A 252,448-nucleotide genomic window follows, 5' to 3' on the forward strand; every position below is an offset into this window, starting at 1 on the left:
GTCTAGGCTGTAGAATCTACCCGGCTCCTGCTCTTTGTGCTGGGCCCTGCACTCTCTCATAACACCGTCACCTCAAAGACCTGAAGAGTCTGCTTTTGTCTGAGCACTCTCCCAGTTGCTCCCCGTAACCCTTCACCTTCCTCAGTGTAGACCCCTGCGAACGACTGAGCTGTCTAATCTCACTTTATACCCACAGAATTTATTTTTTTTAATTTCTCTTGCTAGACAATAGTGCCATAGAAAAGCTCTATTGATTTTTAGATTGCAGCATTACTGGGGCTGGTTTAGCTGAGTCCTCTCTTTCTGCCATCGTTTAGATCTTTATCTAGCCTTTTGCCTCAACGGTCTCAGTTTTAACTATTGTAGCTAGCACTATGATTGCTAGTCCGTAGGGAGGGTCTCTTGAGTGTCTGTAAATGAGGCATTCTCCATGAGTTCAGTTTTATTGAACTCCAGCAGGCCTGAGCGCCTTTATGCTAGGGGCTGGGTTCAGGAAACCAGTCTGTTCAGGAAGGGGGCTGAAGCACATGCTTAAAGTTAAGCGTGTGGTCAGAGCTTTCCTGACTGCAGGCCTAGGGGCTCCCTCAGTGTTGTCAACAGTGTCACACCAGCGTCAGCAGCAAGGGGAAATCATTACAAAGAATCCCTAGTGAAGTGAAGGCTTCTAGGTGGTAGGTTAGTGCAGTGGAATACTCCCGCATGGAGTACAGTGTGGGCACAGTGTGAAACCTGGGATGGATTCTCTGTGGAGAGAGTCTGATCTTCAAAAGTCCTGCTTGGGAATATGGGGTGGGCAGTATGTAGGACATAACCAAGGGCATTTGGCATTTTAAGATTTCCAGTATTTTGTGGTTATGACATTTGTGTAAGTGCGACAAAGGAAGCCTCAGGGTTTAAGTTGCCAGGTGCAGCAAATCCAGTGGTCATCCTGACATGCCCATTTCTCTTCCATAACTAACCAGGGTTCCTTCAGAACTCTCAGTATTCTCTAGGGATGAAATTCACCCTGGTGCAGAGGTCCAGAAGAAGGCTGAAGTCTCCCTGAAATCCTAAGTCTTCAGTGGGATTTAAGCAGTAGATGGGCCTTCTGCTGGATCTCTGCACCAGGGGTGAATTTCATCCTTGTACATAGTTCTTGTTTTCAGCAATTAACCCTTGAAAAACTCCTAAGTGACTAACACAAGAACTTTAATATAAACCTGGTGCTTATGACAAAATCCTCAGTGACTGGAGTTTATGGACCTCTTATGGGGAACTAACTACGGCATTTGAAACCATGATCAGCAAGTGACTGACAAACATTTATAGTGCATCCTACTGTATTCATGTCCTTACACCATACTTCTCCACTATGACAGGGGTGGGCAAACTACGGCCCGTGGGCCAGATCCAGCCCCTGAGGGCTTTGGATCCAGTCCACGGGATTGCCACCCCCGTGGTGCCACAGGCCCCGCAAAGCTCCCGGAAGTGGCCGGCACCACGTCCCTGCGGCCCCTGGGGGAGAGGGGGGGCAGAGGATGCCACGTGCTGCCCTTGCCTGTGGGTACCTCCCCCACAGCTCCCATGGAATGGGAATGGGCCCTGCCTCACCCACACCCCTCCTGCACCTCAACTCCCTGTCCTGAGCCCCCAGCCACACCTCACACCCCTTCTGCACCCCAACCCCTGCACTCCACACCTCTCCTGCACTGTGCACCCCTTCCCTGAGCCCCCTCGTACACCCCGCACCCCTCCTCTGCCCCAACTTCTTGCCCTGAGCCCCTTCCTGCACACTGCACCCCCTCCCACACTCCGCACTCCCTCCCGCAACTGAATCCCCTGCCCCAGCCCTACATTCATGGCCCTGAATGCAATTTCCCCGCCCAGATGTGGCCCTCGGGCCAAAAAGTTTGCCCACCCCTGCACTATGGTATAGAAGTGCCTCCAGCACGTTACAACAGCCAACACGAACCATCAGGATGTGTACGCAGCGGATCTACTCAGGCTGAGCCAACACCCAGCTGAGCTGGCCAAGGGGAGCCATGGTCCATGTGAGTGAGCTTCAGGAGGTAGCGTTTGGCTCCTGGTGGAGAAAGTTTGCCATGCTGATCACATAGTTACTTTTTTTTGTTTTTTTTATGTAAGCAGAGATGCACCATTCAGTCAGTCACTTAGAAGTTAAGTATAGTCAGAAATTACTGGCTGCAGGCACTTTTATCTCTGACCTAAAGGATCTCTGCTAATGCAGGCCTCTCTTTTCCCTGCAAAGTGGTTGTTTGCGGGAGGGGAAAGCACTTAGCGGACTTGGACATAATTAAGCAAAAATAAAAGCTTAGTAAAAATAGCTCTCTTTCTTTCAGTGCTGGAGAAATTGCAGTTGTAGATTTCTTAAGGTTCTGCTCTGTGTGCTAGGAAAGTGAGGCACTGGATAGCTTGGTGGATGGGAATGGCCCAGGAGGGAGCCGTTTCACTTTAGTTTGCTGGAGTGAATCGATCTTAGAAGAGTAGGTACCAAAAGCTGTTACTGTCATGTAGTTGCGGAGAGGTTGAGGTGAAAGGGGTTTGTCTCTCATTCTGGTTCCTACAGCATGTGTCTCTGCTGCCTTGCACCTTCGGTGCATTGGTACAAGCAAACAATATGGGGGAATTAAACCCCACATCTCTGGATCTAAAAGTGTGAGTCTCTGTGGCCTGGCCTCAAAGGGTAATCTTTTGAAACGCTCATAATAAGTGACTCCGGGCTTGTCCGCTCATACAGCCATGCAGCTGCACTGTGTCTGGTGAAGACGCTCTGTGATGATGGGAGAGAGATCTCTCATTGGCTTAATAATACCACCTCCGCGAGAGGCGGTAGCTATGTCGGTGGGAGAAGCTCTCCCACCAACAAAGCGCTGTCCACACCGGCACTTAACTTGGTGTAATTTATGTTGCTCAGGAGGATGGTTTAGTCACACTCTCGAGTATCATAAATTATGGTGACCTAAGCTGTATTGTTGACCTAGCCTAAATCTCATTCTCAGGAGCGGCTTTAGTCTCATTGACCCTTTCAGTAAGATTTAGGAGCACAAGTCTGTTTGGAAAATTGGACTTCAGCTCCCAAGTCACTTAGACCATCTTGAAAATGTTACCCACAAGCTCTAGCAGACCAAAACCGCTGTGTGGCAGAGCAACACTCGAGGCGTGGGTTACCTGTACCAGCTGCTAGCCCTCTGGTCTGGATAGTGCTTTGCTTTGTCACCTTTAAATGCAAGGTGCAAGGCAGTGGAGAATGGAGCCTCTTTGCATCCAGGTCATAAAAGACATCACTGAAACAGGGTGGCCAAGGACTAAATGGGCTTGGAGACTGAAGCATCCTCCATCTGCTAAAGACAATCCCTCCGAGTCAGGGTTGAAGTACTGTGAGTAAGGCAGTGCAGGGAGCCTTCCTGGCCCAGGATGTGTACCTGCCCTGTGGCTAAATAGAGAATTTCAGTCTTCAGGGCTGTTAGCCTGGCAACTTTCACCACTGCTGAATTCACTAAGGGCTTGTCTACACTGGCAAGTTTCTGCTCAGTAACGCAGCTTTTTACACTCAAACTGCAGCCGTGTACACACTGCCAAGCCACAGAACCAAGCAGTTGCAGCGCTGCAAAAAACCCCACCTCGACAGGAGTCATAAGGCTATTTGTGGAGAGGCTCCAGCGCTCTGTTGCCAGTGTAGACACTTGATTGCTTTCTGCGCTGTAATTGACCTCTGGAGCTGTCCCATAATGCGTCAAGTGACCGCTCTGTGCCTGTTCCATGAGGCATTGCAAACCCTTCCCAAAGCACCATGCGTCCAGTTGCACCATGGGATAGCTACCACAATGCACTACTGTCTTTGCTGTGGGAAGAGCTGCTAATGTGGATGCACTCCAGCATCACAAGGAGCGCAGTGTGGACATGCAACAGTGGCGTAATTCCAGCGGTTTAATAAAAATGGTATAACTTGTGGCACAGGAAACTTGCCAGTGTAGACATGCCCCTAAGATTGAAAAGAAATGTAAGGTGCTTGGAGGTCCTTGAGCACCCCAGGTTATGGAATTCTCAGGTGTGTGTTCAAGGGTTGTATCAACTTAGGGCTAGTCTACACGGGCAGCGCTTTAACATGGCTTGTGTGCTCACGGCAGAGCACTGGGGGAGAGCTGGGGCACTGTCTGCCCTGGTGCTTTACAGCGCGGAAACTGTCTCACTCCGGGGTGTGAAAAAACACACCCCTGAGCGCAGCAAGTTGCAGCACTGTGAAGTGCCAGTGTAGACAAGCCCTTAGAAGGTTTCCAAGAGAGAGTTGGGGTTTGCAAAACTAATTAGTGTTCTAAAACCTCAGACCTTTTACCCCCATTCAATTTAGCAACAAAAACCATTTCCAAGGGGCCAGCTGTGCTCTACAGAAATAGAAAAGGGCCCCCAAACCGAGGCTGGCACATGTGGGTGAGAGCGATAAATATAGTATATGCGCATATATGGGTGTAAACGATGGTGGCGCAATCAGGAGATCAGTTAAGTTTGTGTCCGAGATCTGTTCAATGTCCATTGTGACCAAGCATGCTCTCTATTACACATCCCAGTCCATCCCATTAAAGTCAGTGAAACTCCATCCAGAACTTGGTCACACTACAGACCATAAACTTGATTTTCCGCTCCATTTTACCCCAATTTAACTCCATTGGCTTCAAAGTGAGTTCAACCATGATCGAGCCCTGTTGTAGACCAGGGCAGCAATGTGCTGCCAGTGCTAGACACCTCCGTTCTGATCTTAAAATGAAAAGAAGCCCACCAAGTACCTGGGGAGCTGGCTTTTTGTGACAACTTGGGGTGGTTTTGTAGGAGGAAGGGTCAGTTATGTAGGTTGCCATGAATGAACCTTTTCAAGCAAACTTAAAATTGAAGCAAAGCTCGGCTGAAAGCTACAAGGTTTTGTATGGAGTAGGGTGTCTGACCAGCTCTGTACAGTATTGCTCCTCTGAACCCAGGGCAAAAGAGGTGGGGTTGATCCAAACTCTGCTCAAGCTTTTCTGAAATTCAGCTGAAGTTTGTCTGAAAGCTTCGTGTGAAGTTGGGCCAAAAGTTCACTCTAAACTTCCTGTGGGGCCTGACCTGCAATGTTCTGACCCAGATCTGGTGCTAAACTTTCCCAAAAGGTGGGGGTATTTAGCTACATTATGGGGTTTAAAGAAGGCTCATCACAGAGTGGGAGCCAGAGGTTAAGCTCTGCTCAAGATCCAGTTCTGAACATCACCAGCACCTTGGAACTGGGATCTATGGTATTGATTCAGGCTCATCTCTACTCCTGGGATTTGCCATTAAAAATCTTGTGAACCAGGCCCAATTTGGCCTCCTCATTGGCTTAGTTCTAAGAGTTTCACACGGCTGTAGCAAAGAACTGCCATTCCAATCGAATCAAACTTTGCTGATGCGGCACTTCCTATTCAAAGCTCCGAAAGACACTTGACAACGGGATGAGGGATGAGGTTAAGGAAACAAGCTGAAATGATATAAAATGGCTGTTGGTTTCTATTCTACTCTATGAATATTAATACCATGCTCATCGCTGTAGTACCGGAGAGCCTGGTTCTGCATGTTTAATTGGGTCCCCTGCTTGATTTTTCAGAGATGCTGAGCACCCATATTCCATTTTAACTGGAGTTGGGCGCACTCTGGTCCTATGAAAATTAGGCCGCGGGTGTTTGAAGTTGGGGACCCAAAGCTAGTGGCCACTTTTGAAGATGTTGGTCAGAGAGGATAGTCAGTGTTCCTAGGGTAGAAGCCTGGGCTAAGATTTCCAAAGGAGAGCCAAGGCCACCTCTGCATGAGAAAGTGGTACTGGTTGAATTTTTAAATAGGTTTTTAAACCAATTTAGTAAAACCAGTGCAAACTTCTGTGTGTACACTCAGGGTGTGTCTTCACAGCACAGTTAACCCAAATTAGCACACTCAAGCTAGTTTAGTTCCTGTGAAAACTACCACACTGCAAACGCACACTCAAATTCTGCTGAGTGGTTGGATTAGCTGCTGCTGAGGTGGTGTAATCTGAGCAGTTGCATCCCTACTACATTTCTAGTTTAAGCTTCAGCCTGCTGCCTGAGGGCATGTCTAGACTACAACTGGTGAGTCTGAGCTTGGGTGGCTAGTCCAAATCTCTGCCAGTGTCACAACGTCAACACTGCTATTTTCAGTGCCTCAGCTCGATCCTGTCTACCTGGGTTTACAGGCATGCTCCAGCCGTGGAATAGACATACCCTGACAGGTTAGCAAGCTTGAGTTTAAAGTACCACTTAACTCGAGCTAGAGATTTTTATGTGTGGATGGGAGTTGAATTAGAGGTAACATATGAGTTTAACTCAAGATAATTGTGCTGTGAAGACACACCCTTTCTGTGATTTGAGAGAGTTACTGGTTTAGGGTCAAGATTTAAACCAAAATAAACTGCATTATAATATACCATTATTCACCCAATAATAAACCATTATTCACCCAGTGTATGTCTTCACTGCAATGTAAGCCCAGGGTTAGTAGAACAGGATTTACTAACCTAGGGCTTGAGCATCTACAATCATTTGTAACCCCAGGTTAGGAGCTCCAGCGTCTACACTGCATTACACAGGCCTGAGTCCAACCACCCATATCCCAGACTTCCTCGCACCCTCCCAAAATGTGGCCGCTCAAGCCCTTTGTTCATGGTGCAGTGTGGGAAAACTTGACTGTCCACCAAACTCGAGAGGACAAAGAGAGCCTGTTGGATTGTGGAATAGTTTTGGTGGACTCCCAGAGCATGAGTCCAGTGAGCTTGGCACTCAGCTGTTCAGGTACTTTGGAAAATTCCAACCTTTGGTATCCTCTATGATGGGGGTAAATCCTGGTGCTCCATTCACTAAAAAACCACACCAAGAACAGGACACTAAAATAGGGAGGAGAAGCCTCTGGCTAGGTCTATGCTACTGTCAAACACCTGCAGCTGGCCTGGGTCAGCTGAGTCAGGCTCGTGGGACTCAGGCTGCATGGCTCTAAAATTGCAGTGTAGATGTCCAGGCTTGGGCTGGAGCCCAGGCTCTGGGATCCATCTACACTGCAATGTCATAGTCCTGCTGCCCCGGCCCTGCGAGCCCATGTCAGCTGACGTGATCATATCTGCAGATTAAGTTGTCTACAACAATTCCTCTTCTTTCCTTTCAAACAAACGTGGAACCCTCCAGCCAGGTGACTCCATATTGGAGTGATCACTTGTACCGCTTGGCAGGGATTATTTACTGTGTAAAATCCAATGGGGGGAGGGGGGAGAGCGGGGAGTTGAATTGTCTTTCATTTTTATAAACGATTATTAGGTTTTTCTTCTTTGCTTCAAAGCAAGTGGAATGTCTACGTGATCCTTCCAAAAACCCAAACCAACAACAATCAAAGGGCTTCCCCACAGTGCAGCAGGCCCGAGCAGACTGATTACAGATCTCTGCTTTATTGCTATGCTACTGTGCGGCAGGGGGGAACAGCGTTCATGGGGTCTGAAGAGAAATGCTGAGAGTCTAGGGAAGGACATCACAGCTTGTGAGGAGGTTGGGGAGGAGAAAGCTAGGAGCATGAATAAATGAATCCATGTTATCTGCCAGCTACAAAAGGCAGTAAAATGCTATGGGATCTGTGGAGTTTCTTTACTAGGTTTTAATATCAAGGGCTAGTGCGCAAATGAAGGAGTGGGAGATGCTGGGAGCTTCTCATTCAAATTACTGTCTGACTCATTGCTCTGAGAAAACACTGGCAAACACAGATCTGTCACTACGCGTCACGCTTGTAATATGCCTGGTCCAGGCAGTACCTTTGGCTCCCACAGCAGCCTGTTAACTTGGAAGGGGACTGGTGGGGCATAGTTGAGAGTTGTGGCTGTTACCGACTGTGTGACGTTTGACTCACTGTTGTACCACAATTGCCTGGTTGCTGTAGACTAGGCCAAGCCATTGACAGCCTTGCTGTCAGCTGACTCAGTTCCTCACCCTTGTGTTGACTTCAGTGGAGCGACACTAGTCTACACCCGTTGAGGATGTGTGCCTATCAGGTTTCCTAATGGAAACAAACCCTTTTGCTGCCTCTTCTAGAAAGGGTTTGCTCCATCTCCGAAAGTCAGCCAGTCATGGCTCTGGCTGCTCCACCTTTGGTTTCCCTCTCCCCTCTTTGGTAGCACTTTATGTTAGTGCTCAGCTTTCCCCTGTGCCCTTTACTTTCTACAGTAACTTGCATAGCTTTCCCGGATGAATGCCCTGCTGTTTGTTTCTTTGATCTAAGTAGGTCCCAAACTCATGCCCATCAAACCGTCTTTCTGCTTCAGAGGGTAGAAATAGAATGCCTTTACTCTGTAATGTGATAGATACTGTGTACCTAGTCTGCTACCACTGCAAGTTATTACTGTATGATTAAATGATACTTGACACATGAGCTAAATTGCAAGAAATATTGCAAATTTTGTGCTGTGGAATTTCAAATAGCTTCCCCCCCCCCGCCCCTGGGTAAACATGAATCTTTCATTTAGGAAGTAATTCGAAACTATACTAGTAAATGGAGCATGTCATATGTGTGTGACTGTGTATCTACTGTAAAGGTGTGCTTGGTGTGTATCTATCTGATTGCATGTGTGTGTGTCCATGAATGCACACATGAGTTTGCAGGGATATTTACGTGTCTGATTACATATGATTATGGGTGTGTGTGTCTGTAGGTGTGTTGCAAATATTTGTGTCAGGTTTCAGAGTAGTAGCCATGTTAGTCTGTATTCGCAAAAAGAAAAGGAGGACTTGTGGCACCTTAGAGACTAACAAATTTATTTGAGCATAAATTATTATTCCTACACAGTTATTCCTACCTACATGCCTCCAGCTTTCACCCTGACCACACCACACGATCCATTGTCTACAGCCAAGCTCTACGATACAACCGCATTTGCTCCAACCCCTCAGACAGAGACAAACACCTACAAGATCTCTATCAAGCATTCTTACAACTACAATACCCACCTGCTGAAGTGAAGAAACAGATTGACAGAGCCAGAAGGGTATCCAGAAGTTACCTACTACAGGACAAGCCCAACAAAGAAAATAACAGAACGCCACTAGCCATCACCTTCAGCCCCCAACTAAAACCTCTCCAACGTATCATCAAGGATCTACAACCTATCCTGAAGGATGACCCATCACTCTCTCAGATATTGGGAGACAGGCCAGTCCTTGCTTACAGACAGCCCCCCAACCTGAAGCAAATACTCACCAGCAACCACACACCACACAACAAAAACTTTAACCCAGGAACCTATCCTTGCAACAAAGCCCGTTGCCAACTGTGTCCACGTACCTATTCAGGGGACACCATCACAGGGCCTAATAACATCAGCCACACTATCAGAGGCTCGTTCACCTGCGCATCTACCAATGTGATATCTGCCATCATGTGCCAGCAGTGCCCCTCTGTCATGTACATTGGTCAAACTGGACAGTCTCTACGTAAAAGAATAAATGGACAAAAATCAGACATCAAGAATTGTAACATTCAAAAACCAGTTGGAGAACACTTCAATCTCTTTGTTCACTCGATTACAGACCTAAAAGTTGCAATTCTTCAACAAAAAAACTTCAAAAACAGACTCCAATGAGAGACTGCTGAATTGAAATTAATTTGCAAACTGGATACAATTAACTTCGGCTTGAATAGAGACTGGGAGTGGATGGGTCATTACACAAAGTAAAACTGTTTCCCCATGTTTATTCCCCCCCTCCATCCCCCACTGTCCCTCAGACATTCTTGTCAACTGCTGGAAATGGCCCACCTTGATTATCACTACAAAAGGTCCCCCCCCCCCCATTCTCCTGCTGGTAATAGCTCACCTTAAGTGATCACTCTCTTGTTACAGTGTGTATGAAACACCCATTGTTTCATGTTCTCTATGTATATAAATCTCCCCACTGTATTTTCCACTGAATGCATCCGATGAAGTGAGCTGTAGCTCACGAAAGCTTTTGCTCAAATTTGTTAGTCTCTAAGGTGCCACAAGTCCTCCTTTTCTTTTTGCATATATTTGTGTGTGGCTGAATATAAGCATGCAAGTGTGCCAAATGACTGGTGTGCATGTGTTTGTGTTTGTTCGTGTTTTTAGTAGCTGACATTGCCCACACGGTAAAGTTTGCATTCTAATTTCCCTGGGGTTTAGTTGGGAGTTTTTCTATTCTAGAGAGGAAGACACAGCAAAGTCTGGATCCGGATCCAGATCCAGACTTTCTCTGCACTTGGTATTTTAGTTTAGGTCCATCTACTAGAAGGTAACAATTGCCTGTATTATATGAGCATGTGTGTGCATGCCTGTGTTTATTCTTATATGTGCTGTGAGCACACGTACATGCGTTCATGCTAAAGGGAGTTGACTATGTCTATGCCTCTGTCTGTATCTGTGGGAATGCAGATGTGTGTGCATATAGGATGAGTGTAAATGAGCTGAGCCACTGCAAACCTTGACCCCAAATTCAAAGTGAAACTGAATCCAATGTTTTGGGAAGCTTGGTAAAATTCAGAAAGGACAGGATTGTTGAGGAGCACTGGTGCCCACTCATGCCAAGGTCCCCTGACTGACAAATACATACCTGGAATCAGTCTGGCTCGGAATTAGCCTGTGGGGCAGCCAGACTCCCGGCAGGAGGCTCTCCGCTCCCGGCAGGAGGCTCTCCGCTCCCGATGCTGCCCCCTGGTGAGGACACACACCAACGACCCAAGGGAGGAAGTGTGGGCATGCACCACTGCAGTAATTACTGTGATTGCTGTAATTCAACCTAACATAAATCGACTTAAGTTTCTAGTGTAGACATAGCCTAACTAACTAGTGTGAAACTCTGATCTCCAACAGAAGGTATTACATCCTGGCCAACCAGGATGGCCCAAGGATGCCAGACAAAAGACTTAGTTTATTTCTGTGGGGTGCAGGAGGGGGTTCGGGGCTGGGGTAGGGGGTTGCGGTGCGAGGGGAGGTGAGAGTTCTGGCTGGGGGTGTGGGCTCCTGGGGTGGGGCCAGAGATGAGGGGTTTGGGGTGCAGGAGGGGGCTGGGGAAGGGTGTTGACGATGTGCGCGTTCTGGGGTGGAGTTTGGTTGCAGAAGGGGATTCTGGGCTGGGGCAGGGGGCTCCAGGTCCCAGTGGCACTTACTGTGGCTCCCAGGAAGTGGCCACCAGGTCCCTGCAGCCCCTAGATGCACGGGTGGCCAGGGAATCTCCGCATGCTACCCTCATATCTGCAGGCACCGCCCCTGCAGTTCCTGTTGGTCGCGGTTCTCAGCTAATGGGAGCTGCGGAGTCAGCCCTCAGGGCAGGAGCAGTGTGCGGAGCCTCCCTGGCTACCTGTGTGCTTAGGGGCTGCAGGGACCTGGCAGCTGCTTCTGGGAGATGCCTGGAGCTAGGGCAGGCAGGGAGCCTGGCTTAGCCCCGGACCCCTGCTGCACAACCGACCAGACTTTTAATAGCCGACCGGAGCCACCAGGGTCCCTTTTCAACCGGGCGTCTGCCAACCCTACAGGGGAGAGTCTGAAGTGCGAAGTATTATCATCATGGCCCCCATTTAACAAGAGACTGTGCCAAAGCATTAGGGGGGCTGGCTGATCCTGGGGGTGGGGAATGAGCCTTTCTGCGCCAAGGCACTGATTTGCATCCAGCACCAGAGTAACTGGGGGTGTCCCTTCCATCTGATGGCTGGTTGGGTGGCCTATGCAAAGTGAGCTGACAGTGACAGGCTACTCCCACATCACAGAAACCATTGCCTCAACTGCCGGTAATTGGCAGCTTTGCTTGCAGAGCGGCCAAGGACCGGGTAAGCCCGGAGAGTAAATGATCCTCACAGCCCTGCAAAGAGGCCGGGCCAGGTGAAAACTGAGGCAGGCTGCTAGGGAGGTTTTCCTTGCCATTACCTGGGCTGTCCCTAACTGAACACTTTGGTGTGCGTGGCTGCCAGCTTCAGACTGTGGGGCCTTTGCCCGTCACACATCTGGGCAGAGTTTCTCTGGGACATACAGTGACTCCTCAGACCTCATCTTGGGGCAGCAGGTAACACTGGGGGTTCTCTGCTTGGTGTCGCCCTCTGGATCACTTGTGTTTGACCCCATAATCTGCACCCCTCTTCCTGTTTTCTCCTTTTTGGTCTCCTATAGTTTGTTGAGTCCTACGTCACTCACCTCGGAGGGTGGGGTGAGGGGCACTGGCCGTTCATTGTTTTGGCAAGCTCCACCCTCCAATCCCAGTTATCAGATAGGCTGGCACCTTCCTCTCCCCCCCCCCCAACATTCCCTCTCGCTTGCTCACACATCAGGTTATTGATCATTCCTTCCAGGCTGATCAATCAGCATCTTGCTAAGCACTGCAGTTTACAGCTAAGGGCCACAGCTATCAGCATGCTCTGTGGTTGGTCCCAAGGGTTAACACTGTTCTTAGACTGAGGGATTTCCTGCCCCCCACTATTAGATGCTAAGGCCCACATACTCAAAAGGGCCTAATTCCCACTGGCACCTAAATACCTTGAGAATCTGGGTGTAAGAGCTTCCACTGTGGTAACATCACAGGCTCGCTGCACCGAGGGGCAGTTTAAAAACCTCTGAGCAAGAAAAAGCCTCATCACCTATCCGCTGCTGTAGCAGCAAAGCCAGGCTCCAAGCCACCCACCTCCCCAGGCCCTGCTCTGAGCCACTGGCCCCCTCCTGCTTGGACCGGCCCCCTCAGCTCCACACTCTTAGATGAGGCATCAGCCAGCATTTGAACTCATTGGAACTGCCAAAGCAGGAAGCATCTGTTGCCATTCTCCGGCCACCCCACAACAGGACAGAAAAGAAGCAACAGGGATTCTACTAAACACTTTGCTTTATTAATTGTTAGCACAACTGCTAATGTGTAAACTTTTATGGCCCCGACAGGACAAATAGAAAGTTTCAGGAGCAGATGCTGCCCATTAAGAGGTACGAGTGAAATGCTGTAATTTTATGTGTTTGCACACTGTTGCAGCTGCAGTGCGGTTCCATTTGTGGCTAATTTAAATGTCCATTAAACTAGGCTAAGTTATAACTGAATAGGACCTGGAAACGGATGTGACTAAAAATGTGTGTAAGAGCTCAAAGCTTTCACCTCCCCACAGCCACCTTTACAGATTATTTGACAGCCAGAGCAAATGCCTTGCACTCCTCTTGTTCCTCTGAAGGTCATTAAGTGCAGTCTTCTCAGTTCCGAGGTCTACAAACTCTCCCAATGCACACCCTGTCTGCAGTATCGGTGCACTGCACAGGTCGTGGTCATTGAAATGCCAACGTGCCAATGTAAAGCCATTGCTTTCTGCCACAGCCTGGGATCTGCAATGGGATGCAGCAGCCAAGGGGTTAACATAGCTCAGATGCAAGTGGCAGTCTCTTCTCCACACCTATTTTATCTAGCTAGAAATACCAAGTGACTGCAACAATTCAACGAGACTTTGTGGACGTGACAAGCTAGACAAGGATTGCCCCGGTGGATCTGTCCAGGGTGGGTGTGATCTGCCCAGGAGAGAGCTACATCTCATAGTTGGAGTTTGATCCCATGTCTATTAGTAGGTTGCTACCTAATGCAGTACCTTCCACCTGATTAAGGGTGCCAGGCTGTGTGTCTGGAAAGGTGACGTTATAGCACGCGTGACTGGAGCTGGTCAGGATAACGCTTTTATTGTAATTTTGCCTTAACAAAAAGAAAACAGTCACGTGCCACATCGAACGTTGTTTATTACTTATTCAGGGTCAGATCAATATCCAAAGAACCTAACTAAAGACTCTGGCCTGGGACACTGCCTCCTTTTCAACAAAAAGTGTTCTGATCGGAAAATGCCCATCCATCAAACCTGAACCTTCTTGCAGAAATGTTCCAGAGTCGATAAGGCATTGCAGGTCCCAGATGGGATTTACAGTCAAAGCCAGAGAGAGACCACCACATATGAGCCATTAGCCCAGTGGCTATGGCCTCCCCTGGGATAGAGGAGAGCCAGGTTCAAGTCCATGCTCTACCTGATTCTAACTAGCGACTGGAATCGCCATCACCTGCATTCCAGGTGAGGATCCTAACCATGGGGCTATGGCTAGCCAAGGGTGGGTATGCACGCATGCTCTCTTCTTTTTCATGAAAGACTTCAGGCCTTGGTTTCATCCTGATGTGGAACAAGAAAATTTTTGAAATCGTAATTTTTCTCGTGGGAAGGGAAAACATGTCCAGCCAACTGTACTCCCCACATTACCTGATTCAAAATGCAGCAGCAGCCTGGAAGCTATGAACTCTGAGCCAATGCTCCCTCCTCTTGGGCAGGCATGGCTGCGATCAGGTCTGACTGCGCCCCCATGGGGTGCAAATAACAGTTCCCGTTGCAAGGACACCACCCACTGTCTGGCTACCCTAGGGAAAACCATGGCCCTTGTCAATCTCTCCACATTACAGTCTGCTGCCGCTGCGCGTACCCCCCCGCACACACAGAGCTGTAATATGCTTGTCCCTCACTCCATCTTCATAAAAGGACCTTTGTGCACTGTTCTTTGTCTGTTGAAAACAGCGCCAGCTGCACAATGTCTCTCAATCCAGCTCAGCAAAACGACCCAGCAGCCCATCAATGCCACCTCATAAAAGAGCCAGACTCGCTCTGGCCCTAATAGGACAATTGTGCCAATCCTCACACTCTGCCTTTGAAAGCCTTTTGTGGTACAGGTGATTGCCTGTGAAGCACCCTTCCATAAAAAGCAAATAAATTGATTTCTGCTGCATGTGGAGGGGACAGAGAGCACACGGATGGGTTGTATCTTCTTTCCCTGCCTAGAAAAACCCTTCGGAGACTCAGGGGAGGGGGAGGGTTTAGACAGAGCAACAAACCAAGAGTAAGGTGTCAGAGTAGCAGCCGTGTTAGTCTGTATTTGCAAAAAGAAAAGGAGGACTTGTGGCGCCTTAGAGACTAACCAATTTATTTGAGCATAAGCTTTCGTGAGCTACAGCTCCCTTCATCGGATGCATAAAGTGGAAAATGCAGTGAGGATGTTTTATACACACAGCCCATGAAAAAATGGGTGTTTATCACTTCAAAAGGTTTTCTCTCCCCCTTTGGAAGTGATAAACACCCATTTTTTCATGGGCTGTGTGTATAAAACATCCTCACTGCATTTTCCACTTTATGCATCCGATGAAGCGAGCTGTAGCTCACGAAAGCTTATGCTCAAATAAATTGGTTAAGCTCTAAGGCGCCACACGTCCTCCTTTTCTTTAAACCAAGAGTCAGGACTCTTGGGTTCCATTCCCAGCTCTGCCACTCGCTCACTGTAACAGGCTGGAGAAGACACTTCACTTCTGTGCTGCAGTGAACCCCTCTCTGTAATTGCAACGAAATGGAAGTGACATAACCCTGCAAGAGGCCTGCTTTACAACCCAGAAACTTCCCATTTACATTCAATTGGACCAACTTTTCAAGCACTTAGATTTAAATTACACCAGATTCATGCTAAAGAGGCATGTTTAGTGGGAGCTAGGTTTGGGGGTTTATTCGAAAGGTCAGAGGGTGTGCACACGTCACGCTCATAGCGGTCCCGGGTGTCTGTTAACTGTAGTCCAGACTCTAGAACAGGCTAAGCTGCAAAGAGTCCTCCCCATCTAGCCACTGGATTCATTGGGCCTGGTTGCACACTGCGGGCAGCCGGGACTCCACCAAATGATACTTGTCTGTATGAAACTCTTCCACCAGACAAGACAACGTGCATTGTCATCATTACAACTGGCTGCTGGAGCGGCAAACTGGACAGTAACCCATATGGTCCCCCTCTTTAATGAAGGTCCTGAATTGATCCAGTGCAGCCATGTCAGTGCCAGGTAGACTGGTTCGGGGAATGGGGGGAGGTTAGTTACCTTTCATAACAATTGGTCGAGGCATGTTGCATACGTGCATTACACTGTAGGTGTGCGCACTGGTGCCAGAGTTTCTCTAGCAGCGTGTTAGGGGCATGTGATGGGGTGCCCACCCCACCCCAGGCGCAAACAGCTAAACCAGACCAATTAACCTACAGGCTGCACCTGGAGGGGAGCCAGGGACTGGTAAGGCCAAATGGCTGGGGCAGGAGCTGGGACAGGCTTATAAAGAGAAGAAGTTGGTGGTAGGAGGAGGTCTGCAGGGAGGAGCTGTGCCATCACTCCCTAGAGAGGAGGGGAGTTGGCTTGGTACAAGGAGGAGGGCTAGGTGGAGACTGAGCCCTGGGATACTGCCTTGCACTAGGGACTCCAGCAGGAAGCTGAGAGGGGGAAGTAGTATAACCCAGAGGTGGGCCAGAAGATAGGGCAGAAAGGTAGGAAAGAGCCCAGGGCAACAGCCAGAAGCTCAGAGCTTGAGCAGACCATGGTTGCTGGTTCCTGGGAGCATTCTACCATCGGCACCAAACTGCCTTCCCAAACACCAATTTTTATGTATGCTTCTGAGGCTGGGACTGTTCAGAAGCCCTGAGCCTCAAAGACGACAGTCCCAGAGCTGAGGATCAACTCCCACTCTGTTCTCCTGGAAGGGCTGAGGGAGCACTTTGGGAAGGCATCAATGAGGAGCTTCCCTTCACTGACTAAGGAGGTGCCAACACTGGTCTCAGGGCTGCCTCCGTGAGGATGTAATGGAGATGCTCTTCCCTGTGCTTCTTTGTCCTGTTCTTGAAGCCATGACAAGTGGCTCATCTGTCTCTAACATAGCCCTCAGCCAGGCACTTTAGATAGCACAAATGATGGTCACTGACAGACGACTTTTTGCAGCCTGTACATGGCTTGAAACCGAAGGCCCTGGGCCTAGGCCCTCCCGATATTGGGCAGGGTCTGAAGGCCCTGCTAAACGACAAAACCCAATACAGAAACTTTAAATAAAATTAGTACTCCATAAAAAATTTAAAATTTAAAATGAGATAAACCAAATCAGAAATCTTTAAGTGTCAAGTGACAAAAGCCAGAGCCTCTAGATAAGCAGTTCCCAAGAAACCATAATACTCTGAGCGCAGACAGCATAAAGGAAGTGAGGGAGGGCAGGGCAACTCTGCCCATTTTACCCTCGCTTTGCAGCACAAGCAGCTTGGCGATGGGTGGAGCCACCCCTTCAGGTACTGCTAGGGAAAAGCTCCCCAACACTAGTGTGTGAGGTGCGCACACACACACACACAGGGGACATATGCTTGAAGAACAATCATTCAATACAGAGGTTTAAGACTCTGAGATGATTGGAGAGAACCAGATCAACTTCTGTACCAGAAAACCCATGCTTCTCTAGTCTATTAGAATTCTTTAGGGAATCTATAGACTACAAGATAAAGGAGATAGACTTTACAGGGATTTTTGAAACACCTTTGGATAAAGTTCCTCACAAACAGCTGTTGAGCTAAATAAGTAGCCACATGGTGAGGATTAAAGCTCTGCCATGGCAACAGGCCTGTGTCCACTAGAGAAGTAACATGAGGTCAAATCGGAGTTCAAGTCTTCCCATTAATTCAACCCCAGCCCGTACACGAGAACCTGTCACTTATCTGTAGTGGTGGCAATAACATGAAGTGGCTGATCCAGACCTGGTGTAAGATTCCCTCCGGAACTGCAAACTCAAGCTATCAGTAACATGGCTGCAGGCTGGCACCAATCGAAGGCTGCTAGTCCTGTAGTGCTTTCCCACAAGCCCCCAGCACCTCCCACACTGCAGCCTCTTCTTGCCATGTATCTATTTCCGGCTGGATGTCACTCAGCACTGCAAATAGGCCTGCTCGGCATTCGGTCCAAGTTGCATACAGCTTCCAGTACCAGCGACTACGCTCCTGTCTGGGACAGAGCTGTGTTTAAGAATGCCCCTGTGACAGCACCTCAGCATGCGGCCAGCAGCTAGAGGCAGACATGGACACAGACAGATATTTGGAGGAAAGCTCTCAGGGCCCCTGACTTTTGGACCAAGAACCAAAACTCTACAATGAGATTTCTAATAAGCTGGTGGAGCTGTGTTGCCAACACAGAGGACCACGATGTAGCCCGGGACAAAGACAAAGGGAGTAAGGTGCACGACTGAAGGGACAAAAAGCAAAGGGGTAAGAGTAACTGTTCAGGTTTGAGCATGGAAGGAGGGGGGGTGTCCCACAGCCCCCTTCTAGGAGCAGCGTTCATGAACAGATTTTGGGAGAAGAGTGAAGAGTGAAATGGCAAAATTTGAGGACTTCACAATTATTTAGGTTTGTCAAGACTAGAGGAGACAGTAAGGAGCCTAAGCAGGATCTAAGAAAACCAGCGAAGAAGCAGCACAATAGCAGATGAAATTCAATGTGCGAGACAATAAGCGTGAGGTTATGCACTTTGGAAGGAACGTTTTTAATTATTTGAATACATTGCTGGGCTCCATAATAACCACCTGGGAAAGAGACCGAGGAGTCATTGTGGACAGCTCCGTGAAAGCCTCCGCTCAATGCACAGCAGCGGTCGAAAAAAGCAAACCTTTTCAGCTGTATTGAGAAAAGACTAGAGAATAGTATTGAAAATATGATAATGCCATTATATAAAGGGACGGTACACCCACACCTTGAATAATGCATTCAGTTCTGGCTCCCCCATCTCAATAAAGATATAGCAGAGAGAGAAAGACAGATAGAAGACATCCAGAATGATTAGTGGAATAGAAAGGCTCTCCCACAGAGAAGGAGTTTAGAAAATTAGTTTAGAGAGGACATGACAGAGGAACATAAAATAATGAATGGTTTGGAGAAGTTCAGTCAAGTGCTCCTGTTTACCTTCTCTCATGAGAAGAAAAAGGTGTGCTTGGTGAAGTTAAAAAGGCCACAAATTTAAAATGGATAAGAAGAGGAGCTAAAAGCAGGTGCTTTTTAAAATATAAACATACAGCCTTGTGGAACTCATCGCCACATGATATTATGCAGGCAAAGAGCTTAGTAGGATTCAAAAATGATTTGTCATTTATATAAACATGAGAATATTTGCACTTACACTAGATAGAATTAAAATGTGCAAGTGAGATAAACCCTTATGCTTCAGGACTAAACTAGCCACTAAATACCTGCTGTTAAGAAACTTTGGCAAGTTTGAGCAGAAAGCTATCCATTGTCGTGATGGTTCTTAACCACACTCCTTCCTCTGAAGTATCTCTTATCGCCTACTGTCAGAGTCAGGGAACTCAACACAGGATACACTGGTCTCGTCTGGTTTGGCAGTTCCTGTGTTCCTACAAGCCTCCCTTGTCCTGGCCAGAAGTAACTATGCTAAATTCATGTCAGCTTAGGTCATTCTTGGCATCTTTTACAGCTCCTAACTGATAGACATGAAAGTCCAGCTGTCCTGCAGTGGCTCAAGAATGGGAGAACCAACCTCAGAGCACACTGCTCGGAAGCAGGACACAAACCCCAAATTGGCTGCGAGTGCCATACTCAAATTTCACCAGCCTTAACGTGGAGTCACAGACTGCCTCCTTCAGTACGCCGATACTTTCCAAATGGGTGCATTAGTAGCCCCCTTTTCAGATGGGGTTGAAGCCTAGTGAGTTTGGGTGTCTTGCCTAATGCTCTGGGAACTATTTTGGGGCAGTTCTCCAGCCTGTGTTATGCAGGAGGTCAGACTAGATGATTGCAGAGGTCCCTTCTGGCCATGGAATCTATGAAAATCCATGGCTGTAAGGTCACCCAGGGAGTGACTGTTAGAAGTGGGGTTAGAACTCAACAGGCCAGCTGCTGGGCATGAGTACAACTCTCTGCTCACTTCCAAAGGGGAGGGGATGGTTGCTGTTAGACGTAAAAATCCCCATGAACCCATTTGGCATGGAAGTGCTGATCTAAGCCTCCAAGTCTGGAATTTCCAGGTGGGCTTGGCTCTGCACACTGCGTGCACACCAGTCACTAATCTCTTCTGGAAGTCTGGCCTGAGGTATTATAATGGGAGGTGCAGGGTGCTGAGCGCTCTGGGCACAATACCCAGGTTTCCAAAATGAATGCTGACTTGAGCTCTTCAGAAAGTGGAATTTCTGTCCCATGGGAGGTTCCAATATTTGGATTGTTTTCATCCTAGAACAGGACCAAAAAAAAAAGTCAAAACGTTGACTTTTCACCAAATGGGAAAGTTCAGAAGACTTTAGATTTGGTCTTCTGAACCAAACAATCTTGATGCTTTTTTGATCAAAACGTGTTATTTCAAAATGCTACCATTGTCAGAATGTCAACCTTGCAGTTAAATATTTTGGGTTACAGTGTTGATTTGAATTGACTTTGGAAGTTGGTTGGTTTTTGAATTTTCCCACTGGAAAACTTTTGTCAAAATCAACATTTTCCTGCGAGGAAAAAATAGATTTTGACAAAGCCCCTGTTTCATTGGGAAAATCTGTTTGGTCAAAAAAGTCAACTGGCTCTAGATCTGAGCTCTCTTTGAAAATGTGAGGCCCAATTGTGAGCATTGAGCACTTGAAAATCTGGCTCTAAGGTCTTGTGAAACCTGCGTATAAAGGCAGAACACAGAGGTGCAGCTTAGGAACCCAGGCTTGCAACCTGAGCATTCCTGTAGTCTTTACATTTGTAAAGATGCTTCCTACAAAGGAAAAGGATTTCAGCCCATGGAACGTTGACTAAGAGGGAAAACTCCCACTGAAATGGACCTGATTAATGTAACTCTATGAAATACCTTGAGGATCAATGAAATAATAGAACGAGTTAAAGGCAAGAGTATCTTAAAGCAAATGGTGGCAATAGTTAATGGTGGCTTGATCACTTTGTTGTGTTAAGTCAGTATCCAGTGTAGTTCTGTCCCCTTACAACCAAGATGCCCAAGTGTAAATGAGCAGAAATTGGCTCTTTGTTTGTGTGTCACGACCGGAATAGACACCACTTTTCACCAGGGGAGGTTGTGACAGGAATTCTCTGCCCTTCCACCCCTCTTTCCAGGCCTTCTGCTCCCAGCTACTCTGAGTCCCCCTCTCCATCGGCCACTGTGAACATGTCTGCTGGGAATTCCTTGAGTGCTGAATTTCTCACTGTGTTCCATCTCCCTCAGGTACTTTACCTGGGCACCTGCCACCCTGTAATGCATTTACCTTCACAACATCCCTGGGAGGCAGGGGAGGTACAGAAAGACTTAGTGACTTGCCCAAGCTCACACAGGAGGGCCGTGGAAGAGGAGGACTTTGAAGCCAGGCCTCCCAAATCTTAGGCAGAAGCCCTACCACTGGACCATCCTTCTTCACTCAGTCTTGCCTGCAATTTAGTACTTCTCCATGCATCCCCCTGGGGATGCCTAAGCTGTGTTGCTTTGGTTACCCTGAGGAACACATGTATTTTTTTTTTTAAACTGGTGACCGTTCTTTTCCCCCATGAATTCAGACACCCCATTTCAATGTGCAGGCAAGGGTGCAACTTCACGAATTATCCATAACAAGTGAAATTGCACACAAGGCCCTGATTTTTGCAACCCTTACTCACACTGAGTAATACTGACTCACATGAGGAGTCCCACTGGTTTCAATGGGGCTCCTTCTGTGAGTAAGTGCTACTTACTGTGAGCAAGGAGAGCAGAGTACAGCACTTCACAGTTAGGTATTCACCTTTGTGTGTATTGTATCCACCATGAAACCGGGGCATTTGCCACTCAGAATCTCATCATAAGAGCTTGCGCTCAGGAAGCATCATGGAAGATAGCACTGGCCTCAAACAAAACCCCTTCCACGATCTCTGAATTACTGGTGTGTGAGGGCTCCTCGCTCCAAAGCTTCTCTGCAGAGCGGAGCACAGGACACAGGTCAGTCTGCGAAAGAGGCCAGATGCTAATATCTGGGGTGGGTGCAGGAGAACACGGCTAGTGCTGAATGCTGGGTAGCTGGCAGCAGGAGGAAGTGGGAAATGGCGCATTACAAGGGCTAGATCCTGCCTACCATCTGCCCGCAGGTAGCCCCATTGACTTCCACCCTCCGTCTGTACCTCGCTCAATAGCACTGGGAAACAAACCCCGCCGTTTAGTGGCGGACCTGGTACGGCAAAGGAAGCAGCAGTACAAACTTCCCCAGTGCTGCCCTCCCAAGGTGAACGCTGCTCTAGGAACTGCCGTGAGACCGGCTAGGTGGCCAACAGCCACCATGGGGTGGGTCTGACTATCTCTGGGCCTAGACTTAGCCCTGCAGCCTCCAGCTAATGGCAGAGCATTATGCAGCTCCGGAGTCATTAAGTACCACTCCCTCCCCCAATACAGAACAGCTTCTGAGCGCTGCTTTCTCCTCTCTCAAGCTCCTTTGCTGGGTAGCGTTGGTCCTAAATGGTGATCACCGGGCTTTGTGACGCACTGCACTGGGATTTTCAGCCACCGCTAAAAGTCTTGCTGTATGGCACCCTGGAGATGGCTCTACCCGGAGTCCCTGGTGCCAGAGGTAGGGGGGAGTTGGCATAGTGTCGTGTAGAAGATTCCAAGAGCTGCTATGGATCTGCTGTTAGAAGCTGCACAAGGGTACAGTATTATTCTGCCTACCTAAAATAAATTCCACATGCAGTTGCAGCTATCTTTTCCTGTGCTAACTGCTGAGTAGCGTCTGCTGCACACTGGTTAAAAATGGTCATGTTAAACCCCAGAGGTGGCTGCATTTCAACAGCAGGAGGTGCAATTCCTTTCTGCTACTCTACCTGTCCTTTATAACGGAAGGATTTATAAGAGAAAGGATGATCTCATGGTTAAGGCACTGTACTGGGTTATACTGAAGCTGGGTTTTCTTCCTAGCTTTGTCACAACCTTTCTGTGTTACCATGGTCTGATCCCTTAATGGCTCCATGCCTCAGTTTCCCCAGCTGTAAAATGGAGAGAGTGATGTGCCCTTACCTCTTTGTGCATGTGAGGTGCCTGTGTTAAGAGTGGATGTAAAAAGCTGCACTGTACAATAACCAGAAGTTTTATTGGTCCTAGCAAACCTGATCCATGCTATGTATTCACGAGTGCCATCTACTGGTAATTAATCTGTTAACTATCTTCGTACAGGGAGACATCTCCCATTTATAGAGCACTCCTGTAACAATCCTAAGGGGCCAGTTGGGTGTCACTTTGGTAAGAGGGAATCCTTGTCTGATGTAGAGCTCGGAACAAGCCCCATCTCAACCCTCCCCTCTCTGACACCGGGTGTGTCTTGGAGGAGTGCTGAAAGCATAACCAAAGCACACTGAGCTCCTGCTGGTGTAACAGCCCCTGAGATGGTGTAAATTAGAGCAGCCTTAAGGCTGATCTAATCATTCTGGGGTTAGAACCATGGAAAAGCAATTCCAGGATTGGGGAGCTACGGAAAGCTGCCCTGTGGCTCCCAGCTGCAGTCAGTCCTTACTGAGAGCCACTATGGTGTGGGCCCTCAGGGATTAATACTTGAATGTATGTGTGCGTGTGCCCCTGATAATTCCAACGAGGAACAGGTCCCCTGCACCAAGCAGGGCAGAAAGCCAAGCGTTCCTCTGAAGCACAATACATTCCTCCACTCTGAGCTGGGCAGTGGGGCCAGGCTGCTCGTGGGCTCACGCAGGAGCCCGGTTGTCCTGCCTCTCAGGTTTCTTCCGTACGTTGGTTTCCTGTGTCTCGCTGCACCAGGCTTTCCTTTGGGAATGGTGGGGGTGAATTCTCACGCCCATGACAGTGAGAGACAGGCAGCTCTGGCTGGAGCCAGGAATCTGAACCGGTGTGCTCTCTTGCCAGCAAAGCTCTTCTAGACTAGAGCACCTCAGGCCTGACCTGCCTTAACTCCTTCTAGCCAAGCACCAGCCTCCATTAATGCAGCTTCATGGCTGTACCTCAATCCCAGTGTGTAACACCTCTTCTCTCGGTCTCCCTTTCACAGCTCTCACCAATCCCACCTCACCCTGCTGAGTCTCTGCCTTAGTCCTGGTGGGTCGCAAATGTCTCCTGCTACTCCACTTCGGAGCTTCTGCTGAGCGCAGGTACGTCCTTACCACGCCGGTGTTGCTGCTTGGCTGCTGCTGCTGCTGTCATGGGTAGGCACCCCTCCGGCCCTTGTCACCCCTATACACCCCTGGCTGAGACCCTGGAACTCGCTTCCTTTGTGACTTTTATTTAATCCATTCTGCCATCTAGCCTCCCAGCAGCACACAGTTATGATCCCTTAGAGCTCGTGCTCTCAGAGAGGCCAGAGACCCCCTTGTCCCTGCTGGCTTGGCATTCGGGGAGATGAATAGCCACTGACTTTGAGTGTCACGTGGCGCAATAAGCCTTGAAGAGCAGGATGTCAGACTTCTCTCATCTACTCTACCCATGGAATGGGGAGGGGGAGAGAGAGCCCGGGCACTCGGTCTCCTCTCCTCCCCTCTCCAGGGAAATATTGCTTAATTAATGAACCCTCCATAGCTGGGATTTCAGAAGTTACCTGCGCCAGTCTCTGGAGGAGCCTGATTCCGCCCTGCCCTCCCCAAGTGTGTGTGTGTGTGTGTGTGTGTGTGTGTGTGTGTGTTTGCTGGATAAATGTAAGGTGAGTTTGAAAGGGGCAGCACTGCCCTCCCTCTGGCAGGAAGTGACCTAACTCTTTAGATCTCTCGAGTCTCCAGAAACCAAGGGACAAATCTGCAAGAGAATAATACACGTTGGCAATGGTGCTGGGTCTGTGTCTGCCTGGCATGTCTGTGATCACGCTTGATTGTTTCCATCCCACACAGGCACTGATCACTGGAAGAACATTCTCTTCCTCCTGAGCCAACCCCTGGAGACCATGTCCTCTTCCCCTCCCCAGCGAGCCAGGCTCATCTCATGAAACGCAAAGAGCGCGGGTTTATTTTGAAAGCAAGCCAAGTCTGCCCTGCAGTGGAAACCGGCAGGGCCGCCTGGTCGCTGGCAGGAGTCAGTCATTACAAGGCAGGTTAAAAGCACGTGCTGCCAGGACTCTGGATAAGTGAGGGAGCTCAGGCTTTGTCAGAACATAGCAATGCCTCCAGTTCAAATCGGGAAGCTTTTTAAACAGAAAGAGCTTTTGTCGTAGAAGCCCATTTAATGCTCAAAGCGACACTGTTGAGTGCCTTTATTTTACAGTAGTTTTCTTCCTCTCCATTATACATAACAGGCTTTTAGGACATGCCACTTCTTTCCCTTCACTTATTCCTCAGCCACTTGGCCAGCATTGATTTCTTGCAGCCCAGCCTTGCCTTCCCCGCTGTTCGGAACCTCATTGAATGTTCACCAAAGGATACATGAGCAAGGGGAGGCAGTGTGGGAATAGGCTGTCTTGAAGGGTCCATTCAGCATGGGATAGATTCTGTGGCGGCCCAGCCTGGGTCTAGGAGTAAAGGTTACATCATTTTGCATCCTTTAAACTCTGGGCTTGCATGGCTGCTGGTGCTACTTAGAGCAGTCCCAGGGACTGTTTAAGTTAGTGGCTTTGTGTGCCCATCTATTGGCCACTCCCCTTACGTCCTCACATCCCTGACACCTCCCAGACTCAGCCAGATCTATACCTTTGGGACAGCTCCTTCTGAGAGGGGATATTCCCAGAGGTCAGTTCTACTGAGTGTGAGGATAGAATCAGCTACTCTAAGCAGTGAAGCTTGCAAAATTTCCTCTGCTTTGACTGCTCTCTAATGAGCAGGCATTGTAAAGAATTGAAGCCTGAGCTGAGATGAACTGAGTGATGAGAGAAGGTTGTGTGTGTGTGTGTGTGAGAGAGAGAGAGAGAGAGAAGTGGGAGCTGTGTCCGTTAAGATACATAGGTGAGAAAAGGTTAAACGATTTTCATTAACTATCCCAGATTTTCCTATGGATTCATTTCAAATCCATTACTTAGGCCAAAGAAAGCAAAATTGAGGCTTTTTCTGCATTTACAGGTTTTATTAACCAGATAAAACAATAGTCAGAGAAATAAAAAGTTACAGAAGGGAAAAATAAATAGGTACACAATGGCTAAAGAGAACTGCATGTGTGGAATTTATCAAACTTAGTGATCAAATTCCGTGAATGCAATGCATAGTAATCAAGGTGCTATAATCTCACTTAATTCTGTTCTAGGAAGACCATTTCTGTCCATATTTGGATCCTTAATTAAAAACCCTTTTAAAGGTTAGTCGAGTTTATACCAACCAGTCACTGTGATCATCAGTGACAGGTTTCAGAGGAACAGCCGTGTTAGTCTGTATTTGCAAAAAGAAAAGGAGTTCTTGTGGCACCTTAGAAACTAACCAATTTATTTGAGCATGAGCTTTCGTCATCAGTGGCAGGTATGAACGTTAATTCTAAAAGCAAAAATCCAGATAACTGAAACAAGTATTTTGTTATGTCATGTGATTTTCCCAGGTATTAAAATGAACCATAGTCAGGTTTTAACATCCACATCATGTAATCATGAGCCGGGCAGTTAAAATGCTGGATCCCATTGAAATCAGTGAGAGTCTTTCCATGACTTCAGTGAACATTGGATTCAGCCCTGAATTAATTTAAAATTACTTCAGAAATTCACGAAGTAGAACAGGGACTTTGTTACATGCCCTTTATTCTCTTACTTTGCTCTTATGTTTTAACCAAAATCAGAACCAGGCAAACTTTAGCACTTACCTCTAAAATCACTGAAGCAAATTGATATATTAGCTGATTTGGTACCGTCTCAGATCATGAGCAGTGAAGTGTTTAACTCTTTCTTCTATGCTGCCGGGTGTAGGCTTCTTACCTTTCCGCCTGTATACAGGTGACAGCTCTCTGTGTAAGCAGTGATGAACTGTGCTCACTTAATGTAGCCAGGTTTTGCACATTGCATGAGATGAATTTTGAGGTCTGAGCACTTACCAATTTTAAAAAAATGTTCTAGGTGCCTATGCCTGTGGCATTAGTTCTCTGCACACACTTACACACACAGGTAAGTAGCTATCATGCTTTAGCCGTGGATCTCTTAGGCCAGGAGAGGACTCCCTCAACAGAGATGCAGTGTAGAGCTGGGACAAGAGACCCCGGGCTGATCCCCTCTCCCGCCCCAGTGTAGGGAGTGGGAGGGGGTGTGTCAGAGGTTGTGGGAGGGAGCGTTATGGAGGATTCACAGGCAGCTCTTGGGAGGATGCCATATATTAGAGCAGAAAGAGACTGCGCTAATCTGTCATAGGGCCACAAGTTACTGAAGCAGCCGGAATCCTGAGGGCACCTCTGCCTCCTCCCCCACTCCATGTGCTTTGCCTCCTGGAGACGCTCCGCAGAATTTCAACCTTTATGAGAACTAGCTATTGACATCGATCAGCTCGCTTCTTAAAATGACATTGGGCCTCTCCTATGCCGTGTCTTTAACTAGCATGGGAGGGGAGTGAGGGCTCGGCCTGGTGTAGCTCCGAAAGAATCACTCTTACTTTAAAGCCTCCGGTGCAAAGAGCAGTAAAGACGCTGTCCCTTTAAATGAGCACTCCCAGGAGATCAGTACTCCCTGCAGCACGGCTAACTCCAAATGCTCAAAAATCACCAGGTTATTTGAAATCTGGGCTCAGTTTGTATTTGTATTTGCCTTCTGGTTTGGGAGCTGTGAAGGTGACGTTTTCAAGCTTGTCTCAATATCCATTGGGGCTAGAAACTTACTTAACAAAAGCTGGGATGCTCACATAGTCACATGACTCCAAGAGCAGGGACTTTAAGAAAACCGCCAAATATCAAAAGACTTGGTAACACAAGCCAGTGGCCTGTGTTTCTGGATCTCTCACTGTAACCAGAGACTCCTCTGTCCAAAGCCAAGGAGGGACTGAGACAAGCTGTCTTTACTTTATTAGCCACTAATTGCTTTTAATGCAGCTGATTTGTGATATTGACATCATCAGAGGCTGCTACTTGCTGGCTAGAGGAAGCAGTGAATGCAGGGGAAAGCTGCAGTCCTTGGAGCTGATCCCCTTCATAGATGTTCTAGGAATCTTGGGGCAACATTGTATTTTGTGGATAATGTTTCAGTGCAGAAGCCTTTACAGACTCTGTGGGCTGGGTAACTAGTGTAAAAAGCAGGAGCTCCTCTGTGGTTTTTTTTGTTTGTTTTTGTTTGTTTTTTTGTTTTTGTTTGTTTTACCATTTGAGGATTGGGCCTGTTGTGTGTGTTTTTTCTTCCCCTGGAAAGCATCCCCTTCTCTTTCCCTTTCCTGTATCAACCTCCCACTCCTTCCGCCAGCTACATTTGACCTTTAATAAGCATGATTTTTGTAAAATAAATGGTTGAGAGTTATTGCTGAGTGGCCCCTGGGCACTGGCTACCTACCAAGCCTGTGCTCTACAGCAGCTTGTAAGGGGAAATTACATTTGATCTACATTTCCCCCATCTCCACTCTCGGCTTCAGAGCTTTAGAGACAAAAGGCAGAAAAGAACATGTTCTCTCTCTCTCTCTCTGCCCCCTCCATGCACTCGTTCATTCCTTCCCCTTTTCCAAGGCTGAGAATCAGTGCTCTCACTTCTCTGTTGCTACACCCTTTCATCTCCCCGCACCGAAACACTGGGGCAGGGCGGCTGTCGCAGATGAGGAGAGAAAGCCCTTTGGTTCTTGCAGAATGGAAAAAGCCGTTGGCATGTGCAAAAGCGCTGGCCGAACCCTGGCTCTGCTACAGCAGGAACGCAGCTTTCTTTGATGGAAAGATCGAGTGAATGAAGAGCAAACCGAAAACCAGGTGGGAGAGCGTGTGCTTGTACCACAGAGGCTAGAGAGCACTGGCGCCTTCCACTGCTTCACCCCCATGCCAGCTGGATGCTGCCTGCCATTCACAATGCCCAGGAGTGTCTTCGTGAGACATGCTGCATGGCTGGCATCTGGGTCTGTGCAGGGCCATTGCAGAAAGCTGAAAGAGATGGTGATGCTAGTCAGTGACAGGAAGGCACAAAATGTGCGGCTGTTCTAAAGCTGCAGGGAGCAAGAATTTTTTGCACATGCAGTTACTGCAATTGCTGCTGTTTCCCTACAGCAACCTCCCTGCCCCACAAGCCATTTCCCTTATGCCCAGGGTGGAGCAAACCAGCTATTACTGCCATGGGGAGTCAGCAGCAAGGGGTCAGCCACTCCCTGCAGGGCTCCAACGGCTGCTGACACAAGAAGCCCCCTCCCTCGTCACAGTTCTGTATTGGATTTCCAGGGTTGTTTATTGCATGTTGCATTTTAGCCATCTCGGCAGAGCCCCAAGCGCTGGCACAGGGGATTAAATAATGACTATTTGTTAGGTTTCTCCAGAGATGTGCTTTCAGTCAGAATGACCTTCATTTAAGAGACTAACAAATTAACTAAAGAGCTGTAGTCTCTATGAGAGAGCACCGTGTGTGTCTCCTCTGTAACAGTCTGCATGAACTTGGACACACAATGGCTGCCAGGCGCCTCAGACAGCAGAGTCCTTAGTGAATTAAAGGTACAAACAGTGTTTCTGTTGCTTTGCTACATGCACCCAAATACTATATGCTTTGAGTGCATCAGGAATCCTAATGATCCTCCCAGGGATTGTTGCCTCCCTCCCTTTAAGTTCTACCATCTTACAAGATTTTTCATCACAGCCTAGGAGGACTAAAAGGAAGTTCCCTTCAGAGCTCGTGGGTGCTGAATGTGAATGACAGCCATGGCTTTACATGAACGTACCTCTTCCTCCTTGCCAGGTACAGTGGAGTGCCTCCTCTCCTCTCTAACTTTCCCAGGCAAGAGCACAAACCTTCCAGCCAGCCTCTCTTGGAACATGCCCCTCGTTTCTGGTTTTAACGGATAGATGTTCCCCCAGGTGTCAGCTCCAATCCTTAGCAAGGCTGATTAAGTCTGTGCCTTCGAAGCCTACCCCAGGAATGTGATCGATTGGGGTGCCCTTGCTTGTGATATATACGCCGAGCCTTACAAGAGCCTCTGCAGCCTTCAAGGTAGACTGCATTTCTGCATTTGAGTCTCGTCACTTATTTATCATCAGGCTCGCTGGGGGGGACTCGCTGCCTTCATATTTCCCAGGTGTTTGCACATCCCTGAGGCCACCTGCTCAAGACACTGAACTGTCTCGCTGTATGAAGCAATCTCTCATCACCACCCAGTAACCATCCACCAGACCTGGCAGGTCTTCATTTATTCCCCTTCTTCCTCGTCAGCCGGCAGCTTGCTTTTGCCTCTTATCCTTTCCCCAGCGCATTCCCTGCTGCAGGGGAGGAGACTTCTTTCTGCCAGGTAAAGCGTTTCATCTGCGGCAATCCTACGTGTACCCTTCAGCAAAGGATCTCAAAGCACGCTCAGTGAACTGATCCTCACAGCAACCAATAGGCTGAAGTTTGAGCTATGTTTTCCGAGTGTCACACAGACCATCTGGAGGGGCGGAGGGGGTGTCCGCACATTATGATTCTGTCCCCTTGTGGAGTGCTGCCTGAACTGGTAAACAGAGGCCCAGAGAAAATGACTTAAACTCAGTGAGGGAGGGGATGTAGATTTATTTGAATTGACCAGATCTCATTAATGAGCTATTTAAATGCAGGCCGGATACTCCTTGCACTTAATCCAGTGTAAATGAGGATCAATTCCATTGAGATTGGTGCATTTACACCAGCGTGAGCGACTTCTGTTTAGATTGTAAGCTCTTCAGAGCAGAGGCTGTCTCTTATTATGTATGTGTGAATGGCACCTTAGCACGATGGCTCTACTGATAATGAATTCAAGAAGTGGTATTAAATCTTGTGTTTCAGGGTTTAAACCAGTCTCTAACTATGAGACACCAGGATGAGACTCATGGGTGGGGGCAGGGAGAAGAGATCATTCCTCATCTGCTACTGCAGGGTTCTTACACGTTCCTCAGAAGCATCTGCCACTGTCAGAGACAGGACACTGGACTAGATGGACCTTGGGTCTGAGCCAGTCTGGTGGCTCTTATCTTCCTAAGTGCTACTGTGATAGAGACAGGATGGCGGAGTGGCCTGGGCTATAACCTGCAAGTTGGGAGACCTGGGTTCAAGTTCCTGCTCTGCCACAGACTTCCTGTGTGACCTTGGGTGAGTCACTTAGCCTCTCTGCATCCCTTCCCCACCTCAGGGGCCTGGGGAGTATCCAAGCACTCCGCAGCGTCACGTATTTATCCTTTGGCAACTGGGGGCCTTTTCAGTACGTGTCTTGGACAGCGAGTTGGCTAATGCAAGTAACAATAGTGAGCGGAGAACCAAGCCTAGGATGGCTGAAAACAAACTGTCAGGCCAAGCCCTTCCCCTCCATTCTCTCTTTCCTCCCGTTAGTGGCAGCATGATGACCTGTAAGCCCGAGAGCTCTTGCTCTCACTGACCAGAAGGGGGTCACCAGAGTGACACCAACTCTCCTTCCCCACCGGTGGAGCTTGCTGGGCCAAATGTCAGTGCAGCTGTGTTTGCCCCCGAAGTAGCCAAGAGGCAAACTTGGTCTGTTCTGGGCCCGATCCTTCTCTCTTGCTCGTCAATGACAAAGTTCCTGTTGACCTCAGTGGGAGCAGGATCTGCCACTGTGTCTGCAGAGCTCTCAGCTGCAGTGAGGGGGCTCAGGAAGACCACACAGCAGTGCGGTTGCTGGCCCAGCAGCGCCTGCCCCTCGTCAGGTGTTTAAATAGAACAAGTGGGGTGGGTCCCACAGAGAGGACAGATGGAGCCTTCACTTTCACTGTCTGACTGCATTAGAAATCTGTCCACCTGGGACAATGGCAGAGAAATCCTGGACCAGAGTTCTCCACAGCCAGGAACGGAGTCTGAGCTTGACTGACAGCAGTGAACCAAGGCACAACTTGATCTGTTCTTTCTGTGTGCTATGTAAGGCCACTGCCCCGTTGTCCTGCAAATCCCACCTCAAGGATGGCTTCTGTTGTGAGACCTACAACTAACAGGAAAGTCTCTGCCCCTTTGTGAGTCAGGTTCCCTATCTATAAAATGGGGAGTAGTAAGACTGACCTCCCTTGTGAAGCACGTAGGATCTACTGAGGAAACACGCTGGATAAGAGCTCTAGGTGGTGGTGTTATCGGCTAGGTCGAGGGGAAGATGCGTAAAGCTGATGAATGTTTTCGGACCAGAAAAGGAGCATAATATAAATTATGACTTTGTCCCTCCCCCTCAGACAGCAGGCTCTTCTGGGCATTGCTCTGTGAATTTGGACAGAATCTGAAGCAGGTGGGCACTGTTGGGTTACAGGCTGTTTTGTGGGCTGTTTCCAAGCTGCCTAAGGGAGTTATAGAATCATAGAATATCAGGGTTGGAAGGGACCTCAGGAGGTCATCTAGTCCAACCCCCTGCTCAAAGCAGGACCAATCCCCAACTAAATCATTTAGTTGGAGTTAGACACTCCAAAAACTACAGATTCTTCCGGTGTATTGAGTCCCTCGCTCCCTTGGGCCCCTTTGGAAATTCCAGCCTTCCTTGCTGAGCTGGGGCAGCAGTTCTTCTTTCACCATAGGCCAGAGGGGTGGGTGGGGACTGGCCAGAGCACTGTGGTTCTGTTCCTGTCCCATTCTGATCTCGGCCTTTCATAGTGTGAGGTGAGGGATTCTTGGTGCATGGCTTAGGAGGTGGCTCCTACAGGTGAGGACATCCTGTACCCCTCATCCCCACTCCTGGCTGACTACCTGCAGAGAATCTTGTCTGCGAGTTGTGCTTTTCCTGGGACAGGCCTGCAGGTGTGCCTGTCAGCTGTCTTCATTCCACTAGCTCGCTCCACTCGCAAGCCTCCTGGCAGGTTACAGATGAGAATGGTTTCCAGCAGCGAGGGCACAAGGCTGGGAGTCAGAAAAGTAGGGGGTCTAATCCAAGCTCTGCCACTGACTTACTGCATGACCTTGGGCAGGTCACAGCCCCGCTCTGCACCGCAGGTTCCCTATCAGTAAACGGGGGATGACAGCGCTGCTCACTTGCCTTTTGCAAGTTCTACAGGGGGCTGTCACTAGACGATATAAGTGCCAATGAAATCAGATATTCTTGCTAGAAGCCACTGAGCAACTACGCACCTCCCTGCCCGCACACTCCCAAGGGCCATCCCTTCTGCAGTTGCCTTCTGGAAGCAACGTTAAATCAGGATCCTGATGGTCCATGGTCATGATAGTTCCCCTGGTGCTTCTCAGCAGCGCGGGAGTGTAAATCCTGTTGTCCTGCCCCTCTTCCAGCATGAGTTGCTCCACGCCGCCAGTTTCAAACTACCCCTCCAGTCTGATTTGGAAATTACATTTGTGTTGTGAGCAGGGGGTTGGACTAGATGACCTCCTGAGGTTCCTTCCAACCCTGATGTTCTATGATTCAGTGATGGTGCATCAGGGCATGGAGGTGCCTGCATTTCATTAGGCAGGGGAGGGGCTCCCCTCTTTGCAAAGCTCTCTGAGATCCTACGGGAGCTCATGCGAGCTAGAGCAACAGGCAGGTTCAGGGGTAGGGAGTGGGGCCTGATCCACCCTGCACGGATGCTGAGGCTGGTGCAGGGCCTGAGGCAATTCACCTCCCTTGTCTCAGGGCTGGTTCAGCACTTGCTGCGGGGTAGAACAGCTTCAGAGGCTGCCCCAGTGCATGTCCCAGCAGCCCAAACCCCCCAGTCATGCCCCCTGTCCCTGACAGGATCCAGGCCTGTTCCTTACAGTGGGGGTGCTTGCAAGGAGAGGGGAGTGATGCAGAGCTGGCCACCCCCCCCCCCCACCGTGCCTGCTGCGGAGGCCCTCTAGCCAGGGGATATCCTCTGTGTGAGGGCGGGGGGGGGGGGGGGCGGACTTTACAGGTTCTTAGGCAGTGCAAAGATACCCAGCCTAGGGGTGAATTTCCCTCTCCCTGATGTCTAAATTCCCTTCCCCAAGGCCCCCTGAAACGAACTCTGTGCTTGATGGCCAGCATCACTCCATATCCCTCCACCAACCTCAGGAAGCAGCGGAAGCAGATTTTCCTCTGTGCCCCATGCACAGAGCTCCCCAGTGCCTCCCCCAGCCCCTGCGTGGGCCTATTCAGAAGCAGAATTGGGCCCTCCTGGAAAATAAGGCTCTCGGTCCACAGGTAGCCTGGCTCATCTGTAGAGACTTCAAGGTGACAAGCTGCTCTTCCCTCTGCCAGGCTGGCAGTCAGGCAGGTGAAATGTCAGGACTGATTAGACCATATGGTGGTGTGTAATCACCTGACAGAGAGCATGACGACTGTTAAAAGAGCAATATGCAGCTCCCCCCCCCCGCCCCTTCCCTGCACCTGGGAACATCAGCACAGGCAAATGCCTGGTCTGATCAATATCTTCTGCTCTCCCAAGGGCCATCTTGCAGCGGATTATTGAAGGGCTATGAGAGAACCTGGAGCACGTCCGAGAAGGAGCTGTGCCCGGAAGTTGCTGCACAATACCATTGTGCCAGGAGCTGGGCTGGGTCACACACTCTCACCCACCCCCTGATTCTGGGGAGAAGCAGCCACTGGCTCTGAAGCTGTGAGAAAAGCACAATAACCTTTGCAAACTCTCCTGCCAGTGGGCTTCAGTGGGAGATTCCCATTTGCATCGTGATTCCTCACCAGTGGAAATATCCCACCCCAGCAGATTGTCCCATGTCAGCCCAAGGCCCCCCAAACGCTGTCACCGGAAAGCTAAGTAGCTCGCTCCTGTGCCTCTTAGGCCATGCTCCAAACAGCAGCTGCTGTTGCAAATGGCAGATGGGTTGGGTTTGCAAGGTGCTCAGGCAGCCCCCATGATGGGGGGGCCATATACTCCAAACAGCGCAGCTCTCTGACAATAGCCTGCTTGGGGCCAATTTTCTCAAGGGCTTGCTCCCAAAGTGCTGCGCTTCTTTGAAAATCTGGCACCCTGTGGCCACCTGGTGTTGGCAGTTTCACAGAGGTGCAATGGGAAAAGAACCCTAGGGGCTGGGTTGAGGCACAGCAGTGGGGCAGGAACCCTTCTGGAGTTGTAACTTCTGTAGATCAACAGCACCTCCTGTTCCCAGGGCCGTCAGTCCTGCACTTCTCACTAGCACTAATTTCATGTGTTGTTTTTTTAAAAAAAAGTTTGATCCAAACACCTCCCCCTCCCCACCCGGGCATTTGTCTGAACCGTTATCAAGGCTACAAAGCCGAATTTCCACAGGGTGGCTGTGGAGGGATTGTTGCCCTCTAACGAACCAATATCTGATCCCAGCTAGAGCTGTGTTCCCTTCTGTTCCCAAATCTCTGGGCACTGAGGGCGGGGATAGGGGTACTTCAGCCTTACTGGGGAAGTCAGTACAGCGAGTGAGCCTTTCCTTGAGGGTGCTACTTACAGGGGGAGTGAGTGGGCCCTTCCCAGGGGGTGGAGCTTATATATTGCATGACCTCCTATTGGGGATGGAGTATGTGTAATCAATGGGCCCCTCCCTGGGGGTGGAGCTTATATGGGGATTGAGTTCCTTGCTGGGGGCAGGCAGGGGCTGGATGCAGATCAAAGGGCATGTTCTTTCTTCCAGAAAAAAGTTGAATTCCTTTAAGTGCATAATAAAGCAATTTTTTCTTGACATCTGCTAAAATGTGCAACTTTTGACCCATGTAAATAAAACTTGCTAGGCTGAGGGGAAAGAGAGAGAGTCATTTGTCAGGCTCCAGGAATAAAAGCAAGTTCAGGGTTATTGGGGTGGATTCATAGATGGTGTCAAATTGCTATAGCTCCACTCACTTCAGCTGACACCAGCTGAGAGTCTGGCTTGACATTAATTTTTCTGAAGGGTCTGGTCCATCCCTGCTCCCAAAGATCCAGAAAGGGCAGAAATATCTCTTTGCTGTTAGCAGCATCCATTGAGATACACAGAGCTCAGGCCGTGCGTCCTGTCGCTGAGCTCAGACGCTGCCTCCCGTCGCAGAGCTCGTGTGTGAGTCGGGTCCTTTGGCTGGAACTGGAGAAGCTTCGTTCGAGGAGGACGTAGTGCTGTCATTCCTAATGAATAGGTTTTAGTGGATGTCTCTATCGCTGCTCTGAGCACGTCCTGGAACGTGCATCGTCCCTCGCAGCCTTCTCTGAGATTTGTATTCTCACTATGCTGGCTGTGCCTTCGCCAGTCCCCTGTGAAGCCTGGGGGTGAAAATCATTAGCATGCCCTTAACCTGACAGAGTCTGCCACCTGGAAATAGTGTGAGGGGATGTAAGAGAATCAAAGGCGAGAGCCTCTGAATCAGATCCCTTCGAAATAATGTCCCTGCCAATCAAGGAAAAGTTGGTGTCAGGTGCTCAGGGCTTTTGACAGCAGCAAGGAGAGTAACATACCAAGCAAAACTGTAATAAATGCCTCAGCCGTGGCCCTCGGGGCTTCCAGCTGTGGAGTTCAGTGTCCTGTGCAGTGAAGACTGGAAATGCTCCTGCAGGGGGGCGTCTGGCAATATTTCCCCACCCTCCTGAAAAAAACGGGGTCTTTATGCTTTGACCTCCCTATACCTTGTTCCCCTGTACAGTTGTCTTTCTACAACGCTTACAAGCAGTACTGTCTCGGGCTGGGGTTGTCTCATAAGCTAAGTAGCATGAGGCTCAGGAGTGGGAGAACTGCCAGGAAAGCTCAGGTGAAGAAGAGATGGCATTGCTATCTTCTGTCTGAGTCTGTACTGGAGAATGCCTTTGGGGACCATTCGAGGTGATGGGCCAAGATCCTCAGATAGTATTAGTTGGTCTAGCTCCATTGATTTCTTTGGAGTTACACTTATTAGCCTGGCTGAGGATCTGGCTCCATATCTCTTGAATGAACTATAAAATTGAGGTCTTGAACAGTTGCTGCCATTAAAAATCCCATGAAAGAGCAGGGTGTATTAGGGCTAGCCATGCAGTATTGCTTATGCCTTTGTTTTTCTTGGCTACCACCCCTCTAGCTGTCTAAGGATACTTGTGACCGCTATGGCAATTTCCTGCCATTTCCTGGACAAACCTTACTTAAATGTAATTCAGTATTTTAGGAGTTCATTGTATTAAAAACGCAAATGTTTGTGTTTGTTGTGGGATTGTGTCCAGCATCTCCAGGGGGGACAGCTGACCAGTGTCCACTCTGGGGAGTGTTATGAGCTTCTAAGGACTAGTTGAAACAATGTGCCAGCCAAGAATGAACCTTAAAGTTAAGTGGATTTCCAAGGAAATTTCTGAGGGGTGACATATGCAGATGTGCCCCTCCAGTTATGCCTTGTGGCGCTTCGCCTTGAGGAAGAGGCCTTTGTCAGCTGTTACATGAGGACAAGATCACAGGCCCAAACTGCATAAAGGAGAGACTCTCAGATGCCTGCGGTGCTTGTTCTGGCCAAGGTAGCTAGAAACTTATAACCACAGAAAACCCCCCTGGTAGGCTTTGAAGGACTGACTTCTATCAGAGTCCTTGTTGGAGCTGAGGTGATCTCTGCTAAGCTTATTAGCATGCATGCAGGTTTGTTTACAGAGAATACACGTTAAAACATTAATGCTTTCACCCAAAGAATAAATGTGCTTGCTTAGGAAAAGCTGTGTGGTGCCTTTATAACTGTGAGCAATGACGCTATGGGTAGCTCTGGGGAGAAAGCAAAGCAGGCCTCCTCAGGCAGTCTGGCTTGCTGGGGAATTCACAGTGCGGGCAGGGAGCTGTGCAGCCTGGAAAAGTCGCCTGTGAATGGGTGCCCTTGGTGGACCATAGAGAGAGAATCCAGGTGAAGTTGCCCTGCCCTGTGACAACATTGCAGGCACAGGAAGTCTGTTTGGGATGTTCAGTTCAGCACAGAGTATCCAGGAGGTTTACACACTGTGTGTTCTCTCAGGGAGAATTTATTTTTGCTCACTCTTGTTTCATCCTTTGCTTAAGCTACAGGCAAGGTCATTCTGTCTGATAATACCTGTGTGTTCTCTGGGTATGGGAAAAATGAGAATGTGGGCGGCTTAACGTGATTGCTGCTGGGTGATCCCAGCCTGTCTCCAAAACCTTCCTCTGAGGCTTTAATCGTATGCACTGTTCTGCTTGCCCAAAGCCGCTCCATAGCATCACTCCATGTTGTTTGAAGACATCTGCCTCCTATGCTGGCGTGGCCTCACTGTGCTAAGGACTGGAGTGATCCCTTTACACAGAAAGCCAAATTCAGCCCTGGGTTACATGTGAGTGGCCTCACCGAAGTCACTGGGGCTGCAAGTGTGTCACTGGGATAGAATTCAGCACAGAACATCCCCTCCACACACCCACGCCCACCCTACCACCTTCTTTTTCAGGAAACTCATTAATTTCTCTCCTCTTTATGCAATGAGTTCTGTCTGTGTGATGAATCTAAATGTGGAATTGCTGCATTAGTGTGTTAGCAAATCCAGGAGTATGTAAAGTGTGGGCAAATGCTCAGAAACAGTTGCTGAGTAGCACCTAAAGCACCATCCATGATGGAGTTTTAAAGTTCAGGACCTTGGACAAAACCTTTCCCAACAAAATTCCAAGAGTGATTATTCAACTGTTCACCCACAAACGGGCTTTAAGAATCAACTCTTGAGAATACAAGAGGCTTCTGATCAGCTTTCTTTCTAATACAGAACAGAAAACCAACTGAACACTTATTTTGATATTTGGGGAGGGGGGAGTTCACCTTGCAATGATACAGCTTGCACACTGTGTAATGGCCTAACCTTGCAAAGTGCTGAATGTCCCCAACTCTTCCGTGGGGTGCCAATCCCTTAGCAGGGACCTGTCCTAAGCACCCTGGAAGGGCCAGGTTGGGGGTGGAGCAAGGACATTTCATAAGCGCAGGGAAATGGCACAATCCCTGAGCCCCTGGCGTAGAAGTTTCTAAATCCGGCGCTCTTATGCAACATGGCTTTTTGTTTTGCATTTAGTCATTTTCTAAGGTTTTGTGCCAAAATAATGAATGAACAGCAGCAGAAGTAATAGTTTCTGCAAAGAGCACTGAGAGCCAGCGGACACCAGCAGCAGAGCGAGGCTACAGTCATACAAATAATACGGATAAAAGGCTGAGTGGGGAAGGAAAGGTTCCTGCCTATCCTACCTTGTGCTCAGTGATGGATGCTGCTTCATTGTAGGAACATACAGGGCTCAGAACAGCTGAACTCATGTGGCTCTAAGCATGCCTTGATCCAGACAGTCTCCTTGTTGTTGAATCATAGAAGATTAAAGTTGGAAGAGACCTCAGGAGGTCATCTAGTTCCACCCCCGGCTCAAAGCAGGACCAACACCAACTAAATCATCCCAGCCAGGGCTTTGACAAGCCGGACCTCTAAAACCTCTAAGGATGGAGATTCCACCACCTCCCTAGGTAACCCATTCCAGCGCTTCACCACCCTCCTAGTGAAATATTGTTTCCTAATATCCAACCTAGACCTCCCCCACTGCAACTTGAGACCATTGCTCCTTGTTCTGTCATCTGCCACCACTGAGAACAGCCGAGCTCCATCCTCTTTGGAACCTCCCCTTCAGGTAGTTGAAGGCTGCTATCAAATCCCCCCTCACTCTTCTCTTCTGCAGACTAAACAAGCTTATTTTCCCCTGGGAAACTTCACATTTCTACCCCAAAGTTCACATGGGATGCTGGCCCTTGAGGACCTGATCCAGTACACACTGAAGTCAGTGGAAATACTCCCATTGACTTCAGTGGGCTTTGGATTGGGCCTTAAATGGGCTACCATGCTGCTGTCTGCTGGTACATGCAACCAGCAAATGAGCCCTTTTCTTTTAAATGGAACTTACTCTCTGCTGGGATGAGCACCTCCTGCAGGGTGCAGTGGGCGCTAAAGGTGCTTAGAACCTAGACCCAACTGCCTAATGAAAGTTTTGTCACCAACATGACAAAGGTGTACAGCCAGCTAGGACGTGTTTTGACCCAGCAGACAAAAGGCTGGTCTCCTGCAGAGTGATTGCAAATGCAAATAAAGCACCTAGCAGCCTTGACTGAGGCATCGCGAACATGGAGGCTTTTATGCACAATGCATGGTGACATGTGCTTGAGTGCTGGGAGCGGTGGTCTGCTGACAGCAGGGGGAAGGCATGCAGATTTCTACCTCTGTAATAAAACACCCATCGATCATCGCACCAAACTAATAGCTGCAACATCTGATTACACTTCCTTCAGCTCACCTGTCAAGTCATTGATGTTTGTGACTATGAAATCCCGGGCTAATAACATCAAAAAAGAAGTGGGGTGGATAGAATGAGGAGGAGATGAGGGAACATCCTGGTTGCATAGATGTTGGCGTTTGCTTGCTGGTTTTATTGATTTATTGAAGCACTGGGTTGTTTTTGTTTTTAAAAAACTCTTCCAATATAAATTCTTCCCCCTTAATGAATATACTGATCCCAAATGCTGCTATTAGTATCATGGAGAGACAGGCTGAGATTTAGCTTTGTTGTGCTGGGTGCTGTACAGGCATCTAGGAAATGGGTGTCCTTGCCCCAGAATGCTTACATAGATCAGACAGCCAAAAGGTGCAAGGGGACAGGCCCTGAGAGGGGAAGTGACTTGACAAAGGTCACCCTGCAGGACGGTGGCAGATCTGGGAAAAGAACCCAGGTCTCCTGCGCTAGTGCCCCAGCCACTAGAACACACAGCTGCTTGCTGTCTTTGTAGAAGAAAAGACTTCTGTGCAGGAGACTGTCATAAATATAAAGGGAAGGGTAACCACCTTTCTGTGTACAGTGCTATAAAATCCCTCCTGGCCAGAGGCAAAATCCTTTCACCTGTAAAGGGTTAAGAAGCTACGGTAACCTCGTTGGCACCTGACCCAAAATGGCCAATGAGGGGACAAGATTCTTTCAAATCTGGATGGAGGAGAACAAAGGGTTTGCTCTGTCTGTGTGATGCTTTTGCCGGGAACAGATCAGGAATGCAGCCTTACAACTCCTGTAAAGTGAGTAAGTAATCTAGCTAGAAAATGCGTTAGATTTTCTTTTGTTTAATGGCTGGTAAAATAACCTGTGCTGGAGGGAATGTATATTCCTGTTTTTGTGTCTTTTGTAACTTAAGGTTTTGCCTAGAGGGATTCTCTATGTTTTGAATCTGATTACCCTGTAAAGTATTTAACATCCTCATTTTACAGAGGTGATTCTTTTACCTTTTCTTTAATTAAAATTCTTCTTTTAAGAACCTGATTGATTTTTCATTGTTCTTAAGATCCAAGGGTTTGGGTCTGTGTTCAGCTGTACCAGTTGGTGAGGATTCTTATCAAGCCTTCCCCAGGAAAGGGGGTGTAGGGCTTGGGCGGATATTTTGGGGGGAAGACGTCTCCAAGTGGTCTCTTTCCCTGTTCTTTGTTTAAATGCTTGGTGGTGGCAGCATACAGTTCAAGGCCACAGCAAAGTTTGTACCTTGGGGAAGTTTTTAACCTAAACTGGTAAGAATAAGCTTAGGGGGTCTTTCATGCAGGTCCCCACATCTGTACCCTCGAGTTCAGAGTGGGGAAGGAAGACTGACAGAGACACACAGCCTATTTAATCCTTGGCCTCTCTGCTGCGAAGACTGACCCAGTGGCTAATTAGGGCAGAGGTTTGCACTGGGACCTTTCTCCACTTATGTCTGGGCTGAAACCCAGCAACTCACATAAGCTACGCCAGGGGTTTTCAACCTTTTTTCATTTGCGGACCCCTAAAAAATTTCAAATGGAGGTCTGGGCCCCTTTGGAAATGCTAGACACGGTCCGCAGACCTACAGGCTCTGTGGACCCCAGGTTGACAGTCACTGACCTATGCCACCGCAGTCATTCTTTTCAGTCTGACAGCACTGGTACCAAACCAATCAGACCTAGTTGCCCAGAAACCCCAGGGATCAGTGCAGTATGAGAAAACAGATTTGAACCAATAACCTAGAGACAAAAAACCCCCATTTTTATTATGCCAATAGCGAGGCGTGGCCTGCTTTTGTATTCTGGGAGCTACTAGATGCTCCAGCCAAGATTGGGGCCAAGTTGTGCTAGACGCTGTATAACAGATTGCAGAAGGCAGTGCCTGTCCTGAAGAGTTTACAGTCAAAACAGACAGACAGAAGGGCAGGAAGAGAAAGGGACTTGTCCAAGGTCACATGGCAGCCCAGGATTAGAACCCTGCTCTCCTGACATGTACCCAGCATTTGCTGCTGATGTCAGTGAGAGCAGAGTTTGTTGAGGACATTAGTGACTGTCTGTGTTAGAGGCAGGAATCGAACCCAGTTTCTCCTGAGGTCCAGTCCAGTACTGCACCTGTCTGAGCATCCTTCCTCTCCAGCTATAGAAGTAAAATTCAGCTAAGCCCTCAGATGTTAGGGTGTGAAGATGAATCTGTTTTGAACCACAGCCAAGGTGAACATTTCAGAAGAATTTTCTCTCCCCCCAGCCCAGTTTGTCAGACTCAAGGCTTATTTCTGCAAAAGTTTGCCAGCTTATCCAAAGCTTCTGACATGTGTCTGTCTCTGATTCAGAAGGGCAAATAGCTGCTGTGTCCCATTCATTGGGAAAACAAGAAACTTAATGAAACAAACCATTGTGGAGGGGCGTGTGTGTAACTGTGCTTTGCATTTGTTAGAACCAAAATCCCTATAGACGCTCTTTCCATTTAGAAAATATCAATAAGTTCCCCAGCTATTCTCTGATCATAGTTTTATTCAAATGAATTTTTTTGAAAGGACAGAGGAAGGTGCTGGGGGAGAAGAAGCTGCAGCAGATCCAGAACAATAGCTAACACAGTCACTTAATTCCGGAATGTTTTTATGATGTTTGTTTTCCTGTGTTTTATCCTAACTACAAATCATTTTTAATAGTAGCTTGAAAAAACTTGTAGCAAATCTTAGCTGACATTTTTATCATCTACCTAACATCTCCAGTTGCAGCTATTCCTCTGCTGCATTCTCTACAAATCATGCTGAGGAAGATGGGGCTAGGGCAAAAAGTACTCACGCGCTGTTAATCAGGGGAGGGAGGAGAGTCATGCAGTTAAATCATAGCCCTTGGATAGGTGGTTGTATCCAAGAATCACTATGTCACCTTGGGCGAGTCACATCACTGCTCTCTGCCTCAGTTTCCCCATCTGTGAAACAGGGATGATGCTAATTCCCCACCTTGCTGGGTGCTGGGAGGCTAAATTCTTTCATGTCTGTGAGGTGCTCAGATACTGCCATGGTGAATGCCATAGCAAAGTCCAGAGCTGAAGAAGAGCAATACATCAGCCCTATGCAACAGGAAATGTGAAATCCTTGTGGGTCTTGCCATGCAAAAGTTCAGGCTCTGTCTGCTGATTCAGCAACAATGAGTCATTGTGGGGTTTCTTCCAGTGAGTCTCCCCAAATCCCAGCTTCCCACGTTCCTTTCCACTGGGTATGTTCTTCATTCCCTTATTTCTGTACTGACAGAGGGGTGGAGACCATCCATGGGTTGCTTGAGAGGGGTCTGGGACTATTATTAAGCAGCATTAGATGTGAATTGGGTGCAGCTAGCAACTGGCATGGACACCCCCCCTCCCCCCGCTGATTGCCCCCTCTGCCCGCAGAGCATCCATCGTCTCTCCAGACAGCTTTGCCATAGCACATGCCCTGAGCTCTAACCGTGGGTGCAGATAGTGTCCCCTTTGGAGAGTTGATTAGCACCCTGCTAGGATTAACTAGCAGCCAGTTGCCCCGGGAGTCGCTGATCCATTTGGAGCCTGTGCCCTGCAGCAGAGTTGTTTTGGGACCCCCCTCGAAGCAGGCTGGGGTTCAACACGTTAATTGCTCTAATTCCTCCCGTTTCCGAGCACGTGGCTCCAGGGCCCCTGTGACGTTGTGCAACGTGCTGGGCTAGGAAATGAGTCTGGAACTGGCCCCGTCTGTGGCCGTAGGAGGGGAGTGAAGGCAAATGGGAAAAAGCAGCAGTGAAAATGGTAGGGGAGGTGCTGCCTTCTTCTGAAACCTACGAGGCCGGCCAGCCCCACGGGGTGTGTGTGGACTCACTAGTCTGGGTTGGCTCCAGAAAATCTGGTCCCTGTTGGGGTGATTTGCCAATTGAGATGCCTGCTGTCTGCATGTCTGAACCTATCAAGTCAAATTTCACAAGCTACCAATTCCCCGGAGAATGAATGCCTCTCATTAACAGCGCCAAGCCTGAGTGCCCTCTTTTCGGCACCGGGGGCTCATGCAATTATTTTTCACCATTGGAGACTCTAGCCTGAATTCTCTGGGTCCGACATCCTGTGCCGCACCAGTTAAATTCAATGGAGTTTCACGGGGTGCAGCAGAATTTCACTTGAATCCAGGTTCACTGCAAGATCCAGGTCACAAATGACATGAGTGCTGCTTTCAGGCTGGCTAGACACTTGTCCATGTGACAAAATCACCACCCACTCCCGTGAAATCCTGCAGGGTTGGCAGTCCCCACTGAGGAGCAGCTTCAGGCTGGTAGACAATTCTGGAGCCTTATATTTGCCGCCTGCAGGGTAGGTACCATTGAATAACACTGAGCTCCTGGAGAGAGAAAAGGCCGTTTTCTCCAGGGGATGGAGTGGAATTGTCGTGCTGCAGAGCTGGATGGGTGGGTGTTGATCTGGGCTGTGGTGCACTGGCCAAAAGTGACTTGCACCTGCTTGCACTGTGTTCCTTTTGGCTTGGCCTGTCTGTAAATATTTACAAGCCTGTAAATTTACCCAGCCAAGTGCTCAGTGTTCTCAAAACCCAGTGATTAGGTGGGCGGGTGCTCACCCCCTCTTGTTATCAGGCCCCAGGGCTGGAAGGCTTTGAGGTGGGAAACTCTCCACTTCCTCTCCAGGGGAAAACCTGAACTGGCCAGCCTTACCTACCTGAATGATAGTAAAAAGAAAAGGAGTACTTGTGGCACCTTAGAGACTAACCAATTTATTTGAGCATGAGCTTTCGTGAGCCACAGCTCACTTCATCAGATTCATCACATCTGATGAAGTGAGCTGTGGCTCACGAAAGCTCATGCTCAAATAAATTGGTTAGTCTCTAAGGTGCCACAAGTACTCCTTTTCTTTTTGCGAATACAGACTAACACGGCTGTTCCTCTGAAACCTGAATGATAGTGTTATTTACCCACCATTCCACATGCTGTGTGTGGCCGGTTTAGTTGGCATTTGTTGATGTGCAGATTGTATGTGACAATAGATTGTTAGCATAAATGTAGTCATGAAAAGGGCATCAGAACAGGGCAAGGTATGCCCTGGGGTAAGTGGCTCACCTGGATCATCCAGGTTGTGAACTCTGGTACGTGAATGGGGTTCAAGGTCAAGAAGAGAGGGCCCAGGGCTCTGTCTTAGAGACCAGGGCATCAGTGCAAAGGATCTTGATGTGCCCTGGGTTTCCCACCTGCAGATTCTGGACCTTTTGCCCCAGTGATTATGTGAGACGTGGCTCAGGCTGGGCTGGTGGCATGGAGCAGGCTTCGCAGTGAAGCCCAAGTGTCTCAGAAATGGCACCGAGCTGGAATAGGTAGCCTCATGTCAGAACAGAACCTGCTGGTGCAGGCTGCTCTGGGCTGGAGAAGGTTGAGGAGAGCCAGCTCCTGATGCCCCCTTCTGACTAGCACTGAGTCTGCTTGGCCCCGTGAGTGGGGTTTTGGGTGGGTTGGACCTCTGCAAGCTGGACAGTTAATCCTTGGATCTGTGGGTCTGGCCCATTCCTCCCACACTGACCAAATAGATCTACGGTTCTCATGTTTGGTTCTGCCTTTTCTCCCAAGGGAAAGACACTCATGGTTCCGTGTTCCCAAGGACTCCTGAGTGGGGCAGAACCACTTACAAGGGGACCAGGGAGGTTCTATTTTAGTTTTCCGGAGCACAAGTTTGGGCTCGAGCCAGAGTCCTGTTTATTTTCGAAAAAGACCCCTAGACAGATTGAACCTGGCCCATCTCGCTCTCAAGGACAACTGGCAAAAGGAGTGCAAATACATGGCTATACATGCTCCCTTTCTTCAGGAGGAAAACTCCTTAAAGGGAGTGGTTTTTAACCTAAGCAAGGTACAAGGCAAGCACTTGGCTGGGAGGCCATCAGGGGATACCAGCAGAGGGGCCCCTAGGGGCACTGGAGGGTTTCTGGAGCAGATGGTAAATCATGACACTTTTGGAAGATATGAGCTGCACGGTTCTCAGCAGGAGAGACAGTGAAGTCTAGTGGGTATGGCACTGCCCGGAGTCCAGCCTTCCCCTCTTTAGGGCGTCATGGGATTGGCCATACCAGATCAGACTATCAAATCTGATGCCCTGTTCGCAAGGTCTTATTTGGGCGCTCTTATCAAGAGGTGACATCATGTTCTGGGACCTGTAGGTCTCCGTAGGGCTGCAAAGCTCGTTATTCACGACAGGGCATGTGTGAGCTGTTCCATTTCATTAAAGAAATGCTCCTGGGAGGACGGTGATGTGGCCTTCCTTTTGGGCCCCAGAGGTTAGCCTGGGGCTTGGGGCCAGGCACTGTGTGTAAGAGCCTGTGCTGGGAAATAGATATTCTCTTTACACGGAGAAATGCTAAGCATGGCAGCTTGTCTCCTTTGCAGGAAGCTGCTTTCTCAGCCCACCCAAACCCCAGGCAGCTGATCAATGGCTGAACCAAGGGAGCGAGTGGAAAGAAATACAGTGCTTGCTGCTGCCCTTTTCCCTTGTCCCCATGGTGCTCGGGGATGGCAGCAGGGAGCAGGTTCCACTGGGTCGTCTCTCTCCGCTGTGCACCTCTGCACCCGAGAGCCAGCAAGACTGTATCCCCTTAACATTCCTACAACCCCTAACTCCAGAGCAGGGCAGCTGAGCTGAGGAATCCTCCACAAGGCTCCTGGCCCCTTCCTGGCAGGTGGAGGTTCACAGCTGCCGTTTACGGCTGAGTAGTTTGTGATGGATTAATTCTTTTCTGTTGTTTGTCCTCCCACCCCCTAGTTGCTGTTTTCCCCTTTCTGTCAGGGGGAGCCACTTTCTGTGGCCGCCTCCCTTGGGCTGCCAAGCGGAGAGGGCGGCAAGCGCCTTGCTAATGACTCTGGATGGAATGCTCTGCTTGGCCAGCGAAGCTGCAATTTGTTTGATAACACCAGCTGCCTCCCTAGAGCTATTAATCTGACCTGCAGCCCCCTTCCTTTCTGAAGCCTCAGCCTGACTGCGCTTGGCTGCAGACAAAGGAGAGAAAAGGGGCCTATGGGAGGAGGAAGGAAGGAGGAGCAGCAGGCAGGGATGGGGGAGGTACACAGGCTGGGAGCCATTATCTTTTTATATGGTCTCTCTCTTGCTCCCTGCAGAGGTTCTGTAGAGATGGGCCTCGATGGCTGGGAAGGGACAGGCCTTGCTGGACCCCACACTCTCAGGTTTTCTCTGCTGTGATGTCTAATTTAGGTCTCTGTTCTGGGGGCGAGAGAGAGGGAACCAGTGAGGATCCTGGTATGCAGTGTTGTCAGTCCCAGGATATTAGAGAGACGAGAAAACAGGCTTCAGCAGTTAGAGGACACGGTGAGGAGGCGGGCTTAAACGAGTTGGCCAGTGTCACCCCTCAGCCCAGGACCAGAGCCCAAACCTCCAGAGGGTCAGCCTCATTCTCCGTCCACTAGGCCACAGCTACCCCATAACCAACCCCACCCCTGAATTATTACAGTCCTGCTGGGGTCCCAGATTTCCTGCTTGAGTTGACTTCTTGCTTGAATTATGATTCCTGACTTGGGGCAGGGGGAGGAGACTTGTAGGTTTACTGGTCCAGTTCCTGTGCTAGTGTAAATTGGCTATGATGCTTTACACCGCCTGAGAATCTCTCCCATCATCTCCATCCAACTCCTCTGCAACTTCGATTCTGTTAGTTTCTCTACTGGAAAATCTTCCCTTTCAAACCACCCAGCAGCACAGCTCCATCACAGAGATCCTTTAAGGTAACCACAGTGGTAATGAAGGCTCAGAAGAGATGTTAAACCATCTTTCAAGATATTTCCCAACAGCACGGAAGAGTAACCCCCTTCTTCCCTCCACGCACATCTAGCAGCTCTCCTTGTTCATTGCCACGTGTTATGGTCTGAGGCTGCTGATGAAGCCAGCGCTTGCCAAATTGCTCTTAACCCATCTTGTCTCTCTCTGTATTTCACCGTCTCTGCCTGTGTCCCATTTGTTACGTTGCAGTATTAATTTGATTGACGATGGAGTCGCCCTACCTGAGGGTTGGGGAGATGGCTCCCCTCTGATCGCGTCTATCATGGATGTAAGTGGAAGGTAATAACAGAAAGCTGTGGCAGGCTCAGACTTTTCATTTCAATTGGAAATTGAACCAGTGCAATATGATGAAAGTTTAATCTGCATCATCAATAAACATGTGGTGGAAGGACACTTTGCCCTGCCTGTGTTTCCTGCCTGAATCTAGTAGGAAGTAATGTGCTAGCTCCGTGTGAGAGATGAGCAAAATTTGCCCCTGGCAGATGGTCAGCACAAAGCCTTTTAACCATGTCACCCTCTGGGGTTATCTCATGGCTCTGCCGGGTATCAGATTGATCTCATGTTTGTGTGTAATAGACACACATACACTGTGGATAGTGCTGGACCTCTGCACTGGCTACATTTCACGCTTTATGCCTGATATAATATGCAGCAAGAAGTGTGTGTGTGTGTGTGTAGGGGGTATATTCACACCACAGATATGAAATTGCCACCACTGATACACTGAAGAGCCATGTGATAAGATTATTTAATGTGCAGTTTTGCCTGCCTCATCTGCACTCTGCTCCCTGACCCATCTTCCAGATTAGCCGGCCTAGCGGGGAGTGTGTGTTAGGGCCTGGGTTTGACTTTCACTCACTACGGACACAGGCTAAACCACTCACATGCCGATAGTCCTCCAGTGCCGTCCCACAATTCCTCCTTGTGCCCAAAAGGAGGAACAATTTCTCCCACAATTCTCTGGGAAAGACTCATAGGGCAGCTACACTCACTACAGCTCAAAGAGCCGTGGGCTGCGCCCCCGGACGTCCTCGCCATCCATAGGGGTAAGTGCAGCACCAGTGAGGACACAGTCACTAGGGCAGGGCTTTGCAGTGTGGCTGTTCACACCCCAGCTAGGCTAACCCTGTCCCCAGTTCTTGCCCTGCAGGCTCAGGAGAGAAAGAAGAACCGTGTCTTTGGAAGTGTGATATTTAAACTGTGTATTGCCCACCCTATGCAATGTATGGGAAGCTGCTGATGGAATGGCAGAATGAGGCCCCAGGGAGGTGGAGTTGTGGGAAGAGAGCGGCTGAGGTGGTCAAAGGGGAGATAAATAAAATGAGGACAAATAAAATATGTCACATGGAGATCCCCTCCACAGAGTATGTAGCATAATGCCTATACTAGACTCTGTGCTAGTAACTTAGTAACAGTGAGTGCATACACACTGTGTGTGTGTGTGTACAGACACCTGTACTGACATCTCTTGGTCTTCATCTATTGGACACCTCTAAATCAAGCGCTCGTGACCCAAGGGCATAGCTCGGTTGGCTGGAGAGGTGCTACACCAATTTATACCTGCTGTGGAACAAGATCTTCTACATTTTATGAGAATAATCCATTTTCCTATTGAAATTGGAACCATCAGCCCCTCACATCATCATCACAGCCTTGCTGATGCCCTTTTCCTGTCCAAATCCAGTTCAAAATCAACCTTTGTTTCCTTATAAAAAACCTTCTATGGGCTTGCTTCAGCCTGTCTCTCAGGCCTTGTCTTTCTCTCTACCCCATCCCGCTCCTGCCACTCAGATAACTGCTCTCTTTGTGCCTCTTCACATGACCTCACCACTGATGGTGCAAAAGCCTTCTATTCTGCAGCTCCCGCTGCCGGGAACGGCCACTCTTCCTTAGTGAGGGCCTGAACCTGTGTGGTGCTTGGCACCCGCAGCTCCAAGCTGCATATGCAGCCCACAATGATCAAGAACCGCTGGTCTAAACCATCCGAGACCGATGGCTATCCAGGCTCCTTTTGAAAACCTCCAGTGAAGGAGCGTCCATGACCTCCCTGGGCAGTTTGTTCCATTGCCCAACTGTTCTTATGGTTTGGAAGTTTTTCCTGAGATTTAATTTAGATCTGCTCTGCTGTAGTTTGAACCAATTGCCTCTTGTCCTGCCCTCTGTGGCAAGAGAAAACAACTTTTCTCCATCTTTCTTATGGCAGCCTTTCACGTATCTGAAGACCACTTAATCTCCTCTTTTCCAAACTAATCATACCCAGTTCCTTCAGCCTTTGCTCACATGGTTTGAATTCTATCCCTTTGATCATCTTTGTCTCTTGCTTCTGGATCCTTTCCAGTTTCTCTACATCCTTTCTATACAGTAGCGACCAAAACTGGACACAGTACTCGGTGCCTAAGCAGCGCTGAGTTGAGCGGTGCTATCACCTCCCATGATTTGCATGCTATGCCTCTGTTAATGCAACCCAAACTTGCGTTTGCTTTTTTTGCAACAACATCGCATTGTTGACTCATGCTGAGGTTGTGATCCACCACAACTCCCAGATCCTTCTAAGCAGTGCTGCTGCCAAGCCAGTTACCCGCCGTTCTGTATTTGTGCATTTGTTTTTTCTTCCCTAAGTCTAGCTCAGACTAGATGATCAATGCCCATAAAATCTACGAACACCATCATGGCATTTCTGGTGAAAGCCTATATCACAGCATTGGCCCTCAAGTACCTTTGTGATGCCAATGGTCCCCTTGAGATGAAGCTTTTCACAATATGCGGTTCCAGCTTTTGAAGTTCAAACTTTCCTCTTCCTTTGTCTTACCCCAGCCATCTCTCTGTCCATCATACAAGAATGAGGACTGCTCAGTGGAAGTAAAAGGCAGCACATTTCAAACTGTTACGGGGATGCTTTCACCATGCACAGATAGCCTGTGGCACTTGCTGCCACCAGATCTCATTGGAGTCCAGAGAGGAGCAGGATCCAGAAAATCTCTCGGCTTGTGTCTCAAGTCTGGGACCTGTTGTGAGCTCAGCGGCTCCTTCTGAGACTGACCAGCCTAGACCAAGACTTTGACAGACCCAATATGCAGCAGAGGCTGCATTCTGTCATTCTGGGAGCTCGCGAGCCACTGCGGGTCTGTTTGTATCCCTGTAAAAACCCTCATTATATTCCTGTGAGCTGGCAGAGCACTACAGGCCCAAATGGTGCCACTTGGACCCATCTTTCTCTCTAATTAGTGCAACTCAGAGCATCACACATGCTGCCTCGCTCCCGCTATGCCTTGAGCACAGGATAAATCAGGGAACATTACGTTAGCAGCTCCTGCAGCGAGGAGGCGAGGGCTGCCCCTTTCAATTGCTGTGGGAGAGCGTGGGCAGCGCAGGCTGCCTGGCGGTGCATGTTGTGGGTTTGCATGTAGGACGCAGGGAAGGAGAGACCAGGGTTCTAGCACCACTCAGTTAATTCATGGAAGTTGTTTTCAGGCAACCATCAGTATGTGGACTTGAGAGCATAGTGGGACGGGGAAGGAGGGAGCTCAGACAGCTGGATCGGACGCTTGTCATGTCCGTCTTCTTGTGTAGATCATTTCTCTCCCCATCAACACACACACCTTTCCAGTCACCCTGAAATAACCACTGTTCCCTTCCTTCTGAAGACTGCAGAGATCATTCTGATCAGAGGCGGGGAGGATGTTCGTTTACCAGTGTGGGGTTTTAAGGAAGAGGGTTTGAGCATAATGCTATTAGTCATCTGGCTGCTCTGACATGTGGAACAGTATAAGTGCAAATTTGTTCAGAGGAGATTTTCACCTTGTATGTCTTTAATTTGCCTGACTTCTGACTCAGGCTGGCTGGCCAAGAGCCAGTCTGTGGAGTGTGTAAAATAAAGGGGCTTGGGCACAGTGCTGGATTGAGGGGTAGGTGCTGTGGGTACTGTAGGAGATAAGGGCACAGACATGCCCAGGACCCAGCTCCAAGAATCTTAGCTTCCATTTAAAAAGATTATGTCTCCAGTCCTCTCCTTTGCAAAGGAAGCCTTACAAACAGGACCTGAATGAAACAACTGTAGTGGTGTCTGCCTGAGGGTATGTCTACACTACGAAATTAGGTCGAATTTATAGAAGTCGTTTTTTTATAGATCGTTTTTATATATTCGAGTGTGTGTGTCCCCACAGAAAATGCTCTAAGTGCATTAAGTGCATTAACTCGGCGGAGTGCTTCCACAGTACCGAGGCTAGAGTCGACTTCCGGAGTGTTGCACTGTGGGTAGCTATCCCACAGTTCCCGCAGTCTCCGCTGCCCATTGGAATTCTGGGTTGAGATCCCAATGCCTGATGGGGCTAAAACATTGTCGCGGGTGGTTCTGGGTACATATCGTCAGGCCCCCGTTCCCTCCCTCCCTCCGTGAAAGCAGCAGCAGACAATCGTTTCGTGCCTTTTTTCTTGAGTTACCTGTGCTGACGCCATACCACAGCAAGCATGGAGCTCGCTCAGCTCACCGTCACCGTATGTCTCCTGGGTGCTGGCAGACATGGTACTGCATTGCTACACAGCAGCAGCAACCCCTTGCCTTGTGGCAGCAGACGGTACAATAGGACTGGTAGCCATCATCGTCATGTCCAAGGTGCTCCTGGCCACACATGGGTGCAGGGACTACATTAGAAGTGACTTGACCAGGTCATTCTCTTTAGTCCTATTGAAGGTGATCAGGCAGGTGATACGGATTGCTAGCAGTCCTATTGTACCATCTTCTGCCGGGCAGGCAAGAGATGAGGATGGCTAGTAGTCCTATTGTACCATTGTCTGCCGAGCAGCCATGAGATGTGGATGGCTTGCAGTCCTTCTGCGCCGTCTGCTGCCAGCCAAAGATGTAAAAGATAGATGGAGTGGATCAAAACAAGAAAAAGACCAGATTTGTTTTGTACTCATTTGCTTCCCCCCCCCCGCCCACCCCGTCTAGGGGACTCATTCCTCTAGGTCACACTGCAGTCACTCACAGAGAAGGTGCAGCGAGGTAAATCTAGCCATGTATCAATCAGAGGCCAGACCAACCTGCTTGTTCCAATAAGAACAATTACTTAGGTGCACCATTTCTTATTGGAACCCTCCGTGAAGTCCTGCCTGAAATACTCCTTGATGTAAAGCCACCCCCTTTGTTGATTTTAATTCCCTGTAAGCCATGTCGTCAGTCGCCCCTCCCTCCGTCAGAGCAACAGCAGACAATCGTTCCGTGCCTTTTTTCTGTGCGGATGCCATACCAAGGTGTCATAAATATAAAGGGAAGGGTAAACCCCTTTGAAATCCCTCCTGGCCAGGGGAAAGCTCCTCTCACCTGTAAAGGGTTAAGAAGCTAAAGGTAACCTCGCTGGCACCTGACCAAAATGACCAATGAGGAGACAAGATACTTTCAAAAGCTGGGAGGAGGGAGAGGGACAAAGGGTCTGTCTGTGTGCTGCTCTTGCCAGGGACAGAACAGGAATGGAGTCTTAGAACTTTTAGTAAGTAATCTAGCTAGGTACGTGTTAGATTATGATTTCTTTAAATGGCTGAGAAAAGAACTGTGCTGAATAGAATAACTATTTCTGTCTGTGTATCTTTTTTGTAACTTAAGGTTTTGCCTAGAGGGGTTCTCTATGTTTTGAATCTAATTACCCTGTAAGGTATCTACCATCCTGATTTTACAGGGGGGATTTCTTTATTTCTATTTACTTCTATTTTTATTAAAAGTCTTCTTGTAAGAAAACTGAATGCTTTTTCATTGTTCTCAGATCCAAGGGTTTGGGTCTGTGGTCACCTATGCAAATTGGTGAGGCTTTTTATCCAACATTTCCCAGGAAAGGGGGGGTGCAAGTGTTGGGAGGATTGTTCATTGTTCTTAAGATCCAAGGGTCTGGGTCTGTAGTCACCTAGGCAAATTGGTGAGGCTTTTTACCAAACCTTGTCCAGGAAGTGGGGTGCAAGGTTTTGGGAAGTATTTTGGGGGGAAAGATGTGTCCAAACAGCTCTTCCCCAGTAACCAGTATTAGTTTGGTGGTGGTAGCGGCCAATCCAAGGACAAAGGGTGGAATATTTTGTACCTTGGGGAAGTTTTGACTTAAGCTGGTAAAGATAAGCTTAGGAGGTTTTTCATGCAGGTCCCCACATCTGTACCCTGGAGTTGAGGCTGCTTAGCTCACTTTGGCAATTAGGAGCACATTAAACACCACACGCATTATCCAGCAGTATATGCAGCACTAGAACCTGGCAGAGCGATACCGGGCGAGGAGGCAACGTCAGCGCGGTCATGTGAGTGATCAGGACATGGACACAGATTTCTCTGAAAGCATGGGCCCTGCCAATGCATGCATCATGGTGCTAATGGGGCAGGTTCATGCGGTGGAACGCCGATTCTGGGATCGGGAAACAAGCACAGACTGGTGGGACCACATAGTGCTGCAGGTCTGGGACGATTCCCAGTGGCTGCGAAACTTTCGCATGCGTAAGGGCACTTTCATGGAACTTCGTGACTTGCTTTCCCCTGCCCTGAAGTGCATGAATACCAAGATGAGAGCAGCCCTCACAGTTGAGAAGTGAGTGGCGATAGCCCTGTGGAAGCTTGCAACGCCAGACAGCTACCGGTCAGTCGGGAATCAATTTGGAGTGGGCAAATCTACTGTGGGGGCTGCTGTGATGCAAGTAACCCACGCAATCAAAGATCTGCTGATATCAAGGGTAGTGACCCTGGGAAATGTGCAGGTCATAGTGGATGGCTTTGCTGCAATGGGATTCCCTAACTGTGGTGGGGCCATAGACGGAACCCATATCCCTATCTTGGCACCGGAGCACCAAGGTAGCAAGTACATAAACCGCAAGGGGTACTTTTCAATAGTGCTGCAAGCTCTGGAGGATCACAAGGGACGTTTCACCAACATCACCGTGGGATGGTGGGAAAGGTACATGACGCTCGCATCTTCAGGAACTCTGGTCTGTTTCAAAAGCTGCAGGAAGGGACTTTATTCCCAGACCAGAAAATAACCGTTGGGGATGTTGAAATGCCTATATGTATCCTTGGGGACCCAGCCTACCCCTTAATGCCATGGCTCATGAAGCCGTACACAAGCAGCCTGGACAGTAGTCAGGAGCTGTTCAACTACAGGCTGAGCAAGTGCAGAATGGTAGTAGAATGTGCATTTGGACGTTTAAAAGCGCACTGGCGCAGTTTACTGACTCCTTAGACCTCAGCGAAACCAATATTCCCACTGTTATTACTGCTTCCTGTGCGCTCCACAGTCTCTGTGAGAGTAAGGGGGAGACGTTTATGGCGGGATGGGAGGTTGAGGCAAATCGCCTGGCTGCTGGTTACACGCAGCCAGACACCAGGGCGGTTAGAAGAGCACAGGAGGGCGTGGTTCGCATCAGAGAAGCTTTGAAAACCAGTTTCATGACTGGCCAGGTTACGGTGTGAAAGTTCTGTTTGTTTCTCCTTGATGAAACCCCCCGCCCCTTGGTTCACTTTACTTCCCTGTAAGCTAACCACCCTCTCCTCCTCCCTTCGATCACCGCTTGCAGAGGCAATAAAGTCATTGTTGCTTCACATTCATGCATTCTTTATTCATTCATCACACAAATAGGGGGATGACTACCAAGGTAGCCCAGGAGGGGTGGTGGAGGAGGGAAGGAAAATGCCACACAGCACTTTAAAAGTTTACAACTTTAAAATTTATTGAATGCCAGCCTTCTGTTTTTTGGGCAATCCTCTGTGGTGGAGTGGCTGGTTGGCCGGAGGCCCCCCTACCGCGTTCTTGGGCGTCTGAGTGTGGAGGCTATGGAAGTTGGGGAGGAGGGCGGTTGGTTACACAGGGGCTGTAGTGGCAGTCTGTGCTCCAGCTGCCTTTGCTGCAGCTCAACCATACACTGGGGCATACTGGTTTGATCCTCCAGCAGCCTCAGCATTGAATCCTGCCTCCTCTCGTCACGCTGCCGCCACCTTTCAGCTTCAGCCCTGTCTTCAGCCTGCCACTTACTCTCTTCAGCCCACCACTTACTCTCTTCAGCCCGCCACCTCTCCTCCCAGTCATTTTGTGCTTTCCTGCACTCTGACATTATTTGCCTCCACGCATTCGTCTGTGCTCTGTCAGTGTGGGAGGACAGCATGAGCTCAGAGAACATTTCATCACGAGTGCGTTTTTTTTTTCTTTCTAATCTTCACTAGCCTCTGGGAAGGAGAAGATCCTGTGATCACTGAAACACATGCACCTGGTGGAGAAAAAAAAAAAAGGGACAGCGGTATTTAAAAAGACACATTTTATAAAAGAATGGCTACACTTTTTCAGGGTAAGCCTTGCTGTTAACATTACATACATAGCACAGGTTTCAGAGTAACAGCCATGTTAATCTGTCTTTGCAAAAAGAAAAGGAGTACTTGTGGCACCTTAGAGACTAACCAATTTATTTGAGCATGAGCTTTCGTGAGCTACAGCTCACTTCATCGGATGCATACCATGGAAACTGCAGTAGACATTATATACACACAGAGACCATGAAACAATACCCCCTCCCACCCCACTGTCCTGCTGATAATAGCTTATCTAAAGTGATCATCAAGTTGGGCCATTTCCAGCACAAATCCAGGTTTTCTCACCCTCCGCCCCCCCACACACAAACTCACTCTCCTGCTGGTAATAGCCCATCAAAAGTGACCACTCTCTTCACAATGTGTATGATAATCAAGGTGGGCCATTTCCTGCACAAATCCAGGTTCTCTCACCCCCTCACCCCCCTCCAAAAACCACACACACAAACTCACTCTCCTGCTGGTAATAGCTTATCCAAAGTGACCACTCTCCCTACAATGTGCATGATAATCAAGGTGGGCCATTTCCAGCATAAATCCAGGTTTTCTCACCCCCCTACCCCGATACACACACAAACTCACTCTCCTGCTGGTAATAGCTCATCCAAAGTGACCACTCTCCCTACAATGTGCATGGTCATCAAGGTGGGTCATTTCCAGCACAGATCCAGGCTTTCTCACCCCCCCCCCCCCGGGGGAGCACACACACACACACACACATAAACTCACTCTCCTGCTGGCAATAGCTCATCCAAACTGACCACTCTCCAACTTTAAATCCAAGTTTAACCAGAACATCTGCGGGGGCGGGGGGGGGGGTTAGGAAAAAGCAAGGGGAAATACGCTACCTTGCATAATGACTTAGCCACTCCCAGTCTCTATTTAAGCCTAAATTAATAGTATCCAATTTGCAAATGAATTCCAATTCAGCAGTTTCTCGCTGGAGTCTGGATTTGAAGTTTTTTTGTTGTAAGATAGTGACCTTCATGTCGGTGATTGCGTGACCAGAGAGATTGAAGTGTTCTCCGACTGGTTTATGAATGTTATAATTCTTGACATCTGATTTGTGTCCATTTATTCTTTTACGTAGAGACTGTCCAGTTTGACCAATGTAAATGGCAGAGGGGCATTGCTGGCACATGATGGCATATATCCCATTGGTGGATGTGCAGGTGAACGAGCCTCTGATAGTGTGGCTGATGTTATTAGGCCCTGTGATGGTGTCCCCTGAATAGATATGTGGGCACAGTTGGCAACGGGCTTTGTTGCAAGGATAGGTTCCTGGGCTAGTGGTTCTGTTGTGTGGTATGTGGTTGTTGGTGAGTATTTGCTTCAGGTTGCGGGGCTGTCTGTAGGCAAGGACTGGCCTGTCTCCCAAGATTTGTGAGAGTGTTGGGTCATCCTTCAGGTTAGGTTGTAGATCCTTAATAATGCGTTGGAGGGGTTTTAGTTGGGTGCTGAAGGTGATGGCTAGTGGCGTTCTGTTATTTTCTTTATTAGGCCTGTCCTGTAGTAATGGCCCACCTTGATTATCATGCACATTGTAGGGAGAGTGGTCACTTTGGATAAGCTATTACCAGCAGGAGAGTGAGTTTTTGTGTGTGGTTTTTGGAGGGGGGAGAGGGGGTGAGAGAACCTGGATTTGTGCAGGAAATGGCCCACCTTGATTATCATACACATTGTGAAGAGAGTGGTCACTTTTGATGGGCTATTACCAGCAGGAGAGTGAGTTTGTGTGTGGGGGGGCGGAGGGTGAGAAAACCTGGATTTGTGCTGGAAATGGCCCAACTTGATGATCACTTTAGATAAGCTATTATCAGCAGGACAGTGGGGTGGGAGGGGGTATTGTTTCATGGTCTCTGTGTGTATATAATGTCTACTGCAGTTTCCATGGTATGCATCCGATGAAGTGAGCTGTAGCTCACGAAAGCTCATGCTCAAATAAATTGGTTAGTCTCTAAGGTGCCACAAGTACTCCTTTTCTTTATACATAGCAGATGTGCTTTCATTAAAAGGTTGCATTTTGCCTCCCCCCCACTGCGTGGCTACCCCCTCAACCCTCCCCCCTTCCCATGGCTAACAGCGGGGAACATTTCTGTTCAGCCACAGGCAAACAGCTCAGCAGGAAAGGGCACCTCTGAGTGTCCCCTGAAGAAAAGCACCCTATTTCAACCAGGTGACCATGAATGATATGTCACTCTCCTGAGGATAACACAGAGAGATAAAGAACGGATGTTGTTTGAACACCAGCAAACATACACTGCAATGCTTTGTTGTACAATGATTCCCGAGTACGTGATACTGGGCTGGCATGGTAAAGCGTCCTACCATGGAGGACGCAATAAGGCTGCCCTCCCCAGAAACCTTTTGCAAAGGCTTTGGGAGTACATCCGGGAGAGCCACGAATGCCAGGGTAAATTAATCCTTTCACATGCTTGCTTTTAAACCATGTATAGTATTTTAAAAGGTACACTCACCGGAGGTCCCTTCTCCGCCTCTTGGGTCCAGGAGACAGCCTTGGGTGGGTTCGGGGGGTACTGGCTCCAGGTCCAGGGTGAGAAACAGTTCCTGGCTGTCGGGAAAACCGGTTTCTCCACTTGCTTGCTGTGAGCTATCTACAACTTCATCATCATCATCATCTTCTTCATCCCCAAAACCTGCTTCCGTGTTGCCTCCATCTCCATTGAAGGAGTCAAACAACACGGCTGGGGTAGTGGTGGCTGAACCCCCTAAAATGGCATGCAGCTCATCATAGAAGCGGCATGTTTGGGGCTCTGACCCGGAGCGGCCGTTTGCCTCTCTGGTTTTCTGGTGGGCTTGCCTCAGCTCCTTCAGTTTCTCGCGGCACTGCTTCGGGTCCCTGTTCGGGTCACCAGCAGGAGAGTGAGTTTGTGTGTGTGGTTTTTGGAGGGGGGAGAGGGGGTGAGAGAACCTGGATTTGTGCAGGAAATGGCCCACCTTGATTATCATACACATTGTGAAGAGAGTGGTCACTTTTGATGGGCTGTTATGGCCTCTGTCCTTCATGCCCTGGGAGATTTTGGCAAAGGTTTTGGCATTTTGAAAACTGGAACGGAGTTCTGATAGCACGGATTCCTCTCCCCAAACAGCGATCAGATCCCGTACCTCCCGTTCGGTCCATGCTGGAGCTCTTTTGCGATTCTGGGACTCCATCATGGTCACCTCTGCTGATGAGCTCTGCATGATCACCTGCAGCTTGCCATGCTGGCCAAACAGGAAATGAGATTCAAAAGTTTGCGGTTCTTTTCCTCTCTACCTGGCCAGTGCATCTGAGTTGAGAGTGCTGTCCAGAGTGGTCACAATGGAGCACTCTGGGATAGCTCCCGGAGGCCAATACCGTCAAATTGTGTCCACAGTACCCCAAATTCGAGCCGGCAAGGTCGATTTAAGCGCTAATCCACTTGTCAGGGGTGGAGTAAGGAAATCGATTTTAAGAGCCCTTTAAGTCGAAAAAAAGGGCTTCATCGTGTGGACGGGTGCAGGTTTACATCGATTTAACGCTGCTAAATTCGACCTAAAGTCCTAGTGTAGACCAGGGCTGAATCTGCAAAGAGCCTGCAACAATGACTCTGAGGGGTGTGAACTGCCCCTTTCCTCTCAATGGGATGTTAGTCCTGCAACCTGCTGCGCTGTGGGGCTCTGCCAACAGCACTGCAGCTGAAAACACCAGGAGAGGGACTCTTGCTGCTGGCAGGCCATCATGGCTGCGCTGGGGTAGCCCCAGAGACTGCCCCCCCAGCCCTTTGCTGGGAGAGTGACAGCAGAGTCCTCCCTCCTCTGCAATGGACCCCAGCCTGACTGAATGCCACATTCTCAGTGTCCATCATGTTGTAAGAATGGCCAGGCTAGATTCTCTGTGCTGGAAACTCTGATGGGAAAACCCTCTCCTCTCGGCCCCTGGCATGGGAGCTTGTCCACCTAAGCTTAGTGGAGACAGCCCCTTGGGGACCATTGCCAGCTGGCACATCTTAGAGCAGTGGTTCCCAAATTGTGGGCCGGGACCCCATTTTAATGGGATTGCCAGGGCTGGCGTTAGACTTGCTGGAGTTCAGGGCCGAAGACTGAGCCCCACTGCCCGGGGCCAAAGCCCCAGGGCTTCGGCCCTGGGTGGTGGGGATTAGGCTTCAGCTTCAGCCCTGGGTGGTGGAGCTCAGGTTACAGGCCCCCCTCCCCGTGCTGAAGCCCTTGTGGTTCACCTTTGGCCCCCAACGCTGCGGCATTGGTGTGGCTCAGGCAGGCTCAGGCTTCAGTCCCCCCTCCTGGGATCTTGTAGCAATTTTTGTTGTCAGAAGGGGGTCATGGTGAAATGCGGTTAGAGAACCCCTGTCTTAGAGCACCTAGCCTGCACCAGGGCCAAGACTTTGAGCCTACACTTGGAGACATTGCTCCTTCCGCTTTCTGTGTTGGCTGGGGCTCCTATCACTCTGCAGTGTGGTCCATGCATGTCCGTGCTTTGCCTCCATGCGCCACTTCAGTTAGCCTGAAAGATACACTGTTGTCCATATCCATAGTCTTCCTGACCCCATGCTGTCCGGCTTTGAATGGGCTTGCTGGGTTTTGCTCTGGTTTTCCCCTTCATCCTGTGTCCCCATGGTAATGCTAAATGGATACATGAAAGAATCAGATATTTCCCTAGCATTATAGACCCCAGCCCAGATGGATAGAGACTGACACTGCTTTTACCCGTGTAATTTCACTGACTTTCCCAGAGTCTGCCTGGCTTACCCCAGGGTGAGTGGTATGAGACCCAGACAAGTGGATCCACAAACCATTCCAGGATCTAGGGTAGAAGAGCTGGAAATGCTGGAAAAGCCCAGAGGAGCCTGCCCACCACAGACACTTTCCAGCAGCTTTCGCTGTGTTTGTTCCTTATCTGAGCGCTCAGCACATGTGGATTTGGAGTGAAAATCGATGGCTATCGTAATGACTCTGATGACCTCCCCTCCTTGGTAATGACATGTATTGATTCTGCTTCTCAGACGACTGAGGCCACGCCCAGCAGAGCACAGGAGACCGTAACCCCTTGGGAGGGAAGGGGATTGGATAACTGAGAGAGTGAGTCAGTCAAAGATGACGTGGGTCGGTCCCACTGGAGCAACACCTTGCCACACGCTGTGTGGATCTCTCTGGCCCCATCGCACTTGGGACCATGGGTTGGAAGGCTGAGAATGGTAAGAGCTTAAGGAAGAGAAGCTAACTTTGAACCGAAGCACCTCTTAGCTGAGGGAGCTCAACACCACCTCCAGAGGTTTCCCATACCCCTGTGCAGCACAAACTTGCCTGTAAAAGCCAAAACTAACACAACAGGCCCTCAGGATGATTTGCATGCATTTAGGTGTTCCGGTAGGAGATGGGCCTGACCTGAAAGATCCAACCCTGCCTAAAAATCTGACCCAGATCTGAGCTTCACAGTATGGGTTCATGAGAATAGGGAGGACAAGGCAAATATTTCCTGCATGCCCACTAGCGGGGCACAGCTTGGTGAACTTTCCTTCATTAGTCAATACAAAGGGCCAGATTCTCTAGTGTGGTTTGGCCCCTTCCCACCATTTAGGAGGGGAACAACTCAGCACTAGTATAATCTCTTCAGAGGAGGCTCCTGCCCCATCCATGTCCCCCACTCTGGTTTCCCTGAGGAACTCTACTCCAGTAGTATAAGTTAGAGCAGTCCTAGGCTGCTCTAACTGATGTCACAGGCTGGTGTAAAGGTCACATTCAGGGAGCTGTACACTTCAGCACAGGGATGAATTGAGCTCTGTGGCTTTCCACAGTCTGCCCTGTCTATCTCTTCCAATATCCAACAACATAAATAATCCCATCAGAGCAGACCCCTCCTAAGGAGATACATAGTGCTTAGGATTAAGGCCCTGATCCTCAGAGGTGCTTGGGCTCCTAACTTCTATTGATTTAAAGGGTCTGGGCATTAGTGCTTTTTCTATGTAGATCTCAGAGCACTTTACAAAGGAGGGCGTCATGTCATTTCACAGAAGGGGAAATCAAAGCACAGAGAAGTTAAGGGACTTGCTCGACATCACGCTCTGAGTCAGAGTCAAAGCCACACTAGGACCAAGGCCTCCTGACAGCCTTTTCTGCACCCTCTCCGCACTGCACCCCTGCTTTAGTACCGCTGTGCTAAATGTTACACACACACACAATCACTCAATCTGTACAGTGCTAGGGGGGAGGGATAGCTCAGTTGTTTGAGCATTGGCCTGATAAACTAAGGGTTGTGAGTTCAATCCTTGAGGGGGCCATTTAGGGATCTGGGACAAAAATTGGGGATTGGTTCTGCTGTGAGCAGGGGATTGGACTAGATGACCTCCTGAGGTCCCTTCCAACTCTGATATTCTATGATTCTCTGATCCTATCCTCATCCAGTGGTTTCTCCAGGAGCCAGCAGGGGCAGCAATTGGTCTCAAGCCAGAGGCACTCTGGAAGAGTGAGCTGTAGGAGGCCTTGTTAAAGTGCAACCTTCCAGAGCAGGCACCCATTGTAAACAGAAAACGATGGAAATAAAAGCATGTCAGGGTGTTAACTTTTGTACCCAAAGACGGGAACGTCAGGACTGATCCAACCTTGCAAGACTGTCAGGAACATGTACCAACCCAGGCAAAAAATGGACTCTCTTGCCCTTATTGTGAAATTGAAGAGACAAACCAGAGGCTATTTTACTCACTTGCCACAGCAGAGGGACAGCTTGGGCTAGGCAAACGGGTTGGGAGGGTTATGGCTGGCTGGACTAGTCCCTCATGCACTGTTATTGTCTTCATTCGTCATAGGCGGTGCTGGTCCTGGTCTTCTGATGGGCAGAACTCCCATTCAGTGCCAAGGGAATGTTATGAGAAGGGGGACGCTGTTCAGTACGTACATTCAGGCCGTTTGGCCTGTCAGCTCTGTGTTCAGGTTCCCTGGGGTCACCACAGAGGAAGGTAGTTCTGTGATGAAGGCACTGGGGCAGGACTCAGGAGATCTGGGATCAGGTCCTGCCTCCTTGTGTGACCTTGGCCACGCACTTAGGCCCAGACTCTCAAAGAGATTTAGGTGCCTAACGTCCACTGAAATCAATGGGACTGAGGTGCCTACGTATCTGAGGATCTGGGTTTTACTCTCTTTGTCTCATTTTACCCTCTGCAACATGGGGCTAATCCTGCTGCCTTTCCCCTGCCCAGTGTCTGTTTAGATTGTAAGCTCTTTGGGGCAGGCACTGCCTCGGGCTATGGGTCTGTGCTGGACCCAGCACAGGGGCCACCTGATCTCAGCTAGGGACTATAGATGCTCCCAAAATACACATACCAACAACTCCAAGTGATTTTGTTGCATCTCATCCTTGTTCTCACTGGACAGCTCGATCTATGCACAAGAGAGGGCGAGGGGTGTTGCAGGTCAGGATTCAGGTACATTGCTAGATGCATGTAGGTACCTCCTGCTAGCTACCTCCCTATGCACGCTAATAAATAAATACATTGACTTCTCTCCATAACCTCATCATCTCCCTAAGGATGTGTCGCTCTGTTCTGTTACATGTCAGCTTTCCCACAGAAGCACAATCTGATGTGCTTTGTTTCTTTGATTGTATATTACTGCTAATATGAAACTCAGCCCGGCACAAAGCTTGTACTTGAAAGCGGAGTGGAAAAGAAAGTACGTGCTAGTACTTTGAGCCGGCAGATATGCAGCTCCACATTGATTTTTGGATAGCTTAATGCATCCCAGCACTTTGGTTCTGTTATTAGGCTGGATTCAATGCTGAGAGAGGCTTTTGAATTTGCCTGTTGAAAGAGCTGAGCAATTTGTATCTTTGCACTTAGTGGTTTGTACTGATTCGAACAATTTTACCATCCTTTGTGTCAGGTGCATCAGGGTTGTCAATTTGCCCGATTTAAATCCTGTTTGTAAAATGGACCAGGAGAAACATTTCAGACTTTGACTCCGCTATGTGAATTCTTCTAGGTGTGAGCAAGATAGAATCATAGACAATTAGGGTTGGAAGAGACCTCAGGAGGTCATCTAGTCCAACCCCCTGCTCAAAGCAGGACCAACCCCAACTAAAGTGTGCATTCTGGTCACAAAGCCAAAACGCAACATTCTTAGGAAAAAAGAAAAGGAGTACTTGTGGCACCTTAGAGACTAACCAATTTATTTGAGCATGAGCTTTCGTGAGCTACAGCTCACTTCATCGGATGCATACCGTGGAAACTGCAGCAGACTTTATATACACCCAGAGATCATGAAACAATACCTCCTCCCATCCCACTGTCCTGCTGGTAATAGTTTATCTAAAGTGATCATCAAGTTGGGCCATTTCCAGCACAAATCCAGGTTTTCTCACCCTCCACCCCCGCACACACAAACTCACTCTCCTGCTGGTAATAGCCCATCCAAAGTGACAACTCTCTACACAATGTGCATGATAATCAAGGTGGGCCATTTCCTGCACAAATCCAGGTTCTCTCACCCCCTCACCCCCCTCCAAAAACCACACACACAAACTCACTCTCCTGCTGGTAATAGCTCATTCAAAGTGACCACTCTCCCTACAATGTGCATGGTAATCAAGGTGGGCCATGTCCAGCACAAATCCAGGCTTTCTCACCCCACCCCCCCTGGATTTGTGCTGGACATGGCCCACCTTGATTACCATGCACATTGTAGGGAGAGTGGTCACTTTGGATGAGCTATTACCAGCAGGAGAGTGAGTTTGTGTGTGTATGGGGGTGGGGGGGGGTGTGAGAAAACCTGGATTTGTGCTGGAAATGGCCCACCTTGATTATCATGCACATTGTAGGGAGAGTGGTCACTTTGGATGAGCTATTACCAGCAGGATAGTGAGTTTGTGTGTGCGGGGGTGAGAAAACCTGGATTTGTGCTGGAAATGGCCCAACTTGATGATCACTTTAGATAAGCTATTACCAGCAGGACAGTGGGGTGGGAGGAGGTATTGTTTCATGATCTCTGGGTGTATATAAAGTCTGCTGCAGTTTCCACGGTATGCATCCGATGAAGTGAGCTGTAGCTCACGAAAGCTCATGCTCAAATAAATTGGTTAGTCTCTAAGGTGCCACAAGTACTCCTTTTCTTTTTGCGAATACAGACTAACACGGCTGTTACTCTGAAACCTGTCAACATTCTTAGGAGTTAATCTCCAGGGATGAAGCTTTATTTTTACAGATAAGGCAGAGGAGACATCAACGTAAGCCTTCTACTGGGTGAGATGCTTTTTAGAGGCTGCCAAATCCAAAGAAAGCCCCCTTGCAAATGAGTTTCGAAGTCGGATGGACCCATTTGCCCGGCTTGGCTCTGAACAAAGTGTAGTGTTTGTGCAAGGCTGCTTTTTTTGTAAACCCATGTCATATTGACTCCAAATCTATCTCTAATTCTCTCCTCTGTCCCTCCTACCTGCAGCCTTTTGGAGCTCCAAAAACGATGGGTTGAATAGAATGCAGAATCTAAGAGGCAGAGGTGCCCACTCTGCTGAGCATGGGGACATGGACGAGCTCCCAGGGCAGAGGGGTAGGAAAATAGTTGAAACAGAAGCTGGATTTGGGCCAGGGTGAGAGAAATTCTTCTCCCTGCAGATGCTGTGACATGCACTGGAAGTTGAAATCTGATATTTTTGCTGACATTTGCCATCTGAGTGAAAATCCAGGTCCTTGGTGATATTGGCAATGGAAGGGCTCGGATTGTAACATTAAAGGCTATTTCCACCCCTCCCCCTTAAAGCCTGGCTTTCATGTCACGGTGGGAAATCTGAATGGGAATGTTTCTCTTGCAACTTTCCGGTCAGTATTAATACTGCTTTGTGCAGCCTGTCGTTGGCCCCCGACTCAGAGGCGGCTTCTGAGACTTGTCTGCTATGTGAATAAGTCCTGCCTTGGGACAACTGGCTAGCCCCACCCAGTATAGACTCCAAGGCCAGAAGGGACCATGGTGATAATCTAGCCTGCCCTCCTGTGTAACACAGGCCAGCGACATGCCCCAAAACTATTCCTTTTGAACTGGAGTGTATATTTACAAAAACATCCAAGCTTGATTTAAAAATCGCCAGTGATGGAGACTCCACCATGACCCATGGCAAATTGTTCCATGGTTAATTACCCTCCCTGTTAAAAATGTGTGTTTTATAGATTCAAACATCCCTCTCAGAACCAACTTCCCTCCAGCAGAAAGCTCATGGGGGAGCGGCAAGGGCAGGCAGAGTATCAAGGTTGGGATTCAAGCTCACGTTTCCAGGGGAAACTGTGACTTTAACCCAACATCTTAGATCACTCAGCCACCATGACTCATGGTTTTTTTTACTCTTCTGGCTCTGGATTGGATGGGATTAGAACCCAGGACCTCCATAAAACCATAAGAATGGCCATACTGGGTCAGACCTATGATCCATCTAGCTCAGTATCCGGTTTTCTGACAGTGGCCAGGGACAGATGCTTCAGAGAGAATGAACAGGACAGGGCAATTATTGAGTGATCCATCCCCTGCTGACCAGTCCCAGCATCTGGCATTCGGAGGCCTAGAGACACCCAGAGCATGGGGCTGTGTCCCTGACCATCTTAGTGAATAGCCACTGCTGGTCCTATCCTCCATGAATTTATCTAGTTCCTTTTTTAACTCAATTACACTTTTGGCCTTCAAAACATCCCCTGGCAGTGAGTTCCACAGTTGACTGTGCGCTGTGTGAAGAAGTTCTTCCTTACATTTGTTTTAAACCTGCTGTCTATTAATTTCTTTGGGTGACCTCTGGTTCTTGTCTTATGTAACAGGGTAAATAACACTTCCTTATTCACTTTCTTCACACCATTCAGGATTTTATAGACCTCTATCATGTCCCCCATTAGTTGTCTCTTTTCCAAGCTGAAAGGCCCCAGTCTTTGTAATCTCTCTTCACATGGAAGCTGTTCCGTACCCCTAATCATTTTTGTTGTCCTTCTCTGTACCTTTTCCAATTCTAATATATCTTTTTTGAGATGGGGTGACCAGAACGGCACGCAGTATTTGAGGTGTGGGTATATCATGGATGTATATAGTGGCATTATGATATTTTCGGCCTTATTATGACCTTTCCTAATGGTTCCTAACATACTGTTCATTTTTTTGACTGCCTCTGCCCACTGAGCGGGTGTTTTTACAGAGAACTAGCCACAGTGACCCGAAGCACTGGAGGCTGCTCATTGACATGTCAGGACACCAGCCCCAAAGCGAAGTGACTAATGTGCAGCTGCTAGCCCCATACGTAACCTGGGGGGTTACGTGGGGCCTGGGTACCAAGTTGACCTTGGTTGCATTCGCTTCGCAGTTGAGGGGTGTTTAGCAGGTTGTTTTTCTTTATGCTAGTGTCCTAACCAGGAAACAAACAGCCTCCTTTGCTGGGTGCTCAAGTCCTGCAGAATCCCAGCTCCTGGGGGCTCCAGCCCACGTCACTGGGGCGTGTTCCTGGTGATGTCTCTGCAGAGGAAGAGTTCACCCTCATTCTGGCTGCTCTGCCGACACCTGCACGCTGGGAATTGGGCTGAGACAGGGTTTTTTTTATCCTGGTCCACGTCAATCTCTCTGGCTCCCTGCTCTCCCAGTGGCCCCTTTGATGTGCCGAGCTTGGGAAGGGGAGGTTGGGAGGGGGGGCTCTTTCCCCATTAGAGCGCCCTGAAAGCACACGTGAGCTCTCCATGGTGCTGAAGCTCCTGGTTTGTTGCTGGGTTTCTCTCCCAGCTATCATTAGGCAGGCTGGCATGCAGCCGGCTCACTCCTGAGCCCAGAGACGCTGCCAGTCCAATGTGGAGAGCTGTAATTAACACTTTGGTTTGTCTTTAGCTTAGAAAGGCAGGCAACGGGCAGTCTGAGCATTGCTCCTGGGGTAGCCAGACGACGCTTATCATTCATGGAAATGTGGAGCAAAATCTGGCTCCCCTCCTCAGCTCCTCTCCTCAGCGGCGAAAGTGCATATTACTGTTTGGGTTTTTTTTACCAACCCATTAATTCTCATTACTTTGCTGGCTAAACATGTTCGCACTCATACGAGGCTCCAGAGGTTGCAGTGATTTTGCTTTAAAGAGCAAATCCATTTAAGCTGTGATACACGAGGACCATTGGCTTTTTTTGTCTCCTTCCCTGGCAGCCCCTCCTCCCTCTTTTTACACTGATCCAAACATCAGGCTAATGTGGTTACAATAAGCAAATTAGCGCATCGTTTGTTAACTCTTTGATTTAATTTTTAATTGTCCATTAAATCAGACATGGAGATGTTTATATTTTAATGCTGGATGTCAGGAAGGTAAATCACTTTCCAAATGAAGGTTAACCAAGCAAGCGGGAGTCCTGGCTGCAATGCCTGGATCCCTTCCATCCACCAGCACTCAAGCATGATGTGTGAGGCCACTAGCGTGTAGCCAAAAGACCTGGCCTTTGACGTCATCGGTCTGGCTGCTTCTCACACCAGCGCCCGATGAATAACTTGTTGGAGTCTTAGAATTATTTGGTATTAAGCAAAAAGAACAAAGAGTAGGGCTGGGGTTTCCTCGTGCCGTCTGTGCTCCTTTCCTCACTGCTGCACCAGGGCATTTATTTGACCTGTGTGCAGTGGCTAGTGCCCAGAAGCTACCTCGGGAGCATACAAATCGAGTTGGAGAGCCGGCAGGAATCCATTCCAAAGGCTGGTATTTATGGCTGCAATTTTCAAAGCCATCTAGGGCATCTGGATGCCCATTAGAAATTTAAGTGCAGTTGGGCATTCATATCCTTCAGGCAGCTTGAAAACCCTTCCCTGTGTGGTTCCTGTTTGCGGGGAGGGGGTGGAGGGCCGTTCTGAGGGTGGTGAATGCTGCATTGACATTGTGCTGGCCTTCTACCCAGGGTGTATCTGCCCCACACCCAGGGCCCAGGTCACATTTGTGTGCACAGTCAGGGCGCTGCATGAACGCATCAGCTAGTCACAAGTTCAGTTGCCCCTTTCTGAATGTGTAAATGCAGGGTTTGGGATGCAACTGGTGCAGGCAGTGAGGTCCAGTGGGTAGAGCTTGAGCATGTGCTCTCAGCATAGATAGTCTTGCAGGGGCTGGGCCTGATCTATTTTTGGGTATACGCTACCGTGCAGGAGCCTTTGGCAATGTGTGACCCCCTTCCTTGGTGGGAAGATCCTTCCCTTCATTACAGCTAGATTCTGTGCAGGCTGCCCAGAGAGGGGATGCAGCAGCCAGAGCCCCAGGAAAAATTGTGCTCGGCTCCCCCCAGACTTCATCTTGGGAACTCTGCTCTCTGCTAGAACACTGGAGAGCCTCTGCTGAGGCATGCTGGGGAATGGAAAACTCCCCTGATCCTTCCCCCGTGCATGTAGCCTGCACACCAGGGCTGCTGGCCCACACGAGTCCCTTACAAGCAAAAGCCTGTTTCCCACAGGTGAGGATGACCGGGAGCTTGTAAGCACTGCCTCCTCCTAGTGCACTTTCTTTCTCAGGCTGGCAGCCGAACGAGGCTCTGTCAATCGAACCCGACCTGAGAAGGGGCCTAGCAAACAGAGCAGCAGATCCCACATCTGTGCCCCTTATTATTAGATCCATCAGTGCTGGGGTCCTCCACACCCCACACAACACAGGGGAAGACACAGTCCTTGGCCCAAGCAGCCATTTCAGAATCACTTCAGACCAAATCCTGCTTAGAGTGCTCCAAGGCAGGGCTGGCTGCCTGGCAGGACGAGTTTTAAATATGGCTGGGACTGAGCCTTGTCCACAGCCTCCACGCTTGCAGCCCCAGTATAGGCCAGGCTTGGAGTAGTTACTACCTGGCTGCACAGGAAGGCCTTCTCCCCCTGGGTGGCTCCGTAGCTCTTTCCCTGTGAGAGGTCAGTATTGCACCTGAGCAGCACCCCATGGGGAGAACCCCTTTATACTGGGCCTGTCAGAAACATTTCCCAGGTCTTCGGGAGTATGTACCAGGAAGGGTCGTTGTTAAAGGTGGATTTTTCGCTTCCCAGGAATGTCCTAGTAAGAGCACTTCTATAGCCCTTCACACAGAATAGCTAGCTCAGTTCTTGCTAGGACAGGCGATCTGAAGAATACTCCTCATGTTACAGGTGGGGAAACAAGCACAAGACGATGACATGACCTGCCCACGGCCACCCTGCAAGCCAGTGGCAGAGCAGACACTAGAATCTCACACTCTAGCTACTAGGTCACACTGCCTCTCTTCCTCTTTCACGTTCTCTCTCTCCCACCTCTGGAGGAACTCCAGCACACTAGCTGCTATTTTCCAGGCTGTTGTTCAAAGGGCTCTAACTAGAGTTCTTGGAAACCTCACACAGCCCAAGTGTTGCCAAGGTGACATGGAAAATTTCCCCCCAACCTCAGGCTTCATGGTTGAGAAGACAGCTTCTCTGGAAGGGAGCAGAGTTCATGCTCCAAGACATACCCATTGGAAGTGTCTGAGCAACGTTCCTTTTGCTGCGCTCACATCTTTCACCCTGCTGTCCCCCTGCATTCTTTTACTGCTCATAAGAAAAATGATCAGAAAGGCGATGGAAGGCCAGCCTAAAGCCTGGGAGCAGCTCTTCATAGCTGATGGCTTGCCCCAGTCCAACTCCAGCCCCTGACAATATGCCAGTTAGACTAAAGCAGCTTTTTCTATTTCAGCTTGATCAATCAGTGTTCACGTAAACTAGAGCTGAGTACACACTCGAGAAGGAAAAGCAGCCGTACAAGCCTGGTGCCCCACTTCCATCCACACACTATGGCTAGAGGGTTCAGAAGTGTTCTGCTAGCCTTCTGCACGGAGCGAATTTCATCTTCCCTGAACATACAACCAGTGCAAACCAAATTAGAAAGTTAAATAGTTACAGGAAAACATTTGCCCAACTCTAAAACAAGCCCTAATTTCTTCTCTAATAGCTGGGGATGTATTAAGAATCACAATGTATTTGAACAGATCTTATAGGAAATAATTCAGTCTTTTGGTTCTTGCCCTCCACGGTTCTTGAAACTTAACATACACAATTTTGTCCTAATGTATCATCCCTTTCCACTTGGAGTCTAAAGCTTCTTCATTTCAGCCTGCTGTAGTGGGTCCTTCTGAAAAAACAGCTCTTTCTTTATGAACATCTAATTCCTAATAACCGCCTTCCCCACCGCATGGTTGCCCTCATTTAGGAACTTTTTTCCCAGCATGCCTTTCTGGGAGCTGGCCTTTTAAATTTGGCACAGGCAAGCAGCTGTAGCTATTCTGTAACTAGTTGCTGCTTAGTGTGTTGGTCTTTCTTCTAACTGGGTAAGTCTTTGCTATATTTTCCCCTTTTTATTTCTGAGAAGCTGATTTCTTCTCTTAAGTATATATTATCTGTAAAGGCCTAACTCTAGTGTCAATACTGGGGTTGAAAACTTAAATAGCCTGGTTCTATAAGTTTGGGGCGGCAGGGAATCAATGCATTATTCTTGTAAGGGAAATAAGTGAGCTTTGGACACTTTTCTGTGTGTACATCTGTTACATGAGAATTTGAGAACCAGGGTCTTTTAGGTTTGGCTGGCTATTAAAGTTCCCATGGCAGTCTTTGCAAGAGGAAAAGTTTGTCCTTGTGTTTTTGGCTGAAATATCTCCTCCCCTATGCTGTTGTGCCATAGTTGGGTGTTACCCTCCACCCCAGAAGTGGTTGTACATTAGCAGTCCTGTCTGTATATAGTACATGGAGTGCTTAACGAATCATCCGCTACAAAAGGCATGATGTAAAACAGGATTATTACTCCCTGGTGATGACAATGATGAACTGGATGTAAATGGTTTGTATGTGCTGGAGACTTTCTCAGAAGGCAGCTTCTTTAGGGATGAGAGGCTTGAGGATGAGAGTAGAACTGCAATGAACCGTCACCCTGACGAATGGCATGGCTGCTTATTTGTAATAACTGCCTAGAAACAGTACTTTGTGCTTTCTCTGAATAATGGTTTAATAGCACACCAAGTATGGCTACTGGCCTATTCGCTCTAGATTAGAAGGTACAGTTGTCTTTGATGGCATATATCCCACCCTGTGCAGCCTTTTATTAAATTCAGGCCACTTCTCTCTTCTATTTTGGTTGACAAACCAGTTTCTTGCCTTAATTCATGACCCTGCTCTCAGACAAGAGGGAAAGCTAGGATCCTGGCCATTAAAGAACACTGGGAGTGTGTGCAAGAGAAAGGTTGGTTTGGGTAACTAATGTTCTACCCCCTTGTGATTTTTTTCCCCCCCTGAAATTTCTTCTCCACAAAACTCTGGTCTCCCCATCTAGGAGTGACTCTGCATTACAGTTTATTGGTGACTATTTGGAAGTAAAATGTTTGCATGTGGCAGAGAACTCATTACCAGGTGACTGGTGTTTGAGCTGTAAATAGGGGGGAATGAGAGGAGGGTGAGTTCCAGTTTCTTTTGACTGAATAAATGACCTTGTTGGGATAAATGAACTAAGGTCTGTATTATAGTTTAATGCATGTATCTAAATATGGGAGCATGGAAGATGTGTGAGATGCTGTTTATAGCACAGAGCATAATGCAAGCCTGGGGTTTTTGGTAATGTTTTCCATGTTATAAAAATACTAAACATTTATGTTGCAATTTGCTGTTAAACAACAGCTCCATTCCACCTCAGAGGAAACTGCATTTCAGATCAGGCCCAATTCTGCTCTCTTTTGTCCTGCTGAGGGAGTTCCTGTATTCCTTTAACAGTGCCGTTGATTTCAAGGACAGGAGGGGTGGCCCAAATTGAGCCTTGTTTACGCAACACTCTGGGATTCTTTGTGCTAATAGAGGCTGTAGAAAGGTCGGAGATTTTCTGCTAATAATATAGTTTTCCCATTTTAATGCTTTTTCAGGCTACTTATTTATAAAACAATTTATTACAGGCAAGTGCTTATATACCAGGGAAATTGTATTCCTAGGAGCCTCTTGATAATTGGGCCAATTGCTTAATTGGCACATTTATGTCTCCATTGAGGTAAGCCACTAAAGAGGTTTCCCGTTGTACTCTGCTAAGCTTCACGTCTGCCTACACACCATCAGTGCTGCTAACTTAATAGTCCAAATGTTAATTATTCCTTTTATTTTGTCATTTATTTCGTTGTGTTCAGAATTGTTCCAGGGCTGCTCGCACCACAAACACAAAAGTAAAGCATCGAAGCAATATGCATCATCGAGTGAACTGTGTGGAAGTCCGCGTTCTCATATCTCCAGCTGTTTTACGCCCTGCTTGCCTCCCGCAACAAAGGCCAAACCTGATAAACCTGCCTATTGGTCATTCTTTGCTGTGGTGTTTGTGCCCCCTGATAGGGCACGTATTCAAGGAACGGGTGCAATATCTGTGCTGATTCTCTTTGGGACCACAGCAACCATTAACAGACATTGCGTAATCTGCCCAATAAAAGTAGAGGTGCTGATATACGCAATACTCAGGGACCACATTGCGGTGGCCTTGTGGTTAGGATCCAGGACTGGGCCTGAAGCGGAGTTCAATTCCTAGCTCTGCTACAGTCTCCCTCTGTGACCTTGGGCAAGTCGTTGTGGTAGATTTGCAAGTGCCGCAGTTGTGTCCAGATTTCCCCAAGAGCGAATGCCGAATGGGCCAAGCTCTGTGGAGAACTGGCCGCTCACTTAGCTGCCTCTGTGGGTGCTGAGCATTTGAAAATCTGGCCCCTGAAGTCGTTTTTAAAATGTGAGTAGTAATCCTATCGCACATCCCGGGGGTGTTCACGGGATAAATTCCCAACTGCCTGGGAGATGCTGGGGTGCCGTGCTGTCTCAGGATGAAGTTTAGAAATGGAACCCATATCAAGCAGTTGTACAGGAGGAGGGGAGGCACCTGCCAGTAAAGAGCAGATGCTTTTATTCATGGACAAATATCTTTGCAGTCAGCAGAGAGGGAAGAGGAAATACAGGGTGGGAAAAGGATGTAGCTGGTGGTGGCAGTAGATCTATCAGCCCCGACTGAGCTTGCAACTTCATTGTGCAAGGTGCTGTACACGTTAAGATAGGGAGTGTTAATGCCACCCCCATTTTATGTGTAAGGAGCTGAGTCCCAGAGTGATGATGTGATGCAGGAAGGAGAGTGAATCCAGATCCTGGTGCTTTAACCCCAGACCTTCCTTCCTTAGTTAAACTGAAGCTTGCTTTAAAAAAAAAACAATAACAAAAAACACTAGTGATGATCAAGTACCTACAGAAAACACTTGATCACATTTGGTCAGTTTCATGCATCTGGACAAAATGTGTTTCTAGCTAATGGGCTATGCATCACGGGGCCTCTCTGAAGGGAACAAAGAAGCCATGGAAGGTTCCGTCTGTTTGGGCTCTGTTTGTTTTTCTCTGTAAGAGGTGAAGTCAGATGGAGCAGGCAGCCTTCCCCTCCCGGCAGCCCTCTTTTGAATCGGCTGGAGTGTGCTCATTGTTTTCTTCTCTCTCAAAGTCGCTGGTGCATGCTGTGTTGTGACTGAGGCTTTGCTTGTATCTGCCTAGCAAATGGGAAACACGCTGGAATTAAAAAAACAAAAATAAACCCCCCTGAAATGACTGCACACATCATAACTGGGGAGCAATCAATAGTCTGTAAACAGATGTGCCAGAGACAGAAAATTTGGGGAATAAAAAGCCAGACGGAGTGATTGCTGGCCTGCTAGGCCCGGCTTCCTCCTCCCCCCCTCCAGGTGCAGCTCCTCAAGGCACATTCAGTAGCTGGAAGAATCAGTCAAAGTTGGATGCTTTCCTTTGGGTTATGGGAGGTGTGTATATGTGGAGGGGGGGAGAAATAAGGGATCTGACTTCTCCTTCCCTGACCGCTACTCGACTGAAAGCAAGCATGGATCCTGTGTGTCAAATGAGTTCAGACTAGGAGCCAACCACATGCGAAGTGCAGTGACCGTTTCCTTTACACGTACGTTGCAGCTGTATTTGCTCTTCAAGTGAAGACCTGAGCTACAGAACTAAGTGCTGAGCTGCTCTGAATGGAGCTGAGGCCATGTCGACTGGAATCTCGTTCCAGTGGTGAGCGATGACTGAAGCAGCGGGCGGATGAACCCGCTCCCCACAGGACTTTGGCTTCAAACCATTTATGAACTGCAGGGTACTGTGGAGCGGAGCTCGGAGTAACCCTCTGCACGTGTATAGGGCCTTTCGTCCAGGCTGCCAGGGAGGGATCAGAGCTATTTTATGGAGAGAGGAAACTGGGGCACAGAGCATGGTGAGCTGGTGACAAAGCTGAGATGAGCTTTTCAGGGTCCTAATGTGCCGAGCCTTTCATGGGGGCGGAAGGAGTCTTGGCTTTTGAGCAGTGTCTGTCTCTCTCTCTTGCTCGCTCCTTGCTTTGGATTTGGGCTCCAGAATTGGAGCTTTCATTTGTAAACTGTTTTGTTTCTTGGCCTTATCATTTTGTGTCAGAACCAACCATCTCTGGAGGGACAAGAAGGAAAAGCTGCAGGAAGTGTGACTACCTCATAATTAGAACTGGGGTGTGGTCCACCTGGCTTCAGTTGGTTAATAGTCTTTAGCAATGCCTGCTGGGTGTGGGGGATGAGCCTGGGGCCCTCTATAATCCCAGGCTGTGTGCTAGGTGCCATCAGGAGGAGAGACGGAGGAAGGGGAAGGTGTGGGGCTAAAGGACTGCCAGGAAAGAGCAGCAGGATACATAGAGGAGGCATCCCCTTGGAAGGGAGGTACTGAATTTGGGCACACAGGCTGACGCAATAAAGACCAGTGAATCTCTTGAGAACTGCTAGCTCTCTGGCTGCCTTGGTGGGCAGGTCCTGGATCCAGTGGGTACCTGCTGATATAGCTGCTAAGATAACCTGACAGATGGGAACCGAGTGTAGTGGTGCAGTAATTTCTGCCTATTAATGATGGCTTGGAGAGCTGCCCCATTTGTCCAGGTCAGATGTTAAGTCTGGAACCTAATAACAATGCAATGTCAACATTGTTAACTCTTCCACAGCTGATCATTTTAGCAGAAACTTTCAGCCAATGTCCTTATTCTACAATTACAAACTAATTCCCCAGGTGCCAAAATCCCTAATTAGCCCCTGTGCAGCATTGGCTAGCTGTATTATGAAGTTCTGCTTTTTTAGAAGCATCAAGCATTGGCCATGGCTGGAAACAGGATACCAGCCTAGATGGCCCAATGGTCTGAGCTGGCCTAGCAAACCCTGTGTCCTCTCTCTGAAGCTGAACAGTGCAGTGATCAGATGACTGTGGAGCAGAGCCCCAGAATTCAGGAATGACCCTTGCTTTGCTGACCCACCCAGCATGGCAAAGGTGCAGCTGACACTGCTGCCCAGACAAGTGGCTGGATGTGGAAACCCCAGCTGACCCCTAGGGTGGCCATGACACCAGACCAAGAAGAAGCTTGTGTGTGTGTGTTAGACCTTGGGGCCTGCAGAAGGTGTGGCCACAGGAAGTGGCATGCTCCTGACCCAGGTAAGGAGGGGACCATTTTAATTAAAGGCCTGGAAGGTAATGGTGGGCTGGGAAGTGTAGGCAGTTTGTTGCAGGGCATGGAGCCTTTTGCGTCCCCAGTGTCCATCCAGCCCAGGGTGCGAATGGAGCCCGTGACCGCCTCACCAGAGCCGCCATGGCAGCTGGCACTTACAGCAAAACGGGCAAGGATTGGCTGGGCCACGGCGCGTGAACGAGATGGGTGTCCCCACAGCTAAGCATTGAAGCATGTTAGTAGGAGCTAATTGCCGGGGGGGAGCTAGCAACACCGCTGCCCGTGCTGTGGATAAACAGTGCTTCTGCCTCTGTCTGCACTTCAGTCAGAGCTGTGAATGCAGCCTGTGTCACTAGGTGAAAGCAAGCTGGCTTCTGTACCAACAGCCGCGAAACCACGGCCACGTGAGCGAGCTGCCCCGCCACGAGTCGGCCAGGGGGTGGATCCTTACTCCGTGGCCAGCCTGTTCCGCAGCCTGAACTGCTGCAGCTTCACGGCTGTAGGTGCCTGAGCCAGCGAGATTACAACTAGCTCACGTGTACCTCGATGTGCTGCGGTGACACCTACATTGGCACTGCATTCAGAGCCTTCGGCTGCTAGGCTGTCCCCTTTTGCCAAGCCCTAAACTGGGCCCAGTTCTGATCCCACTGAAGTGGGTGGGCACTCTGCAGGAGGGGGCTGCCTTGTTTCATGACTTATTTCCGTCAGGGAGCCCAATTTCCCCTAACCTTGAGCTGTTTTTTAAAAGAACCCTCTGCTGCCTCAGGCTTTCCTAATGCCAGCGAGTGCCAACCATGCCCCCCCCCTCCCGTTTCCACCATCTGGTTCCTCACTGCACACTTGAATTCTCCTCCTGGCTGCAGCCATGTCACTGATTCAACAGCCGCAGTAAATGCTGTAGATAAGGTGTGATACTTAGAAGGCCTCTTGGGATTTGAGCATTTAGAGATTCCCAGGGGCCATCCAAAAGGAAATCAAACTGTCTCCCTGAACCTCGGAGCGGGGGAATGCACGACGGGGCACGTTGTGATCTGCATTCCCACTTACCGAAGGGGGGCAGGAGAGGAGGATGCTTCCGCTCTTCCAGCCCATATGTTTGCTAAATTCTGTGAAACAAGCCGCTCTCTGTGTGGCTCCCCTGCACCCGGGACAAGCTGTGGCTCTGACAGGAAGCTGCTGCCTAGGATGCGAGGGGAAGAACCAAGATCCAAATTCCATCACCAGTCGGGGTGCAGAGGGGGCTTTGTGCTTGTGAAAGGAGCTAGTTACATAATAAATAAACACAGGAGCTCCCCTTGGTCTCCCCAAGGTGACTCAGTGGGAAGACGCAGCTGGAGGAGTGGTGGCACATCACCCCCTGGGCTAAACAAGAGGAATGACACAGCCGCTGACAATGCGGGCATAACCGTGTGTACGCGTAGCAAGTGACTTATAAAATCAAATAGGCCAGGGCCTAGGCGTGTGTGGGAACCCACCCCTGCTGCTGAGTTAAGCAATGAGAAAGCACTGGGGCTGGCCAAGCACTACTGACCTGCCGTAGGCTGTCTGAGGTGGCTCCCGGTGTAACTACCGGCTCTTCAGGCCGCTCCGGCAGTGCGCTGGGTGCCCCCTGCGAGGTGCTGAGCAGGCTCGATTGCAAGTGGTGTCAGCATTCAGCGCCTTACAGGATCGAGTCCTCAGATGGTCCCATTGTAGCATTTGGTGTGTCTGGGCCATGACCATTTGTTCACACTCCTTTATTAGTCACAGACATTGGTATGACCCAAGCGTTGTTCGTACATGTTCATAAACAGCCAAGTTTATGATGATTCCATGTGATCACAAGACCGGCTTCCTATCGCAACAGCTCTGCTCCCCCATTTCCCAGTCCACTTGGTGTCCACGATCTCCCTTGATGCATTGATCCACTGCCCACTTCTTGCTGGTGCATTGCTCTTCTGCTAGATGAAGTGATAATCTGCCTGTTGTGAATCCCTGATACCCCCATAAAATCAGGGTTTATCTCTGTCTGGTTCCCCAAGGGTGCTCTATTTTATCTGTTATTTTCATGGGTCTGGTCTTATCTCCATTACCACAGTGTCTGACAACCTGTGTGGTGTGACAGGTCCCTTACAGACACAGAAGTCCCTTGTCCAATTCTGGGTACTGCACTTTGGGAAAGATGTGGATGAACTGGAGGGAGTCTAGAGGAGAGCAACACAAATGAGAAGGTTTAGAAAACCTCACCTATGTGGAAAGGTTTAAAAAAACAGGCATGTTTAGTCTTGAGAGAAGAAGACTGGGGATTAGGTGGGACCTCATAAGACTTCAAATAAAGACCTATCCGGTCCTACGTATAAAGAGGATGGTGATCAGTTGTTCTCCACACCCACTGAAGGATAAGAAGTAATGGGCTGAATCTTCAGCAAGGGAGACTTAAGGTAGAAAGGTATTAGGAAAAAATAACTCGAAGGGTAATTAAGCTCTGGAGCAGGCTTCTAAGGGAGGCTGTGGAATCCTTGTGGTTGGAGGTTTTTAAGAACGGGCTGGACAAATGCCCATCAGGGATGGGCTAGGTATTCCTGGTCCTGCCTCAGTGCAGGGGCTGGGCTTGACCCTTGAGGTCCCTTCCAGCCCTGTTTCTGTGCTTCAGTTTTACAGCTGGGGAACTGAGGCAGGGAGAGAGTAAGTGACTTGCCCAGGATCACACACTGTCTGCAGCAGAGCAGGGACTTGAGTCCCAGACTGGCACCTGAATCATGGGCCCATCCGTCCCCTCCATTGTTTGTTTCCCAAATGCAGTGATGCCTAGCCTGTAGGAGCAGCCGTAGCTAGGACACCCCAATTCTGTTGGGTGCCAACTGCCCTCTCGCCCACGTGTAGAAATCAATACAAGTCAAGCAGCAATAGTGCGTCAGGCTCAGGAGAGAGGCTACTCGTTAGATGTGAGCAGCATGCAGGATCATGCCGGGGATCAGGAGAACAGAGCCCATTAGCAATCAGATTAGCCTCTTCCATATCTAACTACTCTGATCTGAAATCAGCTTGTTAAAGCTCCTGGGGACCCTTAGTAATGGACGGTGTTATGCAAATCTGAGCCATTACCATTGATGGCGATTGGTAATTGGCCTCCACACAGTCACAGCTATTGTTTAGGCGATCGCCATCTTGGGTGCCATTGCCTTATTACTGCCGCTTACGGGGCGGAGTGTGAGGGCTACTGAGCTAAGCGCTCGCAGAAAGCCCAGGATTGGTGGGGGCCATCTAAACCCTGGCTCTGTGTAACAAGCTTGTGACAACTCCGGCTTAAAACAAGCTGAATAAATCTGCTAGTCCGGACAATACACACCTAATTTAGGAGAGCCCAACAGATGGAGGAGCAGTATGTGTCTACATAATGAGGTGAGGTAAAGGAGATTCTGGCTTCTCACATTTTGCTTTCCTCCTAACTGCTGGGTTTGAGTGGTGTAGTCTCTCTTGTAACTGAAGCTGGCTTTTGAGCAACAAACCTGTCTCCTTTGGCCTCTCTTCTTCCCTATAAACATCCAGTGGGATGTCACCCCTAATGGGGAGTTTCATGGGGCCTTTGGCCCCCTCCCAAGCAGCGCTGCTGACCAAAGAGCAGAAATCCTACCTTAGAATCGTAGAATATCAGGGTTGGAAGGGACCTCAGGAGGTCATCTAGTCCAACCCCCTGCTCAAAGTCTAGCCTAGAAATATAAACTGTGTGGCATTTACACATGAAATTCAGGCAAAATAGCCCCCAGGGCTCTGCCTCGGCCCACAAAATCTAGGCATGCACACCATTGGGAACTGACATGTTCTGGTGTTCTCTCTGGAGTTGTGGTGGGGGTGTATGAACAGCCTCAGAGACAAGGTGGGTGAGGTAATATATTTTATTGGATCGACGTCGGTTGATGAGAGAGAAGCTTTTGAGCTACACAGAGCTCTTCCTCAGGTTTCACCAGCAGAAGCTGGTCCAGTGAAAGGTATTGCTAGTCTCTCTCGTATCCTGGGACTGGCCCGGCTACAATCACGCTGCATACGACATCCGTGAGTGCTTGGCAGGGACAAGATCTGCCATAGGTGTCCCTTCTGACTGCTAGAGCTGCTGCAAACCCCAGCTAGAAAGGGATGGATTAATCTGAAAACCGTTTCCTTTCCGGGCGGAGTAATTGGGTCCAGAATTGATCTTTACAACTTTTGGGCTGAATCCTGTGGCCAAGCTCCTGATAAAATCCATGGCTTCAAATAGATTGAAGGCCTGTTGATTTTGGTGTGGCTGAGGCTGCTGGGCACCCCACAGGGGAAATTTTTGTGGTATTTATTTCAGGAGCTGTATGGCAAACAACTTCGAAGGATTTCCCCCCATCCACTCCCTGAAGCCATCCACTCCCGCTTGCTTGCTTTTAGTTTTAGACACAGTCGTCCTAACTGGGAGAGACCCCAGCAAACATGACTCCCTCTGAGCTACCATGACAAGGGTGGGCATGTGATAAACATTAGAGCCTCCAGGAGCAACCATCTGTCCTCCACTGTGGAGAAAAGCCTCCTGAGTAGCCCAAAATCCAATACCTCCTGTGCAAACAAGAGTTGGTAGGTCTTCAACCGTTGATCCAGAGCAAGGAAATAACAGTTTTTAGCAGCAGCTGTTAGGCCTGAAGATGGTAACCGTTTCCAGAGGTGCCCCCTGGAGTCCCGGAGAGGGATGGGATTTCTATCCTAACGCTGGCTGCTTCCTGTTCCTGCCATTAGGAATGTAAGCAGGTAACTCCTTCTCCAGCTCGCCCTGGGCTGGCTCGCAGGACGCCGGCTCTGTTTTGTGAGCACTGCATTCGGTTGATTGCTTCACGGGGGGGGATGTTTCGTGAACGAAGGTGAGCCGGCTGCACTCTAAGTTCTGTCTCTCTCGCACAGTCTCTCGGCTTGAGTGAGTGGTGGTCACGGGAGACAGCTCGAAGTCTAAGGAACAGCGACCCCTAAATGCACCCAAAGATGTGCAGAGCAGCGACCGGTGAGCTGTCCGTCAATGTTGTTGGCTGGCTCAGTCCCCTGATCGCAGCACGAGCTCAAATAAGAGGAGTGGTGCTTCTGCCGGAGGCTCGCCAGGAACTTTACAGAGATTAACAAGTTAAGCCTCATGGAACCTCTGGAAGGTGGGAAAGTATCATTGCCTCCCTGCTACCGTGGTCCAGCTCGGGAAAGTCACATATAGTGGCTCGGCCCTGTCTGAGGTCAGAGCTGGTTTGTGGCCAAGCCAGGAATGGAGTTCTGAGCACCGAAGCTCGTGCTTTACCCACGCACCCATTCTCAGCAAATCCAGAAGCAGACAGACTGAGATGCACACCCATGATGGGGGCCAACTGCTTGAGAACGGGCAAAAGCCACTGTGCAACCCTCCTGGTTCACTGTTCACTTTCACAGCTCAGTAGTGAGTGGAATGGGTGGTAAGAGAAGAACAGCTGCAGGGCTTCTGTGCCTTATCCCTAGCTTTGTAACGAATACCCAAGGCAGCCCAGTGAAAGACATGTTCACCTCTGTGCCTCAGTTTCCCCATCTGTAAAAAGGGGATAATGATACTTATCTACCTCACCAGAGAGTTGTAAGCCTTCATGAGCGAAGTGCCTAGAGGTTCTTGGTTGGAAATGCTGTTATAAATGTACAGACTGTTGCTTTTCTGTCTCTGACCCTGCTAGATCTTAAAGCTCTCCCTAGCAAATAACTCCACAGCTGGTATCTATTCCCTTGGGAATTTGGGATTAAACAGATGCAAATATGAGGGGTCTGAGTTGCCCTCCCATGAGGGGAGCAGAGGTCTGAGAATAGTGTGAAATGATGCCATCTGGTTTGGAGTGCAACCACTGAATGTGGAACAGGTGGTGGGTACTGGTAACTCCCATTAAAAATGGCTCGTCGGTGCAGAGGGCAAGGATCATGTGTAGGCAGCAGCTCAGCAACATGGAGGGGCTGTGAGAGCCAAGAACCTGGGCACAGGGTCAGCTCCCCAGCCCCACGCTAGTTCCCTGCATATATATGCTGGGAGCAAAGGGCAAGACCTATTCCCTGGACTGGGAGCCCAGGAGCATGGTGTAGAGTCTGCCATCAGCACATTGCTGCTCAGAGCCCCTGTGGTGTCTGACTAGGTTACTTCCTGCTCTGCAAATCTCCTGTGCATGCCACAGGGTCCACCCCCAGGAACAAGCCACTGCCTAGCTTTTTCCTGCCTTCCGCCTGGGGTTTGGACTCTGTGCTGCGGAGCAGAGGATCACGTTGGCTTTTACAGGTGCAGAGGCGAGTTGCATAGACACGCAGGTGGCGAGGAGCCCAGTCCCACAGCTCTGTGTTGGGGTTTCTGAACGCCTACCATCAGGAGCGATGGATCTTGGTGGACTGAGAGGTCAGGCAGAAGCCAACCAAGTGACATGGGAAGCAAGACAGATCACCTCCCTTTACTTCTAACAGGCTCGTTCTCCGTCTGTCTACTCCTGTCCCAGCCGAGGATCAAAGATTTGCAAACAGAGAAGTGACGGATGCGCTTGCTCGCTCAATCAATGCGTGGGCACAAAGGGAAGAAGGGAGCAGAAGTGGGAGGCAGGGTTGGGCACAAGGATGTGCTGCTCCTTTACCCAACCATGGCTGGGGTCACTGAAAAGGGGAGGGCATTAACTTTCCTCCCAAACTGTGAGGAGCATTTAAAAGCTCAATGGGTTGGAAATCTCCCCTTGTCCCTTATTGTCACTTCCTAGGTGGAGCCCGCACACAGCTAGCTGTGGGTGGGGATAGGACATCTCCTGTCTCTGGTTCCACTGGGCTGTGCAGAGAGCCACACCGTAAATGTGCTCCCTTCCATACCAAAGAAGAGATGCTCTCTGGCTCCCAGGGAAAAGCTGTCTCTACCTCACCCTTCAGTGACGCTGCCTGTGATAGTGATGGCTTGCAACTCAAGTGCCCTGCCCCAGGGGCACCTGGGCCCCATTAATCCCCATCAGTGCAGGCTAGCTCTTTCAGTAACCCTTCGTCCAGCATGCCTTTGTTACTGGCCCTTTAAATTAGGCAGCACCCAAGCAGCTGCAACCCTACAGTGGCCATTTTGCAGGTGGCTGCTGCTTACTGCATCTCTTCCAACTGGCTGGGTGCATTTAACCCTCTGTGGCCGGGGAGCCAGCTGAGTTCACTCAATTAGGGTTAACTGCAAAGAATGAGGGCAGGCAATCCCCAAAACTGGTGGATATTCCAAAACTTAGATTTACCAAACCAACCAAAAGCAGCTTCTGTTATACCTCACTGGTTACTCAGAAACCAACAACACAGTTCCCTTAAAGTAACCCAGCCTCAGACCTCCACCCAAACACCCAAATCAGGTATGATGAGGATTTCTGAAAATCCTATTTTGTCATATTAAAAAGGTTCTACCAATCGCAAAGGATCAGACACATTATCTCCCAGGCTAATCAATATTCTAGACCTTTCCCAAATACATGCTTTCAGTCAATTTTTATTAACTAAACTAAAATTTATTAAAAAATAAGATAGAGTATGGTTAAAAGATCAATATACATACAGACATGAGTTCAATTCTTGAGGTTCAGATACACAGCAGAGATGATGAGCTTTGTAGTTTTAGAATTTGGATTATAACCTATGGCCTAATGTCCAACATCATATTCCGAGTGTTCCGTTTTAGGACTGGGATCTCATCTTCCCCTGATGAATCTTAAGCAGATCTGAGATGACAGGATCAGAACCCAAGTATCTTTTATACAGTATTCTAGCATCCACTTGACCAAACAGTCCTGGGTAAACAATAGGCAATCAGGGTGACTTGAAGTTGGTCCATCATCAGTACTTAGCTACATGAATTAACATCAGGCAATTGCCTGTTTTTTCCACCATTTGCAGATTTGCTATACATTTCAAAGGGAGATGAATACAGCAACATCCTGTTTACAGATCATTTAAATGTTAAGATGTTCTTTGTATCTCTGAATTAACAGAATACAGCATTGTTAGGATATAGATATTCAGGCCTGTCTGTAAAGGCCTATACTCTAATAATTTAGGTGTATTCTTATCACTTGGCTAGTGATAGAGGTATAAAAGAAAGAAAGAAAGAAAGAATCAAAATCACTGTCTGCTGGTGTAAGGGCCTTCTCTTACTGTGACAGTCTGAGGCCCTGTTCTTAGGCTAAGGCCTTTGGCTAAGCAGCAGAGGCAGCCATAAGCTGGGAAGCAAACAGTCACATCCTCACATTCCAAACTAGTCACACTGAAATAAGGTGCTATTCGGCTGTTAGGAATACAATCCTGTCCTGATAGTGCCTATCACCTCCAGAGAAAGGGAAGTGCCTAGAAAATGTAAAAGGAAACTTAATTTGATAGCATCCTGTCTGGCAAGAACTCACTTATCAATAGCTGGGATGTGAAATCCTCGCTTCTGTGTTGTCTTGTCATTGTAATTCCCACTTTGCTATTGTTTGTCTGTATAATCTCTGTCTGGTTCTGTGATTGTTCCTGTCTGCTGTATAATAAATTTTGCTGGGTGTAAACTAATTAAGGTGGTGGGATATAATTAGTTACATAATCATGTTACAATATGTTAGGATTGGTTAGTTAAATTTCAGGAAAATGATTGGTTAAGGTATAGCTAAGCAGACCTCAAGTTTTACTCAATGAGGAAGTGACTGGGTGTGGGTGGGGGTGGGCATGGGCATGTGGGTAAGGGAGATGGGAATGGGGGTAAGAAAATTGGAATCATGTTTTGCTAAAGGGGGAAATGGGAACAGGGAATGGGAGTAAGGAAGTTAGAATCATGTTTGGCTAAGGGTAGGAATGGGAACAGGGACACAGGCGTAAGGCTCTGTGGTGTCAGAGCTGGGAAGGAGGATACTAAGGAAGGAAACTGGAATCATGCTTGCTGGAAGTTCACCCCAATAAACATCGAATTGTTTGCACCTTTGGACTTCGGGTATTGTTGCTCTCTGTTCATGCGAGAAGGACCAGGGAAGTAAGTGGGTGAAGGAATAAGCCCCCTAACATGCATAGACCGGGACTGTTGATTACATTGTTGACCACTACCAATATGTATGTAAATACACAAGCTTTATCTCCCCATATGTCTTTGAGGGTTGAATATGAGTCATTCATCCTGCAGGACACTTAACCCTTTCTGGTCATGCGTCACACCCTCCTGCTCTCCTGAGGAGGTGCCCTACTTCCCCTCTGACTGGTCTGGGCAGGTGGCCAGACACACACAAAGTATTAATGCTGCTCAGGGGAAATATGGTGCTGCAGAACAGGGTTGGAGAGATGGGTCTGACTAAGCAGAAGGCTTCCTGCTCTGGCATGCAATGGGGTTGGTTGGTTTGGTGCTGATAACATGTTTGGTGCTGTACAAGGCACAGGATACAGACGAGCCCTCTGTTGAAAGGTTCATAATCGGAGATTGGCCCAGTGAAGTCAAGGATGTGCTGAGCAACAGAGGAGGGGGCAGTTTAGAATGTATTTTTCTTCCCTGTGCAATTCCTAGGAGGGGTTAGAATGGGGAAAGCTTGGCTCAGCAAGCTGGGCCTGGCAGGTCATGCCGTGTCGAGGGGGCTGCGTAGGAAGGGACGTAGAAGGGAGCAGGGGAGGGAAACCAGTGGGATGTCAAAATTAGCCTTGTTGTCAGAGCACAGAGGCCATAGGGGATGCCTAGGAGGCAGTCTGAGCTGTAGGCCAGGGCAAAGTTGACTGGGGTCTTTCAGCTAAGGAGGAGGTGGTGTGAGGGGAGAAAGTAGCAGAGATTCCCTGGAGAAGTTGTTAAAGCCTGAGCCTATGTGAATATTGCCATGGAGCCCGTCCATATGGGAGAGCCTCTTCTCGAGGGGAGGTCCTGTCAGCTGAGCAGGGTCTGGGGGAAGAGATGCTGGGAGGCAGTTCAGATGCACAGGGGGTCCACAGGGACAGTGCTGGCCTCTAGCCCTGAGATTCGTGGGTTCTCTGGTGTGACCATCCACCTCCCCAACCAGTGGCATCTGTTGGAAACTCTGTGGGGAGATTCCTGCACCTTGTGTGATATTTTTTTTTTCTCTCTCTGCTGGGGGTGGGGGAATGGAGTTGATCTGTCTCTTGCAAGCTAAAGTCTTGTGCTGTTTGACACTTATTCAAGATCTCATTACATGATCCTGTATTTAGGCTCCAAACCTATGAATTGTATAGAAAGTATCTTCCCTTCTCAAGAGCAGGGGAAGTGCTGTCTGGTGCCTAGAGCACTGGCCTGGGATCAGGAGACCTGGGTTCTTTTCCTGGTTCTGCCACAGACTTGTATCATACTTGCCAAGGCCTGTCCCCGCTCTGTGCCTCAGTTTCCCCATCTGTAAAATAAGGATAATGATCCCCCTCCTCTGTAAGACACCTAGAGACGTAGGGATGCAAAGGTCTATAAAAGAGCTAAGTATTCTATGGAAATGCACAGTTTTTTTTCTTTAACCAGTGCTTTGATTGCATTTTCCAAAGACACAATCTTGCCTGTCATTTTTCCTACTCTGTTTTTGAAAAACCTAAAACAAAGAGGATTGTTTAAACACAAAAGCTGGTTGAATTTGCAGTTTATTTCGGGATCACATTTCAGCTGCCTTTGTCAAAATTAAAAAGCAATTTATTTTTCATGTCATTTTAAAAAACCACCACCCCAACTGTTGGTTGCTGTGAAAAGGAGTTAAGGCTGTGAACAATGCTGGCAAATTCAGGATGGTTAATCAAACTGGTGGGCTAAGGGAATACTAAATGCCCAACATATCCATTGCCCAGCCTGGGGCAAAAGACTACACCCATCGTGTTCACTTCTAGACTCTCTATCCTCATGACTTTTTACATCAGGCATGAGTCCTGCACAGAATGAAACCTAGAGGTGAAGTTCAAAGGAAACAGGAAGGCTCATTCAGGGGAGGAGGGTTGGAGTGCAAGGAATGCCCAGTCAGGTCTTGCACCACCTGGGCTCGCATCTTTCCAAGAACTTGCAAGCCCAACCCTCAGGCTACGTGGAGGAGGACTCCCGCCAAAGAGAGGCCTAGGTACATAAGAACATGACATTGGTACTAAAGTACTCAGCCAGTGTCTGTCCCATCCTGGTACTGGGGACTGCTCTGCTGTTGGAGGTGATGCCTTTTGGATAAGAGGTAAAATCTTGGCCACTAGTTGTCATTAAGGACCACTGAATCTGTAAGCCAGAGATGCTACAGCTTCAAATGTGTACGGTATCTTTGTCCTAGACTGCAAGGTGCTGTAGTAGTGTGACTATACACCATTAACCGGGCTTCATCCCAAAGTAGTGTGGTATATTAGGTGTTTCGGGTTATATAAATGGTATCTGAATTTGTAAAGCTTCTTGGCTTCCATGAGGATGCAGGACTCTCAATTAAATGTAGGGGGCATTAAATTGCTATATAGCTCTGTCTCTCCCCTAGTCCTAGATACCACACATACTGAGAACTCCTCAGCTGGTTTTCTGAGGCTGACATCCCTTTCTTACATTGTTTGGTCCCAGGATATGAGAAACAAGGTGGGTGAGGTAATATCCCAGAGCTCTTGGAGCACAAAAGCTTGTTCCTCTCTCACCAAAAGAAGCTGGTCCAATCAAATATATATTGCCTGACCCATCTTGTGTCTCTCAGCCTCTTCCTCAGTGTGATCAGTGAACAATTCAAATGGAAGTTGGATCTCTCAGGCTCATCCCTCCTCCTCTTTTTAGAGGGGCTTAAAGTACTTTGCATTTTTCCATTTGATTTCCACCCTCTTCTACCCTCCCCCCGTCACCCCTCCCTTTGAGGGGAGTGATAATTAATATGGCTGCTTTTGGTTTAACATTAACTAACAGAAGCTCCCTTGAGACTTGAGTGCACCAGCTTCCGTTCTGAGAGCAATGGACTTGGAGAGCAGCTGGCTAACTTTATCCAGGAGGCCAGCAGGGGGAGCACCCACCATAGCTTTATGGGCCTCAGCAGCAGCTTGATAGGATTATTCTTATTTCCACAAGAGATCATCAGCATGCTTTCGGCCTAAAATGTAAGCAAAGCAGGGAGCGCTTCTCCGTGTGTCTAGTTAAAAACAACGGCCTTTCCACACTAAGGTTTTGGTGACCATAAAAAGATAAACTACAGCGTTAGTAAATGATCTGGAAAAAGGGGTAAGCAGTGAGGTGGCAAAGCTTGCACATAATGCAAAATTACTTAAGTCCAAAGCTGACTGCAAAGAGCTAAAAAAGGATCCCACTAAACTGGGTGACTTGGCAACGAAATGGCAGATGAAATTCAATGTTGATAAATGCAAAGTAATGCACTGGAGGGGGGAAATACTCCCAACTATACATACAAAATAACAGGATCTAAATTAGCTGTTACCACTCAAGAAAGAGATTTTGGAGCCATTATGGATAGTTCCTGAAAACATCTGCTCAGTGTGCAGCGGCAGTCATAAACCCCCTAACAATGTTAGGAACAAGATAAGTAAGACAGAAAATATCATAATGCCACTATATAAATTCATGGCATACCCCACACCTCAGATATTGAGTGTAGTTGTGGTCACCCACTCTTAAATATAATATATATATGAATTGGAAAGTACAGAGAAGGGCAACAAAAATGATCAGGGGTGTGGAACAGCTTCCATGTTAGGAGAGATTAAACAGACCAGGACTATTCAGTTTAGAAAAAGGATAATGGGGGATGTGATAGGTCTATAAAATCGTGAAAGGTGTGGTAAAAGTGAATAGGGAAGTGTTATTAACCCCTTCACATAACACAAGAACTAGGGGTCACACAATGAAACTACTAGGCAGCAGGTTTCAGACAAATAGAAGGAAGTACTTCCTTCACACCATGCACAGTTAACCTGTGGAACTCATTGCCAGAGGATGTTGTGCAGGCCAAAAGTATAACTGGGTTCAAAAAGAATTGGGTGAGTTGATGGAGGAGAGGTCCAGCAATGGCTATTAGCCAAGATGGTCAGGGACACAACCAGTGCTTAATTTGTAATGAAAGAGGTGCTGGGGCTCCAGCATTTTTTTTATTGTCCTAACTGAGGCTGTAAACCAGAGGTGCTGGGGCTATGATCTGCCCAGTGTAGAGGTGCTGGGGCCCAGCCCTGGTAAGCCATGGCACAAATTAACCACTGGACAAAACCCCATGCTTTGATGTCCCTAAGCCTCTGACTGCCAGAAGCTGGGACTGGACAACAGGGGATGGGTCACTCAGTAATTGCCCTGTTCTGTTTGTTCTCTGAAGCATCTGGCACTGGCCTGTCAGAAGACAGGATGCTGGGCTAGATAGATCGTTGGTCTGAGCCAGTGTGGCCTGTTCGTAGGTTAAGTAGTGACTTTTAAATGCCCTGTAGAGCCCAAATGTGGTGATTCTATGCTAGTGCATGTGGTCCAGGGACCGAAATGAATTACAGACCAAAGGGAAATGGCCCAGACCAGTCATTGTCCAAGATGAATTAAGTGCTAAAAGCAATCAGCTGTAGGTTTTTGGAGATTCTTAGAGTTAGTGATTGGGGCTATGAGCAGCTGATGTAGGGATTAATTGAACCCCTGCAGGTCTACAGACTTGACCCTGCAGCTGCTTCTCCGTAGCACAGGGCCCTAGCACAGGGCCACCACTGCAGGCTTAGAGCATAAGATAACCCAGCTGGAGCTGTGGCATGTTTCACAGCAGCTTCCTGCAGTGGCTGCCCGTGGAACAAGCTTGGTAGGGGCAGGGACTTTTTTAATGGAGATTTTAAAGTTAGCATGAGTGATGCAAGGTGGGGTGTATTCCCCCCCCCCCCCGGCAGAGGAAGACTGAGACACCCATGATCAAAAGTTAGGCAAACAGCAGGGCTGGTAGGGGCTACACAGCACCCAAAAGGGGGAGAGTATGTGTGTGCAAGCACTTTGTCTTGTCTACTCCACTCACATGAATTCGTTCCTGTTGTGAAAATCCTGTAGAGCACAAGAGTGATGGTCTCTATATAGAATTGGGAAACCAGCCCAATTCTCCAACTAGCAGGCATCTCCTCCTCTAGTCAGTTCTGAAGAACTGTTTAGAAATCCTGTGGCAAGGTCACCCTTCTCAGTTACATTTTTAGAGTAATGTCTATAGGAGCCTCTTTAATGTGTATAAAAATCTTATTGGGTTTGTTCCTATTACAGCTGATACCGTTGTCCGTAAGATCTGCCTTTGTAACTATTTATGGCCCCAGAACACATACTCTGTAATTGTCAGTCAGCCACGTACATGCAGTCAAAGCGTTCACATTCACAACTCTTGGCTTCAGAAATGCAGATTTCCACCCGCTGAACTAAACCAGAGCCGCTTCAGTCGGTCACCCAATGGAGGTGGCTCCTTGTGGACAGACAGGTGTGACTCCCCTCCAGGGGAGGGCACAGAGCGGTTGTGTCCACATAAGCCATGCTGTGTCAGAAAACAAAGGAGTCCGGTCACAGCCTGATTTGTTCAGCTGAATCTCATTTTTTGTCAATTGTCATCCCCTTTCTAGGCCCCTCTCTATTCCTCTGGCCTCACAAAGGAGGCCCCTCTGTCCACAATACTCCTAACCTCCTGGAATAGCATCTTTTAAGGCAATTAATTTTTAACAGGGGCAGTGCCTAGAAGCTCCGGTGGTGGCTCCAGGGCCCTGTTGTGCTGGATGCTATCCGCACACGGGACTAAGACCCTCCGTTCCCCAGAGAGTTCACAATCAGTGTTCTGTGTGCCCTCTGCCACATCGTTTAAGAGGTTAAAAGTGGGCCTGCTATCACTGAGCCTCACAGCTCCTGATTAGACACCTCTCCACAGCTTTCCACTTTGCTGCCATTCGTAACCTGTGATCCTTCAGCAAGTATTCACTCTGACCTCTCCCTTTCCCATGCCAAATTCAGTTGTTTTTTTTTCAAGCAAGTGTAAGCCACTGCTGCAAAGTGTTAAGTGTTCCTGTAGTGCCTGATCCCCAAGAGCCTAGTTCTGCTACCAGCTAATGGGGATGCTCCTTTAGCTCCAGCAATAGAGCCCTCTGCTTTTAGCATTAAAGGTTTGGGTCCCAGCCCTGCCATCAGCCAGTAAAACCTCACTTTCATATAATGCTTTTCATCAGCGCCTCTCAAAGTGCTTTACAAAGGAGGTCCGTATCACTATCTGCATTTTACAGGTGAGGAAACTGCACAGAGGGGAAATGACTTGACTTGCCCAAGGTCACCCAGCAAGCCAGGGTCAGAGCTAGGAATAGAAGCCAGGTGGCCAGAGTCCCCTGTTCTGTTCTCTAGACCACACTGCCTCCCAGTGATAAAAGGCTCATTGCACAAGGTTTTTGAGGTGCTGCGTCCGATCTTTAAAATCCAGATCTATCCTACCTATAGCACTCCCTTCATCTCTTAGCTTTCTACTGCTCCAAAAAAGTGATTCTGATTCTCTGGTGTGATTTGTTCTTTAGAAATGCATACTGCTTATTGTTCCTGGTTCCATTATCCTCTAGTTGCTTACACAAATGTTTTGTGCAGGATTCCAAGGTATGATATAGATAGTCTCATTCATTCAAGGTCAGCTGCTTTTACTGGTGCTTCAAAGTATCTGGTACAAGGTGCAATTTTTCTAAAGACCTTTTTTATTGTATTGAGTACAAAGAGGCGCACAATTCAGCAAGTCCTACAGGCATCAAAGAGCCACCCCCAACTTGTACGATTGCACATAGCATTGATCTAGATAATGAGACTGTGTATAGAAAGGGATGCTTTTTAAATCTGATTCCTAGGTTGCCAGGGTGCCGCCTGTCCATTTATGATGGCATAGCAGTCAAAGTCTTGGGGGGAGCTGTATCTTCCATCGACTCAAACCAAAGTTAAGTATCTCATGTGATTGTGGATACAGACTAACACGGGTACCCCTCTGAGACTTCTCATCAGGGCTGCTGAAACAGTTTGTACAGTGGGGGTTCTGAGAGCCATTGAACCAAACGCAAACCCTGGATATAATGGAAACCACTTCAAGCCAGGGGGTCTGGCAGCACCCCTAGTTCCAGCACCTATGTATCTCATTGAATGAGTCGCACTCATTACTTTTTCTCTGCTTTCTCAAACCTGGTTCCATTGGTGTTCAGAGACTTTGGGATCTCTTCCAGGACAGCCAGACAGTGCAGAGCAAGTGAGTTGTAGGACACCTGACCACAGGCTACAAACATAGGAGGATGACTCTCCAGCCTGGGCTACATGGGCACCTTCTGGGTACATCTCCTGCCGCTGCCCTACTGCTGGTGCCACTCCATTGTTGGCTGCAATAATGGAAGGGCCAATAGTTGCAAGCAGCCATTGACGTTTTTATCACCATGCTGTCTAGCTCCCTTCTGACCTCCAAATCTAGCCAATATAGGGACTGGTAAAATCAGGCTGAAGGTGGCCCAGAGGCCCAGTAATCCACCTGTAAACTGGGAAGAGTCCTTCTCCCTGCCAGTCCCTCAGCTGGTGTAAACTGGTGAGGAGGCTTCGCTGACTTTTAATGGGGCTTGTTTACACTGACTGGAGAGCTCTCCTCGTAACGCATGCAGTGCGAACCTGCAGCCCTGCCACAAACTGGGGCCCAACGCTACCGCCATGTGCCACGTGCCAGGAAACTCCTCTTTAAAACGAGAAGTTAAGGGACTTCTGCAGCCCTGGGTTGAGCACTGCTGTCAGCCAGCGTGGACAGGGTGCAGGTAGCTCTTCCCCAAGGAATGCATGGAATATCCAGCGTGGTGTTTAAAATGACCCTGTCCTGATGGACTTTCAGTGGTAGCTTGCAGGTGAAGGAAACCTGGTGGGGCACATCTCTGGGACCTCTTGCTTTCCAGGTTGATCCTACTCTGAGCCCTTCTTTTTCAGCCCCCCTCCCCACTGAGAGCTGGGGCCTGCCCACTGTCATTCCTCCTCTTTGCATCAAGCAGAGGGGGTCACTTCATTGCTTCCCGTCACTGTCACTGCTTTCCAGGGCTGATGGCTCTGCTTGCTCCAAGGCTTTATTCTGCTAACATGGAACAGTAGCTGCTGGGCAGCACCCCAGATGCGCTCCCCCAAAGCAAGAGCAAGTTCCCTGCCCTGAAGAGCTTACAGTCTGGGTGTGCAGAGCATGGTGAAAGGGCAGAGCAGGGAGGGGAACTGGCCTTGCCAGCAGGCTTCATGGGTTTCCAGAAGTTGTTGGAGGAGCTGGCAGGGGATGGGGTTGGTGGTGTACAGCCTGGCGGCTGCTTCTGTTCCTGCCATAGGGGGTGGCACAAAGACAGGGCTGTGGGCACAAGCCCCGTAGCGAGGATAGTAGCTCGGTTGGAGGTGCTGACGAAAGGGAAGCAAAGATGTAGGCAGCAGCATGGCTGTGACCCGGAGAGGTCTGAAGGGTATGTAGATGCTGGGTGGGGGGCAGAGGTTCAAAAGGAGCGTTAACATGAGCAGGGTGGGCGTTCTGGGCAGGTTGGAGCGGGGGGGGGCACTTGGCATAATCAAGATGAGGAATTCACAACCCATATAAAAATGTGACCTTGTCCACTTCGGTGCCCCCTGGGATCAACAGGGCCACGCCACAGGGGAAAAAGAAAAGCTGCCCACAAAGGGCTCCCATGTGACAGGTTTGGGCAGGGATAATTCCCTCTTGGCTGCTAGCTAATGCAGCATCTCCCAGGGCAAGCTTTGCCTCCACCCCCCGAGACCAGCAGAATTTCTGCCCCGTCTCTTCTCATCCCTGGGGCCAGCTGCACGTTTCCGGAGTCCCTGCTAAAAGCACCCGGAGGCAAGTCTATTCTCTCACTCGCTTCTTCCCTACTTTAGTAGCCAGGCTCACTTGCACCGAGCCCCCGGCCATGCAGCCGCTCCCTGCGTTCGGATTCTCGGCGAATCAGGGACGGGCGCTTCCTTGCCCTCCCCGGGCGGGGGCGGCAAGGGGAGCGGAGCTCGCCAGCTGCACTGGCTCACGCCTGGGATCGGTTGCGCTCCAGGCTGGGCTTGTTTGTTTTGGAGCAGATGTAAACGCGGTGTCCTTTGCGCTGGGAGGCCGAGCAGATGGCGGAGGCTTCTCCCGACTAGTGCAGTGCCCCCGCTGAGCCCGAGCCCTGCAGCGCTGGGGGGAGCTGAGGCCCCTGGAAGGCAGGAGGGGTGCAGCGGGGGGAAGGGGCGGACTCCGCTCCCATCCCGGGGCGCGCTCCGAGTTCGCCCTGCTCCCCGCCGCCGCCCCGTAGCCCTTCGGCTGGCAGGGGGGCAGCCCTGCCGGAGCGGGGTGGGGGCTCTGCTCTCCGCCGGGTCGCTGCCCAAGCCGGCCCAGGGCCATTGTGGCAGCCGGCACCCGCGGCCTCCTCCCCGGGACCGGCAGCCTTTGGGGATGCAGATGCTGGCAGGAGACAGGCGGGGGGCGATGACCAGCCCCTCTGCCAACGTCACGGTGTGAGTGAGACAAAACCGGAGCAGAGCTCGGGCTCGCCGACACACGGAGCTCCCTCCCCTCGCGCGTCGGCGCCGCCGGGCTCCGAGCCGCCCAGAGGCCGGGAGCGCAGGGCGGCCGGGCGGGGGCGGGGGCAGGCAGAGCGCTCCGGCCCCGTGGGGGCCTGGGGGCCGCCGGCGCTGCCAGCCGCTGAGCCCCCTTGGCGGGGCTCGGGCTTTCAGCACCGCGGAGAGCTCCCCGCGGCGGGCCGGCCGGCCCCGGGCATGGCCAGCGCGCAGCAAGGCGAGAAGCAGCTTTTCGAGAAGTTCTGGAGAGGGACCTTCCAGGCCGTGGCCACGCCGAGACCCGGGAGCGTCATCGCCGCCAGCATCGCCGCCCGCAAGCCGCCGCCGAGGTGAGGCTCCGGCCGGCGGGGAGAGGCTCCGCCACCCTGGGTCCGAGCGAGCGGAGCTGGCCCCTTGCGCTCGCTGGGGCTGGGCTGGAGTGGGGGAGCCGCGGCCGGCGTGCAGCGGGCAGGGCATGGGCCGGTAGGTTGGGGGTTTCCCTAGGAAACTTTTTTCCTAGACTCCGCGTTGGTACCGGCATGGATGGGGGGGGGAGGGAAGCAGCCAGGGGCATGGGAGCGCTTGGGTTTCCTAGCTCGGCTCCGGTCTCTGGGGCAGATCAGGAACAGCCACGGAGGGAAACTAACCTAACGTCTCCTCTTGCTGCTGCGGCCCGGAGGGGGAAGGCAGAGGAGCGCTTCGTGCCCGGTTGGGGTCTCTTTCTGCGTCCCTGTCCGCCTGAGTGGCGTTGGCTAGTGGCCAGCCGGGCTCGCTGGGGTGGAGGTGGAAGGGGCAGGCGCGCCGCTAGCCGGTTGTCGTGGCGGGGTGTGAAGGAAGGAAACGGGAGAAATGAGACTGAGGACCTGAACTGGAGGAAGAGAGGTCGGTGGCCAGGGAGCGAGGAAAGACTGACCAGGTGGGAGGATCTCGCACTTGCTTACAGGTGACACGGTCAAAGTTGGATCATTTCAAAATGAACCCTGAGCAGAGCGATTCCTGTAATGAGCCCTGTCCTGCTATTTCATCCCGGCCCCAGCAGGTCCTTAGCCCTTCTAGAAGGGCAACAGTTCAGGTGAACTCTTGCTCCAAGCTCCTAAAAGAGCCAGGGATCCTAAGAACTAGTGGTTCAAGAGGGGATACAGCTGGGTGACTGCTGCAAGAAGGACTGGTGAACATTCAACCAGCAAGCTCTCTTTGGGGTCTGCGCATCCTTCACGGTCAGGCCCAGTACAGGCAAACAAGCACAACTGTTCACAGAAATGTGCACAGAAGGCTAAAGCATCACAAATATTCCTGCAAATCTGTATTCCCCTGGGTACCTAGCCCAGAGCCTTCACCTTGTGCTTTTGGGAGTCATCCAATCATTGTGCTTTAATAACACCATGTGACTCTGCTGACCAGTAACCCAGGACCACCCTCAAATATTCTGAAGCAGTGGTCCTGGTGAATGCTGGAATATATTTGCATAGCCCATTTGTTGGGGGGGGGGGGGGACATACCTGATGATTTGCAAAACAAAAAACTAATTCTGTACTGGAGTGGCTCTCAATTTTTCCAGATAACTATACTCCTTTCAGGAGTCTGATTTGTCTTCCGTACCCCCAAGTTATACCTCACTTAAAAATTACTTACTTACCAAATCAACCCCTAGTTGAGAACGACTGCTGTATACCACTCCCTGCAAACCAGTTCGCTTAGCTCTTAATTCTGAGTTTATGCTAAAGTGTTCCTGTAAATTTTGTGATCAGTAACTTAGTGGTTTGTGGCAGGTTTTGTTTTCAGGATGACTAGTAACAAGAATAGGCAGGTGCATAAACGTGCTGGAAATACCCAAATCTGCAAAGCTGGCATTGTCATGACCCACTACATCCTAGGGCTAAAACGTATAGGTGGCAGGTTGTGCTGCCCGCAAAGGTTCAGTGTCTTATTATCTGCCTTTCATTCTTTAAAGAACATCTGCGATAATGAAATCTGATTGTGGTATTTTATTTAGTAATTATGGAACACACTGGTCTACAGATGTCTAACAGAGAGACCAATATTTTACTTGACGTCTGTGTCTTCCCCTTTATTGTTGGGGAGGGCTGAGGTGTGTATGAAGGTTGAAACAGAGATGATGGCTGTGTATGCCTATTCTAGTCTTTTGTGCTTTTGAACTGATATTTGTGTTTAAACAAATAATTGTGTAGGTGTCTGTCTGGAATTCCTCAGAGGATTTCTCATAAAAAAATCAATCCCAATCAAAATGCAGGGACAGCAGAATAAAAGGACTGAATAAAATAACTTTAAGAGCCATGAAAAGTGAAAACGTTTCTTTGCTTTGAACTAGGAGTATAGTATAGTGTTTTAAGGTCAGGGTTTCTTATTTTCTTGGGTTGCTGCCACTAATTTCATCCTTTGATGATTGAGGAATACTGAGAGTTGCGTGCAGTTCTTAACAGAAGAAAAATGATTGGATTGTATATTATCTTGGAAACTTACAGCTCAGAGCTTACTCTGGAACCTCTCCCTTTATTGTTGTGCCAGCAGCTTTGCCTTCTGTCCTTTTTAGCATTTTTAAAACCTTCAGCCTACAGTCGGATTTTCTTTTTATAAACCTCTTCCCACCTTTCCATTCTAGAAGTCAAATCCTCATTTGATACAAATCATTGCAATTCCATTGAAGTTAACAGATCTGTGCTGGTTTACATCTGCTAACGATTTGGCTTTAGCTATTTTAAAAGGAGTTCAATAGCTCTGCTATTTCAAATCTTTTTAGCACGCTGAGAACCTTGTCTCTGAACCCCATATCCATTCTGGAAAATAATTTTGTGCTTTAGAACCAGCTACGGCAACATCACTTTAGAGCCAGCCCCCCTGGACTCTGTAGGGCATCCTCTTAGAACCTCCAGAATTCCCACTGATCCACCCTGCATTGCTCTCATTCTAACTTTAGAACCTGGAACCCATCGAACGATTACCTACTTAGCACTCGCATCCCTGAACTTATCACCAAGTCAGTAAAAATGCAGATGAATATCTTTTTCTTGTGAACTCAGGAGAGGACCTAGGAAGGTTCCAGTTTAGGTTTGGATCTGCTCCCCTTTCATTCGCAGCAACTAACTGGCTCACTGTGACTAGGTGGACTTGGATGAAATGGGAGTCTAAATAGACACATTTTCATGTGTTAAGTGGTAATGCAGCATTATTGCAGCTGGGCTCCTATAAAAAGCTGTGTCTTATTGGTTGCATTCACAAAGAATCAGTTACTTTCTATCTTCCAAATAGAGCCCATGCAGGAAGACGAGATGGGGCCTGATTCCCACGGCCCCATGCCTTGTGTAATCATGCTCCTATACCGAGTGGGGGAAAGTTGCTACCCAATCAGAATGACTGTGTTTTGCTTGGGTGTAGATGCTGGTGCAGGGCAGCAGAGAATCCGACCCAGGCTCCAGCCTTGTGTGCCAGCTGCTGTCCTCTTTCCAGAGCTTTGCTGATATGCTGAAAACCAACACTTGGGATTGGCCTTGCATGCCAGGCCATGCACAGTACTGGCTACTGTCCTAGGTGCCCTCGGATGGGTTAGAAGGGTACAGAGGGGCACCCAGCAGTCTGTGCCCAGAAGGGATTCTAGTGCCAACAGCCAGTGTTCTCCTGCAGGTTCCTGGGCAGTGCACCCTGTCCTCCTTGAAGAAGGAACAGCATATTCTCCTTTTTGCACCTGCCCTGTGGGGCTGGGGGAGAGAGGTGGAGCCATTTCCATTACCCTCCCCCACCTCCTTTCAGACAAGTAGCCCTCAAAGGAGGGTGCAAGCAGGGTCTCCATAGGGATTCTGGGCAGCCCATGTGCAAGGGGTGGAACCCTCTCCACCCTAACCCTTTCCCACCCCCAGTGCACCCAGGCTACCAGGATCTATTCGGGTTTGGACAGTGCCAGTCAGTCCAGTGTGGGAGCGGGGCTGCCAGCTGCACAGATCCATCACTGATTAGTTGCCAGGAGGGCTGCACCCCTCCTTGCTCTCCAACACATCCGCAGGGATACCTCTGGGGCACAGCAGATAAACCCAAGCGCCTGGCATAGATGCTAACTACACAACGTTTACAGACAAAAAAAAAATAAATCTGTCAGTCTCAAAACATAGCAATAGATTTTCCATGTACGCTTGGCTGATTTCTTGCAGCTCTCTTTGCCTCCAAGTGGTGTTGTTGGAGCTCAGCACTTCTGGAAAATCAGGCCTGAATAGTCCAGAAAGATTTATTTAAAGTATTTATTCCTCATTCAGACGTTTGTACAGTAATGTAAGGAAGCCCCAGTGGTTTATTCCAACTATTGGATGCTGAGAAAATAAGCATTCGTATTCCTATTTGCTTCCTGAATTTCAAAGCCCTAGATTACAAGGTGGTAGCTCTCCGTTAATTACAAACACACACACTGGTAAAAGGCATCCAGTGGCTTTTTCTTCCTTGTGTTGTAGGTCCTGACCCTCTAGCTTCTCTGTCACTTGTACGGGAAGAAGGAAAAGGTAGTTTAAATGCATCGGGCAGAATTATGATCTCTAAAAAGTGAGTCATAGCTCTTCTATAGAGTGGCTTTCTAACCATTTGGTTCAACCAAGGATTGTGACTTAAAACCAAAATAGCGGTTAGTAATTCAAAGCAATGTTTGCGCCACACGTATTCAGAGGGGTTCTTCTGGCAGCCTGTGGGCCATCACAAGTTCTGTACAATGGATGGCTCTGAGATTGGAAGAAACCGATGCAGTTTTGTGTCAGAACTGGTTTATTTTCTCCTTTAAAAATTGACTTAACAGAAAGGGAGATTTTTGTTGCCATTTGCTTGTTGATTTTTGGGCAGGTTCATGTTATCTCTAAGGACACCAACAGTGGGCACTGCTAGAACACTTTGCATCCAAAGATCTTAAAAGGTTAAACGATGAATCCTTGAAGCATATTATTAGCCCTGTTTTCCAGAAGGGGAAACTGAGGCAGACAGCTGAAATGCCTTGTCCAAGGCATCACAACATATCAGTGATAGAGCTGGGATTAGATATCAAGATTAACATTGCAGCACCTCTGAGTGGGATTATTATTTTTTTTAAATGGCCCACAATTTACAAGGAACCTGTTTCCCCATGAGGTGAAGTGACTTTCCCAAGGCCACACAGTCAGTGGCAGAGATAGGAAAGAGGGTGCCGTTTTTCTGACACCCCCCCCACCCCAGTCATGTGCTTCAGGCACTAGATGGTGCTTCCTCTCGGGTGTCACAATTGTCAGAAATAATCAGAGCACTTTGCTGAGGCACCATTTGAGGACAGGAAGGTAAATGCTTCTACTCAAGCTTTACACATCGATATTCCTGGCATCGTGTACTATTTGAATGTTTTTAATCAAATCAGCATGCAAGCAGATCAGTTGATTTTCTCTGACCCACCTCCCCAGCATGTTGTAGGATGTGGGGGACCCCCTGACCCACAAGTGCAAAGAACACAGTTACCAATTCAAAGGAGTAATTAGTGTGTCTCTTCTGAAGTGTTGCCCTTTTACTTCTGCACTGTAATGGGCTATTACTAGGGGCAGAAAAAAGTCTCTTCTATCACACACTTCTATCACACACAAAGCTAATGACAATCCAGTTTGAGCTTTGGCTAAATACGGATTATTCTGGGGGTCTAGAGCAGGAGATGCTGGTACAGGACTACCTTCTGATGCTAACATCATGGGGCAAGGGACCTGGTCTTGCAAGATGTCAGGCACCCTCAGGCCCTCAACCCAGTGATTGTGGTGGGAAATTTTGGCAACTCCTAGGATTTGGCCCTAAAACACTTGTGTGTTATATCTATGGGGCTAGATCTTAACCCAGTGGCAATCAGCAAAGCCATTGAAGTCAAAGGAACTATGCCAGTTTACAACAGCTGATGTGGCTCCAAATGCTGTGACATATCAAGCGCTGGATTTCAGCAATATTTCTCCTGGGGCAGATTCTGCTCATAGCCACACCAGTGTGAATCCACGGGGCTTGATTCGCAGCTGTCCCTCTAGCTTCACAGGGAGGTGAATCCACTGAAATCCGCCAAGTTTCGTTGGCAGAAAACAGGATGATCACAGGGATGAGTCATCCCAGGGGCTTCAATAGTTGCTCTAGATTTACACCAGTGTAACCAAGCACAGAATTTGGCCCACCATGTCTAATTGGTAACACAAACTCCCCCGGAGAATAAAATGGTTCAAGCTAAGTGCAGTGACAATTTAAATCATGAGCAGGGTGTCGTACTCTCTAATATTAGGGCTGTTTGCACTTCACCAAATCTGCATTTCTCTCAGTCCTTTAGCTTCAGGAATGGGGGAGGGAAGGGGGAAAGCTATTTCTATTCCCCTCTTGGGAAGCGCCTCCCCCCCCACCCCAGTCAGGATGTTAGCCGGTCTGCTGCTCTCTGAGCTGCCTCCCCAGACTGTCCTGTTTTTTGCTGCCTGTGATGTATATCTACACTAATGCAGACTTTCAACTGGCGGTGTCAGAAGACCAGCTGCAGGAGCATGTTTTGTTATGGACAAGCGTGAAATTTACAATCTCTCTGATTGTGATCAATCAGATTAGGAAATTGAAAAAGACACTGCTTAGACTTCCAAATAAGAACAGCAAATCTAGTTTCCACAGAAAGCATTCAGAGTATCTTCTGTCTTCATGCATGAGAGAAACCATAATTTCTCCAAACCACCTCCGCCCTATGCACCAGGCTATATTACTACACAGCTACCACAGCTGTGTCTAAACGCTACACTTTCTTTTGAATTTCACCGAAAGATCCTTGCTTTTTAAATATTTCACAATTGAAGATGAAATAAAACGCAGAATTAAGATGTCATAGAAACAAAGCAAGCCCAAGTAACAGGAACAATACCAAGCTTCCAAAATGGTGATTAAGTAATTCATATTGATGAGGGACGATTCACAACAAATATTCAGATACTATGGACTAAACATTTCCTGGGTGCTTGATTTGCCAAAGCTTTATTTCTAGTTTGACGGCTCTGCAGAAAAACACAGGATGTGATAATTTTCAGGCTTCATTAAAAGTTAGCAAATGCAAGTGTTCTTTCATTTTACAAGACAATAAACACTTCAGTGGGAGGGAGGGAACCATCTGTGCTTAGGTGGAGAAGGCTTTTAATGTAACAGGAAAAGTGCTCTGATCAACTCCACTTTTGCTGCTTTGCACACTCTCTGGCAAGCCAATTCTGCTGCTAACCCCATGGAACAGGGTCTCTGAACTGGCTCTCTGTTAGCAGCATTCTTGCTGAGAGGGTTCAACATCTCCACGTAAAGGCAGAATTGTGCTCCTTTTGTCTTCCCACAGCATCTGTTGCAGAAGAGCAATACACCCAGCACAGGAAATGTGATACTCCCTGTGGTCTGTCCGTCTGCATGGAAACGCTCTGCTACAGGTGTTAGGTTCATATTGTTCCCAGTAACAAATTTCGGCTACTCTGTCCAACAAAACCACCCTCTGCTTCTCTAGCTGGGGCTCTGGTTCTGTTCCTGCAGGTGAGGCATTTTGCCCCACGCAGAGCCAAATCTTGCTGTCACTCATACCCATCAGGGGATGGCCTTGTGGTTAAGGTGCTGGACTAGACTCAGGAGACTGTGAGGCAGTTCCCTGCTCTGCCCCAGAGTCTGTGTAACCATGGGCAGGGTCGCTTAATCTGTCTGTGCCTCAGTTCCCCAGCTGTCAAATGTAGAAAACATACCTCTCCCTCCCCCCTTTGTCTTGTCTGTTTAGATGGTAAACACTTCAGGGCAGGGGCAGTCTCTCACTGCGTCAGTACAACCCACAGCACCAGGGTGGCTCAGTCTCAGCTGGGGGCTCTAGGTGCTACCGAGATATAAATAATGAAGTTACACTCATGAGTTCTGTGACGTCAGTTCCAGGGGTATCAATGAGGGCAGCGTTTATTTGACACTCTCTCTGTCTCTCTCTAGAAGGCTGTTGAGAGCTGCTCATGAAAGAGAGAAGATCACAGGTCCCTGGCTGCAGAATGGTATTCTCATAAATATTTTACGCTGATTCTTTTTCTTTTATGTGAGCAAAATATCCTATTTCTAGGCTCTCTGTGCTGTGAGCCCTGAGGAGTCGACTTTCTAGTGTAGCAGAGGGTCCAAGAGACCATAAATCTAAAATGTTTGCCAGCATTAAGCAGGCTTCCTCTATGAACTCTGCCTGTCCTGTGGACAGCATCCACCATGCCCCAGTGCTCTACAGCTAAGAACTATGATCCTTCCACTCCGTTATGTTACTGTCACTCTGGGTTGCTGACAGGGTTATCTCGGGTTTAATGTGCTTCCTAACGTATTCATTAGATCTATACGTGGCAGCTATATGCGTCTGCTCTCCATCCTAGAAGGAAAGTTGCTCTAAGGTTTCACATATTTCCTCTTAGAAACATCTCTGCAGTCAGATCTCTGTTCTCAGGTATATTTTTTCCAAACGTTTTGTCTGTGTTTTGATAAAGCACGGTGGATTAGCTTTTTTCCTCAGCGTATTCATGGCCAACTGAAGGGAGCATCTTTTGCCCTATCTAGGAGAGAGGGGCAGAAACTGAGCCAGCAGCAGAGAGGAGAGTATCAGCTAGCCAAATTAAAAAATTAAGTCGACCTGTCTGGATTTCTGTTTAGTCACGCACTTGACAGCTGCTCATCTGTCGTTTTACAGCATTTAACCCTGTAACTGGTTTCTTAGGCTTTTCAGTGGTAGATACAATTGCATCCTCTATAGCATTGTGCTAATCAGAAACTCTTGTCTGACTTCTGAATGCATTGGGAGAAATCCTGTTCTCCCAGTCAGTGTCACTCCCCTGTGCACCATTGGGACGGGGCAAAGAGGGTGGCCTATAACGTGGCTGCTCTCTGTATTTCCTGCACTTTGCACAGCTAGAGCAACCTGAGAATGCCTTGAACATAAACCAGCTTCTGGCAGCTGTGACAGCTACATAAACTAGCCCCCAGTCAGCATGGTGTAGGAGTGCTCGGACTAGAGCCAGTCCAACCACTAGCTGAAACGGAATCTGCTCTTTCGACTTAGCCGAAAGAGTTTGAGGCGCTATCTGGGCTTCATTGAGAAGTTTGTCAAGTGCCAGGGAGCTAGCCAGCCAGTGAGGCCACTGGCCTAGAATACGGGGCTGTGTCTACACAGCCTGCAGCAGTGAGCCTCCCAGCCCAGGCCCATGGGCTTGGGCTCGGGCTCAAAACAGCTGCGTAGAGAACTCCTTGAAACTGCAGCTCAGGCCCTGCGCATGTCCCAACCCGAGCCGCCACTTCACAGTGCTGTCTGCGCAGCTATTTTTAGAGTGCTAGCAGGAGCCCCCAGTCGGCCAGCTCACGCTGGGAGGTTCGTGGTTGTGGGCTGCGTAGCCGGACCCTGGGAGATCCGGGTTCAAGTCCCTGTTTCGTCATTCCAGCTGATGCTGAATCAGGCCAACCCTTTTGAGCCAGGCAGAGCAGGGCCTTGACCCTGGGCATCCCACCGCCCAGGCCTGTGCCCTGGCCACCAGGCTATAATCAGTCCTGTCTTTCTCTAGTGTCGAATTAAAACACATTTCAAAACCTTGACAGTTGTCCTGAAACAGAATTGTCCTTCCCCAGACAGCACTAGGCCCAACCCACCCCCTCTGTGACCAGGCCCCTCTGCCTCCACTCTGGCAGGTAGAGGCGCCCCTGCATGTGCCATAAAGGGGGTGTAATGCCAAACCTGTCCTGGACCATGCGCCGCTTAGCTGGACCCAAAGATCAAGCCCTTTTGGGTCTGAAATCCACTCAAGCTACAGGGGGTTGGGGGCACTTTCTCTAGTGTAAACCCATGCGTTATCCTGGAACAAAAAAAGAAATTAACCCCCTCTGTCTCACTTCCTCCTCACCGCCACCTGAGCTTCTGGTGCTGCTGTGGGATGAGTTTAGAGACCTCCCTGGAGTTCAAGATGGAACAGCTTGACCATCGGTGAGGGTCACTCGCACTCAGTAGTTAAGCGGGCTGACGCCATTCTGGGATGCAGGGAGAAGTGCTTTCTTAAGTAAATGGATTATTGATCAGCTTGTTGCGTTAAAGAACAAATAAGACAATCAGGAAAAGGGACTCTTCCAATTAACCTTTCCTGAAACGTGTCTAAGCTGTGCGGTGCTGAGAGCTCTGCTTGGTGCTTCCTTTTCATGCAGGACAAACGGCTCCAAAGTGTGCCTGCGTTGGAAATCTTAGTGCATGTCTACACCCCAGTCCGAGGTGTGACCGCAGTCTGGGTAGACATGCGTGTGTTGATCTTGCTAGCTCGAGTAGCAGCAGTGAAGTCGTGGCAGCATGGACTGACTGACCCTGGCTATGTACGTGAGCAGCTAGCTGCCCTGCTCTGGCTTGGCTGCTCTTGGTACTCATGCTAGCTAGGTCAAAGCTAGCCGGGGTATGTGAGCATGTGCTGCAATCACACCTGACTGCAGTGTAGACATGCCCTAAGAGCCCGCCAAGGTCAGGCGGGTCTGCGGTTCACTGGCCTTTGTGGTCCACTTACTCTTATTGTGAAAAAATGCAGGGAAACCTGCCACCGCATTCAGCTGCCCCAGATCCCCCCTCCTGATGTAAAGGGAACTGTGTCCCGCATGTGAGGTTAAGAGGTGGGTGAGGAGGATAAGCTGGGATGGCAAAACTCATTCCTTGAACTGCAAACCTCGCCTGGGATATCCTGGGCTCAGAAATGGCCTTGAGCTTAGCTCTTTTCCTTGGGGCCCCCCACAGCAGAGCGCAAATCCAGGCACAGAGCTGGGGGAGAGACACATTCTCATGGGAAAACAAAGACTCAGCTACCTCAGCTCTATTCTTGATGCACCACCTAGACCGCCCGGTGGCCAGGGAAAACACGGGATGTGGAGAATGCCCATCCCGTGGAACTGCCTACAGGAGAGGGACGAAAACTCCTGTTTATGGAACTTGGGAGTTTTCCCCAGATCGTCCCATTGCTAAGGATGAGGGAGGAACCCAACATATACATCCTTATGGAGCAAGACAGGGATTACCCTCACAGCTCATGCTGTCTGAGGCTCAGAGCAAGCTGCTTGGTAGTCCTGGGATGTTGTGGGAGGATGATGGGTAGCTGGGATGTTCCCTGTCCCTCCTCTTCTAGCTACACTGCTTGTGGGGCAGAGGGGAACTCCTGCACCCAGAGGAGGTTTCCTGAGTGTGGAGGGAGATTCCCAAAGTGGGGCTCACTGGACATACAGAAGGTTCTTCGTGTGATCTAGGGATGGGGAGATAGCTGAGCTCCCCTGTCCATACTGGAATGGGGAGATCTGTACACAGGGGGTCCCTTCCACATGCAGATCTCGGGGGAACATTTCCCCACCCTGGTTGGTTTGTGTTTAAACTGAATCACTTTAGGAGGTAGAAAATGGGTTTAGATGGCAGGAAATGAAGATTCCTGAACTGAGACCTGTGACATGGTCCAAGCCGTCTGCACACGCTTAGCCTCCGGGCCGATGACTCATCCCGTGGAACAAAGCAGAAGGAAAGTGCCTCCTGGCATAAACCTGGGGACCAGTGAGTTGCATAGTTTGGTATTTTTTCCAGCCAGAAGGGACCATTCTATCATCTACCCTGACCTGTGTAACTCAGGTGTTTGGGATTCCAGTGTTTCTCTTAGCAGTGTCACTGAGCTGGCAGTGGTGGTTCCCGCTGCCTCAGAAACTTAACCCCTTCTGCCCCACTGTTCTGGACTGGGCAATAATTAATTATTTAGCTTTTAGGTCTTATTCACCTTGCAAAAATAAATAAATAAAGGCAGCCACATGCAAAAAGGCTAATCTCCCAAAGGCGTACAGTGACAGGAGGAAAACTGAGCAGTAAAAAACAGTAAACCAGTGAGCAGCAACCTCTCCTTTCTTAGTGCTCTGTTCTTCTGCAAAGCAACTCCTGCCCCAGCAGCGTGACATGCCACGTGTAGCTCGGGTGGCCAATTCCATGGACAATCGGCTGAGTTTACACATGAAAAGAGGTTTTTCTCCTTTTTGTCATGAGGCTCAGGGTCGAGCTGAGCCTCTGCCTGTTCACACAACAGCAGCCATGAAATTCCTGCGGGACACATGGTCAAACCAGGCCTGTTGTTTCACTGATGTAGCCGAGTGGGTTAACACAGGTATTGCTGAGAGTAGAAGTCAGAGGCAGTTGGGTTGCCCGGGTATATCTGATGGCCTGGTTTGCTTGCTGGTGGAAAGACGAACGCTTGACTCTGAGCCCAGGCTGAGTGGGAGGAACTGGCTGTGAGGTATGTCTTTCACTTATAAACTGAGCTGATTTGATCTGGAATCAGCAAGGCGCAGTAAACACAGGACTCCATCAAAGCCAGTTTTGACAGGGTTAGTGCAAAAATAAGATCTGCTCCCTGGTACTGCAATTAGGGACCACGCATTGCCTGTGGGTTCCCAGCTGCATCTCCCATTTAAGTAAATGGCAGTGATGTTCATATAGATGACTTCAACAAGACTTTGTTCAACTATTCTAATTCTGCTTCAGCTGCACTAATTCTGCAGCGCCTGGCACAGCGGGGGGCCCCAGTCTCCTCCGGAGTTCCCAGGTGCTATGGAAATACAGATCAACGATAATCCAGGAGAGCCAACATTTGCCCCATGGCAAACTCTGCAGCTTGGCTGATCAATGGGCAGCAGGCTGGAGCTGTCCAAAGCTGGGTGTTCTCCTCTTTGCCGCAGCCTACCTAATGAGATGGTAAAAGAACTTCCCAACATCCATTCCCTTCCAGGTAGGCTGCAGCCAGCCAAACAGCAGCCATCGGGAAATAGACAGTGCTTATTGCAGTCACATGAATTACACAGTGCCTGCCCTCAAGCACTAATTTAGTGGCACTCAGCAGCGTTAACTTTTTATACAGGAAATTAACTTAAGCTTTTTCTTCTTTGCGCTAAGATGGGGGGAAAAGTTTATTTGATGTTCGGAAATATATTTTGCAATTACAGATGGATTATTCATGTCGCGTTCTCCTGCTTGTAATTGTTTTGTTGTTTTTTAAATGAACAACGGCAAATGGAGAACCCTCTTGGGTGTCCCTGGATAATGGAATCGCATTACTGTCTCCACTGGCCTTTAAAACGGCAACACGTGTGAAAGTTCTTATTTTCTGCACCAATTCCGACCAATCTATGGCTGCTCAGGCTGAGATGGATTCACCTCCTGCCTCCCCATCCCTAGTTTTGTCATGTTGCGTGGGTTGTTTTTTTTTTTTTTTTTTTTTTTTTAAAGCAAGGCTTGTCTGGCTTTGCTCACCTTGTTGGTAGGTGATCTAATATCCATGAAATGTTAAATGCCCAATGAACTAATTAGGTATTAACCTGCCTGCATTATGGCTCAGTCATGAAAGCAGTGTCTTCACAGGCAGGGATATTGGGAAGAGATTTATTAAATATTTTTATCAATCCGGGAGAGCCCTTTTTTTCCCGCTCTTCATGTGTGATGGGTAAATCAATCACCACCTACTGGTAGCCTGGGGCTTTGCCACCTGCAGCAGTTTCTGCCCCACTAAGCTGCTGGGTGGCCCGTTGTGTTCCGACTGGATCTGTATCCATAGCAAGGGATTGCACTGGGGAAAAGCAAAGCAGGGATGAGGGGACTCCCATTTTTGCTGATCTCCACCCTGGTAAAGGGACACCACAGAAGCATCTTTCTGGAGAAGACAGGGTGGCACCTGGAGCTTTTTATGTGTGCCTGGGTGAAACTCACCCCTGGGAAAAGGGCCCAGGCAAGGCCAATGCAGCACTTAGACCCTGAAATTACAGTTTCAGGGGCTCACAGGCCTATTGCTGGTCTTCTAAACCCCTGGAGGTTTAAAGGCATTGGATTCAATGCCAGGAACCTGCTGTTCCTTGGCATCTGGATTACCTTTTTCCTCCCTCCTGCTTTCCCTGTAGAATCAGATAATAGAGATGGGGAAGCCTGGCAATTAGGATATTATCTGGTCATTGTCATTCCAGGGTTGCCCCTTGAGTGGAACTGAGAAAGGAATTCTTCACCAGCTATCAGTGCCCTTTGCCCTAACCACAAGGCCACATTACCTTTCACTGGTTTGTCCCCAGGATGCACCTGTCATGTGTGATAATTCGGACCCTGAACCCTGCTTCCCTGGAATCCATGAAACACTCTGGCTGCTTTCAAAGGCTGCGGCAGGGCAGGATTCCATCTTCTCAAAGCTGATTCTCTTGATCGATCATCTCCCACCCCCATTTACCATCTCCTGTGCAGTAGCTGGCTAGAATAACACTGGGATTCTGGTGCTCCTCTCAGATAGCACCATGGGCCATCTGCTGCCTGCTGGGGATGGAGACTTGATCTGTTGTTACTGTTGCCACAGTTTGACAAGCAGTGAGGAGCCTAGCCGAAGGTTTTATGCTTGGCTTCCAGTTTTATGAATTAAAGATAACTTTAAAAAAACAAGTGAGAGATGGAAATGGAGGAGAAAGGCAACTTCTATTTACCTCTTCTCCATATAATACTTTACCCTCTAACACGCACAAAAAGATAAACCATCTTACATAAACTATGAACCAGGCTGAAATCCATGCCCTTCTTTTCAAAGAAGGGTTCTTTATTTTGCATCACGGCCGAAAAGTCCTTTTGTATTTCTCAGCCTCCCTGCAGTTCCATATGTTTGTAAATTTAGGGAAACTCTGCGATGTTTTCAGTCTTTTGGTCCTGTTATTAATCAGTTGCGTTTGTTCATGAGGTTGACAGCTCCTGCAATTTTATCATGAGTCTTGTAGTACCTTGCATTTTCTTAAAGCCCCAGCTGCTGGAGTCCAGTGATTACAAGAGAATCTTGGCTTTAGAGATGTTCAAGCAAAAAGCTTGAAAATTCAAAGCCAGCGTATCCTGAAGCCAGACACCAGAAGGCAAACGAAATTAACATAAAATGTATTTTAATAGTAAGTCATGATTTTTTGAACATGGGGGGGGGGGGTTGACAGTAGGTTGGTAGTGCCTAGAAGCCCCAGATGAGATCAGAGCACCCTTGTGCCAATGCTGTACAAATCTAGAAAGACAACACTATACATAGACACAGAGAGGAGTACCTGCCACTGGCTCCCATTGACACCCCACCCTTCTTGTTTGGCATCATGTGTCACATGACATGTTACATCTGCAGTGGATTTACTCACAGGATGATTGGACTTTTACACGATAAGCTTCTCAGGACTTGATCCACACTTCTTATCTCTTGCATAATGAGGGTGCTGCTATATGAATTGTTAATGATCAGTTAGCAGTTATTGGCGTGACAGATGCCCAGTACCTGCTAAGATACATTTTTGGGATCATTTCATTAGCAGTGACACTAGCTGTTTATATTTGGTATGTTAAATACGCCCCGGTTCTCAAGCTGGGCATTGGGAATTGATTTCGGGAGGGCATGCTCACCCTCTTTCAGGGGATCGTCCCACATCTAGCCACGAAGAAACTTTTGTTGTAACATAGGGTCCTGAAAAGGCTGAAACAGCTGTGGTAGAGGGCACATTTAAAGGGCTAGTTACCACATATTAAATAAGTGTCAGGGTCATTGGAAGACAGGTTGGCCGGTGCACGTGCTGTGCTGAGAGGCAAGAACTCCTGAGATCTAACATAGTCTCCTTCCACAGGATGGGGCAAGTTAGAGGGGCCAGATCCAGCAGCAGTTACATACACACATGAATATGACGATAGGATTTAGGCCTTTACGTTTTCTGCCTCCATTTCCCCATCTATAAAATGGGAACAGAACTTATTTAACGGCACTAGGACCCCAACAGAAGACTCGCTTTTTGGGGATCTAAGTGTTACTAGACCACATGATGTCACCCCAGTATTTACTGGGTCTGAACTAGTACAGGCACTAATAGCAGCTAAATTGAGGACCAAGTCGGCTGGGGACTCTGAATTCCTGCTCTCTTGTTTCACGCGGCACAATCGGCATCGCCTGCAGTGCAGCCAACCCCAAGTGTTGAAAAATCCAGAGTCACTTGCCATGAAAATCATGAGATCAAAGAAAAATCGTGATTTTAAGCCAGATGGGGGTCTTTTCATTGCCTGCTGGTTTCTGAGCACTTGGGTCAGGTGTTCAAGCTTTATTCTGCAGCCATGGGGAGGCTAAAAATGTGAAGCTGAAATTGCCACGCAATCACTTGGCTCCAGGGGCTGGGGCTTCAAGAACAATGCCAGATATCCTGCGTTGGCAGCTCTGTGCTCAGGTAAGATCTGTATTCCTGTTCTTGTTGGTTTCAGTGGGAGCAGGAGTGAGGTCTTCGAGCCATCACTGTTGCACAACAAATAAAGCAGCCATTAAGTGCTAAACCCCGGCAAATGCATTCATAACCATCAGTTGCTGTATAATAACTCTCCAAGGAGAGTCTGATTCGGGGCAGCCCTGTTGGATGGGCAGAACATGCAGGGCCCAGAGCAGCAGGACAGGAGGGGCAGCAAAATGGTCTAACTGCGGGTGTGCAGTTGAGCATAAGTGAGCAGGAGAGGCTGTTTCCCAGATCCCCCAGAGCAGCCGAGCTCCTGCAGCAGGTCCTGGCCTTATGAAATATACATGAAATCCTTAGCTGAGACTGAGAAACTGCGGCTAGTAAATCTACTGCTAATAGATTTTTAAATAAAAGGCAGTTAAGGTCTGTGCAGTTTGCAGCCTGGATTTCTGCAAATGGGAGGAAGGAAAGAAAAGGGAAGGGGAGAAAGACAGAAAGGTGGGGGGTGGCCAATGCCACTTAGGAGACAGCGAGATAAATGCATCCCTGCTAGAACTCCACTGATGACTTTGGCGTTGCCCCGGAGATAAATTTGGCCCATTAAGATTGTCCTTATGAGAGGCTTAGTGTATTCATCAGCTTTGACAGCAGTGGCAGAGGTAAGGACATGACTTGTAAAGCCAGTCTTCTTTAGTCCATTACACCAGCTGCACAAGAGCAGACTGGAAGCTTCCCCTGGTGAAATGGAAGTGAACTGATGGCGAGGCACAGCTCTTCTCTTAGCGACCAAACAGCTTTGCTGCACTGTCTTCCCCAGCCCTGGCCTTCCAGCACGTACCAAATGCGCCTCAGAGCTGGGAGCCCAGGCTGAGCTGATGAATCAGCCACAGATTCAAAGGGGGGAGATGCCAGGAAGGGCAGAATATAAAATACTTCCAGCTCCAGAAAATTTCACCTGTAGGGACTTGGCCAGATTCTCTGCCCTGCACCTTGTGGAGTCATTTATATCTGAACAAAGTGCATGTCAAATCCTAGTGCTTGATGTTGGGCAGTCACTGACTGCCCGTGCAAAGCCGGGGACTGTGATGGGGCATCAGGTCCATTTGTTCTACCCCTTGGCTTCTCTTCCTCTTTATTCCACTTCTTTCGGCATCACCCAAATGTCTTCTCCAGAGGAGACTGTAACTCAGGGCTCCCCAAACCCCCCCAGCCCTGGCGGATCCAGAGTGAAAAGCCTGTGATTGTGTAAGAAAGCTACATGGAAAGGGCTCACAAGAGTCCTCTCCCAAAGCCGGACCTTGTCTGCCAAGTTGGTACTGCACCGCCGGAGCCAGAGCCATAATAAATAAACACGAATGAACGTGTTGTGGCATTCAGCATGAGATGAGCCGGTGGGAGAGTGTAACGAGCAATGCTCATGCTGGAACAGAATCCCGTAAACACACCTGTTTCCTGCCTCCTCCCGGTGTGAACGCAATGCTGTTCTTAGCCCAGCTCTCGGGCTTTCGAAACAAGCGCGGGGCTTTCAAACCTTCAGGAAAGAAAATGGCATTTGTTCATCCCTATGCTCTTTGGTCATGTTCAGAGGGATCTTCCTGGCTTCGGAGCGTTGCTAGGTAGGTCAGCCTAGTACACAGCTCAACGGCCGGGCAGGGTCCAGGGACCGAAGAGACAGTGGTGCTGGAACAAGTTTTATAGTGGGGGTGCTGAAGGTATTTGGGTGGTTGTTCCTACCTCATGCCCGGGAGGGGGGTAACACCCCCAGCACCTATGTGAAGAGGTGAATGAACTGCGCTGGAAGAACCTTTCATGCCCGGGCACACTGAGCTTTTGAAAGGGAACGGCACCTACTGGGAGCTAGAGCCAGGCTTTGTAGAGAGTACGACTTCCTCACGCGTCTCTCCGCGTGCTGCAGCCTCCTCTGCCATCCCAAGCCTGGGACACCACACAGGACTGACCCGCTGCTGTTCTAGACCTGCACAGGGCCTTCAGCAAAGCCTGCCCAGCCATGAGGACGGAGCCTCTGCCTGCTTCCTTGGAGAGCACCCACCACATGAGGAAGTGGGTAGAGCATTGGACAGGGAGTCAGGAGACCTGGGTTCTCCTCACAGCTCGGTCACTGACCTGCTGTGACCTTGGGCAATTCACAGCACTGTTCCATACCTCAGTTTCTCCTCCCACCCTTTAGCGAGCTAGTCTGTTTGAAGGGTAAGCTCTTGGGGACACTCTTACTATGTTTGCCCAGTGCCTAGCAGAATGGGGCCCTGATCTCAGCTGCAGCCCCTAGACACGACTGTAAGATAATAGTAACCAAGTCTAAACTCTACTGGGGACAGGGCTGCAACCAAGGAAGTTATTTTCCCTTTGCTAAACCAGATTTGAACCAAGTGTCTAGAGTGCATTAAATCCATGCTGCCATTTATCCCTTGGCAGTGCGAGTCAAACTCAATAGCCCAATTCTCCCCTCCTTTTGTTACGTTTTTAGTTATTTTCTTTCATGGGTCACATATTGCATTTGCTTGTGTCTCACCCTTGTTGGCATGTTTAACCTTTTATTTACCCTTACAAGTCACTGCAGGGTCCCCCCCGCCCCCCATTTACATCAGGGCTGAGTCTGGCCCCAAGTCGTGCTGAGATGGATTTGAATATGAGCTGAAATGAAAAAATAAAGCTCTTTGCCTGCACTGTGGGTTTTGGGAATGGATGTCACTTGAAAAACACGCTGCGTGGGGGGGGGGGGGGTGATGGGTATTGTCATTTGTACTACACCAGCAGCTCAAGGCTCCTGCATTGGGTGCTGCACAGACCTGTAGTGGGGCAGATCCTGCCCCCAGGAGCTTGTAACCTGAACAGCTAAGACAGTCAAAGGAGGGAGCAGTATCCCTATTTCACAGGTGGGGAACGGAGGGCTTATCTCCACGGACATTTAGCTCAATCAAGCTAACTCTCCCCCACACTAATTTGCTGTGGATTGTTGATCCGTGTGGACCCTACTGATGCACACTAACCGTTCAAAGAACGAGGAGGACTTGTGGCACCTTAGAGGCTAACAAATGTATTTGAGCATAAGCTTTCGTGGGCTAAAACCCACTTCATCGGATGCATGCAGTAGAAAATACAGTAGGAAGACACGTACACAGTTCAGTAGTTTGCTTTGATCTAGTCCTTTTTGAAATGCAACTAGATTGTAGCACGCTGTGTGTGTGCAGCAGCAGGGTCCACAGGGACAGCTGGTCCTCGGCAAGCGAGTGCGGTGGAGACTCACGGCCCAGCTTGCCGCAGTCTGACTGTTCGTGCAGACAAATCCCGAGGCATGGAGATGAAGCCACTTGTCCAAGGTCCCACAGGGACCATGGGGGATCTGGGAACCGAACATGGTTCTGCTGATTGCACTCTTCTGCCTTAACCACAAGCTCATCCTTGCTTCCGCATCACCAGAATGCATCGCAGGTGCATCCAAAAATGCTCTCTGGGTTTCTCTTGTAGTTTGGAAGTGGACAGTGGCCAGCTCTGGAGCAGGTGTGGCTGGAAAGCAAGGACCTCACTCGCAGCTGGCTCAGTCCCTCACAGCATAGTGAAGAACCACTGCTGGGCTTGTGTGTCCACCAGGCCTAACCTCCGTGTGCAGCTCCTGAGAGCAGGATCTGAGTGGCTTTCGAATTATACCCACCTGACGGACGTTCTGCGCACGTCCCCTGGCTGCGTTCATGTCTCGCTAGCTCAGACAGTGAAATGCAACACACTAACAAACCACAGCCTTAAGGCAGCCCCTGGGGGGAGGGATAGCTCGGTGCTTTGAGCATTGGCCTGCTAAACCCAGGGTTATAAGCTCAATCCTTGAGGGGGCCATTTAGGGATCTGGGGCAAAAATTGGGGATTGGTCCTGCTTTGAGCAGCAGGTTGGACTAGATGACCTCCAAAGGTCCCTTCTAACCTTGATATTCTATGAAATGAGCCATTACCAGCAGGCCCCAGAAATGGGTGAGGGACCCTGAGCCTCCCTCTTCCTCTCAGAGCCTGTGGCCAGGATGGCAGATGGCCTTTTAAGTGGGTCACACACACACCAGGCTAGCTTGGGGGAATTTGCATTTTAACCCTTAATCCTCTGGTGGATAGTGTGCATGGGGGGTGGAGTTGATTGCTTTACCCGTTAGCAGGGACAGATTAAGAGGCTTGATCTGCTTGGTTTGCAATTGTTTGAGATCTCGGGAATGTATGTCAGCCCTGGCTTGGGGCTGCTGCTTGGCGCTGAAAGGGGAGTAACTGAATTCTAGTTCTGTTGCAAACCAACTTGTGGAGGAAGGGGGGACTCAGGATTAGAGTCCTCCCGCTCCCTGAAACCCCAGTGTGTGAGCAGGGTTGATGCTGGTACATGCAGGGGAGCCTCGGGGAGCAGGCTAACCTCCGCCATGTAGTAAAAACCTGAACGGAGCGTCGGGGGAAGATGAAAACTTGCTCCTTCTGCCCCGCCCCTGCCATCCCCGTGCCTCCTTGCAACGCAGACCCTTCCCCGGCCCTGTACAGCCACCGAGCTCTCCCCTTATTAGGCATTTGTGGTGACTGATATTCCTATCTGCCTTGGTTGGCATGATCCAGCCAGTAAAACCCACCTGTCCCTGGGGGACCCCCGTAATGGGGTGCTATGTATGTGCCAGCAGACCTCAGCAGACTGCTTCGGTGCAGCTTTCAGTGGGACTCAAGGGAGCGTTATCAGTATCTGTGTGCACCGAGCGTTCAGGAAAAGATTTAGCTTCCTGGCAGGGATGGCGTCAGGATGAGGGAGCCTGTCCCGCTTCCTGTATTGGCTGTTGAGCGTGGTCTGGGCATCCCTTCGCCAGCAGCTAAACTAGCCTGAGGCCAGGCTGGTGGCAACCGTTTGCCTCGAGCGCTCAAACGGGACTCGTGTCTAGTGAAGTGCAGCCTTGGGTGCCATGGCTTAGGGTGTGTACGCTGTAGCAGGCGGTGTGATCGCAGCGTGGGTATGTGGGCCTCGTATCAGCCCTGTTGGAATCCAACCTTCTCGGTCTTCCACGTGCTCCCTAGAGACGTGGGGCTTTGCAACCGTGGAACTAAAAATAGCCCCACATTTAAAATAACTAGAGGCCAATTTATCCCCAGTCTCACGCCACTAAAGCTAACTCACACCAGGGATGAGTTTGGCCCCATGAGCTACACTCAAACACTCTCCAGCCAGTCTTGGGCCACAGCCACACATAGCGTCTGCACTCAAACTAGGAGGGTACGGCCACGCGGCAGGTGCAACGTGGGCAGGCATATCTGCACTAGCTTTCCTCTAGCCGGGTCCTGAGGGGAGTGTAGATGTGGCAGCAGGAACTAGCAACCACCATGTGTGGCCAGGCTCCTTGTTCTCTGGTTGCTAGTCCATACTGCGAGCTAGATTAAAGCTGGCATGGGTAGGCAGACCTACACTCCAATCTTGCCTTCACTTGCAGTGTAGACCTCCCCTCAGGTTACAAAGCCGATTGCTTTCAAAGGGTCCTATCACAGCCCCCAAGAGTCTTTTCTGTTGCCCACGGTTTGGATGATTGAGGTGCTAGCCACTGATGTCACAAAACAGTTTGATTATACCGTAGAACGTCTACTCTCCATGGTGAAATGAATGACCGCTGTTAGCAGAACCCAGGCTCTCCGGGAAATAGTGCAGATGTTTCCCCTCTCTCCCATCCCGCTTGCCTTCATGCCGTCCTTGCCCCAACCAAGTTACCCCATCCCAGGGTTCAGCCTCTTGACTTTCGGGCCGTTGCATGTTCCCTTTTATCAGCTTCTCGAGGCGATGTTTGCAGAGGCAGCTCCCAGCTGCAGAGTGGGCTGGAAAACTGCCCCGAGGCTCTTGCCTGTGATCAGGACTGTGTGTGTGTGTGGGGGGGGACGGGACCCTGGAACAAATGGAGCCCCGGGGGCCTAACCCGCTTGAGAACAGACAGTCACCCTAATGCACAGCCTGGGCCAGCAATCAGCCAGGCCAAAGGCACCCCGCTCTCGGGTCCGGGCTGAGCTGCAGTCTTTCTACCTGCTCAGCTGCTGTTCAGCTGCCTGTGTTTGGCCTGCGAATGGATGGTTCCTTGGCCTTTGATGCTAATTACCACAGAGCTCCCTTTAATCCCTCCTCTCTCTTGTTCCCCGGGCATCTGCTCGGTGCGGGGAGGAGGCAGGGCTTGCTCCACCATCCGCCTGGCTGCCATCTGGTTCTTCCCAGCCTCCTCCTGCTTCCAATGAGCAGAATCTTTAATGAGTCTGTGGCCTCAGCCAAAGGGGGTGGGGAGGGGGGGAGAGGCAATAACCCCCTCCCTTCTTGGAGATGCAATTAATAGCAAAGCCTTTGTCTGCTCCCTCCTTCCAGGCTCCAGCTGTCCCGTGGCTGGGGGGGCTAACAGGAGTGGAGTTCTAATTACCAGCCCCCAAGAACACCACGAGCAGCCCTGCAGGGAGATGTGGTGAGACGGGAGCACAGAGCTGGTTGGGGAGAGGATTAAGGATCCATGGGAAAGCAAGAGCAGAGCTGGGGAATAAAACACTGAGGCTGGGGGGGATGGGGACGGGGGGACAGAGCTTCCTCTCCCTCCCCCGCCCCACTGTGCTGCCTCTTTCTGATTTTGCTGCCTCCCCTCCCCCTCCCATGTCCATCTGCCTCTGTACTGGAGCCTCTAATCAGGTGCCCTGAGTTGCATGTGCTTGGAGTAATACAACTGCTTCTGTCCATTCATTGTCCCCTTGGGCACAAGCTCAGCTTCTCTGTAGGCATCTGGCCCTTTTGGGTGAATCAAGACCTGCAGATACAGCCTGAATCCCTAAGCTCTTGGGCCGTGGTTGTCTCAGGATGTTGGGCAGGGGAACAGCTTCAGGTATTGATATCATCAGAGCAGATCAGTCCTAGATCCATTTGGCTGGTGGGGGCAGACTTCTGAAAGCCCCCATTGCAAATATTTCACAGCAGCTTTATTGGCAGGAGCAGAATTGCTGTGGTACTTTAGGGCTACCCCCAAAAGAGCCCAGTGAACACTGTGGTAGTGGCTGGACTGACCTGAAATCCCATGGGAGCCTGCTCCTAAGCAGGGATCAGCCATGCAAGGGAATATTTAGAGCAGAAAGAATAACTTGCACAAATGAGCGAAGGATTTTAGGAAGAGATTTTCAGAAGTTGCTTTAGGAGTACAAGTCCCCTTGCCTTTCAGTGAGATGTGCCTTTGAAAATCTCGCCCTTTTCCTCTTTGTCCATGAACAGATCACAATTGCTTTGCATTTATTTGATGTTCAGAATAATTCATTTTACTGTAATTATTTGCAAGTTGCATGAACAGTTCTCTGGGAGGATGTCTAAATTGTGTTGCTGAGTTGTTGGGTACGTCTCTTACCTAATTGGCTGAGTGCACAAGTGACTTCTGGATGAATAAATGCAAGACTGAATTTTAAAATTCAGTTGGTGCAAATATTCATACGGGCAGCTTTGAAGTTTGGGTCCTGTGAGCATTCATTCTGGTAGAATTGCCAGCAAGTTAAAGAAGTATGGGCTGGATGAATGGATTATAAGGTGGATAGAAAGCTGGCTAGATCGTCGGGCTCAACGGGAAGTGATCAATGGCTCCATGTCTAGTTGGCAGCCAGTATCAAGCGGAGTGCCCCAAGGGTCAGTCCTGGGGCTGGTTTTGTTCAATATTTTCATTAATGATCTGGAGGATGGTGTGGATTGCACCCTCAGCAAGTTTGCAGATGACACTAAACTGGGAGGAGTGGTAGATATGCTGGAGGGTAGGGATAGGATACAGAGGGCCCTAGACAAATTAGAGGATTGGGCCAAAAGAAATCTGATGAGGTTCAACATGGGCAAGTGCAGAGTCCTGCACTTAGGATGGAAGAATCCCATGCACGCTACAGACTCGGGACCGAATGTCTCGGCAGCAGTTCTGCAGAAAAGGACCTAGGGGTTACAGTGGGCTGTATAAGTAGGGGCATTGTCAGCGGATCGAGGGACGTGATCGTTCCCCTCTATTCGACATTGGTGACGCCTCATCTGGAGTACTGTGTCCAGTTTTGGGCCCCACACTACAAGAAGGTTGTGAAAAAATTGGAAAACGTCCAGTGGAGTGCAACAAAAATGATTAGGGGACTGGAACACATGATTTATGAGGAGAGGCTGAGGGAATTGGGATTGTTTAGTCTGCGGAAGAGAAGAATGAGGGGGGATTTGATAGCTGCTCTCAACTACCTGAAAGGGGGTTCCAAAGAGGATGGCTCTAGACTGTTCTCAGTGGTAGCAGATGACAGGACGAGGAGTAATGGTCTCAAGTTGCAGTGGGGGAGGTTTAGGTTGGATATTAGGAAAAACTTTTTCATTTAGGAGGGTGATGAAGCACTGGAATGCGTTACCTAGGGAGGTGGTGGTGGAATCTCCTTCCTTTGAGGTTTTTAAGGTCAGGCTTGACAAAGCCCTGGCTGGGATGATTTAGTTGGGGATTGGTCCTGCTTTGAGCAGGGGGTTGGACTAGATGACCTCCTGAGGTCCCTTCCAACCCTGATATTCTATGAATTCAATCCTATAGATGATTGCAGAAAGTAGACATGTGTGGCCAAAGCAAATTCATTTAAAAATTCAATTGATCGCTGCAAACAAACACTCACTCACCGCTGGTGAAGATGGGTGGAGGGTGTAGTAGGGGATTAAAAGGTATCCTGCAGTGGTCCTTGAGCTAGACGATAGATAGATAGATCTCAGAGATGTGTAACTGGGTAGTGGATGAATGCAGATAGGGAGATATTAAAAGGGTGGGTTGGGTGCTGTAAACTTCCCACTGTTGCTAACACAACATCGTCTCCAACGGTATCAGCACATTGGGAGCTGCAGTGTAGCCACATTGTTACCATTTCATGAAGCCCTACTCAAGAGCAAATCTAATCAATGTGGATCTAAAAATGCCCGCAACAGCCAGTTACCCCTTTACATGAGGTTCCCTAATGCTCCAAACACAGCATGGAGCTGAACCAGTGTTAACAATGTCAGACAGGGCTATGGGGTGACAGCTGAGCTGCCTGTGTGGCCAAATGGGGTTCAAAGAGTTTGGCTGGGCAGCATGGACAGGACCACGCTCTGCTTGGACATGTTCTGGCCTCGCTCCTTGCCAAAGCTAGAGCCCGGCTTTTCCCTTACAACAGTTTGGCCTTGTCCTCACCCACAGGCTGGCCAGAGCACTAAAGCCGCTCTTGGCCATGACTTCCCCAGGGTGTGACTTGGCTTCAGTGGAGTTACATCCAGGATGAATTTGGCCCCATGATGCCCTGCTGGAACGTCATGGCAACCATCACACCAGGACAGTGATGCAGGTATGGTTTCTTTCCTTGTTGCTGACTCTGCCTCCTGCTGATACCTATCTCATATGTTTCTTTTTGGAGCTAACGTGTACCTAGATTTTGATGGGATATCTTCACTAGCTGCGATAGCAAGTGGGAGGAGTCGTCATCCCAGGGCTGGGGAGAGTCCCTGCCCCGCAGCAGGTGCTGTGCCAGCCCTCGAGTTGTTTTTAGGTGGGTTTCCTTTGTATTTCAGTAGACTTCCCCAGTATCTGTTTTACATTCAGAGGATGGAGAAGCTTACAGGGACCTGGAAAAGGTCATGGAAATGTCACCAGTTGAGGGGTCAGCAGAGAGGCTGGTAATGCAATGATTAATGACCGAAGTGGCAGCATATTTGGAAGAAATTGAAAACAGGCCTGTCACAATGGAGTCCATTTAAAGTGCTACAAAAGCTGCTCGGTTGCCTTGCCTGTTAATTAGTAAATGTTCCTGCTTTAATAAGGTCTCTTTACGTGACTCATTCATTCTCAGCGCTAATAAAGTAAACAGCGGCATAGCTTCTAGTGAAATATGGCACTCGGGAAAAGTATTTCCTCCACAGCTGCTAGATAGAAGGCAATGGGCCTGCTTTTCCGCTTGCTGGTATAAATCTGTTGGCTTCAGATTTACACTGAAGAGAGGAGCTCAGACCTGAAACTTATAGGGCGGGAAGTGGAATTACAGGCCTGTGTGAAGAGTTTATCTGCCTCTAACCTCTGCCTAAAATATTCAGAGCCAGATCCTCAGCGGCTATAAATCGTAGCAGGCACGTGAATGTCATTGGAGCCGTGCCCATTTCTCATCCTTGCTGCAAAATGAAAACTACATTTTTTTTTTCTTTGCGGCCTGATCCTCTGATCCGTTGAGGGATAGAGACTCCCAGGGAAGTTATGATAGCTGAAGGAGCTCTGGTGTCCTGCAGGAACTGAGCCTTTCTGGCCAACACCCGATCTCTCATCTCTTAGTGCTTTCTGGACAGGAGGTGGGCAGAGAAGGTTTCAAGATCTAAAATGCCAGGCCAGATTTTACAGCCCCACCCCCATCCCCCAAAGCCTGGGGGATTTTGGATCACCCCAGTATAGGGGCCATTTGCAAGCATTGGCTCCAGGTTTGGAATTCAGATGCTCTCAAAGAACTTGGGCACGTTTGCATTTGGGAAGCCGATTCTGGTCCGAGTAAAGACTCATGATGTGCTCACCTGCATCAAGGTTTTATGACGACGTTCACCTGGTGTGGGGGTTTATACAGACTTGATACTCTTGGCCTTTGGGCTGAAAGTTTTTCTGAAGGGCTCTTGAATCTGGGCCTGGTTTCAAACACCCCTGGGCTGACTTGTAGCTGTGCACTGAAATGTTGCAGAATCTGTGTTGAGCAATTTGGTTTCACGTAGGCACATCAGTTTGAACCATTCTGAATTCTGAGCCAAACCTGAAACTCGGGAGCTGCAATCCTCATGTGGATCAGAGCCAAAGGCAATATTTGCATAAGCCTTGGTCAAGCAAAACAGCCGAGTTTCACTAGGGTCATGTCTCTGTTCACTTTCGTTGTTTACAAACGCTTTACCTTGATAGTGGGCTGTGGGTACGGCAGTGATAGGAGCGTTAAATATCCATGGGCACAGAGAGAACATGGATATGCTGCTATGTCATTCTGTAACGTGTTCAGACTACAACCTATCTCGCAAACCACTGCAGCTGCTCAGATACCATGGGAATGAGCTTAGGATGGACATACAGACAGACCCATTGAATCTATGAAAATGTTGCCTTTACAGATGGGAATGAACTGGATCCACACAGCCAAAAACCCTGAATTCTGGAGGAGGTGGCTCAAAGTCCAGACCCAAACTCAGCCCGGAACTGGATTCAGTTCCTCATTATAGTGGATCATACCAGCACCTCGCATCCAGTCACCGATTTAATTTGGGGGCTTGGTAAAGGCATGGTGGAATTCACATCGACAACCCTACTCATCTCTAATTACAAGACGAAGGCTTGTGAGCATAGCTAGGAACAGGAGACAAGGAGCCGATGCAGGGAAGCTGGTCCTGAGTACCAGTGTGAGGACCTGACCAACCATTCCCTGGTTGCAAGCAGCAGGGAAGACGTGGGTTTTGATCATTTCTTCAAAAGGGGGATGGGGAGTAAATGAGGTGGAAGGAGGCAAAAGAAAAATCCATTGGCTGGATAGAAAATTAGTGTCAAAGGCGGGAAGGAAACAGACTCGGCAGTTAATATAAATATTTGATTTCACCCTTGAATAAAGCTGTTTACAGACATTCCTCTTAGTGCAGATGAAACACAGTAGTGGCAGAAACAGCTAGCCCTTCCTCCAAAACCTGCAGTTTATAGACACAGACCCAGGACCTAGATCAGGCTCTGGATTTCAAATGCCCCAAAGGGGGTGTGGGGACGGGGGAGAGATGGATAAAGCCTGTTCTAAGGGGATCCCGTTTGGAACCTGAGCATTATTCAGGGCAGGCATGCTGGCTCCTACAGGCAGAGCTGGTCCAAAGCATCCAGCCAGGAAATGGCTGAATATGGTAGGGTCCCCTGCCTGCCCCATGTCCAGGAGCTCAGAAAGAGCATCCTGCTAGACCATGGCTGGATGCTGCAGGCCTTAGGGAAGGGGCAGAGCACACGCTCCAGCTCCGTCACCTCTCTGAGGAAACACTGGCTGGTTTGCAAAGCCAAGCTGAGGAAGGTGCTTGGTCTGGGACACAGAGAACTGCCTGAGGACAATTGGTTCCCCGACCGTCCCCCGTACCTGTCCCCAACCGCCCCGTTGCAGATTAAACAAAGCTATCCCACCTTCGCACAAGAGCAGGCTGTTTGACCACGGGCCCTAGTCTCCCCTAACCAGCCCCTGAACGTCTGTCACTTGAATAGCTCACCGGCTTTTAAAGGGGTACTTCACCGAGCTGCTGCTCTTCTCTGCCCTGGTCCCTACCCCCAGGCTCTGCTTTGAATCCCCAGGGCGTGAAATGGCAATTCAGTGGGTTCTCCTTAACGGTATCGGGGGATTGGTGGGCTGCAAAGAGCATGTTACAGTTGGTCCCCTGGCTACTCCTGGCCTACAGACCCGATCTTACTACAGCTGCTTTCCCAGCAATCCTGTTGTCTTACGCTCCCTTGGCTCAAGTTGGATTGTGAGTTCTTCAGGCCAGGGCACTTCCTCACTCTGTGTCTGTGCCCAGCATGTCTTGGCCCCCATCGTGGCTGGGGGCCGGTAGGTGCTACGGCTAATCATAATATCCTACTTGAAACACCGGTTTTATTTAAAACAATCCTTCCCTTCCGGTGCGCTGCGACACCTGTCCCCAGGGCTAATGCTGCCATGGGGAGGGGATCTCTTGCCTCGAAAGATGCAATTAAATGGCCACCAGCAGGCTCAGCCCAGGTTGTGTTTGTTTCCTGCCTTCATATGTGGCGGGTTGTTCCCTGTCTGTATTTTCCCTGCCCTGAGTGGCATGTGGTCTCCTCTGTGCTCCAGCCTGTGAGCAAGAAGTACTGCCTCAAAGGGAAGGAGAGCAGGATCTTTGAGCCCTGGCTTTAGGAATGGGCAGGCCTGGGTTCAGTTCCCAGCTCCCTGGGCCACCTTGGGCAAGTCACTTAGGCTGGGTTTGCCAAAGGCGCCTAAGGGAAATTAGCACCCAACTCCCTTCAACACCAGAGCCCTCCGGATCTAAAAGCACAAGCCTCTGCCCCCGAGCGAAAGAGCTGTCGCTAGCTGCTCACACCGTGAGGGGGAGATGTTGGAGGTGGCGAGGGGGTTCACGTCTCTCTGCCTGGCTGGCTGGTACCAGAGTGCGAGCGATCCCCTCTCGGGATCCGTCTGTGCTGTGACTGACGGGAGCTGTCGTTCCGTCCTGCCAGAGCTGTAGCAGAAGCTCGCTGTTGGGAGCCTTTCGGGCGGCTGTGGGCAGGCTGGCAGCCAGCAGTTGGGTGCCAACGAGGGGAATCTGCCCAGCTGGCTTGTGGGGCAGAAGGGCGACTGGACCCTAGAGGATCATCCCCCGCGGACAAGAAGCAGGTGCGAGGGGAGACTTTCCGACTGAAGAGGACGTTGGCCACAGCCTGTATCCACTCCTCCCTTTGGGCTGGGCTGTGATGGCCAAGGTGCTGCCTGGCAGGCACAATGCCAGCGTGACGTCACTGAAGGGAACGCTACTTGAGCACTGGCCGTTACTGTCCTGGTGCGAATCCTCCCTCCTCATGCAGGCTGCCTAGGGGGCCCCTTGCTGGGACCCAGTGGGGTTCTGCAGTGCAGGAAGGGAGGGAACTGGAGTGTGCCTAGGCCCCATGGAGGCCAGCTAGTGAGACTTGCTGCAAAGCAGGGATTGGGCAGAGAGAGGGCCCAGCTGGGGCTGGAGCCCTGAGTGCTCCACAAATCCAACAGCCATCGCGAATGCAGCGTGGCAGCTACTCCCAGCAGCCATGGCCGGCGGTGGGAGGATCCTTCCCCCCGCCCAGCACCCAGCCCAGTCGCTATGATGCGCTCTAGGGCCAGAGCGTTGGCCGTGCGAGTGTGTTCCTGCATCGGTGGAAGGCCAGTCCCCAGACTGGGTTACGATGCCCGCTGTTCAGGCGAGTTCCAGCTCTGGGAACCACCCTGTCTAGGAGGGCAGAGTCCCATTGCTGCCAGACAGGGGGCTGCTGTGTGCCGCCAAGGGCCTGGGATAATAGAAAGAGGCCCGTGAATGGAATTTGTAGATGAGTTTTTGTTTCTCCGTGGAAGTGGGGTTTTTTGTGCTGCGCCGGATCTCTCATGCCAGCAGGTTCTGGTGCCTTTCCTCTCCCCGCCCAGGGGCCCACACATCCCCTCCCCCTTCCCAGGTGCATGCCCATGGCAGCCACCAGGACTGCCAGTGTCCATCACATTTGAAAAGCCCTGCCTGGGCCAGCCCCAGGGAGATCTGAGCACACCCACTGCCTCCTCTTGTGTCAGATGCTGCTTGCGGGGATCTCAGCCCTGTCTGTCTGTCTGCTGCAGTCTGTGGCCTGAGGACAGCTCTAGTCTTCCATGTCCTTCAGCCCCGCCTCTGCCTGGCAGGAAGCAGGGCGTTATCTGTGCTTTTGGAGTTAGACAGCACGTCACCAGGGCGAGGAAGGTGTGCTGAGCTGGGAGTTGCAGCCGGCGTAAGTCAGGGTACAGGGATCCCCGCAGGGCACTATGTTGGTGCACATGCCAATGCTGCACTGATGGGCCCCGCTGTAAGAACCTGGGTAGATAAATAGATGTGATTAGAAATAAGATGCTTGCCCCAACTCAGCGTCTCCCACTGTGGAGGCCAAGCCAAGGGTGTATGTGTGGGGAAGACTTTTTTTTTATTCGACAGGAAGGAAGAAATAAGCCAACTTGAGCTGTATAAAGGGCAGGATGAACAGAGCAGGAGCGCCTCCCCAGTTAGCAGTTACCTACAGCTCTGGGTAAGAGCTTAGTTGTGTACAAAGGCAGCTAATTCTTGCCCCTCATATGCTGTCCTCTTCAGGCTCCAGTGAGGGGAGGAGCATGTGTGGGGTGAAGGCCCAGGGCGTGCCGTACCTGTGAGCTTTTCTGGGCTGGGAAAGGCCCTGGCATGCTGCAGGTCCCACATAATAAATACTGCCAGTGATGGGGATGCAACTGGTTGCTTGGGAACGTCTGACTGTTGCTTCAAATGAGAGGGCTGTGCTGTGTAGGGAAACCCCAGCCCCTTGGGTCTCTTCCCTCATCCGCCCTGAGATGTTTGTTCCCTTTCATTTGTTTTTCAGCAGTTCCGGAAGTTAGAACCAAAGCTCGCCTATGAGTTCCCATTCAGGGCCGGCGCCCCATTGTGCTAAGCATCACAGGCACAAACAGTGAAAAGAGTCCCAGCCCCAGAGAGCTTACAATTTGCCTGCCTTGTTGTTTAGACTGGGTCTCCAGGGCAGGCGTTGCCTCTCGCAATCTGACTGTCTGGGGCCCTGATCTCTGCTGGTGCCTCTAAACGCATCTATAATACAAATAATTCCCACTCTGAGGCTGCGATCTTGGCAGCCGCACTGAGGCTAGGATCTAATTGAAGACAGCGGGAGCTCAGCCTGAATCAGGATGACAGGATTGGGTCTGAAGATCCTACTCTGATACTTGGGGAGTAAGGTTCTCTCCCTGGGGAGTAAGGTTGCCAGGACCGTGCCCCCTGTCGTCTTGCCATGCACTCCACAAATCTTCAGCTGGCAATTTAGTTCCCTATTTGGCCTAATCCTGAAGTTAAACCCCCTCTGATGGCCACTTACCGGTCACTCCACCATTCCCAGCTTTTTCCCTTTCCATTCCACTGCATCTTCAACTAGTAAATTTCATTATTTTTTTTAAATATAAACCTATCAAAGGCAAACCCGGAATTGCTAAAATTAAATCATTTCAGGCATGGCTGCCCTTTTTCTTTTTCTTTCCTTTCCTTTCCTTTCCTTTCCTTTTTTTTTTTTTTTTTTGGCCGCTGAAGCTCTTAAACATTTGAAAGCTGGAATGTGCCATTAAATGAAGCCTGTGTTTTTTGTTGCTGATTCATTGCCATTCTTCAGCCCTGCACTGAGAAAGCGAGAGTCCTATAGCACAGAGAAAACCAGACGGTTAATGTAAAGGACGCTTGTGTTTTGGGGCCCCATTGATATTTGAGACTTACAGATAGGTCATTTTATGGCTTCTTTTACAGGAATACCCACAAGCCTCCACGGCAGTCGGGGCCATAGTGTGTTCAGAGGAAAGACGGTCCAGTGCTTGGGGCCCTAGCCTGGCACCCAGGAGTCGGTGGTTCAAGTTCCCTGCTCTGCCACAGATTTTCTGTGTGATTGAACGAGTCACTGAGGCCACATCTGTCGTTGGAGCAAGGGGTGTGATTCTGTAGACATGCTTGTGCGCGTGCGTGGACAGTAGCAGTGTAGCTGCAGCAGTGTGGGCGGTGGTGGGCTGGCTGCTCCTAGCACAAACCTGCCCGTGGGTACGTACTCGGGGCCAGCAGCCCATCCAGCGACGCTATTTTTCGCTCGCTAGTTGGATGCAAGCTCGTGCGAGTAGGTCTGCGAGCTGGACTCTCAGCCCTAGCTCCAATTGTAGACACGTCGCTTCAGGGTACGTCTCCACACGTGGTGGCACGTAGCGTACCGACACTGCGTGCCAAGCTAGCTCGGCTAGAAGTAGCAGTGTAGTCCGTGAGGCTTGGCTCGGGCCAGTCGATTGCCCTCCATGCCGGAACCCCCAAGGCATAGATGCCACATGGCTTTCTGCGCGCTCAAGCTGTGCCTCCCACATCCACACTGCTGTGTCCCGCTGCCAGAGCCGTTCCTCGCCACGGGGAAAGACTTCCGCGGGGGAAAGGCTCTGGGGAGCTGTCTCCCCGCTTCCGGAGCCTTTCACTGCCTTTCACATAGCAACACACCTCAGTAACAAGTGCAAACACAGCCTGCCTTTAGCTATGTCTACAGTCTATGTACGCTACTCGCCGCAGCAAGTATAGACAAGATCTTAGTCACTCCGTGCCTCAGTTTCCCACCTGTACAATGGGACTAGCACTGCCCTGCTTCACAAGGGAGTTGCAAGGATAAATGCATCAAAGATTGTGAGATTGCAATGGGGCCCATATCAGTGCTGAGGTTAGGCTGGGGTAGGCACTGTACATGTAGTAAAAGACAGCCCCTGTCTTAAACAGGCATGACCACCGAAAGGCAGGAGGGGAAAAGAAAGGCACAAAGGAGTGAAGAGATGTCGCGCTAGGTTATGCAGCAGTCAGTGGTGGAAATGGGATTAGAACCCAGGTCATCTGGTGCCTTTGGACTACATGGCCTCTCCAATGTTCTAGTGAAGATGCATTTATAAATAGTTTATACAGGAATAATAAGTAATCGATGTTTGAATAAATGACTGATGATTACAGGTTGTTAGGGTCCAGCAGGCCAGTAAGAGACTTTTACCCATCTGTAACACCATCTGCTGAGGGTGCTTATAGCCATTAATAGTTCATACTTATGGCTGCAATGTGCTTAGAACATCTTCTGATTTATTAATCCTTTAACACTACTTATAAATGTACCCTTCAAGTTAAGGGTGACTATGTGGAAAAGCGAATTTAAAGGGGTGTCCAGATTGGAACCCCAGATCTGAACTCCTTGGCTCTGCAGAGTACTGGATCTGAATCTGCCTTGTGGGATTGGTTTCTGGTCAGATCCCAAACTCATTGGGGGTTGGTTTTCTTTCAGGGTCACTTGTAGCTGAAATCTCCCAAGAATAGCTGCTCTGACAAAAATCTTGCCATTCAGGGCCCAAAGTCTCCAGAGATCAAGATCAGGTTTTGACCTGATCAGACTCTAATCCAAGATCAAGCCCTACCCTTGATTTGACCTCGGACCCAACCCCAAACCACAACCTAATCTATATCTGCACTCTCCTTCCTTGGTGCATCTCCACTCAGAACAGAAGTCGCCCAATAATTTCACTCCTGTTTAGCTTTTCAGATTTGTCAGTACTGCCCACAGGAAACGTTTAACACATCCACCAGCCAGGTAAGGACAGACTGTTGCTTATGAGTGGCTCGTCCTTTCTCTCCTAGTTTACCTAGAGCTAGTACTAGACAACGAAGGTCTCTTCTGCCCTGCGGCATTGTAGAGTGAGGTGCTGCTGGGGTCTGTTCCTGCCCCCACCCCTCCACTCCCTTACTGTGCATGTGAGATGGGTGGAGCAGAGGGAGATGGTTCGTGCCAGTGAGAAGGTCCAATGGAGTTTCCCAGTGGTTAGTTGGATTTTGATGAGACCTGAGTGCTCAGATGCCATGGTAATGAGCACAGTATAAAAATGGAAAGACGGATGAAATGAAGAGCTGGCTAAGGCTCCAGCTAGATGAGATCAAGGTGGCACTGGTGTAGTCTGAGGGAAGCAGTTACAAGCACACAGCATTCATTATTTAACCATGTTTCTGGGAAGTAGACTTTCACCACTTCCCCAAAGCTGTGTCCTGGGATCCTACCCCTCTCTCTTCAGTCCTTGCACCTTTCTGTCTATATCAGCATGCTGGGCTTGGCACTCAGTACTGATGTAATGGTGTTACGTGGGAGTGGAGTAGCGAATGGATCATGCTGCATGCCCCTGTGAGGTTAAGCAGTTATGGGCTAGATTCAGTGCAGGTTCAGGCTATCAGCTTCCATGGGGAAAATGCCGGGGTGGGGGAAGGATTGGCAAGCCTCTGCCTGTGGGGAATCTATAATTACCACAGTGGTCAGAATGGCATAAATGCCTAGAGACATGGAGATGAAGTGCCCAGAGGAACTCCATTGCTCCCAGGTGCTGAAAACCCTGAGATGGTGCCCCCTAAAGAGCAGTAGCATATTGCACCTCCTAATCCAGCAAGGTCAATCTGTATTAGAGACAGATCTGTTGTCTACAGACCCCTCATGACAATCTGTCTAGATGACCGAGATCCATTGGGGATGAATGTGGCCCACCATGTTTAAATTCAAATTTTATTTGAGGCACATGAATTTGTGTTAGCAGACACGGTGAATTTGAAATCACCAACTCTGCAAGCTGAGCAGCTGCCCTCTCTTGGCAGCTGAAGTCGAACAAGCTCTTTCCCCCAAGCTGCAAAGAAAAGGGGTGCAGGGCAGATAAGGCTATAATAGGAGGAACTGAAAGCACAAGACGTCCTGAAAAGGATCATTCACTAGTTAAAATACAAGCCCGATGTGAAAGGGCAAATGAATCTCCATGAAAGAGGTGAGATGTTCAGAGAGGAAATTGGAAGCAAATCTGGTGAAAGGTAGTGTTGGTTTTTTGTTTTGTTTTTTTTTAAAAAAACCCTTTATTTCCCCAGATCTTACCTAGGAGATCTCAATAAAAAAAAAACAATCTGTGAAGAACAGCTATATTATTTAAAAAGAAAAGTCTTCAAAGGAGCAGCTATCCTATTGGAAGCACTACAATCATATAGCGCTCCCTGAAAAGCAGCTTCCATTGAGGCAAATGATGATGAGCGGGGAGGTCATTTATCCTGAGAAGGAACAGGAAGCAATATAGAAACCAAGCAGGCAAAAAGAGAGAAACCACAGAATTTAATACATGGGCTTTGTGGAACCACCACTACAGAGCCTCCCCTGTCTCTATTCCTTCTGGGGTGCCAAGTAGCATATTGGGCAGGGTCCTTTAGATGAGATCTTACAAACAGAAACCCTGTCTGCTTTTCCTAAATAGCTAGGGTAGCTGTGGTCTAGTGGGTGGAGCACAGGGCTTAGAGTTAGGGGAGGCGGCTCTGTTCTGGGCAGGCTTACAAGCCGGCTCAGGACTGAATGTTCTAAGTTTCTGGCAGTGTTTGGAGTCCATTCCTGAGACTACCAGGTTCATTGACGTGGTTGTGTCTAATGCAGACACAGCCTTACTTTGTGTGTCTCAATTACCCTACCTTTAAAATGGGGAGAATACTGTGCCTTCCCTTTGGGATCTGCAGATGGAGGATGCGACATAAGTGTGCAGCGCACTGAAGATCCCATGGCATTTTTTTCAAAGGAGTAGGAGCTTGTCTTGCTCGTGGTGCAGCTCTGCCAGCAAACCCTTTCTAGTGCAGACAAGGCCTGAGATGCCTACAACAGTAGAAATCCAGGGCCAGTCCTCCATTGCCTTGCCCCTTGTGGGGCCATTTACACCAGTGTTGCCATCCTGATCTGGAAATGTTTTATTGTCACTTTGCCACAGGTGTTCTGTGACAGCACAAGCTGCAGGGCGGCAGAGAATCGAATCCCCACTGTGTCTCTTGAGTTTGCTGAAAATTTGGCTGTGACATTTGGAGGGTAGACAGGCCCCAACTTCCCCTCTTCTTCTGTGAAACGAGCAGATCCCAGTAGAAAGAGGCAGCATCACCTTCACAGCATGCTCCCCCTTCTCCAGCCCATCTGGAGCAGCCTCTGTGGGTGAGCCACAGGGTCCCACTTTGCAGGTAGGGAGAGGGCAAGCTGGATAACCCAGTCTCCACCCCCTGTAACGCCTGCCATTACCGCACTGACAACAAACCATGCCATTAACAAGGGCACAGCAGACTGAACCCACTTACACAGTGGCTGCTTTAGGAGCCACTCCCATTTACTTCAGTGGGAGTTGCTTGTACATCGAGCAGCTGCCTAATTAGGCCCCCTGCTGCCTGCTCAGGCCTCATCTGCTTCTAGCCTCCCACAAGGTCAAGGGCTAACGAGCCCGCTGAGCTCCTTGCAGGATCCCCACTCACACCCTGCCCTGGTTTTCTAGATTAATAGATTTCAAGTCCAGAAAGGGGCTGCTGTGATCATCTAGTACAGGGGCAGGCAACCTATGGCACGCAAGTTGATTGTCAGCGGCACTCACACTGCCCGGGTCCCGGCCAGCGGCCCAGGGGGCTCTGCATTTTAATTTAATTTTAAATGAAGCTTCTTAAACATTTTTAAAACCTTATTTCCTTTACATACAACAATAGTTTAATTTTATATTATAGACTTATACAAAGAGACCTAAAAACATTAAAATATATTACTGGCCCATGAAACCTTAAATCAGAGTGAATCAATGAAGACTTGGCACACCACTTCTGAAAGGTTGCCGACCCCTGGGCTAGTCACACAGGCCATAGGGCTGCCCCACAGTAATTCCTGGAGCAGAGCTTTGAAAGGGGAAAAAAAATCCAGTCTTGATTTAAAACTTGCCAGTGACAGAGAATCCACCATGGCCCTTGGTAAATTGTTCCCATGGTTAATCGCCCTCCCTGTTTTAAAATTACACCTTTATTTCCAGCCTGAACTGATCTAGCTTCCAGCCACTGGGCTGTTAGACTTTCCTCCGCTAGACTGAAGAGTCCATTGTTTGTTCCCCATGTCAGTACTTACGGACTGTAATCAAGTCACCCCCTCACCTTCTCTTTGTTACGCTAACTAGACTGAGCTACGAGACGTCTTCTACGCCTGGCTGTTTCCTTCTGCGCCTCCCGGGGTGTGCTGGGTTTACATTAACTACTGCAGTGGTGAGCAGGACAAAGCAGGGTTGGGTCCAGGCACCTCCCAGCTCTTGGGCAGTTAAGGTCCAGGTCTGAAGTTTGAGCCACTGAGAAGTAGGTATTTGAGCTCACCTGGTGGCCTGGCAAAGCCTTGGCAGGACCCCAGCTGGTGAATGGCTGCAGGACCCAGCAGTTGTCCCCTTTAGAATGAGCCACCTTCTGACTGCAGAGGCAGAAGGAGTTAGAAAGCACCCCACAGCTCCAGGAGAAGGCCTAAGTACTGCTCTTGTTTGTATTATGGTCAGTCCTGGAGCTCCGGGATCCATTCTGCAAGGCACTGCACTAACCCAGTGAAACCCAAAGAGCTGAGCATCTAAACAGACAAGACTGGTGGGAAGAGAAACAGAGGACAGTGACTTACCCAAGGTTATTCAGCAGAGCCAGGACGAGAACCCAGGTCTTTCAACTGTCCAGCCAACACCCTATATTCTCTAGTCCAATCTGCTGCTCCAGGGCACGTTGTTGGAAGCACCAGCTTCATTTGTTTCCACTGTTATCAAAGTAAGCCACTGTGTCAGACAGAGCAGTGCTGGGGACGCTGATGTATTCACTGAGAAGACTGGCTGGCAGGATAGTACACACGGTTTCAAGGCTGTCTCATCTCTGTTGTGCTGTGTTCCCTCATTAATCACCCTGTAAAAGGGGACCCAGATGCCTCGTGCCAACAGCAAATGTGAAATCTTTGTCGTTGGCCACATCTCCTCTACTATACATCATCTCCTGTCCTCAGGGATGCAGGCAGGGATATCTTCATTTCCCTTTGTGGCAAAGGTAAACCACAACAAAATGCTCAGCCCTCTGTTGCTAAGTGTACTAGCCAGAAAGATGTCAGGGCTGATGGTGTCTGGGGCTAGTGGGTGGTGATAGGCAGGCTTCCTCTGCACAGCTCCCCGATGGCCATCACTCCTGTCCTGGGATACCCCTTCCATTCCTATATGCCTCCCCAGATTGTGATAGGGATGCCAGTGTCTTGCTATCCAAACAGAGCCCTGACATTGCCCCTGATCACTCGGTTCCCTGGAGCCCGTGTCCCTTGCTGGGCTGCAAATCTGCAAGTCTGATAGAATGGAGCCAGTGCCGCCTTGTCACAAAATTAACAGAAAGAGAAACCCTGCAGGGCATTGCTGTACCTGCTGGGAGTCACTTCTGCTGTCAGCTGATTGAGGGCACAGTCCTCAGCTGCTACCAACGTGAGATTGTTTCTGTCTGCAATAGAAATAAACAGACGCCCGAGACCGGGAGCAAGGTAGCCCTGGGTAAAAAGAACCCACAAGAGCTAAGACTTACAGTAATTCATAAAGCCAGGAAAAATAGCTACAGGGCATCTGTTTCTGAGTATTTTATCCAGTTCTTATGCTGACTGGGAAAGTCCCTCGTGTGATGCAGATTCCAGTGGTTTGGAAGGGAGCCCATGTGGACGTGGGTCAACCCAAAAGGATTCTGGTGCCCATTTTTGGGTGTGTCTGTTGGGCCGTACTGGTTGTGAACAATGGATCTTGCTCCCAACTGAGCTGGTAGACGTCGGCTTTTAGCCCACAGATGTGGCCTTTGAGGGGCTGTTCTTCATATTGGAAGGAAGGCCCTTCCTCACCAAACTGGTGATGGGAGACACTGTCGGTGTGTGACAGAATTGGGTGTATGGCTCTGTGGCTTTGCAGAGGGCTGCATGATGCAGGTGCTAGTTGAAAGCTCTTTATGGAGCTGCCTGTTCTCTGAGCATGCTGGTGCAGGGACCCAGAGGGAGTCATTTCCCTTCCGCCATTACCATCAGGAGCGTAAAGCCTCATCCCTGTACAGAGGATCCTTGCTGCTCCTGCACTCCTCTGCACGAGGAATCTTGTGGTAGGGGAACTTCTAACAGTTCAGAGGGTCAGTCTGGAAAATCACCCCAAAGGTCATTTGCTTCCCCTGACCTTACCCAAAATATCCAACCTGCTTGGGTCATGTCACAGATTTGGGGCTCAAGCCCTCCATGGGAATGGCCCATGTTACCTTGTGGGATCGCCTCACCCCACATGTGCATGGCTGCCTGCGATGGCTATCTTCCATTGGGACAACAGAACTGTCACCAAGGAGTCAGACCCCTGAGCAGACACACAGCTCTCTTGGTGCCCAGGCCATGAATCTGGAACTCAGTTTCTGAGGAGATGAAGCTGGCCATGAACCTCAGAGCACAGGACAGGGTCTTATCAGCCACTCGGAGATCTGTCAGACCTGTACCAGCATCGGACTGTACAGGGCATTGCTTTTAGCTGCCTCTGTTTCGTCACCGGCTCACAGCAGTGTTGCAAAATATGCCATCTTGTCTGACTAAGCCAGGCTCTTCTTAGACAGAAGGAAAAAGGGGAGAGAAAGGAAAAAGTCGTAAGGTAGGTAAAGAAAAGGACACACTGGGGTGAGGGGTGGACAAAGTCTCACATCCCAGGATGTGTTAGGAATTTAGCCATTGCCACCTCCACCAGCTCTGTCATCTGACATCCTGACCTGATCGGCCAGAGAGAGGGAGTATCTCAGGGCTAGGAGAGAGAAGGTCCCAGGAGACAGTGGGGATTGCAGCCATGATGATGAAGCTCACTCCAGTGGTGAAATTTTCTCACCAAGTCTTTAAGGACCCCCAAAGGGAGTGATGGGCGGAATAGCCTCTCATTACTGTGTCCACCAGTTAGGCCTAATTTCTGATGTGTCTATTTTGGTTCATTGATTTTTCCCACCCCACATTTTTCTTCTTCACCAGCCACAGTCTTTACACAGTCCTCAAGCTGTATCAGGAGGCCTCTTTGTTTGGACTAATTCAGTCGTTTTGTCCCTTTTCCAGCACCTTTTCGAATCAGGATTTGTTGTTATAGGCCACTGTGACACCTTATGAACTCCCACTCACGTTTCACGGAGGGGCTCACAAGTAGGGTCAATTTGTAGGCTCGGCTATTACAACAGCTCCCAGCACACCACATGGGGCTGGATAGCTATCCTCCCATGCAGAGCAGGTGCGCACATGGCAAACAGGCAAGGCAAGGCTGAGACTACCTGAGCAGTCACAAGATATGTCTACACTGTGATTTAAAAACCCGCATGTCTAACTGAAGTGTAGACATACCCATAGAGGCTCTGCTGCCTGGCTGGGAGCAGTCCTTCACCCCAGCCCCTGAGGGACTCCCCAACCCGTAGCTCAGGCTGGATGCTGGGGAAGAGAGTTTGGAGCTAATTGCTTAGCTGATGACACATATTTAATATTTCATGGATAATTCATGGCTCTTCATTAACAAAAATATGAACAAAATAATTATAGCCTTGATCTCAGTTCGGGGTGGGGAGGCAAAGGGGGGTGGGACCTGATCAGAATAAATTTGAATGCTTCCATGAATTATTAACATGAAGCAAAGGAAGAGCAAACAGGTTTCTAAATGTTGTAATGTGTATTGGGAGAGAAAGTCTGGTTCAGAGCCGAAGGAAGCATCCCTCAGAGCTTTAGCATGGCTGAGTCTTGCGTCACCTCCTTGGAGTGTTTGTGTTCAAAACAAGTGGCATGCCATCCCAGAGGAACAGAGTACAGTAAATGAGTACAAGCATCTGAAGGAAAAAGCTCAGCTGAGCTATGATTTAAAGGGGTGCTTTCACAGTGGATTTCACTTTCCAAGTTTAGCCATAGAGAGATTCCCTCTGTCAATATATTTCTGTATTGATTTCTCCAATTATGGAAGATCATTTGAGTTGGAACGAGAGATGGGCCTGAAGTGCTAGATACAGCACTCCGACATGGCTTCAAGATGTTTGGATATAGTATTTGGTTTGGACCATTTTACAGAGGCAGGATGTGGTATGTGTAGCGTGCGGCTGCAGTCTGTTGAATTTTTTTGTGTGCGCTTCACCTTTTCACATTCAATAACTCTGCCTGTCTGCAGCGATGGCAGCCATTTTGTTCTCTGAATCCCTGAAGCATGTAACACAGGAGAGGCACACACTGTGCTCTCTCTCATAGAGACTCTGTGTGTGTGTGTGTGTGTGTGTGTCCTTTCTTATTGCTGGCTTTCTTTAATTTAGAGTGAAGGTAGATGGCTGCTCTGTGTGTGGGGTGAAAAGCAAAAGTTGGGTTTTGAATTTTGGGTCTAGATCACAATATGTACTTCACCAGAGTCCAAAGGGCTTTTCTGATGTCGGGATCTGGTTCAGACCCACATCCAGCACAAATAATCATGTGAGAGGTAAACAAGTTGGTGTGTTTTGAATTTTTTTTTTTCCCCTTGGTACCTAACTCCATCTTTAAAAAGACTGAATCTAGACGCCTGATCTCCAAGAATACTGACATGCCCTGGGTCTGAACAAGGAAATCAATCAATTATTCAGCATCAGGTATGTGGGGGGAGCAGCAGCTCAGCCATTCAACTGTGTCATTAACAGTGAAGGGACAAACTGCACAGCCTCAGGGGAGCATCAGTAACTCCAGCAGGAAAGAATATAGCTGTTTCTCGTATACTTATGCCACATTCATTGCAGGAAACTCTCACAAAGCAGCAGGCGATGTGAAGAGGTGGATTGTCCATGCGGGGTCCTGCAGAAATAGTCATGCAACCAGCATGGGCGTGAAGTTGAGCATTCATGTGTCCGTGCAAAACTGGTAACCATTACGTAGGCTCACCAGCTGTGTGTGTCATAACTGAGTTTCGTTGCATTTGTGCTTGCATTTTTCACAGCCCTTTCTGTAAATGCCTTTGGGAGTCAGTTATGGGACTGAAATAATGAGGGATCTGATCTTGTCCTTGTGATTCAGCTACTGTGTGGGGGAAATACACGAGTGAGTCCAGATCTTGTGTTGCTGTGAACTCAAGTCTCACTACTGGGGGAGGAAGCTATGGAATTCGGAGAGGTTCAGATTTATTGCAAAGTGGAATGCACAGCCCTAGTAATTACATATGCAAATGGACACTTGTGTATGCTTTTTTTTGTCTGGTTGTTTTTTGGTTTGTTTTTTTTCAGGATCACCCATTGCACCCTTCTTTGCCATCAGCTATCACAGGCTCAGTCCTGCAAGGAGCTAAGCACTCGGGCCTGGTCCACTGAAACACTTTAATCCATACAGCATTGAGCCCTATAGGCGTATCACAGTCACATTAGCACATTAGAGCTTTCCCATTGTTATGAATATGATTTGCGAACTGAAATATATAGAGCAGAAATAAACAACCATGTAATCTAGGGCTACCACACTATCCAAGGGTCCTGATGCCTAGAGCTTCACTTGCAAGGTCTTTTAATGGCACGCAAAACTTTCCATGGGACTATGTATTTTTGTGTCACCTAGTCCCAAAATAATCTAATAGGTCTCTCTCTCCCTCCAGGCTGATATCTTCAAGGCTCTTGCAAGATCCCTTGCAATGCTGGCTTTATTTAACCATCTTCTGTTCTGCCTCCAAGCAATTTGAGGTGGCTTGAGCTCTAGCTTCAGTGGGGCACGTTAGCTTTTGCTACATGGATTGCTAGAAGTTGGTTGGCTTCAACAAGCAGGCCCCTCTGGCAATCAATAAATCCATTCGTGAGCGGGAACCAGAAGTGGAAAGGACATTGTCACTAAATGAGAGAGAGGTGCATGGGGGGAGGCGGGAGCGGCATCAAGGCCTCCTGATACCTGGAAATGGAGTAGCTATATCATGTGCCTCAAGAATGATTATGAATAAAGAGAATTTGGCTCTGGAAACAGCCTATCTGTGCTGTACTAGTGGTAGTTTATGAGGCTAGGGATTGGGTTGATAGTGCTTCCGATCAGGTTTTCAAGCATGTGTTTGGTGCCTTTACACCCCTTGATGTTTAATTCCTAATTCCAGGAGGGAGGGAGAGGGTGAGGGTCACGGTACCATATGGCCATCCACTCTGCCAACATAAATGGCTGAAAAACACTCAGAGAACCAAGGGCTTTTACCAGAAAATTGCGGAGGGGGGGTGGCTCAGTGATTTGAACATTGGCCTGCCATTCCCAGGGTTGTGAGTTCAATCCTTGAGGGGGCCATTTAGGGATATGGGGTAAAAATCTGTTGGATGATTTGATTGGGGATTGGTCCTGCTTTAAGCAGGGGGTTGGACTAGATGACCTCCTCAGGTCCCTTCCAACCCTGATAGTCTATGATTTCCACTGCCAACAATTGGGATGCTACTGTTCCTGCAATGCACTTGTGATTTCATTTGGGGAAGGCCTCAGTCGTGAGTTAGCAACCAACAAACCCCAGACACCAACCCCTACCAGTCTTGCTGCGGTCAAGAAACAATTGGCTTTACCCTTCCCGGCAGCTGTCTGCTTTGTCAAGGAGCGGGCCGGCAGGAGTGACAGGCTCCATCGACTCGGGCTGTTATCTGAGCGGCCACAGCCAGCAGTCCCCTTCTGCCGCTTTTGTCTGTCCATCAGCAGCATGTTTACTGAGTTAATGAAGTGCTCCGGTGTGAAGGAGACGGAGAAAAAAGGCTGCCTGATAAACCATCCTGAAGGGAAGAAAGAAGCAGCAATAACTGGATCTGCATGGCAGGCTGTTGGGGGAGAGATGGAGGTGGGAACAAAGGAAGCTGATGTTTTTGTTCCAGAGATACCAGAGATCTGGGAGCCCAACCCTTATGGGGGGAAATGAAGCGCCAGGGCTGTGGGGTTTGGACTTGGAGAATCGTGCTCAGACAAAGTGAATGTATGAGTAAATAATGGGTCACAGCGTTCAAACGACGTCAGTTACTTTCATCCAGGTTAGGGGCCTGTGAGTGGCCCAGCAGAGGCCAGCACCATGGGGCCAAATGCTGCTCCTGTCGCCGCCCCGAGGAAGCTTGCACCTGCATAAGAGAAGCTAGGCTTGGATCAGTTCTCTCTTGGCCACCCCACGTCAGCTGAGTCCAATGCACCCCTGTGCCTTAACTCATTTGTCTGTCTCCTAAACATACCCGAGCATCCGCAGTCCCAGTTTCCAGGTGCATGGGGCTGCATTGCAGAGGAAGGTATGGGGCAGGTTAGGGGAGCTACAAGGTACTCACCAGCCCAGTGTCATGCAGTGGCCGGAAGCCCTCGCTTCCTGCAAATTCACCCCCCACCACACACACACACACACTTTAAATATAGAAAGAAAGATGTGTTTTTAATGGGCTGGATCTGGAGAGCTGGGAAACCCCTGCAGCTCCTAATGGCTTCACTCCCTCCAGTCTCAGCACAGAAACCTGTCCCCAACTGCCCCTGCAAAGATGAAAGACACAGAGATCATGTACATATGCGGGTGAGGAGGTAAAGAAGTTAAAAACCACCTGAGTGCCGCCTAATGGCGCTCCCCTCGCAGGCCTTGTTTTAGTCCCAGTGTTAGCCACCAAACTCCAGTCAGGACCCGAGATCCATTAATAGCCAGCTGGGCTGCTGCCAGTGGCAGGCTTTATTCCTCTACCCCTTGACTTTTACTGTCAGAGTGTGGCATTTAATGGTAATTTCTAATGATGGGTGGGACTCCTGCAGGGCAGATCACTACAGGAGGAGGTGTGGCTTGAGCTCTGTGAAAATGCACCTGACAGCTTCTTTCCAGGTGCACCCTGGCCTGATGTAATTAGCCTTGGTATCCTGGGTGCAAATTAAGTGTGACCAGCATATGCTGGTGCAAGCTGTAGCTACTTGCTTGATTGCTCAGCGGGCACTGGGGGATTCACCCTGAGATCCCTTTTTGTGTGGAAATCATTGCTAGGAGGGAGGCTGGGTGGGTGTGGCAGGATCATCGTGCAGTCAATAGGAGTGATTTAATGATAAAACACTGGAATCGGTTTGAAACAAGGAGCTGGATTCAGTTCAGGTTTTGTTATTTCCTGCTGACTCATTCCTTGGTCTCCGATTCTCTGCCCACTCACATGGGGCATGGATACTGGGGCTAGTTAGAGGAAAACCTATAGGGCATGGGGTCATAGCAGTTGGAGATGGAACAAGCTGATAAACTCTTCAAGTCCATTCCATTCCTCAAACCCTCTGCCAGGGCCCAGTATAATCACCTGGAGGGGGCCCATTGAATTAAAATCAGCCCCCTTGCTGCTCATGGTGTGGCACCAGGATTTGCACATGGTAGCTAAGGATTCTGGGAGAAAGTGGCTATTAGGCTGGCATGTGGGTTCCTGAGAAGTGAAACGGGGCACGATATCTTGGCTTCAGACAAGCAGGTGCTGTTCCCACTGAACTCAATGGGCCAGATACTGGGACTGCACTTCCCAGCCCTGAGGGCTCTGTGGTATGCTACAAAGCAAAGTTGCTGGCCCCAGAAGTTACCCCTGCAGTAAAAACTGGGGAGGAGAGGGTTAATTGTGCCGTGAAGCTCTTGGAACAAAGAGCTAGCTCTGCTGGATTGTGTAATTGGGCTGAAGGCAAGTTCGTTCCCTGATTGATATAAACTGAAAGGAGGATCCCAAAGGCTCAACCCCCTGGAGGGCTTCTGCTGTGAAAATGTGTCCCCTGCTGCTTGCCGCCGCTGCTGAAATTGGGTCTCTCTCTGACTTGGACACCAGAGGAAACCTGGGCTCAGATTTAATTTCTGCAGTGAGATGGGCGCCGAATGCTGTGACAGACTGGGAGGCCTAGCCGATAGCCATAGCCTGAGCTTTCAGCTGAGGGCTGCAAACCAGAGCTGACAAGTGGCCAATTACTGGGAGCGCTCTCTGCCTGTGAGGAGAGGGATCCAGGACCTCAGTGGGCTAAGAATGCTCCCAGGAGGCAATCGAAGCAAAGGGCAGCTGAACGCTGTGCTCCCAAAGGACAGGCACTGGGACGGGACACAGCCCAGCCAGCAGCCACCGCCTCTCTCAACTGGTCGGGTATCGATTTGACCTGAATGCTCTTGAAGTGCAGTTATTTCTTTCAGTTACGCTTTCCAGAAGCCCTCTCCTAGCAGACAGTGGGTGTCTAATGAGAGACAAAGCAGGCAGGAACCTCTTCCCCTGCTGAGTCTATGCATCAAAGCGAGGCTGGAGGCCAGGTGCCCGCGAAGCGCAATTGTGCTGGATGCTGTGGCGTTGACAGTGATACAAGCAGGCCAGACGGTCTGTCACAGGCTGGACCAGAGATGGATGTCTTGCTCCTCCAGTGCAGCTCCATAGCCTTCATGTGTGTCACTGGGTTCCTCTGATGCTTGGGTAGATGTTCAGTTCCACTAAAGGGTTCTGCAGGATTTCCTGCTTTCTTTATATTCCCTCGAGCATCAACAAATGCTTTGAGTGAATCTAGTGAAAGGTGCCAGGCTGTCAACCCTTGGAGACTGAAGTTCTCTCTCCTCTTCAGTACAGTCTGGATGGATAGCAGTGAACATGCCGCATGCGCGCTCTGTCTCGGCCCTGACTTGGAGAAGAGCCCATGTCTGGGCTTGAAGGTAAAGATCTGATCCGTTGCTGAATGCCAGCAAACGTGCCGGCTGTGGCAATGCATTTTGTGGTGGGATGATACCACATGACTTCCCCTGAGGAGAAGAGGAGCAGAGACAGATTATGGGGAGCAGATGGGTCCAAACGTCCTGCTGGCTTTCCTCATTCTTGTGTTAAAGATTCTAAGCTTGGTGTCCGTCCGTCCGTCCATCCGTTCCCCCCACCCCCCGGTGCAGAGAGATTCAGTGTTTGAGACAGCTCCAAAGGAAGGAGGAGAGGAGGAGGTGCCACTCCTCTCCCCTGGGGATTCCTCTGGAGTAGTGCAATTTCCTCGTGTGGATGAGGTTTTATAGAAGGCTGCCTGGAGGGTGATCTGGTCATACTGCCTGGCCTTTTGGGACATCACTGGCCACTCGGGGGTGGGGGGCTCCCTGCATGACCGAGTTTTGGGAGTCTTGCACCTACTATGACACCCTGCCACCACGATGCAGAACACCAGAAGGTCATAGAGATCATCCAGTGAATTAAGCCTCCTCTGCTTCTGGACAGGGTAAAGGGAAATTCCTTCCTTCTCAGTAATTCCTTGTTTTTCCTATTATTCACCTGCCTCTGTGCCACTCCCATGTGGTCTGTCACAGCCTGAGCTTTCTCTCCTGGTCTTTAGCACCATGTAGAGGAGCACTGAGCAGAGGAGCGAGGGGTCCATCTCATCCAGCCCAGAAGGAGGGAATCCAGGCTGGTTTTCCTATCCTGAGCCTGGCGTCTGGCAACAGGGCAGGAACATGGCACAGAAATCCCTCCTGCAACACTGGACCCATGGCAACTGGTTCCAATCCCTATCAGCTGTCTCCTCCCAGACAGAACTCCAAGTGTACCTGAGTGTGTGGGCACTTGCAGCTCCCGGGGGGGGGGGAGGGGGGAGAGGGCAGTATGCTGCAGGACTGTGCATTGATACCAATAGCAGGAGGACCAGGATGGAGATCTCCTGGGAGCTTGCAGGACCCTTGTGCTGCCTTGAAGAGAGAGAGAGCACGCCCAGTTCTTTGACAGCTACAGATCCCTGAGCCATCCTTTCTGAATTCCCTACAGCTTTCACTCCAGGTACTAGTCGGGCAGGGTCTGGGGTGGTCTCCTAGTCAATAGGCCATGGAGGCCACATGACAGATCGGTGTATTCTCAGCTAGAGACAAAAGAGTGACCCTGTTTTATGGGGAGGGCAAGGCTGAATCTGAGGCACCCTGCTTTTTTAAGAGAGTCTGAAAAGCTGCCCTGTTTTCCCTCCTTCCCTTTGTCTCTGGGGACTATTGTCCCTTTAACGATGATGTACTTAGGGGACTTCAGTGCCTTGTGTCGCATTGTTTCTGATACGCTAATGGGCAGCATGCTTTGTGCTCCGAGATTGTACTGAGCAGTAATCCTTGCACTCCATCTCCAGCTGCAATTACCGAAGCCAAGTCGATGCAGTTGATGGTAATAGGATGGTAACACTGTCTGAATTTGTATTTAATGCCAATTCCGAGGGCCTATAATTTTCATCAGCACTGCATGACTTCTTATAGAACAGAAAAATGTGAGAGTGGTTAATGAGCTGTAATTCTGAAGAGCTTCTGCCTTGATTGGGACTAATTATTTTTATAAAGAAAATAATTAACAATCTGTACAACCTATAGAATAAAAAGCATGTGCATTAATTAAACCATGTGGTATTTTCAATGCACCTTTATCTTCCCTTCCCCAGAACACCAGAAATATACGGCTGCATTAATCTGCACAAGGCCAGACTCCCCTTTAATTTACATCCTATTCAGTGCTGTTGGCTTTAGCTGATCTGCAGGGGAGGGGTATGCCTCAGGGATGAATTTGGTCCTGGACAGAGACGCACTTACCCAGACCAAAAGCCTAGATCCAAACACCTTGAAGTTTGGATCTGGATCTACCTCACTTCCTATGGAGTTTGCCGCTGCCCTTGAGTGCTAATAAGTGGAATGAAAAACCTCAACCCGAGCACACCTGCACTTTGGGAAAGCTTTCTTAGTGGGAGAGACTTAAATTTCAGTTACTAAGTTTACCCAAGAGAAGAGTAAGAGGTGACTTGATTGGACTATACGTTCCTAAGGTGAGGAGAAGATTTCTGATCGTAGAGGACAAAGGCATAACAAGATCCAGTGGCTAGAAACAAAGATTAATTACTAGAATCGAGGTGCTAGACTGTACCAGTGAGGCGTAATGAGCCATTGGAGCAATGGACCTAGGGATGAGTTGGATTCTTCATCATTTGAATTCTTTAAATCCAGACCGGATGTCCTTCTAAAGGACCTGCCCTAGTTCAACCTCATGTTACCGGACATGATGCAGGAATGATTGGGATTAAATTCTCTGGCTTCCGTTATGCAGGAGGTCAGACTAGAGCATCAGAATGGTCCCTTCAGGTCTGAAAACCTGAATCTGTACCATTGTGGATCTGATTAGAGTAGCCGCCTGGCCATCGCGAGAGCAGAGCTCTCTTCCTGGCTTGGCCACTTGCTGTGTGACCTCGGGCAAACCATTCATCTGTGCCATTTTGTAAGAGAGATGGAGCTACTTTGCATGAACGGAGACCTAAGCGTTCATAAAGCACTTGGAGATCCTCAGCTGGAAGGTGCTATATAAATCCACCTAACACTTATTATATGCATCAAATGTTGTGAGTTAAGCCCTTTATGTGTGTATAGACACCCATAGATATAGAATCTATATAAGTTGTTAACAAAAGACTAATTCTTCTATTTTCCTGGGGTTATCCTAGGAATTCATGAATGTGTTTGCATACTCTAGGTTTTTGTTTATGAATAATTCTGGATTATCTAAATGTGACTAGCAGCAGTACTGTGCAGTTCTCAATCTCCTTTCAGATGAGGATATCAAAGCATTTTGCAAACATTAGCTAAGCCTCACAGCATCCCTGTGAGCTGGGAAATTACTATTACACCCAACTAAAGATGGGTGCATAGAGAGGTGAAATTACTTTCCCAAGCAAGTCAGTAGCAGCATCTGGAATGGGACCCAGAAGTCCTGACTCTGAATCTCCTGCTCTAGCCGCTCCCCATAGGTGAAGTAAGCAGAAAAATCATGTCCTGGCTTTGCTGACTTAAACCACGTTGCTGGCAGATATGGCTATTGCAGGAAAAATCCATGCAATGTTCACGAGTCAAGAACAAATGGGAACAGTTAAGGTGGGAAATGTTCCCTATAAGTCCTAGCAATAAGCTTTACTGTTTGCTCCTCCCGTCCCTTGCATGGAACACCCGGAAGGAGATTATCGGTAAGGCACTCTGGATACACAGCAGCTGAGCAGGAATTAGCCGGATGTTCTCAAATCCTGGCAGCTTGGCTTATGTAAAATCAGTGGATTGCAAGAGCCGCGTCATAGGGGCAGCTCAGCAAAGCCAGCCATCCTTCACAGCCTTAGCACCCTTCAGCTTCCCACGGGAGTGACTCCTTTGGTGTGGGATTTAGTGGGGAAACCAGGAGAGTCTCTCCACTCTGTTCCCAGGCTCTCCGCACTCAGACTGACTTGGCCAGGGACTGTATGTTCCCTCTCACTATATGTAGATCTAATTGTGCTTTGCATTATCATTTGCAAACTATGGACCCCATCCAGCAAGGTGCCAAACACCAAGTGTAAGGGACGGAGTCTCTCTGAAGTTCTTTGGGGCTAAGGACACTCGGCCCCTCACAAGAGGGGCTCAGCATCTCGGAGGACTGGACTCTGTGTCATGGCACACACTGCTGAGCTCAGGGTCATAGCTTGTATCCATCTTCTCTCAGCCCCAGGGAAATAGCCGTTGTAGGAAAATGGCCTGGCTGAATGAGAACAACACCCTATGACGGTCACAGCTTCATCCCAGGTGTAACTGCATTGGGGCTATGCCAGTGTGGGATTTGGCCCAGTCTGTACTGTAAATTAACGACTATTGCTACATCAGTCTCTGCTAGCCGACAGAGCTCCGCCCTCTCTGCACCAGACACAGAGCCCAGGTGGGTTAGCAAAGACTGGAGCTGGGCGTCCGACCTGTCCTTTGTCCTGTTCACTGATTGCCCAGGCATGGGCTGTGGTTCTCATTAATCCATTGACCACTCCATGCAGATGGAACGACGGCCATTCTGGCCATAAACAAGAATTGAACCCGGGTCCTCCAGAGCCAAAAGCATGAGCCTCTACAGCTTCAGCTGGAGGGCTAAGTCCTGATACACTCGTAGTCTCTGTGGATTGAGCCCAGAGGGGGGATGTGTAACACACAGACAGGTTTCTGCTTATGGGCTTCACCGTAAGCATTCCGTCCAATGACCATGCTGCCTGATGAGTCACCTGAGTCACAGGGCATTGTTTCTGCTCCCGGATTGGATGGTTTAAAGCAGTGATACTCAGACTGAGGCTCACGAGCTGCAAGTGGCTCTTTAATGTGTCTCCTGTGGCTCATTGCAGCACATGATAGAAAAGCACTGTGTGATTTTAATTAGTAACCAATCAGGATGCTTGTACTACATTATTAACCAACTGTAGTTGATAAAATATTTAGTCAGTCATTTTGCTGTGAGAATAAAATATAAAAACTAAATATTTCCCCTGTCATGCTGTTCAAATAGGAATCTATAGTATTATCGTAAATAAAGCAATGAATTCAAACTACTATGGCTCTTTTGGGTAATGTTGATCACTAATTTGGCTTCTGAACCCATTGAGGTCTGAGTATCACTCATCTAAACCTTATCAGCGGTGTGCACTCCTTCCCTCTATTTCATTTGGTGACTTATGCAAATTGCAGCCCACAGGCCCTGAATCCACTCCTGTGAATGTTCTGTAAGTGTGTGCAGAGAGCCACTAAAATGGGAGCCCACTGCCATCACATTGATATTCCACTATTTGCCTCGCTCTAGCCAAAGCTCACTGCTCAAACTGACTGACTGCTCCTCCATGGGAGAGGCAATGAAATCGCCCATCTTAGCCCTCGGAAGATCGGTGACATTGTCCCTCCGAGTGGGCTTGTAAAGGCATTTGACGATCAGTTCTGGTGTGTGGAGCGTATACAGGAGCACAGTAGCATTCCCCTCGGGAACCAGTTTGTACTACAGGGAAGCGTGTTTGTATGAAGGAATCTTTCCTCTGCAGTCTCACACAGTAAGGAAGAATGAGTCCCTCCCTGCAGAAATGACTGGTTGAGGGTCTCTGACCTGTCGTATGCAGATCAGAATAGTCCTGTCTAGCTTTAAAATATAATAAACTACCAAGCAGTTGAACAGCTGTTGATGCCTGTTTGGCACCTTGACACACTGGAATATTGCAGGGGGCTTCTCCCCTCTTTTCAATAGAATTCCATCCGTTAATTTCAACCCACTCTAACGACTGGACACACATCCCCTTTTTCAGGGACATCTGCTTTGCGCATAGCTGTTTCAGCGGATGATGTCAGATGCCTCATTTAGCCATGCTGCCACTGTGTAACCCTGGTAACGTTTGCTTCTTCTTTAAACATAGCAGAGGGTGTCAGTCCTGCATTAAAGTGCTGAAGAATGAAGAAACAGCACTGAGCGTGTGTGTGTGTGTGTGTGTGTGGAGAACATGTGCGTACATAGAGCTATATATCTAGATGCACATAACAGCTAGACAAGTGGAAAGTTGATTACTGCTCCTGATTGGCTAAAAGTTTTGTGTACACCCCCCTTTTGCTACTCTTTCTCCTCCCCCGCCCTGTCCTATTTGTGTGACTCATCCACTTTTAATGGCTTACAGACTTGACAGGGACTGTCACTTATGACGAGTTTGCCCAGCAGCTGGCACCATGGGACTGTGCCCTGGTTAGCCTCGTGTCTTGGCGCTACCTCAGTGTAAATGGTGCTAATAAGAACACCGGTGTGACTTTGGAGCACCCCAGCTTGCTCCAATCCCCCCTTAAAACAGGAAGGGCCAATTTTCATTCCTGGCATTGACTTCATTGGAGCTCTGTCAGCAGAGAAATGGCCCCATTTCTCCCACCAACTCCCTACTAGTGCGAACCCACTTACGTTAGGAAGGCAGCAACAGATACAAAAGCTTAATTGCAATGCAGTCTTCCTGAGACCACATTGGCTTTGTATTGTTTTGTCAATCTGCGAAGCTTGTGAGCTCCACGAGGATGGGGCCCATGTTTTTCTGTTTCTACAACCCCATCACCTCCTAAATCAATATACAGGCGTGTATCTCTGTATCGCAAACACAGAGGCAAGCGTGCAGTCATAACTTCTTTATAAGCAGAGCATTACTCTGTCCTGAATTGCATTCTGCCCATTAATGTACTGGAATAATTTAGCACTGTTTTTCCGGTTTGCTGTATGCAGGTTTTTCCTATTGCTTTCTGTGTGCAAGCGGTAAGACTAGACATGCTGTGCATGGCAAGGGGAGACATGATCTTCTGGTTCAAGCACAGGCCTGGCAGTCAGATCTGCTTTCTCTTCCCAGCTCTTGTCATGGGCTTGAGTGAAATTTGGTCAAGTCACTGAATTTCTTTGTGTATCAGTTTCCACATCTATAAATTGGGGATGATAATATAATGCTCACCTCCCAGGTGTTGGGAAGCACTATTTCATTATTATTGGTGACGTGCTTTGAGATCCTGAAACACTGGAACAGTGAAACACTGGAATGCGTTACCTAGGGAGGTGGTAGAATCTCCTTCCTTAGAGGTTTTTAAGGTCAGGCTTGACAAAGCCCTGGCTGGGATGATTTAACTGGGAATTGGTCCTGCTTCGAGCAGGGGGTTGGACTAGATGACCTTCTGGGGTCCCTTCCAACCCTTATATTCTATGATTCTATGATCCTTGGCTGGAGGGTGATACTGAAGGAAAGTAATAATAAAAGATTATCACTCTGCACTAATGATGACATACCCCAGGCACTTCCAGCACTTTAGAAATGCCATGCTCACATTATAACCCATGTGCCTTGGAGCCTTACTGTTAGTTTGAATGTGGGTGTGTACAAACCATCTAACCTGTCCCCTTCCGTGCCGTCCCATCATGGCCACTTCGGCTTCCTCTGAAGAGCCGAGTCACTGATGGCTGCTTATGAAGCTTTGCAAGCTTCATTTTAGTTTGAAATGCTGCTTTGAGCATCGCCAAAGATTGAAAAAGCCACACGTACAGACCTGTCATTATCCTACCCCCTTCTACAACTATTTACCGGCAGGCCCTTCAGTCAGCAGGGGGCTTCATGTGTACAAAACATAAACATGGCCCAGATTTTCAAAAGCAGCTCGTGATGTTGGGAGCCTTGATATGTGGGTGCCAAGGTAGAGCCCCTCTGATTGTCAGAGAAATGGTGCTCAGCCCTGTCAACCAGCAGGCTTCCATCTGGTGTCTGACGTTGGGCATCGTGTGTGTGTAAGTGAAATATACAAACGTGTGTGCATGCACGCATGCCGCATTAGACATGATGGGGGCTGCATTATGGCTGGTCAGGTGCATGCCATGTCTCCATGAGCCCATGCATGAGGTTCTAAGGAGGACTGGGGGGGAGAAGGCCAGGCTGTGCTGTGAACAGAGCTATGGGCCGCATAGGCGTGAGTCTGGCTGGGGCTATGCCATGGTTGCAGATCTGTGCAGGGGGAGCACAAGTTACACCTCTTTCAAGGTCTACCAAGTGCCCCAGATGCTCCCTCCAGGGCACGCCTCTGCCACAGTGCTTCCACCCGCAGCAGCACTGAGATGCTGAGTGTGCTCCTCGGCTCCTGAGGTGCCCAGCTCCAGAGACGACGGCCGAGTAGCCAGATACAAACCCTGGGTGTGGGCAGCCATGAGATGCAGGGTGCAAACGGATGGAAAGATTCTCTGTCCCAGTCTGTTTGCTGAGAAACAGCAGCCTTGCTGCTTTGCTCACTGTCTTGGTCTCAGCTCATTGCTGGTCAAAGTCTAGTTACATTCTCCTGGCTTCATACCCACCGCTTTGGAAGGAGCGTAATGAGCCCCAGCATGCTTTCTGCTGCCTGCTCCGTGCTTCGCTTGGGGCTCATTGAAGCCAAAGGATTGAATTACTGCTGGGTGAGATCCTCTCCCAGGGCGCAGAACGCATATCTGTGTAGGCTCGTTCCTGTGACGGACACTTCACCAATAGGCCTGGGGCTTGGAGCGAGTGGGGGGTGGAGGGGCCAGATACCATCCGACCACAGGAAGCCCCCCTTGAGCCATCCTTCTGCCATAGTGGGAAGAGTTCCTTAAAGCTTTAGCTCATGAATCTTTCCTAAGAACACAAGTTCATTGCTAGATGGAGGGGGGGGGTGTCTCAGTACCTCTGGCTGTGAGGGTGTCACCAAAACCCCTAAAAATCTCAAAGCTTGTGGTACAGTGCCCCTCTCCTTTAGGAGTGAATGAATCTGTGGAAGAATTCTCCATAGACAGTTTGCAAAAGGAAGACCTACCTTAAATCTTCTCTCCACCCAGAAGTAGAAGAGCTGAGTAGCTCACCAGGGATCTTGACTGAATTCAGGGGAGTCCTCCAGGAGTACCCTCTGCTACAGTTGTGGGGAAGGGGACAGGCAGTGGTGTCCACCTTAAGGCCCAATCCAGCTCCCACACTGACCTGACCTCACCTCACCTCATGGCGGTCAGTAGGCTTGCATCAGCATGAATGAGAGCAGCATTTGGTCTCTTTATGGTTATTCAGAGAGCAAAATGCATATCCTGCACTCATCAACCGGCATATTGCGTTATGGGTGGGCAAGGGATTGCAAACCCCAGGGATTTGTACTCCAGAAATGTAAGCTTCTAGCCAGTGAGATACAGAAGCCCCTGTGCTTGACTGGGGGAGTCGACCCATGCCTGAGCAGAGCCGGGCTACAGCCAACGCACACACATCAGGCCCAGGACAGAGCACTGGCGTGATGAGTTTTCAGCTCCTTCCCAGGTGCCTGTGCTATCCTCTGCCTCACTTCACAGCCCTGCCCCATAGCCTCCTTCCAGGCTGTTTGGCACTGCTGGTCCCTATCCAGCTGGCCTTGTAAGGATCTTGGTTTTTCCAAAAGGTCTCATGGCTCTGTAAAGGGGATTTAAAAGCTCAGCCCCCCCGCCCTCCCCCCACAGCCTCGTCACTAGAGAATCATCCTAGCCACAGCACTTTGCAGCTGGAGGGGACCGACAATAATGCCCCAGCCCAGCAGCGTCTCGCTCCTTCCCTGCCTCGCCTTTCAAGGACAAATCTGGCAAATCCATCACGAGCAATCAGGCTCCCACCTCCTCCGCCCCCTGCCTGCCCATCCATTTCCTGCTCTCGTCATACAATGGGAACACGACACCCCTCCCTCCCCTGCATTTGTGACAGGCCTGGGTACTTAGCAGTATTAGAGTCCTTGAAGGCTGAAAGTATGAATAATAGACGGAAAAGCCTCAGCTTCACTGTCAGCCCCCAGACAGAAAACCCTTCAAGATGGGCTCAAAAACGGATCTGTATTCTGCATATTAATGACCTCCTTGCAGTGGGGACGGGCTGTCCTTGAGATGAGAGGCTGTGTGCGTGCATGCAACTTCTGCCAGAGTCCACATTCCTGGATGAGCCAGCCCCTGTCACAATTCAGCACCAAGGTCAGCGCTAGCTGATTATACAACTCACAATAAGACCGTGTGTGTGTGTGTAAAGCAGGACACACGGGTTACGTTAAGATTGAGCTACAACTTCTTTTCTCACGTCCCTTGTCAATTGCTCATAACTTTCTCAAACCCTTGGAGGCTGAATTTTCACTGATGTCAGCCCAGCAGTGGACATTTTGGGAAAGTTTGAACAAAATCGGTTCAGCTGTTTTCTGAGTTATTCAAGCACAGAAAAAAAATACCCATTTCCCCCTATGCTCCAATCGGAGACGCTGCACTTGGCTAGTCAAAACAGACTGAAGCCAAAACCTTTGTCCTTTAGACTTGGTTACAGTCCGGAGCTTTAAAGTGATGAGCATTTAAATCACGAGTTTCACACCTGCACAGTGGAGTTTGGCATTAAAGTTTTTCAGAGCACTAGAACAGCAGCTGCAGTACCGTTGAGATGAGAGCTTAGGCCTTGTTCTTATATAAAATTATATCTCAATATCCACTGAGCCCATAGCACATCAGGGACACTTTAAACCAAGCCCGGACCCTGCAATTGGACCCATATGAGTAGTCATCTGGCAAACAGAACTTCTGCCAGTGGAAACTGCATTGAGTCCACACACAAATAGTCTTCCATCAATGGCTCACTTGTCTTCAATCAACAGAAGTTAATCCAGTTTGCATCTGATGCAGCTCTGTGTTGGGAAGAGTTAAATCAATTAAGTGACTGTGTGGAGGCATGGAATACACTTCCAGTGTAATTAAACTGGTGCAAGTTGTCTTCACGCTGCTATGCCATAGTGTACCAGTCACTGCAGATGTGACTTGTCTTTACCTTCTGGCACTCCACTACTCCTGGATCATCTAATTTAGCAGGGCTAGTGGCTGTCCTGATCGGTCTTGGGGAATTTACAGGGCCCATTAGCAAAGCTGTTGTAGTCCATATGCCCCGAAGGATCTGGACCGTATTTTTCTCTCTCTTCCTTTGTTTAGTATTCTCTTCTCTCTCCTTAATGTTTTTTCCCTAGGGAAACAAAATGCAAAACTAGAGTTAATGACAAGTTCAGCCTGACTTACCAAGTACTCGGAGACCAGGAAAGGCCAAATGTTAAGGTTGTTCCTATAAATTGAACTTGGCAGGGTTGCACAGGGGTAGTATGCCTGTTTTTCTTGTGACATGGAAAACATAAGGTAATATTTCAGAGTGGTAGCCGTGTTAGTCTGTATCAGCAGAAAGAATGAGGAGTCCTTGTGGCACCTTAGAGACCATCAAATTTATTTAGTCATAAGCTTTCGTGGGCTAAAGCCCACTTCATCAGATGCATACAATGGAAAATATAGTAGGAAGATATATATATATATACACACACACAGAGAACATAAAAAAATGGGGGTTCCCATACCAACTCTTAACGAGACCAATCGATTAAGGTGAGCTATTATCAGCAAGAGGAAAAAAAACCAATAACTTTTGTAGTGATAATCAGGGTGGCCCATTTCAAACAGTTGACAAGAAGGTGTGAGTAACAGTAGGGGGAAAATTTAGCATGAGGAAATAGTTTAGTTTGTGTAATGACTCATCCACTCCCAGTCTTTATTCAAGCCTAATTTAATGGTGTCCAATTTGCAGATTAATTCCAGTTCTGCAGTTTTTCATTGGAGTCTGTTTTTGAAGTTTTTTTGTTGAATAATTGTGACTTTTAGGTCTGAAATTGAGAGACCAGGGAGGCTGAAGTGTTCTCCGACTAGTTTTTGAATGTTATAATTCTTGAGGTCTGATTTGTGTCCATTTATTCTTTTACGTAGAGACTGTCCAGTTTGGCTAATGTACATGGCAGAGGGGCATTGCTGGCACATGATGGCAGATATCACATTGGTAGATGTGCAGGTGAACGAGCCTCTGATCACGTGGCTGATGTGATTAGGTCCTATGATGGTGTCCCTTGAATAGATATGTGGACAGAGTTGGCAACGGGCTTTGTTGCAAGGATAGGTTCCTGGGTTAGTGTTTTTGGTGTATGGTGTGTGATTGCTGGTGAGTATTTGCTTCAGGTTGCGGGGCTGTCTGTAGGCAAGGACTGGCCTGTCTCCCAAGATTTGTGAGAGTGTTGGGTCATCCTTCAGGATAGGTTGTAGATCCTTGATGATGTGCTGGAGAGGTTCTAGTTGGGGGCTGAAGGTGACAACTAGTGGCATTCTGTTACTTTCTTTGTTGGCCCTGCCCTGGAGTAGGTGACTTCTGGGTACTCTTCTGGCTCTGTCAATCTGTTTCTTCACTTCAGCAGGTGGGTATTGTAGTTTTAAGAATGCTTGATAGAGATCTTGTAGGTGTTTGTCTCTGTCTGAGGGATTGGAGCAAATGCGGTTGTATCTTAGAGCTTGTCTGTAGACAATGGATCGTGTGGTGTGGTCAGGGTGAAAGCTGGAGGCATGTAGGTAGGAATAGCGGTCGGTAGGTTTCCGATATAGGGTGGTGTTTGTGTGACCATCGCTTATTGGCACCGTAGTGTCCAGGAAGTGGATCTCTTGTGTGGACTGGTCCAGGCTGAGGTTGATGGTGGGATGGAAATTGTTGAAATCATGGTGGAATTCCTCAAGGGCTTCTTTTCCATGGGTCCAGATGATGATGATGATATCAATGTAGCACAAATAGAGTAAGGGTGTTAGGGATCAAGAGCTGAGGAAGCGTTGTTCTAAGTCAGCCATAAAAATGTTGGCATACTGTGGGGCCATGCGGGTACCCATAGCAGTGCTGCTGACTTGAAGGTATACACTGTCCCCAAATGTGAAATAGTTGTGGGTAAGGACAAAGTTCAGCCACCGGGTTAGCTGTGACATTATCGGGGATACTGTTCCTGATGGCTTGTAGTCCATCTTCATGTGGAATGTTGGTGTAGAGAGCTTCTGCATCCATAGTGGCCAGGATGGTGTTTTCTGGAAGAGCACCAATGGATTGTAGGTTCCTCAGGAAGTCAGTGGTGTCTCAAAGGTAGCTGGGAGTGCTGGTAGCGTAGGGCCTGAGGAGAGAGTCTACATAGCCAGACAATCCTGCTGTCAGGGTTCCAATGCCTGAGATAATGGGGCATCCAGGATTTCCAGGTTTATGGATCTTGGGTAACAGAGAGAATACCCCTGGCCGGAGTTCTAGGTGTGTGTCTGTGCAGATTTGTTCTTGTGCTTTTTCAGGGAGTTTCTTGAGCAGATGGTGTAGTTTCTTTTGGTAACCCTCAGTGGGATCAGAGGGTAATGGCCTATAAAATGTGGTCCTTGCAACAGAGCCTGTTGCCAACTGTGTCCACATATCTATTCAGGGGACACCGTCATAGGGCCTAATCACATCAACCACACTATCAGAGGCTCGTTTACCTGCACATCCACCAATGTGATATATGCCATCATGTGCCAGCAATGCCCCTCTGCCATGTACATTCGCCAAACCAGACAGACAGTCTCTACTCAAAAGAATAAATGGACACAAATCAGACCTCAAGAATTATAACATTCAAAAACTAGTCGGAGAACACTTCAACCTCCCTGGTCACTCAATTACAGACCTAAAAGTCACAATTATTCAACAAAAAAACTTCAAAAACAGACTCCAATGAGAAACAGCAGAACTGGAATTAATTTGCAAACTGGACACCATTAAATTAGGCTTGAATAAAGACTGGGAGTGGATGGGTTATTACACAAAGTAAAAACTATTTCCCCATGCTAATTTTCCCCCTACTGTTACTCACACCTTCTTGTCAACTGTTTGAAATGGGCCACCCTGATTATCACTACAAAAGTTATTAGTTTTTTTCCTCCTGCTGATAATAGCCCACCTTCATCGATTGGTCTCGTTAAGAGTTGGTATGGCAACCCCCATTTTTTTTTGTTTGTGTGCACACACACACAGAATAGGAAGATGAATATCTTGTGACAAAGTTCCTGCTGTACCTTGGTGGGTCTTGTGCTTATTGGCAGATTTGCTCGCCTTGGAGCTTCACGGCAGACCTCAGCTTGCCATTTTTCTGAACCCACAGTCCAGGTTGACTCCTCCTGTGTATGACCAGGAGTTGGGAGGATTTGGGGGGAACCCGGGCCCGCCCTCTACTCCTGGTTCCAGCCCAGGGCCCTGTGGAATGCATCTGTCTAGAGTGTTTCCTGGAACAGCTGTGTGACAGCTACAACTTCCTGGGCTACTTCCCCATGGCCTCCTCCCAACACCTTCTTTATCCTCACCATAGGACCTTCCTCCTGGTGTCTGATAATGCTTGAACACCTCAGTCCTCCTCCAACAGTCCATGTTCTTAATCTCAGCTCCTAGTGCCTCTTGCTCCCAGCTCCTCACATGCACACCACAAACTGAAGTGAGCTTTTTAAAACCCAGGTGCCCTGATTAGCCTGCCTTAATTGATTCTAGCAGCTTCTTGATTGGCTGCAGGTGTTCTAATCAGCCTGTCTTAATTGTCTCCAGAAGGTTCCTGATTGTTCTGAACCTTCCCTGTTACTTTACCCAGGGAAAAAGGACCTACTTAGCCTGGGGCTAATATATCTGCCTTCTATTATATATATACACTTCCTACTGTATTTTCTATTGCATGCATCTGACGAAAGCTTATGCTCAAATTTGTTAGTCTCGAAGGTGCCATAAGGTATTATTGTTTATGCTTCTGATCCTGAAATTAGATCTACTTGGCTGGACCACCCTAACCCAGGCAGAGTCCCAATAAAGTCAGAAGACTGCCCATGTGGGTCCAGTTGCAGGGTCAGGGCCTATGTTAACCTGTCCCATATGTGCTCTGGGCTGAATGGCTATTGTAAGAGCTCACTTAATTTTGGGAATGTCCTAACTTTTGAGTATTTGATGTCTCTTTTTTAATGCTGTCTTAGTACTACTTGTACATGGTGGTCATTTCTTCGTAGATGTCAGAGTCCTTAAAGATCAGCTCTACCATTTTGCATTGGGGCAATCCCACATTTTAATAACTGTCCAGGATCTTCCAGGAGGAGTCAGGACAGATGGGTGCGGGTGTTCAGAGAGCAGCTGCTCATTCACCTGAATGCCTGTCTGAAGATCTCTTGTTTGGCAGAGCACTGATGTGAAGCTACAAGCTTGGAGCTTAGTCAAAACATATTGCGTTTTTAAAGAGTGAGGTAAGTATCAGGACTGCAAGTCTTATTTCCTCATAATTTTCCAATCGTAATTAAAAATAAATAAGTTTTAAATGGAGAGCAGAGGAAAAGGAATGTTGGAAAGAATCCACCGATTTTTAAAACCCAAAATGGATACTCCAAATCAAGGCCTCATTTGCTGTTTCATTGCCGGTTCCAAAGCGCTCCATTACTAATTCATTTTTAAAGTGATCTCTGCGTTCCCATGGGGTGCCTGCTGGTAACGGTGTGCTCACAATCCTCTATCTGATTAAAATTTAATGAGCTATATTATTGGCAAATAAACTATTTATTTCAGCGTGGCTCCCAATGCCAAAAGGAGCGGTTTTGAACAAAAGGAGGAAATTGACATATTAATGAGAGCTCCATTAATAATTTACAGCCATTAAAAAAGGGTGATGGCACTATGGGCTCCTGTCCCTGGGATCGCTTAGCCAACGCGCGGTGATGCTTTTCCTTATCGTTCAAAAAATGAAAGAGTGCGATTAGCACTCGTGAAAGATACCAGAGGGACACGCCCTCTGGCCTGAAATCCTTTATGGATCCTCGGTGCAGGAAAGCACTGGAAGTTGGGCCCTGATCCAATGCTCAGTGAGGTTACTGCACCTCCTTTGGTTGCTTGCAGTGGGGGTTGGCTCAAGCCATTGGAGTACAAGTTAACAATGGGAGCTGGATCAGGCCTTTGATGAGCTAGGTCAAGACATGTAGTCAGAGGCTGGGACCAAGGGACTTTGCAATTTACTGCTACTTGTGCTCTGTTCTGGAGTTTGAGGGGGAGCAGCGTGTTGGGTCTGAATCTGATCTCTTCCTGGTGTAAACTCCCTTGATGTCAATGGAGTTACTCCTGAATTACACCAATATGGGATCCAAATCTGGCCCTGTGTGTGCAGAGAAAGCTCAGTGTTCCCAGCCGCCAGCTGATGTGTGTTCCCTGCAAGTGAGAGCACCTGAGAGCACCTGCTCTTTTGCCCAGCCGCACGGGCATTTAGACTTGATGGCTGCTGGGGTGTGGGAAGGCGCTGTTCAAGGAAGGGCAGAGATCAGAAGGAGAGGAGCTCTCAGGTTTGCGGGAGGGCAGGCAAGAGTGGAGCAGTGAGTAGGGTATGCCCCTCCGCCAGAGCCAGGCTACCCTGCTGCCCATGCACTGGCTATGCCAGCCTGAGAGCTGAACTTCAGCTCAGCATGGAGATGGCCAATAGACAATGACCTTTCCCCATTGCAGGGCTAGCCACTCGTGCCCCCTCTTCCCTTTTGTATGTTCAAGAATTTCCGGCTATTTCTTAAAATGCCTTGCTCTTTCCAGCAAGCAAGCCAGCTACCTCTGCATGGCAGAATCTGGGCACATCCCTTACCTGGAACCTCCCCCTCCGCATCCTAGCTGAGAGCGGGGAGAAGTGAGGGAGAGGGCTGGAGGAACGAGCAGAATCCAGAATCAAGTGGTCCTGCCTTCTGATGCTGGTTCTGCCACTGACCTGCTCCATGGTCTCAGAAGTCACTTGACTTTACTACACCTCCGTCAGTGGGGCATGGGGAACATCAACCTGACCTAGGACACCTGCGGAGGAAGTTAGTGTTTGATGGAGTAAATGCTAAGCCCGTTCAGTCCTAGGCCTCTCCGCCCGACGCAAGGATAGCTTTTGTGGGGGAGGTATGTCTGTCCATCTGTATTTGAAATGAAACCGACTCACTTCTCATTGACCACCGAACAGCTGGTAGAGGTTAACGGATATTGGTCCCTCCTGACCTGGGCTGGATTAAAACCTCTGACCAAGAGGCAAAAAGCTATGTAGCCCATTTCCAATCCCCTGAGCCAGCCAGCCAGCCACCTAAGCGCACCACGGTACTGATTACAGCTGATTGGCTGGAAGTAGCAGAGAGCTACTGGGAAACGTTTTCATTGATCGCCATTCTGGCCGCGGCAGGTTGACACTCTGCTCCCGCCGAAGCTTGCTTTGCCGTAAATCGCCAGACAAGCTTGACTTTTGCTTAACAATTCCAGGGAATGGCTCTGGCTCTTGCACCGTGCACCAGCCATCGCCAAACTGTGGGAAAGCCCTGAATGCCTGGGAGCAGGACACTGGTTCTAATAGCTTCCTAAGGGAGCAGGGGAAATGGATGCAAAGACTTGATGACTGGCAGTGCCCACTGCTGTCTCAGTTATTCACAGCCTTAGAGACCCTCCCCCGCCCCACCCTCCCTGGCACCGCGAGCTCTGATGCCAGCTGTCTCCACCCCATGGGCTTTGCTAACGGAATTCACTTTGCTGCCGCACCTTGCAGCCGAGCACAGTGAGAGGGGATGGGAGCTCGGGAATGTAGCCTTCGTATTGAGCCAGGAACGGGCGGAGAAAGAGAACACGGCCTCATGCTCTGTTCAGCCCGCACTCCCCTGTGGTGGCTGCTGCCTCCAGGCATCTGGTTTTCGACCGGAACGCCTGCTCGAAAAGGGACCCTGGCGACTCCAGTGGACACCTCCGGTCGGTGTCCGGTCGGCGGCACGGTGGGGGCCCGGGGCTAAGCAGGCTCCCTGCCTGCCCTGGCTCTGCACGGCTCCCGGAAGTGGCCGCCAGGTCCTCGTGGCCCCTAGGCGCATGGGCGACCAGGGAGGCTCCACGCGCTGCCCTCGTGCCCTCAGGCACCGCCCCCGCAGCTCCCATTGGCCGGGAACCATGACCAACGGGAGCTGTGGGGGCAGCACCTGCAGGCACAAGGGCCGTGCACGGAGCTTCCCTGGCCACCCATGCGTCTAGGGGCTGCAGGGACCTGGTGGTCTCTTCCTGGGAGCCGCAATAAGTGCCGCTGGGGCCCAGCACCCCAAACTCCCTCCTGTACCCCAACCCCCTGTCCCAGCCCAGAGTCCCCTCCCCACACCCAAACTCCCTCCTGGAGCCTGCACCCCCCACAACATCCCAACCCCCTGCCCCAGCCCCCTCCTGCACCCCAAACCCCTCATCCCCAGCCCCACCCCAGAGCCTGCACCCCCAACCGGAGTCCTCACCTGCTGCACCCCAACCCCCTGGCCCAGCCCAGAGCCCTCTCCCACAGCCTGAACCCCTTATTTCTGGCCCCAGCCCCAGAGCCTGTACCCCCCCACACACCCCAAACCCCGCACCCTCAGTCAGAGCCCTCACTCCCCTCCTGCACCCCAACCCCCTGCTTCAGCCAGTGAAAGCGAGTGAGGGTGTGGGAGAGCGAGGGACAGAGGGATGGGGGATGGAGTGAGCGGGGATGGGGCCTCGGAGAAGGAGCGGGGCAGGGGCGGGACAGGCTGCTCGGTTTTGTGTGATTAGGAAGATAGCAACCCTACTCTGCCCTGGTGACTCTCACAAGCTGGATCATTAACAGGACTCATGGGGTTCAGTTATGAAAATGAAAAACTGGGCTGGAAAAATCAGGTGACCTCTGCTCGGTGAGGAGATATATCCTCTGTGAAGCTGTCTCCCAAAGGAAGGCCTGGAGGCCCGCTGCTTGGCACACACGCTCGGCTGCTCAGAGCACTGGGGAACAAAGTAGGGCACGATCCTGCAGTGGCCCCAGGGGATGGATGAAACGGTGTGATAAATCTTTTCCAGCTCTGACTTCAATGATCTCCACCCACGTGGAAGAGGCACATTAGCTCCATAGTTCTGCCAAAATAACTGGCAGTGACATGGTTAACCCCAGTGGTACTTGGGTTGCCATCATTAGGTTTCAGAATGAATGCCCCCATTAAATTGGAAGGGGTCCCTCCCCCCGTTGGAGTTATTTCAGGCTGCCCCAGGAGCACAGCAGGTGACAGAGCGTGCCGGAGTCACAATTTGGTCCATGCGTCCCCCGTGCTTCCTGGCGGCGCTCTTACAGCTGCCATAGCCTGCTGCCCCCTCTGGGCAAGCCCAGCTGTGCTATCTGGCCCCTTGGGGGTAGCCAGGGCTCCGTCCACTTGGCAGCAGTGGTACTGACCTGCAATGTAGGTAGCCCATGCAGTTGAGTCGGGGGCTGGGGGTGAGTCTTCCTCTGCACGGTGCATAAAACCACTCGTTCTTTCCTCCCAGGGTGTGAAAACCGCCCCTTTTTCAAGAGCTCCCCGTTACCGATCACTTTTCGCAGCATGGGGCCCAAAATAATCCCCCTCCTTCTGAGTTTGTTGTTCATGCAAAATCACCTCGGGTGGCTGCTCTTGCCATGGCTTTTGCAAGTTTTGATGCGAATCTCTCCCTGCTGCCAGCCATCGGTGCAAGAATCCATGCAAGGGGCTGTTTAGTGTCCACAGTTCCTCTATCTCCACTGCACACAAGGAGCTGCTGCTAAAGCTTCAGCAGTGCAGGCACCGGAAACAACTGTTGGGATTTCAAAAGCGGAGAGATAAAAGGTACTTGTTAAAGTTAATTGATCCTAAAAGGAAGAAGCGGCTCAGATGTGATGGGGGGATAATAGGTTCTGGATTGGGAGCTGAATGTAATGTCAGAATAAAAATCCTGGATCTGTGATTAAGCACGAAGTCGGGAGATGTGCACAATTTTCACATGCAGGCCTGGGGAGTAACAGCTCCAGGAAGGCGGGGTGTCTATGAGCGGACTTCACCTACTATGATCGGCTGATTAACATCGGCCCACAGCAAATACCTGCCACTTCTCCTGAGTTTCAGCCTCTTTGCTGTGTTTGAGAAAAGTCCTCTACTGAGTCAGAAAGTCTCTGCCGTTCTCGGCTTGTCTCTGTCCCTGAAGGTGCCACAAAGGCCCATGGACACCTGTTGCTTTCAGTCTGCCACTCATCTTCTTGCCGCTCTCTGTCGACTTCCCCTCTCTGCTCTTGCTGTTCCCGGTCCACTTCACACAGCTGCCAAGCACGTTGCTGCTCCTTGGCAATATCACCCCCCTGCCAAGCTGCACGCTGGCCTTGGTCAGCTTTGTACCACCGCCACTGGCCAAGCCGCCCATGCAGACTTTAGAGCCCAACTCCTCTTCGCCTGCTTGAAAACTAGCTTAAAGCAGGTTTCAGAGGAGCAGCCGTGTTCGTCTGTATTTGCAAAAAGAAAAGGAGGACTTGTGGCACCTTAGAGACTAGCCAATTTATTTGAGCATAAGCTTTCGTGAGCTACAGCTCACTTCACTTCCACTGAATGCATCCGATGCAGTGAGCTGTAGCTCACGAAAGCTCATGCTCAAATAAATTGGTTAGTCTCTAAGGTGCCACAAGTCCTCCTGTTCTTTTAGCTTAAAGCAAGCAACTTTCTGCTGAGCCAGGAACACGTTTTGAACCTAGTGAGGCACATTGCTCAGATCCTCAATAATAATGCTTTCCCCAGCTGGGGGTCCTGTGCCTCACGGTCAGAGCTTCCCCCTCTTGCCTACCCTCAGACTCCCTACTGGGGAGCTTCCCCCATTCAGTCAGCTGAGAAATACAGGATAGGACTCCCTTCAGAGCTGGAGGGAGTCATTGAGTGGCAGGGCACATTTTCCAGCCTCTTCCAGCATAGGGCATGTCAGGCTGGGAGTCAAATCAACAACGGCTTGTAAGAATCAAGGACAGCACTAGCATCCCCTACAAATAACCAGTGACAGTAGAAGTTCCACCTCCAAACAATAACCAGTCACACGGGACCTACACAAACCCACGGATCGTCTAATTCAGGGCTCTCTCTTGCTGCCTTTTCAGCACCTCTGTTAGAACAATGGGGGCGAATCCTCTATGGCACAGCATTCATTCTTGTCTGTATACAATAACATGTCTGTTTCCAGGTATTTAAAAGCAAAGTGAGGAGGAGAGGAAGAGCCGTTGTTTTCCAGATGGGAAACAGACCAAGCTAATGGATAAAATGTTGTTTTCAAATCTTAATGAGGGTGTTTTGTGCACTGGAGAATTGAACAAGATAATGTACAAATGAAGGCGTTCCACAATGTCACTTTAACTATCTCTAAAGTCATTTTGATGGATGGCAATTTTGTAATGGGGCTCTAAGGACAAGAGAGAATTTTTTTGCATAAATAGCTGGGGCCAGATTTGCGAATATAGACTCAGAAGCTGTGGGCTGGGGTCTTCCATTGAGCTGTGCAATCAGCTAACATCACTGAAGCTATGACAATTGACACCGGCTGAGCATCTGCCCACACCTGCATGCAAACCGGTACACTGCCACTTGCATGAGCAGCAGACATGCCGATCCACCGTGGGCAAGGACCACAGCCGTGCCTGTCAATCGTGCAGGCGAAAGTTTTGTTGCTACTTCCTGAAGGTCTCCTGATGGCTAACACAACGTTGCTGCAGAGTGGCTTCATAGCCTTTGCTGTAGTCCCGGATGCAGCCCCTTTCCGGCCCCTCTGCCTGTGGGCTGGGAGGCTCAGGTGTAGAGCCTATACACTAAAGTGTATGGTCCTGCTTCGAGGCGCTTCTCACCCTGCCAGCTTCCACCATGCTGCACTGATCAAACCGGGACCTGTTTTCTCAACATCCCTATCTGTCAGCATCTCCCCCGTCTGCTACTCTGTCCTCCGGCACCTCCCAGCCCGTGCTCCAGCCCTGCATTTTGCTCTGAGAAGGAATGCGGGATGGATGGGAAATGATTTTACTTCGGGCCAACGGGATGTAGTAAAATCGCATGTGCTAACGTGATTGATGCCTCACTCTGGGATCTGTGCAGTTGGATGTAATTACACTATGTGCTTCTTGAGATAAGCAGATTAATCAGTCCATTATGCCAGGGCTGCTTTATCCACAGACCGAGGTAATTGAACAGAGCAGTTGGACATCAGGAAGTCTCTCCTGCATGGCATGTACTCCTACCGTGGACAAGCGTAGGGGCCAGAGGACTTTGTTGCTGCTTAGAATGGGGGGAAAGCTTTTTTCAGCTAAGCTAAGCACCACAGTGGAACAGAGAACTCCTCTGCTTTGTCACAGACACATTGTTTAGTCCAGAACGGATTCGCTTCTAGCATAAACTCTAGGGCACTGGCAGAACATGGCTGCAGCCTAGAGGGATTACCTAAGCTCTAGGGGAAACCAAGACTCACATGAGATTCATGGGACATTCATAAACATTGGTTTTCTCCTATTAAAATAGAAAGAAGTTTGCTTACAGGCAAGAGGGAATTGAATTGCAAAAGGGGGAAATGAGTTAAAAGCATCGTCTGGCACCTTTCATCTAAGGATCTGAAAGCACTTTGCAGTCTGACACGGGTTAACTGAGCCCCTCATCCCCCCCCCCCCCCGTACTGCAGGTAAGTAGTTTGTAGATAAACTGACGCACAAAGTCACTCAGAGTAAAATTTTCACCTAAGTCCCATTTTCAAAAAGTGGCTTAGAAGACTAAGTCCCATTAATGGTCAGTGAAAATTCATCTCTTTAGGCTGTCTGCCCTCACGGCGGCATACAGAGTACGTACACTGCATGCCTCCCTAGCATGGGCATAAATAGTGGTGTAGACAATAAAGCACTGCTTAGATGAGGAGAATAAAGACATGCCTGAACCCTGTGAGTATGTCCCCAACGTGGCTCTCTACTCACCCAAGCAATGCCCCCCACATCTACACTGCTGGTTTTAGCAGTCTGGTGTCCTGTTGCCTCCTGGCTGCAGTGGAGAAAGGCTTCAGCAGGAGGGAGGCAGCAGTTCAAGGCTCCAGCCGTGGGGAAAGGCTCTGGAGGGGGAAGCTGCGGAGAAAGGCTCCGAGAGCTCCCTGCCGTTGGAGCCTTTCCCCACTGCAGTGAAAGATTTTGGCAGAGGGGAGCTGCTGGAGCTTTTCCCCACTGCCTCGCCCCATGCCAAAGTCTTTCACTTCTGCCTGTAGCTACATGTACCCTACAGATCTGCCCCCAGTGGAGACAAGGCCTTAGTGTCTAAGTCACTTTTGAAAACGGGACTTAGGAGCCTAAGTCACTGAGGTGTTTTTGAAAACGTCCTCCTAAATGACTTGCCCAAAGCCATAAAGCAAATCGGTCGCAGAGCTGGGAAGGGAACCCAGGAGTTCTGACTCTCTGTTCCCTGATCCATCCACTAGAAAATGTCTCCTCCTCTCCCCCGCACCCAATTCTCTGTCCCCATCCCAGGTAAATAACTTCAATTCCCTCTGACACTGCAGCTTTGTGTTCAGGGTTCCTTCCGCTCCGCCGTTGCGTGTTCAAACGTTGGGATGAAGCATTCTGAAGGGCCTGTCACTTTCTGAGTTCTGGGTCTGGTTACTTTCCCAAATTTTAAGAAATAATGGATTTTGAGCAGATTTCCGCGCATCTCTGGAATGAGCTCAGCATCCCGCGTAGGGCTCTGCACGTCTAAAACAATGGCAATTAGCCTGTGTTGACAGACTGCTGGAATCACTAGTTTTAGAAGGCTGAATGGAGTCCTATTGATTTTTTTTTCCTCCTGTTGACAGGGAAGTTGAATCTTTTACAGGGGTCAAAACATTCAAGATATTTGCCTTAGAAGGAGGATTTAAGACTAGGCAGGACACACGAATTTCCTCTTGAGAGCAAGATAGCAAAAGACTCTGTGCATGAATTCATGGGCCCAATGCACAATCTACCAAAGTCTGGGTGCACATCACTGGATTCATCTGTCCATGAGGTTTTCTTCAGGGATTATATTACTGAATAGCAGTCTCCTTGGGCCAATCTCTGCTTCTGGTTACGTTGGCACAAATCCAGAGATACACTGACTTCAAGAGTGCTATTTATTCCAGGTTTACACCGGTGGATGAGAGCAGACATTGGCCTCTTTACTATAGGTAGAGTGCAATTGAGTTCCTAAAATGAAGAGGGCAGCAGTACTGAATGCCTAATAAAATGAAAGCCTATAATCCAATAGGAACGGAAAAGAAAACGTAAAGCTCATGAGTGCTGGCAGCTGTGGATACAGGACCCCTCTGTGCACCCAACGAACAAGTACAACCAGGCAGGAGCAGGGCCAGCTGCCCCCTCCTGGCCCAGTCTTAGTAACTGACCTGAGACCATCAACTCCCTTCATGGAGCTCACCAAACAGCTATTTAATGACCAGGACTTTAAGTCCCTGTTACCCTGAGTTGGATTTGAATTTAAAAAAATTCGGTGTCGTCCCATCCTCCCTGACTGTCTTGGCAATGAGACATTTTTTGCTGTCAGGAAACTACAGCAAATGGGACAGTCATGAGACTCCAGCTATTTAAATACACTGGCAAAGCCCCCGGCATGTGTCTTTCTAATGGGAAAGGCACAGAGCCCACTCTCTCCGTTGCCTCCCGAATCAAGTGATTGTTTCTGGCACTAACCACTCCTCGCGCTTAGCAGCGATGGCAACACAGTGGGATCATGTCCATTTAGGAGGGGAAAGAGGAGGAGCTTGGAGTGATGCTGTTTGCTAAAGCACAACGGAGGGTCTGTGGGGCTCACAGCACCTTCCCCTGCAGATGTAATAATAATATCTAGCTCTTCTACAGTGCTTTTCATCAGTTGATCTCAAAGGGATTGACCAAGGCAGCCATTCTACAGATGGTGAAACTGAGACACAGAGCAGGGCAGTAACTTCCTGTAGCGAGGCAAGACTCACCAGTGTGGTGCCTCCTGCTGGTCGACTAGGGAATTAGTTGTTTGCCAGCTCCGGAGCACCTCCTCGTGGCCATGTCTCACCTGTTGCTGGCCCTCATGTCCCTCCCGGACCCCGGTGCCCCTTTACCTGGGGTGCTGCCCCCTGGCAGTACCCCCACACTCTGGGTCTCCCCTCCCCGGGGAACGCCCAACCCTCTATCCCCACCTTGCCTCAGTCTGTAGCTACTGCTAGTCAGCAATGAGCGCCCATTCTCTGGGGCAGACTGCAGTGTAAAAGCCACTGTCATAACCATACAGCTAAGGGTAACCTAAAATTCCTCGGTTACCTGTAAGGGGTTAAGGAGCTCAAATAACCTATTTGGCACCTGACCAAAAGGACCAGTGGGGAAAGAAGATACTTTCAAATCTGGGGGAGGGAAGGCTTTGTTTGTGCTCTTTGTTTGTTTGTTTTTCTCGGGAGGCAGAGAGGCACCGGGTCAGAAAAACTCCTTCTCCAAACAATCCTGAAACGAGTCTCCAATATTATAAAAGTGTAAGTAGCCAAGGCAAGGCGTGTTAGGTTATCTCTTGTTTTAGCTTGTGAATTTTCCCCATGCTAGAGGGCGGTTTATTCCTGTTTTTGTAACTTTAAAGTTGAGCCTAGAGGGATTTCCTCTGTGGTTTTTAAATCTTTTTGTTACCCTGTAAAGTTATCTTCCATCCTGATTTTACAGAGGTGATTCTTTTACTGTTTTTTTAAATAAAATTCTTCTTTTAAGAACCTGATTGATTTTCAGTGTCCTAAAGACCCAGGGGGTTTGATCTGTGCTCACTTTGTAAGCAATTGGTTAGGATATTATTCTCAAGCCTCCCCAGGAAAGGGGGTGTAGGGGTTTGAGGGGATATTTTGGGGGAGATAGGGCTCCACGTGGCCCTCCCTGAATGTTTGTTTAAATCACTTGGTGGTGGCAGCGACCATCCAAGAACAAGGGAAGGAATTTGTGCCTTGGGGAAGTTTTTAACCTAAGCTGGTGGAATATAAGCTTAAGGGGTCTTTTATGCAGGTCCCCACATCTGTACCCCAGAGTGGAGAGGGAATCCTGACAGCCACTCATCATAGGCAAGAGGGGTTTTGGACCTGCTGCCCTTGCCTAACCCCCGGACTGCACCTCTGCAGCCCCAGTGCCTTTCCCGGCCTTTAGCAAGGCCTGCAGCCTGGGGGTTCTCCAGGCTGGAACTCCCCAGCTCCTCTAGCCTTTCCCCAGCCCTTCTCCACTCAGCTCTCAGGCAGCCAGGTCCTTCTCTCTCTACCACTAGAGAGAGACTGACCCAGCTCCTGCCTAGCAGCCCTCTTATAGGGCCGGCTGAGGCCTGATTGGGGCATGGACCAGCTGTGGCTGCTTCCCCACTCAGCCTATTTGCTACTTTCCCCAGCTGCAACCCTCTGCAGGGCTGTTTCAACCCCTTCAGGGCTGGAGCAGGGTGAGAACCCCGCTACACTTCCCCAGTGCCAGAGCCAGGAATAGAACCCAGAGCGCCTGATCCAGTGCAGTGATCTATCCACTAGGCAGCACTGCTTCTCTGTATGTTGAACCTGGCCTCTACTTCATCAGGGTTATTCATGGGGTGAAGGGAAGTCTTTTTTTTCCTTCTCTGTGGTCTCCTGCTCCTGTCAACTGAGGCCTCCAGTCTGGTAGTCGTGGCTGGTATTGCCTTGCGCATCCAGGCAGGACTGGCCAGGCTGCCTGAGTCACTCCGCTCTCCTACTGAGCAGCAAAGCCCCCTTTGTCGGTGGGTCAGCCCCATGTTCTTCCTATCTCTGTGTCCTGCTCCTGTATGGAGCCCAAGACGTTGTCATTAGTAAGCAATATATGAGGTAACGACTGATACAGGGTGGGGCACTGGGGGGCTGCTGGTTCCCATGCTGCCAGAATGTGCAGGCTCTGGGTGAAATTAAAAGACAGCCCCTTTGAAGTGGATTGAAACAATGTTACTTTTAACCTGTGGGACTCATTGCTGTGGCATATCCCTGAGGCAAATAGCTTGGTCATTTTTTAATAAAAAATTACTTTCACCTCAATTATACTAGTACCCGTAGTGAGACAAAGCAAGGATACCCAGTGAGAAGGTGCATCAGGGCCAAGCTCTAAGACTCAGTCGAAGAAGGTCCGGCTCTCCTGTTAGTTGGGCTCCGGGGCTGAGGCCCTGCATTAAGGTTCAGGGTCATTGCCGATGAGTCAGGCTGGCTCAGCTGAGCCATGCAAAATAGAGTTAGACAGACGGGAGAGAAGAGTCTCTGGGACAGAGGAGATCCTGGAAGGAAACCCTTGGGAGAGCCAAGCTCTGGGAATAAGCTGAGACGTGCACTGTATTTTCAGTGGCCAGTAAAGCTGAAGCCGGGGGAGGGCTGAGTTGGACACTGGCTCCGGGTCTGTGTGCTCTGTAGACAGTAGGATACTGACGCATCCTCTTTATGCTGGAGTGCAGAGGTGGGGTTTTCTGACATCTTCTGCACCCGAGGGAATAGGAAGGAAACCGTGCAATAGATGCCGGAATAGCTGCACCAACAGCAAGCGCTGGCTCCAGCCCTGTAACACCAGCCACAAGTGCAGGCTCCATCCCAGCTGGTGATGTGGCCACTCATGAAGCCTGGCTTACAGCCCAACCGCAGCACGCCGTAATGGTGGCAAGGGCATCTGCTTGAATGACCCAGCAACCCAACTGCATTGCCCAGGCTCCCAGTAAGTCCCAGCCCTTCCCTGTGAAAATTGGGATAACCCAGGGGCTCCCCCACTCTCTTTTTAGCAGGCAGCTACTGCGGGTTTGTGGGAGGCAGAGCCTGGCCTTTTTGGCCCCTTTCATTGACAGGAGATTTGCAAATGGTGCCTGGATGAGGACACAGCCGCAGAGGGCAAAGTTGCTGAAGGCTGCTGTTGGAGACCAGCTGGGGGTCTCGAAGGAGAAACACCAGCAGAGGTTTGGACAGAAACCTTCTTCCCCAGGGCCGCAGCTAGGCATCTGGGCCTGGGTCGTGACAAAAGCTGTTCGAAACGTGGATCGTCCATTTCCTAAAAGCTTTTGTTCTGATACAGAATAAAAATGGAGCATTTTGAAATTTTCCAAGGAAAGGAAATTGTGAAACGTGTCACTTTGGGAAAATTGAACCATTTGGTTTGACACTTGAAAGGAAACTAAGCAGGCAGCTGCCACGACTCCCAGGGGCTCTCTAGGCTGCCCCACACCAGGGGGACAACTACCTGCCGCGGACTGGGGAGCTGTCTCAACCTGGGGCTCTCTGAGCTTTCAGGTTCCTTGCTCTGCAGCAGGGGAGTGTGGAAGCTCTGGGGGTTCCTGTGGCAGTCAGTGGGGCAGGGTTGCCCTAGAGCCACGGCCGGGGAAGCCTGGGGTCCCCGGCCCCAGGGCAGGCTGCATGGAAGCTCTGGGATCCTCAGCAGCCCTCCGGATGGAAAGTCATCAAGCCCAATTATGTTTCCACATCCCATGTTGAGTTCAACAGATTGGCCTTTTCTGACCACGGTGTGTTTCACTGGAAGATTCTCTATTCTTGACAGACTGGAGAACTCGTTGGCTCCAGCCTGAGACCCCAGATGGTCGGGGACTCAGAAGCCATTATGAAAATGGAGTAGTAGTTAGACAGTCTGCTGGGAAGGGTGCAGATTCAGCCATTTACCCCGGCAATGGCTATGCAGCAGAGTGTTACTTGCAGGCTGAGCCACGGAAAAGACCAGCATAACTGGGACCCTCTCTAGGATGAAAAGATGGTCAACTAGAGCCTTGATTGCCCCCATAGGGTTTTAGAATCTGCTGCCTTGTTCCACAAGGGCTGTCAATCCTCATGCTTCACCGTATGAACTGCTCAGACCACCAGCTGGTGTCTGGGAGAAATTACTCCCCACAGTGTCAAATTGCACAATCTTCCTCTGAAGCATCTGGTACTGACCACCACTGAAGTCAGGATACTGGTCTGTTCCAGCGGGGAAGCTCCTGTGTTCTGATTTAATCGTGCATAACGAATCAACCCCTGGGGGGGGCCGGGAGAAGGCAGGCTGCTTTGAGCCCTGACCATGACAAGGGAAGTCATTACATGTTTCTGGAGCATAAGTAGCAAAAGGAACAGTTACCTCAATCTGACTCGCAGGAGTGAGGCTGGATAGCCGGGAGGGCTTAAGGAGACAGGGCGGAGGTGGAAGGCCGGTGCCAACAAAATTGGATGAAAAATGTATCGCATGGAATTGTATTTTTCTTCTGTGTTTCAAATGCCTAACGAAAACGGCGAACTCATCTGCAGCTGGCACCTCCGCTGCTGCAAAGAAAGTAGTGAAGAAAAGATTAAAATGGAACCAGCTTGGAATCTGTGTAATCAGGGAAAATATCTTGGTGATTTGCCATTATAATTTTCAATAACAAACTGCTGGGGTCCTGCCGCACTAATACAAACTGTTTGAATGAGGTGGGGAAAGGAACCTGGCTTGAGGTTTTTGTGTGTGTTCCTGTTTGTGTGCGCAAAGAGCTTAGAGATTTTCTCGTCTCCTAATTTTAAAGAGGTATTTTTAGTGCATGTATCAAATAGATTTGCGTAAACACATCTGCTGGAGTTTTTGCTTGGCAATGTCTTTACAACCTTTATTTTTCCTCTCTCTCCTGGGACAAAGGAATATTTCAACCGTTTTCTTTTTCAATCAGCTGAGAAGAGAGAGAGAAAATAAAAGGGGAATTTTACTACCCCAGGCTTCTCTGCTCAAAGGAGCGTTTTGGAAACACTGCTGGTATTTCCTACTGTTACGTCTGCAGAATTTAAACAGCTCCACGTAACCAGGAGAGCTGGGGGTATACAGCAAAGGGAACAGCTGTTTAGACACAGTTAGTCCCAGTTCTTTACAGCAATGTCATGCCAGTCTTCACTCTCACTAGTCTTACACTAAGTAGCACCTTCCGGTACAAATAGTCCATGGGAGTAAGGTGGCAGAATCAGGCCATAACAAGCGGGGCTTGGGCTCACTAGTGGAGTTATGGTTCTATGCAGAATGAGTGCAGGTGTCAAAATCAAGCCCCCTTATGGGAGGTTTTTCTGATATATAAGTCAACTGAGCCTTGGCTACCAGGTATGGCGAGGTGCGAGTACCGAATACCTGCACGACACAAGTCCACAGTTGATGACCCTCTGGAACCAAGCATGGTGTTGGGTTTTGCTACCCTGGCATGTCAGTTGTTGTTTATACTGTGGTTCTCTACAGGAAAGTACAAGGCTAAAATCCCTGTCCCAAGCTTCATCTCTCCCCCCTTCGAGACTGAACTGAGCGGGGTCACTCTGACCAGTGACCTGGGGAAGTTCAGGGCCCCCTCTCTGGGACAGCGCATCTGCTATCATGTTGGCACTTCCCTTCACATGGACCACGTCCATGTCATAATCCTGCAGGAGCAGGCTCCACCTCAGGAGTTTGGTGTTGGCTCCTTTCATCTAGTGTAGCCAGGTGAGGGGAGAGTGGTCGGTGTACACGGTGAAGTGTCGCCCAAAGAGATATGGCTCTAGTTTCTTGAGGGCCCACACCATGGCCAGGCGCTCTTTCTCGATGGCCTCTGTCCTTGCTCAGCTGCATTTCATGGAAGAGGATGTGGGCCTGCTTAGCCACAGGGTGGCTGTCATCCTCTCCACACCTCTCTGAGGCCACTGCTGCCTTGCGTGCCCAGCCGCTCAGCACCGCGCCTGTGCAAAGTGCCCTCTGCCAATGGCATGGCAGTGGCCCTAGCAATGGCTGCATAGCTCTTCATTCTGGTTCCAATCTGACCGCCATTACAGCCATTGATCGTAATGGGAGTTGGAACAGGCCGTTGATGTTCCGTCTTCCAGCGGAGACTAGCTATAACAATGAAGGCATTACAAAAGAACTTAGACTGGATAGATGGATGGACACGCAGACGGATGGATGTGAGCAAGCAGCCTTCGCTGGTTCAAGCACTGCAGAGTAGGGACATGGGGGAACAAGGGGGAAATGGGTACTTGTGCTTATACAAGCAGAGCATGCATTTCCAACCTGGACCATGTCCATATAGACCACTCCAAGGGACTTAACTCCACGCTCCCGTCCATCTCCTGCAGTCACTTGGGATATGTCTACACAGTCTTTTGCAGTGAGCCTCCCAGCCCCAGCTCAACAAATTCTGGCTGGTGGGGCTCTCCCCAGCACTCCAGAAATGGCTGTGTAGACAGAGCTTTGAGGTTGCGGCTCCAGCTGGAGCTCGAGCTCTGAAGTGCAGAGGGGGTGGGCTATGGAGTCCAGCCAGTACCACAGCCTCAAAGCCCTCTCTACACAGCCATTTCTAGAGCACTAGCATGAGCCCTGCTTGCCAGAGCCTGTTGACCCAGACCGAGAGACGGGCTCCAAGCTGCTCTGCCAACATAGCCTGAGCCCCAGGCTTACATTGGTGAGGCCTCATCTGGAGTACTGTGTCCAGTTTTGGGCCCCACACTTCAAGAAGGATGTGGATAAATTGGAGAGAGTCCAGCAAAGGGCAACAAAAATGATTAGGGGTCTGGAACACATGAGTTATGAGGAGAGGCTGAGGGAGCTGGGATTGTTTAGCCTGCAGAAGAGAAGAATGAGGGGGGATTTGATAGCTGCTTTCAACTACCTGAAAGGGGGTTCCAAAGAGGATGACTCTAGACTGTTCTCAATGGTAGCAGATGACAGGACGAGGAGTAATGGTCTCAAGCTGCAGTGGGGGAGGTTTAGATTGGATATTAGCAAAAACTTTTTCACTAAGAGGGTGGTGAAACACTGGAATGCGTTACCTAGGGAGGTGGTAGAATCTCCTTCCTTCGAGGTTTTTAAGGTCAGGCTTCCCCCCCCAAGCCTGGCTGGGATGATTTAACTGGGAATTGGTCCTGCTTCGAGCAGGGGGTTGGACTAGATGACCTTCTGGGGTCCCTTCCAACCCTTATATTCTATGATTCTATGATTCTATGAATGCAGAACACTATTCAGTCAGGGCAGTCTCGCACGCTCGCTTTGCTGAGGTGCAAATGATCATGCAGGCTGAAAGGCAACAGAAAATCAGCCCCAAAGGTTTGTTTTCAACAGTGGCTAAAACCTACATGTACTTGAGGGGAGAAAGTCTAAAAAGACAAATGGAACTCATTTATCAGTTGGATTTGATCTTTGTTTGCTTGCCCCATTGCAAAAAGTTCCACTTAAATCATTACAGTCAGTGTTTTATTTTACATTGCATGGGGGCAGCAGAGGAGTAAGCTGCAGTGAGGATGGGAATCAAAAAGAAAAGCCGAACCTGCACAAAGCACCCTAGAGAGAACAATCACTGAGGGAGGTTCCTGTTCTGAGTCATTTATATTTCGGGCGGCTGGACGCTGATTGCAACCCTAGCTATTTTCTCCAGCGTTTATGTGTTTGCAATAATCTAATTCCAATGGCTGAAGAGGAAAGCAGATTGGACATTTAATCACATTGTATCCATAAGCTTTTTGCACTTATCTCTGCCCAATAAACACATCATCCAGGGGGAAATAATAAGCGACAATGTTAGGCAAGAGTTTCTTTGGTGTCATTCTTCCGAGGGAAACGGGGGTGGCGGGGTGGGGGGAAATCATCAAACACTTGAAAGCCTTGGCTATTATAGCAGATCATTTCTGCACATGAAACAGACAAGGTCCCCTAGTCAATTACTAGTCAAGTAGGGTAATATGCATCTCATTATGGGGCTCTGGCTCCAGACATACATACAGGTATATAAAATGAAATGCACAGAAGTTGCTGTTTTTTTGAGCCAGTGATTAGGTGCTGTAATTAACAAAGCATTGTGCCTGATTTCTAATCTTTCTCTCTATTTAAATTTAATTGATTTTTTTCCCCTTGATTTAATCAACCTGCATTCATCTACCCACTTTTGTCAGGGAAAATTCAGCTCTTTTTAAAGGACCAGCAGGCAGTTGGAAGGATGATATTTCCTTGTCTGTTCCTCTAGGGGGCTACACATCTTGCCCAGATCTTTCCTCACATCCTTTAGCAGGCAGCTGAGGAGGGGACCATGTGATGGTTTTTATTGCTGGAAGGAGGCATCCATCATCATTTTAATGCCCAGTGAAACACTCAAAACTAATAATAAGTTCCTTATAGATGTTTTAACCTTTTTAGTATTCTGCGTTCTGATTGACTGCAGCTCACCACACCTCTTCACTGCAGGCAGTTGCGGCTGCAAACAGGAGAGGATGAGAACATGCAGCCAATCAAATTATTTGCTGCTGAAAAGGGCAAAGTAGTAAAGTTTCTTTATTATCTCTCCAGAACACCCTACGTAGTGCTTTAAAATGCTACATGCATGAGACTGGCAAGTGTAACTGACGTCACGTACCTCGTTACAGCCTCAAAACTGTGATCATGAGTTCCTGTTTTCATAGGCTGCAGGTTTAAAACACACAAAGGGAAGTATTTCTTCACACAACGCACAGTCAACCTGTGGAACTCTTTGCCAGAGGATGTTGTAAAGGCCAAGACTATAACAGGGTTCGAAAAAGAACTAGATAAGTTCATGGAAGATAGGTCCATCAATGGCTTTTAGCCAGGATGGACAGGGATGCAAAACCATGCTCTGAAGTATTCCCTAGCCTCTGTTTTCCAGAAGCTGGGAATGGGCGACAGGGGATGGATCAGTTCATAATTACCTGTTCTGTTCATTCCCTCTGGGGCACCTAGCATTGGCCACTGTCGGAAGACAGGATACTGGGCTAGACGGACCATTGGTCTGACCCAGCATGGCCGTTCTTATGTTCTGTCTGGATTGGCCCAAGCTTAGGTGCAGTGCCCTGCCAATCAGCACTCCTATGGCTTTATGGGTGTGTACAGAGTGGTAAGTGTTTGGCCTGGCGTTCAGTAACAGGGATGCTGTATCATGGAGCTCTATTACTGGTCATGGTACAGGAAAACGGATTACTTTGCACCTCTCTTTGCTGCATTGTCTGACGCGGAGCACCAGGTCATGATTCTTGAAAATGACGGGCAAAAGGTCAAGTTGAGCAGGAACCTTGGGAATGGAAGATGGAGCCTGAAAACTTGCTTACCATGGACTCATTAGAGCCTGTCATGTTCTTGGTTCCCCAGATGTAAATCCACAATAGCTTCCTTGTCCTAAACCCGGCCTCCACTGTACTGCATCCACAAATAACTCCAGGCTGCGTGAGCAGGACATGCAGGCGTCTACCTGCCATGGAGGCCCAACTGAGTACTTAGACATGCACCTGCCCTGAGGTAAGTGCACCCACCAAGACTATGGTGAAGAGTTGGCTTTCCACTGCTAGCTGAAGGTGCAATTCTGGGCAGAGGCTTATGTACCATAAAGTCCTATTTTAAGATCTTAACTCCTGCCTGGGTCAACTTACTGCTGGCCCTTTGCACAGGGAAGAATTCCACCCTTAGCAATGCAGTATTCCATTATACTCCACACAGGAAGTAATTGCAGTAGCTCTTGGCAAAAGTGGACATTGTGCTAATGGCCAACACGCCTGCATGTGATGGGGTTCTAGCAATCAAGCCCCGTGTGATTCAGCTGTGGCAGTCTGCATTGACGGGGCTCTGATCCAAATCGCCTCGGTAAAGCCTCCTAGAAGCAACTGACTTGCCAAAGCAATTTTTCCATTCGTCTCTGTCTCTTGCATTCATGCTGGTGCTTGCAAAGCAGGTGGAAGGCAAAGCGGGGCTGTGGAGAGGGGCAGGAGGAGCTGCCAAGCTTGGAGTTAGTTGCTCTTGAGTCCTCATGTGGAGAAAAAGGCAGCTGCCTCTGGAGCTGGAGGGTGAAAAGATCCGGCGGCTGAAAGGTCACCTGAAAGTCAATGTCACTCAGCACCCAGGAGCGGACTTACTGCAGTGAAAAATGATGATTGATGAGCCCTTGCAGTAGGAAACCACCCCTCCTCCAGAGAGACACCAGGGGAACTCGGTTTAGACTGAGGAGTGCAAAATCTCAGCCCCTCACTGGGGGGGACAATGATCGCTGTTCAGCACCCCTGCCAATCAGTGAGACCCATCAGCTGGAAAGGCCCCTGTGCTGGGCCTTCAAATACAGAGCAATAGCTCCAGCACCCGTATTTCATCAAGGGGAGAATATTATCGCACTGCTCGAAAAAGCCAGGTCCTGAAAGTGCCCGGGGGCAGCACGCGTTACTGTCTGCATTACCCGGTGACATATTGCAGGGCACGGTACCATGTCACACAGCTACTGCTCTGAACACAATATCCTGTGATAGAGAAGCAGGGATCACTTGCAAGTCCTCGCTGAGTGTCTCGGCCTCGTGAAGCAGCAAACGCTGGCCTGGCTGTAGCTTTGGGCCTTATTCTCATTGACTCTAAGGCTGCTCTACATCACTCTGTGTAAACGGGCCTTAGAGTCAATGAGAATAAGATCCCCTCTTCCATTCCCATTCTCACCGTGGAGCCCACAGAAACCAACAGGAGCTTATAGGATCCAATTTTGCCACCCATACTCACTTGAGTAGCACTTGATCCCACCAGTAGCACCATTGACTTTTGGGAGCTAATGATCAAAGAGCTACTCAGCGCAAGGATTGCGGAATCCGCCTCTACGTTTTAAATAGCTATAGCCCAATCCACATGGCAAAACAAATCTAATGAGATGGACACACTCTTGCAGCTCTTAGGTGAGGGGCAGAAGCTCAAAGGAAAGCAATCTGTCATGAGCCAATGTGGCATTCAGAGGGCACATTCAGCAAAGATTTCCCAGTGTAGGGCAGTAAATGTTTAGGCATCTTTGAAGGACTTTAGGGAGAGTTTAAATGACTTGCCCCAAATTACACAGTCAGGCTATGGTAGCGCTGGGACTGGAACCCTCTGACTCCCAAGTGTGTGTTCTAACCACTAGGCCATACTTTTTCCCTTTGCATGCCACAGCCTCGCCCTCTTCCCATGAAATCCGTTCCTTCTGCTTTAATGCATGGGACACCTTCCCTCAAGCGCTATGAACTAACCTAGGCATGGGACACATTTGTGCTCATCTATCATTGTTGACCTGTGTTGTGTTGCACACAACCCTAGACAAAGCACGGACTCTGGGTAAGAGCAAAGCATAGCACAGGGCAGGATTTGTTATCACAGCAGCTACACCGAGGCATCTCATGCCTACCGTGAAACAACTTCTCTGCACCCCTGCCCTCCTGCCCTAGTCCTTGGCTCTCTGCATATATACTGGCAGATGGAGGTACCACAGCGGGCCAGGCCGCAGGGCCAGGGGTTGAGGTGTGGATACATACCCACCGGAGACTAGCCTCAGATGGCCAGATTTGGTTCACTTGTGTCCCAAGCCAGAAGTGAAGCAAATTGAATTTAACAGTAGAAACCGCCCGGATTGGTGGATCCAACTTTCCAAGACAGGCTCCTAGACAGAGCCTCCGCATCCTGTATGCGAATGCAGGACATCAGAGGCCTGATACTGGTGTGGATCCTCTGCAGCTCCCATGGGCTTCAGCTAGAGCTGAGCGACTCAGCCGTTCTAGCAGTCAGGCCCTCGGCATTGTCTGTATTCAGAGCTGCAGCACTTTCATGATCTTAAACTGCCTTAGTTAAGCTGGGGCACGCCCCTGGATGGACACTCTGACATTGATTTTAAACCAGGCTTATCCAGAGTGTCCACACAGGCTTTTGTACTGATTGTAACAAAATAGGTTTTTAACTGATTTAAATCTAAATGGGTGGGTGGAACTTAGCATATAAACAAGGCTCAAAGTGTAGGGATGGCACCAACCCCTGCCCCCCCTCCAAAAAAAAAACCTGTCTGAAGTTCTGTTCTAGCTAGGAACCCCTTGTCTACTGTTAGCCACTCTCTCCACTGCTGTGTATGGCAAGGACAGCTGAGCTGAAATTAAGTGATGCAGTGTCAGACTCCGTCTAGCCTCCCTGAGCCTGTGATTGATTTCCCCCTCTGCCGGTGAATTGTAACGTCCATCCAAGTGAAGGTACCATCAAGGATCACACTGAAGAGTGTGGATGTACCTGGGAATGTCTGGCAGGCTTTCTCTCTCCACAGATCAAGCCCATCTGTCTGTGCGGCACGGTTTGCTTGGCTGCAGCGATCCCGGAGGCTGCTGACATGTTGAGCTCCTCTAGCAGTTGTCATCTGTGTTTATACTTTTACTCCTCCATGATAGAGCAAAGGAGGCCACGGCACGTCACAGCTGAAGGAATAGAGCTACTTGAATCTCCACGGTCCCTGCTGCGAAAGCCCATCAGGGAGCCAGCGTGGGCAGAACCGTGTGTGCAAAAGGAGAGAGGCAGGCTGACGCCCTAATAAAGATAAAAGGCTTCAATAAACCCACAATCCCAGGGTAATGGGCCTGGCTTTTAAAAGGTAGCTGCACACCACAGTGGAGGAGAGCGGGAAGGCATTAATCAGGATCAATGCTCTGCCATTTCATGCAGAAGCTAAAGCGCTCAGCCGGCACTGACATTTAGAAACTGCTACTTCGGTGGAACTCCCTGCCGCCCCCCACCCCCCCATCGCCATGGGATGACAGATGCTTCTCCTTCAAGGTGCAGCAGCTTATTGGGCATCCCAAGGAGTGAAGGCAGAGGAGGGACTGGAGATACAAGGGGGCAATTAATTGACAGGCTCCCCATGTTGCTCACTGCAGGATGGATATAGAGTAGGGTACTAATGGGCTGGGGGGACCCACCCACTAGTGGGGAAAAATATTACTGATCAGTGTCAGGCTCCAGCTGGACCATTAACCCCAAACCAAGAGCTTGCAGAGTAGCTGCCTGTGAACTGTCCCCTGCTGGGTCTAGCGGGAGCCCTTCCCATAGGCATCTGTCAGACTCGATCATTTCCCACATGCATCTCCTGTCTGGCTGGCCCATTCCTATAGCACCCAGCACCATAGCAACTCACACTGCAATAGCGTGCTAGTCTCTTTCGGGGAGTTTTGACTTATTCGTTATTGGCCTTTGGAGATCAGCCGGGTCACCCACACCGCTTGGGTTGGATTTGTGTTTTCAATATCTAAAACAGACATAAGGCCGCTTGATTCAGCTGGTCTGTCTCTTCCTCCAGCATTAGCACTGAACTGTCTGCCCCCATGTGATCTGTTTTCCTGGCCACTCTTTTGCTATGAGTGTCAGGGTTGTGCAAAATATTTGAGCCTCAGCTTCAAAAGCACTGAAATTTTGCAGTTAGTTTTTCATAAAATTGGTCATCTCTCTCTCTCTCTCTCTCTCTCACACTCACACACACACACACACAATATCACCAAATAGTTCTGAAGTTTCATGCTTTTTTTGCTCCAATTTAGGAATGTATTTTAATGCCTATGGGTCACTTGCATGCTAAAGTGCTCCTATTTCAAGTGTTTTGTTCTGCCAAAGATACTACCGTAGGAAAAACCATAGCAAATGCCACATTTGGATGACAAAAATTCAAATTTGGGGCTGTGAAATGGCTGGTATTAGATATTTTTAATTATGAAATGGAATGAACCTTGGCTAGCTTTGAATTATAGTTTTCCCCACCTGACTGGCTCCACCTACTGGTAGGATGGGGACATTGAAAGTGCGGTTTAAACATTCTGGGTTAGAAGTACTTTACCAAAGGCGGGTTTCTAAATGGGCCGGGGTAAAGGGTTGCGTGCTGGACATTTTGTATCCGTGGAAGGCCTTGGTGAAATCAGTTGCTGGCTGTATGCAGGCTACTGTGGTGCAAACAGGTGACCCAAGACCCACTGGCCTGCTGTGGCTACGTAATGAGCACTGGTTTCTGTAGAGAGGTTGGTTGATAGATTGTTTGTGCATCAGAGAAAAAAATGCCAAATAGAAATGGAGAAACTCCCATGCCAACCAGCCACAGCTCCGTCTGCTAGCCAGCTAACAGGTTCTGCTCGCTGTGCTGCTAAGGCGTGCAAGCGACTAGGGTTAGCAATGACTTAGGCGGTGGTGATGTTACTCCTGGTGTGTTTGGAGGCTGGAAATGTTGCGGGGGAAGGGGAAGAAGGATGGTGGGCCATTCCGCCCACCCTGATACATGACCTGTGGGGGATAGGCGTAAGCAAAGAACAAGGACCAAGGCAGGCAGGCAGAGGGCACCAAGCAGCTCTGAATGTTCTGTAACCTGGGCAGGAGTCTAGGGTCAGAAATAGAAAATCAACCGATCCTGTAAGGTGCTGAGTGCCCTCAGTTCCCAGTGAAGGTAAATGGCGTTGAAAGAAACGAGCACCGCACGGAAGTGCTCAGCACCTTTCAGGATCAGACCCCCAATGTGGCTTAAACCCCAGTAACCCAACCCTCCCTGACTTGGACTAACGCCACCTCTCTAGCCACAGGAGATGAGGCAGGTGGCCAGTTCTATAGTGCTGAGCCCGGCGTCGCTCCGATTATAGTACCTTGGGCATGTAATCAGGTCAGATGGGTTTGGCTGTTCATGACGCTCCCAGCACGGGAGGGAAAAGTCCACTGTGCAAATGAGGCTTCCCATTAAGTTACACTCAAAGGGCCTGAGGTCGGGCTGCTCCTTGTACCACAGGGCAGTTTTCTGCTGCTGCCAGAGCAGGGCGGTCCAGCAATGTACTCACGGGGGACTCTGTGCCCAGCTTTACGGCCAGTCTGCTGTGTAACTCTGGGCACCTCTCTGTGCTTCCATTTTCCCTCCCACCTTTTGTCCGTCTTGTCTCGGAGCCTGCAAGCTCCCCAGGACAGGGGTTGTCTCATGCTATGTGTCTGAATGGTACCTGGCAGAGCGGGTCCCCGGCTGTGGTTGGGGCACATCTGTAATGCAGAGCATAATAACTGCAGGGAGGGTGGCTTGTTTCAAATCCATCGGAGCTTGCTTTTGCTTTGAACCCAACTCCCGGAGCACTGCGTTCTTCTCCGACCCTCTGGCTGCATGGTGCCTGCTGCTAACATCCGAATGGAATCCTGACTGCCGTACATGAAACTGCCCAGTGCATTACTTGGTTATGCGAACAGCCGTGCCATCTCCTTGTTGCGAGCGATCCACGCTATGCCACCCACGGTGCCGGGAAGGCCACAGTCAACTGGATCTATTTATTCCCCATTTTCCCTTGAACGGCTGTGTGACTGTAGCACGATCTCTGACGGTTGGCTGTGTGGTGTTTTCTCCTTGATTTTGTTTCTGAGGAGAAGAGGAGAAGTCTTGTGGTAATCCTCTCCAGTAAGATTAAGCTTTCATGTAAAATTGAACCTGCTTTTACATCACAGAGATGAGACTAACAGACCATCACAAAAAAAAAAAATTAAATTGACATCTCCAGAGCTCAATCCAAAGGGATTACCAGCCAGTTTAGTGCTTTAGAGGCTATCCAGTGTTCATCAGAAGAGACTGGTTGAAATTAAGTCAGCCTTTGATGGGATTGGAGGATAATTATTTCCATCAATAATTACTCCCAAGCCCAGAGGAAATATTGCATAGCTTGTTCCAAGACAGTAGTTCTTGGCTGCCTCAAGGCCAAGTAAGAATTAACCCCTGGAAACAAAACAAAACAAAACCCCATTAGTCTCAACCGGAGCTTCGGTACTAAGATTCCTGCTCCCCATGACCTGAGAAAAGACGCTCCAGACCCCTCACAGTACAGCAGCTGAGCTATGTATCGTCATGCCAACTGGAGACCCTTTTGTACTGACAATGCACTAAAGAACAGTTCCTGCACAATGATGGGCCGAGACGCCTGTTCAAGCCCACTTCCTTGGTTCGCATAAGCCTCGTGTACAAATGGACCCTGCCAGATGCATGTTTGGGGACATGCAAAACTATCAGTAAGTTCTCCCGCATACTGTCAATTAACTAATCCATCCAGAGAGGGTTTCCACAGGTCACGAATTATGGAAAATTGGTAATTGATCCTAATGATTGAGCCTCAAAGGCAGGCAGCATGTTTTTAAAAGGGGCTCAGGAAAGGTCATAAGCTAATTATTTTGAGCAAATTTAGCAATTATCCCTGTATCTTCACTGGTAGTTGATGTTGAGGCTCGGAAGAGACCTAGAGCTTTATTGCAAGTAGGTGAGTAGATCTGAAGGCCAGCCAGGACAATGTGATCATCCTATATAACACAAGCCAGAGAATTTCACCGTTACCCCTGTATTGGACCCAGGAACTTGTCTTTGGCTAAACATACCTTCCATAAAGGCATCCAGGTTTGATCTGAAAGAGATGGAGAAAATCACCGCTTCCCTTGGCAGTTTGCTCCAGTGGTTCATCACCCTCCCTGTTAAAAATGTGTTTCTAGTTTGAATTTGTCTGGCTTTAACTTCCAGCCATTGGTTCTTGCTCTGCCTTTCTCCACTAGGTTAAAGAGCCCTTTAGTACCTGGGATTTTCTCTCTGTGAAGGTACTTACTCACCTTGATCAAGTCACCTCTTGATCTTCTTTTGACAAGCTGAACATAATGCTACCGTTACCATACAACATGGAGCCAGGAGTGCTCACCCAGCCCCATGCAGGGTGTGCACATCACCCAGCTTGGCTCCTTCCGTCAGAGGTCATTCCAGGAGAGCACAGAGGTTTCGTCTAGGTTCTTCTCCTTCCCAGTGTCATTTCTCAGCACAGTCAGGCTCTTCTCCCCCCAGAGAAGGAGTTCTGAAAACCTGGGGACAGACCCTGTTCGAGAGACCCTGAGATCAGGATCAGACCTAATATGGACAGCAGACTATCTCATCTCATCTACTGTGGGGCTCCTACACCTTCCTCTGAGGCATCTGGTGCTAGCTGCTGTCAGAGAGAGGACACTGGACTAGATGGGCTCTATGTCTGCCCCAGTTCAGCAAGTCCTATGTTCCCTGATATTATAATCCATTAAACACCATCAATGTGCACTACCCAATGTGCACTACATCAATGTGCACTACTACAATGTGCACGTGCTCTCTCTCTCTCTCTCTCTCTCTCTCTCTATATATATATATATATATATATATATATAGGCTCCCCTTCCCTTGTATATTTAAAGATTATGGAGATCGTAGGGCTGGCTGAAAGTTGGTGATTAGTTTCCAGGTGAATTTGTAAAAAAAAATTTTTTCTTTAACTGGATACTTGTAAAAAAAAATTCATTGAATCAAAATGGAAACTGTGAGGTTTTCTCCCCGCTGAACTTTTCTCCCTAAGGAAAGAAGGAAGAAAAAGAGTTGGGGGAGGACACCTCCCCCCCAAAAAAGGCCAGAAAATGTTTCATATCAAATTAGAATGATTGGACATTTTGTTTCAATGAAGAATTGGGAAGAATTCAAATAATCTAAACGTTTCCCACAAAAACATTCAGATCATTTGTAAAGACACACTTTTTGGGTTGGAAAAAAGCCCTCGGATGAAAAGATTTCAGCTGGGTCTCATAGACAGGCAGGAAGGTCAGCCATCTATTGGACAGACGGACACGTTTTCAGGGCTTCCCTGCCACACACCCCTTCTTCCCATGATATCACCACTTAATGCTTGGGTGGCAGTGCCCTAAATTCTTCCTGGCCCTTTCATCCCCCTTCCCGCTTTTCCTTCCCCTTTGTATCCTGCTTGGGGGGTTGTTGCTTTCAACTGGCCTTTTCGAGCCCTCCCCCATGTTGTGAAATGACACAGGCCTGTCAAACGTGCCGCTGGCAGTTGAGCAATTTGACGCAGAGCAAACCCCTGAATTCTAAAAGCGTCTAGGAAAGGCTGACTTGGTTCAGTATATAGTTTTTGGGTTGCGTTCCAACACCGTGTGGGGTAGCGGCTGTCGGCAACTGAATTGTATTGCTCTGCTCTGTTCTTTACTTCCTTTTCTTCCCCTGTCTGGGACGAGTGTTCGAACTCCCAGCAAGTGCCAGGCTGGGAGCAGGGAACGAGCCAGCCTCTCCGCCTCCTCCCACTCTGCCTCTCTCCTGCTGGAGGCATTGATTTGATTTAGAGGCCTTGTCCTCACAGCTTCCAAACCAACTCTCTGCTGAAGGCAGCAAGTAAGAGAGCGCGTGGGAGGGAGGGGCTGGATTTTTAAAGGGACAGCACCAGTACATCAAACCCCAAGTGTGCACAACTCATGAATCTGAGCCCCCCAAATCACGAGACTGGTGTCCAAATAACAATTTTTTTAAAAATGGTTCTTTTCCTTGGGCCTCTGTTTGCTGAGCCTTTAGGGAACACTTAGGTCCTGTTTTCCAGCATTGCTCTGCAGCTACGAAGACTAGAAACTTCTTTTTTTTAAATGAAAACTGAGCTTCTTACCTGATCACATGCCTCCGGGAGCTGGGGCTTTAAGGAAAACACCATGAGACTCATGATAAAATCACAAGGGTTGGCAGCAGTGTGTGCTGATGTCAGACTTCAAACTCCCCCTGGATCCTTCAGCTAGCTCTGTGAGTCAAGGAAGGGTAGGGCTGTGTGTGTGATGTACCCCCTGCCCCCATTCTCATGTCCCCTCCATGTGCGACACCCTGGGCTGTCTTTTCCCTGGTGGGGAATGCCCTACCGGTCAGACTACCAGACGTGGATGGGAACAGCAAATTCTCATTTTCCCCTCCTTCATGTGCTCTGGTGGGGCCGCGGGGCAAACAGCCCATGGGCTCTAGTGACTCGGGTGTATTGTAAGATCATTCCGCAGTGCATTGCACTTACAACTCCTCCTTCCTCCTGCTCCATCATCTTCCATGTAAATCCCCGCTCAGCCACACCAATCCCTGCAGATCCATTGCCCCTCCAGGAGCAGGAACACACGGGAGCAGCAGGGGCTATTGCAAGTGGCTCCCTTCCAAAGCCCTGGCGGGATGTTGCCTTCCCTCCAGCTTCTACAGAACTGCCTCCCCGCCACACGCCTGAGATAGCGAGATGGGGCTGGTCCCAGAGGGGGTGGGGCAGGAGGTAGCTCTCACTGCCTGTAACTATTTCTAGGCCTCAGAAATTCAACCCCTCTAGTCTGATGGGGTGCTGGTATAAGGCCTGGTGCAAACCCCACTGAAGTCAAGGTGAGTCTTTCCATTGACTGCAATGGGCATTCGGGGTCAGTAATGTGCGATGGGAGGCTAGTGTCTCTGAGAGCTGTTCCACATCCCCATCACCCCGCTGCTCACCCCGCCCTGAGCCATAGCAGCCAGGCCAGTATGGCGTGAGAGGACCATCAGCATTGCTCCCATCCCATTGCAGAGCCGCCCTTTTACCACCACACTCCCCTATAGCCAAACTTCCTGTCGACTTCCCCAGTCACATCCCCCAGATCCAGATCCAGGTCAGGATGGAAAGTTTATAAGCTGGTTTTATTTATTTGAGTAACGCTGCAGGTGACACCAAGGAAACAGAGTTTATGGCGACCCTTCCCGCTGTGGCTTACTGCTCTCTCTCTTCTTCTTTCCAGGCTTTGAAATAAACATCTTACGGGCCTGAAAACATATTGTCTTTCCTTAGGAGTGTTGCTGTTTGGGGGATGACAGAACCCCCTTGTACTCCCCCAAACCAAACCCGGCTGCTTTTTATGGCCCTGAGTCCGACATGGCTTCACTGCTCTCACTCTGGTTTTCATCCGTCTGGGCCCTGGCTGTCCCTGCAGACACAGGCTGCATCTGCCCTCTGCTCCCACAGGTTAACTGAGTGCAGTGTGCTTGGTTCACAAGGAGCTCAGTGGCTTTGGATCTCAAGTCTCCGTGCCCCATTTGCTAGGGTTGAAACCAACCACTGAGTTTCATATAGGTTCCAGCCCAGACCAGTCAGAGGCCAGGTTCCCCTGAAACTCAGCCTGAAATCACCCAGGGTCACCCACCTGCCCCCATTCTGGGGTCTTTAACAAAATACAAAACCAAGTAAAAGCGGCAAGAGCCCTGTGGCACCTTGTAGACTAACAGATGCACTGGAGCATGAGCTTCCGGCGAAGTGGGGATTCACCCGCGAAAGCTCAAGCTCCAATACGTCGGTTATCCCATAAGGTGCCACAGGACTCTTTGCTGCTTTTACCGATCCAGACTAACGTGGCTACCCCTCTGAGGCTTAAAACCAAGTAAGTTTCACCTAATCCATCACTTAAGTTTCAGCTAGTGCGGAGCTGATCACAAAGTCCTGTTTCAGTGTAGGTCCTACCTACACGTGGGCTTTAAAAGTTCTTGGTAACCAAATAGTAGTTCTTTTGGTTTGGGGTTTAGACTGCAAAAGACTTTCTCTGCCAGCTGGTGAGAACTTCACAGCCAGCTGCATTTTTTAACGGAAACTACAGCAACTGACGGTGTGTCCTTTTAGGATGCTCTGTGTAGATGCCAGTTGGGATAGATTTGAAAGACTTCGTTTTTGGCAGCATTGATAAGGTACCATCACCTCCGCCATTCTTCTTGATTCCACTCCACTCCTCCTGTGCATACATTTTAACGACACGCTCGCATGTGTGCCATGTTCTGAGTTCAGCCGTGGTTCAGTGGGGTCAAAATAAATCTGGGAGCGTAAAGACTGGCTGTGACTCCATTTGCTAACGCAGTGGTGAGGAGCTGTCTACTCACAAAGCAACGCGAGGCGGGGGTGGGAAGGGAAAGCCATGGCCTATGGTCAGTTATGGTTTGTGTCAAATGTAAATTGTAAATTCCAGGTTGCTGGCAGGCCCTAAGAACTGTCTGACTGTGTCTTGTCTGAATCCAAGATGTAAAGATTTCATTAAGGATCCAGGACACGCAGGAGCTATTTAAATTAACGCAGTAGAATATTTGCTTTTTCCTTTGTTTTGTTTCTTATCTGGCGGGGACGTGGCAAGCCATGTTCCCTGCTCTTGCCCACCTACGGCCCAAGCAGCAGCCACCTCTTTTGATTAAGCAGGTATTAGAAACATTGAATCGCCCAAGCCAATTGGGAGAGCAATGAGCTGTGGGTCATCTACTCACCCTTGATTTTTACTGGCATCCTGCTGCCTGGGGCAGCTTCCTGCCCTGGATTAGAAGAATGGTTGTTCTTTGAACGCCTGATGGCGAAGAACGGTGCATCAGTTTACAGCAGGTTAACTTGCATGTAAACAGACCAGGGGCTGAGTTTTTTCTATGTGCAGCTTGGTTACATGCAGAAGAACTTCCTCTTGTTTGGTTACAATATCTATTGTCCTGAAGTACTAGGAATTGGGAGTAGAAGACATGTAAATATCTCATCAACTGATCATTCTTTCTGTAATAATTAATGCCACCCATGGGGTGCTATCTTGAAAGCCCCAGTGCTGAAATCTCCTGATTCTTATTGTGCAGGGATGGCATTGCACAGTGGCCATGCAAGCTACCCTAAACTGTGTCTCATCTCCAGCTGGAGGTCCCATCTTTGCTTCCGTTGGCTGCTTGGTCCGTCTGCTGACAGTCAGCCAGGCCACTGATCGTTGCCTACTGCAGTAATATGGCTTTGGTAATGCATCCATTATTCTTACGCATATTAGCCATTAACATCCGCCCTGCCCCCATGGTGTGAGACGCCGGACAGACACAGAAGAAGGGGCACGGTCTCGACAAGGTAGATGATCGATGTAAGAAAAATGTCAACAGGTGATTGGTTGCTGTCCTGCTGTGTGGAGTGGCTCCCAACCATGAGCACCTGCCTCAGGGCAGGCTGTCAAAGACAGCACAGACACCCCAAACGGTATGGTCTAGGATTCGATTTCACCAAGCCAGTAACAAATGGGAACTCCTGGATCACTGGAACAGTCTTACCGTGGAGTCTCAGGCCGTCCCCTTTGGCCATGTCTTTACTACTTTTGTCAGCAAAACTTATGCCGAATACCCCTGAGCGACACGAGTTTCACTGGCATTATGTCAGTGGCAGAGCTTCTCCCACTGACATCGCCACCGCCCCTTGCTGGGGGTGGTTTAAGTATCTCGAGGGGAGAGAGTGGCTACACGAGAGATCTTACGGCGGTGCAGCTGCATCAGTTCAGCCTTGCCGCTGTAAGCTCTCTCGTGTAGACTGGAGAGCCTAAGGCCATGTCTATCTTGCCACCCAGACAAACTGGGCTTAGTGATAAATGGGCACTTGCACCAAAAATCACACCACATTCAGGCTGCTTCCAGTCGCAAGAGACCAGTCACTTACCTGCAGCTCAGTTGGGACCCTGGATCTTACACCAAGGACAACAGCAGTAGCCAATCCTGTAATAAATTGTCTAGAGGTTTATTAACTAGGAAAACGGAATAAAAGAGTTATTTTCAGGTTAACGCAAGCAAACATACACACGCCAATGAGTTACCATCTAAATGCTCTAGCCTCTGTTTGCCAGAAGCTGGGAATGAGCGACAGGGGATGGATCACTTGATGTTTACCTGTTCTGTTCATTCCCTTTGGGGCACCTGGCACTGGCCACTGTCGGAAGACGGGATACTGGGCTAGATGGACCTTTGGTCTGACCCAGTAGGGCCATTCTTATGTTCTTAAATCCTAAGAGTGACAGAAGTGTAGTGATATGTCAATTCCAAGTGTCTTTCAGGACAGACCCAGGAGGCAGCCCCCAGGGATCTCTGGCTTCAGTTTAGAGTCTCTGGCCATTCAGAGTTCAAACAGCCAAAAAGACGCAGTTTCTTCTTGTCAGGGATTTCATCCGTTCCCCCAGAGTTCAAGATGATGGGACAAGTTCACATGCATGTCTCCTCTTCATGGGTGGGCAGCGGGTGGGGGGTGGGGGTAGAACAATCAACAAAGTCTTTTGTCCTCTTATGTTCCCCAATGGTTTGTCTGGTGTCTATTGGCCTTCTTTTGTTGGGGAGGAGATAACACATGCTGTGGCAAACTGATATTTCACACTGGGTAATGCTTTGCTCCTGACTAGGCGGTTTACAGTTCCAGAACTAACACTAACTATCACCTTCTAACCTATATATGTATATAAGTGAGAGTCACGTATGCAGCAGTTCTTAGAGTCTAAACAGTAAATGCAGTATTGTAAGACTAATACCTATTTGGAGCAAAGCTAACACACAGGTGACCTGGTCTGGTCTCCAGCTACGAGGCTGTCCGTTCTTAGCTCATGCCTACAGCCTGGGCAAGAGCTGGCATCTGGCCTGTCAGTGTCATGGTTACATTTTCTATTGTCACTGAATTGCCCCCAACCATCGCTCCACCCACCCCTCATCCCAGTGCCCCAGCCAGCCTGCTACACCACTGCCACCTCAAGGGCTGACCCAAAGCCCCTTGAAGCTGACAGGAAAGCTCATAACTTCAAGGAGACTTGGCTTCCTCTTGCACCCTGACCAACCCCTCCAGGAATATGTGCCTGCAAGACATCTCTGCAGAAAAAGAGCAGCCCCTTCCTGGAAGGTTAAACGGAAGCTTTTGCCTGGAATGAGGAGTTGACGCTGATGGCATTTTAGGAAAATCAGTCCATCGCTGGTGCTCATGGTAGGACCACAGCCTGGACTCTCCCTTGCCTACCCCCTTCCCTTGCTACTTGTGTCCTGCTTCATTCAGGGAGTCTCTTTGGGTCTGTCAGGGCCGGGGGGCTGTGCTGGCCACACTGCTGCCCTCAGACATGCCAGCTGGGTAGGGAAGGGGGGGTGCCAGCCAAGCCGCACAAGGGCAGTGCCAGCCTTCGGAGTGGGAACACGGATAGTGCAGTACGGCAGGTTGGCCAGCAGAGCTCAGAGCCAGGAGCAACTGGAGTGAGAGAGCACAGCCTGCCTGCTGGGATCACTCTCCATATTGCTGAGGGGTTTGGTGCCTACTGCATTAGAGGGTGTTGTTGTTCGGACCTGCTTTTCCCTTCTCCTGCCGGCTGTTTTCCTTCCTGTTTTACCCGTTAAATGAGCCATCTCCAGGCTGCAGTCTCCCAGCCTCGGTCTCTCAATGCTTGTGGCAGCTCTGACGTGAAAGCAGATGGAAACGGGTCGGCGTCGCGCTGGAGCCAGACTTCAGACAAGTGTTTTCTCGAGTCTCGTTTGAACGTTGGTTGTTTCCTGTGACACACAAGGGCCTGGGAACGGAATTCTCTCCACCTAAGCCTCGCGTGGCTTGAATGGGAGGTGACGGTGTCCTGAGAGCTGTGTGTAATCCCAGAGCCGTCGCCTCCCGTTCTGCTCGCTGTTATTTCTCACATCCAGAGCTTTAGGTGGGCCGGGTGGAAGCTCCCTCTGAAGGGCGGGAAGCTGGGGAGCCATCTCCAGGCTGGGGATGGGCTTCCCAGTAGTTCCTACTGCTTCTACTACAGCAGCTCCTTGGTGGCTGGTGCCCTGTCCCCGCCCACCCACCTCGGTGGCTGGTGCCCTGTCCCGTCCCCACCCCACCTTGGTGGCTGACACTCATACTCCTGGCTCCAGTGTCTCCATCAGGATCCACAGTGGCTGAAAGGTTGGACCACGATGGGCCGGGGAATCCATCCTGCGTCTTGGTAGCTGGTCTGATGTTATTGCCGCCGTGGCTGCTCATCCCCTCCGGTTCTGGTTCTCTCCTCTGTGAGATACCGTGGGGGTGAAAAACAAGTGGGGGGACAGAAACCTAGATCTACCTCTCACCAGTATGTCCATTGCAGGGGCGCTAGCCCCCTCCACCACCCGGTTCCGCCACCCCAGGCTCTACATGTGTATGAATCTGTACCAAACACCAGTCCACCCAGAGCCCGTATCCGCCTCTTTCCCACAGGGCTCTCCTTCTACCCACCTTGCTGACAGAGCTTGGGAGCAGAGGCCTCCCCTTCCGGCCTGAAAGCCAATGGATGACTCTTTGCAACTCTCTTCATCTCTCTGGGCCGCCGTTTCCCATCTGTTAAATGGGAAACTTCCTTCCTTTCGCCCACCCTCTGCTTCACCATTTCGACTGTAAATCCTTTGGGGTAGGGACTGTCTCACTGTTTGTTTGCACAGCGCCTAGCACCGGGGGGCTCTGGTCTCGGGTGGAGCATCTGAGCACGAGCGTAACACACACATTAACGGCTGTAGTCCTTCAGACAAGGTGACCTCCCTGGAGAACGGCCCCTCATTGCTCTGTTTCTCTGATCTGTTGCCCAGCACTGAGACGCCGAGCTGCCTGTCATGCCCAACGGAGGAGAGACGCTTGGAAAAGCCGAATGGAAACACAGCTCAGGAGGCCTCCAGCACCAATGGCTGTGTGAAAGGAAAGGACAGCAGACAGTACGCCCACCACAGATCCCGCAGGTAAGAGCCCAGCCGCTGAGGCCCTTCCTGGGAGCAGTGGCTAATGCAGTGGGGTGAGGTTTTGTGGGAGGGGTGTACTAGCCATCTTCCTAACCCCCCTGCCGGACCCCTGCAAGTTTGTCCCTGCAGGGAGTCCCACTCTGCCGCAGTCTCCATTGAATGGCCTGTGAGAGCCTACGACAGTCGAGTCGCTCCATTAACTCATCCAGCAGAGCTCCCCCCGGCAACCCCGGTAACCTGGCGTTCCTACCCCACTGTGATAGCGATGGCATCACACCTGCTTCTGAGGTGTAGGCACTTATTGGCTCCGTTCCACGAATGCATACAGGCCCTCCACCCCCAGGAGCTTCAGTCTTCCCCTTACGGCAGCAGGGTTTCTGCCGTGCCACCTACACTCGCTACACTGCCCCTCCGCCCCCCAGACGCTGCGGCAGCCACCGGCCCTCTCTTCCCAAAATGGCTGCCTGCAGCGGGCGCTTGAGTGAACGTGCATCCAAGCAGTGGATGGCCACCATTTCAAACTGGTCTTGGAATAGGGTGACCACCCCCAGGGGGCTGGCCTGAGCCGTCCCTGCCTCCCACCCACACAGGGCTGGGCTCAGCTTCCCCATCCCAGTGCCCGCGTCTGGCCCCAGCCTCCCCACCGTGTCCTCCATATGCAGGGCGGCCCAAGGCCACACTTGCCAGCCCATGCTTGGGGGCCCCTGAGGCCTCCCTCTCCCTGCTGCGTGTGGGGCTGGCCAGCTGGCCCGAGACACTCTCCCTAGACCTCCCTCCAGCACGGGGCTGGCATTGCCACTTGTTACCGGCCTTCCCACGACGTTCCTCCATGCCCCGCTAGGAGTCCCACCCCACTTTTTTAGCAAAACTGCATTTGTCCACACAAATGCACAGTTTTCCCCAAAAAGTCAGGACAGCCGGGACAGGGGACTGTCCCAGCCAAAACGGGACATATGGTCACCTTAGCTTAGAGGGGGTTTGAAGGCAGGCCACCTGCCAGCATCCCAGTACTCTGCTGTGGGTGATGGAGGTGCTAGCAGTTGAGACCTACCATAAGAGATTCCCTTCTGCCCATGCCTAGATCACAGACCAACAGCACAGGGCTTGTTAGGGCAGAGGTTCATTATCAATTCTTCCTTAACTTGTGGTGGCTTGAAAGGGGAAAAATTAATCAAAAGTTTATAAATGACGTGAACAGCCTTTCCATGCCCTGCCTGTTAAATTATCTCTGGGATTAGAGCCAATCCGTTTGGTTAAAGCTGCTAGAGACACAGAGAGAGAGAGAGAGAGAGAAAGCACATTTCATATCTTCAGATTTCAAGCTAACCAGCGCAATAATCTAAAGTGTATTTTTAATTAGACTTTGATGACAATCAGAGAGAAATAATTCAAGTCAGATGAACTCAGGGAGAAAGTTTCTACATCAAAGACAAAGTAAATTATCTGCAGAAACCAGGAAGGGCTCTACAAGAATCTGCATGGGGCTGAGGGGTGAAGGCTAAAGGTTCATTCTCCTGTTGCCCCCTGATCCATGGAGGTACCGGAACTGAAAAACTGGATTTGCTGTCAAGAGGCCGTGGAAAGGGCTGAGAACCGAATAGCTGTATTTTCAGAGGTGCTGAGAAATCACAGCTCCCACTGAAATAAATTAGGTCATGAATATACATGAAAGATCATGGAAGCAGATCAGATGAATGTTTAATTATTAAATCTAGTGATCAATGTGATCTAGTGATAATGTGACTAGTGATCAATAGTGATCAATGGCTCCATGTCTAGTTGGCAGCCGGTATCAAGTGGAGTGCCCCACGGGTCAGTCCTGGGGCCGGTTTTGTTCAATATCTTCATAAATGATCTGGAGGATGGTGTGGATTGCACTCTCAGCAAATTTGCGGATGATACTAAACTGGGAGGAGTGGTAGATATGCTGGAGGGGAGGGATAGGATACAGAAGGACCTAGACAAATTGGAGGATTGGGCCAAAAGAAATCTGATGAGGTTCAATAAGGATAAGTGAAGGGTCTAGCACTTAGGATGGAAGAACCCAATGCACAGCTACAGACTAGGGACCGAATGGCTAGGCAGCAGTTCTGCGGAAAAGGACCTAGGGGTGACAGTGGACGAGAAGCTGGATATGAGTCAGCAGTGTGCCCTTGTTGCCAAGAAGGCCAATGGCATTTTGGGATGTATAAGTAGGGGCATAGCGAGCAGATCGAGGGACGTGATCGTTCCCCTCTATTCGACATTGGTGAGGCCTCATCTGGAGTACTGTGTCCAGTTTTGGGCCCCACACTTCAAGAAGGATGTGGATAAATTGGAGAGAGTCCAGCGAAGGGCAACAAAAATGATTAGGGGTCTAGAACACATGACTTATGAGGAGAGGCTGAGGGAGCTGGGATTGTTTAGCCTGCAGAAGAGAAGAATGAGGGGGGATTTGATAGCTGCTTTCAACTACCTGAAAGGGGGTTCCAAAGAGGATGGCTCTAGACTGTTCTCAAGGTAGCAGATGACAGAACGAGGAGTAATGGTCTCAAGTTGCAGTGGGGGAGGTTTAGATTGGATATTAGCAAAAACTTTTTCACTAAGAGGGTGGTGAAACACTGGAATGCGTTACCTAGGGAGGTGGTAGAATCTCCTTCCTTAGAGGTTTTTAAGGTCAGGCTTGACAAAGCCCTGGCTGGGATGATTTAACTGGGAATTGGTCCTGCTTCGAGCAGGGGGTTGGACTAGATGACCTTCAGGGGTCCCTTCCAACCCTGAGATTCTATGATTCTATGAAACTCTGGACTGGGGGCTCAGGGGATCTGGGATCAATTCCCAACTCTGCTACAGACTTATTGGGTGACCTTGGGCACTTAATCTTTCTGGGCATTAGTCCCTAGTCTGTAAAATGGGGCTAGAAATACTTCTTTCTCCTATCTGTTTAGGCTGTAAGTTCTATCTCTCACTATATATCTACAATGGGGCTGTAATCTCAGCTGAGGTCCCTAGGTGTTACCATAAAAAATAGCAATCATTTATGTTGGATTGTTGTTAAGGTGGATGCTGTATGGGCGTTAGTCCCTCCTGACTGAAGATCTGGCCAGAGCTTTCAAGGGGACCTTATTCAAGGGGACCAGATATTACAGGTTAATAACTGGGGAAGATATTAATTTTTTTCCTGATAGATTTCCCTCCCCATTGCCTGGCAGAGTTGATGTTCAGGGAGCAGAGAATGCCTCCTGGAATCTGTCCCCAAGGCAGCTGTCATCACACTGGTTATTTTGCCTGCTTCTCTGCTGAGTTTGTGATTCCCATCCCTCTCCAGAGCCAGATGTTCCAGTGCAGGAACATGGGAGTTGCCAATCCGGGACAAGCCATTGGTCATTCTAGAATGGGGGACCCTGCCAATCAGTCCCCCTTGGGCTAGTTAGTGAGGCTTATGCCACCTCCGTGACAGTACCAAGCTGGGAGGGGCCACATGCCATCTTGGTCTGTGGTAAAGTCAGCGCTTGCAAGCCACCATGTTTGGGGTGGGTTGCTATGGGAAGGGGAGATGGCCAGCGTGAAGCCAGACATGGCAGGGGGTGGTGCTGCTGATGCAGTAGGTAGATCTCTCTCCGGGGGCACCTGAAGTGGGCAGGGCCTGGGGCAGGATCCTCTGCTACACAGTACAGACCTTGGTGGACCAGTCTCCTCCCAGAACTTCAACCACCTTCCTTCCCGCATTACTCTGGCCATTGGCACAAAAGCAGAAACCACCTACCAGAGCAGCTGGGATGCCTTCAGCTTCCCAACACTAGAGCCAGCCCATGGTGTTGGGGAGTGATTCCAGGAGGAGCCTGTACCAATCCCGGCAAACAGCCTCTGACTTTGGATGGTGGAGTTTTGTGCCTTTTTACTCTGAGGTCAGTGTGAGAATTATCTGGGCTTGGGGAGCAAGAGCAAAGCCCGGCATGTGAAGCAAGTGGGCTTTCAGGTAGAGAGGCCATCATCAGCAGGACTGCAGTGGGAGGGAGAGACTCCAGGGGCCTGATGAGGCAAAGGGCTCTGAAAGAGTGTGTGGGGAGGGGGAATGTCAAATGGGGGAGCCATTTCGGAATAATGCCCACAGCGGGTGTTGTTTCCTAACCCCTGGCAGTTAGGGGTTGGCCCATGCCATGACTCGTGCGGGGATTTCCCTCCATTGAAAGACCATTTGGCGGGAGGCTCTGATGGAGGATCTCCGAGGTTGTGAGGCTTCTGAAAATCCTCACAGGGGGAACGCCAGCAAGATGAAGCTTGATACAGGAGGACTGATTATATTCTCTGGCCTGGGTTGTACAGGAAGTCAGACTAGCTGATGCAATGGTCCCTTCTGGCCTTCACATCTATGAATTTCCATTAAAGATCAGGAAGGGGAACACATGGAGTGTAGCTGCATCACCGTACTGCAGCTTTCCATTTCTAAGGAGCCTGCCCTGTCTTCAGAGGCATCTGCCATGTTGTGAGGCAGAGGTGATGCAGCATCTTAGAATGACCCAACGTGCTCTCTCTGGACACCTTACTTTTGTTCTTTTTTGGTTTGTTATTTTCCTTTATCTCCGATAAGTTGCTGGCCATGAAAGTGTATGGTTTGCTCTTGGCATGTGGGAAAATGTAATGGGCAGATGAAAGGAAAACACTTATGCAAAAAAATTGGGGAAGAAAACCAATCTGAGCGCTATTTGCCTAGAAATTTGGGCAATACAGCACAGGAGGGAATTAGCTTGTGATGATGACAAAAAGTCCCTCTGCATCTGCACAGAGACAGATGTCTGATTTTGAAGAAAGACAGCGATCCCCCTCAAAACAACATTTCTTTTACCTTACCACAAATAAAAGGCCCATCAAGCCTGTTACCAAGAAGGCAGTGTACTACATCTCCTAATGAATCTTCCACTGGCGCTTTGAATTACTTGAGAGGCGAAAAAGCAAGAGAGGACATATTGAAATGCTAATTGGAGGATGCAATACGATTCCATCCCCCTTTCTGATCTGCAACAGAGGGACATGATCGTTATTATCTTGCAAAAAAAACTTGTCCCTCCGCCTCTAAAAAGCAGCGTGCTGACCCAGTACCAGGCTGAAAAGAACCAGTGGTTTCTAGTGAGCGGGACTGATTCTGCTCCCCATTATACCAGTGTAAATCAGGAATCCCTCCACCAAGCCCAGTGTCCAGGGAATAGATTGGAAAAGGGAAAATGATAATAGAAAGGGAGAATGTTTCCTGGAATGGGATGGAAAGCTGATATATCTCAAAAGGGCCTAGGAACAGAAGCTGGGATTTGATCTCTCACGGGGACATGTGGTGCATGTTGTTCCTCTATTTTGATGCAACAGTGGATGAAGGGCACCTAAGGCAGGATACCAAACCACATCCTCAGAGATCCTCCATCAGAGCCTCCCTCCAAAAGGTCTCTGTCACCGGACTGGCCCCTTTCAGAGGGAGTGGGGCCCAGTGTACCTGTGACTGAACCTGCTGCCCTGCTGGGCTCAAGGGAAGGCTCCTGGGCCCTATAAAAGGGGAGACAGACAGCAGGCTGGGAAAGCTGGCTGCCCACTGACCCCGCCACTACTTTTGGATGCCATGCGTTGCCAGCAGGGAGCACTACAAGGCAGACACATCCTGTGACAGTCCCCTTCCCCTCAGGCCAAAATTGCTGACCCACATCAACAAAACAGACTCCCCTGGGTCTCGCAGTGTGGATTCTGTTGTCTGTTTGGGCTGCGGGTTCTTCAGGGCAGGGGTGGTCTTCCCCTGTGTCTTTGTACTTAACAAATAACAAGTGCCATTCTCTCTAGGGCGGTATGAAATCAAATGCCCCAAGCCTGGGCCTGGAATGCAGTGTGTGCCTGGCCATTTGCAGTTATCCAGTACCCAAGGGAATTTGTCACAAGGACAGAGGGGCTGAATTTCTCTGCCGGGGACATGGCAGCCTTCACTGGCTATTCTAACTTGTGTGATGTTGCTGGGCGTGGTTCAACATTTGCCACCCATCACCACAGAGGTGGCTGCATTTCAGGGAACGGTGAAGCGATCCTGTAATTAGAGACCTGGTGGTTAGCAGATGCCTGGTGCTTAGTGTGGTTTTGGGGCTCTGGGAAAATGACAAAGCAAGAGTAAATTGGACCCTCCATCAGAATGTGGTGTTAGCCTGGCCTTGGCTTGCTAATTTTTTCGTCGTTTAGGCCTAGACTGTACCATACGTAGACACGCTGAGTGGTATCTTCCTGTGCAAGTAGAACCACCGAAATAAACAGGACTCTGTTATTATTTTTATTATTATTTATTTTATTCATATCTCAATGCCTGGAGCCCCATCAAAGATCACAAACACATGGTGAGAGGTAGACCCTGACCTGCAAAACTTAAACAGAAAAGAAAGGGTGGGGAAGAGAGGGGCATTATCTCCATTTTACAGATGGGAAACTGAGGCCCAGAGAGTTTAAGGCCAGATCTTCAAAGGTAGTAAGGTGGCTTGAGATTTAGACACCCAAGAACGAAAGAATGGCCATTCTGGGTCAAACCAATGGTCCATCCAGCCCAGTATCCTGTCTCTGACAGAGGCCAGTGTCAGGTGCTTCAAAGGGAATGGGCAGAACAGGGCACTCATCAAGTGATCAATTCCCTGTTGCCCATTCCCAGCTTCTGGCAAAGAGAGGCAAGGGACACTTCAGAGCATGGTTTTGCATCCCTGCCCATCCTAGCTAATAGCCATTGCTGGACCTATTCTCCATGAACTTATCTAGTTCTTTTTTGAACCCTGGTATAATCTTGGCCTTCACAAGATCCTCTGGCAAAGAGTTCCACAGGTTGACTCTGCGTTGTGTGAAGATGTACTTCCTTTTGTTTGTTTTAAACCTACTGCCTATTTATTTCATTTGTTGACCCCTAGTTCTCGTGTTATGAGAAGGAGTAAATAACACTTCCTTATTTACTTTCTCCACACCAGTCATGATTTTATAGACCTCGATCATATCCCCCATTAGTCATCTCTGTTCCAGGCTGAAAAGTCCCAGTCTTATTAATCTCTCTTCATATGAAATCTCTTCCATACCCCTAATCATTTTTGTTGCCCTTTTCTGTATCCTTTCCAATTCCAATATATCTTTTCTGAGATGGGGCAACCAGATCTGCACGCAGTATTCAAGATATGGGCGCACCATGGATTTCTATAGAGGCAACATGATATTTTCTGTTTTATTATCAATCCCTTTCCTAATGATTCCCAACATTCTGTTCACTTTTTTGACTGTCACTGCACATTGAGTGGATGTTTTCAGAGAACTATCTACAGTGACTCCAAGATCTTTCTTGAGCAGTAACAGCTAACTTAGACCCATCATTTTATATGTATAGTTGGGATTATGTTTTCCAGTGTGCATTATTTTGCATTTATCAACACTGAATTTCGTCTGCCATTTTGTTGCCCAGTCACCCAGTTTTATGAGATTCCTTTGTAACTCTTCCCAGTCTATTTTGGACTTAACTATTTTGAGTAGTTTTGTATCATCTGCAAATTTTGCCACCTCACTGTTTGCCTCTTTTTCCAGATAATTTATGAATATGTTGAACAGTACTGATCCCAGTACAGACACCTAGAGGACACAATTATTTACCTCTCTCCATTCTGAAAACTGATCATTTATTCCTATCCTTGGTTTCCCATCTTTTAACCAGTTACCCATCCATGACAGGACCTTCCCTCTTATCCCATGGCAGCTTACTTTGTTTTAAGAGCCTTTGGTGAGGGACCTTGTCAAAGGCTTTCTGAAACTCTAAGTATACTATATCCACTGAATCCCCCTTGTCCACATGCTTGTTGACTCCCTCAAAGAATTCTAGTAGATTGTTGAGACGTGATTTCCCTTTACAAAAACCATGTTGACTCTTCCCAAACAAATCATGTTCATCTATGTGTCTGATAATTCTGTTCTTTAGTATAGTTTCAACCAATTTGCTGGTACTGAAGTCAGGCTTACTGGCCTGTAATTGCCGGGATCACCTCTGGAGCCTTTTTAAAAAATTGGCATCACATTAGCTCTCCTCCAGTCACCCGGTGCAGAAACTGATTTAAATGAGAGGTTACAGACTACAATTAGTAGTTCTGCAATTTCACATCTGAGTTCCTTCAGAACTCTTGGGGGAATACCATCTGGTCCCGGTGACTGATTACTGTTTAATTCATCAATTTGTTCCAAAACCTCCTCTAATAACACCTCAGTCTGGGACAGTTCCTCAGATCTGTCACCTAAAAAGAATGGCTCGGGTTTGGGAATCTCCCTCACATCCTCAGCCGTGAAGACCGATGCAAAGAATTCATTTAGTTTCTCTACCATGGCCATATCTTTCTTGAGTGCTCCTTTACCATCTTGATCATCCAGTGGCCCCACTGGTTGATTAGGAGGCTTCCTGCTTCTGATGTACTTAAAACATTTTTTGCTGTTACTTTTTGAGTCTTTGGCTAGCTGTTCTTCAAATTCTTTTTTGACCTTCCTGATTATGCTTCCCTACACCTACATACCTTTGAGACTCTGGACCTGACTGACTTGCCCACGGCCATCCAGGCGCAGCTGGGAATTGAACGCAGATCTCTCCTGAGGCATGGGGCTGTGCCTTCCTTCCTGTTGTGGAATAGGGTGGGCCTCAGTCCTGAGTAAGGGTGGCAGACGCTGGCCCCTTGCAGCGGTGATAGTCTGGATCCAGGTTGCTATGTAACTAGAAGATCGCTGTTCTCCTGATGCTGGCCAGCACATCCGAGTAATATATTTGTGATGGGACCCGTTTCTCCATGTTAAAATAAACTAGTGAGCCGATAACTCAGGGGCCAGAGAAGGAGGGGCATTCTGCTTGTTACACATTTACCAACCGAGCCCTGGCAATGAAGGAGAGTTTCTTTACACGTTCCAAAAATACTTTGCTCTTCAGTTATTCATGGCTCATGAGCAAAACATTAGCATCACGTTTAGTTTTGTAGGGCTATAAAAAAAGTGTATTAAAAACACTAAACAATTGGCTTTTTATGGTAGCGTTATTTTGGTAGTAATTCGATCCCTAGATAAGACCGATTCTATCCTGGGCCCTGTAAAGTGCAGTGAAAGCCCTGAATGTAAATCAGTGACAGCTGCAAAACAGCTCCTGCCCCTCCCTCTGCAGCCTTGTCATTCTAAATATCTTCATGCTCTGATGGTTTCCATGTATCAAGACTTTGTTAATAATACTTGTCCTTTCTCTAGCTCCTATTCCATTCTAGTCTGGTTTCTGTGTCTGAGGATCTCAAAGCACTTTCCAAATAGTAACTAAGTCTCACAACATCCCTTTGACACAGGTGTTATCTCTCATTTTACAAGTGGGGAAACTGAGGCACAGAAGCATGCAAGTAAACGTATCCACTAATTTTGGAGGTCTCAATTTTAGGGTTCCCAAACTGCGACACACTCCCGCCTGACTTTCAGTCGTCGTAAACACCTGCAAGTCCAATTGACCTCTGGGGATGCTCAGCACTTCTGAAAATCAGCCCCCAGCTGTGTGGAATTTCCAGAGGTGCTCAGAGTTGACTCAGCTGTGTGTGCATCATCACTAAATACATTTGAAAATCCAATTCCATGTGACTGGGCCAAGCTGTCGCTGGAGGTCAGTGACAGAGCCAGGAATACAACCCAGGAATCTTGACTCATTATCACTTGCTTTACCCACTGGACAGCACTTCCTCCCTTCCTAAGAATGTTTGGATTGCTTAACAGATAACCGCAAATTAACTGTCATATTTTAAACTAAGTGCCCCAAATTCATTTAACTACAGTATTTGCATTTAATTTAAATATAATGAGATTATGTGCTGTATGTTCCAAAATGTAAAAAAAAATACCCAGGGAAATATTTTTCTGAGGTTTAACAATGGTGTAAGAGAGCTATATCTCATTAGACTACCATAACACCTCAATAAATACGTTTTTGTAGTCAGTTGCTGTTTAAAATTTGTTAACTCTCTTATTAAATTTAGAGAAATTTATCTAGTTGCCATAATTATTGTATGCGAATTAGATGCCAATTAATTATTTAAAACCTATTTACTGAGGGTAACAAAACTTATAAATCTGTCACGGAGCTGTTAACCTCGATAAATATTTTTAAAATAATCAACGGGCATGTGAGTAACATACAGTAACTATCTCATTATATATATATATAAAATCCTGAGAGGAGACAGTTAATTTAAAGCATGACCAAATTGCTCATGACATGGTAATTAAGCATTTACCGTGCATTATAGATCTGCCATGAAACCCAGTTTTTCATGGTACAGCAGGAAGATTTGGAAAACGTCCTTCAGTCAGGACTATCTGGGAATTGGGGAAGTGGATGAAAACAACATTGATTGACATGGGTCAACTGATTGTCCTTCTTTCTCTCAAGCCCCTCACACAATGAGGAGTACACGCCACCACCCCCATCCCGGGGGAAGAAAAAGAAAAAGAAATCTACACGTAAGAAGAGGAGGAGGTGAGTTCGGAGAGGGGGAAACCCCACAGACCAGTGGCTGCTCAGATCCCAGGCAAAGGAAAAATATCTCCCCGGTTAGGTGACAGCTGGGAGAGCATGTGATCTGACAGGAAAGACTCTGTTCGCTCCTAGGAAGGAAAGGAATTATTTAGCATGGTTCCTGGAGGTATAACGAGGAGCAATGGGGTGAAATTAAGAGAAGGCAAAAAAAGCTGAATATCAAGTTAAACTTCCTGACAGTGAAATCGCCATGGAATAGCCTCCCTACAAGAAAACAGGGGAAGACCCATCTCATGGGACTTTTAAAACTAGACTGGGCCAGACACTAGGAGATGGATCAGAGGGCACGGTTCTGCACTTAGCACCCATATAGGGCTTTAGGCCCAGACCCACAAAGGTATGTGGACTCCTAACTTACAAAGCCCTGGCTGGGATGATTTAGTTGGGGATGGGTCCTGCTTTGAGCAGGGGGTTGGACTAGATGACCTCTTGAGGTCCCTTCCAACCCTGAGATTCTATCATTCTATGGTTTCAAATGAAGTGCAAATTAAGAGTGTGCCCCTGTGTTTTTTGCCTATCTAATATATGTTACTTTCAGGGGGACTTCCTGGTACCTGTTCTGTTCTGTTAAGGTCGTTCTACCAGGCCCATCCCCAGGGCGTCTGAACACCTTGATCTTGGCATCGCAGCAGGACTCAGACCTATCACCTTAAGCCAGCAACTACAGGGCAGGGCTGCGCTGCCAGGACCTAAAGCTCAGGGATAAGCTTTGTGTGAAAAGTCAGTGCCAGGAGGTGGCAGCAATGCAAGGCTGTGCCTGCTCCAGCAGCCTTGAGATGGGAAATTCCACCCAGCACAGTCAGCTGCACTAACATCTGCTGAAATAAATGTGACATCTTCATTGCAATCAAACCAGGCAGAAATCCAGAGCCTGGGTTTGCATTTCAACATATTGCTAGAGGGGAAGCGCCCCCTGATTAAAAAAAGGCCAGAGAGAGCTGTGAAAAAATAAATCTGCTTTTCAGAACTGCCATTCTCTGACTGCCTGTGAACATAGCCAACCACGGCAGCGTGGTCTAGATGAAATGACTATAAAGTGGGTGCACAACTGGTTGAAAGACCGTACTCAAGGAGTAGTTACCAATGGTTCGCTCTCAAACTGGGAGGACAAGTCTAGTGGGGTCCCACACATCAGTCCTGGTTCTGGTACTAATCAACATTTCCATAAATGACTTCGATAATGGAGTAGAGAGTATGCTTATAAAATCTGCAGATGACGCCAAGCTGGGAGGGGTTGCAAACACTTCGGAGGACAGGATTAGAATTCAAAATGAGCTCGACAAATTGGAGAATTGGTCTGAAATCAACAAGATGACATTCAATAAAGAGAAGTGCAAAGTGCTACACTGGGGAAGGCAAACTCAAGTGCACAGTTGCGAAATGGGGAATAACTGGCTAGGGGGTGGTACTTCTAAAAAGGATCTGGAGGTTATAATGGTTCACAAATTGAATATGAGTCAACAACAGGGTGCAATCGCAAAAATATCATTAATCAATAATATCATTCTGGGGCGTATTAACCGGAGTGTCGTATATAAGACATGGGAGGTAATTGTCTCACTCTATTCAGCCTTGGTGAGGTCTCAGCTGGAGTACTGTGTCCAATTCTGGGCGCCACGCTTTAGGGACAAATTGGACAGTGTCCAGAGGAGAGCAACAAAAGTGAGAAAAGGTTTAGAAAACCTGACCAATGAGGAAAGGTTTAAAAAACTGAGCATGTTTAGCCTGGAGAAGAAGATTGAGGTGGTACCTGATAAGTCTGCAAATATATTAAGGGCTATTATAAAGAGGACGGTGATGAATTGTTTTCCATGTCTGCTGAAGGTAGGACAAGAAGTAATTGGTTTAATCTGCAACAAGGGAGATTTAGATGAGAAATCAGGTAAAACTTTTAACTACAGGGGTAGCTAACCTCTGAAATAGGCTTCCAAGGGAGGTTGTGGAATCCCCATCATTGGAGGTTTTAAAGACCAGTTTGGACAAACACCTGTCAGGGATGGTCTAGTCCAATCTCAGTGCAGGGGCTTGGACTAGAGGACCTCTCAAGGTGCCTTCCAGTCCTACATTTCTATGATTCTGTAAATATTGGGACCCAGGAAAAGTCAGTGCTTGGATCCCAGCCTGGTTCAGTCAGATGCTATACAAGCTTCCCCCAGATCTATTAATACACTTTCACCTCCCTCCCCCCATCCCCAGCATCCCTGCCCTCCAGACAAGGGGTCTGACTCCCCACCACCACATTTCAGGGCTCAGCAGTCAGTGTGTGACCCCCTCCTCTGCAAACTGTCATGCCGGCTGTGGCAGCCCTAGGGATCAGACTCGCATTGAGGGGAAAGAGACCAAGAACTGGCGTGTGCATTTGAGGAGGGAACTAGGGCAATGGCCAGGGAAGGGGGATTGTGTATGTGCTACAGCCAGGGCTGTAGCAGAGCGGGATCCCCTGAGTTCAGGGGAGAAGGTTGCGGGGGGGTCAATGCAGTAACTGCGGGGACAGCACTGAGTTCTTTAGGCTGTTCTCAGCACAGAGCTCCCAGTCAGCATGAAGCTGCTCATACCCCCACCACACAGTGCTGGAGTTTGAGCACTAACATTTCTGTCGGGCCATGGTGGGGTGTGGGCACCCGGGACTAAAAGGGACCCTGCTGCAGCAGGTTGGGCAATGTTCTCTGATTCTCACAAAGCTCAGCCCAAACCTGCAGCCCTCTGGGCCTCCCCTGCATGTTGCCTGGCAGCTGTGGCAAATTCAGGGATCTTTCGTGATGGGAACAACACCTGCCAGGGAGGGAATGCATTTTCGCTTGTCCTCTAAGCAAGGATCGGAATGCAGGTCTCCCGAGTGAAAGGCTAGTGTGGTAAACCCCTGTGTCCCCAGACACTCACCCCAGCAGACAGACTCCTCTGGCTCGGGGCACCACATGCCCAGTAAGTAACATGTTGTCGCTGTTCCCCAGGTCTCCATCGTATAGCCCCTCGCCTGTGAAGAAGAAGAAGAAGAAGAAGAAAAGCTCAAAGAAACGAAAAAGAAACAGGTATTCCCCCTAAAACTCTCCGCCCCGAGCTCAGCGCACACTCCTCCCCAGGCACTGAACGCAAGGCGGTTGAGTGCAGCTGGGTGGTTTTCGTTAGAAGGAGGCTTAGAGGTAAAGCGTATCCATGCTGCTCAGCCCCACTGCCTGGGCAATGTTGGCCCCTGGGGGGATGGCCAGTGCAACGCCTATGCACGCCTTAACTCCCACTTAACCCTGGGCTAAAGTGGGACATAAGAGGTGCGTGGGAGTCCCTGGAAGGGATCCTGGCTGACCGAGAAAGGGAGCTCCCGCTGCAATGGGATCTCTGACACCCTTATCACCCCACCCACTCTCAGGAAGTTAGTACCCACATTGGCCCTAGCAGGGAGCAACACCTGTGCTCTTCCAAAGGGTTGTGCAAAGGGCAGGGAGCTGCCAGCTCTCCCTCCCTCTCTTCCCTTGCAGACCTTGCTGGGCTCGGCAGAATTCAACTTTTTTCTCCGGGGTCTTTGGCGTTGACACGTGGGCTGTCCGCATCACTCACCAAACGATTGTGTCTGCCTGTCCGCAGACAGCGCTGGGCCAGGTTTCTTTCATAGCCATTGGCTTGTTTGGTTTGTTCCCCCTTTTTAAATGGAAGCTTAAATTTGGCAGAATTCTGGGACCAAGCAGCTGTAATGCAGCCTGCACGTGCCAGCTCAGCCCGACTGCTCGCGTGCGGTCCCTCAGCCCGACTGCTCGCGTGCGGTCTCAATGCCAGACCATTGAAACCTGCCCAAGTGTCACCCTACACAACGCAAGGAGGTGCAAATGCTCATGCGGCAGCATTCTGATGTCCTGGGGGTGGGGGCTCTAGGAAAGGATGGAAGGCAAGGCCTAAACTCAAAGGCAAGATTTATAGGAAACCCTCTGAGGCCAAACCATTGAGTTTCCCACGGCGCTAGTCGTCTGTCATCCCATTTCCATCCTGCTTTATTCCTAGCTCAATCAGCCTCAAAAGAACCCAAATATTGGAACCAGAGATGGGCTCAAACAGAAACTCCATGTGCCAAACTCAGCCCCCCCTCGTCCAGCCCAAACATTTAGAACAGCTCAGGTGCACATCTACTTCTGAACGTCCCAGCAGGCATCTCTCTCTCCAGCAGGCCAGAAGCAGATCTGAATGCCTTCAAAGCAGGAGGCCTGCGCTGAGCTGGACCTAGCTCCAAACTGGCTAGCTCGGGCCCATCTCTAATCAGTGGCGGATTAAAGATTTTGCCGCCCCTAGGCCCTGAAATAATTCTTGGCCCCCCCCACCCCCACCCCAGCTTACCTCCTCTCCGCCTTCGCCTCCTCCCCTGAGCGCACCGCCGGGTCCTGCTTCTCCCCACTCCCTGCCAGTGCTTGTGCACGAAACAGCTTCGCGAAGGAGGCGGGAAGAGGGGGTAACGCAGCGCGCTCAGGAGAGGAGGCAGGGCCGGGGCGGGGATTTGGGGAAGGGGACCAATAGGGGCAGGGAGGGGGCAGGGAAGGACTAGAGTGGGGGCGGGGCCGGGGAGCGTGAACCGGCACCGGGGGAAGCAGTCTCTGGCTGCTATTATAAATTTGCCGCCCCTGCAAATTTGCTGCCCTAGGCCTAGGCCTTGTCAGCCTAGGCGTTAATACGCCGCTGTCTCTAATGTAAAGAACATGATTAAATTTTTAAATATCAAACATTCCAGTTTCTTCTTCCAACCACTAACCCAATATTTGCTGAGAACAATGGGTGCCATCTTCCTCGGAAAATTCATGTATTTATAATTGACTGAACCAACAAGCCAGGACAGTCTTACAAAAGGGACAAAACCAAAGGACTAAAAAGTGAGCCTGATACTCAGGGAGAGAGAAGTAAATATAGCAAAATAGAATATAGCAAAAAGAAAAAACTCCTCCAATGCACTTCACTACAGAGCATGCCATATTCCTCCCTAGATTGTACCCTGCCCCAGCAATGATGGGCCCCATTGATCTCTGCTGCTCTGTACCTGGTGTAGCCAGGTATACCATGCAGAGCAGGGGCAATTCATCCCCAGTTCAGAAGAGCAGCCTTTAACACCCACTTTGCACAGGTGTAAATGATGGCCCCGGGTGCAAAGCAGTGGGGAATCAGGCCCACTCACATTGATGGAGAGGCTCCAGATCTACACCAGTGTCCCTAAGATCAGAACTGGGCCCAAATATCTGTAGTATTAAGTGGGGTGTTGGGGATTGTTAGGGGGCTTTCCCTTCATCCCCTTCCCTGGTTCTTGTCACGCAGGCAGAAAGCAGAAGGCCAGAAGTCCGAAGTGCAGGCAATGTTTATTGGGGTTAGTTTCAAGCAAGCATATCCATAGCTCTGACACCGCTGAGCCTTGCTTCCCAGTGTCCCGTTCCCCCACTCCTTAACAGGCATAATTATACCTACAATACACCCCCTTGGTCCCACCTCTTACAATTTATGGTCATGTTCCATTTTGGGGGGTCATGAGTCTGGAGGCTTCATCCCACCTCTTTTTTATCCCATGGGAGGGGTAAGGTTGTGCTAGGGTCAGGGACAGGCATTGCTTTGGCCTTTTAATGCTTCGTATACCTTCCCGTTCATCCCACATTGCCCCTCCTGACTGGTTGCTTGACCTTGCCTTGAGATAGGAATTGAGGCAGTCTTCAAGTGTGTGCTTGTATATGATCTTCCCACCATGTCCAGTAACACTTTAGCAGTTCTTATCTGTTCCCATTATACTAACAAACCCATCTGGCTGGGCAGAAGCAACACACAGTGTCTTTGTTCACACGTTAGTAAGAATATAACCATATCAAAACTCAAACAGGCAAACAAGACCCAAACTTCTATCTCTGGTGAATATACAGGCCTGAATCCTACATTATCATCACTAACCCTCCTAACAGGCGTGTGTAGAGAATCAGCTCACCTAGAACACAAGTCCTGACCATCCGAATGGTCATCCGTCCGAATCCTGCCCTCCACCACCATCATCATCAGAGAACCACCATGGTCAGGTTTCAGAGAGGCAGCGCTAGGTCCCCCACCCCACGTTTAACCCAGGGACAAGGATTTGGCCCAAAATAAAGAGAAAACACATAGGCCAGGGGGCCCTCCTGACTGCTCGATACAGACGGATTACAGCTACCCATTGGGCAGGCTCATCTCTCCCCTCCAAGGCTGAATTAGCTGCAGGGCTAGATTAGCACCAGCAGGGAAAATGCAACCAATCAGAGGAATAAATAGACCCAGTTTAACAGAGCTCTTACACTCAGGGCCAGATTGTCAAGTGCTCGGCACCCACAAATGGGGGCCAGAATGTCAAAGCACTCAGCATGCAGTAGTTCCCACTGCGGCATTTCCAAGAGCTCAGCTCCTGGCAGGCTAAGCTGTCTTGGGAAGGCTGGCACGTCTACACTTCGTGCTGGGAGTGCGATTCCCAGCCTGGGGAGATAGACCCACACTAGCTCTGATGGAGCTAGTGCTCTAAAAATAGAGCATAGCTGCAGCAACACAAGAAGCGGGAGGGACTAGCCACGTGAGTACATGCCTAGCATCTCAGATTGGTACATACACGGGGCAACAGCTAGCTCCTCCCACCACTCATGCCTCCATGGCTAGACTATTTTTAGCATGCTAGTGTAGGTGTGTCTCCCCAAGATGGGACATACATCACCGGCTCGCAATGTAGACATATCCTTAGGTGGCTAAATGGTAGCTGAGGGCTATTGAAAGGTCCTTGTTGGGAGGACTCTTCTCTTAGCCATTTTAATATCTTTCCACTGTCTATATGAGGGAGATGGTCTGAAATGTGTCTGTCTCTGAACAAATGCAGCAGTGTGTGTGTTGATTCCACAGTGACATCTACATTCAGTTGATATATCTGCTTCTTGCAGGTTATCTTCAAAGAAGAGAAGACACAGGTAAGGGCTCTGAAAGCTTTGCCACCCACCTAAGCAGTATGGGTTAATTCTGCCCACATGGGGTGATGGGAAACACCATCAGACTCTAGGGAAGTCCAGGTTTGCTAGTGCTGGTGCAGGAAGGTGCAAGTTTCACCTAGCAGAGCTTATGAAACCCCCTAGGCTCCCCCTCCACCTCCAGAACATCTGAGGTTAAAGCTACATTGAGCCTCTTTCATTGGGGTGGAATTCAGCTGTATGTGCTGCTTGACCCGAGTGGTGCTTGGGTCTCATGCTGGTCCCTCTATACACAGGTGAATGCTACCCCTGGTGAACTTTCTGCCAGCTTTGGAGGATAGGATTAAAATTCAAAATGATCTGGACAAACTGGAGAAATGGTCTGAAGTAAACAGGATGAAATTCAATACGGACAAATGCAAAGAACTCTACTTAGAAAGGAACAATCAGTTGCACACATACAAAATGGGAAATGACTGCCTAGGAGGGAGTACTGTGGAAAGGGATCTCGGAGTCATAGGGGATCACAAGCTAAATATGAGTCAACAGTGTAACACTGTTGCAAAAAAAGCGAACATCATTCTGGGATGTATTAGCAGGAGTGTTGTAAGCAAGACCTGAGAAGTAATTCTTCCGCTCTACTCCGTGGTGATTAGGCCTCAACTAGAGTATTGTGTCCAGTTCTGGGCACCACATTTCAGAAAAGATGTGGGCAAATTGGAGAAAGCCCAGAGAAGAGCAACAAAAATTATTAAAGGTCTAGAAAACATGACCTATGAGGGAAGATTGAAAAAATTGGGTTTGTTTAGTCTGGAGAAGAGAAGACTGAGCGGGGACATGATAACAGTTTTCAAGTACATAAAAGGTCGTTACAAGGAGGAGGGAGAAAAATTGTTCTTCTTAACCTCTGAGGATAGGACAAGAAGCAATGGGTTTAAATTGCGGTAAGGACAGTTTAGGTTGGACGTTGGGAAAAACTTCCTAACTGTCAGGGTGGTTAAGCACAGGAATAAATTGCCTAGGAAGGTGGTGGAATCTCCATCATTGGGGATATTTAAGAGCAGGTTGGAGAAACACCTGTTAGTGGTTCTCAAATTAGGGGTGCCGCTTGTTCAGGGAAAGCCCAGTGGGCCAATGGGAGCTGCGGGAAGAGTGGCGAGCATGACCCTCGGCCCGTGCCACTTTCTGCAGCCCCTATTGGCCTGGAACAGCGAACCGTGGCCCGTGGGAGCCACGATCAGCCAAACCTGCAGACGCAGAAGGTAAACAAACCAGCCTGGCCCGCCAGGGGCTTTCCCTGAACAAGCGGCGCCCCTCATTTGAGAACAACTGGTCTAGATAATACTTAGTCCTGCCATGAGTGCAGGGGACTGGGTTAGATGACCTCTCGAGGTCCCTTCCAGTTCTATGATTCTATGATATACAAGCATAGGCCATGGACTAAATCCAGCTTCTGGAGTTCATATTTATATCTAGGTTAAGGTTAACCCTTCCTTGGACACGTAAATATTTAAAGGGAGAGTGCATAGACTTAGAGGGAACAGTATAGGAGTCATACATTCACTGAGTGTTATTTTTGCCTTCCTATGTGCAAGGGCATTTGGAAGATTTTCTGCAGTGCTGTCCCACTGTGCTGTTACAGCAAAGGGCCTGACAGCTTTCCCTTTATGGATCCCGGCTTTGAGGCATTCCTATAGCTCCTGGGTTTTAATTTGTCCCTTGGGGACCACAGCACTGTCAAACCAGACATCATTTGCAACCTTGTTAGCTGTGAGGGTCCATAGAATCATAGAATATCAGGGTTGGAAGGGACCTCAGGAGGTCATCTAGTCCAACCCCCTGCTCAAAGCAGGACCGATCCCCAATTAAATCATCCCAGCCAGGGCTTTGTCAAGCCTGACCTTAAAAACTTCTAAGGAAGGAGATTCCACCACCTCCCTAAGTAACGCATTCCAGTGTTTCACCACCCTCCTAGTGAAAAAGTTTTTCCTAATATCCAACCTAAATCTCCCCCACTGCAACTTGAGACCATTACTCCTTGTCCTGTCATCCGCTACCACTGAGAATAGTCTAGATCCATCCTCTTTGGAACCCCCTTTCAGGTGGTTGAAAGCAGCTATCAAATCTCCCCTCATTCTTCTCTTCTGTAGACTAAACAATCCCAGTTCCCTCAGCCTCTCCTCGTAAGTCATGTGTTCCAGTCCCCTAATCATTTTTGTTGCCCTCCACTGGACTCTCTCCAATTTTTCCACATCCTTCTTGTAGTGTAGGGCCCAAAACTGGACAAAGTACTCCAGATGAGGCCTCACCAATGTCGAATAGAGGGGAACGATCACGTCCCTCGATCTGCTGGCAATGCCCCTACTTATACATCCCAAAATGCCATTGGCCTTCTTGGCTACAAGGGCACACTGTTGACTCATATCCAGCTTCTCGTCCAGTTGTCAGTGAGCAGAAGCCACCCTCCCTCCAACTTCGCTGCTAGTTTAAAGTTCTTACTCTGATTGCTCAACAAGCTTAAAGGCTGAATGGAAACTCCTTCCTCAATTTACAGACTTAGGGGCTCATCTTACAACTGAGCAAGCTAGCATCTGATGTCCGTTTCCTACTGTGCTGGCTGGGGCTTGAGCCCGACTCTAATTAAAGGTTCCAGAATGTGGATTTTAATTAAAAACGTGTGTTCCCAAGACAGCTTCTAGGGTTTTTTTTTAGTGGGGAGAGGTGCAGGTTCAGAAAGTTGAGCTCAGGAAAGTGTGAAACCTCTTTCTAGAAGCAAATCTATAGTGGCTTGGCCCGCATTTCTCTCATGGTGTGATTTTACCAGCAAATCTACACTGTGATGAGAATTCATCGTCTGAAGGACCTTGTGCAGGAAGCTCATTGTATCCTACTCATTGAAGTCTTTGTCTCTATGGATCCAAGACACTGCTGCTTTATTCCAGATTTACACAGGTGTAACTCTATCAATACATGTATATTCCACTGAATGCATCCAATGAAGTGAGCTGTAGCTCACGAAAGCTTATGCTCAAATAAATTTGTTAGTCTCTAAGGTGCCACAAGTCCTCCTCTTCTTTATTCAATATATAGTTTTCATCCACTTTCTCTATAAGGCAGGTGGGATGACTGATCCCTTTGTTTGGAGCTCAGAATACAACATGTGTTTTTACTGAAACACAATGGAACAGATTCGCTCTACTGGGTTAAGTAAGCCCAAGTCCATTGGTGTGAATGGCATTGTGTCCATTTGCATCAATGGTGAGCAAAACATGCCAGTGATTGCTGAGATTGAATGTCCTGTTAGTTTGATTGTTTTGGCTGATTAGAACTGAAATCTTCCAGTTAATTAGCTATTTCTTATTTAGCTCCTCAAGCCCAAAAAGTAAAAGAAAGGAAGAAAGAAAACACAAAAAACAGTAAGTAGAAATGTACTGAACTATCGAATGTGTTTTTGCTGAACTGTCCCTTTAAGAGTCATGGATGTGGGGGAGGGTTTGGTGCCAGAAAACCCCGTTGGGGTTAGCCACAGATGGGTACCCACCACAGTAAACCTCTTCTTGCATTTTGAAATCACATGCTTGTTTTCCAGATCAAACAAGGGATGTTTTATCCTTCCCAAGGAGGATTTGAATTAGAGCTGGTCAGTGTTTTCCAAACTTGAACATTCAAATTTTGAAACTAGAAAAACTTCATGTTGGGGATGGGGAAAATATCCAAAAAAGTTTGTAAAATGTTTGTCCCTTTTCTCTGACCAACTCTACTTGGAGCGTAAAGATCAAAGCATGAGGGCTGCCGTTTCAAAGGGCAGGGAGCTGCTCCGGGGCAGGTGCAAAATGCACAGCTCATACTTGGCCTTGCTGGATGCTTGTGGAAAATTGAAGGTACAGCACCTCTGAGAGATGGCCAATAGTGTCAGAAGGAGGCTTGGCACATGGAAAGCCCAATGATCACATTTTCTTTGTGCTGTAGCAATGTGCTTTGAGGATGTACACTCCACACATGCCTCAATCCTGCAAAATATATGCATTCACATGTATGCAGGGTAATTATGGACACAAGGACTTCATGCAATTGGGCATGCAAAGGGTGGCTTGGGTGTACAAGTGTCCATTTGCACATACGGTGTATGCAATCTGCATGCACAAATGTGGGAACAACAGGCACCGTTACCCATGCAATATGCGCGTATATAATTTGCACCCATAGCATGGGACCCTTCTTTGAACCTATGACCCCAGATGTGGTGAAAAGCAAGAGATGTTTCGGGGAGCAGAGGGACAGTTGGTTATGGTATGCTAACGCAGCTGGGATACTACCTCAGTCTGTAAAGGGCATCCGAACTCCTGCAAAGGGTTCAGCGCAGTCTTGCAGGAGGGGTGCACTCAGGACGGGAGGCTGAGAGGAAATGTGACCAGCACTGTAGAGCACAGACCAAAAATGACCCCTGACTCTGAGACATGCCACTTCATGCCACAACAGCCCAGCGTCAGGAGAATGATCACATGCCTTCCTGCAATGTTTAATCTGTGACACAGTCAGGATGTTGCTCCCTGTTGCTTTCATTCCCTTAGGGCAAGGTTGCAATCCCCTGACTCAGGAGAGCTCACACCACTCCAGCCAAAATGAGAAACACCCTCTATGCACACAGCCTGAGGGGGTGTCGTGCTCCCCCCATTCCTTTAACTCCTTTAACATTCCTGCCTTTTCGAATACTCAGCACAAATAGCCCCACTCATGGAATAAGGCACCACTGACTGTAAGTGTGGCAGAACCTGCCGCGAAGTAAAGAAGAGGAACCGAAATAAATCAGGTGAAGGAAACTGTGGTTTCAAGCAGTAGCTGTCCCCAGGGCAGACTCTGATCTCTTGAGCGGGGTTTTGATCCAGACTGCTAGAGTCTCTCTGGTTTGAGCCAATCTGCAGTGGGCCTTTCCTGGCAAGAACACAGCCGGCTACTCGTTCACTGGGACAGAGGAGGAAATGTTCGCGTCGGAGCTTCATTATTTGCGGTGCGTGACTGGTCACCTAAGGCAGATGGTACCATTTCTGCACCCCGATGGGATGGCAAAAGCTTTAAACGCAAGATTAACAAGGATAGTAAATGTTGAATAGCGAGTATTCTTGTTTTCACATGAAGGCACAGACACAGATCTTTGTACAAGCAGCATATGTTCACTGTTGCCCACTCCAAGCCTTCAAAAGTCATGAACCAAACCCCCCAAATCATGATTGGCTTGAAATGGTGAGATTTTTTTAAAATAATAATAATCAAGGTGGGGTTCTTCTTCTTTGCCTTTTGAGGTCTTTTTAGGTTGAAGTTGGGCTACATTTCAAAGCTTTTCTCTGCAGTGATCAAGGTTAGAAAGGTTTCTAAATGACTGCTGAGTTTCTCACCAAATTTCATGCCTCCAGGAGCTGGGGCTTTAAGAAAAACACCAAATATCATGAGAGTTGTGATAAGATCACATGAGTTGGCAACACATTCCCCGAACATTTCTGTGAGCAAAAAAACCAAACTTGTCAAACTGGCTAAAATCAGCACAGAGCAAATAATAATAAGGTACAAGAACAATGAAACCAAACAGCCAACGAGAGTTTAAGTAAATGTTCACCAGCAGCTTTTGCAGTGTTCAATCTGCTCTGAGTGGGATATTCTTTTGTATAAGGGGAGATGCAATTCTGAAGCAGATGGTCTGTTGGTTTTATTAGAGGTTGATTTATTGCACCCCAGTCGTGCGACATGTGGGCAGAAATCCAGAATTTCTAAATAAAACATCACACATTGTCAAATAACAAAGCCCCAAAATTAGATCATGCCTCAGCCCCCATGCTAACGATCCCCTCCTGGCTAACAATCACTATCTCCATTAGCTGGCACCTGCCCTCTCCTGGCTAAAAATCCAGGCTTCACAGATACCTAAAATGTCACCAAAAATATGGGCTCTGACCAGCCACCGAAAGGAACAAACACTGAAGCTGATAGCTGCCACCAAAAGCCCCCTGTCATGCCCACTGCAGAGTGCAACCCTAGTGGCAGTCAACAAGAATGTTACAATCAATTGTAACTGTTAGGGGCTTATTCCTTCACCCACTTACTTCCCTGGTCCTTCTCGCATGAACAGAGAGCAACAATACCCGAAGTCCAAAGCTGCAAACAATTCAATGTTTATTGGGGTGAACTTCCAGCAAGCATGATTCCAGTTTCCTTCCTTAGTGTCCTCCTTCCCAGCTCTGACACCACAGAGCCTTACACCTGTGTCCCTGTTCCCATTCCTGCCCTCAGCAAAACATTATTCCAGTTTCCTTACCCCCATTCCCTGTTCCCATTTCCCCCTTTAGCAAAACATGATTGCAATTTCCTTACCCCCATTCCCTGTTCCCATTTCTCCTCTTTAGCAAAATATGATTCCAATTTCCCCACCCCCATTCCCTGTTCCCATTTCCCCCTTTAGCAAAACATGATTGCAATTTCCTTACCCCATTCCCTGTTCCCATCTCCCCTCTTTAGCAAAACATGATTGCAATTTCTCCACCCCCATTCCCTGTTTCCATCGCCCCCGTTAGCAAAACATGATTCCAATTTCCTTACCCCCATTCCCTGTTCCCATCTCCGCTCTTTAGCAAAACATGATTCCAATTTCTCCACCCCCATTCCCTGTTCCCATCTCCCCCACCCACACACCCACCCCCTCACTTCCTGATTGACTGCAGACTATATAGTAAAACTTGAGTTCGGCTTAGCTATACCTTAACCAATCATTTTCCTGAAATTTAACTGACCAATCCTAACATATTGTAACATGATTATGTAACCAATTATATCCCACCACCTTAATTAGTTTACACCCAGCAAAATTAATTATACAGCAGACAGGAACAATCACAGAACCAGACAGAGATTATACAGACAAACAATAGCAAAGTGGGAACTATAATGACAAAACAATACAGAAGTGAGGATTTCACATCCCAGTATCGATAAGTGAGTTCTTGCCAGACAGGATGCTATCAAACTAAGTTTCCTATTACATTTTCTAGGCACTTCCCTTTCTCTGGAGGTGATAGGCACTATCAGGACAGGATTGTATTCCTAACAGCCCAATAGCACCTTATTTCAGTGTGACTAGTTTGGAATGTGAGGATGTGACTGTTTGCTTCCCAGTTTATGGCTGCCTCTGCTGCTTAGCCAAAGGCCTTAGCCTAAGAACAGGGCCTCAGACTGTCACAGTAAGAGAAGGCCCTTACACCAGCAGACAGTGATTTTGATTCTTTCTTTTATACCTCTAGAACTACCCAAGTGATAAGAATATACCTAAATTCTTAAAGTACAGGCCTTTGCAGACAGGCCTGAATATCTTTATCCTAACAGTAACCGCTGTAATGGAGCAAAGAGGGAGTGGAACAGGCCTCTGGATCCTGGGGCATATGGGTGCATCCCTCTGCGCCTGTCCCTTTAAAACTGGGTGGTCACAGAGCACATGACTAGGAGCTAGTACATGATCTGCAAGAAGACAGATCTAAGGCTTGCTGACTCTTAAGTAGGGGCAGCACACGGGATTGACCTAGACTCAGGGAAAGCCTATTGCGAGAGGTCTCTGTAGTAGCCAGGAAAGAGCTATCTGGGGGGCAAAGATGTCCCTCCGCGTCCCAGCTGAAGGAAGCAGGGAAGATGTCCGTCACCGTGTATTTTGTGTTGTTTTGAGCCTCTCTTGCATCTTCCGTTTATCAATAAACCCTCCCTGTGGAAAGGGACGTGGGCCTAACCTTGAGAGGTGCATGTGGAGTGACCTGGCTGATGGGACTAGCTGACAAGGAGGCCCAGAAATAAGGAGATCCCAGCCTGCAGAATAGTTTGTGTTAACAGTTGCCCAAAGGATGTTGGCTGATCAGATGTGCTCTTCCAGCCTGGCAGATGCATAGATTCATAGAGCTTAAGGCGAGAAGGGATCGTTACTGTCCTCTAGTCTGACCTCCTGCATAGCACAGGCCGTATGAACTCCACCCCATGGTTCTGCACCGAGCTCGGCGACGTGTGGTGAGCTACGGCCTATCTCTTGGAAAGGCACGAGGCATTGATCTGTAAACTCCAAGCAATGGCTAATAGCCCTCACGGCTTAGAAAAATTTACACCTCATTTCCATTTTGTCTGTTGCCAGCTTCAGCTTCCATCCGCTGGATCTCGGGCCGCCTTTGTCTGCTCGATTAATGAACAGCTTTCTTTCCACTCTCAAAAGCTCTCGTAGCCGGCCACGAAAATCCCATCGCCACCGCCATCGCCAGTACCACTCTCGCTCGGAGAGCTCCGATTCCCTCTCCTCTAGCTGCCAAAGCAGGTAATGGTGCCCTTTGCTGAGCTGATTTTCCTTTTGCCTAGCTTCAGGGGCACAGCTGAAATGAGCTTAGTGGGCTCAGTGTAAACACCGCCATGCACTGAGATGCTCTGTCTCCCTCCAGTGGTGGCTCGGTCACGCAGAGAGGTGGCTGAGCCTGCTACTATGTTATGCTGGGTTGGGCTGGGGTCTTTTTAGCTCAAGCAGTAGAGGCTCATGCTTTTAGATCTAGAGGTGCCAGGTTCAATCCCTGCTGCCGATGATCCTGCCAGGGAGGCAGCTTAACATCATCCTAGTTTCCCAGGGTGACAGTGACCTGAAAGCACATGACCAGCCCAAGGCCTATGCACCACTGAACTCCCACTTTTAAGCCCTTAAAATAGGCCTTGGCACATGGGTGATTCTCATACCTGGTGGATCTATTTACCATTGTCACTATACAGCTGCCTACTTTGACACGAGTAGCCATCTTTGTTTTGGGCCGGGCAGAGAGGGTGGTGGTATATGCCAGGGTTGCTGGGCAATGGAAGATCTGCGTGACGGGATCACGCTAGACCTGGCTTGGGTCACTCTGCCATTTACACAAATACTCAACTTTAAAAACAAAGAAGATACTTTCAGGAATTTGGTGGCAGCAGTTGGTGAAGAGTTGTTGATCGCTGGAGGTGGGAATGCAGTGTGAGGACAAGACGATCATGGAACACGTTAGAGCAGGTGGACAGGGCTGCATTCTCTCAGAGGCATGTCACCTCCGGGGTTTTAAGCCCCCTCCAAATAGAGATGGAGACAAGCCACAAAAGTCAGATCCAGATTTCATCTCCAACACTACAGTGCAAGGAGGTTCGGAAACAGGGTTTGCGTCCAGGCTGTTACCAAGTAAAACTCGGATCTGAGTCCAGGTTTGGGTTCTGAACCCCTCCAAAGTTCAGAGGTTTTGGATCAGGGTCCAAACTCATCACAAGTCGGCCAGTTTCAAAACATTAAGAAACTCAAATAGGAATAGGAGTCAGTATCCACCTTTTCTCTCAAATTCCAGCAGCCAGCCATAGTATCACCTGCCTCAAGGCAGCAATCAAAGGGGTGAAATTCACCTATGTGTAGTGGACCCATAATGACCCCTAGCTCTCACACAGCACCTCAGTCAGCAGATCTCAAAGCACTTTATGAAGGAGGTAAGCATTGTTATCCTCATTTTACAGATGTGGAAACTGAGGGTGGGGAACTGACTTGCCCAAGGTCACCCAGCAGGCCAGTGGCTGAGTGGGGAATGGAATCCTGGTCTCCTGAGTCCTGCTCCCGTGCTGTATCCACTAGGCCACACAGCCTCCTGTAAGCCTGGTGCTGGCTCCCTGCACAGGAGTGACTTTCACCCGACATGTGGAGCCAACAGATAGGGTGGCCACTCTCACGTTCCCAGAATACTGGGCATCCCAGTGCTTCTGGGAATGGTGGGAGAAACCTTTTTAAGAGCATGCTGCCCTGCTTCCACACCCGCCGGCATCATCTCGCACACACGGCGCATTCAAAGACATGCCACACAGGTGGGGGAGTGCCATCTTGTAGTGCACACAACCCTGCTCCCCTGCCGTGACCTTGCATGAACGATGCGTTTGAGGTCATGCCAGCGGGTGCAGAGTGGCACACTCTTAAAGAGGTGTCCTCCGTCCAATACCAGACAAAACTATGCCCGGGTTTGTCCCAGTATCAGACAGGGCACTAAAGCACACTAAAAGAGGACTGTCCCATTTATAACCAGACAAATGGCTTCCTTACATGGAAGATGGGACATTGTGGACACTGCTGCAATACAATCAATAATACTAATCAGAATTCATCATGGTTTGATTTTGTTTCTCTTTCTTCAGGCACAGAGGCAGGTCTCGGGAGGAAGGCCATAAAGCAAGACGAAGACGCTCCCATCACTGTTCAAAGAGCACTGAGAAGCGAAGCATCTCTGCAGAGGGTCAGGCCAGCCATTCCCCCAGCCAAACCCTTCAGATCTACAGCTTCCTCTCGGCTAAGGAAGTAGTAAGTATTCTGCATTCTGCTTCCTTGAGCAGACTAGCCACAGAAACTTGGGGGGAAAAATCCAGTATGAAATTTTTATAACTCAATTACAGTTATGTTAGACAAAGTTGGTTTAAAACTATATTATTTATTGATGGTGCTGTTCTCCGACATATTAAAAGTCATTCCTTTCCCTCAGCGCTTACACACTGGGGGTGGGGCAGGATAAGCCTTTAGTCTATGAATAATGAATAAGGGACATTTAACAAAAAAGCAGCCTCCAGTGATGGTATTTTACGGGGAAGTGTTTGTTATGCAGTCATTGCTCAGCTGGATGTGAACTTATATTCGTGGGTCTTTGTGCCCAGTGGCTTAGTCCTTCGGGGGGGATCAAGAGAGTCAAACGTATATGAAAGAAACATTTACATTGAATGAATTGGGGATTCTTGGCAGGGGATGTTTGTTGACTTTCGGGATTCTTTTCAGATCATCGCTCCTCTTTGCTGACCAACCGAAGAGCCAAATTCTGAGCTTGTAGGCAGCTCCTCTTGATAGGAATGGGGGCTGTGTGTGGAGGGTAGAGTCAGGCCCAATGTCTTGGGGTATCTTTTGGGATAGATAGAGAGAGAATGTAATCCGTGTCCTAGATCCTGTCTTCGTCGAGAGAGAGAGAAAGAGAGAATTAAATAAGGACCTGATTCTCCACCACACTGCATCTTGTGCAGCACTGTGTGAAACAGGTGTAAAGGGCTGCCAGATATCGGTATGAACTCACTTTGCACAGAGATAAACTGCTACACAAGGTGCAACCCAGGGAGGAATCAGGCCTGCGCATGTACAGTATAAGGGATGGGTCTGAACACAGCACTAAGCCCTCCGAGCCACCATACTTGTATATATTATAGGCCCAATTCTCTCACTTATACAGCAGATGTAAATCAGGACTAACATGACTGGACTCAATAGCTACACCGATGTAAAACCAACATCGGTGAGAGGAGAATCTGTGTGTGTGTTATTTTATAAACAGCTGCATATACATGTGCACACACCTGTGTGTGTGTGTGATACACACACATATGCAGAGAGAGAGATATGTCACGGAATGGTGAGCTGTGAAGTTTTTATTGGCGTGAAATTTCGCATGGCTGCATCACTGGTGAGTGGTGAAACTGAAAGCGTTAATAGCTCATCCCAAAGGATGGCCAGTCAAACTGTTACATTGCATCGTACCATCATGTTTTCTGTATAAGCCACTTATTTTACAGACAAACTCTTCAAGAAATCTTTTAGAGAGTTTAAAAATGACCTTAATTGGTACTATTTTTTCTAGTTCTCTGTCTCCAAAGCCAGGCTCCCTCATGAGACCAACTGCCACAAAGGATAATAACTACAACAATTTTGAAACCTCTAAAGACGATCTAAGATAGAGCATGGTACATGCACTCTGCACTCCCTTTGCATAGGTGTAAGTGACCACACAAGGCAGATAAATATCAGCCTCAGTGTGTTTCTAGATATAGCTGCAGGTTATGGGTGAGGAATATAAGTCATCGGGACATCTATATTCTTTCTATTTTAGCCTACTAACGAGCAAATATTCTGATAACAAAAATGTATCAGTATATTTAGTATGCAATCTGTCAGTGTTCTCCCTCATCCCAAAGAAAAATATACACACTTGGGCCATGATTCAGGAAAGCACTTACAGCACCTGCTTGAAGTTAAGTACATGCTTCAGTATTGTCCTGAACAGGGACACTTTTCATGAATAAGGGCCTTAAAGATCGTGTAAAGAATAACTGAGAATGTAAAGATGAATAAACATTAATCTCATGCATTAGGAATGACCAGATACACCTATTTTGTGGTTTCACTCTGCCTTTTGTGGATTAAAGTGGTCAGGTCTATAGCAGGTTGAATATTTTTCCATCAAAAAGAGTTTTTGGGTTTTGGGGGTTTTTTTGGAAATTTGGGTTTTTAACTACATTAAATTTTGCATAAAATATATCTGCTTTTTGCAGATAATTTTGACTATTTGTTGAAAAACTGGACATCTGAAAACCTAAGCTGAAAAACCAAAACATTTTGATACAGCAATGCTGCCATGGTCCTTCATGGGGGTTGTAGTTTCATTGCTTCATACCACCCATTGTCCTCTGTGGGTTGGATTCCCAAGTCAGACTATATCTCCCATAATGCATCATGGCAGCGCAGCCAGAGGGGAGATTGTGATGCATGATGGGAGATGTCATCTGACTAGGAAGCCGGGCCCATAGTTGAGAATGCAAGCATGAGAGCCCAAACGGCAACTCCCATGAGCCACTGCAGCAGCATTTGTGAATCTAAGTGTTTTGGTTTTGGCCAGAAGTTTTTTTTTGAGGTTCCTCCCTTCTTTTTCTGTCCGTCTCCCCCCTCCTCCCCCAAAAGAAAAAAGTTGACATTTTATTTCGGGGGGAGGAGTGACATGAATTATTTTTTTTCTTTTTCATTGGTATTTTCCACAAAGAAGAAAACCATTTTGTAACCAGCTCTATCTGTAAATCATTAGAAAAAAACACATCATGCTATCCATTGCATCTCTCTGTCTCTCTCTTATATACACGTGGATGAGCACACATACAGGAAGACAACCAATAATTTCATGCTTCTTTGCTTTTCTGTAATAAATTTCCTAGCCTCTTCCTCTATTTTCTCTCTGCTGAACAATTAATAACAAGCAGCCACAATGGAAACCTACTCAGAGCCGGATTACATGGCTACCCCTCGGTGCACTGAGAAACTGAGGGTAATGTGCAGTATCTATTTTTAAACAGAGGAATAACAAGCCCCCTAACCTGCTGCCGCTGTTTTACTCCACACTGATACAGAGATATTTCAGGCTGCTGTGCTTTTAGGAAGTCTTAGCTGAACTGAACAATATAAATACCTGTAGGATATGAATCTAATTGCCTTTGTTGTGTCTGATGAAGATGACTGCAGCAGACAGGACACAGATACCACTCTCCAGCCCCCTGACTTCCACTGACACGCCTTTTATCAGCAGCTAGAACAAACATAGTCTTGAGCCAAATTTTTTGCGAGCCCATAGGGAGGTTTGGGGTACAGTTATTTCAAGCAGCACTAATTATTTCTGTGCTAACATGAAGATGAAGGAGGGGAAGTGCCAGCCAAGGCAAAGAGTGTCTCTGTATGAGCTGGGAGGGTTTCAGAAGCCTTGCAAGGGGGGTTGGTTTTGACTGCAAGTTGTTCCATGTTTTCCAGCCCTGAATTTTTGGTTTTAAGTAGGGAAGGAGTTTCTTTTAACACCCCAGCAGCATGTAACGCGATAACCATTCTCCTTAAAGTTCAAGGGTAAAAAGTTAAAAAAAAAAAATGCTTGGGTTATTTGCATATCTAAATATGCAGATTCTGGTTTCTATTTTTTGGTCCCAGCCTGAGACCTGCACGGTGCCAAAATCCCAGCACTGCTTGGGGCTGAAGTCAGGATGGAACAGTCTGACTGACCTGGGCATATTTGAGACCAAGCGGAGAGCACTAGCTGGAGTCCAGCAGAGGGTGGGTGTGCGCTACTGCTCTGCCAATGCACCTCAAACCCGGTCTGCAACACCCCCGGCTGTTTCCATTCAGAGCCTCTCCAGAGCATTTGTTTCCAACCATGTAGGCTGATGAGATTTCGCAAGGCCAACAAATGTTCACTTTGGACTCAGCTGGAAACTCCCACTCCAGTCTGATATAGGCCATATGGGAGTGCAGACAGACATCCAGCAGCAAACAGCAAGTGCAGCGATAAACGCGCCTCACTGTGATATCCCTCTCTTCTTGCATATGATAGGTGTCTGGCATCATTTTAATAGACTCAGCCTAGCCTTTATTGTACCAAGGACCCAATCCTATGCTCTCTGTGCAGGCAAAGCTCTCCTCAAAATCACAGCAGATGCTTTCATTGAGTTTTGCTTGAGTCGGGAATAGAGGGTTGGGCCTTTTGCGGTTGTATCTTATTTCCATGCATCGGTATTTTTATACAGAGCCATTCACTTTAACGGGGCTTAAACTGAGAGGGCCAGATCCACAGCTGGGGTAAATCAGCAGCACTCCATTAAAGCCAAGGGACTCATGCCAGTTTACCCCAGCTAAGGGTCTGGCCCAGAAATCAGTAATACAGTATCTCCCTAAAAGCTTGCTGAGCACATGGCCCCTTTCTCCCAAGTGACCCCTGTCAGCAGGCGGCACTTCCAATTCCAGAAGCTCATCAGCAGTCTGTGCCGACTGTATAACCTGCTGCCATAATGAATAGCAAGACTCGATGGGGTCATTGTCACACTTGCTTTATTCCTTTCATTATTAGCATGCCAAGAAGAAGAAGATTAGGCACTTCCTAAAAAAAGAAATTAATGCTACTTTGAAATGAGTTTTACAAAAGACATAGACCCAGGAAAGAAATCCTCCAACTATAAGCCGTGCCATGCAGAGCTACTCATGGCAAGATCTCATTCCCCATATGGCTGAGAAAATGTATAGCCATCTCTCTCCACGGGGCTATTTGTAGCACAGTAAATGGACTTGTTCGGTTTAATTGGAATACTCTTAGTGATTGTATTGTTGTAATCTAGTAGGCCATGTGGTCTCTTGATGTAGGATTTCAGTAGAAATTAAATTCTGAAGTGTAAGTGAGGGCCTCTTTATTTCCCGCCCTTCATTTTGATTAAATAATGATTTGAAACAGAAAAACAATAAATAAGTATGCTGGTTCCCTCAAGGGCAACCCTAGATTCCCACAGCCAAAGCTAAGGGAAGCGAAGTCTCCTGAGGTTATTTAATTACTTATTAGAAGTTGGGAAGGCAGGAAGGGGGGTAGGGGGAGATCCTAATGTTCACACAGAGCAAATTAAGGCCATAAAAGACTAGGCACTTTAAAACATGCCCCCCCCCCCCAAAATAAAAAGACCATTAGAATTCACTTGAACTCTGTACAGTGTTTCAAATATGGTGTTCGGTGTATAGTTCATATGGCTGATGCTTCTTCACAAGCAGCAAAAGGAGGGAGACTAGGGGTGATCAGTGGTGAATTTCACCCCAGAGCGGAGGGCAGCAAAAGGACTGTTCACCAAGTACACCCCTCGTAAGTCCTATTTTGAGGGCTGAAGTGATGCAGATGCTGGTCCTTTGGCTCAGGGTTGAATTTTGTGCCAGCTGTCTCAGAAACAGTGGAAGTCCTTCCAATTAGTTCCATCCTGGTTGTCACTAATGTTGGGGGAGGGGGGAATAGACAGCTGTTCTCCACTCCCTGACTACCTGCTATTACACCAGGCCAGGCCCTCTGGCCTTCGGATGTGAAATATGCAGCGCTGGGCATGTGTTTCCTCATGTTTCCTCTTAGCTCAGTATTGCTGGTACAGGGACTAGGTTAACGCAATGGATGACTGAGCTGGGTATAGCACGCAAGTCCCAGGCACTCATGAAGGGTCAACAGCATCGCTAGCCAAAACCTGAGGTCTTTACTCAGGCAAAACGTCCCATGGAATCAAAACTGAGCAAGGACCATGGGATTTGGCTCGTTAGGGCTGGGTGTCAGGGGTGCAATGATTGTGTCATCGCCTCTGGAAATGTTATTGGACATTTGAATAGGGCAAGGAGGAGGAATTGGGCAGGGAGATAGGAAAGGTCAAAGGGGGGAGAATCAGGATCCCATATCTCTTCTCAATGTGGACATAAAATTTCAAGAGTTAACTTAATTTTTAAAATGTTGGCACAAGAAATGGAATTTGCAAGGGGAAGAAAAGAAGATTTAACGAAACTTTTTAGCACGTGCTTAAAGTTCAGCATATATTTAAGTCCAGTTGACTTCAGTGGGGCTTGATTGAATTCTGAAGTGCTGTGCTGAACTGAGGCCTAAGGGGGAATGTATTGACTCTCAAATTATTAAATGACCTTGCAGTATACGGAGAACAATGACCACTCCCAAGCCAAACCTTAGCAAAGCTGAAACAAAAGCAAATGTCCCAGTTCTTACAGGCACCCTAAGGGAGCTACTTTGGAAATGCTGGGAGCAAAGAAACATTTAATGGGTTTCCTGGCAGAGAGAAGAAGGATCTTTAATTTTTAGGACATCGATGGGGTGAGGGGAAGGACAGACGTTTGTACCTGCAGAATCAGCCAGAATCCTTCAGCATCGATGCTGGACGAGTCCAAACCCAAGATTTTCTGACACTTTGCAATTTATCCAAAGATTCTTTACCTGTGTATTCGTAGAATAGCTTGAATTTTATTTTTATGAACCTTTGCTCTAAATTAAAAATAAATATAGGGGCTGGGGTGTCAAAAGCCAGACAAATCTAAACCTGGGTTCAGATCCAAATACTAATCACTCTTAAAACAAATCTGGCAGCATATTCCAGTCTATATTCCAGATCCCCATAATGAATGATCTCAACTAGCTTCCCCATCTCTTGAGGTAGGAAATGGGCGAGAAGGAAAATCACTGTGTTTTTTGCCAGCAACTAACATAGTGAAACCCCAGTTCTCGCAGGGTTTTCAGGCCCTGTTTGCTTTCCAATGAGCCTAAGGGTTGATGCCAATTCAATGGAACTGGACATGACTCTGTTGAAAATCCCAACCTGCGTTAATATGAACAGTAAATAATGATCATGTGATATCATTTGGGGACCAACAGCTAGGTTATTTTCACACACAATATTTGGGGGCCAATGGGTTCCTTTTCCAACCCATGATGGGCTTGACTGCTCCCACTGGAGTCAGTGGTGAAATCTCCTATACAGCATCTGCGTTCATCACTAATTCTGGGGAACTCCTCTGGTGGAAGATGGGAGCATTTCTTTGCTGGGAAATTTCTGTTCTGTGCAAAATGCTTTCTATGTTCCAAACAGCTCTACTCAAAAGGTATATGTGGGTCCGATAAAAGGCATCACATTGACTCCTTTGTGTTTGGACCACCATTGCCCCAAAGCACGGAACCCCAAGTATGGAGAGCGTGGTGCAGTAGCTGAAGCATTGGACAGTGACTTGAGAGATTTGGCTTCTGTCCCCCACTAACCTTGTGCAAGTCATTTCCCCTCTCTGTGTCTCATTAGCCCATCCTGTTCAACGGGGTTGGTGATACCTCCCTTAGAAATGTGATGGGAGCTTTCGTTCCGTAATATTTGTAACCTGCTTGGAGATCCTCCACGTCGAGGCACTATCGGAGAGCAAAGTGATCATGGCAAAGCTTGGATCATCAGCCTGTGCTGTGTTTCGACAGCTTTTCCTTTGCAGTAACTCCACTTTTGCTTTATTGGTCAGTGATTTTAGCTTACTATTGTTGCAAAGCTGATTTGCCCCTGCCGCCGAATCAGATCCTACCACCCTATTTAGCAACTCTTGGATTAGACTAAGAGAACAACCCACTGTGACGGGAACTAGATGATGTGAGCAGGTAGGCCTCCTGAGACGGCCCCGTCTGACTGGCTGCAGAAAGTGTTATGGGAAGCTCGATGTGAACTGTGACCTCTGGTGGATCCATGTTTGTTCTGACCCCAGTGGAGAGCCGTACCGAGGCAACGTGCCTCTGTTCCACCGGACCTGCAGCCACGGTTAAAAGCACATAGCCTTAGAGCATTTAATGCGCTTTGTGAGGGGAATGGTCAGAGGTCATGAGTGACACCCAGGTCTTTGAAAGCCACCTTGCACAGGAGCATTTTCTGCCCTGCTCACATTAGTTTTATTCAGCATTAAGCTTGTATCGCTCCCCTCTGCACAAAGCAACGAGGGACAGTATTTTATGTATCAGCCAAATAGAGGTGCATGTTGTAAAAACTGAGGGCCAGATCCTCGGGTGGGGGTGGTGTGAATCAGCACAGCTCTGGAGCAACACTGATTGACACCAGTTGAGGATATGGCCCTGGAGCTGTAGTTCCCAGCATCATTTGTAATAAGCCAATATACATTGAAGATGTTTAGGCTAAACACACTAAGGGCCCTGATCATGCAGCCCACTTGCATTCAGTGGGTTACTGCCATGAGTAAGGGCTACTCATCTGAGTCTGCATTGCAGAACTAGGCCCCATGTTATTTATTAAATTAGATCCCACCAAAGATCATCTGAGATCCTCTTATAAACAACAGCACATTTATTATACTGTCCTTGGACCACACCCGCCACCAATCTGACTGCTGATTGGGAACATGGCCCAGCTCCCACTGACACCAATGGCAAGAGTTCCACTGAATTTAGTAGGGTTGCCAGTTTTGTTTGGGTGTATTCCTGGAGGTTTCATCACTTGACATAATCTTTAATTAAAGATTAATCTTTAATTCCTGGAGACGACAGGTCAATCCTGGAGGGTTGGCAACCCTAGAATTCAGTGGGACATAGATCAAGTCCTTAAAGAGATTTTCAGGGTTCCATCTGACAGCCATAGAATTTTGGCCCTGACCCTGCAATCGGACCCATGCATGTGGACCCTGGACCCTACAAAGACTCCATTGATGTCATTGGGATTCTGCACAGGTGCGGAGGTCTGCCAGCATGCAGGTCCATTGAAATCAGTGAGGCTGCCTGTGGCCTTAGGGCTTTACCCATACAGATCAGATTGCAGGATCAAAGTCTTTGTTTTCCCCCAGCCTTTCTCTAACACACCACAGGGAAAATATTTTCCCTTCCTTCCTTCCTTCCTTCCTTCCTTCCTTTTTTTAGATTTTTCTCAATTTTATTTTGTTTTTTTGAACTTCAGTGTATCTGTGGGCCAGCATGAAATCAATGGGGATTTATTTAAATCAGTGACTTGTCATCCCAAATAATCAACCTAGAGGAATTTACTAAACAACATGATTAAAAACAAAACAAAAAAGTCTTGAAATTTAAATAGAAAAGAATCAAACAATTGACGGTGAGGATTTGAAGAGAGGGTTTATGTTTTTTCTTGTAATTTGAGACTCTAATGATGGACTTATGTTGCCCGCTCTTCCCTTTTTCTTACACCTTACCTACTAAAGGAGGAATTCTTGATTGGTAAGTGGATGCTATCCGCAAGACACTAGGGACTTTATTAGAGGTCACTAGAGAGCATTAGCTATACCTTCTACAGGGGGCAAAAAAGCACACAAAGAAATATCTGTATTCCTTTTATTTCCAGAGGGATTTTAATTTTTCTGGGTTTTTTTCTTTTTATTCCCACCCTACCCCCCACTTTTTTTCTTTTTTGAGTTTCAAAGTGCTAAACTTGTTTGTTTGCCAATTTTTCCTTTGTACATAAAGACCTTTTTTGTGACATTTGAGTCTCCTTATTAAGGAAACTAAAACAAAAAGTCGATCATTTAGAATTTTGTTCCATTTTTGATTTATTTCCAATGAGTATGTATTCCTGTTTCTTTCCCCTACCCCACCTTTTAGGTTAAATAAGGGTTGTTAGGTTTTTTTGTTTGTTTGTTTCTTTTTTCTGTTTGATTTTTTTTTTGTATTTATTTATTCTTTTGTTTCCCTTTTTTTAAAAAAAACCTTTTGTTCAACATGGATCGCATGCTAATACTCTTTGCATGATGTCTAAATCTTCCAGTTATCATGTTAGGGGGAAAAGAAGTTTCTTCTTTCTGTGGTTTTTTTTCAGGGATATGTACTTTTGTTTTTTAGCTTCTTTCTTTGTTTCTTTCTTTCCTTTTGTTACAGTGCATCATGACGGTAAAATTTCTTGGTTTATTTAAAAAAAAAAGTCAGACAATATAAAACAACAACAAAAAATTTTAAAGTTCAAACAACGCCAAATGGCTTTTTTGCTTTCAGATCTCTCAGTCGGGGTCATCTGCTGACCTCTTTACCAAAACAGACAGCCCGCTTGGCAACCTAGCCAGTCGGAATGGAGGGGCCCATGAATCTGACTCAGGAAACGATACTTCCTCCCCTCCCTCCACTCAGAAAAGCTCAGCCAGGCCAAAGGACAGCCAGGAGAAAAGAAGCCTAGCCCACAATGGCTTTGGCCGTGCCTTCTCACCTGGGAAGCCCAAATTGGCCAACAGCGATAACAGCTCTGATTCAGGAAATTCCTTCACCAGTTGTTTTTCCCAGAGCAAGGGAACAACTTTGGAAAATCTCTCTCCAGATGACAAGGGACAGGATCAAAGGTAAGTGATTGCCAATAGTTGGTGTTTGCTATATCTATTCCTGGAATGACTCCGTGTCTTCTGCTCACTTGACTGTTGCAGGTGATGAGCCGATAGGAATGTATTTCTCTTCCCTAGGTGGCTAGCCATAATTCAGGTCCAGCAAGTCTGGCATCCCAACTCCAATAGTGGCTTCAAAGGAAAGTGAAAAACAACACATAATGTACCTGGGCAATGTTGCTGTGTGTGTGGAATTCCTTCCTGACCCCTTTGGCACTCAGTTTATGCCACGAAGGAGATTTGATTATGCTAACTTTAATCCATTCAATCTTCTCCTCATCCCTTAGCCTCCACATGCACCAGCCCCAGCCTCTCCCCGCAGGGCCATTCAGAAGAGAATCATAGAATCATAGAATATCAGGGTTGGAAGGGACCTCAGGAGGTCATCTAGTCCAACTCCCTGCTCAAAGCAGGACCAATCCCCAACTAAATCATCCCAGCCAGGGCTTTGTCAAGCCTGACCTTAAAAACCTCTAAGGAAGGAGATTCTACCACCTCCCTAGGTAACGCATTCCAGTGTTTCACCACCCTCCTAGAGAAAAAGTTTTTCCTAATATCCAACCTAAACCTCCCCCACTGCAACTTGAGACCATTACTCCTTATTCCGTCATCCGCTACCACTGAGAACAGTCTAGATCCACTTGGCTCCGGATGCAGGCATGAATCAAAGACCTAGATCCAAACACTGGGGCCCTCTCAATCTGGATCTAGATGTGGCTTGAGCTCATCTCTCATTGACTTGTTGTGACCTTGTAGCAAAAAAGCAGGAAAGGTCACGAGCACATTTAGGCAAACTTCTAAAGGCTGGATGGAATTGTTACAGACTGCCTTGTCTTTCTTGTAGCTACTCATGTTTGGAAAGCAGAGCTATATGCATTTAAATTAAAGCTTTCCAGTCGGCTCGCTCCTCTGGCCTGATTCACTTGGCCAAATGCTGGCATAGCTACCTCAGGCCTAAGACACAGCAGAAATGCTGTGTTTCCCCCTTGTGGGGAGCGCTAAGCAGTGACCTGTCCGCGAAGGATGAGCCCAGTGGCTCACTGCACTGGACCACAGAAGGGAGCAGTGAGGCAATGGCAAGTGAGGCTTTGCTCACCACAGTTGCACAAGGCCCGTGGAGAGGTGGGTGGCAGCATCGGTAGCTCCCCCGTTCCCTGCAGTAGCTGCCTTTGTCCAGCGGCCCCTTGGGACGGAAGAGTCTTCCCCTAGGTCCCTCATGAGCACGTGCTCTGGGGCCTGGACTTTGCCCCCTCGTGAGGAGGGTTAGTGTCACCGTCCGCGCCTGGCAGCTGCCATGGCTGGAGCCGGGAAGGAAGGCCAGTGCCCACGAAGGAGACTGCGTCCCAGCTCCCCTTCTGCACACTCATTTCCTACTTCTCTTCTCCAGCCTGACTGACTGCCCTGAGGTGTGCAGCAAACGGGTCATGGAGCTTTGCAGGCCACTGCAGTGAGGGGTTGGCCGCAGTGCATGCCAGGCTCTGTTTGTGCAAGGCTCTGTTTGTGAACAGATTCTGAGGGCCCAGTGAAGAGCGCGTGACTTTGTGCTCCGATCTGGGCAAATCAGGGCTAGCCCCAGTGGAGTTACACCAGCATAAAACCGGTAACATTGATCATAGGAGGGTCAGGCCTCGATGTTTTACCCTAAAGACACTCTCCTGCTCTCAGTCCCATGGGTGCAGCTCCCATTGACATGGGTGGGGCTTGCATCCATTTAGCTGAAAGCAGAATTTGGCACTGAGGGTCCAATCCTGCTCTCCCATCAGCGTAAGGCTGGAGTCAGGGGTGTCGCTCCAGATTTACCCAGCTGTAACCTGGCACTGAAATCTGATCATCTGATAGAGCCTGATTCACCGTTGGGCCCACTCTGGTTTCATGCCGTGGTCGCTGTTGAACCCAATGGATTTAATAGGACGGTGGAACCTGCATTGATTCGGGCCCTGTAAGCGAAAGTCGGTAGTACGCGCTGAGGCAGGGCTCTCTGCTGTACCACAACTTCAAATGTCCGTTTGCAGAGGATTCCTGTCCCCGTGTCTCGCCTGCTTGGAGGTGAAGAAGCAGAGCCCCCTACATTTCCCGGACCGCAGCTCCCCACTGAGACCGTGCTCCCGCAGCGTGTCGTACACCAGCACAGGGAGGTCCTCCCGTGGCTCCAGTCGCTCTGCCCACTCCCGCTCGTTGCGTCACAAGGCCACGCCCAGGTACTCCCGAAGCAGATCCTGCTCCTCAGGGAAAAGGTGAGGCCACGTCGCGTGGTTGTCTGTGTTATCGCTGGCCGTTCCATTTGTCGCAGTGCTTGGTAGTCCCAGGAATAGGCCAAAGAGCCTTGAAAATACAGCTTGGATTATGCTGAAATGACTGAGGGTACTGACAGTACCAACGATATTGCCTCTGAAGGGCAGTGGAGTTCCTGTTGGTGGATGGCGATCTTCAGGGCTCATTCCCTTACAGGTTGAATGAACATTTATCAGCGGCTGGGCTGACATCGTTAAACTTGGGACCTTATTGCCACTCGAATGCAGATTTGGAAAAGGAGCCTTGTGCCCCTTAAATCCTCTCACTTGAGCTCCGGTTTGATTCACCTTTCCATGGTTCTTGTCTATTCCCAGGTCCTATTCACGTTCCCCCAGCTACTCATCCAAGTCCTGCAAAAGAAGCCCTGGAAGCAGGAACTCCAGACTGCGTCGGAGCCCCAGTTATTCCCGCTACAGCCCTGGCAGGTACGACTGTCCCCAGTGTGTCATGGTGCCATTGCATGGCATCGCCTGCTTTTGTGGCACTTCAGTCTGGGTTTGTGACTAGAGTGCGTGTGTGACTCCCCTCCGTAAGCTTCTCTGCTGCACTTCCATGGCACTGTCCCAACCTTTACATGAAGTTGCGTGTGAGAGCCCCCGAGACACTGGGGATCTGGCTGTCTCACATTTTTACTAGCCCCTGGATTGAGGCATGTTTCGATCTGCACGTTCCAGCTCTCGTTGCTTATGGCATATCTCCATCCGTGTTGTCAGCTGCTTTTGCTGACACTGATTCCAGAGCAACGAGAGGAACTGAAGGTGGCAAGACTCAGGGTCATCCAATGTGGATTTCTGCAACCGAGGCCTTCCCTCCTAGACTGCCCTCCGTTCCTTGGTTCACCCTGGGAACAGACAGTGGAAAGGTCCCCATTAAGCAGCTGTTGAAGGGGGTGATAGGGAGAGAGAGACTACTTATTCAGGGCTTTGAGGGACTAACCCCTTGTGCAATGTATGTGGAATTGGATGGGTAAGGCCTGGTGAGATGTGCTGTCTTCACTCTGAACCCTTTCAGAGAGCTAATCGGTCCAGTGCTGTGGCTCACCCCAGACACAAAGGGCCGGCACTCCACGCAGTCTGTGTCTCATGATACGTGGCAGGTTTGGCGATGCCAACCCACAGGCCTCTTGGAGGGCTTGAGCCATTGTCAGAGAAGGATTTTCTTGAAGCAGAAAAACACAAAATCTCCAATTTGCAGCATTTAGCAGCTGGGATTTTGAAGGGAACGCTGGGGCTCACTGAAATGCCCCTCAGTGTGTGGCGCAGAGATTGTCTGACTTGGTAAAGTACCCTATTTAGAGAACAAGCCAGCAGCAGCACCAGCAGCCTCGCTAACAGCCACCTGCCCAGCCCCATTGTAGAAGGAATCAACGGTGGCTTTCTTACAAAAAGACTTGTTGCCATTTAGGCCTGTTGCTCACTTCTACTCTGCGTTCCCATATTTCAGACAGTGTGAGGTTAGCCTGGCTTAAAACAAGCTCTCCCTGATCATGTGAAAGGTTGCAGATTGCTTCAGTTAATAAAGGTGCTCTTAGTCATGGGCCTTCCTGGCCCAAATAACCTAGCAGAGAGCCACAGCAGCAGCTTGGCATTGGTCTAAAGGACTTATGCACGACCCACGCCAGGAATGCAGAAGCAGGATTGTCCAAGGGTAAGATAAAGGCCGATCATCCAGATTGAGCACTGGGGGTCAGTGCAGTTACCACAGGGAAGTGCTGATCCAGTACTTAAAACGTTTACTAGTGCTTTTTATCCCCCTGGGTTTCAGGGTGCCTTACGATTTATATAGATGGAAATTGCTCCACTGAAATGCAGCCAGCTCTGGGGTGGAAGGTGGCAGCTGAAGCACCACAATGGGAGGAGTGGAAATTTGGGGTAAGGACACTAGGGCAAACCCCTGCTCTCACGATGAGTGCCACACAATCGCTACCCGCCAGGCAGAGCAGACAGTAACTCAGCTCTCAAGGTCATGCAGCAAACGACATGGAATTCAAGCTGGATGAAGCTCAGGGGGTTGTTCTTTCAGGGCTTCAGGGTGTTATGGGAACCATTTCCTCAGCTTCACTGTATGTGGGTTCATACCCCAAGGTTTATTTTGTGCTTCTGGGGGGAATGTGTTCTCTCCGGTCCATCCATAGAGTCACCAATCCCTGTCAGGCAGAGTGACCTTCGTTTTGTAGCAAGGCTAAGGCAAGAAAGAACAAAAGTCAGGTCTCTATGAGAGAGAGCACTGTGGGTGTCTCCTGTGTACCTGGCTACCTCTGAGCACTAAATGGCAGCTGCCTCTGTAGCAGGGATGGGGCCTTTATCACCATTTAAAGGTGTGGGACCCAGAAAGCAAGTCAGACCGATGTCCCAGAGTTAATCCAGTTGTGCCAAGTGAAACTCAGTGAGGCTGCCCAGTTCCATCCTGTTGTATCATCAAAATACAGATTGTACAGTAAGGCCCTAAACAGGCTCAAATTGGGCTCGGGGTTGTGACTCTATTGATGAGGCCTGCCCAGTGTTTGGTGTGGGCCATGAAACCTTAACCCCGGCATGCAGGGCTTGTGTCAGTTCTATGGGGAACTTGGAGCCAGCCTGGCCAGGATTTGGTCCGGGGGCTCCCAGATGTTTCAAGCCGGTTGTTTAGCCACATAATGACTTCTCAGTAGGAAATCAGGGTAACTCTGGTGTCCCAGGCCTAGATCCGCTGCTGGCTCCTGAGAGATGCAACACAGAGGGGCCAGCCCAGGAGGAGGGAGCAGGCCCCACTCTGGCTCCAGGCTGCTACAGGGGAAGAAATGGCCCCGAATGGAAGGTGGAGCAGCCTCAGTTTACTGCAGCTTGACCTGGGCTGCCTGGTGGCTGCTCCATAGGTGCTGGAACTAAGGCTGTGGGGGGCACTGCAGCACCCCCAGGTTTTACATGGGGCTCCACTCCCGGCCCTGCGCCTAGGGGTCCCGGCTGCCGGCCCTGCACCCGGGGGTCCCACACGTGGGGCTCTGCACCTTCCCCCAGCTGTAGCCCCAGCCTCGGCCCCCTTATCCCTGTCTGCGTTCCCACCTCCCGGAGCCACGGCCCTGCTCCCGGCCCCAGCTCTAGTGGGGCACAGACAGGGGGAAGGGGCGCACAGCACCCCCACTCTGAAAAGTGTTCCAGCACCACTGGGCTGCTCTGCAGCTTGAGATCGTCTGCAGAGCCAAGTGCTGTGACTGGGTATGCACCAGCTCCAGGGCCTCCCCTGATCCTTAGCAGCCTCCATTCACTACCACGAGTGACATCCCAGAGCCAGCACAGCGGCCACGGTCTGTCCCCTGGTCAAATTCCTCCCACCCCAAGCTTCCGTTTCCTATGTTAAGGCCAGTTATTTTCAACACTGACAAAAGAGTAGCAAATCCGCAGGGCGATGGCAAATAAAGCAGATTAACACCTGCCCAGAAACCAATGTTAATGTAGACGATAGCTCTTAACCGATGAGTGCATTGGACCTGCCAAATACCCTGAGACTTTTGTGCTTTGAATACCTAGCAAAACACACTCGGGACCGAGGCACAGTCTGGTCTGCTAAATGTTTTTAGACCTTTGCTAGTAGGTTCTAATATCCACAGCAATTGGGGAGCTCATTATAACCATTCTGCATGCTTAAAAAGTCACTGTGTTCTCAGAAATAGCACACGCCCGCTGCACATGGCCAAGCCTCACATTGCTGCATCCAGACTGGCTAAATCTGGGAACGGCATGCACATCTAGCCAACTGTGCGTGCTGTTAAAAAGCACTCCCCAGCCCGTGCTTAGTGAGTGTCTGCATAACACGCTGGCTAAATGTCTTGTGCCTCCATCCATCAGTCAAGCCAGGCGGAGGACGCTGGCAGCTTTAGTTTTTTTTAGCCCAAATGATCGAGGCCGATGTTTGGGAGCTGAAGTTTCCAGGTTCTAGCCCCACTGCTGAGACCCTGCCTGCCACCCCCCAGTGAGTCTTTGCATCAGCACAGGGATCTTTGCAGTGATCTTTTCCAAACTGGCCATTCTTCAGGGACCGCGCGAGAGAGCACAAGTACAGCTCCAGCGAGAAGGAGTCCCAGCGGGACAGGCGGCGGCGGAGGTCCTACTCGCCCATGAGGAAACGCAGGAGAGATTCTCCCAGCCACCTGGAAGCTCGCCGCATCACGAGGTAAGGGAATGACACGGGGGCACCCTGTCCCTCCAGGAGACACACTGGAGAGCCACGGGCTCAGTTGTGACGTGCTGGCCAAGGTCTTTGGACAGCTTTAGTAGGGATCTGCTTTGAGTCCATCACGCCCAGAGACTCTGCCCTCCAAACACTCGAGGGAAAGCATTGTCCTGAAGTTTCCCTCCCTGCCTCCTATTGAGCCCCAGAGCCAGGAGCTCCCCCCTCCCACCACCCCTGGGGTCCCATTGTGTCACCAATAACCACTCTTCTCCCTTTGTCCCCACAGTGCCCGGAAACGCCCCATCCCGTACTACAGGCCCAGCCCTTCCTCCTCCAGCAGCCTCAGCAGCTGTTCCTCCTGGTACAGCAGTGTTAGCCGCTCTCCTGGCCGCAGCTACTCCAGCTACAAGACCAGCCGGAGCAGAAGCTGGAGCAGCAGCAGTGACAGGAGCCGGAGCCGGAGCCGGAGTTCGGGCCCAAGGAGCAGCCGCAGCAGGAGCAAGAGTTACGGCTCTGCGGACAGCTATGACAGCCTGCGGCGCTAGGGCATCCCCCTCCCTGCTGCATGCGTCGGGGTCGTCTCTTTCAATTCCTCTCTCCTCCAGCCTCCCTGGTGATAGCTTATTATTTCATGTTTCTGTTGTGGCATCCACCAGCCCCCCCTGTTGTGCCGGGCGCTGCACCCGCAGAGGCAGACGTGGGCCTGGCTGCTCCAGAGAACACGTGGGCAGAGAGGGAGGATCTGTGCTTTGCAGAGGCTGTGTTGATTATAAACCAGCCTCCCCCACCCATTCCTGGCCTATCTCCAGGGAAGCATTTGCCTGCGGCTAATCCAGGGCGGGAGTTTAGCTTCTTGCTTTTCCCTGGCCAGCAGATAGCAAGCACCAATTGGCTGGTGGGGAGAGAGGAGGGAGAGAAATAATTTAAAAGAAACTCTCTTCAAGGCTTTTGGGCCGGGCAGAAAGAGTCCGGGTCTGGCCCTGCTTCTGTTGAGGTCAGTGGCAACGCTTCCCTTGACTCCAGCCTGCAGCCCCCCAAGCACTGCGATGTGGCCTCTCCCCTACAAAGGGAAAAAAACCAGAGGCTTCTGCAGTATCAATTCACCTTCATCGGAGGTGGCTTTCCCACTGTGCCCCTCCCACGGGGAGGAATATTCAGTCGCCATGGGTCAGCCAATTCCTGCTGTGAATGTGAAGGAAGAAATTCTCCCGGGGAGTGGATTGTTTCGAAGGGGCCATTCCCTCGCCCCTCCCCTCCCTTTTTATAGCACGAGTTTGCTTCTCTTCCCCCCAGCAATATGATCCGCTGGTGATCGAGCTGGTGAGGCCTTATGCGGAAGTGGGAACAATCAAGGGCTGGGTGCTGGGAGGCCAGGCCAACAATCGGGAAATGCGAGGGAGCAAAGTCCCTTGAGAAGCATCAGGCAGCGCGTCTCCTGTGAGCCCTCAGCCCCAGAGCTCTCCAGGGCTCCCACTTTGGTGGCTGTTTTTCTCACAGGAGCTCTGTGCTGTGCAAAGGAATCCCCGGCAGGGAGGTGGGAGTGAGGTTCCGGGTCCTTTTGGGTACCGGGTCACATGGGCATGGGAAATTCCAATGAAGCATATTCGTACGTAGCCCCCAGGCAGGGGTGAAAGTAACTTAAACTCTTAAAGGACTTACCGGTATGCCGGAGTCCTGAGCAGGGGGCGGGGCCTCAACTGGAAGAGGCGGGGCCTTTAAATCCACGGGCCCTTTAAATTGAGGTTTAAAGGGCCCGGGGCTCCGGCTGCGGTAGCCCTGGGCCCTTTAAATCACCGCCATAGCAGTGGCTGCAGCGGTGGCCGGGAGCCCCGGGGCTCGGACGGCAATTTAAAGTGCCTGGGGCTTCCAACCGCCGCTACCCAGCAGAGTCCCGGGCCCTTTAAATCGCAGCCTGAGCCCCGGGGCTCCGGCAGCAGGGCTCCAGCGGCGGTTGAAAGGGCCCAGGGCTCTGGCTGCTGCTGGGAGCCTCAGGCCCTTTAAATGGCCTGCCTGGGGAAGCTCCCCCTGCCGGTATGGTCAGCTGTGTACCAGCTCTTGCTGGTATGCCGTGCCGTGCCGTGCCGTGCCGTACCGTACCGGCTTACTTTCACCTCTGCCCCCAGGAGCTCCAGTCATGGGCCCCATTGTGCCTGGTGCTGTACAAACACAGGAGGAAGGTCTCTGTCCGAAAGAGCTTATAGTTTGTGACCTCAACTCCTCCAGCCTTCCCTGCGCCCCCAAAGGTCAGCTCCCATGTAATACAATGCCTGGCCCAGAGCTGCTCAAACCACCAACACAAAGCAGTGACTGACAGCCCCCTGCCCCACAGGTGGCTGGTGTTGGCGCGGCAGCCCTAGGGCAGGAGAGGGGTGGCTTGTGGGATGGGGCAGGAGAGCACTGCTGCTGGGCCTTCGTTCCCCCCCCCCCCCACGTGCTTTAACACAGCCAGCTGCCAGGGGGAACCCCTCTTCACAAAGCAGAGAGCGCAGGGTTAAAAACGGCCCAGCGACTGGGAACAAAATAACTAATCAATCCCCAACTGTCACCCAGGAGACAGCTGAGAAGAGTGGCTGCCCTGCTCCTAAATTCCTTACTCTGCGCACCAGAGCCCGACCCTTGTTGGAAATTCCTCTGAGAGATGTAGAGTGACAGGCACAGCGACCCATAGCTGAACATGCTGGCATCCCGGCCCTCCCTCCCCAGATGCATACCCCAAACATTGTAAGCAGGGGCACCAGGCCTCTAGGAAAGAATTAGCAGCCCCCGCACTTTTACCCACATGCAAGGCAACGGAACGTTTTCTAGGCCGTGCGTTCGACGCCGCTCTAAGGAATTTGGTTTCAGTTCCAAGCAGAGGGTTACAACTTGCGCCCGGGGCTGGCTGGCGGAGAATGCATCCAAAGTAACCTTTCCCTGCCCTTTGCAGCCGTGCAGGAGGTAATGCAGAGCTGCTACACCTCCCCCCATCCTCCACGGAGATCTCTGAAGCAGCTGCTGCATGGAGCACTTTACTTTCTGGTCTAGTCAGACAAATACTCAGGTGGAGAGGGGGCGGGCCCAAGGAGGAAGAAGCAGGATCTAGGAAAGAGGGTGTACCCATCAATTGCCCATTTCCTGACCAGCCCCGGGCACTTTTTTGGGAGGGCAGCGGTCGTCCTTCCAGACTCTGTGCCAGGCCTGCCTTTGTTTTCTCGTTGCAATGATTGCCAGCCCAGCCGCTGTGCAATTCCTGTGATTCGCTGCCTAACAAAGGCCTCTCGCAGGTGCAGGCTCAATTGGCATTGGAGAGTTTCTTTTTCTTGCAGCAGCCGGGTGCTTAGAGCAGCTAATTTGGGATTAAGACGTTTGTTCCCCCCCTTCCCTCCCCTCTCCCCACGCCACACAACTACTGTCCCAGTTAGTCCTAATGACACAAGGACGTACGGCCTCAAGTGTTCTGAGGGGCTGAGCAGAAAGTTGATCTGCCCCATTGCGGAGGAGACGGAAGACTGTACGTGTAAAGAAACGCACAGCCACCGGTTCAAGAGCTACCTGCACCCCTGAATCATGGAGTCATAAAGTGAACAGGCAAAGAAGTAACCTGAATGGGAGGTTTTTGCGTGCAGTAAATAGGGAGAGAGAGATGTGGCTCAACAGCCTTGTGCCCCTCACGGCTATTAGCCGCTGTTCTTTCCAGTGGTCCATATTTCCAGTAATATGCAGCCGTTGGGTGAGGGGAGGGAATTGCATATCTCCTTTTCTAGACGTTACACAGTCCCTCTGCCTTCAATGTTTTGCAGCAAAATCTAACTTGGAAGGAATGAAGACCCTTGCTCCCCATGCCCAGCACGCTCTCCCAGTCTGATACTCAAGCACATCACACCTTTGTTTGCGCAGTAGGATGCAGCAGCAGTTATTGGAGGCCTAGAACATTTGACCGAGGTCTAACTCCACCACTGTTGCAAGAATAAACCCTGCATGCGTTGAATACCCAACCAGGTCTGGTGCAATTAGGTCAGGCAGTTCAAAGGAGGTGCAGAAAAGGGGTTTTGTAAAACTGGTGTAAATAGTAAAACATTGTGTTGACTTGACTTCCTTACTGATGGGGATCTACGAACAAAGCTCCATGTCCTGCACTCAGTCCATGTGGATGGGAGTAGCCTCCATGGACCAACGGTAAAGAGATGGCTCTTAGGAGCACGCTGAGCCTGCAGTGTCCTTCGCGTGGGCCTGCTGATCCACTCAACAAGGACTGCCTCTCATCATACTATCCCATGGCAGCTAAAACTCCTTAGGTTTCCCAATCAGACTTGTATTGGAGTAAACCTGTTAAATTATTTATTATTATTATTGTGATTATTATTCTATTTTTAATTCTATGTCAGACTGGATGCAATTGGTCACCGTTAACAGTATTTATTTATTATATTTTTGGAATGATAAGTTATTTTTGGATTTGTTTGTTTGTTTCAATATCTCCATGTCCCCTTGCAAGCGCAAAGGATAGCCTCAGAACTCTATGATTGCTTTGCGTTCAGGCCCAGTATTGACGTATGTGACTGTAGCTCGTGTTAAAGTGGGTGGTAAGGCAAAGCGGAATAAAGTCCACTTTATTGTGATAGAAGGATGGGGGTGAAAGGTTAACGGGCATCAGAAGGACACTCTGTGTAGTCTTTTCCCATTGAAAATTAGGATTCATCACAAACTCTTTATCCACCCTTCTCTGTGCTGGAGTACAATGGACATGAATGATGATGGGCACATGAATGGTGATGGATTCTATTTATGCACCACAAGTCTGTGATCTCACAGAGGATATGGCAAGAATCCTGCTGGTTAAATGGGAGAGGGGAGGGAAATTTGCAATCCTGCAAAGGGATATCACAGAACAGCTCTTTGCTAGAAGCATAGGTGCCAGTTGGCTGAAAGGCATATTTCCCTCCTCTCCTTGACTCAGAGCACAAAATGTAACCTGGCTTCTCTGAAGAAGAAACTCTGGTTCCCTCTGTGGTTGCCATCCATAGGACTTTTGTATGTTGTTTGTTACCAAGGGATGATGTAGCTGTGGTAGATAAAAAAAACAACAGTATGGAAGAACCAGCAGTCCTGAAGATGTTTCCAAAACCGATCTCCAAGTGACAAAGCCCAGCCAAGTTATGGGGTAGGTTGGTTTTTTTCACTTATTGGTGGAGCTATTTTAATTTAACTTGATGAAATTTCCAGTACAGGCCAAAAGGCAGCCCTAATTATTGATTGACATTTGGGATTTCTGCAGGTTTTCAAAAACCCCTCCAGCTTTTCTGTCATTTGTGCCTTTTGCCAGATGCTTTTTTTTTAATGTTGTGTTGCTTGTTTGTTGCTTTTGAAGACTTTTTGCACCCTGACATCTCCGATTTCTGCCAAGGCGCTGCAAAAAAGCATCCTTCGGTTAGTGGAAACGCAACTCGGTTGTACATGGATCGTGGCTAATTTGAGGCTAGCCAGCTACTCCCGAGGGTGAGGGATTCTTGAGGACGTTTGGAACTCTTCAGATAGTTCTACAGGTTTCATGAAATAGTTAAACCTCCCTTCCTCTCTCTTGTTCCCATATCCCAATGAAGTTTGAAATGCTCCTACGTTCCTGAACCCATGGACCCCACGAGGTTGTCATTTGTAAAATGAAGTGTTCTAAATCATGTTGCTCTGGGTTCTGTTATTCCTAACTGTTCATTGTGCTCTTTTAATCGCTAATATCCCCCCCCAAAAAAAACAAACAAACAAACTGGAGTCCTCGTTGTCTTTCTGTCCTGACTCTCCAGATCCTATTTACGCCTCAGTACAGAACTCAGCTCTTCAGCTTCTGCGCTGAAGAGCAAGGAGTTGGAGCAGTGTTAAAGCTGCTCTCAGTGGGCTACCCACCTCAGGTCTTTTGCTTTACACTGGTTGTGATGGTTTAAATTTATTTTATTTGCAAGTTATACCAAACTATTGTCTGCAAGCAGCCGATCAATGTTATTTTGCTATGCATTGTACATATAGTGAAGAGGCTAAGAGGACTTAGCCTGTTATTTAATATTTATTTCTTCTATTTATTGAGCATTATTTAAAGATGATATTTGGGACCTGCCATTGGGGGCCTCACAGACTGGAGCCTGTAAATTTGGGGTGTTGCCATCTCCATTGGGTGTGGGGGCATTGTAAAAGAGGTGACTGATGAAACCATCGAATGAAATGGACTCTGTCAAAATGGAGGCTTCAGACAGACAAATTGGGTTCAGATTGAGCTAGAATGCCAGTAACTCATAGGGAAGCCTCATTTAGATGGAAACGAATAGCAGAGGGGAAAATTAATGAATAATTTAATTTCTGTTAAAGTCACAGCTCCTTGAAAAGGTATTTTAGGTATCTGGAAGCAACTGTTTAGCCTGTAATTTGAGGCACTAATAGGAAGATTAGACTGGCTCTTCTCCCTCCATGTTTTAATAGAGCTTCCTAGATTGTTGAATAGCCCCTGTATCTATCTGGACACTTCTACGGCCAACTTCACGTGAGCATCTGAGCACCTCCCAGCCATTCACGGATTTTATCCTCAGGAGGGAAGCAGTATCACTGTTTTACAGGTGGGGACCTGAGCACAGGGTAGGTTAAGTGACTTCCTCAAGGTCACCCAGGGCGTTAATGGAACCCAGCTGTCCCGATCCCAGTCCAAAGCACTGTCTATTAGAGCGCCCTTCCTCTTATTGTTCCCTGCTTTGACTCTCCCCACATGCTCCATATTGGAGCTGCTAACTTTCCATATTGGGGAGCGGGGTGGGAATCCTTTGCGGCCTTGACTGCAGTGGGTTTTTTAGCCAGCTGTGCAGCTGCACTCCTGCAAACCTCTAGTGTAGTCCATGTAAACCATGACGTGCCTCAGAGCAGCTTATCCTGGTTTGAAACCATGGGACATGCTAAACAGTGTGGCCCAGCTCTTTGGTGGATGTAAACCAGTGTAGCTCCAAAGTCAATAGCAGCCCTCCCATTAACTTCAGGGGGAACTGTTTGGCACTTTATGGCCAAGATTTTCAAAAATAGCTATTTAAAGTTAGACTCCTTTGGGCCAGATTTTAAAGGTATTTAGGTTTCTAACTCCTATGGAAGTGTGGCACCTAAATACCTTTAAAAATCTGGCCCATAGTGCATATTTGGGTATCAAAATAAGTGTCTTGATTTTCATAGGTGTTGAACCAACCATAGTTCCCGTTGACTTCATTCAGTGATGTCAGGTGCTTGGCCTTCCTGAAAATCAGGACACTTATTTAGGAGACGAAAAATATGGATTTAGGTGCCTAATTCAAGGCATTCAGGTTGGAATATTTTGACCCTAGTCCTCACTGTCCAGTAGATTTTATGGCTTCCATAATAGGAAATCAATAGGTCATATGACTTTTGTTGTGGCACAAAAATTTTCACGTGACAAAGAGAGAAGGTCATTGCTAAAAGTCCTGGAGCTTCACATATTACAATAAACCATTCAGTTTAGAAAGAAAAACAATGCATGGCTCCCTGACTAAGGGACAGGTGCCTTTCCTCCGGTGGCCTAGTCACTGATGAAGACCTCTCACTCTCAGATTTCTGGCACACCAAATCCAGCAGGAGCCAACAGAAGGGTCCACTGCTGTTGACCTGCAAGGTCTCTGGTGAGCAGTCCCCCAGATCCAACTGGCTTGGTGTTCTCAGGGCCCCAATGGCAGGTTCAGTGTCAAATACCATTAACCGAAAACGTTTAGAACAAAGCAAAGAAGGGAGGAGAGCCGTTCTGGGAATAGTATGTCTCCATCACTCTTCTCTGTTGGTCGACCACTACCAAATTATACAGACGCATCTGATCCTTTTATGTCATTGTAGAGCTACCTTTGATCTCCACTGGAAAGCATACTGTGGTCTTTAGTCTTCCTGAGGTATTTAATTTGTTAGCTTGGTTCAAAGAAATAACAAGCATTCAAATAAAGGTTCTGACAGTATTAGTTCTTGTTACGAACTCGTCTTCTGTGTTCCTTTCACGTACACTGAAGGAGGATTTTAGTGGAGTAAGAGATCTGGGGTAGCAAATGGGAGTGTTTCCATTGACTTCACTTGGCCTTGGCCTGGGCCCTTCGAGCACTGGCAGAAGCAAGAGCAAAGCATGGGCAAGCGTTTTTGCAAGCTTCCCCTTCACAGCTTAGGCCCCTCACTGCTCCTCCTATTCCCCTCCTGGGCCCCATCACAGCTCTGCCAATGCTGCTCCTGACCAGCAATGCACCCACTATTCCCGTAGTGGCACCACGGAGCTCTGCTGGCTGCTCCACAGATCTGACTTGGAATACTCCTGCTTTGCCCAAAGGCTTTATTGATCCTGATATGCCGTGATCCTAATGTCCCTCCAAGTCTAATGTGAAATACTTGGCAGCCTTCCATGCTCCCTCCACCTGCTGTGTTTGCAGGGGCTTACGGGGGAAATTCTCACCACCCAGCACAATGGAGTACGCAGGCTACTTCCATTAGCAGTAATGGGGGTTACATGCTTAATTGCTGTGCAGTACAAGGAGCCTCTCCTCTTATCCTATTACAGAACAAATATTTGTTGTTTGGAGACCCAGGAGCAGCCATACCCTGTAGCTAAATAAAAAAAAGATCATAGCTATTTACAAGGCACCTATCGTCTTGGTACGGTCCTGGAGCTGTAGAATCCCACATCTAATAGGAAAGGAACATCTGCCGGTCACTGGAATCCATTCTCCAAGCCAGGATCCTGCAGAACAGGGCGGTCTTGTGCCGATGTTCTGTGTTACGCTGCAATGTCACGATGAACATTGGTGGCATGTTGCAACCTAGACCATGCAAACTCACCAGCCGGATGTGTTGTGGCATCAATACTTTCTCCAGCAAGATCAATGCGATTAGGTCGTCAGCCTAGCCATGAGCGTGCCTCCCCGTGCGTCGAGTTAATGCTCCTCCAATATAAGTCTTGTAGGCTGCTGCTGAATACAAGACACTCCCTCCTCCCCTGCAGCTGAAGGGATGGAAGAGCTGCCTCTGCAGTGGACTCCTCTCCTAGCAGCCCAGGGACTCAAAGCCCATGAACAGGAAACAAACTGGGATGTCCTGCTCTGGACTGGATGGGAGCCTTGTGGGCGAGTGGCTAGAGCTGCAGACAGGGTGGTGGGTTCTAGTCCCTACTCTTCATGGGTCCTTAGCCAAACACTTCAAACGTGGGTGCCTCAAATTAAGGCCCTAAGTAAGTGACCCGACTCCTGTGGCCGCTGAGAGAGCTCAGCACCCCGCTAGGCTGGACCCGCAGCAGTATTTCTCCTGCCCAATAAGCTAAGGTGGGATCTAGGAATTCTCCTTCCCAAATGTGACTGGCAAGGGCTGTTTTTTCCCCTGCTGCTTGTGGCCATTGTGCTTTCTGCCTGAAGGCTTCTCCTGGCCTGGGAAGTGCTTTTTATTGCTTGGTGCCTGCCTGGCGGTTGTGCCCAGCCATCTGCACAGGGCTCCTCCACCTGCAGCCAGCCAGCTCCGCATTATTCGCCAGAGCTGTGCCCAGCCAGCAGTGGCTTCGCCCACCCTTGATTTAATGCCTCAGCAAATATCATCTTGGCAAAAGCTGGGTGCAGCAAAACTGAATGCAAGTGGCAGAAACGCAGGGCGCAGAGCCCCGCCCCAGCGGTACAGGAGAAGCAGGCAGAAATTCGTAACACAAGCCAGGCAGAGCTGGTAACAGAGGCTGGAACTGAATGGATCTTCAGCCCCTCCCAGACTGAGGTTAATAAACATCAGGTGCCTTGGGATTAACGTTATTGCCCTGAATAAACATCAGCACGACTGAGCAATGTTTAATGACTCGAGGTCTCCTCTTGCCGGCCCCACAGTTGCAGAGCAGTGTGTGCTGTGTACCCAGAGCAGGGCTGGGTAAGATGAGGGAGCAGAACTTCAAGCCAGAGGCACCTCTTGGTTTGCAGGGCTGCCCTACCCGCACCACCAGAAACGGGGAGAGGCAGTGAGCTGGGCCAGTCAGCTGGGCAGGGGCCCAGCATCTCTGAGGGTGAAGGAGCTTGGCTTCCCCACACTCCTAGCAGAAGTCAGCAGAGCACCCCAGCTTTATCCAGGTGTGAGTGAGAGGGAAGCGGTTGGAGGGGTGGAGCAGATCCATAAAGCAGGTCCTGCTTTACAGCAACGATTCTGCGGATGCAACGCAGCTGGAGCCTCCGGGGAGAAAGCACTGGGAGGCCGGGCCCTGAGAAAGGGGCTGGGGGCAGAGGCGGGGAGGACGTAGTCCAGGGAAGCAGAACGTCGCACCTTAGCACAGGGCCCCTAGGCTGGAACCCAGAGTAGAGGATGGGGCCTGGGTTCCCTACTGGATGCCAGATGGGGATATAAAAGCCCCTCTGACACAAGGCCTGTTGGGCCCAGATTTGGGCTGAAGCCCTGGCATAAGGGTGTAAGGCAGGGAGCTACAATGGGAGGAGACCTTTCTGTGGAGACTCCCACATCGGGTGGATTTTTGCCCTAAGCACTGAGATCACCCAAGGATGGAGGGAGTCTAGATTCCATTCTTCTTGGGGCTACTGAGACTGGGCATTTAGGGCAGGGAGCAGAGCTGGGCAGCACTCCAAGCATGACGTGTGTGAACCAGGTGAGGCCCTTACACTCCCTCATCCCCAAGGCAGAGGGCTTAACCCAAGCTCCAGTGACAGCTGCTGCGTGTAAGGCCCAGCAGCCCTCGAACCCAGAGTTGCCAGGCAGGGGCAGCTGTAACCAGTTTGTGCTCTACTACCCACAACCTGCTGTGGACACAGACCATGGGAAGTCCTGCCTCAAAGGGTCTGACAGGCAGCAGCCTTATGGCTCCCGATTGGCTCCCCGTCCTATATAAACCCAAGGGATGGGTCAGGAAGCGTCCAGGTAACAGAGCTGTAGCCGCCATGACCCTTTCTGCTCCGGCTCTGCACTTGGATGGATTTGGACTTCGCTTCTTGATCTGAGCCCTGAAACCTGACTTGGATTCTGAGCCCTGGTCTTGACCCTGGCCTGGAACCTGCCTTACACACTCCTCGGCTACTCCCAGCCTCAGGTGTGACCCTGCTCTGACCCTTGGTCCTATCTGCCTTGACACTGAGCTTCATTAGCAACATCCCCTCCAACCAAGTGCCTTCTGCCTCTGATGGCTGAGTTAGGTACTGCCCTGACCCTCCAAGGTACAGGCAGATTATGCTCCCAGCAGGGTCAGACCCACAGAGAGCTCTCCCAGATTCTTCTGCTCTGGCGCTGAGCTGTACGGCCGCTGGTTTAATGGGCACTGCCCTGGGATGTCTGGATCCTGGATGGCTCAGCCAGCAAGAAGGGCAGCCACGGTTGTGGATTTACTGCAGCCCTGGCACACTGCCAGTAGGTAGCTACTGACCACCATTAAGTACAACGATGCCTTACAGTGAAAAGAAGTGAGGAAAGAATAGAGAGAACTAACCACACAACCCCCGGGCCCCGCCCCGAAACTTCAGGGTCTGTAACTGAATCCAAGCGTCACTGCTGGGCCATCTCTATGGAATGGGCTGCACCCAAACACCCCTGAACTCGGGAACGTTTGAATCGGGATCCGGATCTGAACTCCACCGCGCAAGCACCTGCCTAGAAATGAATCCATTTCCCACCGATTACTGGGAGCAGGCTGTGACGGGGCTGATATCAAAGGGCTGTAATTCCAGTAAGCTCTTGATAAAGGAAACAGGGACCAGGGTAAAAAAGGGCAGAACTAGCCCCACGGGGGATTGGTGCTGGTTGGGGGCAGACAGTAAGGTTGAGGTGTTGAGTGTGAGGCCAGTCAAAAGGCAGAGATCTCAAAGGTCAGCAGTTCGGAGAGGGCAGGACTCATCCATGGGGTGTGTCAATGTCCATGACCTCATCTCTCCAGGATGTTCTGTCAGGACCAGACCCTGCCCCTCAGTCCCAGGCTGGGGCAGGGACAGTCTGGCCAATAACCCAAGGGCTGGTCAGCATTGGTACCCCATGAGAGACCCTGCTTCTCCCGCTCCACCAGGCCTTTCCCAGTCGTAGGGACCGGTCGCTATTGGAGATGGGCCTGGGGCACAAAACGCTGATCCCAGGCTGGATTTCGACACTTTCCCCAAAGATTGGGGTGTTGGGATCCAGGGTTTGGTCTTGGGTCCATCTTTAACAAAACCAGAGATGCCGAAAGCACAGGGGACAGGGCCTGCCAGCCAAGCACATCATCTCCCAGTGGGTATGTGCAAGGAGTCTCCAGAGGATGGTTGCCAGCTCTCTCGCTCTCCTGGGCGCACACAAGGGGGCTTTAACTGCTCCCAGAGTTCCCAGGGGCTGACGGTGGTATTAGCAGTGAGGCAGATCTGGTGACTGAGATGCGGTGCCTGGAGAAGCAATACGAGCTAGCGGGAGGGACTACAGCAGCTAAATCTAGATAACCTGGAAGAGGCAGGAGCTGGTGGCGGGAGGGGAACCATGATTCATGTAGATCAATAACTACCACGAAGAGGGACTATGCCTGGCCTGGGAGGAGGGTGCAAGAAGGAGCAAGGGCTGAGGAGGCAAATGGTGATCTGAGGCATTATCTGAACTCTCCCTGTTAGTACAAGGAGAGCAACCAGTGAGCTACACGAGCAAGGGAGGCCAACATTGGAGAGCAGGTGAGAATCCAGTGACGTCCAGCCACCAGAGAAGATGCCCCTATCCCATCAATCGTCAGACAGTCTCTCTCCCTTCTCTAGTACCATTTATGTTTTATCTTCTCTTGACCCCATTTCTACACTGCCTTTCTCTTTCTCTCTTTCCCTCTCACCTCATTGATGCATCTATCCCTGACCTATAGGTATGGAAAGAAACAACCATCCTGGCTCAAGGCTTTTTTTAAAATATTTGCAAAAGCTCTTGGGAAAGATGTGCCAAAGTGCTCTCTTGTTCTCCTAGGGAACTGTTGGTTCTCAGCTCCTTTTGAAAATTGGGCCCCTTGGCTAAAGGTGTTTCTGTACATGATAAAAGCAATAGCCCCCATGCTCCTTGCTGTCGGACAGTACAAAAATCCCAGTGATGAAACCAGCCGACGCTAGATGCAAAAGGGAAAGACAAGGCTGCAATTCTATAGTGCCGGGGTGGGCAAGGTGTGGGGAGCAGCAGCCACACTGGTTAAGAGCCAAAGTGCTCTCTTGTTCTCCTAGGGAACTGTTGGTTCTCAGCTCCTTTTGAAAATTGGGCCCCTTGGCTAAAGGTGTTTCTGTACATGATAAAAGCAATAGCCCCCATGCTCCTTGCTGTCGGACAGTACAAAAATCCCAGTGATGAAACCAGCCGACGCTAGATGCAAAAGGGAAAGACAAGGCTGCAATTCTATAGTGCCGGGGTGGGCAAGGTGTGGGGAGCAGCAGCCACACTGGTTAAGAGCAGTTGAAAGGCAAGATCGCAATGGCATCGCTGGGGCGTGTCACTATAAGGCAGCCCCCAAGTTCCATCGCTTTCCCGCTCAGCCCAGCCAGGGGTGGGGGGAAGGGGCTCGGACAGTGCCCTGGAGCCGTGTAACATTTCTGATATAATAGTGAAACTTTTCTTCACGGTGCACAAGGATCGTTAGCCTCTACACGAGTGAGAGAGAGAGGGAGAGAGAGAGAGAGACCATCCACAAAGCCCCTGGGACCCGGGGGCAGCACACTGAGTCTAGTCTCCTTCCCGGCCAGGGAGAGGTGGAGTCTCTGCCTTGCTCCGATGGCGACGAGTTCACCCGCAGTTCTAATTGGTGTGCTCTGCCTCATGTTTCAGGGCTTCAGCCCGACACCAGCAGGGGTCAGGAAGGAGTTTTTTTCCCCAAAAAAGATGTGATAGTTCGGATGCGTTTGGGTTTTTTCCTCCTTCCTCTGCAGCATCAGGTTTTGGCCACAGCAGGAGGCAGGACACCAGGCAGGATGGACCGATGTTCTGAGGTGGTACAGAGAATCCTCTGCTCCTAAGGGCTTAGCTGGTGATCCTGGCTCCCAGGCTCAGGCTCACGCTGAATCAGGGTCAGGAAAGCATTTCCCCCCTGTCAGCTTGGCAGGGACCCGGGGGCATTTTCGCCTTCCTCTGCAGCATGGAGCAGGGCTTGCCTGCCAGGATCATCCGGGCCTAACCCACCCGATCAGTTCCTTGCCCTTGCAGGGGCCTCGGCCACGGTGGCACCTCGCTCCTGCCTGTTCTCGCTGGGGACACAACACTTCAGTCTCTCAAAGAAACACAAAGAAGAATTGGCACCGACCGGGATTTTCCAGGGACACATTTTTGGAAAATAACTTTTGTCTGGTGAGATGCTAAAAGGAGTTGGGGGCCTGCCTGGAGCCACCGTCTCCGTGCTATTGATAGAAACCCTAGAACTGCAGGCTCCGCAGCCAGCGAGCAAATAACGGTCACCGGAAGCTGCAGGGGGAAACGCGCCGCAGCAGCATGTTGCCAGGATGCTTGGGGGACCCCCCAGCCCTGGGACAAGTGCTCTGGGCACTTGAATGAAAGCGAGAGCTGGTAGGCCTTCCAGCCATGTGCATCAGTTTCGAATCCTTGCTGCCCTCCACAGAGCCTTGACTCTGCACATGCCGTAGGATGGTCTGAATGGACCAGTCAGACTTCTCTGATCCTATGCTGGATGCCAGGGGAATCGGGCAGAGAGCCAGGCCGTCCCCATTGAACCATGGCGAGAGCTATGTAGGGATGAGAGAAGGCTGCTTTAATGCCAACCTGCCCTCCAGAGATCCTGCAGCCCCACTCCAGCATGTTGCCAAGACGTTTTTATGATCTAAATCAAAGCATCCTCCAGACAGGGAGGACACATAGCGTCAAGCATGTGCCGTAACCGCTCAACGTGCCCATGGAATGGCGGAGACAAGGTGGGCGAGGTAATATCTTTCCTTGGACCACCCTCTATCGGGGAGAGAGAGCTTTCAATAGTGCCTCACCCACCTTGTCTCGCTAATAGCCTGCGACTGACACGGCTACAACTCACTGCCTACAGGGGAATTGCACTCACTTTCCCATTAATAGCACGTTAGTTCACTGTGATTAACGGTTTTACAGTGACCACCCAATGAATTAACCATTACCCCACGGTACATTAAGATGTTATTGGTATAATTAGCTCTGTCATGTGTATGGAGAACGTGTAGGTGTTGGAAGGAAGGAGCATGGCGCACAGATCCAGGGAGGATGAGCGATGGAAAGCGGTGCAAGCATCGGTCACAGGTCTGCCTCTAACCTCTGCAGGGCCTATGCTGGCGGGCGCTGGCCCAGGGAATGTACAATGCATATTTACAGCTGTAGGATCAGCCCCTCCAACCTGGCTGAGTTACACTTGGAACAGGGGGGAGAGCAAAGGTGATTTTTCAAGCCCCGGAGCTGATTTGTGCCCACCGCACCAAACATGAGCCTGCCCTCCTCTTCACACCCTCCCCCCCCCCATGCCTAGTGGTGAGGAAACCTTCATCCTAAAGCTTCCCTTCCCAGACAGCATCACTCTACCTTCGCCAAGGTCATTGGAGCCAGTTTGCTGTCACCCAGATCCCTCTCACAATGTGACATTGGCAGGGTACCGAGGTGCCGATCCGGTCAAGTACTTAAGCAGAGGCCTAACTTCAGTGACCTCAATGGGGCGACTTACATGTCTGCAGATTTCTCATGTGCTTAAAGATATTAACTATTATAACAATAGTTGTTAGCGTTCAAAGATGGGGTGTGGTTGGAGCCAAGGGCCTAACCATTGCTTGACACAGGGCCAAATTCTGATCCCCTTCCTCCCACTAAACAGCCCCTTCCTGCCTGGGCTGATTGCCAAGGGACAGCTCCCGCAGTGAGAGACTTTTCTGGTTTGCTGCTCTGTGGTGACCGAAGAGGACACTTGATGCCTGTGAGTACAACTGTGGCTAAAAAGGCCGCTGTGAGCATGGCAGGCCTTTCTGCAGGCAGTGGATGGGTCGCCCGAGGCCAAGGAAGGGTTTGCCGTCTGCGCCTGCTCTTTACAACTCAGCCTCTATGGCCCAAGAGCCACCTGGCAGGTAATCCCCATTGTTGACTGCGGTTCCCCAGCGCGATCTGGCTGTGGCTGATCACACCCAGCTGACAGCGTCAATGGTGCGTTGGTTTAAGCTGTGCTTCAGGGTGGCCTTGAATTGGTTCATGTGTGGTCACCCACTTTCAGTTCCCTGTACAGCAACGGCGGTGGCATTCTGGTGTTGTCCGTCTTCCACACGTGACCAGCCCAGCGTAATTAGGTTGCGACATGCCTGGCTTTGACCCCTGTGGCGTGACTACGTTCCAGAGCCTTGATCTTGGTAACTCTAGCCTGCCATTTGTTGCAGAATATGGCACTGCAGATGTCGTAAATGGAACTTATCTAGAAGCTTAAGATACTATTCGGTGTGAGCAAGGCTGCCAAAATTTGTCCCCAGGAGTGGCACTCACGGCCCCCATCAATCAGTAAATGGACCCACTAGTTTTGGGTCATTAGGTGGAACGGGGCAACAGTTTCAAATACTACGCCCTTGTGGATGGGGGACGCCCTCAACAGCCAAGGGGATGAGGACCCCCGTCGTCCTGCTTCCCTACGATGCTGCTCTAGGAAGACACTGGTGTAATCCCTTGGGAAGCAAAGCAGTTCAACATAGCAGGCAGTCAGGAACTGTGACTTCATTCTGCCACAGGATCCACCTTTTGTTCATTGCCCAGATTCCCTCTCTAAACCTCTCGAGAAACACTCTCGAGGCGACCAAGCGACAAGGGCTGGGAGCTGAGCTTGCGCCAGAGGGAAGCGTCCGCCTGGATCCGGGCCCTGCTCCTTCCACGTTTCGTTACCGTTTCCGAGTCCCTCACCCTGTGATTAGCCTGGCGGCTGAGGTAACATATGGAGTGCAGCCTGAGAGCTCAGCAT

At 49.2% G+C, this 252,448-nt stretch overlaps 1 protein-coding gene across 2 annotated transcripts; it reads left to right on the top strand.

The window, feature by feature from the left end:
• Window positions 1-95,006: 95,006 nt before the first annotated feature.
• On the top strand, window positions 95,007-243,534 carry SRRM4 (serine/arginine repetitive matrix 4). Of its 2 annotated transcripts, none has more exons than XM_075120209.1 (13): window positions 95,007-95,241; window positions 190,995-191,141; window positions 201,559-201,645; window positions 204,657-204,734; window positions 208,608-208,634; window positions 211,997-212,047; window positions 216,865-216,963; window positions 218,826-218,988; window positions 228,743-229,080; window positions 231,132-231,353; window positions 231,726-231,836; window positions 235,423-235,560; window positions 235,847-243,534. In XM_075120209.1, exons 1-13 carry the CDS (start codon window positions 95,111-95,113, stop codon window positions 236,103-236,105), a joined length of 1,851 nt encoding a protein of 616 aa, XP_074976310.1. In that variant the 5' UTR covers window positions 95,007-95,110; the 3' UTR covers window positions 236,106-243,534. The 2 variants fall into 2 exon arrangements, with proteins under 2 accessions (XP_074976310.1, XP_074976311.1); XM_075120210.1 differs by lacking the exon at window positions 95,007-95,241 and adding an exon at window positions 95,246-95,374.
• Window positions 243,535-252,448: the final 8,914 nt, after the last annotated feature.

Source organism: Caretta caretta, chromosome 15, assembly GCF_965140235.1.
Source record: "Caretta caretta isolate rCarCar2 chromosome 15, rCarCar1.hap1, whole genome shotgun sequence".
In the NCBI taxonomy this organism is placed as follows: Eukaryota; Metazoa; Chordata; order Testudines; family Cheloniidae; genus Caretta; species Caretta caretta.

Bases quoted from the DNA above. Each gene is read 5' to 3' on its own strand.
- SRRM4 (XM_075120209.1), top strand. From the start codon at position 95,111: ATGGCCAGCGCGCAGCAAGGCGAGAAGCAGCTTTTCGAGAAGTTCTGG. The intron at 95,242-190,994 runs GTGAGGCTCCGG...TCTGTTGCCCAG, and splicing joins GCCCGCAAGCCGCCGCCGAG to CACTGAGACGCCGAGCTGCC. The intron at 235,561-235,846 runs GTAAGGGAATGA...TTGTCCCCACAG, and splicing joins GAAGCTCGCCGCATCACGAG to TGCCCGGAAACGCCCCATCC.